General features: G+C 45.4%; 8 protein-coding genes and 2 long non-coding RNA genes across 17 annotated transcripts; 1 reads left to right on the top strand and 9 right to left on the bottom strand.

Moving 5' to 3' along the window:
* Positions 1–8,150: 8,150 nt before the first annotated feature.
* LOC307208721 (zinc finger protein RFP-like) lies at positions 8,151–23,619 on the bottom strand. 2 transcript variants are annotated; one of them, XM_079963605.1, is made up of 8 exons: positions 23,532–23,619; positions 16,730–17,187; positions 15,425–15,520; positions 13,189–13,419; positions 12,701–12,723; positions 10,303–10,421; positions 9,991–10,026; positions 8,151–9,190 (listed from the first exon to the last, which is right to left on the bottom strand). In XM_079963605.1, exons 2-8 carry the CDS (start codon positions 17,147–17,149, stop codon positions 8,676–8,678), a joined length of 1,440 nt encoding a protein of 479 aa, XP_079819731.1. In that variant the 5' UTR covers positions 17,150–17,187; positions 23,532–23,619; the 3' UTR covers positions 8,151–8,675. The 2 variants fall into 2 exon arrangements, with proteins under 2 accessions (XP_079819731.1, XP_079819732.1); XM_079963606.1 differs by lacking the exon at positions 23,532–23,619 and adding an exon at positions 20,826–20,968.
* Positions 23,620–30,642: 7,023 nt separating this feature from the next.
* On the top strand, positions 30,643–56,447 carry LOC307210941 (uncharacterized protein). Its single transcript, XM_079967145.1, has 14 exons — positions 30,643–31,046; positions 33,427–33,522; positions 34,476–34,706; positions 35,355–35,377; positions 37,430–37,548; positions 39,666–39,695; positions 41,489–41,997; positions 45,147–45,593; positions 48,541–48,636; positions 49,549–49,785; positions 51,866–51,888; positions 52,387–52,505; positions 53,865–53,897; positions 55,208–56,447. The coding sequence occupies exons 1-14, from the start codon at positions 30,648–30,650 to the stop codon at positions 55,717–55,719; spliced, it is 2,874 nt and encodes a 957-aa protein (XP_079823271.1). The 5' UTR covers positions 30,643–30,647; the 3' UTR covers positions 55,720–56,447.
* Positions 56,448–60,840: 4,393 nt separating this feature from the next.
* Positions 60,841–126,881, bottom strand: LOC307210940 (uncharacterized protein). Its single transcript, XM_079967144.1, has 30 exons — positions 126,222–126,881; positions 125,271–125,366; positions 124,871–125,101; positions 123,612–123,634; positions 121,980–122,101; positions 120,981–121,013; positions 111,595–112,141; positions 109,948–109,964; positions 107,994–108,514; positions 105,895–105,990; positions 104,409–104,639; positions 102,524–102,546; positions 101,361–101,482; positions 100,403–100,435; positions 98,120–98,636; positions 91,407–92,004; positions 90,763–90,858; positions 89,701–89,931; positions 89,414–89,436; positions 88,426–88,541; positions 86,956–86,988; positions 83,438–83,943; positions 76,820–76,888; positions 74,718–75,179; positions 71,729–71,824; positions 70,488–70,718; positions 68,486–68,508; positions 67,369–67,487; positions 64,447–64,479; positions 60,841–61,639 (listed from the first exon to the last, which is right to left on the bottom strand). Exons 1-30 carry the CDS (start codon positions 126,648–126,650, stop codon positions 61,068–61,070), a joined length of 6,249 nt encoding a protein of 2,082 aa, XP_079823270.1. The 5' UTR covers positions 126,651–126,881; the 3' UTR covers positions 60,841–61,067.
* Positions 126,882–132,411: 5,530 nt separating this feature from the next.
* Positions 132,412–139,174, bottom strand: LOC307208675 (zinc finger protein RFP-like). Its single transcript, XM_079963527.1, has 7 exons — positions 138,680–139,174; positions 137,987–138,082; positions 137,479–137,709; positions 137,057–137,079; positions 135,993–136,114; positions 134,789–134,821; positions 132,412–133,336 (listed from the first exon to the last, which is right to left on the bottom strand). Exons 1-7 carry the CDS (start codon positions 139,109–139,111, stop codon positions 132,774–132,776), a joined length of 1,500 nt encoding a protein of 499 aa, XP_079819653.1. The 5' UTR covers positions 139,112–139,174; the 3' UTR covers positions 132,412–132,773.
* A 4,366-nt stretch (positions 139,175–143,540) lies between these two features.
* Positions 143,541–154,553, bottom strand: LOC307208599 (E3 ubiquitin-protein ligase TRIM7-like). The gene is made up of 7 exons (XM_079963373.1): positions 153,746–154,553; positions 152,446–152,541; positions 151,518–151,748; positions 151,099–151,121; positions 149,868–149,989; positions 148,863–148,895; positions 143,541–146,160 (listed from the first exon to the last, which is right to left on the bottom strand). Exons 1-7 carry the CDS (start codon positions 154,172–154,174, stop codon positions 145,454–145,456), a joined length of 1,641 nt encoding a protein of 546 aa, XP_079819499.1. The 5' UTR covers positions 154,175–154,553; the 3' UTR covers positions 143,541–145,453.
* A 2,221-nt stretch (positions 154,554–156,774) lies between these two features.
* On the bottom strand, positions 156,775–157,074 carry LOC307209279. The gene is made up of 2 exons (XR_013835505.1): positions 156,962–157,074; positions 156,775–156,906 (listed from the first exon to the last, which is right to left on the bottom strand). It is a non-coding gene; the product is annotated as an uncharacterized lncRNA (long non-coding RNA).
* Positions 157,075–159,161: 2,087 nt separating this feature from the next.
* On the bottom strand, positions 159,162–165,274 carry LOC307208715 (zinc finger protein RFP-like). The gene is made up of 7 exons (XM_079963599.1): positions 164,795–165,274; positions 164,129–164,224; positions 163,599–163,829; positions 162,581–162,603; positions 161,424–161,545; positions 160,209–160,241; positions 159,162–159,989 (listed from the first exon to the last, which is right to left on the bottom strand). The coding sequence occupies exons 1-7, from the start codon at positions 165,224–165,226 to the stop codon at positions 159,481–159,483; spliced, it is 1,446 nt and encodes a 481-aa protein (XP_079819725.1). The 5' UTR covers positions 165,227–165,274; the 3' UTR covers positions 159,162–159,480.
* Positions 165,275–167,666: 2,392 nt separating this feature from the next.
* Positions 167,667–198,608, bottom strand: LOC307208698 (zinc finger protein RFP-like). Its single transcript, XM_079963573.1, has 7 exons — positions 197,884–198,608; positions 197,184–197,279; positions 196,648–196,878; positions 194,997–195,019; positions 183,192–183,313; positions 182,529–182,561; positions 167,667–169,295 (listed from the first exon to the last, which is right to left on the bottom strand). Exons 1-7 carry the CDS (start codon positions 198,313–198,315, stop codon positions 168,763–168,765), a joined length of 1,470 nt encoding a protein of 489 aa, XP_079819699.1. The 5' UTR covers positions 198,316–198,608; the 3' UTR covers positions 167,667–168,762.
* LOC307209244 lies at positions 188,631–189,294 on the bottom strand. The gene is made up of 2 exons (XR_013835469.1): positions 189,224–189,294; positions 188,631–188,831 (listed from the first exon to the last, which is right to left on the bottom strand). It is a non-coding gene; the product is annotated as an uncharacterized lncRNA (long non-coding RNA).
* Positions 198,609–209,180: 10,572 nt separating the features above from the next.
* On the bottom strand, positions 209,181–245,590 carry LOC307208484 (zinc finger protein RFP-like). Of its 7 annotated transcripts, none has more exons than XM_079963097.1 (8): positions 244,453–245,590; positions 243,184–243,279; positions 242,482–242,712; positions 242,155–242,177; positions 241,192–241,419; positions 237,951–238,072; positions 219,965–219,997; positions 209,181–210,091 (listed from the first exon to the last, which is right to left on the bottom strand). In XM_079963097.1, exons 1-8 carry the CDS (start codon positions 245,119–245,121, stop codon positions 209,727–209,729), a joined length of 1,767 nt encoding a protein of 588 aa, XP_079819223.1. In that variant the 5' UTR covers positions 245,122–245,590; the 3' UTR covers positions 209,181–209,726. The 7 variants fall into 7 exon arrangements, with proteins under 7 accessions (XP_079819223.1, XP_079819226.1, XP_079819228.1 ...); XM_079963096.1 differs by lacking the exon at positions 209,181–210,091 and adding an exon at positions 217,357–218,283; XM_079963100.1 differs by lacking the exon at positions 237,951–238,072 and having other exon boundaries at positions 209,900–210,091.
* Between the last annotated feature and the right edge of the window lie 490 nt (positions 245,591–246,080).

Raw genomic sequence — 246,080 nt, 5'->3', positions numbered from 1 at the left:
TGAGCATTTCCCAAGCATGTTAATTGTGATTTAAGAACACTGCCGTTGGGAAGGAGGGGGGTGGATCATAGCTGTCAACCGTCCCTTATTTGCCGAGAAAGTCCCTTATCCCAGCGCCGTGTCCCGCTGCTGTCCCTTATTGATGATGTCCCTTAAATTTCCCGGGTTTCAAAGGAAACAGCTCCTCTCCCTCCCTCCCTGCCGGCCAGGGAGGAGGGAGGCTCCAGCTGTGTTGCTTGGCTGTGTTGCTCACCCAATAAAGAGTCTAAGAACGACTGCAGGGTGGAGCTTGCATGCCTTGTGCCAATCAAATTGGCCGCGTTGCCTGGGGACTTGCCTTTGCTCAGCGCTTCCCAGCGGAGAGGTGACGGTGGTTTTCCTTGCTGCATCCCCTTTGCCGGGTTGCTGCGCTGTGGGAACCACCGCTTGAGGCTTTGTTTGGCTGCTGGTTGACTAAAACCCCTTATTTTGGCTGCCGATCCCTTATTTTCGAGGCTGCTGGTCCCTTATTTTCAGATCTGTAAGTTGACAGCTATGGGTGGGATATATGATCCAGGATATCCCAGCTTTACTTTGGAGTTCAGCGATACCTGAACTGCCCTTCCGTTTTAGCGTTTCAAACTTCTGAGCAAATGAAGACTTGGGAACTTGTAACAAACCTTAGCATTGTGTGCAAGGCTCTCTTCTCCCTCCTTGTGATTCCCAGGAATTGCTATTAGGGTGCTGGACAATGAATGGAGAACGTAGCCATTGTGGTTTGTAGTTACAGATAGGCTCAGCGTCTCTGAAAGCACAGCCTTCTTGCTTGGAACCAGAACCAGTGGGGCTGGTTTTTCTGACATGTAACGCATAGATGGGTGGTCTAGAAATACTCTTAATTACTGATTGATTGATTGATTGATTGATGTCCCCTGCCACCTTCCCCTTGGGATTTATAGCAGCTCCAGTGCATTTGCAGATTTCATGTGATTGAAGTCTTACGCAGAAGGAATTCACAAGGAATTGTTAGTGCAGAGAGGCCTGATCGGGTTAAAGACTTAGCTAGTCCAGTCTCCTTATAGCTTATCAACAAAGCCACGGGGAAGAGAGTCCTTGGAGCTTCTGTCCCTGACTGGCTACATTTCTCGTGGCAGGGATTTTGATTCTGTTGCTAGTTTGCAAAATGCAAGGTGGTTCTTTTTAGAATTAGATTCTGAAGCAATACAAACACATGTAAGTGAGAAGATTACAGATTTTATTCCAAACAGCAAGCAAAATATACATTACCAAGCAGCACTTCAATTGGCCACTGAGAAGCCCTTAAGAAGTGGCAAAGTGCTAAAAATTAGAAATTACTTGAAAGTACTAAAATAGGCTTAGGACTAAATTAAACGGCCTCGGTCCTGTATACCTGAAGGAGCGTCTCCACCCCCACCGTTGTCCCCGGACACTGAGGTTCAGCGCCAAGGGCCTTCTGGCGGCTCCCTCACTGCGAGAAGCCAAGTTACAGGGAACCAGGCAGAGGGCCTTCTCGGTAGTGGTGCCCACCCTGTGGAACGCCCTCCCTTCAGATGTGAAGGAAATAAGCAGCTATCCTATCTTTAAAAGACATCTGAAGGCAGCCCTGTTCAGGGAAGTTTTTAATATTTAACGCTGTACTGTTTTTAACACTTGATTGGGAGCCGCCCAGAGTGGCTGGGGAAACTCAGCCAGATGGGCGGGCTATAAATAATAAATAATAAATAATGCTTATTAAGAGTTAATTAAATAAATAAGATTTAGAACCTTAAGGAAAGTTAAGAAATTTTACTTTAATTGGAATACTGTGTTTCAAAAAATGATATCAGAAAACTGCTGCATTTTAATTACAAGGAAATTCAGATGAGAGGGCTCAGTGGAAGCCCAAAATATGTTTATGAGGATAGAAGTCTAAATAATTAATTAATTTGTGTGGTTTAGGTATCTACCGGTACCTTGTTTTTATTTTCTTTTTTGTTTATATTTGTGATCTTGTCTTTTATTTCTTTGGTTTTTTTCTGTTTCTCTTTTGTAAGAAACTTAATTAAAATCATTTAAATAATAATAAAAAGAAGTGGCAAAGTGATCCCCAAGTAGCCGTAGATGCACAAAAGGCCATGTGGAGCTTTTGAGTGTCATGCACAAAAACTAGATATTTTATAGACCTGTGTCCTGTTAGGGCTAATACAGGTTCTACGAACTACTGTGCACCAAATGACAAAAAGCCAGGCCATACATCAAAGGCTTTTACTGACCAGGATAGAGAAAGCAATAAAACGCAGATAAGCAGAGCCAGGAAGAGATAATCTGAGCTGATCATGTCAGATCACTTATCTCCTCGAAATCACGTAATCTTACAGTTGCGGCCAGCTCTGGATCAGGGAAAAAGGGATCACTTTGCTCCTTTCTCTGCCGGATTAGAAGCGCTACAAGTTGTTGCTCTGGCTGGATGTGGAGACAGAAGGACACTCCAGCTTGGATCCACTTGCACACCATTCTCGTCCCGCGATATCTTAAAGGTGAGAGATAGCCATTGCTAAATACATCTTTCAGGGTGGATTTTTTAAAATTTCGTCACCTGCTGCTTCATCTCTCTCCCAAGTCACCAGAGCTTCTCTGGATCAATCAAAGGCATGGGTAGGCAACTTAAGGCCCGGGGGCCAGATCAGGCCCAATCGCCTTCTCAATCTGGCCGGCGGACGGTCCAGGAATCAGCGTCTTTTTACATGAGTAGAATGTGTCCTTTTCTTTAAAATGCATCTCTGGGTTATTTGTGGGGCCTGCCTGGTGTTTCTACATGAGTAGAATGTGTCCTTTTATTTAAAATGCATCTCTGGGTTATTTGTGGGGCATAGGAATTCGTTTTTTTCCTTTCAAAATATAGTCCGGCCCACCACATGGTCTGAGGGATGGTGGACCGGCCCACGGCAGAAAAAGGTTGCTGGTCAAAGGGTTCAGCCTGGGAGTATCACTTCCAGGCAACATCCATATCACATGCCACAAGTTTTCGCTTCTCAATGTATTATTCTGAGTGGAGTGTTTGGGGACTTTTGTCTTGCTTGTTGTTTTCCCTTTTAAAATCGATCTTAACTGTTTGTTTTCATCTCTGTTACTTTGAGACCTTTTAAAGATTTGTATCCTACCACTAAAAAACAAAACAAAGCAAAACATGTTTTTTATGTATGCAACAAGGTTATTTATAACAAAATAAAAAAATTCCTTCCAGTAGCACCTTAAAGACCAACTAAGTTAGTTCTTGGTATGAGCTTTCGTGTGCATGCACGCACACTAAGAAGTGTGCATGCACACGAAAGCTCATACCAAGAACTAACTTAGTTGGTCTTTAAGGTGCTACTGGAAGGATTTTTTTTATTTTGTTTTGACTATGGCAAACCAACACGGCTACCTATCTGTAACTAAGGTTATTTATGTATGCAACAACTGCAGCCCGTGTTTTGTTAGCCCAAAAATTGGAAAATGAGCAAGGTCCCAACCAAAGAAGATGGGCAACTTAAGCTGACGGAATATGCACAACTTGCAGACTTAACACATAGAATAAGAGAACAAGAAGGACATACATTTAAAGAAGATTGGAAAATGTTTATTGAATATGTGAAAAATAATTGTGTACAGCTGAAAACACTGGCAGCATTAAGATTAATTCAACAGTGTAAATAAGTTTTGATGGATGTAATAATGGAAAACCAATTGGTATAGTTTTTGTGAAAAATGCAGGGATATAAGATATGTAAAATAATAATAATAATAATAATAATAATAATAATAATAAGTACTGAAGTTCTCACCCTGGGCCAGCAGGGGGATACTGTAGATAGTTATGCAAATAAGGGATCGAAAGTGACATTCAGTGATTGGATAGTTTTAGAAAATTGTTAGTTATGTTGTACTGGAGCTCTATATAAGCAGGCTGGCTGAACCCTTCAGTTCTGTTCTGGCCTGTGAATAAACAAGAGCTGTTTGAAGAATCGCTGTGTTGTCTGATATGTTCACCCACAACTTAACAAATAATAATAATAATAATTTGTACCCCGCGCATCTGGCTGGTTTTCCCCAGCCACTCTGGGCAGCTTCCACAAAGACCAAAAATACACTAAGATGTCACACATTAAAAACTTCCCTGAACCATAGAAAGAGAAGAAGGGAAGTCATTGATATTTTAAGTATGTAAAATGTTTATTTGAAATGGTAAAACAGAAAATTTAATAAAAAATCATATTAAAAAACAAAAAATAATTATTGTAGTCAGTGCTTTCCCCCCTGAGAGCAGTCAAAGGTATGCGATACCGGCACCTTTCTTTTCAAATGTTAAAAGCCTGGCACTTACTGTAACAACTTCATGGGTAGTACAGTACTAGCACTGTTTTTTCAAAAAAGAAAGAAAGAAAAAGAACTCGCTGGTAGTAGTAATAATTCATGTCATTGCAATCTGCTTCTCCTATCCCACCTTTTCCTTAAAAAGTCTTAGCATAGGAAAATGCCTTTTATTGTATTTATTTAAGTTAAAAAAAAGGAGAGTATCTGTTTTTTTGCTTGCTGTTTACTTTGGGTTGCTGTTTTCTCCAGAATCCTATGGCCATGTATTTGAAGCAGCCTTATGCAGACTCTCTAGCACAGGAGAGGAGGGAAAACATCTTGCTCTTGAGATATTGCTGAACTACAATTCCCATCAGCTCCAACAAGCATGGAGAGCAAGTGTGGTGTAGTGGTTAAGAGTGGCAGACTCATAATCTGGTGAACTGGGTTCGCGTCTCCGCTCCTCCACATGCAGCTGCTGGGTGACCTTGGGCCAGTCACACTTCTCTGAAGTCTCTCAGCCCCACTCACCTCACAGAGTGTTTGTTGTGGGGGAGGAAGGGAAAGGAGAATGTTAGCCGCTTTGAGACTCCTTAAAGCTAAAGGGACCCCTGACCATTAGGTACAGTCGTGATCGACTCTGGGGTTGCGGCGCTCATCTTGCTTTATTGGCTGAGGGAGCCGGTGTACAGCTTCCGGGTCATGTGGCCAGCATGACTAAGCCGCTTCTGGCGAACCAGAGCAGCGCACAGAAACGCCGTTTACCTTCCCGCCGGAGCGGTACCTATTTATCTACTTGCACTTTGACATGCTTTTGAATTGCTAGGTTGGCAGGAGCAGGGACTGAGCAACGGGAGCTCACCCCGTCACGGGGATTCAAACCGCCGACCTTCTGATCGGCAAGTCCTAGGCTCTGTGGTTTAACCCACAGCGTCACCCGCGTCCCATTTGAAGACTCCTTAGGGTAGTGATAAAGCGGGATATCAAATCCAAACTCTTCTTCCTTCTTCAGTACCATGTGGAGGCTGAAGGATTTGGCACACCTGAACTAACTCAAAGTTGTCCTGACAGTGTTTCAGACATGGATCTCTCTCTCTCTCTCCCCCCCCCCCCATTTCCTGGAGATGCCAAGGACTGGGTGCTCTACCCATTTGCACTACAGCCCCTCCTCCCTACTGTTACAGGAAAAATCCGAGGGCTCCCTTGGACAAAACAAAGACACCAACCAGGATAACTTGGAGCAAAACAGCAGCCTGTAGGCTTGGCCTTTCTTAAACTGTTGCAACAGGGTATTCCCCTCACTTGCAGGAGAGAGGAAAAGACCCAGAATAATGGTGTGCCAGACCTTATAAAAACTTTTGAAATTCCCATCCTCTAGGTCAAGCCCACCCCCAGAAACATCATGCATACATTACAGAAAGGAGGGGTTGAGGGAGGAGTTGGTGGTAACTTGAGTGTCTTGTCACCTGGCTGGTTCCTCCTTTCCCCCTCCCCATGAGTCACTTCCTTTCTCTTTTTCTGTTTTTTCTTTTTCATTTTGTCTTTTGTATGTCTGTGAAATATATTTATGTCAAAATTTAATAAAAAATTAAAAAAAAAAAAGGAAACAAAGGGGAGTTTGCAGTTTCCTGCCCCCTGAGGGAAGATCTGATCAGTGTCCTTTGTTCCAGTCCATGCTGAATCCACTCCCATATGCAAGTTCTTTGTGATCTTGATTGTCTTCTGTCTGGGACCATCAGGGTTGGCATAGCAACTGGGCAGGGCACCTGTGTATGTGCTGGGATGCTGAAGGGATTATGGCTGCCCTGTATCAAACCTTCCCCATTTTGTAGTCCTTCCTTCATGGAGTAAAGTAAAAGTGGAACAGTGCAAATCCAATGTATGGTAGATTTTCTATGAATTTATAACAGAAGCATAGCGTATGTAGTGTGTGAGTGTGAGTGTGTGTGAAGTTTGTACAAACAGAATGATTGGGGTGGGGGGTGGGGTTCCTGCTACACTACCATAAGACAGGAATCAGTCCCCATGTAGTGTAGTTGGGAAGCAGTTACTTGAGGCTGTGAGATTTTCCTGGCTGGGGAAGGGCGAACCCAAGGGGAAAAAGTTAGCTATCTTTCTTTTCTGGAGGCCATTGTCACTTGGAAGCTGGGTTAATCTGACCAATCACATTTTTCAAGCTATTAGCTTGGGCAGAAACCTTTTTCTACAAAATCACTCGTTCAGGAGACAATGGAATCTTGTCAGTAATGTGATGTGATTACCAACAGTAGGCAGGGATTAAGCAACAGATCTTGATTAGGGAATGGATTCCCGAAATTCAGGAAGTGGGGGTCTTCTGGTTTGGGTCAAGTCGAGAGGGGGCTCAAGCTTTTTATTTCAAATATAAAGTCAAATCCAGACACCTTCCTGTTGTTTTATCCCATCTCTGCTGTGCTCCACCAACAGAGCTCAGACGGTAAGATGCGGCTTAGTCATGCTGGCCACATGACCCGGGGGAAGCTGTACGCCGGCTCCCTCAGCCAGTAAAGTGAGATGAGCACCGCAACCCCAGAGTCAGCCACGACTGGACCAAATGGTCAGGGGTCACTTTACCTTTTAAGGGTTCAGAACTCTACTAATAAGAAAGGCTATGGACCAAGGGTGCCCCTGGATGTTCTGTTAGGGGAGCAAGTGCTGGCAGGACCCCCACCAGCAGAGCTAAGCCTATAGAGCTTTTCATGGGCAGACTGGGATGTTTCTGGAGGAAACCCAAATGCTTCCCCAGGCACAAATCCCACATCCTGTTACTCTCTGCCACTGGAGGAGCCAGTGCCACAAAGGATGGGTTTATTTTCCAGAACATTCTCTCTGTGTTTCATTAGCATCCACCAGTCCTGCACGAGGACTCTGGAACTCCCAAGGGATTAACTACAAAGGAGCCTTTCTCTGCCAATTTCTACACGTGTGTATTTAAATAGAAGCCTTTGATGTGAGAAATGTGTTGTCGGATCAGACCAAGGGCTTATCCTCTGCTTGGAAATATTTTTCTTCCTGCTGTAAGGCTGCATCTCCTTAGAGGTGATCTGTTGGGGGTCCACTGGTCAAAAGTGGGTGAGGCCAGAGTCTTGGATAGAGAAGTGGGTGGGCAGAGGCAAAATTTATATTAAATGTTCTGCCCATTTGTGCCCATCACTGCCATGTGACCCTCAGACATTTCACCCCTGCTCTAGATACTAGTTCCTTGGGTGCAACACTGAAAGAGTGCTGATGCTCTCCTCATATAAAAATCTGCTTGGCCACTGTTGGCAAGAGGATTTTGGGTTAGGCAGGCAGCCCTTCTCCTTACGTTCACAGCACAACAGCAATGATTTGTGTGTGTACCTGCAAATCTTTCATCTTACTCAGAATGAATAACATTGGCAGCCATTAACTCATTCCAGGATATTAAAACATACAGAGATTTTGAGGGCAAAAAACCCCAAAACAGTTCTTTCAAATCACATCTGCTGCATTCAGAATGCAAGTCAAACGGTTTTTCAGCATGCTTTGAAAATATCAGTGGGAGAATTTGCCTGGTCCCTTGGCAGCCCACCCCTCTCACCCCAACTTGTAATTAACGCCAGTACTTTTTATTGTATTGCTTTGTAACTTTTATGCCATTTTATTTTAGCACGGCTTGGTTGTGCCTATATATATATATATATATATATATATATATATATACACACACCAGCTTCTTTAAATACATTTATAGTGAAAAGGAAGAACACCTTCTTTTCTATAAAGAGCTGAACATACATACACAATTGGGGCTGGTCTGTTTCTTAAGAGATATACAAGAGCAAGAAAAACCATTAACACAAGAACAAAAAATGGATTTATGTGCCCCAGTGCAATACCCTTTAAAAAAAATATAATGCAAGAAGTTTCTCTGAACAAACAACTATTCTTTTCAGAGAAAAACGACATAAATTGGAAGATTTCCGCTTTCATAATAGTCACACCCAGTAGTTTTAAAGTCAACCCCTCCACCTCCACCAAAAGAAAATCTTGGAGTTGCTTTCCCAAGTAAGACAGCCTTTGGGGCATATAAATTGCACTGAGAAATCCAAGCTGAACTTGGTGGGGATCCATACTGGGAATTACCTGGGAATGGTTGAAGAGGGGACCATTTTGTCCTGCAGAGTAGTATTTCGCCCCTCTGGGCCCCCTTTGAGGTTGACCTCCTTCTCAGTCTTTCTGGAAAGCAACCCAAACGCTTCGTGGGTTTCTCTCAAGTCACTTGAAAACAAACAATACCCCCTTTGCTTTGCTCCCTGTAATAAGCACCTATTGGTCAGGTGTGGAAGATTTTTGTTCTCAATGCCTGTGCTGTCTTGCCTGCTCTAGGGGGAGAGTGTGAGGCTGGCCCTTTCCTGAAGCCAAAAGAAGGGCAGCAGCAGCTCTCCGCAGAAGGAAGCTTCCGTGAAACCAACAAGGGCATTTCCTCTCTCAGCGTCGAAGAAGGCCAATCGCTGCCCGGTGCAGTTCAGAGTCACTCGGATCCTCCGCAGATCCCCATTTAGGGGCAGGTGGTAATGACAGTCGTGGATGACCCTGTACTGACCTCCCCACCTCCCCATAGCCCAGATCCCTTCCATGGGCGTAAAGCTAAATGCGCCCTGTCTCTTCACGGTACTTTTGGCAACCCCCACAGCCCATTCTCCTTCATTCCCCACAGTGACCTCCCAGGTAAACCTGCCTGTTCTAAACCCCTCGCGTCCCAGCACAGCAGTCAGTTGTTTGAATCTCTGCGGGTGGTCGGGCACCTCTTGACAAACGTCGGCGCACGTCACGCTCAGGCAGTCCTCAGACAGAAGGAGCTGGGGGTGAGCTGTGACTGGATCCAGAGTTACTCTTGCTATCGGGGTTTGGGGAAGACAAGCGGAAGAGAACACAATCAGACAGCTGGGTGTGGGATGTAACATAAGCAGTCAAATATAACATTTCAAAGTGTTGGTGCTGACCTTTAAAGCCCTAAACAGCCTCGGTCCAGTATACCTGAAGGAGCGTCTCCACCCCCATCGTTGAGCCCGGACACTGAGGTCCAGTTCTGAGGGCCTTCTGGCGGTTCCCTCACTGCGAGAAGCCAAGTTACAGGGAAGCAGGCAGAGGGCCTTCTTGATAGTGGCACCCGCCCTGTGGAACGCTCTCCCACCAGATGTCAAAGAGAAAAACAACTACCAGACACGGCCACGACCCCAGAGTCGGCCACGACTGGACCTAATGGTCAGGGGTCTCTTTACCTTTATATATATATTTAAATGGTAGATTGTTATACTTTTATTAATAGTCATGACGTTTTAAAAACTCTTCAGTAGGTTAGGCTGCAATGAACAGTCCTTGCCTGGCTACCTGGAGGAGATATTTACTTGCCGGAAATGACCATTTGAGAGCTGGTTGCCGAGTAGCAGCAACCAAGGAGGGAAATTGCTTTCATGCCCCGATTCTGGGCTTCTGAGAGACATCTAGCTGGTCACTATGATTCAAAGACTTATTTAAAAGCAGGGAGGGGGGAATAAAAAGTTGGCAGAAAACTCCTCCATCATAACTTTCCCACTACTCATAAATGGTCTATTAATGGTTCCAGAGTCCCCAGTGCCCGTCCCACCGAACTGCAGCGAAATGCAAGCAAGTTCTTTATCAAACCTCACAGCTTACCTTTCTGCAAATATTTCAGATCAGATGTTAGGGTGTCTGGGGAAAGAAAAGGAAAAGAGATTCAGCACCACACTTTGAACGCTGACTGGAAATATGAACTGAAGAATAAATCAAAACAATTCTGAAGAAAAGAAATTATGGGCTGAAGTTGCAGGTGCAATGTTGAGCAGAGCCCATTCCGCTAATGGACAAGGACTGCCTTCTCAAGTGTCCTGGCCCTGGCCACGTTACAAAGGACTTTACTCCTCGCCACGCTCAGACCTGGACCAAAATCACAGCCAGCACAAAATCCTTGCAGCTGTTTTCCCTTACATTTGAATTCCTGTATGACATGGTCCAGAAAGGGGATCACATCGCTGAATTCCCAGGCCCTCCAGTGCAAAGCAACAGAAAAAACCACTGGTGTCTCAAATGCCTCTCTCTCCTCAAACCTGAAAACAAAACCAGAAAAAAACACGTTAGCAGCCCTCCATCCAGTCCAAAGTCCTAGACTGCATTACAATTGGAGTAAATTTATTGAATATTTAAAGGAGAACTGTAAAAACGTAAAGACACTAGCAGGACTGGAATAATACCTTCAGTGTAAAACAGTAGTGATATAAGAATAATGTGCGCGATAAGAATGGGATAAATATACCAATTGCAGGGAGGGAGGGAAGTCAAGACTCGGCAGAGTGAAAGGGAACATATGGTAACAATAAGGATTGTTGGAAAAAGAATATGTAAAAAAAAAAAAAATTACTTGGGGAGGGGGGGGAGTCCTAGACTGCATTAAAACAAAATAAACGGAAGGAAGAAGGATGCCCGCTATATTCTAGTTCTTGTTTTAATGGCCTAACTCTGTATAACACACCTTCTGACATTTGGTATTTCAACTGTGATATTATCCCACCCTTTAAAAAAGGTTTTATTAAAGATGTGTCTTACAAAACAAATAGGGAAAAGTACATCTCTTGTACCCACTGTCATTCACAGAGTTTTTTTCACATTTCGTTTACACGCAGTGAGACACACTGTTGTCGTAGAAATCTTGCAGTTGGGGAAAAAAGAGAAAGGAGCGAGAGATTCTTATTCTTTCTGTATTGTTCTTTCATTCTGTTGCATAGGGTTAGTGTAGGTCTTTTTTGTCAGCATCGTATGAGTAAATCCTTTTATTTATATTTATTTTTATTGAGATTAAGGGGTCCAGAAGTTGGTTGGTTGTGTTTGGAGACCTCTCAATTCCTGTCAGAGTTTACCCCGAGGTTGGTTTAAAACCACAGGCACAAGGAAAGTGACAACAGTCACTCTTCAAAATGGAAACTTAAAGAGATGCTAGACAGGAACTGCTAGAAATTCTGTCTTAGCTGTGGAAGACTGCCATGTGGGGATAGAGAATGGCAATCCGAATCGCTACAGCAGCAAGAGGAAGAATATGAAACATGGGTAGGCAAACTAAGGCCCGGGGGCTGGATGCGGCCCAATCGCCTTCTAAATCCAGCCCGCGGATGGTCCGGGAATCAGCATGTTTTTACATGAGTAGAATGTGTCCTTTTATTTAAAAATGCATCTCTGGGTTGTTTGTGGGGCATAGGAATTCATTCATATTTTTTCCCCAAAATATAGTCTGGCCCCCCACAAGGCCTGAGGGACAGTGGACCAGCCTTTGCTGAAAAAGTTTGCTCATGCCTGAATAGAAAGATTACTTTAAGGCAGTGGTTTTCACCCTGGGGTGCCTTGAATGATGGTCAGGGGTGCCGTGGGCAACACTGGCCTCTGTCCCTCTTTCCTTCCTTCCTTCCCTCCTCTGATGCCCTCTCATGTCTCCACCTCCCAAAGGCTTGTACGGCTGTTTGTTGCAACAGCCCTGGCTGAAAGCTCCCCAGGCAAATGGTGCCTCTGGGGCTGGCCAGGGGGTGCTTCCCAGTGTTGGGATGCGTCCGGGGAGTTGGGGGCATTTGGCAGCCCTCAGCTGGCTCCAGCCACCGGCCGGCAGCTGGGTGAACTTCGGTTCTCGGAACAGCATCAAAAACTGTGACTCAAGCCCCAGAAGCTTAATCATGCAAGCCCCAGAGATAAGAACTCTTTGCAACGAAAGAGGCGGACAGAGGCCTATGTAAGCATTTTTACAGCATCAGGAACAAAGGAAAAACATGCCTGCTTCCCTTTGTGTCCAAGCAAAGAGCAGTATAGCAAAAGCAATATACAAGGGAAGTTCCCAGCAGACTGTGCTGGAAGCAAACAGACATGTGACATACATCAATCCACACATCTGTTCTAAAGGTGGAATGGAACTAAATCCTAACACCCAGGCCCCTGTGGGGCAGTGTGAGGAGACACGTCTCTTTGGGGCAGGGAGGGCAGCTCAGAGACCAGGGGCGGCAGTAGTGGCTGCCCAGAGGACTGCCAAGGAGAGGGGACAGCAGGATGAGGGAACGCTCCAGAAGGGAGGGTTCGAAAAGGGGTGAGGGGCTGCCAGCTCTGCAGGCAAGGGGGTGACATAACTGGGCCCCCAGTAGTTGGTCAAGGGAGCCGTGGACCCAAATAGGTTGAGAGCCTCTGCTGTAAGGAATGATTGTGGGAATGAAAGTAGGGCAGGTTTCAACTTTGAGGCCCATTTCTCTCTGTGAAAACCTAGAGGTCAAAGAGACTTATGAGAACCTGCCGGTCACATTATTCCCAGAAAAAAGACCAAAAAAGGTTTAGAAGGATATGCATGGGTTCCACTTACCTCTGCAAAAGGCTTCTAATGTTCTGCAAGGAAAAGAGAAAAAGGGAGCTCAGTGAATGCCCCCAGACCAGGCTACAATCCCCACTCAACCCCAAGCCCTGAAGGGTGAAGTATAAGCACCCGACTAAAATGATGCAGCCCCAGAAGACAAACCAGCCTCTTTAAAAGAAGCAGGAAAATTTCACACAGGGCAGCTTCCCTTTGTCAATGGCAACCTCTGGGAAGCTCAGAAGCGAGGCAGGAATGAGCCATTGGAAGCCATTAGACAACCAACCATGAGCAAAGAGCAGAAAACATCCTATTTGAAGGTGTCTCTACTCTGCATTAAGATGAACAAATTGTCCCTCTTGTTTTTCTTGCTGCAGCCTTGGCTACAGCTCTATAAACTGCCCCCTTTCACTTCCTACATAGCTGGAGGCACACGAGGATTTGGAGCCAGCCTTGCGTGCACCGCAAAGGGGTCTGGCTTGCTTGTTTCCCGGTCTCACCTGCAGGACTTCACTGGTTGGCCTCTGAAGCTTGGCTTCCATCTCCAGGATGAGAGTTTCAAGGGGTATGAGATCCCTGGAGAGCCTCTCCAGGTGCTCCTCCCTTTTCCTTGCAATCTCCTCTTCCAGCTCTTGCATTTTCTCCAGCAGAAGGTCCTCTTGTTCCTCCAGGAACTGGTGCAGTTGACTGAATTTGGCTATGGCCTTTCCCTTCTCTCCCTCTATGTGCTCCTAGAACAAGCAGGTGGGGCAAAGAGAGAGAAGCCAAGAATGAGAAGCCTTCTGAAGCCTCGGATATTAGATCTCCAGGTTGATGGACACTGGGAGGTTGATGGAACTGAGGGCAGGGGCCGGGACCGGGGAGGGGAGACGGAGGAAAGAAATTGGGAATTTAAAGTGTATATAAGGAATTTTTTTTAAAAAAAATAATAATAATGAGAAATGGAAAAATCGTGGAATGAATTTTTTATGACCCTAGGGGAAATGTCTTAAGAGATTAAGTTCAATATATTAGTTTTAATGAGAAATAAGATTAAATAAAGTAAAAATGGATGATTAATTGGTGAAAGAAGAGAATGTCAAACTACAGTATATTAAGATAAATTATTAGGATAAAAACAAGGATGAAGGATTTGCTGGAAATATCTAACTGAATCAGAATACAAAGAGGGGAGGTGTGGGGAGGTCAAGGAAATAAGTTAAAGGAAAGTTATGTAAAGGTTTGATTTGTTCTTTTCTTTTCTTTTTTTTCTTTTTCTCTGGATTCTATGCATTTTTTTTGCTTGTTTTTTGTCTGTTTTCCATTTTTTATCTTTTTCTTTTGATGCGACTTATTTCTATGTATCTTTTTTTTGTTTAATTGGGTGTTTTTTTTCGTTGTGACTTATGTAACCTTTAAAATTTTAATAAAAATCTTTAAAAAAAAAAGAAAAAAGAGAAGGTCCCTTCTGAATTGCCCCAAATATCACGTCAGGTTTTAGCAGGGAAGGAGTTTGCTGGAGAATACAGGGGCCATTCTTACGGGAAACCAGACCTTTCCAAGAGGAGCAGAGCTGACTTGCACCTCCAGGCCAGCCTTCCCCAACCTTAGATCCACAAAGAGTGTTGTACTCCGGATCCCATCATTCCCAAGCAACAAGGCCCGCAGTCATGGATAATGGGACCTGTAGTCCCCTAGCATCTGAGATCCCAAGGGGTAGAATTAATGCTACTTTACTTCCAACATTCCATCTTGCTAGCTGCAATGACCCCTTCTCTCTTCCCACTGTGTTCTGTTCTCCTGACACCAGGGAGCCATTTTTTTTGAGGGGGGGGGAAAGGAAGGAGGAAGCCCCCATTACACGTGTGAGCTATATCCTTGTGCAGGGCTTCCAATGATGGGGCAAGTTGAATCTTGCCAAGTTTTGGAAAAGCAGCTTTTTATTGTTTTGTTAAAAGGATATATATTATAATACCTACGAGACCGCCTCTCCCATATGCCCCACGGAGAGCCTCAAGGTCCATAAATAGCAACACCCTAGAGGTCCCGGGTCCTAAGGAAGTTAGATTAGCTTCAACCAGAGCCAGGGCCTTTTCAACTCTGGCTCCGGCCTGGTGGAACGCTCTGCCTCATGAGACCAGGGCCCTGCGGGATCTGATTTCTTTCCGCAGGGCCTGTAAGACAGAGTTGTTCCGCCTGGCCTTTGGCTTGGAGCCAATTTGATTCCCTCCCCTTCTTTCTTTTTTCTTTTCCTTTCTCCTCCTGCGATGAGGTTTCAATATTTTAATGTTGTATTTTAATTTTCTTTTTAAGTTGTATTCATTCAACTTGTTTTTATTATTGCTTGTTAGCCGCCTTGAGCCCGGCCTTGTCTGGGGAGGGCAGGGTATAAATAAAAATTATTATTATTAGTATTAATATCACAAAATTAATAATAATAATAATAATACCCCACACATCCGGCTGGGTTGCAAAGCAATTATATGGGTGAAATAATAAATGACCAAGGGATAGCTCAGTTTGGTAGAACGTGAGACTCTTAATCTCACAGGTCACGGGTTCGAGTCCACATTGGGAAAAGATTCCTGCATTGCAACCAGACTAGATGACCCACATACAAGTAGACCTATATATGCTAGATATCATCTGTTTCAGGAAAAGCTGCTTCAGACCATTCTGCTTTTAATATTTGTTTCCCCCCAACCCCCCCCCCCCGATCCTACATCTCATTCATTTCTCAGCCTTGCTGATGCTTACAAGCAACTGTCGCCTTTCAATTTCTGTTTGTGCTTTAAAGGTCAGAAGTCTTTCTCTCTCCGTCCTCAAAATCGGCAAGCAACTGCTGATCTGTTCCTGAAAAAGAAGAAGCAGATTTTTTTGCGGGTGTTCTTCCTCTTAGAGGTTTACTTTCTTCTTTCTTTGGCGATCACCCGCAGCCAAGTAAGATTGTCTTCCATAAAAAACGGTTTTAACAATGAGCCCGTAAGTGACTGTGGAGGCCAATTCTGGATCCACACGTCCTTTCACAGTGGGGACATTGGTTTCCAGGCAGGAGTTGATCACAGTGTGGATTTGCCAAGCGTGCCTTCCTCTTAGCACATTTATCCCTTGCGTTCCGAGTCTGAGTGTCTTCAAAGCCCATGACACCTTTGGTAAAGGCTGTTCTCCAAATGGAGAGCTCGCAGCCCAGTGTTTCCCAGTTGTCAGTGTTTATACTATATTTTTTTTAGCTTTGCCTTGAGACAGTCTTTAAACCTCTTTTGTTGACCACCAGCATTACACTTTCCATTTTAAAGTTCAGAATAGAGTAGTTGCTTTGGAAGACGATCATCAGGCATCCGCACAACATGACCAGTCCAACTGGTATACTTTATATACCCATCAAAACAAGACACGTGGAGCAGATGTGAGGACCGCATCGCCTGCCACGGTGTTGGTGAACCAAACTCCCATTGCCCATGCTTTCTGGGGCTGATGGAAAGACTAAAGATTTCCCACACCTGATTCGAAGTGCAGCCGAATCAGAGGCTCACTCCCTAAAGGTTATTCCTATGCCTTCCAAGTCCGAATCTTTATCCCACTGTACGCTTACAAGCAGGGACGTGGGTGGCGCTGTGGGTTAAACCACAGAGCCTAGGACTTGCCGATCAGAAGGTCGGCGGTTCGAATCCCCGTGATGGGGTGAGCTCCCGTTGCTTGGTCTCTGCTCCTGCCCACCTAGCAGTTCGAAAGCACGTCAAAATGCAAGTAGATAAATAGGTACTGCTCCGGCAGGAAGGTAAACGGCGTTTCCGTGCGCTGCTCTGGTTCACCAGAAGCGGCTTAGTCATGCTGGCCACATGACCTGGAAGCTGTACGCACCGGCTCCCTCGGCCATTAAAGCGAGATGAGCGCCGCAACCCCAGAGTCAGCCATGACTGGGCCTAATGTTCAGGGGTCCCTTTACCTTTTATCTTTAGAGTTACAAGCACATTGAATAGATTTACTGGCAGACTTCAGGGTTCAAGCCCGCCCCTTCCTCAACGATGCTCTGGGTCATTCCCATCCACCGTCCACTCTTACCTTGTATACCTGGGCGGCTTCTTCTGCGGAGAGCACTCTGTGGCCCCTATGCTCTTGGGAACTGGCACATTCCCCGCAGAAGGGGACTTGGTCGTCCTCACAGAACAAGTCCCACGGCTGCCGATGCCTCTGGCATTCCAAGTCCTGTTGTTCTCGAGCCTCTCTCTTGGCGGAAGCTTCCCAGTCCTTGAGTATTTCAGCCAGGTTCGAGAGAGACCTGTTGGGCCTGAAGGTTCTCTCGACAGTCCTTCTGCACTCGGGGCACCTGGCATTTGCGCCAGGCTGCTCCCAGCACCTCCTGATGCATGCTTGGCAGAAGCTGTGCCCACAGTTTAGCAGCACTGGGCTGGTGAAATAGCAGAGGCAGATGGGGCAGGTAGCTACGCACCGGCACCGCTTCATGGAGTTCCCGTCACCCATGGGCTGAACCTTCGGCAGAGATGCAATGCCGCCTCAATCTGAAACAGGGTACATGAAAAGGAAACACCTTATGAGTGACTTAATAAAGGGCATGTTGCAATAAACTGCTTTGAGGTTCTCATAGAATCATAGAGTTGGAAGAGACCACAAGGGCCATCGAGTCCAACCCCCTGCCAAGCAGGAAACACCATCAGAGCACTCCTGACATATGGTTGTCAAGCCTCTGCTTAAAGACCTCCAAAGAAGGAGACTCCACCACACTCCTTGGCAGCAAATTCCACTGTCAAACAGCTCTTACTGTCAGGAAGTTCTTCCTAATGTTTAGGTGGAATCTTCTTTCTTGTAGTTTGGATCCATTGCTCCGTGTCCGCTTCTCTGGAGCAGCAGAAAACAACCTTTCTCCCTCCTCTATGTGACATCCTTTTATATATTTGAACATGGCTATCATATCACCCCTTAACCTCCTCTTCTCCAGGCTAAACATGCCCAGCTCCCTTAGCCGTTCCTCATAAGGCATCGTTTCCAGGCCTTTGACCATTTTGGTTACCCTCCTCTGGACACGTTCCAGTTTGTCAGTGTCCTTCCTGAACTGTGGTGCCCAGAACTGGACACAGTACTCCAGGTGAGGTCTGACCAGAGCAGAATACAGTGGCACTATTACTTCCCTTGATCTAGATGCTATACTCCTATTGATGCAGCCCAGAATTGCATTGGCTTTTTTAGCTGCCGCGTCACACTGTTGGCTCATGTCAAGTTTGTGGTCAACCAAGACTCCTAGATCCTTTTCACATGTACTGCTCTCAAGCCAGGTGTCACCCATTTTGTATTTGTGCCTCTCATTTTTTTTGCCCAAGTGCAATACTTTACATTTCTCCCTGTTAAAATTCATCTTGTATAAAATTCATCTCTGTTGACTAAGCGATAGATATCTATGTAGCGATTGAGCACTTCTTTACCAATGACAGTTGTATGATTATAATAGCCCAGGTGAAGAATTTTGAAGAATTTAATTATTACGGTCACAGACCAGTTCCGGTTCACTTACAATATCAGGGAAATCATAAAACACAACAGGAATACATTGAACTGCAACTGGGTCTATCAAAGACAATTCAGATATAGCGGCAGTTAAAAATATATATTAAATCTTGGTCACTAAAATATAACCTAAATATAATTAAAATAAAACCTAAAATTATCATTTAAAAGCTTAATCATTTTGGTAGTACAGCTTGTTCCCTAGGTTTTGTGGCAGTTGCACAGAATTTGGCCACCCTTAGCGTAATCTCTAGATCCTTGTCCTCTACCAGGAGTTTTAGACATTGAAGTTTGGACCCATTGAAGGTCGGCCCAGGTGTAGCTCTGTGGTAGGCTGCAGATCAACAGGTGTAGCTTTGTGGTAGGGCTGGAGTTCACCAGGTCAGGTATTTTTGGGCTGTGATTCCTGCAATGCATAGGGGTCCCTTCCAATTCTACAGTTCTAGGGTTCTATAATTGGCATGAACGGCAGTTGCAGGTAGGTGCAATAATAGACCAACATGAACAGCAGCCTTTTAAAGAGGCTAGTAGCTATCAGTTTCATACTGCTAGGGGGCCGCAATACGTCTGCCTGGAAGTGATGTCCAGGGGGAATTTCTGGAAGGTGGCAATTTGTCCTGGATCTTTGGCAAGCAAACCAAGAAATCGCGTTTTAATGTTAAAAAAAAGCTGAACAATTTGGGGGGTTTCCTTAGAAAAACAAAAAACTCAACTTTCGGGGTGTCCTGATTTGATTTTTATCTTTTGAAATACAGTGGTACCTTGGGTTAAGAACTTAATTCGTTCCAGAGGTCCGTTCTTAACCTGAAGCACCACTTTAGCTAATGGGGCCTCCTGCTGCTGCCGTGCCACTGGAGCACGATTTCTGTTCTCATCCTGAAGCAAAGTTCTTAACCCGAGGTACTATTTCTGGGTTAGCGGAGTCTGTAACCTGAAGCGTATGTAACCCGAGGTAGCACTGTATGGCAACCCTACATACTTCCTACAGAGAACAGAGCTTCTCTTCTTCTGCAGCTAAGATGGGTCACCTCCACACTATATTTAAAGCACATTTTTAACACTTGGCAGAGCTGTAGCAGGGGGGTGGGGTACTAGCCGGGGTTTTTTTTGGCTCAGGTGAAATTTCCAGAGGGGTGCGACTGAGGCTCACAGCCTGTGTGTGTGTATGCAACTGCACATGGTGTGTGTGTGTGTGCTAAACCTGGTCTTTGACCCGTGTGAAATAAAGTCTAGAAGAGTTTGGATTTGATATCCCGCTTTATCACTACCCGAAGGAGTCTCAAAGCAGCTCACATTCTCCTTTTCCCTTCCTCCCCCACAACAAACACTCTGTGAGGTGAGCGGGGCTGAGAGACTTCAGAGAAGTGTGACTGGCCCAAGGTCACCCAGTAGCTGCATGTGGAGGAGTGGAGACGCAAACCCCGTTCACCAGATTACGAGTCCACCACTCTTAACCACTACACCACACTGGTCTAGTTTCCCCCCTGCCACTTGGTGTAAATCATGCCTCCCCCCTCAAAAAATAAAAAAGACTTCCCAGAAACTTGGGAACAGCAGTTTATGCCTAACATATCTCCAGTTGCCAGCAGCCCAAACTAGTAATGTTTATGGGCTTATTTACAAGGTTGATAGAACACAAACCCTCTGCTGACTGCCTTGATACATTATCTGAAGTGCTATTATTCACTGTGCAGGAGGAAGCTGTACATAGTCAGGCCATTGGTCCTCCTAACACAATACAGTGGTACCTCAGGTTACATACGCTTCAGGTTACATACGCTTCAGGTTACAGACTCCGCTAACCCAGAAATAGTGCTTCAGGTTAAGAACTTTGCTTCAGGGTGAGAATAGAAATCGTGCTCCGGCGGCATGGCGGAAGCAGGAGGCCCTATTAGCTAAAGTGGTGCTTCAGGTTAAGAACAGTTTCAGCTTAAGAACAGACCTCCGGAACAAATTAAGTACTTAACCAGAGGTACCACTGTATTGTCAACCTAGAAATGCCAAAGGTTAAATTTGGGAGCTTCTGTACAAAAAAGCAAAAGCTCCACCACTGAGGAAAGGGGTAGTAACCATCTTATGTAACCATCTTATTTTGAAAAATAAAATATCTGGACGCAGGTGGCGCTGTGGGTTAAAGCCTCAGCGCCTAGGGCTTGCCGATCGAAAGGTCGGCGGTTCGAATCCCTGCGGCGGGGTGCGCTCCCGCTGCTCGGTCCCAGCGCCTGCCAACCTAGCAGTTCGAAAGCACCTCCGGGTGCAAGTAGATAAATAGGGACCGCTTACCAGCGGGAAGGTAAACGGCGTTTCCGTGTGCGGCTCTGGCTCTGGCTCTGGCCAGAGCAGCGATGTCACGCTGGCCACGTGACCCGGAAGTGTCTCCGGACAGCGCTGGCCCCTGGCCTCTTAAGTGAGATGGGCGCACAACCCCAGAGTCTGTCAAGACTGGCCCGTACGGGCAGGGGTACCTTTACCTTTACCTTTACACCCGCATGGTGTAGCTGCAAACCATTTCCAACACTTAATCTGGAGCCCTTCGGATAGTGGTAGGTTTGCTTTCTACATTTCCACCACACCCTTCGCCCAAAAGCCACCCCTCCCAAAAAAAAAAAAAAAAAAAAGCAATTTGCAAAGCCCTCACCTGGCGGAGGTGAGCAAGTTGACTCAGCTTGGCTCTAAGCCACGAGAGACGGCACCAGCATTGAAAGGGAAGAGCCGAGAGCAGCGAAATCAAATTCCCCGCCAAGAACTCGGGCAGCTTCGAAACTCACAAGCTGCCGCCCTTCTAACAAGCTGGACGCGTTTTGAATGGACAAACTGCGGGGCGGGGCAACCTGCAGCCAATCAGCGGCTCTTGGAATGCTCACGCGCGGACACGCCCCCGTTCCTTGGTCCTGCGGGAGGAGTTCCGCCGATTAGCGGAAAGTCAAAGCCGAAAAGGGAGTTCTTTGCTACTAACGCCGTTTTCCGCGTTGTTGCAAAATCGCGGCGGGTGGGGTTTGCAGCCAAACGGGTATGCAGAATGATGAGCGTTTACTCTGCTCTGGGACGATGGCAAAACCTGAGCAAGCCTAATTTGGTGGGTTGCTTCTTTTGCAGCTGCGCCTCGAGGCACGTGGAGCTTTCTCCTTAATTTTGCAAAACCCGACACGGTGTGGGGAAGCCAACAGTGCATTAGGGCTGCACATTGGGAACATGTCACGTGCCCTTTTCTGCTAAAGTGGTCCCTGACCTCAAGTTCACAATCTTAAAAAACAACAACAGCCCACACAACACAAAAGGAAAAAGGAATGTGAGGGAGGAAGGAAGGACAAACAAGCTCAAGTTGTATATATTCCCATGCAGCTAAGACTGCTTGCATCATGTTATGCTGTATTTCTGTTGATCTGCTGTTACTTTTTATGGTGTCTTAGAGGATATGTTGTCTTAATTTTTTGTGCTGCTTTAAAATGGTGTTGTTGTTTTTTTTAAAAAAGACTATATTTGTGATATAATTAAGGGGTTGAAACTGCTCAGCAGGAGTGGCGTACAATTTATCTTAATACTAATATTTATGATTGACATTAAGCAAAGCAAGGTCTTTCTACATATGTGAATAAACCTTCACAAATCAGCCATTAAAAATGTTAACACGCGGGAGCCACTTAGTGGGGCAGCATTTCAGTCTCGCCGGGCGCTTAAGTAACAGACTCCAAAGGTGTCTTAATCAGCATTTAGGTTTCAAAGGGAGACGCCACTGCGCTGTTGAAGATCCCGCTTACCCATTTTCACCTCCCTTTTGCAAATTCCATTACCAGCTGGGGAGTGTCTTCCCCTCCCCCTGATTGAATCTACTTTTCTCTTGACCAGACGCCTTTTTCATTTGCACAGGAACTCACGTGTCTTCCTCTTACACCGCTGGGTGTCTTGCCCCACCCTTGACCTTCTTTCAACATCTGGAGGACGCCACACAAGCTGTCCCTGGGCTAAGGTGTTAACAGAGGTAACAAAGAGAGCTATGCCTCTGGAACTCTCTCTGGCATTTTCTAGCAAAAAAGATGAATTAAATATCTGGGCAGGGAAAATCTCCCTCTGCTGCCAGTCCAAGTAGGAAATTGTCAGTGTGCGCGCAGCTTCTTTATATTCTTTGCATGTTTTACGCAGAAGTAAAGGTAAAGGGACCCCTGACCATGAGGTCCAGTCGTGACCGACTCTGGGGTTGTGGTGCTCATCTCGCTTTATTGGCCGAGGGAGCCGGCGTACAGCTTCTGGGTCATGTGGCCAGCATGACTAAGCCACCTCTGGCGAACCAGAGCAGTGCACGGAAACGCCGTTTACCTTCCCTCCGGAGTGGTACCTATTTATCTACTTGCACATTGAAGTGCTTTCAAACTGGTAGGTTGGCAGGAGCAGGGACCGAGCAACGGGAGCTCAACCCGTCATGGGGATTCGAACCACCGATCAGTTTAACCCTCAGCGCCACCCTTACTCAGAAGTAAGCCTCGCTAAATGCTCCAATACCCGCCCTCCCCCATGAAATGTGCATAGGGTTGCAACGCTGGGCGAGTTGACGCAGAAGTAATCTTCAGTGGTGGGACGCGGGTGGCGCTGTGGGTTAAACCACAGAACCTAGGACTTGCCGATCAGTCGGAGGTTCGAACTCCCGCAACGGTCTGAGCTCCCGTTGCTCGGTCCCTGCTCCTGCTAACTTAGCAGTTCAAAAGCACGTCAAAGTGCAAATAGATAAATAGGTACCGCTCCGGCGGGAAGGTAAACGGTGTTTCCGTGTGCTGCTCTGGTTCACCAGAAGCGTCTTAGTCATGCTGGCCACATGACCCGGAAGCTGTATGCCGGCTCCCTCGGCCAGTAAAGCGAGATGAGCGCCGCAACCCCAGAGTCAGCCATGACTGGACCTAATGGTCAGGGCAGTGGCGTAGCGTGGGTTATCAGCACCCGGGGCAAGGCAAGTAATTTGCGCCCCCTAACCCGTGGATTTGCACCCCCTAACCCGTGGATTTGCGCCCCCTAACCCGTGGATTTCCATAACCCCCAGATGTTGCGCCCGGTGCGGCCGGCCCCCCCTGCACCCCCCACGCTACGCCACTGGGTCAGGGGTCCCTTTACCTAATCTTCAGTGAGTTCAGTTGGAGATGTCAGCATGGATTGTCAGAGCGCACCTTCTTCCTTAAGAAGTCAGCTGGAAAGAACACAGCATGCATCAGGAATAGGATTTTTCTCCATTCCCGATTTGCACCCTTAGGTCAATTCCTACATGTGCTTGCTAGCTTTCCCGCGCGTTTGGTTATTTCAGCTGGAGGTGACGACAGCGTCGGGGCAGCCGGTATAAATTGCTGGGTTAGGTTCTCACCTTAACCCCGCAGCCACGTTGGCCTCCAGCCCCGCGCGCAGAGACTTCGCATCCGAGCCGGAAGTCGCGTTGCGAAGGATTACTCTCCCTTCGGCTTTGGCTCTATTGTGACGATAGGCAGCATTCCATACATGGAACAGGGAGGCGGAGCTGTTCACGAGGCGGCGTTCTAAGCATCGCTGATTGGCTGCAGCGCGCAGCCAGTTCGCCCCGCCCCCGAACGTTTGTCCATTCACAACTTATCAGCTGCTGCAATTTACAGTACTGAATCTTTTTTTTCCGTGGCGGGGATTTTGAGTTCTCTCCCTTCGGCTTCCCCTCCTTGCTCGTAATCTGAGTTGCTCCGGATCTGGGCGCTTGAACCGAAGGAGTCCCCTTTGCTCCGCCAGATTGGGACAGCTGCTTTTGCAGGTAAAGGGAATTCGCCTCCTGGACCCCGTTTTAAGGCTCAGTCGGTTGCCACTTAAATCGGTAGGAGTTTATTGCTCGTTTAGGCGTGCGCGCGTGTGCTGTATTTTGAACCCAGCAAAGCTCTTCTTAGAGTCTGGTTCATTACTTTTCTCCTGCCCGCAGTTTTCTCATTGCTTCTTGCTCAGTGTCTCCCGGGCGTCTGCTTTAAAAACAGAAAGCATGAATAAATCCCAACACACTTGCAATATAAAAGCGAGGGACCCGCGCTTCCTGGAAATCGTTCTGCAGAAAGGAAAACTGGGGCGGCGACGCAGGTGGTGGTTAAAAGGTCTCTTCCAGAAACTAAATAAATGTGTGTATCAGTCCGTGGTGTTTTTAGAGGGGGCGGGGGTTGTCATTGGTGTAGCGGGGGGGGGTGGTCAGAGAGGCAGCCCCCCCATCAAGTAAAACAATAGAAATACTTAACTGACCAATCACGTAGGTTCTGTAACAAAAGTCTTTCGCCCCCCCCCCAAAAAAATCCTGGCTACGCTGTGTGTGTGTTAAAAATCCAACCCCAAAGGTTGCAGTCCCAGTTAAATGGGTGCCGCCCTCTTTTCCATCCCTCTTTTTGGGAGTAAAGTTGCCTCATGCTCATTTTTTTTTAAAGGGTTTCCTTCTCAAACCCGATTCTCTGGTTTGCCTGTCCTCAGTCCTAGGCCGTTTCCTGCTGCATCGGTTTCTCCTTTCTCTTGCTAGTAACCGGAGTTGCTCCGGATCCGGGCGCTTGAACCAAAGGAGTCCCCGGATCCTCCGTCCAGTTAAAATCGCTGCTTTGGCCGGTCGTTGGGGAGCGTGGGGTAAACGAAATCTAGGCATTGGGAACTGGTTTGTAGCCCGATCTTTCTTTCCATTGTGGAGTTAAAAAACAAGAGAGCTATTCTCAAAGAAGCGCGCGTTGTATTTTGCAGGTGGCTTCGCTTGCTGCGGCAGAAGAGCTGCCTGGGCTTGTCGCCTTGTTAATATGCGTGTTACTATGCGGTTTCGACTCATCTATTTCACCCCAATTATTTTTATTGATTTTTCCAAATGATTGCAAATCAGACCGAATTCAGTTTAATCGCAATCGTAGATTTTATTCTCGCACCCCACCCTCACTTTTCTCGTTATTTTCTTGCCCGACATTCATAAAACCATAGTTTCCTTATGCACAACTCATGGGATGCCTACTTTTAGATTGCAATGCAACTCCTTCCCTCCCCCAGTCTGCTTGGGAGGGGGGGGGGCGAGCAAAAGGTGGCCTTGATAGTGGGGGGCAGGGCTCAATCCCATCCCACCCAGGACCGGATTAGGACAGGCCTAAACGCTGCCCTTTAAAAAGGCTCGGCTGCATTAACAAAAGCAAGTGTATTTTTTTAACAGGGAGGACAATGAAAATAGTCTTACATTTGCATATATAGTCTTACATAGTCTTACATTTATTCTTACATTAGTCTTACATAAGTCTTACATTACAGTAATCTTAAAAGGTAAAGGTAAAGGTACCCCTGCCCGTACGGGCCAGTCTTGACAGACTCTGGGGTTGTGCGCCCATCTCACTTAAGAGGCCAGGGGCCAGCGCTGTCCGAAGTCACTTCCGGGTCACGTGGCCAGCGTGACATCGCTGCTCTGGCCAGAGCCAGAGCCACACACGGAAACGCCATTTACCTTCCCGCTGGTAAGCGGTCCCTATTTATCTACTTGCACCCGGAGGTGCTTTCGAACTGCTAGGTTGGCAGGCGCTGGGACACAGCGCCACCTGCGTCTTACATTTAGTCTTACATTTGCATATATAGGCAGAAGATGCCACTTAACTCATTAGGTAAAATTGGAAATTCAGATTTGATTTATTTATAGATTTCTCCAAATCTGAGGCCTGTGGGGTTTGGATTGCATTTTTACTTTGCTTGCATAAAATGGAGGTTCTATGAGGTTTTTCTTCTGCTTTTAAATAAATTGCCCTCCAAGTTCAGAAGGCAAACAGGCAGAGACCTGGGAGGAAGGGAACAAGAAAAATCATCCAGTGAACTATTTGTAAAAGTTTTTAATGTAAACCACTGAGCCTTGGACTTGCCAATCGGAAGGTCGGCTGTTCAAATCCCTGCGGTGGAGTGAGCTCCCATTGTTCGGTCCCAGCTCCTGCCAACCTAGCAGTTCAAAAGCACACTAGTGCAAGTAGATAAATAGGTACCACTGCAGTGGGAAGGTAAACGGTGTTTCCATGCACTGCTCTGGTTTTGCCAGAAGCAGCTTAGTCATGATGGCCACATGACCAGGAAAAACTGTCTGTGGACAAATGTCAGCTCCCTCGCCCAGTAAAGCGAGATGAGCATCACAACCCCAGAGTCATTTGTGACTGGACATAACTGTCAGGGGTCCTTTACCTTTTTTTTATGTAGAGGGCAGGGGAGAATGGCTCCCTGTGAAGGGAGCCAGCTCCATGTAGTATTGTGTGCAATCTTCTCTAGGTGCTATACTAGAACTTGTGGAATAACCAGCTTCATTTAACCAACATGCTTATGTCAAACTAATGTGTGAAGGGTTTAATTCCACAGTAAGCGGTCCTGACAGGGTTAGCTGTGTCACTTCCCCTTACCTTGGGAGGAAATAGGCAACCTTGCCAATTGTCCCCACCCCCCACCCTGCCTGAGAAGCTTAGTATGTGCAGAGGTTATAGCTGGTTGCTCAAGATCAGCAGCCACATGGCTCTCACCAGCCACTGTTGTGTCCCTATTCCAAAAAAAAAAAATTAGAAACTTTCACCACTTTGTAACTAAGCTAGATTTTACTCCCTGTGCAACTTTTCTGAAGCACATGTTTCTGACCTCTGGAGAGTTTGTAAGTAAACCATTTTTTAATATATATATATATATATATATATATATATATATAAATTTTTATTTATTTTTTTTAACATATAATTTTCAACAGTAATTAAACATACTTTTACATCTTATTCAAATTTTTGACTTCCATCAATCCTGTCTGAAAATTTTCCAATCTAATCTCTGTATGCATTTCTTATTTTCCCTATTACATTTCAAACTCATAACCAATATCTCTATCTTTTTCTACTTTGTAACACTTCGTATATTTCTCCTTACAAAACCTCTTGTAGTCCTACTAGTGTAATTTGTTGATTACAGTTGCTCTTCAAATAATTCATATACTTCTTCCAATCTTCTGTAAATCTCTGGTCCCACAGGTTTCGAATCCTTCCTGTCATTTTGTCCAACCATTTTTTACCTTGCCTGGCATGTGGTCTTTTCCTATGCTGAGGGAAGAGGGAAATTTTGACTCGCTTGGAAGGGCACATTTTAAAGGGCCATCAACCTATATTTCCATGCTTTTCAATTTATTTTGTGACTTTTCTGCTGGGTTTCTTTCGCCAAAGAGTACTTGCCCCAAACCTGGATCTTGGCATTCAGGAATTCTCATACGTTGTGTATGTATGTGTGTATATACCGGTATATATTGCACCAACAGAACTCTTGTCACCCAATGACATTTTAGCAATAGATTCCCACCAGAGGAAAAGCAGTACCCTTTGACAAAATGCATAATGAATATGTGGAATTTGCTGCCCCAAGATATGGTGATGGTCACTAGGGTGGGTTCCTTATCAAAGCCACTGACCACATTCCTTTAGAATAATTCCATCAACAGGATTATTTATGAGGGTGATAGAGATCCTTCTTAGTCACTGGGATTGTTTTATTGTGCATACTCCTTATGGATGTTTATCTTTTACTGTTTGTATAACTCATTTTTGTACTATGGTGGTGGTGGTGGTGGTGGTGGTGGTGGTGGTGGTGGTGATGATGATGATGATGATAATAATAATAATAATAATAATAAATTTATTATTTATACCCCGCCCATCTGGCTGGGTTTCCCCAGCCACTCTGTGCAGCTTCCAACAAAATATTAAAATACAATAGTGCGTCAAACATTAAAAGCTTCCCTAAACAGGGCTGCTTTCAGATGCCTTCTAAAAGCCTGGTAGTTGTTTTTCTTTTTGATATCTGGTGGGAGGGCGTTCCACAGGGCAGGTGCCACTACCGAGAAGGCTCTCTGCCTGGTTCCCTGTAATTTGGCTTCTCACAGCGAGGAAACCACCAGAAGGCCCTTGGAGCTGGACCTCAGTGTCCGGGCTGAACGATGGCGGTGGAGATGCTCCTTCAGGTATACTGGACCGAGGCTTAGTAGCCTATTTTGTCCATAAGTGATATATAAAGTTCAGAGGCAGTATGCCACTGAATACCAATTGCTTAAGGGCAAGATCCAGAGAGTCTTCAAGTCATGCTTGTGGGATTCCCAAAGGAATCCAGCTGTACACTCGGGGGGTGGGGAAGGATCCTGGATTACTTGTCAGCTGGGCTCTCCAGATACTCTCTTACCATTTTACATAAGGCAGGTTCTGGACACAAGCCAACTATTAGTAATGGCAACATTCAGAAACCAGTGGGAGAGCCTTGCTATTCAGTAACAGGATTGAAAAGTAGCCTTCATTCATTCATTCATTCATTCATTCATTCATTCAATAGTGTTCCAAAGAGAACATCCCATGCAAACCTCTTGAACTGGAATATGCAGGGTTGATACCATCAGAGTGGCGCTGGGAGACCTCATTTGTTTTTCTGTGTAAGGGAATAAGATATTGTTAAGTATGCAAGCGGGAATTGAAAACTAGACAGCTGAGGGAGAAGAGGAAAGGGAGAAGAAAAAAGAATCAAATAGGAAAACGTGCAATTTAGGATTAGATATAAGGGTTGAAATGTGAATTGGAATATAAATTTCTAATATAAAGCAGTAGATTGGGGAAAGTAGGGACGTGGGTGGTGCTGTGGGTTAAACCACAGAGCCTAGGACTTGCCGATTGCATGGTCGGCTGTTCGAATCCCCGCGGCGGTCTGAGCTCCCGTCGTTCGGTCCCAGCTCCTGCCCACCTAGCAGTTCAAAAGCACGTCAAAGTGCAAGTAGATAAATAGGTACCGCTCTGGCGGGAAGGTAAACGGCATTTCCATTCGCTGCTCTGGTTCACCAGAAGTGGCTTAGTCCTGCTGGCCACATGACCCGGAAGCTGTACGCCGGCTCCCTCGGCCAATAAAGCGAGATGAGCGTCGCAACCCCAGAGTCGGCCACAACTGGACCTAATGGTCAGGGGTCCATTTACCTTTACCTTTAGGGACACGGATAGGAAGAAGAGCGGGAAGTCAACTTATCTGGGGGAAATGTATCAAATTTGATGTATTGATTGGTTAAAATTTGGAAAACTATTAAAAAGTATCTGGCACCAAAAGAAAGAAAGAAAGAGAAAGAAAGAGAGAGAGAGAGAGAGAGAGAGAGAGAAGAAAGAAAGAAAGAAAGAAAGAAAGAAAGAAAGAAAGAAAGAAAGAAAGAAGGAAAGAAAGAAAGAAACCATCAGAGTGACTAGCTCACTACCAAAAGTAATTCCCCCTCTTTGCATGGTATTTGTCTTGCTTTGCCAGTTCATCACCAGTTGGGGGCAGTAGTTCCATTTATTTGTCGGTTCCTCATCTGCATGGCATTGTGATGCCTTTATCTCTTGCATTGCTACACCTTCTCATTGTATGTGATGTCCGCCAAGATACACTAAAGTTTCTGGCAAAATAAATATCTCACGCCTTTCATATTCCACGTGATAACTTTTTTAAAAACTGCAATAGACAAATAAGGCTATTCTTTCTAGAGTTTCAGTCCTTGCCTGACTCCTGCTGTACAAATATATAACAAGGAGCGAGGTTGGGAAAAAGCAGGCTTTATGTGTATTACTCTGGAGGATAGCATTCCCAAATGGGTCTTAGTTGCTTTCTTTGCCTACACAGCTTTTATGTTTACACTGCACACAAAGCATGAGTACAACAAACTAAATTGTAATTACATCAACAATCCACTGTTATCTGTTGTTGTTTAGTCGTTTAGTCGTGTCCGACTCTTCGTGACCCCATGGAGCAGAGCACGCCAGGCACTCCTGTCTTCCACTGATTCCTGCAGTTTGGTCAAACTCATGCTGGTAGCTTTGAGAACACTGTCCAACCATCTTGTCCTCTGTCGTCCCCTTCTCCTTGTGCCCTCCATCTTTCCCAACATCAGGATCTTTTCCAGGGAGTCTTCTCTTCTCCTGAGGTGGCCAAAGTATTGGAGCCTCAGCTTCAGGAGCTGTCCTTCAAGTGAGCACTCAGGCCTGATTTCCTTAAAAATTGAGAGGTTTGATCTTCTTGCAGTCCATGGGATTCTCAAGAGTCTCCTCCAGCACCATAATTCAAAAGCATCAAGTCTTCGGCGATCAGCCTTCTTTATGGTCCAGCTCTCACTTCCATACATCACTACTGGGAAAACCATAGCTTTAACTAGACGGACGTTTGTTGGCAAGGTGATGTCTCTGCTTTTTAGGATGCTGTCTAGGTTTGTCATTCTCCCTAAAACACAAATCAAAGTTGAATAAAGAGGAGTGGTCAAGAGGGGTATCAAAGTGGGAATCGGCCTCTGTGGCTGGTTGTGAATAAGCAGTTGAGTGATGTTTTCCTTTATTGGGGCGCATAATACTAACCTGACTCTTGCTGCTGTTTTTTCCCAGGGCAGAGATACTGGCCTTTTGAGCTCTTTCCCCATTGGGGCTGCTTCTGAGTGCAGGAGAAAAGAACTCTGTTCCATAGTGAAGCTATGGCTGAGACCCCCAGGAAGAGGCTTCGGTTTGAAGCCACTTGCCCTGTCTGCCTGGCCTACTTTGCCAATCCTGTGACTCTAGACTGCGGACACAACTTCTGCCAAGGATGCATCTCTACATGCTGGGAGGAGGCTGGCACAGAAACCAGGTGCCCACAGTGCCGAGCAGCCGTCGGGCGGGATTTCAAATCAAACAGGTCTCTGGCAAGCATTGTTGAAATTGCTCAGCAACTGAATTCCATGGGCCTAGAGGGGCCAAAATGTGTGACGCACAAGGCGCCCATGAATTTGTTTTGCAAGGATCACGAAATCTTCTTCTGCCTTCTGTGTGACGCCGCACAACAGCACCCATGCAAAGCTGTGGTTCCCATAGACCAGGCTGTTGAAGAATATAAGGTAAGAATACGACATTTGATACGATTTGGGCATATAACCAATGCTACATTCTCAGAAATATCCAGGCCCAGGGTTCGAGGGCGGTGAGAATTCAGACTCTCCTTGTGGGAAGGCTTTATATTTGATCCCAGGTGTGTGTGGTGACTTTGCAGACACAATTGTATGGAGAAATATGTGCTCCCATGCAAAGCTGTTTGTGTATTAAGGTCATCTTCTATTAAGGCCTCTCCTCCAGACTCCCCAGCCATTCAGGAGAATGTTGCTGTCTGTCTGTCTGTGCAATTTCTGTGCCAGGGAGACTTTCCCAGTGCCGGCACTATTATATATCGCGTTGCATATGACGTTTTGGGGATGGCAGCCTTGTGGGCTAAATTTCCCCAACACTGGGCACACGCCTCAGCAGTGGCGTAGCTAGTCATTTGGGTGCCCGGCGAGGTGTGCGTGTTCTGCGGCCAGTGGCGGGGCCAGCTGACCATGGGGGCAGGGCAAGCCAAGGCAGGGCGCACTGCCTGGAGCCTCTTGTCGGCCTCCCCCTCAGCTGTAGGGTGGCTGAGGCGGTGGGCAGATGCAAGCCCCACGCTGCTCCAAAAAGCAGGAAGTCTGCCCGCTGCCTTCCCCTCAGGAGAGACGCGTGGCTCAGGCATGCTGCAGGCCCTGCGATGTGGCACCCAGTGCCGCCTGCCTCGCCTAGCTACCAGTGGCGTAGTAAGGCGGATGCGGTGGGTGCAGTTATTTTTTAAAGTGTCATAAGTCCATTATTTATTTATTTATTTTAAAAACACATTTTTTGCCTTTTTGTCAGCCCCCTCAGTGATGACACCTGGGGCAGCCTGCACCTACCACACCCCCTTCCTTTGCCACTGCATCTGCCTTTGCTCTGTGTTTCGTGTGAACTGCTCCAATGTTGTTTGACGTGCATTTAGTAAACCAGACCGTTTCATTTATTTTTTCCTCCATTAAAAATATCTGAACTTTTCCTAAAGATCAGTGCAGTCTAATCTAAACATCTGATTAGCTATTACTATTACTACTACTAATAGTAGTAGTAGTAATAAAGCCAAGTAATATGGTTTAAATATTATATTTAAACAATTTCAACTTTTTTTTGAGGTATGTGTGTGTGAATCATTTTTTTTTGGGGGGGGGGGAGACCTGTAAATACACGTCAACTCAGTGGCATATGCTAGACTTGGTATTGTTTAAATTTTTAAAATGAAGGTTCTACAAACTGTTAACATAATAATTCCAGCATGTACTAAGTATTTATATTTTTTTACAGATTCTGTAGCTGTGGTTCCTGCACTGTAGGGGGCTGAAGTTGGGTCCCTTCTAACTTGACAATTGTATGGTCTTCTGTCTAGGACCATCAGGGGTGGCATAGCAACTGGGCAGGGCTCCTGTGGATGTGCTGGTATGCTCAAGGATTATGGCTGCCCTGTGTCAAACCTTTCCCATTTTGTAGTCCTTCCTTCATGGAGTAAAATAAAAGTGGAGTATACATATACTGTTTGTATATGCATTGATGTTCAGGGAAGCTGGGACTCAGAGATTCCTTCTTACAGGCCCTGCCACACGAACAGGAGCACGGTTATCACTATTTCTTTTCTCTCTCTGTCAAATAAGCTTTTGGTGTGTGTGTGTGTGTAAATCTCTCAAAGTCAACAAATTTTGAACTTCTTTGAACTTCTGCCCTCGTACCTACAGGACCGCCTCTCCTGGTATGCCCCGCGGAGGACTTTAAGGTCCATAAATAACAATACTTTGGAAGTCCTGAGCCCCAAGGAGGTTAGATTGGCCTCAACCAGGGCCAGGGCCTTTTTGGCTCTGGCCCCGGCCTGGTGGAACACCCTACCACAGGAGATCAGGGCCCTGCGGGATTTGACATCTTTCCGCAGGGCCTGCAAGACGGAGCTGTTCCACCTGGGCTTTGGGCTGGACTCAGTCTAACCCCCGCCCCTCTCTTTTTTTTTATGGAACCCCTTATATGGGATTTGTATATAAATTTTCCCTCGGCTATATTTATATATACTATATTTATATTCAGTGTTAGCCGCCCTGAGCCCGGTCTTGGCCGGGGAGGGCGGGGTATAAATAAAATTATTATTATTATTGTTAAGTTGTGGGTGAACATATCAGATGACACAGCAATTCTTCAAACAGCTCTTGTTTATTCACAGGCCAGAACAGAACTGAACTGAAGGGCTCAGTCAGCCTGCTTATATAGAGCTCCAGTACAATGTAACTGTAACAATTTTCTAAAACTATCCAATCACTGAACGTCACTTTTGATCCCTTATTTGCATAACTATCTACAGTATCCCCCCGCTGGCCCAGGGTGAGAACTTCAGTACATAACAATTATTATTATTATTATTGACAGGATCGGATTTTTCGCTGCCTAGAAGTTCTGAAGGAGGGGAGAGAAACCATTCTGCAGTATACAGAGAACTTGGAAAATGAAAGCCAGGATCTGCTTGTAAGTGCCGATTTTTTAATTAATTAACATCATATCTCTCTTCCTCCCAGAGGAGCCCAGAGACCACTATTTGTTGGAACTGAGCAAGTAATGGAACCAACAAGATGGTTAAAAGCCATGAGGCGTCCCAGATCCTCAGCATTACTTGGTTTCTTTTAGAAATTGCCGTATTTTTCGCACCATAGGACGCACGGGACAATAGGACACACCTTGTTTTAGAGGGGGGAGAACAAGAAAAAAAAATTCTCCCCCTCTCTGCCCAGCGCCCCTTCAGCGAAGCGGCAGGAGGCGCTACGCAGAGAGGGAGAATTTTCCCCCTCTTGTTTTCCCCCTCTAAAACAAGGTGCCGTTTAAGGTGCGTTCAGTCGCCTTCAGGCGGCTACCTTGGAAGCCTGGAGAGCGAGAGGGGTCGGTGTGCACTGACCCCTCTCACTCTCCAGGCTTCAGGTTCCTTTCGCCAGCCCCAAAGAGCAGGTCGGGGAGCAGGGGCAAGGCGCACAGCGGAGAGGCTGCTGCCATAGTCGCACGTCACCTCTCCAGCTGGGAGAGGTCGCGGGGCTATGGCTTCTTTAGCCCCACACGCGCTCTCCCAGCTGGAGAGGTGGCGCGCGGCTAAAGAGGCTGCTGCAATAGCCGCGCGTCACCTCTCCAGCCGGGAGAGGGTCGCGGGGCTATGGCGTCTTCGCTCCATAGGATGCACACACATTTCCCCTTTATTTTTGAAGGGGAAAAAGTGCGTCCTATAGAGCGAAAAATACGGTATAAGAATATTTCACAGAAACATGGAGAGTGATATCTTAATGATAGACTCTTAAATGTTTTTAGGAAATTCTTCCCTGATGGATGTTGATGCCATTTTTTATGCCCTTGGTATGAAATCCTATCTCTCTTGATGGTGCAAACATGGATTATGCTGGCCTGATTTTCTGCTCTTTATATTCTGCTTGTTGCAGGAGCTAATGAAAGAAGAGAAGGGGAAAATAGTGGCAGAGTTTGGAAAATTATGCCAGTCTCTGAGAGATCAAGAGAAGCTTCTTCTGCAGGATATGGTGAACGTGGAGAAGTGTCTTGCAGTGATAAAGAAAAGTTGCCTGTGCAGGTTCTCTGAAGAATTGGCAAGTCTTGGAGGTTTCATTCAGGATATGGAAGAAGTGTCTCAGAAGCCAGAAATTGAATTCCTTCAGGTAGGAAGAGTAGAAACAAACTATCCAAGGGGAAAGCAAACTCCATATTTTGGCATTTCTCCATTTGTATATACCATATGAAGGAGCCCAATTTTATGATTGTTGTTTATGAGGTTTGTAGCATACAACATCCCAGATAAATGTCTAATTTCACTTCACTGTGGATCAGTCTGATAGAATAGGTTTGTATTTTTTTTTAATTCTGTGGTCATGTGTGTGCTCCTAATGCCCTCCTAATTAGGGTATTTTTTGCAATCATTCCCTGCTTGTGGGTATCTGCCAACCTCATGTTGAGAACAGGAGGATGAACCCTCAGTCTGATCCAGCAGGACTCTACTGATGTCCTGTTTCAGGGCTGGAGACTTATGTTTTTAATATTATTCTTACTTTATATACCGTATTTACTCAAATGCAATGCGCACCTTTCTTGGCCAAATTACGTTGCAAAAATTAGGATACGCATTAGATTTGATGGCACCAGCAAATACTTTTTGGGTTTCAAGGTTTTGAAAATTGAGGTGCGCATTTGATTAGATGGCATATTAGATCTGCTTAAATAAGGTAATGCTGTACTTTGGCTCCCTACAGAGCCTGAAGGAGTCTTTATAGTACATTGAAATCTCTGTTCTTTCTCTCTTCTTTCTGTAGGAAGCTAAAAGCATATTGCAGAGGTAAGTGGATCTCACTAATTTCTTGTTCACACATTGCACTTTTCATCCTTGTACAGCATTCCTGTTTCTAATAGTTTTCTTCTATTTCCACTTGCTTGGGGTTTTTCAATTTAATTTTATTTTTTACCTGCCTTAAGAAAGGCTTTCTAGTTATAATGGTACCTCGCAAGACGAAATTAATTCGTTCTGCGAGTTTTTCCGTCTTGTGATTTTTTCGTCTTGTGAAGCACGGATTTTGGAAAAGCTTCAAAAATCTCCAAAGTCTTCAAAAACCTCAAAAAAGGCTACCACACCGCATGCTATGAGTTGCTCCTTGAAGTCAAGTCGCAACTGTGCCCCCTGAATGCACGGTTTTAAGAAAAAGGAAACAAACTTGCAAGACAAAGGAAACAAACTTGCAAGACGTTTTCGTCTTGCAAAGCAAGCCCATAGGGAAATCCGTCTTGCGAAGCAACTCAAAAAACGAAAAACTCTTTCGTCTTGCGAGGCATTCGTCTTGCGAGGCATTCGTCTTGCGAGATACCACTGTATTTGTTGAATTTTACCCCACCCCCATTTATTAATACAGCTGATCAATGTTTTTTTTCCCTGGGGGGATGCAGAGGTATGCATATCCCTAAACATTTTGTGAATCTAAGTTTGGCCTCATTGAGGGCCAGTATTTCAATATGAGTAGGAAAATGAGAGTACTTCTAAACATTATTTTAGAAAAAAAGCACTGCAGCTGATGGTAGTCTGGGTGTCGTGTTTCTCTTTCTTCTCTTTCTGCTCACATTAAATCAATCTCCAAGAGTCTTTTGCATGCACTTTATTTAGATTCCTTCTACTTTCAGTCTGGCTTTGGAACAGAAACCGCTTTTGTTGCCTTAGTTGTGGATGATCTTCACTAGTGGGTGGATGGGGACCAGTGCAAACTGATTGCGGCTGATCTAGATCCCTTCCATTTTGACTTTCAGCCTGCTCTCTTGGCCTTAGAACCTGTAGGTTCTCACCAAGAAAACTAGCACTAATACGCCCAGGAACCTCACTAAAATGCTGGAGAGGGTGCACCTCCACAGGCACATACCTCCACATGTGGTGGGAGTGTCCCCAAATCCAACTATTCTGGACAACAGCCATACGAGAAATATGTAAAATAACCAAGCAAGTATTAGAAACCACCCCAGAATTGGCCCTACTAAACATCTTCCAAGACAATAATGCCCACTTACACCACAAAGAACTCATAACCCAACAACTTTCAGCAGCCAGAAACACCATAACCAGACACTGGAGAGACCTGTCAGGAGTAAGCATGGACCAATGGTACCAAATAGTATGGGAAACAGCCCTACTAGAAAAATTAACCAATAAACTGAAACCGACGCAGGGCATATAGAAGAAGACGCCTTCACCCCGGTATGGCTCCCCTTTATCACATACACAGCCCGACAATGACAAAAATCCACCCACAGCATACAAATCAATATGGCTAACCTGATCCAAAACACCCACCCACCCCACTCTCACATGAAAACAAAGACCACCAAAGGAACACAACTGAACAACAGAGAACCTGCACAAGCAATGCTGACACAAAACCTCACATATATTAAGTAAAACAGAAACATCGCCACCCGACCCCACCCCCACTCATCTCCGCCCCACCTCTTTCCTCCTTTACTTCCTAATGTCTCAACAAATGAAACCGATTTGTAAAAAAAGTTACATAGGGGGGAAAATAAGAGAGAGAGACATTGCACATACTTTTGTAAATCAAGAAAATCTTTAATAAAAATACATTAAAAAAAAGAACCTATTGGTTCTCTTGGATCTCTCAGGTGGCTTTTGTTACCATGTTATCCTTCTGGGTCATCTTGAAAAGGATGGGGATTGGGGGTGCTTTGTTGAAATGGCTTTTCTCATTCCTGAGAAACAGGACTCAGAAGGAAGTTTCAGGCTTAGACGTGAGGCTTTCTGCCATTCCACTGTATTCCAAACCTTTCTTGTGCTTTCCTTAGGGATTCTGAATTGCACCAATGAAGGGGTAATACTGTACTGTTTTCTTTCCAGATATGATAAGAAGAAGCAATTTGAGAATCTGTTCTTTTTCTACACCGTGCTGAAGTGGAGGATTGAGGAATTTCGTGATAGAAATATCTGTCTGAATAGTATCGTGCAGGAGCTAAGGGGTATGAAAACAGGGGTTGGACATTGGATCTTGCCACAGGGGCTGGAACCAAAAGTGGGAGAGGCCGGCCACCTGTCAATCTTGTGATATCATTTGAGGTTGGCTGACTTAACTGCTGAGCTGCAGCAGCTTTGGCATGAATTGTGTTTGAGTTTTTTCTGTGGCTGATGTCACACAATGCTGTTTTGCTAAGTGCCAAACCCGGCAGGCCTAATAAGGTCCACTGGTTGGAGGCTCTCTGCAATTGTATTAACAAATAGCTGCAAGGATTCTATACTGGATATTATTTTTATTTAAAAGCATTTATAAACCACCTGGTATTTTTGAAATCTCTTAAATCAGTGCAAAGTAGAAAAACAAACAGTATCATTAAAACAATAGTACAGTCAAAACCCAATAAAACAGTAGCATGAAAGTATATATCTGACTAGGGCCTGCTTGAAACAGACCCACTGAAATCAATGAAACTAAGTTGGTCATGTCTATTAACTTTAATGGGTCTACTCTGGGTGAGACTAGCATTGAATCCCACACAAATAAAACAGGAATTCAGATTTCTCAAACGCATAAAACAGGGTCTGATGTTATGCATCAGGAAAAGCAAATCTTTACAAGATGTCTGAAGCAATTGATGATTCCTGCTTCGTCTACGGCAGAGGAAGGGCATTCCATAATATAGAGGCATTGACAGAAAATGTCTGTTTCAGGGTCATCACCCTATGACAGACACGTTCAAAGTCCGTTTTGGGGGCCTTTGGGTTTAATCCGGCCACTGCGGCAGTTTATTTCCTGGGGTAAAAAGTTCAACAACATCAATCCTAGAAAAAAAAGCTCAACTTCAATCCCAAAAAGGTCAACAAGTTTGTCCGGCCCTCACGCGTGTTCACTTCATCTAACCTGGCCCGCCGCTTTAAAAAAAGCTTGGGCACCCCTGCCCTATGATATTCTGAAGAGGTTGGTGCCATAAGTACAACTTCCAGATGATCTAAATGATCTTGCAGATGTTGGTGTGAAAAGATCTAGGTTAGCGTGGGGCTTCTGGAAAGAAATGTGGCAGCGTCCTTTCCTCACGCATAGTGGTTGGGACCTGTGTATCCACACACACACACACACACACACACACCTGTGTTGCTGGACTACAACTCCTATTATCCCTGACCATTGGCCTGGCTGACTGGCTGAGGCTTGTGTGAGTAGTAGTCCAACAACTTCGGGGGGGGGGAGAGATTTCTAGCTGGAGTGTTCCTCCCAGAGCTGCCCTTTAGACCTAGCAACCGTGCTTTCTCCCACCCCAGCATAATTTACATGGGTAGGATGGTCCTTGGACCTGGGTGAGCGATGGGGAGGCAGCAGAATTATTTTTTTAAAAAAGCTTTACCCCCCCTCCTTTTCCATTCCGTTCCAACATACCGACTTAGATGCTATTTTTAGATGTTATTTTTTCTTCCTGGCTTAACTGGCAGATTAATTTCCCCCTCCTCACTTGAAGCATGTTCAAAACTTAAATCCAATTTTTCATCTTAAGAAATGGAACTTGGTGCGCTTGCGGGGACAGCAAGATCTGAACTCCCTCGGGGGCTTTCCATCCAGTGCCCCCACCCCCTCCTTCTTTACGAACTTGGGGGTGGTTTATTGGGCATCCGGGGATGAGAATGCATCTTCCCTTACACTGTGAAGAATTTGGGAGGCTGATTACTCCCAACTCAGCCTCTAATTGCCTTGTGGGAGCTGGAGCGATGGTATTGCCGGCCATCTTCCGTGGCGCCTCAAGCGGAAGCACTCAGTTTATCTATTAAAGAGAGTCAAAACAAAATAAAAAAATTCCTTCCAGTAGCACCTTAAAGACCAACTAAGTTAGTTCTTGGTATGAGCTTTCGTGTGCATGCACAAGAAGTGTGCATGCACACGAAAGCTCATACCAAGAACTAACTGAGTTGGTCTTTAAGGTGCTACTGGAAGGAATTTTTTTATTTTGTTTTGACTATGGCAGACCAACACGGCTACCTATCTGTTATTAAAGAGAGTGATAGATCTTTTTCAAAAATATTTTTGCGACAAATACAATTGTGTGACATTTTATCTCTGTTTTCTTTTCTCTCCCCTCATCCCGGCCTCCAGGTGGTCTAACTGGATTTAATGCAGCCACAGGTAATTTGGGGGACTGGTGGAGGACCAAATTCACAGAAGGGATAGGGACGTCTTTTTTTTTTGCAGAAAGTTGTTATTTGTGTTTTATGGGGGTTGCCAGTTTAGGAATGTTAAACAGATTAACCCATAAGTTGTCCACACGCAGGACACAGGACAGCCTCATAGACTGCATTGCTTGGGAATTCTACGAAACCAAATAAATCAGTACAGCTTTTAACATCGGTGCAGTTTTGAAAGATTCTGTCCTCCATTTTGGTTCAAAATGACACCCAACTGTATAAAAACTTCCTTCATCTTGGGAACCATAATGCAAAGCTTGGTTACAATATCTTAAGAGCCACCCAAATGCGAAGCTAACAGACAAACCAATATGACAGATGAGGGCAAAAGCCATTTTCTGCTCTTGTTGTCTAGCCAATGGTATTGCACTTTTGATCCAAAATGATTAGTAGCCATTGCTAAACTCATTCCACAAATTTGTCTAATCCTCTTTTAAAACCACCTAAGGGCTTATTGTGAGGGCTGGGCCCTGCTGAGGCCATCACTTGCAGTCTTGGCTGTACTCCTTTCTGGCAAGTGTCATTCCATGACTGAGAGACGTTTCTGTTGAGATTTTACCTCAGAGTTTTACCTCAGAGGAACGAGAGTTGTTGTAAAAGGACTAATCAAAAGACATTGAAGAAGAATTAGGTTACCTTGGTAACCAATATATCCCATAGCACATACACCTAACTATAAATCCTGAGACTTGAGTCTCTCTCTTTGGACTCATCTGCATTCGTCAACTTACGATGTTATAAATGCATTATAACAGATGGTGCCATAGAGCTGAAATCCCAAGAATTTCCATTGTGAGCTTTTATAACGTTTCTTTTCATAGTGTTTTTATAGGTATATAGATCCAGCCTTTGCATTCTCTTTCCCTTCCCTCACACACTTCAAATTCCTATTTCCTAACTGCTCTTCACTCACTCTTAATGGATTCTTTACGGTTTTGGAATGTTCCTGTCAATCACAAGCACATCCTCACAGACTTTCTAGCATTTTCCCTCAGCACAGCTCCCCTTGCACCATCAGAGCTGGGCTGAGAGAAAAATGGCTGAAGCAAGAGACCATGAGAAATGTGACTTGAGCCTTTAGGTAGCATCTGATTTCCTCCCCAAAATACCCTGTATGTGGCAAGGCATAATTTTGTCATTCACGTATATATGTATAGTACAGTGGTGCCCCGCAAGACGAATGCCTCGCAAGACGAAAAACCCGCTAGACGAAAGGGTTTTCCATTTTTTGAGGCGCTTCGCAAGACGAATTTTCCTATGGGCTTGCTTCGCAAGACGAAAACGTCTTGCGAGTCTTGCGATTTTTTTCACTTTTTTCTCCCTTTTTCTAAGCCGCTAATAGCCACTAAGCCGCTAATCCGCTAATCCGTTAATAGGGTTGCTTCGCAAGACGAAAAAACCGCAAGACGAAGAGACTCGCGGAACAGATTCTTTTCGTCTTGCGAGGCACCACTGTAAACAGATTTGCACACATAGAAACATAAAATTGTAAAGCTGGAAGGAACTGAGGGTCCTTTATTCCAACCCCCTCTCCATTGCAGAAATCTCAACTAGATCATCCATGACAGATGGCCATCAAACCTCTACTTAAAAACCTCCAAGGGCAGGGAGTCCAGCATCTCCTGAGGAAGTCTGTTCCACTGTCAAACATCTCTTACTGTCAGAAAGTCATAAGTTGAAACAAAGCCTTTAATTATGCTTTTTATTTCCTCTCCATCACCCCAATCCCTTCAGAAACTATAACACTGGATCCAAAGACGGCTAGTCCCCAACTCATCATTTCAAGGGACTTCAAAAGTGTGAGACACGGAGGCAAAGATCCAGATCTGTCCACGAATCCTGAGAGAATCTATGACGACTGGCCTTTTGTGATGGGCTCCCAGGCCCTCAGAGGGGGCAGATATACCTGGCAGGTCTTTTTGGGAAGTGAAGGAGACTGGGCTGTGGGAGTCTCCCAGAAGAATGGTTCCTCAACTCCGAAGAGAAATGAGATATGGCAAGTTGGGAAGTGGGATGGGGAACATTGGGCCTCCTGCCCCTCATGTTACCGGGATCACTCTCTGCCTTTCAGTGAGGAGATCCAGAGGATCCGAGTTGTTCTGAACTGCAGGGTGGGACAGCTAGTGTTTTATGACGCCGATTCGGGAGCTGAGCTCACTGAATTCAAAGATGTCAATTTTGGAGGACGAGATGCATTCCCTTTCTTTCGACTGTCTGAAAAGGGGTATATCGCCCTCATTTCCTAAAGGTCTGCTCTCGTAGGATTTTCTGGTGTTACTGTCCAGGTTGTTGTTTTTTAAAAATCAAACTTTTTATTGGACAAGAGCACCTATGATAGCTCTGCAAAGGCCCAGACCAGCTTCTAGTCAAAGTCTCTGAACTAACTGAAACCGGAGTCTGTTTTTCTTTGCCCGCCCTTTCCCAGATTTCCCTCGGCAATTTATTTCTTTAAAAAGGAGACGTAATCTAATTGAAAATAGCTCTTTATCCTAAGCAATGGCAGAAGAGTTTTTATACAGTTTTTCAGGACCCCAAATTCTGCTTTCAGAGCACACTTACTCTGAGGTAAAATCCTGTTCAATACGGCTTCGCAAAGATGTTTATGATTTCAGCCTATTTCACTTTCCTCTCTCATATCTCACCCTTCCCTCAAAACGCTTGGGTGGATTGGATTGTACATTATTCTCCCCTACCCAATTCATAGTTACAACTCTGTGAAGGAGGATAGGCTGAGAGGGAATGAGTGGCCCAGGGTTCACTTTATTTATGTTACCATTTGGGTGTGTACCACACACCAACTGGATTTTATCAGGAGCTTTCTTTTTTTCTTTCCAAATGTGTTATGGAGACTAATGTGACGGAGTAATTCCTTTTGTAATGACAATGTCCCCCTCCCTTCTTGATATGTACATCCACATTGTGGCTGAATAAAAGTGTTAGTCTTTTAAGATGTCTTGGTGGTGTTTTTGTTGCAACAGACTAAAACTGCTGTTTTATTCAAGAAACAGACATGGGACGACTGGAGAGTTACCTTCTTCAAACATTAAAAACTTCCCTAAACAGGGCTGAAAAGTCAGATAGTTGTTTATTTCCTTGACATCTGGTGGGAGGGCGTTCCACAGGGCGGGCGCCACCACCGAGAAGGCCCTCTGCCTGGTTCCCTGTAACCTCACTTCTTGCAATAAGGGAACTGCCAAAAGGCCCTTGGAGCCGAACCTCAGTGTCTGGGCTGAACGATGGGGGTGGAGACACTCCTTCAGGTATACTGGGCCGAGGCCGTTTAGAGCTTTAAAGGTCAGGACCAACACTTTGAATTGTGCCTTTGAGCTGTTACAATGCTTCGAAGAAAGAACAAAGTGCCGCGTGTTCATACCTAATCCTAACTACTGACTTCACAGCCCTTGATTTGAATTGGGCTTGTTTTCTCTCCTATATTACGCTCTGGCTGAAGCCTTCAGCCAGGAAAACATACAACCCGAATCTGGATATCTGAGTAGCAATCTTCACACACATGCCTGAAGATAGGACCAAGCAGAAGCATTTATCCAAAATGGCAAACAAACAATAAGAATAAATTCGATAAAATTACATAGATAGTCTCCAATTCAAAACTGCTCAGCCTCTTCCCCAGGTCTAGATGTGCCAGTGAAAGGCTGAATATACACCATCCATTTAAACCACATGCCTCCCCCCACCTCTGAATTCTAGAAACTGGTTTGTTAAGGGTGCTGGGAATTGCAGGATAAATGATAGTTCTCAGGCTTCCATGTTTCCCTCTGCAAAACAAAAAACAAAAAAAAAACACCTATAAAAAACTATGAAGCGCTGGTAGAACCCCCAATACAAGATGCAAGGGGAGCAGACGGGAGCTCCTTCTGTCAGGCAAGTTCAATTGCTTGCATTGATGGAACAATTTCCTTAGTGCTAAGCTGAATACAACCCATTGTTCTTATAGTATGGTAAAAGGTAAAGGACCCCTGGAATGTTAAGACCAGTCAAAGGCGATTACAGTCATACCTTGGGTTACAAATGCTTCGGGTTGTGCAATTTCAGGTTGCGCACCGTGCTGAGCCCGGAAGTACTGGAATGGGTTACTTCTGGGTTTTGGCGCTTGCACATGCGCAGAATTGCTAAATCACGCTTTGCGCGTGCGCAGAATCATGACCCACTTGTGCGCAGACGCGGTGCTGTGGGTTGTGGACGTGCTTCCCACACAGATCACATTCGCAACCCGAGCATCCACTGTATGGGATTGTGGCGCTCATCTCACTTCAGGCCGAGGGAGCCGACATTTGTCCACAGACAGCTTTCCACGTCATGACTAAACCGCTTCTGGTGCAATGGGACAACGTCATGGAAACTAGAGCACACAGAAACACTGTTTACCTTCCCACCACAGCGGTACCTATTTATCTACTTGCCCTGGTGTACTTTTGAACTGCTAGGTTGGCAGGAGCTGGGACAGAGCAACGAGAGCTCACTCCGTCGCAGGGATTTGAACTGCCAACCTTCTGATCTGCAAGCCCAGGAGACTTGGTGGTTTAGACCACAGCGCCACCTGTGTCCCTGTGCTTACACAACCCCTGCTTGATTCAAAGACGGGATTCCTTGCACGTGCCACAAAAAGCCACAATTTGGGGGTATTGTAGTGTCAAGTGTTCCAGTAGGTAACACCATGAAATAAGGTGCACTGCAGCAGTTCTGCCATCAAGTTGTAGAAGTCCATTTTTGCTCCAATTAGTAGATGGCAGCAAGAAAAGAAAAAAAAGACTCTGCAGCTCCTGTAACAAAATAGAAGTTACAGGCTAGGCAAAGCAAAGTTGGCATTCTATGCACAGTGACTGACAGCTGGGAAGGTGTTGTTGTTTAGTCGTTTAGTCGTGTCCGACTCTTCGTGACCCCCTGGACCAGAGCACACCAGGCACTCCTGTCTTCCACTGCCTCCCGCAGTTTGGTCAAACTCATGCTGGTAGCTTCGAGAACACTGCCCAACCATCTCGTCCTCTGTCGTCCTCTTCTTGTGCCCTCCATCTTTCCCAACATCAGGGTCTTTTCCACGGAGTCTTCTCTTCTCATGAGGTGGCCAAAGTATTGGAGCCTCAGCTTCACGATCTGTCCTCCCAGTGAGCACTCAGGGCTGATTTCCTTCAGAATGGATCGGTTTGATCTTCTTGCAGTCCATGGGACTCTCAAGAGTCTCCTCCAGCACCATAATTCAAAAGCATCAATTCTTCGGCGATCGGGCTTCTTTAAGGTGTGCATGGGGGCTTTGCTGGAAAAATTTGTTGGCTTTAATTTTAAAATAATGGCTGAGTTGTAACACACAGACAGAATTTTCGAAATGTTTCTTCTCTCACTCATGCCCATCATTTCAACAGGAGTCCCCTTTAAGAGGCTGGTCGTTGGCTGTGATGATGATTTCATTCCAGCGTCATTCTCAGCCATGGCTGCTGCTGGTGCTGGTGCAAATCCCATCCAGGATCTCTGTCATGAAGCCACTTGCCCCATCTGCCTGGAATATTTCCAGGATCCAGTGATCATCTCAGGGTGCGGGCACAACTTCTGCCGAGCCTGCCTGACCCGGTACTGGGGGCAGCTGGAAACGGGGGCATCGTGTCCTCAGTGCAGATATACGGCTCAGCCGAACAGCGTCCAGCCAAACCGGCAGCTGGCAAATGTGGTGGAAATAGCTAGGAAGCTCAACCTCCAGGGCGGAAAGGGGGAAGGAGGAGAGCAGGGAGTCTGTGAGATGCTCCAGGAGCCCCAGAAACTCTCCCGCAAAGGCCACAAGCCCCTCATCTGCGGGGCATGCGATAAATCCAAGGAACATGGAAACAAGGTAGGAGGAAATCATTCTGGATCTTAGTGGTGAGTGCGAATAGCTGTCGAAGTTTTCTGTGGATTCACCCGTTTACATTCTTGCATTTTGGTATGTAAATAAGTGCGTGGGGGAAGCCTTACATTAACTCTTTCCCTCCCTGTTAGGCTCCCATTTGGTGCCAGGGTACCAAAGTGGAAACAGCCTCAGAAAGAGGAAATTTTGGGGTGACCGTGGCAAGAAGGGAAAGCAAGAGGAATGGAAAACAATCTCAAGTGTGCTCAGATGAGCAACTTAACTCAGGATGTTCCAACAGCTAAACATATGCATTTGGTGGAACTTTCTAACTAGCTCCACCCAGATAACATATTATTGTTGTTGTTGTTTGTTGTTTAGTCGTTTAGTCGTGTCCGACTCTTCATGACCCCATGGACCAGAGCACGCCAGGCACTCCTGTCTTCCACTGCCTCCCACAGTTTGGTCAAAATTATTATTATAGCAATCAATTAATCCAATTAATTAATTAATTTGTACACCACCCTTCATACGAAGATCACAGGATGGTTCACAACATTAAAATGCAAGACAAGAACAAAAGATACATAATAAAAACAAGAACAAAAACAAACCATTTTTTTTAAAAAAAATTCCTTCCAGTAGCACCTTAGAGACCAACTAAGTTTGTTATTGGTGCATGCACACTTCTTCAGGTATCTTAGTTGGTCAGTTAGTCTCTAAAGTGCTACTGGAAGGAATTTTGTTTGTTTGTTTGTTTGTTTCGAGTACAGCAGACCAACACTGCTACCTACCGGTAACAAAAACAAACCAGTAACCCTTCTCCCACAAACACTTTTAAAAGCTCATTGAATATTGACTATGCAGAATTAGATAAACTAACAGGAAGCACTCGAAACCGGCAAGACCAGAAATTCACAGAAGACTGGAGTAAATTTACGAACTATTTGAAAAGTAATTGTGAACAACAGGCGAAGTTTGTAGGGTTGCAAGAAGTTTTGTGAGGAGTATTATTAGAGGTGTTGTAAAAATGGACAAGGGGGAGGATGATTTGTTAAGAGATTTGTAAAGGCAATATAAAGTGAAGAAATGCATAAGAAGTGGTTAAAACGGTGGATCATCAGAGGTGCTGATGGAAGTCCAAAAAGATTGTATAAGTGATAGGTTTTGTGGTACATTTTATAATTTATATGTTAAAATTAATAAAAAATATTACAAAGTAAAAGGTCATTGAATATTAATAAGCCAAAGGCCTGGTTATAGTTGAACTTTTTTTGCCTGGCAAGTGACAAGTGCCCTCTCTTCCGCCATGTCTCAAAAAAATCATGTCAACCTTTCTTTTTTCACTCAATTCCTATCCGCAATAGAGAAACAGGGAGGGGTGTGTGTAATGCCCTCGTGCTCTGTGAGGAGCTGGCTCCAGGCCCTAGGCCCCTTGGCAGACCAACTATGAGTTACAAAGATGTCTGCAAATGTGGCATGAAAGCTTGGCAACATTAACCCCACCGTCCGGGAATCCCTTGCAGATGATCGCAGAGCCTGAAGAGTCAGGTTGTGTATCCCGTATCAGTCTCTACAGCCACAGCAGGCGCTGTAACACTCCAACAGTTTGACTTCACCCCCGAAGGTGCACTCCTCCATTGTCTCCCGAGACAGGGATGCCATCAACAACAAGCTCCCTCAACTGCTTGGGGTTGATCTCTCACCTGCCGCTGACTCCTTCCCACTTTTTCACAGTCCTTCAGGGCTCTACCTGCAAACAGGGAGTGTGTCAGTGTGTCTCTGTGTATGTACAGTCATACCTCTTGTTACGTTCGGTTCAGGTTATGTCTTTTCAGGTTGCGTCCTGCGGCGACCCAGAAGTACCGGAAAGGGTTAGTTCCGGGATTTGCCGCTCGCGCATGCGCAGACACTCAAAATGACATCATGCGCATGCACAGAAGCGGCGAATCACCACCCGCACATAGAATCATAGAATCATAGAATCATAGAATCATAGAGTTGGAAGAGACCACAAGGGCCATCGAGTCCAACCCCCTGCCAAGCAGGAAACACCATCAGAGCACTCCTGACATATGGTTGTCAAGCCACTGCTTAAAGACCTCCAAAGAAGGAGACTCCACCACACTCCTTGGCAGCAAATTCCACTGTTGAACAGCTCTTACTGTCAGGAAGTTCTTCCTAATGTTTAGGTGGAATCTTCTTTCTTGTAGTTTGGAACCATTGCTCCGTGTCCAACCTTTCTCCCTCCTCTATGTGACATCCTTTTATATATTTGAACATGGCTATCATATCACCCCTTAACCTCCTCTTCTCCAGGCTAAACATGCCCAGCTCCCTTAGCCGTTCCTCATAAGGCATCGTTTCCAGGCCTTTGACCATTTTGGTTGCCCTCCTCTGGACCCGTTCCAGTTTGTCAGTATCCTTCTTGAACTGTGGTGCCCAGAACTGGACACAGTACTCCAGGTGAGGTCTGACCAGAGCAGAATACAGTGGCACTATTACTTCCCTTGATTTAGATGCTATACTCCTATTGATGCAGCCCAGAATTGCATTGGCTTTTTTAGCTGCCGCGTCACATGCGGAGACACGGGTTGCGTTCTGCTCATGTTGTGAATGGGGCTCCGGAACAGATCCCGTTCGCAACCATAGGTACCACTGTATTCATTTTGTGTTCTGTCTTCTCCCCTATGCTGTGAATGTGCTGCTGAAGTAAAACTAGTGTCAGATTCCCACAGGCATTTGTAACTGGTCACTGTGAGAAGAGGAGGATGGCTTGATCCAGCAGGTGCTTCTTATGTTCATAATTCTTACCTGATGGTCTGTGTCTGTTTCCAGAGGCTGTAAGGCCAGAGGTATCCCCAGACACTGGAAGGGATGGCAGGAAGCAAACAAGCCTCTTTTTCACCTCCTCTTTCTCACCCACCCACTTGAACTCTTATTTTCTCCTCAGGATCTGATCTGTACTCGCCTGGAGGTACTGAGGAAAGAGAGAGAGAGAATTCTGGCATACAAAGCCGACACGGAAAGAGAAAGCAGAGACCTGCTTGTAAGCGTTGCCTCATTTTCAGCTACTGCTGCAAGGGGAGCGAGTACTTGAATCAACAAATACAATTCTTTTCTGGAGTAATATAAAATGGAGGCATCCCAAAAGTTCTTCTGTCCTGCTTCGCAGAGCTATCTGTTGTTTGGAATTGGCCTGGGGCAGATCTACACTCGTCGCTTATAACATTAAAATGTGTTATTAAAATGTGACGCCAGGGCGAGCCTCCAATAATGGAAAATTGCAATTCAGGATTATAGAACGTTATATATTTTTTTAAAAAAGTTTTGCAGATCAATGTAGATCCACCCCTGGTGTCCTGTAAAAATTCTTAATGAAAGGCCTTTCTAAGGTTGGGCTCTTGTCAATCTTTAGCAAACACCAACCTTCTTTAAGTGTTAAAGTAAACATGTGAGGGGGCTGAGGGCCCTGGATTCCCGCCTCTCCCCTCAATGTGGAAGGCAGTACTTTTGTAGCAACGCTTTTATGTCTGCGTAGGTTCCCATCCCATTCTCTTTCTGGTTTTATAGCCCAAAAAGGCCCTCCAAGTTTACAAAAATCAGTACTGAGATGGTCCCTGCCCTCAGGCTTACAGTCTGAAAAGATCTGACACACACAGAAGACTCAAAACGTTGACTTCCATGAGTTGGAACGTAACAGAAATGGCATTGAGGAAAGGACAGGCCTTGAGTACTTGTCCCTGCTATATCCCAACTTGTTTATTGAAATGCCTGAATAAGGCTGGGTGTTGGTTGTGGTGTGTAGAATATCTGAGGTGCCCTTCCAGTGGAATTCTCCCCTGAGATCTTCAGATGAAGGGCATGATTATGATGATGATGATGATAATTCCCATAACTTACCTCTTGTGATGTTCTAAAGACATCTGATTTTCCTCCTCTTTCCAAATGCTTCTTTTAGCTTTTAACAGAAATGGAAAAACAGAAGACGGCCGAAATGTTCAGACAATTACGGCAGTTTCTGGAAGAGCAGGAGCAGGTTCTTCTGGCTCAGATGGAAGAGGTGGAGATGGAGATTGCAAAGAAGAGGGAGGAGCAGCTGGCCAGACTCTCCAGAGAACTCTCCTCTCTCGAAAGGATCATGCAGGAGATGGAGGAGAAGCACCAGCAGCAGCAGCCAGCAAGTGATCTCCTGCAGGTCAGATTAGGACAGAAACAGCCTCGTGTTGGACTGATTCCAAACCTTGGACCGCTCCATTCACTTAAAAAAGCAGCGGAAAGAAAGCAGAGTGTGGAGCGGAGAGCCAGGTCTCTCATCAGAGCATAGCTGTCAACGTTTCCCTTTTTAAAGGGGGAATTCCCTTATTCCAAATAGGGTTCCTCGCAAGAAAAGGGAAAAGTTGACAGCTATGCATCAGAGTGAAGCAACTTGCCTAGGGAGCAAGCTCTCCTAGAGGAGGTGCTGCCTGTGTCATGCCCACTTCTCATTGCCAAGCACCCACCACAAGAAGTGGCGGTAGTAGCTGGCTGGGCAAGGAAGCGTCGACGGTGGTGGAGGCTTCCCAAGAGCTGCTGTACCTCTCGCCACCCCCCTGCCACCACCTCACCAGCACCACCACACCCTCATAACTCCCCCATCACAGGCGCCGCTGCCGCCACAACAGCCACGTCCTTCCCCTCAACGCCAGTGACTGTGGTGGTCCTCTCCTCTCCTTACCCCTGAGGTGCCACCTTCCTCCTCTCCCTCTTGGGGGCAGCCCAGGGGTTTTCCCCAATTTCCCCTGTTTTAAGTCAACCACCTTCCAAGTCATTAAAAGGACACCACTTTCCTTGTTGACTTAATTATCTCATGTAGGTTCCCCACCCACTCCCATGGGAAAGCAGCAAAAACAACAAAAACTGCCCTCACATTTGGGGGAAATGACATCCCCAATGCTTGTGTGGTGTGTGCTAGGCAGGCCAGAGGGCCAGAGTTTGCCTATGCCTGGTCTGAGCCATCTTCATTTGGATCCCTTCCAATCGGGAATCAGGCCTCATCATGGGACTGAAACTACCTTGGTCGCACTGGTTGATGATCTCTGGCAGGCTAGGCACAAAGGTGAGAGCTGTTTCCTAGTTCTGCTGGATCTCTCAGTGGCGTTTGATACCATTGACCATAACATCCTTCTGGACCGTCTTGAGGGGCTGGGAGCTGGGGGCACTGTCATACAGTGGTTCCGCTCCTTCCTCCTGGGCCGTTTTCAGAAAGTGGTGGTGGGGGATGAGCGTTCAGACCCCTGGGCTCTCACTTGTGGGGTGCCTCAGGGTTCTGTCCTCTCCCCCATGCTTTTCAACATCTACATGCAGCTGCTGGGAGAGATCATCAGGGGGTTTGGGCTGGGTGTTCATCAGTATGCGGATGATACCCAGCTCTACCTGTGAAGGTGCTGTGTGAGTGTCTGGAGGCGGTTGGAGGATGGATGGCAGCTAATGGATTGAGGTTGAATCCCGACAAGGCAGAAGTACTGTTTTTGGCGGACAGGAGATGGGCGGGTGTGGAGGACTCCCTGGTCCTGAATGGGGTAACTGTGCCGCTGAAAGACCAGGTGTGCAGCCTGGGAGTCATTCTGGACTCACAGCTGTCCATGGAGGTGCAGGTCAATTTGGTGTCCAGGGCAGCTGTTTATCAGCTCCATCTGGTACGCAGGCTGAGACTCTACCTGCCCGCAGACTGTCTTGCCAGAGTGGTGCATGCTCTAGTTATCTCTCGCTTGGACTACTGCAATGCGCTCTATGTGGGGCTACCTTTGAAGGTGACCCAGAAACTACAACTAATCCAGAATGCGGCAGCTAAACTGGTGACTGAAGGAGCATCTCCACCTCCATCGTTCTGCCCGGACACGGAGGTCCAGCGCCGAGGGTCTTCTGGTGGTTCCCTCGCTGTGAGAAGCCAAGTTACAGGGAACCAGGCAGAGGGCCTTCTCGGTAGCAGCACCCGCCCTGTGGAATGCCCTCGCACCAGATGTCAAAGAGAAAAATAACTACTGAACTTTTAGAAGACATCTGAAGGCAGCCCTGTTTAGGGAAGCTTTTAATGTTTAATAGGTTATTGTATTTTAGTGTTTTATTGGAAGCCGCCCAGAGTAGCTGGGGAAACCCAGTCATATGGGGTATAAATAAATTATTATTATTATTATTATTATTATTATTATTATTATTATTACTATTACTATCTTCATAGCATGGCCTGAGGCAGGCACTGAATTCCTTCTCCTCTGTCTCTCTCTCTTTCCTTCTAGGACGTTGGAAGAACCTTGCCGAGGTAAGTGGATCCCACTCACGGTAGGTATCCTGCCACCACCAGTCACCCCCTCCCTTGCTTCACTTCCCCATCACTATTTCCCTCCACTCTAAATTGCTAGGAGGGGAGACCCCACAAAAAACCCCACACAATAAAACAGGTGTCTGAAGCAACATTGTCTTCTCCATTTGCTCAACGCCTAGGTCCAAAGGCAACATGGGGGTCCCCTGGATGGGGTTTGGACGAATAATTTGATTTGGTTGTACATCTGTGGAAGGTCCTGCTGAACCTCTGCTCTAAAACCAGTTTTCAAAATATATGTAGCTTGTGAAAGCCAAGGTCCCTTTCAACTCCTCACGTCTATGATTCATTACCTCAGGAAACAAATATTTGAGCTTAACCGTCACAATGAGGAAGCTGTTGGTCTCCCACGCAAAATCCAGAGTCGGCCACAACTGGACCTAATGGTCAGGGGTCCCTTTACCTTTCCTAGAAGTTAACATTGTTTTTATCCACCAGGAGTGAGAAAATGGAGACACTTGTGAGTCCAGTGGCCTTCCCTCCAGAGCTGAAGCTGAGGATCACAGAATTCCATTATAAAAATCCCTCTCTGGAGGAACTTATGAAGCAATTCAAAGGTAATGAAGAATGACTGCAAGGATTTTGTGCCAGGCATTATTTGACTTCCAAAATTAATGTGTCAGGTTCTTATCATATTTTATATTGTTCTTCCTGCAGACACCAGTAGCACAAGCAAAGCTGCCATTTCAGGGGCCAAGAAACCATTTTCACCCAGAATGCCCTATATATGTTGTCGTTATGGGGCACTGGGGGGGGGGGGAGAAATTGGGGCTGCCACAAATCAAGGCCGTTTGCACTAAGCGTATAGCAAAGCCTAGATGTTCTGTTCCAACATGTGTCAGTTTACATTTACAAATACAGTGGTACCTCAGGTTAAGTACTTAATTCGTTCCAGAGGTCTGTTCTTAACCTGAAACTGTTCTTAACCTGAAGCACCACTTTAGCTAATGGGGCCTCCCGCTGCCACCGCACCGCCGGAGCACGATTTCTGTTCTCATCCTGAAGCAAAGTTCTTAACCTGAAGCACTAATTCTGGGTTAGCGGAGTCTGTAACCTGAAGCGTATGTAACCCGAGGTACCACTGTAATCTCCTCTACCCACACTGAATTCCAATCCTCATAATAATTGCAAGCCCAAATCATCTTTAGACTTCATTTCTGCCGATACTGAAGCCCATTTCACTGTACGATACTGACATCTGCTGAAAAGAGCTTCAGAGGGAGCCACGTGAAGCTTGTTCTCATATCCTGACTTTTGCTGTGAATGACTTCATTTCAAGTTTCTGCATCCCGGAAAGGATCTCCCTCCATTCCCTTTCTGTCAAGGGTTGCATTCCATTACAGAAACATTTTTGGGCAAAATACCCACCCACACCACAACCCCTATTCTGATAAATCCTGGATGAGAATGAGAACCTGGGGAATGAGCAGTGAATACTGGACAGTATATTTACCTTTCTCCATTTCCACATTTTTAATACAGTGGTACCTTGGTTCTCAAACTTAATCCGTTCTGGGAGTCTGTTTTGACTCCCGAAACGATTCGAAAACCAAGACATGGCTTCCGATTGGCTGCAAGAGCTTCCTGCACTAAAGTGGAAAATGCATCAGATGTTTGGTTTCTGAAAAACATTTGCAAACAGGAACACTTACTTCTGGGTTTAGTAAATCAATGGCCTGCTTATTTTATGCTGCTGGTGTTAAGTACACTTTGCCACTTCTGAGCTGCATATTTTTAGTTAACTTTAATCTGTCCTCCATATTCTTTTCTGGTTGTTAATTACATGTTCCACTTTATATTCTACTCCAAAGAAGGAAACAAGAGAGGATTTGTTGCGAAGTGATTGTTTTTGTACAATATTTATTTTAGGTGCAACCTCATGGAGCTTCTGATTTATATCTTTATTTTTCCCACAGACACTCTGTTAATGAGACAACAGTTTCAGAAAGGTAAATTTTCTATGGAGGATGACACTTGGGGAGGGAATGGAGACTGGTGTTTCGTTGGCATCAAACAGTCTGTTCTGCAGACTTTGGAAACGCAAATTGCTTTATTATCGTTATGAGCCCTAACGATAATTTAGATTTAGAGGGGTTGTGACAGAAAAGGAACCTACTGGCACATGTGGTGGTCTTGTAAACATGTATCCAAATGTTGAGAAGTGGTGATGAAGGAGATTTCTGAAAAAAATAGACCCCAAATTGTGTCCTTCATCAATTTGGATGGATTGAATATGGACCTAATATAAAAACAGCTTACAATCCAGCTCCATTCTGCTTTGCTGGATACTGTCTTCTCCCATCCTTGTGGATCAGCCATGACAAGTGGGTGGGACCTTTCACTTATCACTCAGCTGATGTCAGATGACTGACACTTGCTCACGCAGAAGAGCTGAGTAAATGTTTTCCAGGTGGTTTTGCTTCTTGTAGAAGACAGCTTGATAGACACAAGGGGCACATTATAAATATTTCGACAACAGAAACCCGATTCATATGTGGTCGGATTGTCCATTAGTTAATGAATTTTGGAAACAGATTGTTATAGAAATTTCGGGAATTGTGGGTAGGAAGGTGGGAATATCTAAATTAATGTTTCTTATTAGTCTGAGTAGCACCGACTTAAAACAAAAGAGGAATGTAAATGGGTAAAATTGATGGCAACTGCAGCCAGACAGGTTATAGCAAGTAACTGGAAAAATGCAGAAGAGCTAGGGGTGAACCAATGGAGGAAAAAACTGAATAATATTATAATTTTAGAATATCTGTGAAAATACACAGAATGAAAGGATTTAAGGTCAGTGAGAAAGAGGAGGATTGGTTTGAGAAGATATTGAATTATTTGGGTAGGTTTGAACAATTTGGGGCAATTAAAATGTTAAAAGTTAAATAAACCTTGTGGATGGAGGAGTGTTAACGTATATAAAATTGTACATATGGTTGATTTGAATGTTATTATTGATTATGTATACCCAATGTATCAGCCGCCTGGGGGGTTTCACTGTTTGTGTTTTGGTTGTTAGTAAATTTTAAACATTAAAAAAAGAGAAAGAAACCCAATTCACTGAGATTTATTGTGGGCAAGTCTTGGAAGGAGGAAAGGAGAATCCCAGTCCTGGGTGCAATGCAAGAAAATCTTGCTGATTTGAGATGGATTGTGATTCCCAGGATGTGTTATGTATCCAGATGCCTGTCTGTCTCTCAGACTGATTCTGCCTCTCCTTCTCTTTTCCTCTTCTCCCCCCCCCCCCACTTTACAACAGCAGATATAATTATGGATCCAGACACAGCTCATCCTCTGCTCATCCTGTCTGAGGGTGGTAAAAAGGTGGAACGGGGAAACAAACAGCAAGACCTGCCCGACAACGTTGAGAGATTCAACAGACTGACTTCGGTGCTGGGGTGTGAGGGATTCACGGCAGGGAGACATTTCTGGGAAGTCATTGTGGGAGGGGAGGGGATGTGGGCTTTAGGGGTCGCCAGGAAGTCTGTGAGGAGAAAAGGCTTCTTTCCCTTCAGTCCCGAGAAAGGATTCTGGGCTGTAGGAAAGATTAATCATGGGTATTGCGTCTTGAACCCTCCCGATTACCTTCCTCTGAGTGGGGAGCCTGAGAGGATCCGAGTGACTCTGGACTATCAAGGGAAGCAAGTCTCTTTTTTCAATGCTGAAACAGGAGCCCTGATCTACACATTCTTGGGAGCCTCCTTCTCTGATGAGACCCTCCTTCCTGTGTTTTGGGTGAAAGAGAAAGCCCACCTCAGAATTGTGGGATAAAAGGTAAAGGTACCCCTGACCATTAGGTCCAGTCGTGGCTGACTCTGGGGTTGCAGCGCTCATCTCGCTTCATTGGCCGAGGGAGCCGGCGTTTGTCCGCAGATAGCTTCCAGGTCATGTGGCCAGCATTACTAAGCTGCTTCTGGCGAACCAGAGCAGCGCACAGAAACGCCGTTTACCTTCCTGCCGGAGCGGTACCTATTTATCTACTTGCACTTTGATGTGCTTTCGAACTGCTAGGTTGGCAGGAGCAGAGACCAAGAAACGGGAGCTCACCCCGTCACAGGGATTTGAACCACCCATCTTCTGATCGGCAAGTCCTAGGCTCTGTGGTTTAACCCACAGCGCCACCTGTGTCCCTGAATTGTGGGATAGCCAACCTCATATAACCAACATGCTTAAGTCTAGTTAATGTACTAAGGGGTTAATGCGATAGAGTAAGCTGTCCTGCCAGGCTTAGCTAGGGCACTCCTTTGGAAGAAGATAATCAAAGCATTTATTCAACATCAGTCTACCTGAGAAGCTCACTGTGTAAGGTCAGAGCAGGCTGCTGCAGCTCAGGCTGCATGGCTGTTAGAATCCACTCTTGAGTTCCTATACCAATAACTTAGGAGCTTTCACCATTGTAACGAAGCCAGGTTTTACCGCCTGTGTTTTCTGGCTGATGTATGGAAAAACACATGAACCTGACCTCTGAAGAGTTTGTAAGTAAACCAATTTTTAACTTACCAGATGTGTGGTCTTTTTCTATGCTAGGGGAAGAGGGGAACTTTAGAAGGAACTTAGAATGGCATATTGTAAAGGTCTAACAACCTGTATTTCTATGCTTTATTTTGCAGCATATTTTGCAGTTTTAAATCTCTGCTGGAGTTATCTCCCCAAAGAGTACTTGCCCCAGACTTGGACCTTGGCATGCAGGAACTCTCCTCTTATTTTTCCTTGCCAGCCAACAATAATTACTTAAGGAGACCCAAGATATCTACCAGGCTTAGATGGAGTTTCTGTCCAGATCAGAATGAATGATAAAATCAAACATTTGCCAAGAGTGTGTGTGTTCATGAAGGAGGCTCTGCATGTTTCCCCCCTGCACTATTCCAGGCCTTACGCTGTTGAATGGAACCGCAAGCAGGGAAAGCTCTCTTGCAACCCGTTCCATGTTTTCCTTCTGTTGTAAATAAAAATATGCCCTTTTCCCTTATGGGGTATCCAAGACCCCATATAGAGTCCTTACATAGGTTCCCTATTGGTAGGAGAAAATAACAGAGGCCAACCAGAGAATATTGAGAAGCAAAGCAGCTAGTAAGCTTGATCTTTATTGATCTGTTGCAACAGGGTGCTCCCCTCACCCGCAGGAGAGGAGGAGGAACCCAGAAAAATAAGGCCTTATAAAGACTTTTGAAATTGCCACCCTGTAGATCAAGACCACCCCCAGAAACATTATGCATGCATCACAGAAGGGGTGTAACCTAAGACCACCCCTCAGATACCTCCCACCTACATCACAGAAATTTAAATGTTTTTTTTTTCTCCTGTCACAGATTATCTCCTGTCTGGCAAGTTATTTGATTGGATTTCCTGGGGAGCCTGGCCATTCTTTTGTAGTGGTAAAATACTTATTTCCTGGGCCAGGTCACAGGCTCACACCTTATTCAAACAGACATATCCTTGAGACAGGATTTGTGAGGAAAGAGACAATGGGGAGGCTTGTCCAGTTTAACCTTGCAAAGAAAGGATTTGGTCAGTTTAGGAATCAAAATGGTTCCAGGTCGGTCTTCCTGTGTTGATCTATGTATGTGTGGTTATGAACATTGCCATATATCTAAGACCATAAAATTCCTATCACACTTCAAAACGCTTTAAAAATGCATTGTGCATGGATGATTCTACTTCTTGTAAAATGGCCATTTTGAGACACGTTTCTTTCTCCCTGCTTCCATCTCGCCCCTCACTCAGTTCCCCCCAAAATGAGGCTCTTTTTCTAATAGGTTGAAGTGTTCCCCCGACATAGTGTGTTCTGGAGATGGAATAATGTTACCACCAAATTTACTCTTAATTCTACCTAACACACTAGTTTTGTTTTAAATACAGTGGTACCTCAGGTTAAGAACTTAATTCGTTCTGGAGGTCAGTTCTTAACCTGAAACTGTTCTTAACCTGAGGTACCATTTTAGCTAATGGGGCCTTCCACTGCCGCCGCACGATTTCTGTTCTCATCCTGAAGCAAAGTTCTTAACCTGAAGCACTATTTCTGGGTTAGCGGAGTCTGTAACCTGAAGCGTCTGCAACCTGAAGCGTCTGTAACCCGAGGTACCACTGTAGTGAGTTTTGTTTCGAAATTGTGGCATGTAGGAACAGGAATAGTGAAGTCAGCTTCCCAATTTTGCTCAGCTCCTGGTGGTCAGTAGGTAGCCTTGGGCAACCCACTCTTCTCACATGGTGGTTGCAACACAAAATTGGGAAAGGAGCATTCAGGGATTCCACCCTCCCAGAGTTCGACAGAGGAAGAATAAGACAGACATTTTTGTGAGGCTGAAGTGTGACACAAAAACCATGCAAAGAGAACCCTTTTTTAAATACAAGCAAACATCTGTACACATTTAAAACATCACCAAAACATGTTTATTATACATTATGCAAAGGAGTAATCAGAGGTTCTATCTGCAGATTAATATCTGGATCTGCTCAGCTGTAGTTCATCTGTTCACCTTATCACAGAGCTTAGAAATCTATGAAACTGTTGCTGGCACCAAAAAATACCCATTTCACAGGGGGGGAAAGCAGTAATGCTCACCGCCCCCAAGGCAAAACACTCATATATAACCCCCCAAACAAATAAAACACAGACCAAAATTGTTAATGCTCCCCACTGAAACAAGAAACCTCCCCAACCAACCCAAGACATTAAAAAAAAAAAAAAATGAAAATTAGGAGGGACATCCAGGGACCCACAGCTGCCATACTGGGGACCCAGTATTATGCAACAACCAAATACCTAGGGATGTATTCTCCCACTGTGAAATAATGTTCCCTTGCATCAATCAGATTTACCTATACCTGCTTCAAAATAGGTATCCCCTTCTTTCACAGGATACATCTCATTTGGTGCTTGCTAAACAACAAATATGTAGGCCTCTTTGGAGAAAGGTGTTTTGCCTAGAATGTCATGTTGGTCTGCCTGCATAGAAACTGTAATGTACTGAGCTGAATCCTAGAACAATAGGATCCAGAATGCAGCAGTCTGATTGGTCCGTAGGAGCCACCCAATCCAGCTCCAGGTGAAAGTGAATCAGCGACCTGATTGGACTGCAGGAGCAGCCAATCAGGCTTCTGGAGGACATGAATCCACAACCTGATTGGCCTAAAGGAGCAGCACGGAATTAGCCAATCACGCAGGGCCCATTGTGTAAATAATGTATATATAGCTAGACATTTTAGGGAAAGTTTCATTCATTGCTACTATGAGCTGAATAAAGAGCATGAAATTCACACTCGACTCTGAGTATATTTCAGAAACTGAATGTTTTCTTTCCACTCCATCTCACTAACAGCTTGTAAACATTTTGTGAGGTAGGCAGGGAGAGAAGAAAAATAGAAATTAAGATCAGGGGTGAGAACAGATATATGGATCTTCTCAATGACCATGATGTGCAATTACTGCCTCTTTAAGACATAAAGGTATAGCAGGAATAGGGAATTCTCCGATTCCCTCTGAATAGAAGCTCATGTTTCCTTTTTCAGTTCTGTATTTGGACCAATATATATAATTAATCAAAGTAATATAATTAATGTGTGGTATTAATAGTCACTCCCTGGGGGAAAGCATCAATTTAGTCTTTAAAGCCTGGTCCCACCATGAAGTACACCAGGGAGCAAACTGATGGAGGCAGTGTTGCTGCGGCCTCTTTGCCCATAGTATGCCTGAACTAGAACTTTGAACATTGCAGTTTGGGTAAATAAAGATAGCAGCCATGGGGGGGCCACTAGGTGGCGCATCGGAAGATGGCTGACAATAACATCTCTCCGACCCACACGAGGTAATTTGGAGGCTATGATGGGGGTAATTAGCCTCCTTAACCCCCCCAGGATTATGGGGGGGACGGCCCTTGCCTGCTGTGCCCTATACCACCCCCGAATTTGTGGGGGTGGGGGCACTAGGCACAAAGCCCTCCTGTGGGATTTTCGGCACTCCTCGACGCCGTCCCGATTCGCGCCGCTGGTTGCAATGATCTTTAAAAGAAATAATTTGGACATGATTAATTGCACATACATCAAGGAAAAAGGGGAGTAAATACTGCTGACAGAAGAGATCTCTGATAACAAGACAACAATAAAATACGAGAAGAACGTCAAGATATGGTAATGACTGAGGGGGGAGGGGGGGAAAAACCTGCCTCTACCTTTTTATGTGATTTAACAAGAATCCCCCTCCCCTAATGAGTCAGAAATTAAGGACTTAAGCTGTGGATTTAAGGCTGTGTGGAGATAAACTTTTGATCCAAAGCAATGTTTCAAGATGAAGCTGGAAAGCTAAGAGTTTTGGAGTGACGCAGTCAGGAAAAAATGCCGTTCGCCATTTTGTGAGGCATTGTGGGAGCTCTTGGATCTGGGAGGAGAAAGAGAGAAATAGAGTTGTTTACATATCGTGAATCAACTCCTCGGTGGGACTTAAGAGCGACAAATGCCAAAATTTACGATGGATAAAGTGATGTTATCTACGAAGGAGATATATGGAAACCATCTGGACTTAGTGGAGGAACGGGAAATCCACACAGGATTATTACACTTGCTATCGGCTTAAGGAGACTAACAGAAGAGATCGTAAAGGAAAAAGAGAAATTATACGAACAAGATATGATGTGGCAACACCAAGATAAGACTGGATAGAATTACGAACTTTGTTTGGACTGATTGGGACTGATTTGGACATTAACGCAGTAATAAGAAGATGATCTGAATTCCCCTTTGGATCTTGAAGTATGGGTTCCCCCAACAAAATTTAAAAATTTGGCATTGTAATTCGGAATTTATATGATGTGATTTAATTTGATGTGATTGGCCAGTTAATAAAAATTATTTTAAAAAAAATAAAAATAAAAAATAAAGATAGCAGCCATAACCACAGACACTTGAAGAGTTCCTCAAAACCCTGGAATGAGTCCTGGGTCTTAAATAGAATAGTTTATTATTATTATTATTAAGCACTAAGTAACAGCTGCTCTCGCTCTCTCTCCTACTACTACTACTTGGGCCCACGAAGGGTATATGTCCTTGAATCTGGGGCCTGGTTCTCTCAGACCTATAAATAAGGCGCCCTGAGGAGTACGTTCTCACATTCAACCAAATAAGTATCAGGACCCCAACAGAGCAATATCATCCTGGCCTGTGAGGGAGAGCTTGCCATCTCCAGGTGACAGAGTGAGGTGAGCTTTGTCCCTGAGAAAAACCAAAGGCAGAAGAGTCTCTCCAGAAAATGAGGCCCCCGAGAAGGTGAAGAGGGGAACTCCACTGTCAGCGTCGAAAAAGGCCACCCGACCCCCTTCAACGTTCAGAAAAACTCGGATCCTCTTGAGCTCCCCGCTCAGGGTCAGAGGAGAATAGTGGGGGTTGTTGGTGGCAGAGTATCTACTGCCCAGCTTCCCCACAGCCCAGATCCCCTCCTTCGAATTCAAGGACAGCACACCCTTTCTGCTCAGAGATTTCCTGGTGACCCCCATGGCCCACCCTCCGTCGCTTCCCACAGCAAATTCCCAGAAGTGTCTGCCCGATGTAAACCCCTCGCGCCCCAGCACAAAAGGGGTCTTGTCGAATCTCTCTGGGTTGTCCGGCCGTTCTTGACACTCGTCTCCCCATCTCAAGCTTTTGTGATCTTCAGACAGGATGAGGTTGGGATGAGCTGTGTCCGGGTCCAGAGTTATATGTTCTGTTGGGGATTCGGTGGGGTTATGAGGGAAGGAAAGAGAAGTCACTTTAACCAGGAGACAGATTTAAGACCTGATACAATCTCAAGAATGCTGCTCCCTCTCAAATCAATAGAATTTCCATACAATCAGGGCTGGATTCAGTGGCGTAGCGTGGGTTGTCAGCACCCGGGGCAGGGCAAGTAATTTGCGCCCCCTAACCCGTGGATTTGCGCCCCCTAACCCGTGGATTTGCGCCCCCTAACCCTAACCCCCAGATGTTGCGCCCGGTGTGGCTGGCCCCCCCTGCACCCCCCACGCTACGCCACTGGCTGGATTAAGACCTTTAGAGGCATAGCTGTCAAGGTTTCCCCCTTTTTAAGGGAAATTCCCTTATTCCGAATAGGATTCCTCGCAAGAAAAGGGAAAAGTTGACAGTTATGTTTAGAGGCCCTCAGATTTTGGTGGCCCAGGATGCGGGTCATAATATTAATTATGAGCTATGGGAGAGTTTATGGACAGTAAATATGAATCTAACGGCGTGTTATGCACTAAAAATATATATGGTGAAAATGACCCACAGATGGTACTTAACACCTGCCAAAACTAGTGAAAATATTTAAAACAGAAAAAAGCAAATGCTGGAAATGCAATTAAGTGCAGTGGTACTTCCGGCTGCAAAAGGGATCCGTTCCAGAGGTCCAGCCGGATCCTAAGGTTTTCACAACCCAAGGATCACTGTTATAGGCGTGAGCGCGGCGGTAGACCGCTTCTGCGCATGTGCGCGGGGTGAAACGGGGTCAAATACTTCCAGGATTGCCGCTTTTGCAACCTGAAGTTTACGTAACCCGAGGGTTGCGTAATCTAAGATGCTACTGTAGAGGGACCTTTTTTCCACATGTTGTGGTCCTGTAATTAGGGAATTCTGGGAAGTAATTTACAATGAGTTAAAAAAGATATTTTAAAAACACCTTCCCCCCAAAGCCTGGGGCATTCCTCTTGGGAATGGTAACAACAGAAGTCCCTAAGAAACAAAAGAATTTATTATTATGTGCCACCACTGTGGCTAGAATCGTATTGGCACAAAGGTGGAGAACAAGTATGGCGCCTACTAAGGAGGATTGGCAAGGAAGAGTATGCTGAATTGGCAGGTATAACAGATAGGATAAGAGAAAAGGATGATAGAGGATACAAGGAGGATTGGAAAATGTTTATTGAATATTTTAAGAGCCATTATAAACAAGTAAATAACCCAGCAGGTATTGAGTAAATCCAGCAGGATAGGAGTTAACAGAAATTAACAGAGGAAGAAATGTGAAGATTAAAGATTTGGAATACCTGATTTAGTAGAAAAGCAAAGAAACCAGGGGAAGGGGAGAAGGGGAGTCACCAGGTATTTAGTTGTATGCAGTGATAGGTATGAAAGTTGTATAATTGGTGGTGAGTGGAGGGAATCTGGGATGTGAGTATTAAAAATGTGCATATATATATATATATATATATATATATATATATATATTGGTGCCCTCACATATATCCATTTCAAAATAGAAACAATAGTAAACCATATATCATTTATTATTAATATTACAGTATTACTACTACTACTACTACTGCTATTATTATTATGTGAATATATGCAATTTTTTCATTAATTGCGGGAGCCTTTTTTTTGTGGAACATGGTTTTGCTGCACCATATGGTCTGTGGTAAATCCGGCAATGGAAAATTTCTGCGGTGCCTGCCTTCCCTTGAAGCCCTAAGCAGGCCCTTATTTAGCTTCATGGTTAATTAAGGCCTGCATTCAATGTATTCAGGACTGGGGCATTTTCCACAGTTACCTGGACAGCCACTGCTAAGAGTGGATTGGATGAGCTTGGACCCCCTTTGACCTCAACAATGTGCTGCCATTAGTATCATGCTACTGAATTCAAGCTAAGGGCCAAATCATACCTACGATTACGATGTAGCATGCAGTTGTATCACTGATTCCTCCCCTTACTCCAAAGAAAGCACACCTTTGAGATCTGGATTGGGTCTGGTCCGTGTGGAATAGTGTTTTAACCCTTTGCCGCCTATTGTGGCCCCAACCTGAACAGAGACCTCCCCCCACAAGCAATTTTTGGGTATGCAGGTGCACCTCAGGTCCACAGCAAAGGGCTCAAGCTACCCCCATCCCCACAAACTACCGTATTTTTCGCTCTATAAGATGCACCAGACCACAAGACTGGTTTTTGGAGGAGGGAAACAAGAAAAAAAATATTCTGAATCTCAGAAGCCGGAAGAGCAAGAGGGATCGCTGCGCAGTGAAAGCACTAATCCCTCTTGCTGTTCTGGCTTCTGGGATAGCTTCACAGCCTGCATTCACTCCATAAGATGCACACACATTTCCCCTTACTTTTTAAGAGGGAAAAAGTGAGTCTTATAGAGCAAAAAATACGGTACCTTCCCAAAGCTGCCCCACCACCATGGCTGAATCCTAAATTGGATTGGGGGACTGAGCTTACTTCTGGAGCCAGAAGAAAAGCTCTGGCGCACCTGCATTATGCATATTAAAGGAAAATGTAGCTTGATCCTTAGTCTGATCCAGTAGAATAAGTTCTTTTATCTTCCTGACAAAGGGCTTCTTTTGGGAGGAAGGGCGGGATAAAAATATAATTTCAATAATATTAATAAAGATATTTATATATCAATAGCCATGGAGCTTTCCCTTAACTTTCCACGGATGGTTTCAGAGCCACCAGGACAGAATTATGAGATGATAATGAAATGTTTTCTCACAAGATTCACCTCCTGTGAATGTTTTCCCTCAAAAGCCCCCAAAATTTACCTTCTTGCACCTTGACTCCAAATACCAGAGTGTCTGTGAAAGAAAAAGGAGGAGTGAGAGATTTAGATCACACTGCCATGCGTAAAGCAAATCTTGTAACGGCAATGTCATTTCACACATCGCACCCCCTTATTTTAGTGGGAGGGTTAAGTAAAAACATGTTTTTGATGGCAGAGAAGTATTCCCCTCAACTCTGTTACTCCTCCATCACCTTAAATTCAGCTCGGCCTCCTGAATTCCCGTTTCCTCTCATTCCTCTCATCAGACTAAGAAAAGTCTGCAGCAGGCCTGGGTTGTTGTTATTTATTCATTTATATACCACTTGCTTGCCCAAATGGTTTCTCAGTGGTTTACATGTATGAAATCAATGATAAAAAATATAAGCAAAAAACAAGGTCATTGAAACACTGAACCATTTATCCTTAACTAAAATATAATAACAAACGAGGCTGGGAGTAGGGCTCTTGATAGAGATTGTAGTTAATAAGGTAAAGTCCAGTCAAAGGGAACTATGGGGTTGTGGCACTCATCTCGCTTTCAGGCTGAAGGAGCTGGCGTTTTTCCACAGACAGCTTTCCAGGTCATGTGGCCAGCATGACTAAACTGCTTCCGGCACAACGGGACACCATGATGGAAACTGGAGAGCACAGAAACACTGTTTACCTTCCTACCACAGTGGTACCTATTTATCTACTGACACTGGTGTGCTTTCGAACTGCTAGGCTGGCACTTCCTGTTTCCAGCGGTGGAAAATGGCTGATCCCACACAATCGGACCTCAGCCGTTCCGATAATTCAGGGCTGATATGGTGGTAATTAGCCCTGGCAGCCTCCCCAGGGCAGGGGAGGACTGTCTCAACGACCCGCGGTCTGCCCCAGATTGCCGATGTGGCAGACGGCAGGGGCACTGGGTCACGGAGCTAGGGACGGCTGACACTCCTGCGACGCCACCCCATAGCCGGATGCATCTGTTTGGGAAAATATAAAGATTTGGAAAACAAACAGACACATTCTGAATTGAAGAAGCTGGAAAAAACCTGCAGTATGTACAGTCTCTGGTGCAAAAGATCGAACTTCAAAGAGATCCTCATCATGACGTTTGGAATGTGGAGGGGCTTGGTATGTAAAAAAACAATTTTTTTATCCTTAACATCAACAATCCGTAATGCATGCCAAGCCTCATTAAGAACTTAAATTGCTCTTCAAAAAGTGAGTTCAGATGGACTTTCATATATAATTGGGATCTACTCGCAGCCACTTCTCTTCTAAGACCGGAAATGTCTGTTAAAGACGAAAACAAAGGAGGACAAAATGGCTACTACCCACTACGTCGTTATTGAATATCTGAAATACTTCCCTAATTAAGAGAAACAGGAGCCAACGGATGGTTGGTTATAAAGATTGGAAACAATATTACATATACAACTGTTTGCAAAAAGATGTTTTTTTGATTACAAGAGAGAGAGGGGGCTAAATGGATGTCTGGCAGCCCCCCTCTCGGGCCTGGAGCGGGGACTGGGAGGATTCCAAAGGCCAATTGCTAACTGCCTGATATATGGCTACACTGCAAACAGTCTGTTTAAGATAAATCAACAAGGAGGTTACAGAAGGAAATTTCTCTCTGTTTCTTTGATAACACCTGGACGGGAAAGATTAACGATCTGGGAGCTGCCAAAATAACAACTCTCAAAGAGCTGGACAGAACTTTGAAATTGGATGCAATTAAATGAAGCGGTGCGATGAAAAAACAGCTGAAGGAGTACAATATACGGACAAATCTGCACTCCATAGAAAAAAAAAGTATCTGTTTTCTGACATGAATGAGGGTCGTAGAACCAGAGTCAAAATGTGGAAGGGAAAAATCGGACATGGAATTATGAATAACATTGAGGATTATGAGAGGCAGGACTTTGATGTTGAATGCGCTTCGAAATTCAGACCGTGGGAAGTCAAAACAAAATTATTACAATTTGGAAGACAATTGGACCTTTTTATTTTAGTTTTTTATTTTTATTGGATTTGATTTGATATGTTAATTGGATGTTTTTATTGGAAAATTAATAAACGCTAAAAAAAAAAAAAGAACTGCTAGGTTGGCAGGAGCTGGGACAGATAAGGATTTGAACTGATGACCTTCTGATTGGCAAGCCCAAGAGGCTCAGTACAGTGGTGCCCCGCAAGACGAATGCCTCGCAAGATGAAAAACCCGCTAGACGAAAGGGTTTTCCGTTTTTCGATGCACTTCGCAAGACGAATTTCCCTATAGGCTTGCTTCGCAAGACAAAAATGTCTTGTGAGTCTTGCGAGTTTTTTCGCTTCCCCCCCTTTTTCTAAGCCGCTAAGCCTTTAATAGCCGCTAAACCGCTAAGCCGCTAATAGCGCTAATCCGCTAAGCCGCTAATAGGGGTGCTTCGCAAGACGAAAAAACCGCTAGACGAAGAGACTCGCGGAACGAATTATTTTTGTCTTGCGAGGCACCACTGTAGTTTAGAACACAGGACCCCTTGTAGTTAATAACCTCTGGTTGGAGCCTGTATTCACTAGTCAAGGTAGAACAGCCAACACAAGTTCTTTAAACATATTATAAATTAAAGAAACTAATTATTAATTAGCAAGCACCAATTCTTTGCTATTTTGAAATAAATGCCTAATGTCCCGCAGTTACCTCAAGAGCTTTTCACCTCTAAGAGAAGGAAGCAGAAGGCAGTTTTAATATTATTAGGTAGAAAAAAACCCCTACAGGTTTTCCTGTTTATTTCCACAAGGAAAAGGAACAGAAACTTACTCTTTTTTTTAAAAAAAAGGGAAGCTGGAAAGAACTTTCCTTGCCACCCTTATAACCTGCGGCTATGGCCCACCTCAAGCTCACTTTTGGACACGTAAGATGTTCTGTATCAAATCTTTGCGTCCATTTCCCCCTTACCTTTGAACTGCTTCATGGCACCCTCGAGAAAAGAGGTTTTATCACAGAAGTCCCAGATCCTCCACTTCAGCTCAGGAGAAAAAGCCTCGGGATTCTCAAATGCCTCCTTTTCCTCACACCTAGCAGAACAACAATGTTAACCCACTGCCCTCTCAACCCCATATTCCCAAATAAGCCAAAAAAAGAAAAGACAATGATGTGTTGGAAAGATACTTCAGAGAACCTGGAGGCAGAGGGGGGTGGGTGTATTGGCAAGGAGGCAATTGCGCCTCGATATATTTTTTTTAATGTAATGAAATTTCTATACAATTTAGTTTTTTTTTTAAAAGCCTCTAAACCAGCGGTTCTCAACCTGTGGGCATCCAGATGTTGTTGGACTACAACTCCCATCATCCCTGAGCTCTGGACTTGCTAGCTAGGGGTGATGCGAGTTGTAGTTCAACCACATCTGGGGAGCCACAGGTTGAGAAAGGCTGCTCTAAACCATGGGTAGGCAAACTAAGGCCTGAGGGCTGGATCCAGCCCAATCACCTTATAAATCTGGACTGCAGACAGTCTGGGAATCAGCATGTTTTCACATTACTAGAATGTGTCCTTTTATTTAAAATGCATCTCTGGGTTATTTATGGGGCATAGGAATTCGTTCATCCCCCCCTCCCCCCAAATATAGTCCAGCCCCCAACAAGGTCTGAGGGACAGTGGACCGTCCCATGGCTGAAAAAGTTTGCTGACTCCTGCTCTAAACCGTTTACATGACATAAAACATTCACAGGAAAAAGCCAATAAAATCAGCAGCCTTACAGAAAGAAGTAGACACCCTAATAAAAATAACAAAACGGTCAAAACACAGATGAAATCAACAGTTTTAAAAACAAACACACAAAATAAAATAGCGCAGTTGGACTCCCCAAATAAGACATGTGAGGGCAAAATAGCAGCTCCATATGATATCGGCATGCTCAAAACTATTCAGCTGCTATCTACAGCCCAGGAGAAAGAAAGAAAGAGTGTGTCACACACACACAAGCGCGCGCGCACACACACACACACACACACAGAGAGAGAGAGAGACAGACAGAGGAATGTGATGCTTGGTGGTGCCAGTTAAGCCACTTACCGCTGCAAGAAGCTTTTAATATCCTGCAGGGGAAAAGAGGGAGGTAAGGCAGAATTCAGTGTTTGCAGCAACCCACACTACAATGACCCTTTCAGCATTGAGACTGGTTCCCTGTGGGAACAAGCTGGCAGGACTTGCCAAGCACAGCCCACTCAAAAGCTGTAAGCCACCTTGAGTCCCATTAGGGAAAATGGCGGGGTATAAATAAATAAATATATAAAAGTAAAAATAAAAGAGGTACATACATAGCTTTGGCCCTGTATAGCTGAAGGAGTGTCTCCACCCCCATCGTTCAGCCTGGACACTGAGGTCCAGCTCCGAGGGCTTTCTGGTGGTTCCCTCACTGCCAGAAGTGAAGGTACAGGGAACCAGGCAGGGGGCCTTCTTGGTGGTGGCGCCTGCCCTGTGGAACGCCCTCCCATCAGATGTCAAGGAGATAAAGAACTACAGAACTTTTAGAAGACATCCGAAGGCAGCTCTGTACAGTGGAACCTCATGTTATGGACGGGATCTGTTCCGGAGGCCCATCCATAACACAGACTTGACGCAAGCCAAAGTGCCGCATTTGCACATGTGCAGCGTGTGATTTAGTGTTTCTGCGCATGCACGAGTGGTGAAACCCAGAAGTAACCCGTTCCAGTACTTCCGGGTTGCCGCGGGACACGGTGCATGCTCTAGTTATCTCCCGCTTGGACTACTGCAATGCGCTCTACGTGGGGCTGCCTTTGAAGGTGACCCGGAAACTGCAATTAATCCAGAATGCGGCAGCTAGACTGGTGACTGGGAGTGGCCGCTGAGACCATATAACACGGGTCCTGAGAGATCTGCATTGGCTCCCAGTTCATTTCCGAGCACAATTCAAAGTGTTGGTGCTGACCTTTAAAGCCCTAAAAGGCCTCAGTCCTGTATACCTGAAGGAGTGTCTCCACCCCCAGCGTTCTGCCCGGACACTGAGGTCCAGCTCTGAGGGCCTTCTGGTGGTTCTCTCACTGCCAGAAGTGAAGGTACAGGGAACCAGGCAGAGGGCCTTCTCGGTAGTGGCGCCCGCCCTGTGGAACGCCCTCCCTTCAGATGTGAAGGAAATAAGCAGCTATCCTATCTTTAAAAGACATCTGAAGTCAGCCCTGTTCAGGGAAGTTTTTAATATTTAACGCTGTCTTGTTTTTAACATTCGACTGGGAGCCGCCCAGAGTGGCTGGGGAAACTCAGCCAGATGGGCGGGGTATAAATAATAAATTCATAATAATAATCATAACAACAAGAAAACATGTAACCTGAAGCAGACACAACATGAGGCATGACTGTCTAGGGCAGTTTTTAATGGCTGGTGTTTTACTGTGCTTTTATAATTTGTTGGAAGCCACCCAGAGCGGCTGGAGCAATCCAGATAGGCGGAAAATAAAGAATAAATTATTACAAATTATGTCTGCACTGTGTCCTTGAAATTTGGTGGTGTTATGTACTGAAGTTCTCACCCTGGGCCAGCAGGGGAATACTGTAGATAGATATGCAAATAGGGGATCGAAAGTGACGTTCAGTGATTTCGCTCGGTGATTCAGCTCCGCTCAGAGGGTGGCTGCATCTGGCTGTGCTCTAATGTCCATCGATCCCACCTTCGTCACCAGTGTTAAGTTGTGGGTGAACTTATCAGACAACACAGCGATTCTTCAAACAGCTCTAGTTTATTCACAGGCCAGAACAGAACTGAACTGAAGGGTTCAGTCAGCCTGCTTATATAGAGCTCCAGTATAACGTAACTGTAACAACTTTCTAAAACCATCCAATCACTGAACATCACTTTCGATCCCCTATTTGCACAACTATCTACAGTATCCCTCTGCTGGCCCAGAGTGAGAACTTCAGTACATAACAGGTAGTGACTCTGACTTTCCTAAACCGGGCCCCTTCGTTTCTTGTGTGGGTGAAGGAGCCACACAATTGCTTTGGGGCCAACCTCGCGCTGTCTGGAGAACAGCCCAGGCTGCTCCTTCTGCCATTTTACCTGCAGGAGTTCGCCAGCTGTCTGCTGACGCTTCTTCTCCACCTCCCGGAGAACGCACTCGAGGGCAAAGAGTTCACCGGACAGCTGGGCCATGCGCTCGTCTCTTTTCCACCTGATCTCCATCTCTGCTTGTTTCAGCTGGGCCAGCGTGAGCTTCTCTTGTTCCTCCAGGAACTGTCGCAGCTGTCTGAACTCAAGCAACGTCTTTTTCCTCTTCGCTTTCGTTTGCTTCTGAAATAAGCAGGCAGGAGGAGAAAAGGAAGCACCCCCGTGACAAATGCGCCTAGGGAGATCACCCCAGCCGCCCCACCTCAGGCCTACGCCAGCTCCTCACCCCTAATAATAATAATAATAATAATAATAATAATAATAATTTATTATTTATACCCCATCCATCTGGCTGAGTTTCCACAGCCACTCTGGGCGGCTCCCAATCAAGTGTTAAAAACAGTACAGCGTTAAATATTAAAAACTGAACAGGGCTGCCTTCAGATGTCTTTTAAAGATAGGATAGCTGCTTATTTCCTTCACATCTGAAGGGAGGGCGTTCCACAGGGCGGGTGCCACTACCGAGAAGGCCCTCTGCCTGGTTCCCTGTAACTTCACTTCTCGCAGTGAGGGAACCGCCAGAAGGCCCTCGGTGCTGGATCTCAGTGTCTGGGCTGAACGATGGGGGTGGAGACACTCCTTCAGGTATACAGGACCAAGGCCATTTAGGGCTTTAAAGGTCAGCACCAACACTTTGAATTGTGCTCGGAAACGTACTGGGAGCCAATGCAGATCTCTCAGGACTGGAGTTATGTGGTCCCAGCAGCCACTCCCAGTCACCAGTCTAGCTGCCACATTCTGGATTAACTGCAGTTTCCGGGTCACATTCAAAGGTAGCCCCACGTAGAGCGCGTTGCAGTAGTCCAAGCGGGAGATAACTATAACTATACAATACAGTTGTACCTTGGATCTCGAACGGCTTAGTTGCCGAACCTATTCGGCTCCCGAACGATCGAAAACCGGAAGTGAGTGTTCCGGTTTTTGAACTTTTTTTGGGAAGTCAAACATCCGATGCGGCTTCCGATTGGCTGCAGGAACTTCCTGAAGCCAATCAGAAGCCGTCCTTTGGTTTCTGAATGTTTTGGAAGTGGAACGGACTTCTGGAACGGATTCCGTTCGACTTCCAAGGTACGACTGTACAGATGTTAGCTAGCCCTAGCAGTCCTTCACTTCTCAATAAGAGCAACACTTACGAGCAAGACTTTGCTTTCCCTTTTTGTGTCTGCTTTGCATGACAGAACTCTCTCCCTCTCTTTCTTCAGAGTCTCCAGGCAGCTGTAGAGACGATCCTGAAAAGAAACGAGGAAATGTTAATATAATATACGTGCAAGAATTGATTGGTGGATTGTTGTCTGAAAATAAATTAAGGTTTTTTTTTAAAAAAAAACAAGTATAATATAATGTAAGGTTATTTGTAATGTTTGACATTAAACTAGGATTGACTGGAGCACCAAGGAAAACCACTGTCACATCTGGTTGGGCATGTGGGAAGTCAGATTCGGGGGAAAATGGTTAATTTGTTTAGATTAAATATTAAATTTGTTTTAATTTAATTTAATTTGTTTCAATTAGTGATCAATTTGGGGGGGGGGAAATCGGGACTTCCGGGTTAGCGCCATTGCCGAATGGCGGATTCCCTCCGAGCTCCGGAGGGAATCGGCTCAGCAGGGGTCGGGTCCTGCCGCCGCGGCGACGCGGGGACCCTAAAAAACCACAGGCGCAGAAGCCTGTGGACCTGGTGACTCGGCGGGCACCATTTGCGCCCCCCGACCCGAGAGGGAGCCTTTTTAAAGACTTCGGAACGGGGGACGGGCAGAGGCGTGGTGCTGAGAGTCTTCTGCTTCCCCTGCTGAGTGAAGCCGCATGCCATGGACGGAGAGCGCTGACGTTTTCCTGTGAACTTTCGGATTAAAAGCAACAACCCGTGAATAATACGGAAATTGGACTTATAAAAGAAAGAATTTGTTTGAATTTGGTACGACCGGGGAAGACGCAAAAAGGAAGTCCGTCTCCCCTGTCTTATAAACAACCTGAAGCAAGGACTAAATATTTAAGGTCGAGAGAATATCTCCTTTTTACTGGATTAAACTATTAATTACACGGATTGACAGTATAAGTAACTGTGCTGGAGGATAAGAGCTAACTTTGAGAACTAAAAGTGCCCCCCCGAGACCCGGGAGCGATCCGCGAGAGGAGCCTGCTGAGGAGACATAGAAGATTTTGACAGCTGTCAAATTAGCTGTCAAAGTGGGAAAAATAGAGAACTTTGTTTCTGATGTTTTTGCTGGTTACATTAGTTACAATATAGTGATAAATTGTTGAAAATAAAGAAGAATTGAAACAAGTTAACTTGACTTTTGGGCTGGAAGTGTAAGGAATACTTAATAACTAGAATCCCTCTAGAGGGGGTTCAGGGACACTACAAGAATGGAAATAGGTCGGAAAATACTAGCTGACCTGGACGAGGTTGCTTTTCTCGTGAGAAAATTGGTAGAGCAAAGTCATGTTTTGTCTACAGTCCAGGCAGCTGAACAAGAAATGAAACTGGAGAAACTGGAGGAAGTGGAGAAAGAGATATTTGTGGAACAGGAGCAGCAGGAAGGAGGGGCTGAAAAGCTGCAGAAGGCAAAGGAGAGCCGGAGGCCTGTCAAGATGGATATAAAAGAAAAAAAGGACTGGATGATGAAAATTTGGTTTGAATTGAAGAAGGAGGAATGGAAAGATCTTTCTTTGTGGAGATCTGAAGATTTTGAGACATTTGGTCCAAAAAGGATTAAGAAACCATTTCTGAGCTTCACCTTTAAATATGGAGGCCCGGCTGGAAAGAACATGGACTTTTTTGGGACAGAGCCCTTCCGAGATTTGGCGGTTAATATAAAGGACTATCAAAAAAACCGGCAGATAGGAACTGAGAGAGAATTAAGAGCCTCTGACGTGAGGAACCCAGGCTGATAGCAGATGGATTAATGGACAATGGTTTAGGGATTGAAACCGGGAAAGGGAGGGTGGGGTTTGGGAATCCGAAGGGCGTACAAATATATTCTGATTCTTTCTATTGTTTCTTTTTTGTTTTGTTATTAATATAAAAATGGGGAATTCGTGTAAGGGAGATTGGGTCGATCTTAGAAAAATTCTTTTAAGCATAATGATTAATGTATATAAGTCAAAGTTTGATATATAAATTGAATTAAGTCTAATAATAAATTAGGGTTAAAAATTAGGGATAAGAACTTGTTGAATAAACATTTGGACATGGAATACAAGAAGGGGAGGCGAGGGGAAGTCGCAGAAAAAAGTTATTGAAAATTAGGATTTTAAAGGTTGAATGTTTTTTTAATTTTGTCTTTTCTCTTTTGCTTTTTTCTCTTTTCCTTTTTTTTTTTTGAAAGTTGTATTTGGTTTTTGTGTATTATTTGAAACTATAATAAATATTATTAAAGCATCGCTTTAAACCACAAAAAAAAAAACAATTTGGAAAAAAAATCAAAATCAATGAAAAAGATGTGTCCAAAGGAATGCGGAATTCCATTTTGGTCAACTCTTCACTATATATTGTCAAATCAAAAATATCACTTAAAAAGACTAAAAGCATAGGCCAATTTAGGGCACTTTGAATTTTTCAACTTTCAAATTCCAAGAATGGGGGGTGTTAAAAAGTTTTAACATAACTAGGGGATTCAAAAGTTATTTTTGTTAAATTAATATAATTTGGTTTCACTTGGTAAGTAATATGTGTGTGGCATGGCATAGAAATCATTAGAAATGATTGCCAAGTAATTGTAGTTATTATATATTGTTATTAATTATTTTTATTATTTAGCATTACCTGACATTTTCAGAAGGCAAAATTAGAAATCTGTGGTTTTCTGAAGCAGTTTATGTGCTGCTTCAACAAACATAGACTTAACAAGCTAAATGTCATCCAATCACAAAAATAATAGCACACACCCAAAAACATAATATTAAGACCACTCACTGAAAGTTTTTGCAAAAATTAAGTTTCACCCCCTAAAATGACACTTCCTACTGGACAATGCCTGTAATCGGACTATCTGATCACAGCAAAACCTGCAAGAATAGCTTGGGATTTTTTTCCAGCAAAAGTTAACAAGAATCAACACGAGCTATATCTGGCATTCCCAAGAAAATCAAAAAGGATGCCATTATCAAGTTATTTCCCACCTTGTACCCTTGGACAGACTCCTCCGGCGGAAGCAGAGTGTGTGTCCAATGTTCTTCAGATTCTCGACAAAGCGCACACACCAATTTCTCGTCCTCTTTGCAGAACAGGCTGAGCTTTTCACCATGGCTCTCGCACAGCTCCCTCTTCCCCAGATTCAGTGGCAGGAGTTTAATCCTTTCCACGATATTTGCCAGCTGCCAGTTTGCCCGGAACTTCCCTTTCTGGAGGATGGCGCTACAGACGGGGCACCTCAAGGTCCACAGGACGTTCCAGTTCACCGTGTGCTCCTTGATGCAACCCCAACAGAAGCTGTGGCCGCAGTCGACGCTCACGGGGTCTGTGAAATACTCTTTGCAGAGGGGACACCTGGCTTCCTCCACTATGTAAGCGGACGGCTGAGCTGAGGCCATGGTGGGCAGAGACCCTTGAAACCCAGTTGCTAAAGGATGTAGCTTTGGGACCTGTTACGACAACAGCAGGATAGCAATGGACTAGATAAGAAAGGAATAACTCTTGTGAGATGACATTGTCTCCCATCCAGCAACTACAAAGGCTCTAATTCCGCATGTTATTTCTTCGTCAATTTTATTTGTAACCTGTTCCTCACTGTTCACACAATCCCAGAACAAGAGACAATATTAAAATGCAATTGTCAGGGACTCAGCGGGAGCGCAGGGAGGAGAGGAGATGGAAAGCAAGGGGGAGCAATCCGAGGGCAGCGTAGGAGAATATGACAGCAGCCCGATAGATTCCATGAGCCTCTCCAGCGAATCGGAAGATTCACAGAAGGGGGCGCCGATGGGCAGGGCAAGGGGCGACCCAAGGGGGACACCCCAGAAGCAAGGGGCCAGCGGGGACTCCCAGAGCAGCAGTTGGAAATCAGGACCAGCTTCCCCACCAGAGCGTAGTGGGGGGGAGGAGTCCCAGGTGTCAGAGCCCACATATGCACCACCAGCGAGAGAAGATGAGTCAGGGTTGACCACGCCTCCATCGGAGAGCGAGTTAACGGTTAAGAGGAAAGTTGCAGGCTGGGCGCGCGCGCCAAGTTCAAAGGTACAGGAGAGCGGCACAGAAGGTAGCCCGGATAGGGAACCAGGTCCTAAAGCCCGCCGGAAGGAGGGGCAAGAATCGTCAGGGTCAGCGTCAGAGGAGTCCAGGAAGGATGAGACCCTAGCGGGCAGGAGGGCCCAGAGGAGAAAGGAACTTAGGAAGAGGTGGAGCAAAGCGAGAGTCTTAAACTGGTGTGGTGGGGGAGGAGACTCAGACGGGACTTCGCCGGTCTAAGGTCGGGACGTAGAGCTGCACGCTGCGGCTTTAAGATGGAGACTGAATCTCAATAAAGACTTTTGTACATAACTACAGCCTAGCGTTGGTCCTCTGTGAGCTGGGACCTGGAGGCAGCTCTGACAGCAATGAAATAATATTTAGTTTAAATGCAACTACTGCATGCAACAGGGATGCGGGTGGCGCTGTGGGTTAAACCACAGAGCCTAGGACTTGCCAATCAGAAGGTCGGCGGTTCAAATCCTCGCGAAGGGGTGAGCTTCCGTTGCTCAGTCCCTGCTCCTGCCAACCTAGCAGTTCGAAACCACGTCAAAGTGCAAGTAGATAAATAGGTACCGCTCCGGCGGGAAGGCAAACAGCGTTTTCGTGCTCTGCTCTGCTTCGCCAGAAGTGGCTTTGTCATGCTGGCCACATGACCCGGAAGCTGTACGCCGGCTCCCTCGGCCAGTAAAGTGAGATGAGCGCCGCAACCCCAGAGTCGGTCATGACTGGACCTAATGGTCAGGGGTCCCTTTACAGTATAAAACGTGAATAACAATAAATTCAGAATACAAAAATCAATTGGGGGGGGGGATCCATCTAATAAACATTAGATGATCACCGGGGCTAGCTGGTTAAATTAGTCCTATTTGGGCCAGCGAGGAGACCAGGGGAGAATTAGCTGTGGGATCCCAGAGTGGGTAATCTTCATAAAAAGGGGAGAGGGAGGGAAGGAAGGGGAATTAAAGATCAGGCTAAGTTCTAACTGAAAGCCAGGCGGAATAGCTTTGTAGGCATGGCTAAACAATTATATCTTAAGCATATTCAGCGAAGGCACCTGCCTGGTGTCAATAGGTTTCACAATGATCTGGAGATCTTCTGGAACAAATCCTCCAGAACGGACTTCCTGCGATTAAGGAAGGCAAAGGGGAAAACAGCGCTTGCTTTAGGCAGCTGTCATCTGACCTCCCTGCAAACAAACCAAGACAAACACTCGGCAGGGAGCTGACAAAGCTTAACCCACCCAGGAAACAAAACAGAATGAATGCTCAGAGGCAGGTGACTGGAAGTAACCTATGGCCAACGCCCCTGGCTTCTTTGCAGAGAATGAGCACACAAAGACCTCTTGTGATCAGCACTGCTGGCCCACCAATCAGTGCATGGGTAGGCAAACTAAGGCCCGGGGGCCAGATCCGGGCTAATCGCCTTCCAAATCCGGCCCGTGGACGGTCCAGGAATCAGTGTGTTTTTACATGAGTAGAATGTGTGGTTTTATTTTAAGTGCTTCTCTGGGTTATTTGTGGGGCATTGGAATTCGTTCATATATTTTTTCCAAAATATAGTCCGGCTCCCCCACAAGGTCTGAAGGACAGTGGACTGCTGAAAAAGTTTGCTGACTCCTGAATCAGTGTGCAAATTGGGCACTGTTGTTTAGTTGTGTCCAACTCTTTGTGACCCCTTGGACCAGAGCACGCCAAGCACTCCTGTCTTCCACTGCCTCCTGCAGTTTGGTCAAACTCATGCTGGTAGCTTTGAGAACACTATCCCACCATCTCATTCTCTGTTGTCCCCTTCTCCTTGTGCCCTCAATCTTTCCCAACATCAGGGTCTTTTCCAGGGAGTCTTCTCTTCTCATGAGGTGGCCAAAGTATTGGAGCCTCAGCTTCAGGATCTGTCCTTCCAGTGAGCACTCAGGGCTAATTTCCTTAAGAATGGAGAGGTTTGATCTTCTTGCAGTCCATGGGACTCTCAAAAGTCTCCTCCAGCACCATAATTCAAAAGCATCAATTCTTCGGCGATCAGCCTTCTTTATGGTCCAGCTCTCACTTCCATACATCACTACTGGGAAAACCATGGCTTTAACTATACAGACCGTTGATGGCAAGGTGATGTCTCTGCTTTTTAAGATGCTGTCTAGGTTTGCCATCGCCTTTCTCCCAAGAAGCAGGCGTCTTTTAATTTCGTGACTGCTGTCACCATCTGCAGTGATCATGGAGCCCAAGAAAGTAAAATCTCTCACTGCCTCCATTTCTTCCCCTTCTATTTGCCAGGAGGTGATGGGACCAGTGGCCATGACCTGTGGAAAATACTAATAAAATTTATTTAAAAAATTAAAAAAGAAAAGAAGAAAAAAAGAAAATCTACATCAGATATTCAGAAACCAACCAGCCTGCTATCCCAGCCTGGTTAGCCCCCTAAAAACTCTGATACCCCAAAAGTAAATACAATATACTCCCATAGAGACTCCTTACACTGCATTTAAAACCAAAATTGTGTTTCGATAGAAACTGTTTCTCAGGTGGCTAGTCGTAGTCTTTATAACCCTGTACCTTCTTCCAGAAGGCAGAAGCTGAAAGAGATCATTTCCGGGGTGCACACTATCCTGTGCTATCTCTGCAGTTTCTTATGGCACCTGGAAGCATAGATCTGATCCAAGGTGGGAAGAGTGCACCCAATTATTCTCTCCGTAGTCTTTACAACCCTGGACAGAATTGTTTTTCCCCTGACTGTGCAGCTCCCAAACAACACACACAGACCATAAGTTAATACACTCTCAACAGTACAATGGTAAAATGCCATCAACAGGTCCTTTGAGAGATTGCTTTTCCAGAGGATTCTCAGAAAATATAACCTCTGCTGTGCTCTCTTCATCAGGTCTTTGCTGTTTTCTCCGCAGGTTAGGTCATCTCTCAACTCCATTCCCAGAAATCGAGGTGGCGCTGTGGGTTAAACCACAGAGCCTAGGACTTGCCAATAAGAAGGTCGGCGGTTTGAATCCCCGTGACGGGGTGAGCTCCCGTTACTCAGTCCCTGCTCCTGCCAACCTAGCAGTTCGAAAGCACGTCAAAGCGCAAGTAGATAAATAGGTACTGCTCTGGTGGGAAGGTAAATGGCGTTTCCGTGCTCTGCTCTGGTTCACCAGAAGCGGCTTAGTCATGCTGGCCACATGACCCGGAAGCTGTACGCCGGCTCCCTCGGCCAGTAAAGCGAGATGAGCGCCGCAACCCCAGAGTTGGTCACGACTGGACCTAATGGTCAGGGGTCCCTTTATCTTTACGCCGCGTCCATCAGCTCTTAAGCCACTGCACTAGGTTGACCAGCTTAAGTGTTTGAAGCTCCCCCCCTCATTTGCAACCATAATTTACCATGTAGTTCAGGTACTGGGCAGTTCTAGACAGGGAGAAACGCTTTAGACTTGCTGGATCAGACCAAAATCCAGCAAATTGTCTCTGAAATCCTGAAGGTGAAGGGACCCCCCTGAAACATTCCAAGCGACAAGAGAAAGGGACTGGCCCTGCTTTTTGGTGAGTCTGTGGTGTCTATGGCTCTTTAAAAAATAGAGAAAGGGAGGTGGGAATAGACGTTATTGAGGTTAGGGAAAAGCGAGGCCAGCCTGCTCATGAGGCAAGGTGAGGCGGTCACCTCAGTTGGCCGATCCAGCCTCCTCCACACACCCGCCTGCCTCCACCATGCCTGTTAATATCCCAGAGATGGCTTTCTTTGCTGCAGCCCCTACATTGTGGAATCCCCTCCCCTGAGAGTGATGCATATTTATTTACAGTGGTACCTTGGGTTAAGTACCGTATTTTTTGCTCTATAACACGCACCAGACCATAACACGCACGTAGTTTTTAGAGGAGGAAAACAAGAAAAAAAATATTCTAAACGAAATAGTGGATATATGATTTTTGTGGTTCATGCTGTGGCCACAGACATGTGATCTGACAGTGAGTTTGGAGTAGCCCAATGCAAAAATCCTGAGGATCCATGTGGATCCATGCTTTGTAACCATGGAGGAGGGAAGGAAGGGGAACCATGGATCCTCTGCTCACGACTGCAGCAGATCCCCCCCGCTACCCGCAGGCATTCGCTCCATAACACGCACAGACATTTCCCCTTACTTTCTAGGAGGAAAAAAGTGAGTGTTATGGTGCAAAAAATACGGTACTTAATTTGTTCCAGAGATCCGTTCTTAACCTGAAACTGTTCTTAACCTGAAGCACCACTTTAGCTAATGGGGCCTCCTGCTGTCGTTGTGCCGCCGGAGCATGATTTCTGTTCTCATCCTGAAGCAAAGTTCTTAACCTGAGGTACTATTTCTGGGTTAGCGGAGTCGGTAACGTGAAGCGTATCTAACCCGAGATACCACTCTATTTCATTTATATTCCACCCCTTCGACCAAGAAGCTCAAGGTAGCATGCATGGCTCTTTGCACCCTCAACTGAATCCCCACAGCGGCCTTGCGAGATAGGCTACCCGGGGGGGGGGTGTCCCCCTGTGAACTTTGTGGTGGACTGCGGGTTTGAACCTTGGCCTCTCGGGTCACTGCACTCGGAAGCAGAAATGTGAATTCACCCTAAGAAATTGCTTAGCAGCTGAACCCACTGTTAACAGTTTAATTTCCTGAGCCAGGAATGTTTACTTATGTTAAATCACCATGTACTTTTAACACAGGCTTTTTCTCCTCTGGCAGTAGCTCTCATGTGATTGGCTGACTGTGAGTTACATGAGAGAGGCATTCCATTCTGTTGTGACTGTTATTCCAGTAACTGTCGTTTTGTTTTTTTTAACTGCTTTCTCTCTGTGTATGTGAGAGGGGCTGGATGCTGAGAGAGGCAATGTTGTGTCACTGATCTGTCTGATGTGAAACAGAGGAAGATCCCAAAACATTAATAGGGAGAAACCTGTGCAGGAGCTCTCTGTAAAACTCTGGTGCAAGTCTCAACAGTTATGTTCTTAAGTATAAGTAAGTCTCAGTCTACAATTCAAGTGGGAACATACCCATGTTTGAATAAGCATGAGATTGGAAATATATTCTTCTCATATGTTCATGAAAGCAAAGTTCTTCTGAATATTCTGGACATTGTAGTCTTTACAAAGAAGCTATCAATCACTTAGAAGTTATTTAGCCTCTTAGATGTAAGCTGTTTCTTTGGATATCATCAAAATTTGTGGAATCCCCTCCCCCGACAGTGATGCATATTTATTTGTTTTATTATTTTTTTTAATAATATTTATTAAAAAATTTCCAGAATAAAAAGGAAAGATAGCAAGAAAGAAAGAAAAAACAAATATAATTTACACTTGGTTTCAGTGGCATCTTTCCCGGACTTCCCCCCCTCCCCCTCTTGTATTCCATTTCCCTTAAATTGATTCCACAGATTCTTACCCCAAATTTTAAAACCTTATTTGTAATTTTAAATAACCCATTTATTCCAAATTAATTTATCTTATTTATCTTAATGAACCATTTCTCCTTATATTTTATATAATTCCCTAAGATCGACCCCATTTCCCTTCCACGAATTCCCCTATTTTCAAACAACAGACATGAAAAAAGAAAAGAAAGAAATAATATATAATTTTACAGCCTTTGGATTCCAAATCTCCCCCCCCCCCCATTCCCCGGTTCCAATCCCCAAAGTTCATCCATTGTCTACTGCCAGCCTGGTGTATCCACGTCTATATCTCAACTCCACTTTGCCGTCTTTTGATAGCTTTTAATTTCAGAAAGTCCAATCTCGAAAAAACTCTCAGAAAAAGTCATTGTTCTTCCATCCAGACCTCTATGTTTAAGAGTCTAACTTAAATTCTATTTCTTGGTCCTTTTAAAGTCTGGATGTTCCAAATACTCCAGCTTCAAATTTGGTCCAGCTCTTATTCCTCAGGTTGCTTTTTCCTGTTCTGCTGCAGAAACCTTCTAATTCAGAAACTTCTTGTTCTCCACAGAGGCTTTTGTTATTCAGGAACATAACTTGCGTCAAGTCCCTTCCTTTCTTCAATAGATAAATCCATTGTCTCCTTTAGTATAGAAACCTCTGTAGACAAAATAATGCTTCGTTTTTGCAGCTTTCCCAAGAGATAACAGATCCTGCTCAAATTCATAGTATTTTTCCACTTGCTGCTACTGTTGCAATGTCCCAGCCTTCCTCTAGAGGGAATATGGTAACTTAATTTCTTTCAAAATCAGACCCAAAAGTCAAATAACTTGTTGCCTTTATTTCCAATAATTTATGTCCAAATTGTAACAAATCTAACCAGCAAAGCCATCGTAACAAAGTTCTCTTTTATTTTCCTGCTTTGACAGCTACTTTGACAGCTGTCAAAGTTTCTGTGTCTCTTCACCAGTCTCTCATAGCGGATCGTTCCCGGTTCCCGGGGGGCTTGCACTTTAGTTCCCACAAATCAGTCTTCTCCTCCAGCACAATTATTGTAATTTCCCTTCGTGAAGTTAAATTTTTTTTTCAGGTAAACAAGTTCATCTCTCGATCTTAGTTGTCAAATCCTTGCGTTGAGCCATCTACAACGGGGGGCGGGCGGACTTCCTTTTTGCACTCCCCCCGCTCGCTCCAAATTCAAAGATCAAATTTCCCTTTTAAGTCCAATCAATTTACTCACGGGTTGTTCCTTTTAGTCCAAATCCGAAATTTTCAAAGACGAAGTCGTTGCTCTCTGCCGAATGGCATGCGGCTTCGCTGGGCAGGGGAAGCATTGGACTCACAGCACCACACCCCCCCGTCACCCGCTCCGCAGCCTTTAAAAAGGCTCCTTCGCGGGTCGGGGGGCGCAAACGGTGCCCGCCGAGTCACCAAGTCCATGGGCATCTCCGCCCATGGTTTTTGAGGGTCCCCGCGTCGCCGGCACGGCAGGACCCGACCCCTACCCAGCCGACTCCCTCCGGAGCTCGGAGGGAGTCCGCCATTCGGTGATGGCGCCGACCCGGAAGTCCCGCATATTTATTTGTTTTATATCCCATCTCTATTTATCTCCCTGTGATCATGGGGTTTCTTGGAGGAAAGGGTGTGTGCAGTATATGTGGCTGCTGTTTTTCTGAGTCTGAGATTAAACACGAGTAATAGGAAGCAAAACCTTTAATAAAATTAAACATTTCAACCGCATGAAATACACCCCAATGTCTGCTGATATATATAAAAGCAGAAATGCTCCTTAGAAATCTATAGATGGAACTGCCTAATCCTTAACTTCCAATTATACTAGGGGACATATTTGTATAAATGGAAATGTCTCACCATCCCCTAGAATTTGCTCTGTCCTCTCACAATAACTTTAATTTAGCAGGCTCTTCATTTCCAGAGGGGACACTGATGTAGAAAACCACCTCAGTGACTCTGAACAGAATGAAAGAAGACTGGCTTTTTAGTTTTTGCATTTCAGGAGCTGCCTCGAGAGATTAATGTTCTTTCCAAGGAGAAGCCAGATTTGCAGATGAGCAATTGGCTGGTACTTGTGTCAATCATGATACACCTTCCCATTTTCAGGCCGGTGACATGGACAGTAACGATTGGGTGACTCTTGTGTCAGTTAGGACACCAACCTGTTGGCCCTCCCTACTCACTACACGAGTAGTGCAGGAGCTAAGCAAGCAAGCAAAATAATAATAATAATAAAAAACCCTGTTTTGATGTACGTCTTCTGTCTGTGCTGTCCTCCCTTAGTCAGAGAGGGTCAGGTGGGCTTTACGGGGCACCCAAAACAAGGGCAGGAGGGTCTCTCCTGAGAAGGGGGCTTCTGAGAATGTGTAGAGGAGGGCTGCTGTATCTGCATCGTAAAAGGACACCCGGCCCCCTTCACAGTTCAGGGCCACTCGGATCCTCTCAGGCTCCTTGCTCAGGGTCATAGCAGTGTGGGAGGAGGCCTTGTATTCTCCTGCCCACTTCCCCAGACCCCAGACCCCTTCCTCAGGACCAAACGTGATCTGACCCTTCCTCTTCACAGACTTCCTGGCCACCCCCACAGCCCAGCCCACCTCACTCCCCACAACGACCTCCCAGAAATGTCTTCCGCCTGTGAACCCCTCGCCTCCCAAGACATAGGGATGCTTGTCGAATCTCTCGCAATTGTTGGGCAGATCTTGTTCCTCATCGCCAAATCTCACTCTCCTACGATCCTCAGACAGGATGAGGTGGGGATGGGCTGTGTCCGGATCCAGAGTTACGTTTTCTGTGGAAGCAGATGAGGAAAGGGAAGAGAGGCAGGCTTATGTGTCGACACATGACAGGAACAGCATTTCCTCCCAAATTAACAGGGCTTCTAAGCACTGCATTTGGAAACGAGATGCTTAAAAAATAACAATTCACATTTACACAAGGCTTTTTAGTTCAAAGCACTTCACATGTGTTATCTACAGTGGTACCTCGGGTTAAGAACTTAATTCGTACTGGAGGTCCGTTCTTAACCTGAAACTGTTCTTAACCTGAGGTACCACTTTAGCTAATGGGGCCTCCCGCTGCCGCCACACGATTTCTGTTCTCATCCTGAAGCAAAGTTCTTAACCCGAGGTACTATTTCTGGGTTAGTGGAGTTTGTAACCTGAAGCGTCTGTAACCTGAGGTACCACTGTAGTTATAAACCTTACAAAGACCCTTAAGGCAAATCCGTATTATTATCCCCATTTTTCAGATAGGAGGACTGAGGGTGACATAGAACAGCTTGTCTAAGGCCAATCGGTGAGTAGGTGGCAAAGGGGAGATTCAAAGCAGGGAGTCCCTGATTCGTAGCTCAATCTTTTCAGGCAACGTTCCAGCAAAGACCTCGCTTGAAACCTCAGGAAAAACTGGCAACGAAAGATATCCTCCTTGTGAGCATGACCCAGGTTTCAATTATTCATGTAAAATACTTTCTAACCTGCCATTTGAGGCACCAAAAAATACAACAGAGCTATTTCTGTGTTTTCCCACTTATGAAAATGGGGGGTGGTGGATTACTTAGCCTCTCTCGACACTCCCCCCAAGTGAAGTGGCCAGTTTGAGTCTCCGAAAAACTCCTGTTTGGGTGACTAGTTCCCAGATTATGTGGCTGGGCTTGGGCATTTTATTGCCAAAATCCAGTTCTGGAGGGAGCAAGTCTTGATGCTTCCTTTTCTGCACCTTTTCCAGCTGTTGGAATATCCCTTTTGTTGGTGCCCAGCACTAGGCCAAGCTGAACTTCCATAAAACTTAGGGAACAAGCTGTGCTATCATAATGATTAAGGTTTTAATTTTAGGTTATACAGTGGTACCTCGGGTTAAGTACTTAATTCGTTCCGGAGGTCCATTCTTAACCTGAAACTGTTCTTAACCTGAAGCACCACTTTAGCTAATGGGGCCTCCTGCTGCCGCTGGAGCATGATTTCTGTTCTCATCCTGAGGTAAAGTTCTTAACCTGAGGTACTATTTCTGGGTTAGTGGAGTCTGTAACCTGAAGCATATGTAACCTGAAGCGTATGTAACCCGAGGTTCCACTGTATGCTAGTGACTTAGTTTTAATTTATATATTTTTTAATGGTTGCTATATCTGTATTGACCCTGTTATAAGGTAAAGGGACCCCTGACCATTAGGTCCAGTCATGGCTGACTCTGGGGTTGTGGTGCTCATCTTGCTTTATTGGCCGAGGGAGCCGGCGTACAGCTTCCGGGTCATGTGGCCAGCATGACTAAGGCGCTTCTGGCAAACCAGAGCAGCGCATGGAAACGCCGTTTTACCTTCCCACCAGAGCGGTACCTATTTATCTACTTGCACTGGCGTGCTTTCGAACTGCTAGCTTGGCAGGAGCAGGGACCAAGCAATGGGAGCTCACCCCGTCGCGGGGATTCGAACCACTGACCTTCTGATCGGCAAGTCCTAGGCTCTGTGGTTTAACCCACAGCGCCACCCGCGTCCCTGTTATACCTAATTGTAAATTCAAATGTATCCCTATCATGTTTTATGACTTCCTTGATATTGTGTGTGGGCTGGAACTGGTCTGTGACCGAAATAATAAAATTCATTCATCCCCCATGTTGGGGGTGTGGGCAGGGGTGGGATAATGCAGACAGAAGTGTTGCTGGAGAGACTGCTTTCATAGTCCTGGCAAAGCGGCTGCATTCATGGTTTTTCTTAGAGACGAGGCTAAATGATTATGGAATACCTGGAAGACCATGAGAGGGGGAATGTTTCCCCTGTGCATGATAATGTCATGCCAATGTCTGGGCATGAAGAAAACCTGGAGCTTGAGTGAGAGACAGAAAGACCTGAATTTGGGCTGTGTAAATTTTCAGATCCTTGTTGCCTCAAGGGAAGTAATAGTGCCACTGTATTCTGCTCTGATCAGACCTCACCTGGAGTACTGTGTCCAGTTCTGGGCACCACAGTTCAAGAAGGACACTGACATACTGGAACATGTCCAGAGGAGGGCAACCAAAATGGTCAAAGGCCTGGAAACGATGCCTTATGAGGAACGGCTAAGGGAGCTGGGCATGTTTAGCCTGGAGAAGAGGAGGTTAAGGGGTGATATGATAGCCATGTTCAAATATATAAAAGGATGTCACATAGAGGAGGGAGAAAGGTTGTTTTCTGCTGCTCCAGAGAAGCGGACACGGAGCAATGGTTCCAAACTACAAGAAAGAAGATTCCACCTAAACATTAGGAAGAACTTCCTGACAGTAAGAGCTGTTCGACAGTGGAATTTGCTGCCAAGGAGTGTGGTGGAGTCTCCTTCTTTGGAGGTCTTTAAGCAGAGGCTTGACAACCATATGTCAGGAGTGCTCTGATGGTGTTTCCTGCTTGGCAGGGGGTTGGACTCGATGGCCCTTGTGGTCTCTTCCAACTCTATGATTCTATGATTCTTCCTGGAGGTCTGATGCAGACTTGGCTGCTGGAGAATTTAAGCAGTGAACCTATGCTCAACCCGTGTATATTTGTAAATGAATTTAAAGGCCTCCATTGAGTTAAGAAGGAAACCATTGGACTGAACTGCAAAAATGCTTGTGAAGTATAGCTCCTTGGAACTTCTCTTTCCCACAGTGATGTGGGGCGATTGTGCCACACCCCAGTTAAAATATATAGGCTCTTCTGAACAGTGAAAAGCCTGCGAAGGCAGACAGGGAGCACATTTTGGGAACGGAACCCCACTTTGTCCAGCGGCCTCGTCTTTTGAGAGGCGGATCTCATCTCCTCTGGAAATATGGGCCACCATTAGACCCCAAAATAGCATACCTTGCTGCAGCTGAAATCCGGATCCCAGAGTGTCTGTGGAAGAAAAAAAGAACACTGTCATCCTCACAACGAATCTGGGAACAACGCCACAATATTGCAGCATGCTATGAGGGCAAGGATGATGTGTTTGTGCCAAGGTTCAGCCCTTTTGTTGTTGTTGTTGTTGTTTAGTCGTTTAGTCGTGTCCAACTCTTTGTGATCCCATGGACCAGAGCACGCCAGGCATGCTTGTCCTCCACTGCCTCCCGCAGTTTGGTCAAACTCATGCTGGTAGCTTCGAGAACACTGTCCAACCATCTCGTCCTCTGTCATCCCCTTCTCCTTGTGCCCTTACTGCTTGTGGCAGGGAATGGCCATGGCTTCATAGAAGAGCTTGACACAAGAATGGTCTCAGGTTCAACGCCTGGAATCTCCAGATTGGGATGGGAGAAACTCCTGCCTGGTATATCCTATCCTATCCTTAAGCAATGGCAGATGCCGAAGCATTAATAGGTATAAATGAGCAGATTCCGTTTTGTAGGAGGGAGCTTTGACCAGAGCCTTTTTCTATAATGGAAGATAATTGCCTTTTCCTTAAACACTCAGCTCTCCCATTTTCCTCACACTGCTAATATGACAAGCAACCTGGAGCCTTTTATGAACATTTTTTCTTATCCCCCCCAATTTATTTACATATACATTTACACAATACATATACAGTGGTGCCCCACAAGACGAACGCCTCGCAAGACGAAAAACTCGCTAGACGAAAGGGTTTTCCGTTTTTCGAGGTGCTTCGCAAGACGAATTTCCCTATGGGCTTGCTTTGCAAGACGAAAACGTCTTGCGAGTTCTTTCCCTGTTTCCCCCCCCTTTTTCTAAGCCGCTAAGCCGCTAATAGCCGCTAATAGCCGCTAATAGCCGCTAATCCGCTAAGCCGCTAATGGCCGTGCTTCACAAGACGAAAAAACCGCTAGACGAAGAGACTCGCGGAACGAATTATTTTCGTCTTGCGAGGCACCACTGTACATAACACACTACCTTATTTTCATAACATAAAACATACCTACATTACTCTATATAATACCTACCTATACTGTACATATCAACATACCTACACACCTACCCCACACAGACACCCACCAAGTGACTTGACCTCCAGCCGTTCTTGTTACGCTACTTTATTTTTCCAACTAACTTAAACACGTTTCATTATTTCTTTAATCTCTTCTATCTTGACTTTGCTCGCCTTTCACTCTAATCATTTTCTGGATTCACTCAATATCTGTCAGAAATTCTACTTTTCCCATATAAATTTTGATGCATTCCTTAAAGATAGCCCGCTCCTTATTCACTTTTTGTACCATATCTCCTCTTATCCTCCCTGTTAGTTCGGCAATATGGAAGTATTCCATCATTTTAGATAACCAGTCTATTTTGAACATTTTTTCTTAAATGCCCACTATAAACCATGGAAACCATTCTTGGTACCTCTGAACTGCTTCATGACACCCTCCAGAAAGGGATTTATATCACAGAAGTCCCAGATCCTCCACTTCAGGGCAGGAGGAAAAGCAATAGGGGGACCCTCAAACTTCTCCTGATACCTAGGGGAGAAGAACAAGGTCAACTCATCATCCCTGTAACGCAAAGAGCTTTCTGAAAAGCCAGGTGCCTCATCTTGATGTCAGCTCATCTGCACATCATAGTGAGCTGAGATAAGGGTTTTTAGCACATGATGAAAAGCAGCGGGCAGGTGGCTTGCAGATCTACAGTGGAACCTTGGTTCCCAAACGTAATCCATTCTGGAAGTCTGTTTGACTCCTGAAACGGTTCAGGAACCAAGGCGTGGCTTCTGATTGGCTGCAGGAGCTTCCTACACCCAATCAAAAGCCGCACCAGACGTTTGGCTTCCAAAAAACGTTAGAAAACCGGAACAGACACTTTTGGTTTTTGACTGTTTGGGAGCCGAGGTTTCGCTGTACAGCGGTACCTCGGGTTAAGTACTTAATTTGTTCCAGAGGTCCGTTCTTAACCTGAAACTGTTCTTAACCTGAAGCACCACTTTAGCTAATGGGGCCTCCTGCTGCCGCCGCACCACCGAACCACAATTTCTGTTCTCATCCTGAAGCAAAGTTCTTAACCTGAAGCACTATTTCTGGGTTAGCAGAGTCTGTAACCTGAAGTGTATGTAACCTGAAGTGTATGAAACCCAAGGTACCACTGTACTGCACAAATTATATGCAGCCCCAAAGGCAGGGACTTATTATATGTAGAAGCAAAAGGATTATGCTACAATGTAAAAATAGATGTTTTATCATTTTCTGGAAATAAATGAATAATAGGGTCTTTAGACAACGAGGGCTAGAATCATTTAACGTAAACCATTTTAAAAGAGAGAAGGGGGGGGGGGAATAACAGTTTTTCCACAAGTGCAATGAGTTTTCCGACCAACCTGAAGTGTTTTTTGTTTGCTTACCTCCACAAGAAGCTTCCAATGTCCTGGAAGGAAAGAAGAGATTGAATTCAGTGGAGGCAATTCAGAGCGACAGAAGGGGGGAGAGAAAGACAGGGTGGGAAAAGAGAGAGGATTATTCTCTCAATACTTCTATACTGATTATGAGCTGGCCCAGAAGACGGACCCTTCTGCTTTTTCATTAACCTTTGGAAAGTCCATCCCATCTGTGAACTGGCAAGCAAGGGCCCTCGGATTCAGCATCCCACAACCAGTTAGTTAGGAAGCTCAGAAGCAGGACCAGGCCTGACCTGCAGGAGTTCACTCGCTGGTTCCTGAAGCTTCTCCTCCATCTCCCAAATGGCACTATCAAAAGCGGAGAGTTCCCTGGAGAGTCTGGCCAGGTGCTCCTCCCTTTTCTTGGCGATCTCCTTCTCCACCTCTTCCATCTGGGCCAGCAGAGCCTTCTCTTGTTCTTCCAAAAACTGGTGTAGACGTCTGAACTCAGCCACTGTCTTTTCCATCTCTGCTCCCATTTGATTCTGCAACAAGGAGGCAGAAAAATAAGGACAGCTTGCCAACAGCAGGATTGAATATAGCCTGACTTTGCAGCCTCAGATCACGTAAGAGAATTCCCTTAAAAGGGCTCTTTTGACATTTCGGAGACATCACACCAATGTTCACAAAACCTTGCATACACCCACCCACCACTTAGGAATGCTCTTTTGTGAACTTTTTTTTGGTGGGAGTTCTGGCCACTCCAAATAGTAAGGTAAAAGTAAAGGGACCCCTGACCATTAGGTCTAGTTGTGACAGACTCTGGGGTTAGAATCATAGAACCATAGAATCATAGAGTTGGAAGAGACCACAAGGGCCATCGAGTCCAACCCCCTGCCAAGCAGGAAACACCATCACAGCATCAGGGTTGCGGCGCTCATCTCGCTTTACTGGCCAAGGGAGCTGGCATACAGCTTCCGGGTCATGTGGCCAGCAGGACTAAGCACAGCACCAGCGCAGCACGCCGAAACGCCGTTTACCTTCCCGCCGGAGCAGTACCTATTGATCTACTTGCATTTTGACGTGCTTTCGAACTGCTAGGTTGGCAGGAGCAGGGACCAAGCAATGGGAGCTCACCCCGTCGCGGGGATTCGAACCACCAACCTTCTGATCGGCAAGTCCTAGGCTCTGTGGTTTAACCCACAGCCCCACCCGCGTCCCATTATGCTCAGCCTACAGATGTGTAAATAAAACCATGTATCACAAATACCAAGGGGGGCGGGAACCAAACTGAACAGGAGGGAAGTGCTTTCACCGCTCAGAGTGTGGGGTGCTTGCAACAATGCTTTTCTGCTTCCCAGGGAGGTGACACTTACGACCAGGTCTTGGCTTTCCTCTTCAGCGTCCATTTTAAATGCCATGATCTTCTCCCTCTCCTTCCTCAGATGGCCTAAGCACCTACAGATCTGGTTCTGAAGACAAAACAAAATTCCAGTCTGGTTCTATTTTCTTTTCCTGCTGAGTTTTAGGATGCATGCAAGAAGGAAGTTGAACAATATGGCCGTCCTGCATTCCAGGGTCTTTTGTGGAGATTCCCACTTATTTATCCCAGTGGATTGAATAAGACAACCAAATCCAATATGGGTTTAACATAACTCCCTCCATCCCCTTGAGAGACTGCTTCAGACCAACTCAAGCTCCAGGTTTTGAAGAGCTGTTGGACATTAGAGCAGAGAATAATATAAGAATAATAATTTATTATTTATACCCCGTCCATCTGGCTGGGTTTCCCCAGCCACTCTGGGCGGCTTCCAACAAAACACTAAAATACAATATATACTATAACCTGTGTGTGTTTGTGGTTTTTTTTTTTGGGGGGGGGTCTTCCTCCTTGGAGGCAAGCAGAGACATTTACAAATTGAATCATAATAAATTATAAACATTTCCCACAATTTTTGCTCTCTCGTGTCACCCTGCCCTGCCTTGCCCTCCCCCATCAAGACCCATTGCCGTTTCCTACCATGTACTCCTGGGACGCCTCCTCTAGAGGAACCACCTCGTGGCTTTTGTGCTCCTTGGATCTTTCACACACCAGACAGATGGGGCTTTCGTCCTCCTTGCAGAACAGCTTCAGGGGCTCCTGGTGCTTCTCGCAGACTCTTTCTTTTCCTTCTGCCCGCTTTCTTCCACAGAAATCCCCACGGAGCATCTTGGCTTTTTCCGCAACATTTGCCAGCGACCGATTGGGGATGAGGTGCCTCGGCTGAACTGTTTTCCTGCACTGAGGGCAGCAAGCCTCTCCTTCGCATTTCCCCCAATACTGGATCAGGCAGGCTCGGCAGAAGTTGTGCCCGCACTCCGGGATGATCACTGGATCCTTGAAATACTCCAGGCAGATGGAGCAAGTGGCTTCCTCGAAGAGATCCTGCACGGGACCCCCAGAAGCCGCCATGGCTGCTGCTTCGCCTGGAAGAGAGAGTTGGTTTCGCTTTCTTTCCTGTCTGCCAGCAACAGGGCGTGTTTCCTTTGCAGGAAGGAGGTGACGCAATAGCTCTCCTGAGTCTCTTACAATGAATTTTTTTAAAAACAACAACAACAGGGAAATCGTTCGTGGCTGGCTGTTCATTTAGGCAGGCATTTTCCGATGACAGCTGGAGATAAGTGAATTTTTTGTATTGTTATGAACTTCACAACATCCTCAAACCGCACTGAAAGTCAGTGAATGAATTTGAGCCTCTTAAGCTCCTCTCACCTGTATGGTCCTTTCTCTCTCTCTCTCTCTCTCTCTCTCTCTCTCTCACTCTCTCTCTCTCACTCACACACACACACACACAAACGGAGAGAGTATACATTCAAAGCAGCATAATTAGCAGGCAACTGAAATATCCTCTTAAAGATGTCAAAAGAAAACATTGCAAAGGTCGATTACAGAGCGTACTTAATGCAGCAAAGTTAACGCAAAAAATTAAACTTTTCAAAAGAAAGCATTACTAAAGAAAGTCAAATATGAAATGCACATTTAAAGCAGCATGATTAGCAATAAAATAAAATATTACTCTAGAACATACCTGCCGCTGTTGCTGCCAATCCTGCCCATAGGGGCTCCTGGCGGGCAGTGGCTGTGGAAGCTCAGGCTAAACGACCTGAGACTGCCCTAAGAGACATCCAAGATCCCTGCCCTTTCTTGTAGAGTTGGGACGGATCCTGAGGGTCATCTAGTCCAACCCCCTGCAGTCCAGGAATGTCAACTAAAGCATCCAGGACTCCCGGGCCATTGGGAAAAGGCCTGCAAGAGAGGGAACAGCAGGTCTTCCAGGACTAGGAATCAGCCTAGGAATTTGTGATCAGCACCAGAGCCAAGCGGGACGCAGGTGGCGCTGTGGGTTAAAGCCTCAGCGCCTAGGGCTTGCCGATCGAAAGGTCGGCGGTTCGAATCCCTGCGGCGGGGTGCGCTCACGCTGCTCGGTCCCAGCGCCTGCCAACCTAGCAGTTCGAAAGCACCTCCGGGTGCAAGTAGATAAATAGGGACCGCTTACCAGCGGGAAGGTAAACGGCGTTTCCATGTGCGGCTCTGGCTCTGGCTCTGGCCAGAGCAGCGATGTCACGCTGGCCACGTGACCCGGAAGTGTCTCCGGACAGCGCTGGCCCCTGGCCTCTTAAGTGAGATGGGCGCACAACCCCAGAGTCTGTCAAGACTGGCCCGTACGGGCAGGGGTACCTTTACCTTTACCTTTACCAGAGCCAAGCTCAAGAGATGAGCACATTAATCCATGCCTGGTTTCCTCCAGCAGCTTTTGCAGTGATGACGAGCTATTGAGTTGTTGCTGTGTTAAGACAATTGACAGCTAGAAACCACTGGTGATATTCTGCAGTCACTGAAGATCTGTCAGTAGATTCCAACCTACCTTCGACCCAGCCCTGCCATAAGCATCTTGTGGGACTGTTCAGGGTGGCAGGAGAGGGTATATTGTTTATTAATGTCCTTCCTAACTTGTGTTAGCAAGTTTCTTTATTTAGCAGAGTGCATTCCCCTTTACACAGCAGAAAACTAGTTGCAAACTTGTGTGTTTCTTAAGACAATACACAATTCAATCTGGTTTGCCCAAATTGAAATGTGTCCTAATATTTTCCTGGTAAGACCCCTTGAATCCCTTCTAAAAAAATAAAGGCACCACAGTGTTATTCATAAGCAATAAAAATAAAGTTTACTCACGATCAGGCAGAGCACAGTGTGATCTCTGAAGGCAGGCTTTAGGCTTAAAGTTACAAATGTATACAAACAGGTCTACCCCATATGTGGGTTGACCTAGTGACTGCAGTTAGCAGACCGGGAAGTTCACAGGATGAAAGGAAGATGGAAAAGAGAGAGAGTGGCAGTGTGTTGCCCTGGGAATCCGATTCAGAGGTTGAACCAGAGGAATCCCAGCCTGCGCAGGAGTCCCCGCCTCCAGGGCTGGCTGAACTGGGGCAGGGCCTTGATTCTGAAGCACCTGCACCTGTGCCGGATCCTCAGGAGCAGGCACCAGGTGACTCCACTTTGGCTCCAGAGGTGGTTGAGGACTCAGTGCCTACAGGTGAGTCTCCCCCTGGGTCCAGTAACCCTTCAGCCTCTCCTGAACTGCAGAGGCTCAGGGCAGAGAGGCGGAGGGAACTGGTTTCTCCAGGAGGAGTGCTCGCCTTAAGGCCAGGAGAGGCGGGTCTCCTGGGGGCCGGGACCGCCCCTGGCCTCAGAGAAGATAAAGGCCAGTCAGCCCGGTCCCAGGTTGCGGGAGCAACGTCGTCAAAGAGCTGTTTCGGCCAGTACCCAGTCCAGTTCCCCCAGAGTTCCTGTCCTTGCCTGGCTCCTCGCTGTAGACCCCGCTTTGCCCGTGGAGGACTGTCTGCCGACCCTTGACTCAGGTCCTGGACCTCGCCCCACGGTAACCTCCCCCCTGGACCAGCACAGGCAGCATGCCTTGTCGTTTTACCAGGTCTGGAAAGGTCACGCCCACTCACTAGTCACATGCAAGGAAGGATTCTCCAGGCCAGGAAGAACAGGAAGTTTGGACTGGCTGGACCAAACATTCCCTTGCATGTCCACTCTAGCAAAACAAGGAATGTTGTACTTGACTGCTCTCAGTGGATTACATCCCACACATCTTGATGAGCTCCTCTTACGTTCTTATGACACCAAATGCTTTCCGCTTGCATTAAAACACTGCTCATAATTTGTTTATTCAGTGGTGATAGAATCATGGAGGTGGAAGGAACATCAGCAGTCATCTTATCAATGAGGGATCTTTATGGTATGGATGATGTATTCCCTGTCAGGAGCTCGTCCTACTCTCGAGTAGGACCCTGGCAGAGACACACGCCCGACTGGCATGTTCTCTCGCTCCTGGTCGATCGTTCGGGAGCTTCAAAAGCTTTCTTCTGCCCAAACATCACAGCGACCGATGCCAACAGACACCGGCACACTTAGGGATCCGCAGAGTTTGCGCAGTTGCGTAACAGACCTCAGCAACTCAGCATTTTGGCTAATCTACTTTATTTACATATAAACACAAACAGAGCACTGCAAAATGGCTCCCTCTCTCTCTAGCATCAGACAGCAAAGCAAGAAAGAACAAAGGACAATAGTCCCACTTCACGGAACACAGTAACACAAACATCCTGTCTCCGTCACTTCCCACTCTGTGGAGTCAAAACATACACCGTCATGTGACAGACAAAAATCCCATGACTGCAATCACAGAGCAGGAATCCTAACATCCCGCCCCCCCCCCAGCAAAATAAAAAAAAGGAAAGTATTGCTTTTCTCTACCTTTTCATAGAGAACAGCTAGTTTGGGAAAGGTGGTTGGCCAAAAGTTGAGGTAACACAAATCCCATTTAGGGACTCAAAGCCCCTCTCCTCACACTTCCTGTTGAGTGGGAAGGTCTGAGGGATGTGTGGCGCATTCAAGTGAAGGCCTCTCTCCATGCCAGCCAACGCTGCCTCATTGGCATTCCTGGTAGCTGAGCCTCTCCTACCTCACAGGATTCCTGTGATGATTACATAGGATATTATACCTTGGCTAAGTCACTGCAGTTCCTGGAGGCAGGATTACGTGGCGTATGAGGCTGTTACACTTTTGGTTTTTTATATTCTTATTAAAGATTTCTTAGTGTACAGGAACACGTGCGTTGTCTCATTTTTCAGGTTGTGTTTTCTACAATTCTGTTTCATTTATTGTGAGACAAGTTTTACCTCCTTGCCTCTAGCTGGGCAATCACGTGCAGCTGCTTCACTACCAGTTGGGTCAGGAGAGGCTGATGTGGCCTCTGGGTCTAGTAACCCACCAACATCTCCCGAGCTGCAGAGACTCAGGTCTGAGAGAAGGAGAGACCTGAGTACTCGCAGGATGAGTGCTCGCCTTTGGGTGAGACAGGGAGGTGAGTCACCGGGGGATCAGGACTGGCCGCTACCATGTCAAAGATAAAAGGCTGCCGGACCCTGCCCTGGGTTGTGGGAGCAACATTGCTGCTTGCTGGAACCTGCCTGTTACCCTGTGCCTGACCTAGCCTGGTTTCCTGCCTTGGCCCTGTTGGACTGACTCCTCATGGAAGCCTTGGATTTGGGACCGGACCTGGACCGTGTTACTTGGGTTAACCCAAGCACAAACAGAGACCAGACCAGAATAATTAAAGCAAAGCGGCTGTAAACCTAATCTTTTATTAAAAGAATGACTGTTGGTGACAGGGTTCCCACTCATGTAACAGGCGATGGAGGAGAATTCAGAACAAAAGAAAACTCTTACATTTATACCTTTGATTTTCAATACAGAACAATGAAAAGTTAGAAAAAACAGAAGACATCAGAAGAGGCGCTGTCTAAGTAGGCTGCCAGCTACCATATTTTTCGCTCCATAATATGCACTTTTTTTCTTCTAAAAAGTAAAGGGAAATGTCTGTGCATCTTATGGAGCGAAAAATACGGTGATTTATTTGCTCTCCAATGTGTGCATTGGTGAAAGGGAACCCATGCCTTTGGCACGATTAGGCAGCCATTTTTACATAGTGCGGATATGTGACAAATTCGGCAATATGTATGCAAATAAATTAAGTATATTGTTACAGCAGTAAGATAGCAGTAAGTTGAGCTTTTAGAGTCAACGATGCAATGAAAGAGAATGTAATGGATGAGAAGAAGGGGAACATAGTCTAGGTACATTTGATACAGTACATTGTGAACCAAATCTTATCAGTGTAGCATGTAAGGACACATACAATTGAGGGTACAGTAAAATGGTGAGTAAGCATCAGTGTAGCAAACAGGGATACAATGGATACCGGCACATTATTCTTATAACAGGGGGAATGGTGAGTGAGGTGGTTATGTTTCTATTCTTCTGCAGTGGTGCCTCGCAAGACGAAAAGAATCAGTTCCGCGAGCCTCTTCGTCTTGCGGTTTTTTCGTCTTGCGAAGCAAGCCCATTAGCGGCTTAGTGGATTAGCGCTATTAGCGGCTTAGGGGCTTAGCGGATCAGCTGATAAGCGGCTTAGCGGATCAGCTGTTAAGCGGCTTAGCGGATCAGCTGTTAAGCAGCTTAGCGGATCAGCTGTTAAGCGGCTTAGCGGATCAGCTGATAAGCAGCTTAGCCGATCAGCTGTTAAGCGGCTTAGCGGATCAGCTGATAAGCGGCTTAGCGGCTTAGAAAAAGGGGGGGAAGGAAAAAAACCCCGCAGGAACTAGCAAGACATTTTCGTCTTGCGAAGCAAGCCCATAGGAAATTCGTTTTGCGAAGCACCTCCAAAACGGAAAACCCTTTCGTCTGGCGGGTTTTCCGTCTTGCGAGGCATTCGTCTTGCGGGGCACCACTGTACTTAGTGTATGTGTGGGGTTTTGCGTCAGTGTTCCTTGTGCAGGTTCTCTTACTATTCGCTCGTTGTGTTTCCTTGGTGGCGAGAGGCTGTTACGATTTTTGAGGTGCCAACGACAAAAGAGCAACAGGAAGCAAAATCTTTGATAAAAGAGGAAGAGGAGGAGTTTGGATTTGATAAAGCGGCTAACATCCTCCTTTCCCTTCCTCCCTCACAACAAACACTCTGTGAGGTGAGTGAGGCTGATAGACTTCAGAGAAGTGTGACTGGCCCAAGGTCACCCAGCAGCTGCATGTGGCGGAGCAGGGAAGCCAACCCGGTTCACCAGATTACGAGTCTATCGCTCTTAACCACTACACCATACTGGGGTTAACACACAAAAACCCCAAATATGTCCAGACACACAAAAGTACAAGCAGAGGTGCTCTCTAAAAATCTCTGGATGGATCTGCCCAACTGCTAGCTGCAGATTATTTCAATGGAAATAATTGTATACATAGAAATGTACCACCATCCCCTAGAGTTCCTTAGATCAGCACCATCTTGGCTACCAGCATCACCTACAAGGTGAACGTGACCATCTTGGGAAGGTTAGTGAAAGACCGAGGCGGACACAGGAATTTCTTTCTTACATCTGAGTTTCATAACCAACCCAGGCCACAGACTCCCGAGGAAACACTGACTGAAGCATGGGACAGGGTCTACAGGGTCTGACAGTGCTTCCTAGACACCTGGCCTGAGCAGGACAAGAGGTGAAAGAGCTAGCCAGCCACTGTTCTACAAATATGGCTTATCCTCAGGGAGAAAGTAACCTCTGAGCTCATTCCTGAGAAGGAAGCAGCATGCGTGTGGCAACAGCAGGGGGTTCCCCTGTCTTGTCTGCCTCCACCCTTAGGCAGCCAGGTTTAGATGGCCCTTACTGAACACAGAAAACAAGGGCTGGAGGGTCTCTCCTGAGAAGGAGGCTGCTGAGAACGTGCAGAGGCGGGCTGCTCTATCGGCATCGTAAAAGGCCATCCGCCTCCCTTCACAGTTCAGGGTCACTCGGATCCTCCTGGGCTCGCAACTCAGGGGCAGAACAGTCCGTGAACCGAGACAGGCAGCCCTGTATGCACCTCCCCACTTCCCCAGATCCCAGACCCCTTCTTCGGGACCAGCAGTGATCACCTGCTTCCTCTGGACAGAACTTTTGGCAACCCCCACAGCCCACCCCTCATCGCTCCCCACGGTGACTTCCCAGAAATGCCTGCCTGCTGTGAACCCCTCACGACCCAGCACGTAATAATAGTTGTTAAATCTCTCTGGTCTGTCGGACAGAACTTGACGTTCTCCTCCTCGCCTCACACTCTTACGATCCTCAGACAAGAGGAGCCAGGGATTTGCTGTGTCGGGATCCAAAGTTACATTTTCTGTGGGGGCAGATGAGGAAAGAGAAGACAAACAAGGTCAGCTGGGAGACGTGACTTTTGTCTAGACACGTAACACGGAAAAACAACGCCCTCTGAAATCAACAGGACCTCATTCAGGACTGGGATGCATCCTTTGATTTATAATACAAATAATAATAAAAATAAAAATAATTAATATTTTTACCCCGCCCATCTGGTTGGGTTTCCCCAGCCACTCTGGGCGGCTTCCAACAAAACACTAAAATACAATAACCTATTGAACATTACAAGCTTCCCTAAACAGGGCTGCCTTCAGATGTCTTCTAAAAGTCTGGTAGTTGTTGTTCTCTTTGACATCTGGTGGGAGGGCGGGTGCCACTACCGAGAAGGCCCTCTGCCTGGTTCCCTGTAACTTGGCTTCTCACAGCGAGGGAACCACCAGAAGGCCCTCGGCGCTGGACCTCAGTGTCCGGGCAGAACGATGGGGGTGGAGACGCTCTTTCAGGTATTCACATGTGTGCCATGCTTTCAAGTGTTTAAAGCATTGCACATGCATTATATAATTATAATGTTTACAGCAACTCTATAAGGCAAATCAGGATTATTATTATCTCCATATTTCAGAGTGGCTTGTCTAAAGGCTATCCAGTGATCCATAGCTAAAACATTTAGCCAAGATTTCAACAAAGACCAGGCCAATAAATGGCTGGACTAAGGGTTTTTTTTTATTAAGTGACATGTCTGTGACTTTAACATTATTAAATACTGAACGATTGTTTTCTCAGTAATAGCAGCCCAGTGCATTCCAACATTTCTCCGATGAAAATAGGGACGTCCCATTCTTTAATGATAATTTTACTATTTATACCCCACACATCTTATTGGCTTGCCCCAGCTATGCTGGGAAGCTTCCAACATACATAAAAACATAACAAAACATTAAACATTTTTTAAAAATCGTCCCTATACAGGATTGCCTTCAGACGGCTCAGGGTTTGGATAACTCCATACCCTCCAACATTTCTCCAATGAAAATAGGGAGGTCCTAAGGAAAAGCAGGACATTCCGGGATCAAATCAGAAATCGGTATGGCTTCTCAAAATCATAGATGGCCCTGGAAAATAGGGGCACTTGGAGGGTCTGTCCATGTAGTATAGTTTTAGGTATTAGTTGAAAACTTGTCCTTCTATTTGGTTTTTGGATGCCTGGATTACGGGCTGGTTGGCTCTTCCTTCACAGGCCTAAGTGGCACAGTATCATTTTGGTCGGAGAGATTCCTGGCTAAATGGCTAAAATTATTGGGAAGGTCCAGAAATGGGGGCATGAGTCCCTCCACCCCACACACTTAGTTAAGGATATCATCTAGGTATCTCTCCATGAAGAAAAACTGAAGTTTGAGGCAGAGGCAGACATACAATGCTCTGAGTTTGGGTTCTGTATGCTTACAGCATTTCATGCTGTTGACTGCCTCTTGCTGGAGATCGGATGTGGGGCAGCGGACTTGCCTGCTTGTGTTTAAGCCGTGTGCCAACACCCATGTTCAGCCTGTCTGTATTGCCTCCTTGAGCAACTTGGAAATTCTCACTGCCCACAGAAGAGAGTGAATGTGAAATCTCAGGTAGAAGTTATAGCTCATTGGAAGTGGCAGAAACATGTATGGCAGACATCGAAAGTGCTAGCCAGGGAGAACTGACATGGACAGAGTAGGCCCAATGGCCTGGTCACTTGGAGAAAAAAGCCCATCTCTCCCAGGAATTGTGCTTCCAGCAGACCCTGAAATGACATACCTTTTCTCAGCTGAAGTCCTGATCCCAGAGAGTCTAGACAAGAAAAGGGAGCAGAGACTTAGCGCCACACCAGTGTCCTTATAACAATCTGGTAACAACAATACGAACTCATAAGATTATATCAGAGGTCAGGCAACCAAAGGTGTCCTCCAGACTACAAGTCCCACAATCCTTAAGCACTGGCCATGCTGGCTGAGGCTGATGGGAGTTGTTGTCAAAAACATCTGGAAGCCACCATGTTGGCTTTCACACCACTACAGCTTGGATAAGTAGGGGGGGATGTATTAGTGTCAATGTCCAGAATAAGGACATGGTGTCTTCTTAGAGAAAAACTGCCTCCCATCCAACAGATCTTTCCATCACCAGCAGCCTTGAGGAGCTGTCAGATCCAGACACCCCTGCCCCAGGATCAGAGATTTCACTTGCCAGAGTTACTGACTGGATCTTGGATACCTCCTGCCCCCCTCTTGGGTGCCCAGGAATTGAATAGACTGCAGCCCAGGTATGAGCTATGGGGCCCTCCAGCCCTTGGCTAGCAGTATGAGAGGCTGTGAGGTGTATTAAAGCACCTGCGTGAATCAAGGCCTGTTTGAGAGACAGGGTGAATAGAAGTTCTTGGTCTGAGCAGCTTCATTGCTGAAACAGCCACTCCAAGCAAGCTCAGCCTTCCTGAACCAGGGGAATGAACTGCAAGTCAGTGTAGACAATACTGAAGCAGATGGAACAATGTTTTCTGACAGTGCAAGGCTTGCACTGTTCAGCAATGCTGGGTAGTTTGTAGTTTGCAGGTTGATCACTCCCCTTTTCATGATGAAATAAATTTGCTGCTTTTTCAGCTGGCCATCCCATCTTCCATCTTCCTGGCCCAGCTAATATTACAAGTGACCTGGAGCTTTCCACGAACATTTTTTTTTTATTTTAATGCCCACTATAAAACCATTGAAGCCATTCTTAGTACCTCTGAACTGCTTCATGACGCCTTCCAGAAAGGGATTTATATCACAGAAATCCCAGATCTTCCACTTCAGTGCAGAGGGGAAAGGCGCAGGAAGGTTCTCCAACTTCTCCTTTGCTTGAGACCTGATAGAGAAGAACAACATCATCCACCTTCCTTCCAATCAGGGCCGGCCCACCCATGAGGCAAAGTGAGGCGACTGCCTCAGGTGGCAGAATCCACAGGGGCAGCAGATTCTTCTACTCCTGTTCCTGATGTAGATCTTCACTCACCCCTTTTTCCTTGACAGAAGGGAGGGTGCTGTGTTTTGGTTCGCCTCAGGCACCAAAACATATTGGGCCACCTCTGCTTCCAAGGCAAGTAGCTTTCTGAAAAGCCAGATGTCTCTTCCTGGTGTCAGTTAATCTCCACATCATGGAATGTATGACAGGAAGTGAGAGCAGGGATTTTACTGTGTTCAGACATCTTGTGAACACCTATCTATTTAACCAGACTCTACCTGACCCCCCTGGATTGGACCCTCTTATTACTGCATTCCTGTTATTATGATGCTGCTTTATGGCTGTAATGTTGTATTTTTGCACACCCTTTAGAGATTTCTCAATATTTAGCAGTTTTAGAAATACTTTTAAATAAGATACGATTTAACAAGTTACGGTGGACACCTAGAGGCAAATATATAGAAGCAAATGTACAAAGATATATAGAAGAAATATCTACTTTGTTGGAAGTGAATGAAAAATAAAATCATTGGACAGTGAGAGATTTTAGGATTAGGCCCATTTAAAATTAATCATTTAAAAAGAGAAAAATAGTGTGTGTATTTAAATATATATATGCACAGACTATATGAGGGTAAGGAAGGCTTGCCCAGTAAAAATTTGCCCTCGCTTTTAAGACATTATTATGATATTTTAAAATGAAATAATACTTGTAAATCATGTGGCATATTTCCATAATTAATGGTATGGGTGACTGGGTATTTCATCATCATAAAACGTGATTGCATATTTTGTAGATGAGAAAGAGGTTGCAGGAGTCTGAAACATGTTGAATGTTTGAAAACTAATTACTCTAAGGGAATATTTAAAGATGAATTACCCTAATATTTAAATATTAATTACTCTCAATAGTGAGAGGATCATTTTCTTTTATTTTCTGCTTACCTCTGTAAGAAGCTTCCAATATCCTAGAGGGAAAGAAAGAAGTCATTTCTGAATGAAGGAGGGAGGGAGAGAGAGGCGTATCTATCTTTTGGAAAAACACAAAGCAAAACACTCCCCTCTAAAACACGCAGAGAAATTTGATTCTAATTGAGTCAAACTGAGGCATACGCAATATCAAAGAACCACAGATTCAAGATTGTAATGGAAACAAATAATTTCATTGATACAGAATGCTTTGTTCAAGCCCTAGTGCTCACTTTTTCTGAATATTTGTACTTATCCAAACATCCTCCTCCCCATCTAGTTGCTAAACAGGATGTCTCAGTTCCTTAGAATGACCTAACTTCTAAGTGTCTTGGCGTCCTAGCATTCATGAAATGCAGTTCATAGTCACCCAGCCAGAGCTATGGGCCAGAAAGGACCATGCATGCTGGGCCAAATGATGTCAACATGCCGTGCTTGCATGCCTCGCAACATGCGCGTATGATGTCAGCATGCCCCACAGAATGCTGGTGCCATGCTCACAAGCTAGGGATCATGTTCGCAAGCATTATAAGCAGTCAGTTCCCAAAAGCCTGTTGGAATAAAAGGGTTTTCACCTGGAAGTGACTGGGAGTGGCCACCGAGACCATATAACACCGGTCCTGATAGGCCTACCTTGGCTCCCAGTACGTTTCCGAGCACAATTCAAAGTGTTGTTGCTGACCTTTAAAGCCCTAAACGGCCTCGGTCCAGTATACCTGAAGGAGCATCTCCACCTCCATTGTTAAGCCCGGACACCAAGGTCCAGTGCCGAGGGCCTTCTGGCGGTTCCCTCACTACGAAAAGTGAGGTTACAGGCAGAGGTGGAGCTAGCTGCTCTGTGCCCGTGGAGGCGGGGCTGGCATACCGGGGGCACCGCCCACAGCAAGCATCCCGGAGGTAGCAGCGCTGGGATGTAACCCCCCCCCCAGGACGAGCCGCACCCACCACACACCCCATCCTCTGCCACTGGTTAAAGGGAACCAGACATAAGGCCTTCTTGGTAGTGGCACCCTCCCTGTGGAACGCCCTCCCATCAGATGTCAAGGAAATAAGCAACTGACTTTTAAAAGACATCTGAGGGCAGCCCTATTTAGGGAAGTTTTTAATGTTTACATTATGTAGGGAACCGCCCAGAGTGGCTGGGAATACCCAGCCAGATGGGCAGGGTATAAATAATAAATTATTATTATTATTATTATTATTATTATTATTATTATTATTAGGACAGAAAGGAAGGAGCCAGCCTGGCTTCTCTGGGGAGGGAGTTCTTAAGCCTGCAGCAGCCCCTCATATATGACTGCTCTCTTGTAAAGGTAAAGGTAAAGGTAAAGGTAAAGGTAAAGGTAAAGGTAAAGGGACCCTGACCATTAGGTCCAGTCGTGGCCGACTCTGGGGTTGCAGCGCTCATCTCGCTTTACCAGCCGAGGGAGCCGGCGTACAGCTTCCGGGTCATGTGGCCAGCATGACTAAGCCGCTTCTGGCAAACCAGAGCAGCGCACGGAAACACCATTTACCTTCCCGCTGGAGCAATACCTATTTATCTACTTGTACTTTGACGTGCTTTCGAACTGCTAGATTGGCAGGAGCTGGGACGCGGGTGGCTCTGTGGGTTAAACCACAGAGCCTAGGACTTGCCGATCAGAAGGTCAGCAGTTCGAATCCCCGTGACGGGGTGAGCTCCCTTGCTCGGTCCCAGCTCCCCTGTAGAACAACACAAAAGTTTCTGGAAGTTTAAAACCAAGTAGCGATGTGCAGGGAGGAAGTAGCCAAGGTGCGCTACTCAGCTTCTTCTTCTCATCAACATTTTAAAATGTGGGGCAGAATTCAGAAGTGATTTCCCGGTGTCAGAAGGAGGCCTCACCTGCAGTTGTTCATTCGCTGGCTGCCAACGCTTCTCCTCCATCTCCCGGATGAGGCTGTCAAGAGAGGAGAGTTCACTGGAAAGTCTGGCTAGGTGTTCCTCCTGTTTTGCTGCAATGTCCTTCTCCACCTCTTCCATCTGGGCCACAATACGTTTCTCCTGTTCTTCCAGAAACTGGCGCAGTCGTCTGAACTCAGCCACCATCTTTCCCTTCTCTGCTTCTATTTGTTTCTGCGATAAGTATGTGGAAGGAAGAGGCAGGAGGATAATATCAGAAATACAGTCTGGCTTTGCAGCATCCAGAGGTCAGTTTTGAGAAGATCGGCCTAAAAGTAACTTTCTCTCACAACATCTACCTGTTAGAATATTGTCTTCAGCACTGAATAAATGGCAGCAACTGAAAATTTAAATGTCAAAATAAACATCCGAGACTGAAAGCCAGAGCTATATGTGATACTAAGAAGAGAGGTTTGCAACTTCCAAATATAACAGATTTGTATTTTTCAGCTGTAATAAATTGAGTAGCAGAATTGATTATGAATGTTTATGAGGAGACAGCTAAACAGGAGCCAAATTTGATTGAAGTACCATTAAATAGAATATTATGGGAAACATACGCCAGACCATTTTTACTGAAAAATCGTTGTTTATTTTCTAATTTGGTAAGGTTATGGGACTGATATAAAAGCCTGCTCAGCTCCAAATTTTCTCCCTTGGGATCAATAATAAACATAATAGAATAGGATGTTTCCAAGTTTAAAATGTAGAAAAAGTATATGTTTAGCATTTGGGCCTTAATTAGGCAAGGACCACATGCTTTCATATTTAGAGATTAAGGAATGGATGGTGGGAAGCAATCCTTTATGGTCTCAATGCTTTTGAATCTGTTCTAAATTGCAAGACTATATTAAAACTCCTAATCAAGCTGAACAAATTTGAGAAAATTTGGTGAACATTTTGGTAAAAAGTTATCAGTCGTTCTTGAAATACAGTACGGACCCAGAAGAATTTTATGGTATAATATCCCAGAACATTGGGGAAATTGGAAGTGTGGGAGAAGTTATTGTTAATTGAATATAGGTTTACTTTGAATTCAGGGATAACAGAAAATTGCTATAAAATGATGAGCAGGTGGTACACCATGCCAGTAAAGATAAATAAATAAATAAATAAATAAATATACAAATTATCCCACCCCTGCCACGTGTTGGAGATGTCAGAAAGAAAAAGGAGACCTTTTCCACAAGTGATAGGAAATGTGAAACAGCAAAGAAATAATGGAGTTAAATAAATGTTCATTTAGAAAGAATTATGGGATAAGTCTCTCTCATTTTGAGTGAAGCCACACTTCCCATGGCATCCATTTTGTGAAGAGCGCCCCCAGCACTCTCCCCAAAGTTGAAATGTGCCCACTGGTCCAAAAGGGTTGGCAACCCCCCTTTTTTAGACAATAGCACTTTTTCACTTCCCAGGAACAGTAACTTACAAGCAGGTCTTGACTTTCTTTTTCCATGTCTGCTTTAAATGCCAGAGTTTTCTCTTTCTTCTTCCTCAGATTGTCTAAGCAGCTGCTGATCTGATCCTGAAGAGAAAACAAAATTCCAGTCTGGCTCCCACTTTTATTTACTAATAGTTTTAGTATACATGGAACAGGCAAGTTGATCGATATGCTTGCTCTCTCATTCCAGGGTGTTTTTGCTAAGGTCTCCGAGGTGCCCTCTTTCCCCCACTGTAATACAGAAGTGGGGTGAGGAGGCTACTAGATTCAATATGGGTTCAACACCTTTCGAGATGGGGCAGACAGAGAGCTCCTTCCCATGTCCAGATTATGAATACAGTGGTATCTCAGGTTACATACGCTTCAGGTTACATACGCTTCAGGTTACAGACTCTACTAACCCAGAAATAGTGCTTCAGGTTAAGAACATTGCTTCAGGATGAGAACAGAAACCATGCTCCGGCGGCACGGCGGCAACAGGAGGCCCCATTAGCTAAAGTGGTGCTTCAGGTTAAGAACAGTTTCAGGTTAAGTACAGACCTCCGGAACGAATTAAGTACTTAACCCGAGGTACCACTGTAATCATCTCATGTTTGAGCAGAGAAACTTGAGGTTTTCTATTTAACCCACCCCTCCACTTTTGACACATCTCACACAATCCTACAAACTAGGGTTTGTCGGGATCTCTGCTCGGCCAAGCTGATAAAGCTCATCTTCCTCCGGCCGAGTCCTTCGGAATCGCCTCCGACGATAATTAACAACCTGAGCCTTTGATGAGGCCTCAGGCACATTCCCATCCAGCAGAGAATCAAAGCAGCACACGGAAGTGATGAGATTTATGGCTACATTGCAAAGAGTTTTATTTTCCTAACTACACAGACAAAAAACACATCCTTTGTGAGAGCAGAGCGCAACTGAAAACAAAGGAACAGGGAACCAGTAAACATCACATCCGTCTCCTGTCTTCCATGAGACTTCCAACAGCCTGGACTGTCTCTGGAATGTAAACAGAGTCTTGTGACTCCAAAGCACTGCACAGTGGCAACACACAGAAACTAACAGGGTTGCCATATCTCTGTTTTCCCCCAGACATGTCCAGGATTCCAAGGGTGGAATGTCTGGGTTTTGCTCAGCAACTTTTTGTGTCTGGATTTTTACTTCTTGAAATATGGCAACCCTATCATAAACCTCTATCGTGTGCCCCCCTTACTAGTGGAGTTGCTCCAGCCCACATGCTGAGGGGCACTGTGGGGTAGTTCTTGACTGGGTGTTCAGTTGCCTACACATGTTTTTGTGCCATAACGAGCCTCATATAATCAACCTGCTTAAATCTAAGTAATGCATGAAGGGGTTAATGCCATAGAGCAGGGGTTAGCAACCTTTTTCAGCCATGGGCTGGTCCACCACAAATAACCCAGAGATGCATTTTAAATAAAAGCACACATTCTACTCATGTAAAAACACACGGGGACATCTGGTAACCTTAGGTTAAGAACGGTTTCAGGTTAAGAATGGACCTCCGGAACAAATTACGTTCATAACTAGAGGTACCACAGTACTTTTTGGGGGTACATTTTCCATGTATTGAGGTCCCAAAATTTGTTTTGCTTTAATCAAAGTCTCAGAACAATGGATCTATTATACAAGTTAAAGCATCAGGCAATACTCAACTTTTAAATCACTTTTTTAGATTTTAAATGAGGATTTGTGCACTCGTGTAGAGAGGATAATTTATTTATTTTTAATTTAAATTCAACAGGCATGCAGGATTTTACAATGCTGCACAGGAATTCCTCCTGGAGAAATCACTTTTGGTAATGTGAGGAAAATTTTATTGTAGGTCCTACTCAGTGCTTTCCCCCCTAAAATATATGTTTAGGGGTACTCTCATTTTGACTCACGAAAATCACCATTTTATAGTTCAAACCGGTAAAAATAAATACAGCAAATGGACAAAAGTACAAAGATTCACAAAAAGTTTAGGGGTATGCGTCCCCCTGCGTCCCCCCAGGAAAAAAAGCACTGGTCCTACATGTCTACAGCTATTTCCCTTGTTGACAAAATCATGATCCAGAGTGATTTCCTACCTTGTACTCCTGGGAAGCCTCCTCCAGAGGAATCACCTTGTGGTTTTCATGTTCTTTGGATCTGTCACACACCAGACAGATGGGCCTTTTGTGGTCCTTGCAGAAGAGTTTCAGGGGCTCCTGGTGTGTCTCACACCTTCTCTCCTTTCCTGCTACCGTTTCCCAGCCCTGAAGACTGAGCTTTTTGGCTCTCAGCGTTTCCAAAACAGTTGCCAGTGGCTGATTCGGGATGAGGTTCCTCTGCTTAATTTGTTCTCTGCACTGGGGGCAAGAAGCCTCCGCCTCAGATTTCTCCCACCACTGGCTCAGGCAGGATCTGCAGAAATTGTGCCCGCACTCCGGGATGATGACTGGATCCTGGAAATACTCCAGGCAGATGGAACAAATGGCTTCGTCACAGAGATCCTGCGCCGGACTCCCTGCCATGGCTGCCTCGCCAGGAAGTGAGAGATGCTTTAGTTTTCTCTCTTTTGCGTCTGCAAATGGGCGTGTTTCCTTTCCAGGAAATTCAGACCGGATGGCTCGCGATCACTGCTGTCTGAAGTGGGGGGGGGTTTAAACCGGGACACAGAGATGAGAATTCAGATGAGGTTATTTCAATCTCTGCTGTGGCTTCAGCTGTGACACAGAGTCTCTTTGACATGGGAATGTTTTGGGTTTTTTAAAAATAAAGAATGTGAATAATTCGTTGCTGCTACTTTAAGGAACCATTTTCCTTTGAAAGGTGGAGATACGTGAGAGTTTCTCCTCCGAAAGCTAGTGACTGAATAACTCAAACTCACGTGCCTTTTTCCAGCAGCAGGGCACAAGGTTCAAAGTCCAAAAGCGACACAGCCCAACCTTCCACTGCTCTGCACATTCCCGCTGGGCAATTTGACACGCATTCACAACCACAGAGAACATGTGAAGGAAACTGGGGAATTTTTAAGCTGCTCCTCAGCTCCAGCTCCTTCCCCGTCCGATCCTTCCTCTGGTCCCATCTCCAGCCTGTCCATTCTCTCAGATGGATTTTTAAAACTTTAAAAATATTTTTTTTCAAGCTGTCCCAGAAGGCTGAGCTAACTCACGGCCAGCATTTGTTTTTTGGGGGGAGGTGGGGTGCAGAAGAATGTTCTCTCTCTCCCTCCCTACTCGTAATATTTTTAGATACTGCTAAAGTTATTATTGTTGGTGGTTGATCAATATTCCTAATAAAAATATACGGTGGTACCTCAGGTTACACACGCTTCAGTTTACATACGCTACAGGTTACAGACTCCGCTATCCCAGAAATAGTGCTTCAGGTTAAGAACTTTGCTTCAGGATGAGAACAGAAATCGTGCTCTGGTGGCGCGGCAGCAGCAGGAGGCCCCATTAGCTAAAGTGGTGCTTCAGGTTAAGAACAGTTTCAGGTTAAGTACGCACCTCTGGAACGAATTAAGTACTTAGCCTGACGTACCACTGTATTACAAATAGATTATGTTGTTCAGTGTTGATGCTTTTACAAATTTCATTTGATCCAAGTGAGGATTTTATTTCCCCTTAATTTGGGTATATTTTTAAGTGTAGAAATGAAGAGAAAACAATTAAGGCCATTATAAATCCACCAGAAACTGCTTTGAGACTCCGATTCTAGATCCTTATAGATTCTAGTTCCTTTTGCAGAAGGGTCCAGAGCTTAAGAAAGGGCTGAGGTGTCCCAGGGGAGACTTCTGAAAGCTTTTGGAGGTGGGATATCCTCAGAACATGCAGGAAAAAGTTCTGGGAGGACACACAAAAAGTAGTGGGGGAGCAGTTTCTCTCCATGTATACATTGTTTTACTTATATCCATTAAGCTTATGTTAATCATGAAGATATGTGTTATCTGCACAGGCCCTGTGGCAGCAGCAGGTCAGGTCAGAGGGGAACAGTTTCTGGGGCTGCCAGAACACAACATCATGCTATGAGGAACCTCCTGGTGCAGAGGCAGTCTACCTCTGAATAAGCTGAAGCTGTGGAGGCGAACAACAGGAAAGGGCTTTGCGTCTCAAACCCTCCTTTAAGAGGGCGTGCAAGTCAGTGGCCACCACCACACGAAGTGCTGTGTGAAGAGGAGAATCACCAAAACTTGTGAGCTAATCCTTTTCGTCTATCTATAAAAACATAGGCACTCCTATGTCTACTCAGAAGTAAATCCCATTAAGTTCAAAGGGACTTACTCCCAGAGAGGTGGGCCCGGGGCTGTAGCTTTAATTTTGAGATTCCTTAAGGGGAGTGAAAGGCGGGATATCAAGTCCAAACTCTTCTCTTCTCTTCTTCTTTTTCTTCTTTTTCTTCCTCTTCGTTCCATAGATCTCAAAAGGGATTAGAAAGACATGCTGCCTTCACTTCCTCTTCCCATTTGAGAATCACCAATTGGGTGGCAGAAATGTGGAAATGAAGTGTCTCCCTCGCTGCGAGAAGCCAAGTTACAGGGAACCAGGCAGGGGGCCTTCTCGGTAGTGGCGCCCGCCCTGTGGAACGCCCTCCCACCAGATGTCAAAGAGAAAAACAACTACCAAACTTTTAGAAGACATCTGAAGGCAGCCCTGTTTAGGGAAGCTTTTAAGGTTTAATAGGTTATTGTATTTTAGTGTTCTGCTGGAAGCCGCCCAGAGTGGCTGGGGAAACCCAGCCAGATGGGCGGGGTATAAATAATAAATATGATGATGATAACGTATGACACCCCATCCTCTTGACATGAATTGAAATGTTTAAGTAACAAACTGGGGGCAGTGGCAGCCCTATTGCTGTGGGGATCAGATGAGATGTAAGTCACCCTGTTTATATCCTTGCAGGAAGTGTCACATGGGATAGATGGGGCCATTATACTATTAAGTCTGAAATAACAAAGGAGCAAATAGTAGCAGTATCTTTAATAAAATCAAAGATGTTAACACATGAAACATATTTCCACATTAGTTCAGGCATGTTACACGGCCCCTTCTGACAGTGTCCCACCCCGCAGTCTCCCCCTTCTTTCTATTTTTTGTTTGTTTGTTTGTTTGTTTGGTTCAACAAAGTGCCCAAGGCTGCGAATGCATAAGTGAGTCACACGCAAATTTTGGATCTCTTTGAATAGGGAGATTTTGCCGAATTGCCACATAAATTGAAGGAAAGGGATTTTGATTGAGACGACTGAAATGTCATCATGGCAATGAGTTGTTGGGGTGAGGGTGAGCTTTCATTCTTTCCAGAACTAACTGAATGATCTTGAAGATTCCAGAAGGTTCCGAAAACTGCTAGAAGCTGTCAGAAAGCTGGATGTTTATCTTTCGTCAAGGCCGCATCTGTGAGAGGAGCTGCTTCTGTTCTTACAGCAGCTGTATGAAAACTGTGTTTAGTATGCATTTATCTGGCAGACTGGATGCGAGAGAGGGAAGAGCAGGGCATTGTGGGTCGCAAAAAGCAAAGCCTGGGAAACTCTAAGGAAGAAACTCCTAGTGAGGCGAACTCTGTAAATGGGAGCCATTAAGCTTTTATGACCCGGTAGTGAAATATTTCTGTCTGTACTTAATTGCCTCTGTGAGTTACTGCCTTCGTTGTCTGGGTCAGAGCTCCTGAAGCGGTTTGATGTTGCACATCGCTCTGCTGATTTAGGACTGCTGGCACTGAGAAGCATACTTAGCAGTGAACTGGGAAGCTTGTCTGTCTCTACACTCAGAGATTGTCAGGTGGCCTTTGGCAGCCACATAAAAAAAGGGCTGGAGGGTCTCTCCTGAGAAGGAGGCTGCTGTATCTGCATGGAGAAGGGCTGCTGTATCAGCATCGTAAAAGGACATCCGTCTCCCTTCACAGTTCAGGGCCACTCGGATCCTCTTGGGCTCCTCTCTTGGAACAAAGTTCTGATACCCACCGGCCCACTTCCCCAAACCCCAGATCCCTTCCCCAAGACCAACAGAGAAAAGACCCTTCCTCTTCACAGACTTTCTGGCAACCCCCACTCCCCATTCCTCCCCTCTTTTCACAATGACTTCCCAGAAATGTCGGCCTGCTGTGAAACCCTCACATCCCAGCACATAGGTATATCTGTCAAATCTCTCAGGGTTGTCTGGCAGGTCTTGACGCACTTCTCCATCTCTCACACTCTTTCGATCCTCAGACAGGATGAGGCGGGGATGTGCTGTGTCTGGATCCAAAGTTATGTTTTCTGTGGGAGCAGAGGAGGAAAGAGAAGAGAAACAACATCAACTGAGAAGCTGACTTTTCTTTAGCCACATGACAGAAATAGCATCCCCTCTGAAATGAACAGGGACTCCATGGCTCTGCATTCAAGACAGGGATGTTCATCAAGGTCTTAATAACGATTCTTGAAACATTTGCAGTTCTTTCAAGTACTTAGCACACATTATCTACATAGAACCCTTGCAACGACCCTGTAAGTTAAGTCAATCTTAGGATGCCCATTTTTCAGATGGGAGGACTGAGGCTGAGAGACAGTGGCTTGTCTAAGGCCACCCCCATCTCCACAGTTCATGGCAGAAGGGAGTCAAAGCAGGGACTCTCATTCACATCTTAATCTTTTACCTCACATCACATGACAGACCATGCTGGACATGCCAGGCAAAACTGACAGCAGGTGCTCTCAAGTTTCAGTTACATATTTAAAGCATGTTCTACCCCATCTTTCCAGGTAGTTTATAAAAAGAACAATACATAAAAATGTATTTCTGCCCTCTGATTCATACTCCCTGTCTAAAATGTCCTGCTTGGAATTATTGACGTGAGCAATCAACCAAGAACAAACTTAAATTGGTTTGTTTAGAGTGAAGCAGAAAATTGATAGTTCTGTCTTTCAAATTGACATCTGTTACTGAACTTCTGGTCGGCGCCAGCGCTGAATGGCGGCTCTCTCCCCGATCTCCGGAGAGAGGGCTGCTTCACGAGTTCGGGTCTGACCGCTACAGCGAAGCGGAGACCCCTAAAATCACAGGCGCGGAAGCCTGTGAACAAGGAGACTCGGTGGGCACCTTTTGCGCCCCCCTTTACTGCAAAAGAGCCTTTTTAAAGGCTCCGGAGGAGCATCGGGGGATCGTGCGGTGCTGAGAGTCGCTACCCAGCCCGTGAAGTGAAGCCGCGTCGCCATAAGCGAAGAGCGCCGATTCCTTCCTGAAATCTGGACTGAAATTGAAATACCCATAAGTAGGATTGGGAAACCTACTGGGATTACAAAAAACGTTTGAAATTTGGCTGAAAACGGGGTTGGTAAATAAAGGAAGTCTGCCTCCCCCGGTTTGCATGGCTTTTAAAGCAACAGAACTGGAGAGCTGCAATTGAAGGAAAAGTAACTTTGAACTTTTGAATCACCTAACTTTGGCATTGAACTTTAACTACCCCTCCAGCAAGCAGGAGCAGGGGGGGAAGAAAAGGAAATTTGGCTTAACCTGCGAGAGAGGAAACTTAAGTGATTAATTTCTGCTGTCTCTGACTCTGGGAACGGACTGCCTGGGTGAAGCGCTTTGACAGGAACTGTCTGATAGAACCTGCTGCAAAGCGGAGAGTTTAAATAGATACAATTTTTGGGACTTTACAGATACAATTTTTGGGACTTTACAGAAATAAATACTGTTGCAATTAGAAGATTGAAAGCTCTTTTTCTAAGAGGGCTTTTGGTTTCTTTGTTTCTTCGGCTTACTGGATATAATGTATTGCTCCCTCTAGAGGGTTGAAGGCTACAATTTGTAACATAGACTGTCAAATAAAAACAAGTCACTGGATTTTTCCACTTAAGAGCTGTTCCTGTGGGAACGACCTTGGGACATGAGTGGTTCCGCAGAAGACATAACAACTAGATCTAAGGCTAAAGCTGCACAAAAGAAAAGAGGTTCAATATCAGGCTTAGCTGGACAGGAGAAAGGAACAAACGCATTCATGGAATCAGTGACTCAAGCATTACTCAAAATAAATGAATCTTTAGAAAACCTGACCAAGCAGAGCACGGAGAATACCAAACAATTGACAGAACTTACAACAAAATTGGACTTGAATACGAAAAGTATTACATCTAACACAGAAACCATAAATAAATTGGTTCAAGAAAACGCTACAGTTCGAAAAATTGCAGAAGAGGCTAAAGCTACTGCTGAAAATACACAGGAAAGTCTAATACCAGTCTGCAAGAAGTTGGACCAACATGAGGCGGCCCTGTCTTTGTGGGAGATGCAGAGGAAAGAGAGGAATTTGAGATTTAGGCTGGTCCCTGAAAGTGAAGGGGACAACCTAGTGGACTTTCTCACAAAAGAGTTATCAGAATTTTGGCAGGTAAATTCAGAGGGAGATGACTTCAAGATAACAACCGCCTTCAGATTGGGCAGAAGGGAAGGCAGGAAGATTCCAAGGGATTGTCTGATAACTCTGAGATCCAAAGAGGAAAGAGATAAAATTTTAAACTTACATTACCAGAGAACCCTTCAGATTGGAAATGCTTCTGTTCAAATTTACAAGGACATCCCAAAATATATTCTGGAGGTAAGAACTTATTTTAAGAATCTGGTTGACCTGCTGACGAAGAACAACATACCTTTCAGGTGGGAATTTCCACAAGGCTTGTCTTTTAATTTCAAAGGAAAAAAAGTCAAAATAAGAACAGTGCAAGATAAAGAACGATTCCTAGACAGAAACGAGGAGGACCTTGTGAAAGGAGCCCTTGACTCGACCTCTGATGCAGACCTTGGAAACTTGACATTTGGACTGAAATCACCTTTGGAAGAAGAACAGCTGCAGGGAGCAGCTGGAGGCAACTAACTAATAATGTCTCTGCAATTTTTAACCTGGAACTGCAATGGGCTCAATCTTCCCAGAAAAAGACGTGAGGTTTTTCATATTTTGAAAAGAGAACAATTGGATTTGATATGCATACAAGAAACTCACATAACAAGGGCACATAGAAGATTACTTATAAACAAAAGATTAGGACAGGAATTTATCTCATCAGATAAAGTCAAGAAAAGAGGAGTGGTGATCTATGCAAAGGAAAAATTGGCCCCAAAATTGATCTTTAAAGATGAACATGGAAGAATTTTGGCAATTGAGATACAAATCCAAGGAGAAAAAATCTTGATAGTTGGTATCTATGCACCTAATGAAGGGAAGGCAGAATTTTACAAGAAATTGCATGAGACACTAACGGATTATTTGGATCATAAGGTGATTTTACTAGGAGATATGAATGGCGTGGTCTCTACAAACATGGACAAAGCACAAAGACAGGTGGTCTCTAAGGACGGGAGACTACCTAAGACCTTCTTTGAAATGACTGAAAATATAGATTTGATTGACATCTGGAGAACAAGAAACCCTCTTGAGAGAGAGGGAACATTCTTTTCAGAGGCACAAATGACTTGGACAAGAATTGATCAAATATGGATTACTAGTGGAATGGCTCCAAGGATAAAAAAGGTGGAAATCTGCCCAAAGACATGCTCCGACCATAACGCAGTGAAGATGGAAATGAAACTAACAACAGCTGGATCTTTCAGATGGAGAGTGAATGACCTTCAGAGAGGTGGAGATTTACAAAAAGGCCCAAAAAACTTTGAAGGACTACTTTGAGATAAATCTGAGGACAGAAGTCGAGAAAAGAGTGATTTGGGACGCAAGTAAGGCCGTGATGCGAGGTTTTCTGATACAACAGAACTCTTTAAAGAGAAAGAAACAAAATGAAAGGAAGGATAAGATTCTGGAAAAAATAAAAGAAGGAGAAAAGAAACTGAGTTCTAAACCAAAGTCTCATGAAATCCTGAGAGAAATTAAGTTCCATCAAATGCAATACATGGAATTGATGAATCAGGAGATAGAATGGAAAATTAAGCAAAGGAGGCAGAGGACATTTGAATCAGCGGATAAATGTGGGAAACTTCTAGCATGGCAATTGAAGAAGAGACAGAAATTAAATACAGTCACAAGTTTGGAGGTGGATGGAAAGAACATTTTTAAATCAAATGAGATTAGTAATTGCTTTCAGAGTTATTTCAGGAGATTATATTCACAAGGGCCGGAAAATGAAGGAGACATGGAAGATTTTCTTAAGAAATATGGATTACAAAAAATTTCGCAACAAAGTATGTTGATTTTAATGAGAAAATAACAGACCAAGAAGTGGAGGGTGCCATTCAAAACATGCAACTAGGGAAATCTCCAGGACCAGATGGACTAACCTCCAGATATTATAAAGCATTGAAAGAATGGTTAGTACAGCCGCTTAAGGAGGTTTGTAATGAAATATTAGAGGGGAAAAAGGCACCTGAATCATGGAAAGAAGCTTTCATCACACTTATACCAAAGACTGAAACTGAAAAAAATCAGATTAAGAACTACCGCCCTATATCACTACTTAATGTGGATTATAAAATATTTGCTGACATTTTAGCAAAAAGACTGAAGAGGGTGTTAATGGAGGAGATTCATAAGGACCAGGCAGGCTTTCTCCCAGGAAGACACTTATCAGATAATGTAAGGAACATAATTGATATTATGGAACTGCTAACTGTAAATATTAATACGAAGGCAGTCCTGATTTTTGTGGACGCGGAGAAAGCCTTTGATAATATCTCTTGGAAGTTCATGAAGAAGAATCTCCATGGGATGGGGGTAGGCCAAAGGTTTGAAAATGGTATAAGTGCAATATATTCTGAACAAAAGGCTAAGTTAATTGTAAATAATGTGGTCACTGATGAACTATCCATAGAAAAAGGGACACGGCAGGGGTGCCCGATATCCCCATTACTTTTTATATCAGTCCTGGAGGTTTTGTTGAACATGATCAGGGGGGACCAGCTGGTAAAAGGAGTTCAGGTCGGAGCTAAACACTATAAATTGAAGGCATTTGCAGATGACCTAGTATTGACTTTACAAGAGCCAGACACTAGTACAAAAAGAGTTTTAGAGTTAATTCAATTCTTTGGCCAGGTGGCAGGATTCAAGTTGAACAAACAAAAAACTAAAGTTCTGGAAAAAAACTTAACAAATGTTGAAAGAGAGAGATTCCAAAATGAAACTGGGTTAATGGTGGCAAAGAAAGTAAAATATTTGGGGATTAACATGACATCTAAAAATGTGAACTTATTTAAAGACAATTATGACAAATGTTGGACAGAGGTAAAGAAAGATCTAGAAATATGGTCGAATTTGAAGCTTTCCTTGTTAGGCCGAATTGCAGTGATTAAAATGAATGTATTGCCTAGAATGTTATTTTTGTTTCAGACATTACAAATTGTGGATAAACTGGATTGTTTCAAGAAGTGGCAGAAAGATATATCTAAATTTATCTGGCAGGGCAAAAAGCCCAGAATAAAATTTAAGATACTTACTGATGTAAAAGAAAGAGGGGGGTTTGCCCTGCCGGATTTGAGACTGTACTATGAATCAGCAGCTTTCTGCTGGTTGAAAGATTGGCTACTTCTTGAGAATGCAGATATTCTGGATTTGGAAGGATTTGATAATAGGTTTGGTTGGCATGCATATTTATGGTATGACAAGGTTAAAGTTCATAAGGGTTTTAAAAACCATATTGTTAGGAAAGCATTATATAATGTTTGGATTCGGTACAAGGATTTGTTGGAAAATAAAACTCCTAGGTGGTTATCACCTATGGAGGCTAAGGAGGTGAAGAAACTTAATATGGAATCCAAATGGCCAAAATACTCTGAAATTTTAGAACAAGAAAGCGGTGAATTTAAACTACAGAGTTTTGAGAAATTAAAGCCCAAAGTGCGAGATTGGCTTCATTATTACCAAATAATGGAAACTTTTAAACAAGACAGGAAAATGGGCTTCCAGGTGGAGAAATCGAAATTGGAAACAGAATTGTTAGAACCCAATACTAAGAATGTATCAAGAATGTACAATTTGTTGCTGAAGTGGAATACAATAGATGAGACAGTTAAATCAGCCATGATTAAATGGGCACAGGACGTTGGACATGACATTATGTTTGCTGACTGGGAACAGTTATGGACCACCGGTATTAAATTTACGGCATGTAATGCCCTAAGAGAAAATATTATGAAAATGATTTACAGGTGGTACATGACCCCAGTTAAGCTTGCGAAGATTTATCATCTGCCCAATAATAAATGTTGGAAATGTAATGAGACTGAAGGTACCTTCTTTCACCTTTGGTGGACCTGCCCAAAGATTAAAGCCTTTTGGGAAATGATTTATAATGAAATTAAGAAGGTACTTAAATGTACTTTTCACAAGAAACCAGAGGCATTCCTCTTGGGCATGGTCGGCCAATTGGTGTTAAGGAAGGATAGGACTTTTTTTATGTACGCCACTACAGCAGCAAGGATTCTTCTAGCAAAGTATTGGAAGACACAAGAACTCCCCACGCTGGAAGAATGGCAGACGGAAGTGATTGACTTTATGGGATTGGCAGAAATGACCGGCAGAATCCGTGACCAAGAGAAGGAGACGGTGGAGGAAGACTGGAAGAAGTTTAAAGCTTATCTTAAGAACTATCACAATATTGATGAGTGCTAAAATGTCAAGGGGAAGGAAGATGCAGAATTGCAGCTGAAAATGTTTGAGGATTTAAGGCGAAATTGAGAAAGATAACAAACTTAAATTTAATTGGCTAAAAGGGTTGCTGAAAAACTGCAGAATAAGGATGCAAAAAGGGTGAGGTATGGGGAAGTCCGAGAAAGGAGGCTTATGAAAATGAGGTTAAGAATTTATATGTGTGTGTTTGTCTGTATTGGTTGATGTTTTTATGTTGTTGTTGTTGTTTTGTTTTAAAATTGGAAAACTAATAAAAATTATTATTATTAAAAAAAACAAATTGACATCTGTTACATTGTTGATATTGTTTCCTTTTGACTTGTTTTAATGCAACCCCCCCTGGGATCCCAGGATAAAGGGAGAGATACAGTAGAAGTCTCTTTAACTACAGTGGATGCTCGGGTTGCAAACGTGATCCATGTGGGAGGCACATTCGCAACCCACAGCGCCGCGTCTGTGCACGTGTGGGTTGCAATTCGGCGCTTCTGCACATGCGCAAAGCATGATTTAGCAGTTCTGCACATGCGCGAGCGGCGAAACCCGGAAGTAATCCGTTCTGGTACTTTCGGGTTCAGCGCAGTGTGCATTTAAATTACCGTATTTTTCGCTCTATAACACACACCCGACCATAACACGCATGTAGTTTTTAGAGGAGGAAAACAAGAAAAAAAATATTCTAAACGAAACAGTGGATGCATGATTTTTGTGGTTCATGCTGTGGCCACAGACATGTGATCTGACAGTGAGTTTAGAGTAGCCCAATGCAAAAATCCTGAGGATCCATGTGGATCCATGCTTTGTAACTACGTTTTAAGTGGGGAGGGAAGGAAAAGTACTCAAGGGACAAGGAACATGCGTGGGGTGGGTGGAGAAGGATGCTGCTAATAATGAAGAAGAGGGGTATAAGGGGAGAAGGCTTCTCTCCTCTCCCGCTTTGCTCCTTTAAAGCAAGCAGGCTCTGCTTTTCTCCCTCCTCCCTGCTCATCCCCGGCTTAGCAAGCTGAAAAATTTTACTGCTATTTAGCGAGCTGAGTGGGGAGGAGAGAGGGACAGAGAGCCTGCTTGCTTTAAAGGAACCAACCAGACAGGAGCCACTTACACTCGTGAGCGAAGGAAGGGGAACCATGGATCCTCTGCTTATGACTGCAGCAGATCCCCCCCGCCACCTGTAGGCATTCCCTCCATAACACGCACAGACATTTCCCCTTACTTTCTAGGAGGAAAAAAGTGAGTGTTATGGTGCAAAAAATACGGTACTTTATTAAAGCCAAACCCGGTAACACCTAGGAGGTGCTGTTCCCACCCTCACCTTCAATGCAAAGACGCCATCCTGGCTCCCCACACCAGATAGGCTATATGACTCATCTTTCTCTTCTCTGTTCCTCATATACGTAAAAAACGGCTTAGGAAAGTTAGTGTGACGTTAACATATATAAGAGAGTGCTGGAGGGGAAATAGTTAAATAGGTTGCACAGACAGGACCCAGGGGGGTGGAGTCAGTGGGTTTATAAAACCAGTTCTGGGAGGAGTTCTGGAAGACGTTGGTTGGGAGTTGTTGGTGGGTAGTGGGTGGGTTTTCGTGGGTTGGCTGGTTGGGAAAGGCAGTTGGTAATAGAGAGACAGTTAGGGCTGTGGGTTCTTGAGTGTGGGGAGGTAGAAGAGATAGAGAGAGGAAAATAAGACTAAGAAAGTAAAGAGCAACAACGTTTGGAATGCTGTAAAAGTTTTGTTTGTGTCTGAAAAACAATACACTCTTCTTTATTAATTGAAAAGCTGACTGAGACTGAAGTGATTTTACCAGGGAGGACTTGGTTGGTGGCAGCGGATTAGTGGTGTACGGGTCAATAGTCTGTGAGACGACCGGGGGCTCCGTACAAACGCCACAGTTGCCAGGTCTCTTGTTATTGTTGTCGCAGAGATTTCTGGCTAAATAGCAAAAAAATAGCTAGAAGGTATCTGGAGGTATGTCCCCCCACCAAGAAAAGAAAAAAGTACTAGCTAAAGACGATGTTATCAGGAGTCTGTCAAGAATAAAAATTAATGTTTGAGTGTCTAGCAAAGGAGGAGAAAGAGGGAGTGGAGTTTGGGCTCTATCGGCTGAGAACATGTCATGGTCTTGGTCCTGGCTGCCTCTCTCTGATGCCAATCTGCGGACTTGCCTGTTGTGAATGTTTAAGCTCTGTCTATCTATTGATACTGGTAAATAAAAAATTCAAAAAGGATGAAATGTCATAAGCCTCCAATGATATTCTTCAAAAGGAAACCTCTTTGAACTTCTCACTGACAAGAAAATTGGGAGAGTATAACACCTTAAGTACAATTTATCACTTCCTGAAAGTGACAAAAAACTGTAAAGGAGACATGAAAAGTGCAAAGGGGGACTGGACTGGGGGGGGGATGATGGACAGAAGATCCACAGTAACCTGGTCTTTTGAGAAGCAGATTCCATCACTCCTGAAACTGTTCCTCCTTTAAACCCTGACATTTACCTTTTCGCTGCTGAAGTCCAGATCTCAGTGTGTCTGGAAGAGAAAAGAGAACAGAGATTTAGCATCTTGCCACTGTCTTGATAACTCATCTAGTAATGACAATACGAACTCATGAGATTGTACAGTCATACCTTGGAAGTTAAATGGAATCTGTTCCGGAAGTCCATTCGACTTCCAAAACGTTCAGAAACCAAAGCACAGTTTCTCATTGGCTGCAGGAGTCGGGAGTTGATTTGTTTGGGAGCAAAGGCATTTGAGATCCAAGGTACGGCTGTAGTTTAAAGGTAAAGGTAAAGGGACCCCTGACCATTAGGTCCAGTCGTGGCTGACTCTGGGCTCATCTCGCTTTATTGGCCGAGGGAGCCGGCGTACAGCTTCTGGGTCATGTGGCCAGCATGACAAAGCCACTTCTGGCGAACCAGAGCAGCGCACGGAAACACCGTTTACCTTCCCACCGGAGCTGTACCTATTTATCTACTTGCACTTTTGACGTGCTTTCGAACTGCTAGGTTGGCAGGAGCGGGGACCAAACAACGGGAGCTCACCCTGTCGCGGAGTTTAGGTGAAGATACTTGGGAAATGGGTGAGATGCGTGAAAGCACCTAAGGCCTGGCTGAGAGATGTGAAGAGGTCAAGTACAACTTTTTACAGACAACTCGCAACTTATGTGAGGGTTGTACTCCATCTGAGATTTGGCATGTTCCCATAAGATCTTGATGGAGCCTCTCAGAGCCCTATAAACAAGGCAGAGGCGGAGCCCAGTAAACGATAATTTCTTGCCCGCTCTCTATTTTATAGCGATCCGCGTAAAGCTGTGATTGTGTAAAGAAAGCAGCATAAGCTCTGAGTCTTCACATGTGAAAGCATGGCTTTCTCTTTGAAAGAGAATAAATAAACTTCCATTTTTCCTGTCATGGCTAATAATCCGTATGACTTGGGAGCCTATCATGAACACTTCTAAACATCCATTAAACAATCCTTTCAGCCCTTCTTTATTACCTCTGAATTTTTCCATGACTCCCTCCAGGAAGGGATTTATATCGCAGAAGTCCCAGAGCCTCCACTTCAGGGCAGGAGGAAAAGCCACAGGAGGATCCTCTAAGTTCTCCTTCTCCTGAGACCTGGGAGGAGAAAAACAAAGTCAAGCCACAATCCTTTGAATTAAAAGAGCTTTCAGACAAGGCAGGGGGCTCATCCTGATGATAAAGGCATGATGGATATACGTTTATCCTGAAGACTTGGGAACAGGTTTTTTCCTATGGCAAAAGGGAGCATCTAGAGAGCACCTAACAAGTTGAAGGAAAACTGACACTCACTTGCTTCCAAAATATACTGAAGGAAATATATGAATATGAGACTGAAGGTAAATAATAAATAAATAAATAAATAAATAAATAAATAAATAAATAAATATTTTATTATTTATACCCCACCCATCCGACTGGGTTGCCCCTGCCACTCTGGGTGGCTTCCAACATATATAAAAACATAGTAAAACATGAAACCTTAAAAAATTTCCCTATACAGAGCTGCCGGGATGGCTTTTGTAAATCCAGGAAAGTCCCTGGTTTCTGCTTTCCTGGTTTCTAGTTTCAAGCTTTCCACACCTTGCCCCTCTTATAAAGAAGCTGATATATGCAAATATTAAAGAAGCTGATATATGCAAATTATTTTTGTGAAGAAAGGTGAACAATACTGGGTCTTTACGGAGTGATTTTAGGACTACAATGGGCCCTTCCTTAGGGCCAATGGTTAACTCGCCTTTCCTCTTCACAGACTCTCTGACCATTGACTACAATGGGCATTTCTGAAATATAAGGAAGTTCAGAATGCTTTAGAATGGCTTTTGCAATTAACATAAATGTATTTTAGCACAGCGGTTATATTATAAAAATGGTGAAAATATTAGAAATTAAAGCAGTGTTTTCTAAACATGGAAGATTCTCAAAATTCACGAGTGTTTGAATATGTTGCAGTTGTTGGGGGGACAAGGCTCTCAGCGCCTACTCTTCACGATGGCTGAGTCAAAGGCAGTGGTGCCTCTGAACCACAGGAGGGGAGTGTCCTCTGGGGCTCGGATCCTGATCACGGGTTTCCCACAGGCTTCTGGTTAAGCACTGTGAAAAGTAAATGCTGGACTAGATGGCCACTGGCCTGATCCAGCAGGGCCTTTCTCACATTCTTATGTCTGAGGAAGAACCTGCAGAAGCCAGAAATACACTGGATATTTAAGGGTAAGTTATAGTGAAGATATTTACAAGTACCTTTGGAGTGTTCCCCTCTTTTTGTATCAGTTGCAAAGTAAATGAATCCATCACAAAGAAAAGCCTTCAGAAATATGCAATGGAGAGGAACGAGGAATGGCTTCCTTCCCATGATTGTAGATGAGACCAAATGTGTCCCTATTTTTGTCTGTGATTTTGTGAAATGGACGATGGAGTCCTAAGCTATCTCTGGAAGGAGGAACTGGAGAGTGAGGTTCTTACTCTCAATCTTGTGAAATTTAAACCTTGTGAAATGGACGATGGAGCCCTAAACTATTTCAGGAAGGAGGAACTGGAGAGTGAGGTTCTCACCCGTTAAACAGGAACTTTTGTAGCATCAGAATAAGACGGGTTTTCCATCACTTACCTCTGCAAGAAGCTTCTGATATCCTGGAAGGAAAGAAAGAAAAAGATATCCATGGAGCCATTTCTGCAGAGAGTGCTGCGGTCAGTTATAAATACTAAGCAGCTGAAGTGGTGAGAGGTTAGCCAAGCACAAAAGACCCCCAATAAAATATGCAGTGCCATGTAATTTGGAATAACCATCAGATGGCAAAAGTCAGCCATTCCAGTGATGACGAATAAAAGGTCCCTTTCTTCTCTTTTGACCAAGTCATCCAAACACCTGAGAGATTCAATCCCACCTCCTTGATTTGCCATTTTGCCCTGCAGCGCATGCTGGTTCCGTGTTCACATGCAACTAATCAGTTCACTGTTATGTACATCCCACACTCAGTCATATCCTATGAACCACCCTGAGACTTGTGGGTATTGGGTGGTACACAAACTTATTTTAATAATAATGATGATAATATAATAGGTCACCCCCTCTCTGGCTGGACCCAAGACAGCATCTGAATGAAAAGATGTTGCAGTGCCAATTTGGAATGCTTGTGTTGGAGGCAGTATCGGTTGTTTTCAACTAGCTTTTACTCAGACACACTGAAATTAATGAACCTAAGATAGTCTACTCTGAGTAAAGGTTAATTGAATACAGAGTTCTATTGGCTTGTGGGTTTCCCAGAGACCTCTGGTTGGCCAATGGAAGAACAGGAAGCAGGACAGAAAGGGCCTGTGGTTTGATGTAGTAAAAATATTGGGGGGTGGGCAGGTAAGCTCCGTCCCACATAATCAATCACAAGATACAGTATACACACCCCATTTCAAAACAAATGTCCATTATTGGGGGGGGGGTGGTCCTCTCAAATATTTCATTGTGGTGTCAAGGGACCTCAGCCCCTCAGAGTTGGCTCCTGTGCCAGGGCTGACACCTTTTAGCATTCATGTACTGCTTGTTTCTCTGACAACAGTATTTTTATGTGGGGAAGGATTAAGAAATGCTTGTACAGGGGTACCTCAGGTTACGTACTTAATTCTTTCCGGAGGTCCGTTCTTAACCTGAAACTGTTCTTAACCTGAAGCTCCACTTTAGCTAATGGGGCCTCCCACTGCCGCCGCACGATTTCTGTTCTCATCCTGAAGCAAAGTTCTTAACCTAAGGTACTATTTCTGGGTTAGTGGAGTCTGTAACCTGAAGCGTCTGTAACCTGAAGCGTAAGTAACCCGAGGTACCACTGTAGTCTGAAGCAGCACACTCCACCCTCTTGCATCAGGATGAGGCCTGACCTGCAGGAGTTCACTCGCTGGTTCCTGAAGCTTCTTCTCCATCTCCCGGATGAGGCTGTCAAGAGAGGAGAGTTCCCCCAAGAGTCTGGCCAGGTGCTCCTCCCTTTTCTTTGCAATCTCCTTCTCCACTTCTGCCATCTGGGCCAGAATACGTTTCTCTTGTTCTTCCAGAAACTGGCGCAGTCGCCTGATCTCAGCCACCAACTTCCCCTTCTCTGCTTCCATTTGCTTCTGCAGCAGCAAAAACAGAAAAAGGAAGAGAACAGCAGGCCACTATCAGGCATAATGTTGCAGGATGAAGAGGCCAGATACCAGAATTCACTTGGAAGGGCATGTCTGACATTTTAGAGAGATTTAAGACTACAGCACTTTTTCACCTTCAAATAACAGTGATGCTTACAAGCAGGTCTTGGCTTTCCTTTTCTGCATCTGCTTTAAACATCAGAATTTTCTTTCTCTCCTTCCTCACATTGTCTAGGCATCTGCTGATCTGATCCTGAAAAGAAAACAAAATCCCAGCTGGGTTGCTTTTTCGAGCGTTTTAGTAATATCAGGCAACTGAATCCTATGCTTGCTCCCTGCCCCACATTCCCGGCTCCTTCCGGAGGTTCCCCTTCATTCCTGCCCCCTGCCTTGCCCCACCTTCCAGTTCTAGGAGATTTCACTGGGAGCTGCTTCCAGAGGAAGAACTGTGGGGAGTGACTCAAATATGCTGCAAGGGGAGATAGAGGGAAATTAACCCCTCGAAAGATGATGAAACGTTTATTAATTAGTGTTTTCAGAAGTTTCACAGGGCTGCACAAATGCTCCTGCTAGAGGGAGTGGGGAGAATGCATTATTTCAAGAGTATCTTGGCATCATTCCTGTTTTGCAGGGGGTTGGACTAGATGACCCTTGGGTACCTTCCAACTCTTAAGATTCTGTGATCTTGCAGGCCTGGCTTGCCTACAGCTATTCCATCCCCCGAGCAAATCCAGAGCAGAGGCGTAGCATGGGCCAGCCTGGGGGGCGCCTGTCGTGAGCTGTTGCGTCCTTCGCGCAACGTCTTCCATCTGAAGGACTCAGCAGGCTCGCACCCTGCCAGCCACACACACACAGCTTTTGCAAATCTCAGAAAGCGGTGCTGGGCTCGCAGTGCACCGTGAGACTTGCACCCCTCAAAGAAAGGCAGCATGGGCCACGTTGGTTGGCCAAGCTCCCCACTGCATGGCCGAGCAGGCGGCACAATGCCTCCCCTCTTAGCCCCAGTTACTGGGGGTCGCTCCACTGGCACAACTTGTCCCCATGGGGTTCGGCATGCCCCGGGCACCAGCATGGAACGCTACGCCACTGATCCAGAGTGTTTTCCTACCTTGTACTCCTGGGACGCCTCCTCTATAGGAACCGCCTCGTGGCTTTTGTGCTCCTTGGCTCTGTCACAAACCAGGCAGATGGGGGCTTCATCCTCCTTGCAGAACAGCTTCAGGGGCTCCTGGTGCTTCTCACAAACTCTCCCCTTTCCTTCTGCCTCCTCTTTTCTGCCCAGAAGGCTGAGTTTCTTAGTTATTTCCACAACATTTGCTAGCTGCAGGTTTCGCCTGATGCTGCCTTGCTCCACTCTTTTCCTGCACTGAGGGCAGGAAGCCTCTCCCTCGGATTTCCCCCAATACTGGGTCAGGCAGGATCGGCAGAAGTTGTGCCCGCACTCTGCGATGATCACTGGATCTTGGAAATACTCCAGGCAGATGGAGCAAGTGGCTTCCTCGCAGAGATCCACGACAGGACTCCCAGAAGCAGCCATGGCCACCGCCCCAGGGAGAGAAGTTGGTTTCGTTTTCACTTTTCCTTCTGCAAATGTGCCTGTTTCCCTTCCAGGAAATTCAGACTCAATGCGTCCTGATCTCTGCTGATGTGGAGCTGGGAAGTTAGCTGGAGCAGAGAGCCTCTTTCGTGTAGAGGAAATGAATTCCTTTATTTTAAAAGGAATGCTCTTGGTGGCTGCTCGTTTAAGGAACCATTTCCAGTGAGAGCAGGAAAGTATTTTTTGCTCCATAAGACTCACTTTTTCCCTCGTAAAAAGTAAGGGGAAATGTGTGCGTGTCTTATGGAGCGAATGCAGGCTGCACAGCTATCCCAGAAGCCAGAACAGCAAGAGGAATCACTGCTTTCACTGCGCAGCGATCCCTCTTGCTGTTCTGGCTTCTGGGATTCAGAATGGTGGGGTTTTTTTGTTTTCCTCCTCCAAAAACTAGGTGCGTCTTGTGGTCTGGTGCGTCTTATAGAGCGAAAAATACAGTAATTTCTTTATTTAAAAAGGAATGCTCTTGGCGGCTGCTCGTTTAAGGAACCATTTCCAGTGAGAGCTGGAGAGAAGTGAAGTTGTTTTCCCCTAACTTCACATGAGCCTCAGACTACTTTGAAAACCTAACTCCATTTCCTCCATTTCCTCCATTTCCCCTAACTCCATTTTCCCAAATTGCTCCATCTCCAGCTCTTAGCCTCAATGTAAAGAGGAGAAGCAGCCCAACTCTCCATCACGGTGCCTATTTTTAGTGATTTTGGACAAAATCGCCAGCCTCACTGATAATGTGAAAAAACACTGCCCCCGCCAGGAGAAGACTGAGATTGCACGGCATTTTTAGCAATATGAGAAAATTGTTTCCTTCATAATCAAAAAATGACTGGGTCCTTTTTAATCTGCTATGAAGACCCAGTGAAGCTGAAAGGAGGGAGAGCCAGGGCAGGGAAAAGGAAGGACGTCTCTTCACACTGGATTTTGTGGGATTCCGATTAATTTTGCCATGTGCAGAAGGGCTCGAGGGTGACATGACGGAGGGGATCCCAGAGACCGAGGCTGACAAGTGGGCCGATGCCTGGAAAAACAAACTCAGGCCCTCTTTGGAAAAAGGTGAGTGGTGGGGAGGTACAATTAGAGTTATAGAAAATGTGGCAAAAGTGGACAGGAATACGATTCTCTCCTTCGTAGGCTGTGAGCTAAAGTTCTTGTATGTGCCAAATGCTGTAACACTCCTAATTTTGGTGCCTTTCCATAGGAAAAACCTCCTGTTTTGGGAGGTTTGTAATGCTTGATGTTTTTATTATGTTTTAGATGTGCTGTAAGTCACCCAGAGTGGATGAGGAAACCCAGCGGATGGTTGGGGTATTATTATTATTTTATTACTTTAAAAGTGTGCCCTAAGGTAAAGGTAAAGGTAAAGGAAAAGGAAAAGGTAAAGGGACCCCTGACCATTAGGTCCAGTCGTGGACGACTCTGGGGTTGTGGTGCTCATCTTGCTTTATTGGCCGTTGTGGGGATTCGAACTGCCAAACTTCTGATCATCAAGCCCTAGGCTCTGTGGTTTAACCTACAGCGCCACCCACGTCCCAAAGTGTGCCCTATGAGTCTGGTGTTGCAGTGCTCATCTCGCTTTATTGGCCGAGGGAGCCGGTGTACAGCTTCCAGGTCATGTGGCCAGCATGACTAAGCCACTTCTGGCGAACCAGAGCAGCGCACGGAAACGCTGTTTACCTTCCTGCCGGAGTGGTACCTATTTATCTACTTGCACTTTGACATGTTTTCGAACTGCTAGGTTGGCAGGAGCTGGGACTGAACAATGGGAGCTCACCCCATCGCGGGGATTCGAACCACCGACCTTCTGATCGGCAAGTCCTAGGCTCTGTGGTTTAACCTACAGCGCCACCCGTGTCCCAAAGTGTGCCCTACTCATAGGTTAATAGTTTGCATGCTAAACATGCAGTCCTTGATCTAACACCAATGACATAATGTCCCCCACCCACCTTTAACTGATGAATGAGTGGGAAGAGAAAGAGAGGCAAATGCTTTTTATATTTTTGGGCAGAGCCTGCATCATTTTGAAAGGTCTGAGAAATAATAGGTTATGATTGGTTGGAGGTTCTAGTCTATGGAAGGGGGCAAAATAAGTGAGTGTGGGGACAAAGCAATTGGGGTTGTCTACAGGGCCATTTTTGGGGGGACACTTTTTTGGGGGGACACGGGTGGCGCTGTGGGTTAAACCAGAACCTAGGGCTTGCTGATCAGAAGGTTGGCGGGAAGGTAAACGGCGTTTCCATGCGCTGCTCTGTTTCGCCAGAAGCGGCTTAGTCATGTTGGCCACATGACCCGGAAGCTGTACGCCGGCTCCCTCGGCCAATAAAGCGAGATGAGCGCTGCAACCCCAGAGTCAGCCACGACTGGACCTAATGGTCAGGGGTCCCTTTACCTTTTTACAGGGCTGTTTTAAGCGTATCCGGCGTGTGGTGCAAAGTGTTGGGATATCAAGCCTTTTATCAGAGGAACTGGAAACAATCGTAGGCACCCGGCTTGATTCCCTGATGACCTCCCTGGCTGCATTCCCCAGCAGGCGCAGGCAAGGTCTCGATCGGCGATTCTTCTCAAACGTGAGAAGAACACACCCCTCTTTCCTGCTCCCCCCCCCCCCGGGCAGGGGAAAAAGATAGACAGAATCGTATTTACATGCCTTTATTTCTGTCTTTGCAGCGTTACAAAAACATGACTGCTCTCTTCAAACACCAGCAGTATAGTAACAAACACTTCCTGGATAGGAATAAACGGAAGAGCTCATATTACATTCTGAGCTAATTCCGGTGCTTCGCACTGTGAATAGACTGCCCCTCTGATTCCCACGGAACAGTCCCAACATTCCCATCATGTTTACCTCTCAAGCTAGCAGTTTGCAGCTGCATTGCATCCATATCCATATCCACCCCATTTCCCAGACTTGTCAACCCTTTATTTAGGGAGGGAACACCAGCAGAAGCGGAGGAAGCCTCAGCAGCTGGAGGGTGGCTCCTCCGGCAGGGAAGAGGTGGAGGCGCCTCCGGATTCAGCTGGCTGCTTCGTGCCCCACGGCAGGCGGAGGCTCTGAGTGGGTACTGCTTCGGCGCAGCATGGCAGAGGCAGACAAGGGCGGCAAGGTGATCCACCTCAACCCGTTGGGCGAGTGAGCACACCAAGCGAGCAGGCCTGCGCCGAGCAAAGGCGTGTGTACCGCTCCCGCTGAGCATCGGCTCAGTTTTTCCCATTTTAGCCTTCTGGCGCCCTGCAGAATTTGGCGCCTGCAGGCTAAAAGGGAGCCGATGCTCAGCAGGAACAGCACCCTCACCCTCGCTCACTCATTCGGTGTTCCCCAGACTTTCGCCTGGTGCCCTCCAGAACTTGGCACCCTGCGCCACTAGTGTGTGTGGGTAAGACACCCCTGGTTGTCTAGTCAGAACAGATTTAATTGACCACATGAACCACCATATGAAAGAAGGTTCAAAACCTGGGTAAATATAATACAGTGGTACCTCTGGTTATGAACTTAATTCGTTCTGGAGATCCATTCTTAACCTGAAACCGTTCTTAACCTGAGGCCGTGCTTTCGCTAATGGGGCCTCCTTGCACCCAGGGGCATAGTTTGCTACCAGGAGCAACTACTTCTGGGTTAGCGGAGCTCGTTACCCGAAGCATTCGCAAGGAGGACAATACGTAACTCAAGGTTCCACTGTACAGTGGTACCTCAGGTTAAGTACTTAATTCGTTCTGGAGGTCCGTACTTAACCTGAAACTGTTCTTAACCTGAAGCACCACTTTAGCTAATGGGGTCTCCTGCTGCCACTGTGCCGCCAGAGCATGATTTCTGTTCTCATCCTGAAGCAAAGTTCTTAACCTGAAGCACTATTTCTGGGTTAGCGGAGTCTGTAACCTGAAGCGTATGTAACCTGAGGTACCACTGTATATGCATTTGTATATACAGAATCTGGGAGCGAGCCGTTGTATCAAATGACAGCCTCTACGCTGTCTTGGCAGTGAATCTTCCCTCCTGAGCAACCAATAAATGAAATCTAGGTGTCTGATCAAAGGAATTTCTACCTTGAGCTTCCTTACCTGGGGAAGCCTCCTGCAGGCCAGAGTGTGGGCTTTCTAGGCAGGGTGGCCTTGAAGTTCTGCTTTTTTGGGGGAAGTTTGGCTTTGTCCCCCAGGAGCATTTCTCAGCAAAAGCTTATCTGGCAGTCCTGTTGAAGCCAAGAGCTGGCTCGGTCGTTGTCTTGAGGGCTGTTTGCACACACGCGTGTTCCTCACACGCTTCCTCAGTGCTCAATGCCTGGCAGCTTAACACACAAACTGACTCCACAGGGAAGCATGGAGTCAGGGGTGCTGTGCAAGTGGCTCTTGTGGCGACTGATTCATCACAAGCCTCCATGAGACCTGCCGTCGTCCAGTGAGGGACAGACCTCTGTGAAGCAGCTTGAAGTACCTGGATTTCCTTTAAGGCTGTGGCTCTAAGCATATTTATTTGGGAACAAGTTCCATTGCGGGAAGGGGACAGAGAGAAGGGACAGCCCACGCCAATGTCTTTGGAGGGTGGGACAAATAGTCCCGAGATCTTAATGCTCCCACTTGAATTCATTGTGAATTGGGCAGGTGAGCTTTTAACCAAAGCTGGAAAAGTGCTCTGTGTTTGTGAGAGACAGCTGCATTGATGTGCCGTTGGGTCGCTAGACGTGGGAACTACAATGTCTACTGTGCATGCATGAGGTGAGAATGAATTCACTGTAGGTTCCTGTGGAACGCCCTCCCATCAGATATCAGATAAACAACTACACAGCGTTCTGGAGACATCTGAAGACAGCCCTGTATCGGGAAGTTCTTAATGTTTGACGTTTTACTGTGTTTTTATATGTGCTGTAAGCTGCCCAGAGCGGCTGGGGAAACCAAGCCAGATGGGCGGGGTATAAATAATAAAATTAAATTATTCTTCTGAGACTGGAATAATGCGAGTCAGGACTGGAAGTTTTAATGGATAATGCGAGGTAGGCAAACCAGCTCCTTGAGTTGGAACCTGCCTGGTCCCATGGGATGCAGTTATCTCACAGACCTTCTCCCATAAAGACCCTTATGGATCCATAACTGCTTGGTTCCTGCTCATTGCAGAGAGATCTGTGTAGATCTGCCTGTTCACTACAAAGCCCCTAAGAGAAAATAATTGTATACATGGGAATCTACCCCCCCGAAATTCCCTAGATTGTCTCTGTTCTCTACTCAGAGCTTCTGTCGGTGGCTCCTCATTGTTTGTTACATGAGGCCTGAAACCTGCATGAGGGTTATGTTCTGGGGGGTCTGCATTCAAAGGCAAAATCACATAAAGGCAGGAGGACCCCCAGAAATGCCTTCTGCAACCTTCCTAGAGGGCAGAAAGGAAGGCGGAGGAAAACCCAGGGCCAAAAGAGTTTAAGCCCTTTGCTTTGCTTTCTGCCCTCTGGAGGCTCTTGTGAGATATCGCATGGCCCCTTCTGAGTGTTACTTCCAAGCCTTGCGCCATCTTGATATTTTTGTTTTGACGAAGCATGCAAGGCAGGGATCGTGTAACTAAGCTGCGTGCAGATTTTGGGCCACTTTGGATATAGAGATTTTACTGAAATGCCGCATAAGCTTCCCTGAGCAGCAGCAAAGAAGAAGGGATATTGGTTCTTGCATCTCCACAGCCAGTGAAGGTCTTGGGGGAGGGAAAGGGAAACGGAAAACAGGACGGAGGCTGAGGGAAGTTTTAAGCGATGCCTATTCAGAATTTTATTCAGAAGTGATGAGTGTATTCTCCATAGAAAGCTGTAAGTCAGACTTCACTGACTTTTGGGAGGCTGGAAAAAGTACTACATCAGAACAGGCATGAGGGTAGGGGTGATTTTGTGTTCATTATTAGTCTGCTTCTTTGCCCCTCCTGCACCAAGTGAAGCAGCTGATTCCCAAGGGAGACCATGAGGGAAAGACAACAGGCAGGTTTCAGGACTGACAGGAGACTCAACCAATTGGCACCATTTACAGAAGTGGCCTGAGAAAAAAAGAGTTGCACCATGATGGACACTCGGGTCAGTCTATCACTCTTTTGCCAATACAGCTGCTCCTTTAGTGCCTCTGAGATAAGAGAGAACTTAGATTGAAGATGTGGTGATATGTATCTGCTTGTCTGTCTCTATCCTCAGAGAGTGCTAAGTGGCCTTTGGCAGACACAGAAAACAAGGGCTGGAAGGTTTCTCCTGAGAAGGAGGCTGCTGAGTATGACTGGAGAAGGGCTGCTGTATCAGCATCGTAAAAGGACACCCATCCCCCTTCACAGTTCAGGGCCACTCGGATCCTCTCGGGCTCCTTACGGGGGAAGCAGAACTTGTACCTACCGCCCCACTTTCCCATACCCCAGATCCCTTCACTAGGACCAAAAGAGAACTTGCCCTTCCTCTTCACAGACTTTCTGGCCACCCCCACGGCCCATTCCCCCTTGCTCCCCACAACGACTTCCCAGAAATGTCGGCCTGATGTGAAACCCTCACATCCCAGTACATAGCTATGTATGTCAAATCTCTCAGGGTTGTCTGGCAGGTCTTGACGCACTCCTCCCTCTCTCACACTCTTTCGATCCTCAGACAGGATGAGCCAGGGATTTGCTGTGTCTGGATCCAAAATTATGTTTTCTGTGGTGGCAGAGGAGGAAAGAAAAGAGGAACCACATCAACTGGGGAGCTGACTTTGCTTTAGACAGTAACGTAATTCCCTCTGAAATGAACAGGGACTCAGTTAATGGTGTTCAGGACTAGGATGCTCCACAAGTTCTTAATAATAATTATTGAAACATCTGTATAGTTTTGGGGGAGTCGTGCCATCAAAAGGAACCCTCCTATTTTCTGGTAATGAAATCACTGTGCACAGAAACCTTACACCAGCCCTGTAAGTAAGGTCAACTTTATTATGCCCATTTTTCAGATGGGAGGACTGAGGCTGAGAGTGGCCTCTTTACTCATCAAAGCAGAGACTCCCTGATTCACAGCTCAATCTTTTCCCTCACACCACATGACACACCATGCTTGAAATGGCAGGTAAATCTGGCAGCAGGCCACAGCAGAGAACACACCCTTCTCATGGCAAGCACCCAAGTTCAGTTATGTATTTAAAGGATGTTTTACCCCACCTTTCCAGGCAGTTTATAAAAAGGGAAAACACTGACACCCATAAAACTGTCTCTATGCTCTGCTGCTTATGAAAGCGACTAGTCTCCCTTGACTCTCTCTGAGTGAAATGACCTTCTTGGGGCTCCAAGAGCGAATCAGGGGGGCTCTGTTTTGATGAGCAGACGTTGTCAGGCAGGCTGCCTCTCTCTGCAGATGCCAGACAGTTGACTTGCCTGTTGGGAATGTTGAAGGTCTGCTCTTCTCATTGATATTGGTAATGAAAATCAAATAGGGCAAAAATGCATTCTCCCCCAATGATATCCTTGATATCCTTCAAAAGATCATTTTAATGAAGGCCTGGCGCCTTTGTTGTACACATTTAGGTGCCAGGCAAAAACATTCCTCTTTAACCAGGCCTTTGGCTGATTGACATCTGATGCCCTTTTAAAATGTGAATTGGGAGAGTGTAACAACCTAAGTAAGGGACATGGGGGGTGCTGTGGTCTAAACCACTGAACCTCTTGGGCTTGCCTATCAGAAGGTCGGCGGTTCGAATCCCCATGACGGGGTGAGCTCCCGTTGCTCAGTCCCAGTTCCTGCCAACCTAGCAGTTTGAAAGCATGCCAAAAAGTGCAAGTAGATAAATAGGTACCGCTCCTGCGGGAAGGTAAACGGCGTTTTCCACGTGCTGCTCTGGTTTCGGTGTTCCGTTGCACCAGAAGTGGGTTAGTCATGCTGGCCACAGGACCTGAAAAAACTGTCTGCGGACAAACAGCGGCTCCCTTGGCGTGTAAAGCGAGATGAGTGCCGCAACCCCAAAGTCATTTGCGACTGGACTTAACTGTCAAGGGTCCTTTACCTTTACCAACCTAATTTATCACTTCCTGAAAGTGACAGAAAACCTGTAAGGCAGATGTGGAAACTGCTAACTGGGGGGTGGGGGATAAAATTGTGCCACTATTCGACCCTGAAATTTACCTTTTTGCAGCTCAAGTCCAGATTCCACAGTGTCTGGTGAAGAAAAGGGAACAGATATTTAGCATCACACCATCATAATTGCTCATGCAATTATAGCTGGGGAAGCCAGAGTGGTGAACTTTAGGCATTGTGGACTACAGTTCCCATCATCCCTAAGCATCGGCCATGCCAGCTGGAGCTTATGGGAGTTGCCATTTAAAATGTCTAAAACCCACCATGCTGACTATCCCTGCATAAGCCAGGGCAGGGGCGATGTCAAGATTCAGGCCTGCTCAGACCTTAGAGGAGGAGCAGAACCCCCAGAAGATCTCCCCATCAGCAACAATCTTGAGGAGATGTAAGAATAATAATAATTATTATACCCTGCCCAGTCACTCTGCGCGGCTCACAGCAAATACAGTGGTACCTCAGACTCTGCTAACCCAGAAATAGTGCTTCAGGTTAAGAACTTTGCTTCAGGATGAGAACAGAAATCGTGCTCCGGCGGCACGGCAGCAGCAGGAGACCCCATTAGCTAAAGTGGTGCTTCAGGTTAAGAACAGTTTCAGGTTAAGTACGGGCCTCCGGAACGAATTAAGTACTTAACCCGAGGTACCAATGTATTGAAACATAGTAAAAAAATCAAACATTAAGAGCACCATTTCTCACGAGAGCCTCCACATCCCAACAAGTAATTGTTTCCTCCCCACTTCCTATTTATTTATTTGTGATCCCCATCAAGCTGTGATTGTGTAAAGTAAAATTAGCGTAAGTTGTGAGTCATGTGTACAGTGGTGCCCCGCAAGACGAACGCCTCGCAAGACGGAAAACCCGCTAGACGAAAGGGTTTTCCGTTTTGGAGGCGCTTCGCAAAACGAATTTCCCTATGGGCATGCTTCACAAGACGAAATGTCTTGCGAGTTCCTGCGGGTTTTTTCCCCTTTCCCCCCCTTTTCCTAAGCCACTAATAGCGCTAATCCACTAAGCTGTCAATGGGCTTGCTTTGCAAGACAAAGAAACCGCTATACGAAGAGCCTCACGGAACGGATTAATTTCGTCTTGCGAGGCACCACTGTATATGAAAGGTTGGCATCAGGATATTGAAAGAGGATAAATACATAAACCTTTCAATATCCTGGCATTGCTAATATAACATATGACCTGGACACTTTCATGAACACTTTGAAACATCTAGTATAGAATCCTTACAGCCCTTCTTCATTACCTCTGAACTGCTTCATGACACCCTCCAGGAAGGGATTTATATCTCTGAAGTCCCAGATCCTAAACTTCAGGTCAGGAGGAAAAGCCACAGGAGGATCCTCTAAGTTCTCCTTCTCCTGAGACCTGGGAGGAGAAAAACAAAGTCAAGCCAACATCCTTCCAATGCAAGGAGCTTTCTGACAAGGCAGGGGTCTCATCCTGATGATAAAGGCACCATGGAAATATCATGAAAACTTGGGAGCAGGGTTCTTCCTATGGCAAAAAGGAGCATCTAGCTGATGGATGGATCTAGAAAGCATCTAAGAAGTTGAAGGAAACCCGACACACACCTGCTTCCATAGTACATGGAAGGGAATATATGGAGATAAGACTGAATGTATGCAGATGAATTCTTTAGAAGAAAAATTAACAATACAAGGTCCTTAGAAAAAGATCTAGAACTGCATCAGTTTTAGCGAAGCATTTCAAATGATTATAGTTATTAATACTTTTTAGTCCTGTGGTTACATTTAAAGTAGGGAGAAATATTAGAAATTAAAGCTGTATTTTCTAAACATGGAAGATTTAAAAAAAATATATATTGAAGTCATTTGGAGAACAAAGCTCTCAACACTTATTGGCCACGATAGCTGGGTCAAAGGCAGTGGTGCCTCTGAACCACAGGAGGGGAGTGTCCTCTGGGGTTGGATCCTGATTGCGGGTTTCGCACTGACATCTGGTTAGTCAAATATGTCAAATATTTAAGGGTAAGTTATAGTGAAGATATTTACAAGCACCTTTGGGATGTCCTCCCTTTTCTGTAATTATTACACAGTAAATGAATCAATCAGGGAAAAGGGAGTAATATGTAATAGAGGGGAATGAGGAATGGCTTCCTTCCTATGATTGTAGATGAGACCAATAGCTACAAATGACTATGAAAATGTGTCCCTGTTTTTGTCTGTGATTTTGTGAAATGGAGGATGGAGTCCTAAAGCTATCTCTGGAAGGAGGAACTGGGGAGTGAGTTCCTCTCAAAAGAATTTTTCTAGCAACATAATAAGGCAGGGGCTTTTCATCACTTACCTCTGCAAGAAGCTTCCAATATCCTGGAAAGAAAGAAAGAAAGAAAGAAAGAAAGAAAGAAAGAAAGAAAGAAGGAAGGATGGATATCAGTGGAGCCATTTCTCCACTCAGTTATAAATGCTAAGCAGCTGAGTACCAGCTTCTGGGAATCACAGGTTTGGAGAGCACTGCTGTTTTTTAGACTTCCCAGTGACCTCTGGTTGGCCAATGCGAGAACACGATGCTAGAATGAAGGGGCCTGGGGTTTGATCTACCAGAGTCCCTTCTGCGACCCCAGGACTCAAGCCTTTCACCCTTCATGTACTGTTTTCTTTCCAGCAGCATTTTTTTTTTTTGGGGGGGGGGGACGACGATGACAACGACTAAGAAACGCCTGTTTGAAACAGCCCACTCCACCCTCTCGCATCAGGATGAGGCCTCACCTGCAGGAGTTCACTGGCTGGTTCCTGAAGCTTCTCCTCCATCTCCCGGATGAGGCTGTCAAGAGAGGAGACTTTCCTGGAGAGTCTGGCCAGCTGCTCCTCCCTTTTGGCTGCAATCTCCTTCTCCACTTCTGCCATCTGGGCCAGAATACGTTTCTCCTGTTCTTCCAGAAACTGGCGCAGTCGCCTGAACTCAGCCACCATCTTTTCCCTCTCTGCACCTGTTTGTTTCTGCAGCAAAGAGGTTGAAAGAAGAGAAGAGTGGGCCAAAATCAGGCATCTAGTCTGCTGTTAAAGGATGAAGAGGCCAGTTATCTGAATTCCCTTGGAAGGCCACTTCTGACATATTCAGCAGAGAAAGAGCTTCATAAAAACTTACAAGCCCACCCCCTCCTTTAAATTGTCTTTCATGCTCTGTGGGAGATAGGGCTGTTCAAAAAGAAACCACTTTCTCTATTCCATATTCATTTCCCCCACAGAAGACCTTAAAAGAAACAATCATGCTTACAAGCAGGTCTTGACTCTCCTTTTCTGCATTTGCTTTAAACACCAGAATTTTCTCTCTCTCCTTCCTCACATTGTCTAGGCAGCTGCTGATCTGATCCTGAAATTAAATCAAAATCGAAGTTTGCTTGCTTTTTTCTTTGTTGGAATTCATAATAACAGGAAAGTTGAATCATATGCTTGCTCCCTGCCCCAAAGACTGTGGTCTTTGCCTTCGTCATCCAGGGATCCTGTGGCGCAATGGGTCAGTGTGTCTGGCTGTCAACCAGAAGGTTGGTGGTTCGAGCCCAACCAGGGACAGCTATGGGCAGAATTCCTGCATTGTGGGGGGTTGGACTAGATGGCCCTCCGGGTCCCTTCCAACTCCACCATTCTGTGATTCTATCCCTGCCTCCTCCATTGCTCCTCCCTCCAGCCCTTGCCTAAGGGAGCTGCTTCCAGAAGATGAACTGGGGGTGAGTTACTCCTGCAGGGGGACATTAGGGGCACTGTAATGCCCAGAAAGGAAAAAAGAAATGTTTATTGAACAGAGTTTCCGAAGTTTAGTTTTTAGAAGGCTGCACAAAAGCTCTTGCTGGCGAGTGACTCTTTGGCTGGCGGAGGGGAGAATACATTAAAGCGTTTTCTTGCAAGACCCCCTTCTCTGTATCTCTTTCACCCTCACCATCCCCAAAGGAAACCCAGAGTGTTTTCCTACCTTGTACTCCTGGGACGCCTCCTCCAGAGGAATCACCTCGTGGCTTTTGTGCTCCTTGGATACATTACACACCACACAGATGGGGCTTTGGTCCTCCTTGCAGAAGAGCTTCAGGGGCTCCTGGTGCTTCTCGCAGACCCTCCCCTTTCCTTTGGGCTCCTTTTCACCTTGAAGACGGGGTTTCCCGACTGTAAGTTTTTCCACAACATTTGCCAGCGGCCGATTGGGGATGAGGGTCCTGTGCAGAATGATTTCCTTGCACTGAGGGCAGGAAGCCTCTCCCTCGGATTCCCCCCAGCACTGGATCAGGCAGGATCGGCAGAAGTTGTGCCCGCACTCCGGGATGATCACCGGATCCCTGAAATACTCCAGGCAGATGGGGCAAGTGGCTTCCTCGCAGAGATCCTGCACGGGACCCCCAGAAGCAGCCATGGCTGCTGCCTCGCCAGGAAGAGAGAGTTGGTTTCGCTTTCTTTCTCTCTTTTGCGCCTGCAAATGGGCGTGTTTCCTTTCCAGGAAATTCAGACCTGATGGCTCGGGACCACAGCTGCCTGACGAGAGGGGGAGTTAGCAGGGACACAGAGTCTTTGGGGCATGGGAATTTATATATTAAAATGAAAGGGGATAAATCCTGGCTGCCGATTTAAGGAGCCATTTTCCAAGGAGAGGTGGAGGGAAGCGAGTTTTTTTATGAGCAGTCTCAGTTTTAGTTGGAAACCAGTGAATGAATCTGAATCTTGCAAGCCCCTCCCACCCAATGGCTCAAACTCACACGCCCTTTTCCAGCTGCAAAACACAAAAGTTCAGACTCCAAGGAGCATCGCAGCCGGAGCCCAACCCTCCCCTGTGATGCACATTCCCACGGGACAATTGAACACGAATCTGAAGCCCCTGAGACCATTGGATGGAGGCTGGGGGATTTCTAAGCTGCTCTCCAGCTCCAGCGTCTTCCCAGTCCTGTCCACCCACTGGTCCCATCTCCAGCGCCTCCAATGCTCTTGGGGGGGGGCGGATATCATTTCTTAAAAGGCTTTCCCAGAAGGATATATTTTATTGGAATGGGGGGAGAAAGTGGGCACAAGGATGTGGCATTTATTTCCTCTTTGCTCCACAGAAGAGATTAAAAAGACGACCTTCCTTCACTTCCTCTTCCCATTTGAGCAGTGGGACCATGTCAGAAATGTTCCTGTGATGTTCCCTCTCCTTGGCCGTTGGCCCTGGTCCCGGTTCTTCAGTTGTCTGGCTGCCATGGCAGATAAGGCTGAGTCTCACTCTCCCAAAGGACTTGGAATACATGCTGAAGTTGCAGAGACAACATCAGGAAACGGTTTAATAAATCTCCCCACCACCCCTCTCCAAGCAGCCCCTGCAGTTCAATAAAATCCTCCAAATTCTCTCTTCAATCCCCTCCACAGCCCCATTGTCATTATTATTATCTATTCTGGCAAAAGTGGGTAGTATTTTAAGTCCTGCTCAGAACAGACCCATTGAAGTCAATAGACATGACTAGCTTAGGCTTGTTCATTTCAATGGGCTTACTCTGAGTAGGACATACCTGGAACCAACCCAGAATGTATAGGATTGCTAGCCCTCCTAGCCCAGAAGTTTCTCCCATGCATTTCAGCAGAATCCACCAGAATTCTCTCTTCTCCACCTGGCAGGTTCTGCTCCACCAAACCTGCTGAATGGGAGAACTTGGTTCTCCAGAGGCCCTTTTCCTCACAACCCAGCTGAGTCTTCCTCAGAGGAACTCCCCCCCAACTGCACATGCAGAGAAGAGAGAACAAGCACACACATTGCAAATATGGGGCTTCTGCTTGGCTCAGCTACCCCATCTTATTTTTTCATACTTTGGGGTTTGCTTGGCCTCTGAGAGAAAGAAGCCTGATAAAACAAGGAGAAAGTAAGGCTTTCCTGCTTATTTCATTACTTGCCTCTGGAAAATTTAGGGGGGCAAAGAAATTTGGGGGGGGGGACAGCATTCCCAGCACCCATGTCACGTGCTAGGAGGAAGGCATGCTTGGCAAATCCACACAGTGATCAACTCCCGCCTGGAAACCAATGTCCCCACTGTGGAAGGAAGTGTGGATCCAGAATCGGCCTCCACAGTCACTTACGGACTCATTGTTAAAACCGTGTTCATGGAAGACAATCTTACTCGGCTACGAGTGATCGCCAAAGAAGAAGAAAGAAGAAGAAGGTTTTCCACAAACTGAAACGCAGCCAGGGATTGGGGGAGCGAGGGCAGAACCGAGCAATCTATGACACAATTGGTCAGGTAGTTATGTTTTTATTTATTCACTTGATTTAGGGTGGCAGCTGACCTCCCAACCCCCCTCTGTTTACACCCATGGCGGACACCATTACGGGAGAAAGACAAGAAAGCAGGGGTCATGGCAGAACCCAAACTGGATTTAAATCCTGCTTCAGAGCTTCACTGTTGACACAGGAATACCTGAACATGAGCTGCAACATATAATAACTTCACAAGGAGGGCTTGGGAGCACATCTCTGAAGAGGGCTTGGCAACATGGTGCAGATGCTGAGAAAATGGATAGGGATCGCTTTCGTGATCTTAGCTCCTGGAGTGATCCAATGAAACGGAAGGAGAGCTGGAGGCGCCGCTGCAGGAGGCTTTGGGCTGAGAAAATCTGGTGGTTTTTTAGATACAATGGTACCTTGGTTTACAACCATAATCCATTCCGGAGGTCCGCTCGTAAACCAAAACAGGCGCGCTTTTGCCAATGGGGCCTAAAAAAAATTGCTTGTAATCCAGAAAAAATGTGTTATAATCCAAAAAAAAGTTTGCAAACCAGGACATGCACTTCCGGGTTTGACGTGTTTGTAATCCAAAATGTATGCAAACCAGACTGTTCGCAAACCAAGGTACCACTGTACTACTAAAGTTATTATTGTTGGTGGTTGATCAATATTCCTAATAAAAATATATTACAAATAGATTATGATGTTCAATGCGGATTGTTTTACAAATTTTACTCTGTTTCATTTGATCCAAGATGAAGTGAGGATTTTATTTTCCCTTAATTTGGGTACCTCGGGTTGAATGTGCTTCAGGTTGAGCGCTTTCGGGTTGCGCTCCGCGTTAATTCCGGGTTTTGCCGCTTGTGCACGCGCATGCGCGGAAGCGGCAAAACGCGACCTGCGCACGCATGGACGTGCCATCGCATCTTACTTTCTGTTCAGGATGCGAACGGGGCTCCGGAACAGATCCCGTTCACATCCCGAGGTACCACTGTATTTTTAAGTGTAGAAATGAAGAGAAAACAATTAAGACCATTATAAATCCACCGGAAACTGCATTCAGATTCAGATTCTGGATCCTCATAGATTCTGTTTCTTTTGCAGAAGGGTCCGGAGCTTAAGAAAGGGCTGAGGTGTCCCTGGGGAGACTTCTGAAAGCTTTTGGAGGTGGGATATCCTCAGAACATGCGAAAAAAGTTCTGGGAGGACACACAAAAAGTAGTGGGGGAGCAGTTTCTCTCCATGTAGACATTGTTTTACTTATATCCATTAAGCTTATGTTAACCATGAAGATATGTGTTATCCGCACAGGCCCTGTGGCAGCAGCAGGTCAGGTCAGAGGGGAAGTGTTTCTGAGGCTGCCAGAACACAATATCATGCTATGAGGAACCTCCTGGCGCAGAGGCAGTCTACCTCTGAAGAAGCTGAAGCTGTGGAGGCGAACAACAGGAAAGGGCATTGGGTCTCAAACTCTCCTTTGTCTCACTGCCTTTAAGAGGCAGGTAGGTAGTCGTGTTGGTCTGATGTAGTCAAAATAAAAAAACAAAAAAAATCTTGAAAAAGATAATTAAAATACTCTTCTAGAAAAAAAAAATCCTCCAAAAGAATAAGTCTTTTTAAAAAAAACTTTTTTTTTCTAAAAAAGTCCTTAAAAGAATCCTTCCAAAAATTGTTCAGTAGCACCTTTGAGACCACCTAAGTTTGTTGTAGGTATGCACTTTCATCTACATGCACACTTCTTCAGAAGTCACCAGACCGGTGTATTTGTGTATGTGTGTGTGTGTGTGTGTATAGTGAGAGGGTGGGGTGGGGTATTTCTCAGAAGGGTGGTGGGAATGGGTGCTTGGCTAATAGGTGTGCTTGGCTAATAGGTGTGGTAAACCTGTTGATGACTGTTAACAACTGCAACTGGTCTTGCAGGAAAAAGCTTCAGTGTATCTGAAGAAGTGTGCATGCACAGGAAAGCTCATACCCGCAACAAACTTAAGTGGTCTCAAAGGTGCTACTAAACAATTTTTGGAAGGATTCTTTTAAGGACTTTTTTAGGGTTGGTTTTTTTTTTTTAGACTTGATTCTTTTGGAGGAATTTTTTTCTGGAGGAGTTTTTAAAATTATATTTTTCAATAATTTTTTTGTTTTTTTTATTTTGCCTTTAAGTGGGTGTGCAAGTCAGTGGCCAACACCACACAGTGTGCTGTGTGAAGAAGAGAATCACCAAAACCTGTGAGCTAATCCTTTTCGTCAATCTATAAAAACATAGGCACTCCTATGTCTACTCAGAAGTAAATCCCATTAAGTTCAAAAGGACTTGCTCCTGGGGTAGTGGGCCCGGGGCTGTAGCCTTAATTTCCTCTTCGCTCCATAGAGCTCAATTAGAAAGACATGCTGCCCTCACTTCGTCTTCTCATTTGAGAATCAGCTTTTGGGTGGCAGAAATGAGGAAATGAAGTTGAAATGGTTAAGTAGCAAAGTGGGGGCAGTGGCAGCCCTATTGCTGTGGGGATCAGATGGGATATCACCCTGTTTATATCCCTGGGGAGAAGTGTCATGTGGGGAGGATAGGGCCATTATACCATCGAGTCTGAAATAACATAGGAGCAACAATAAGTAGCATCTTTAATAAAATCAAGCAAGTTAACAGATGAAGCATATTTCCACATTTGTTCAGGCAAGTTACACAAAAGGATGAGAGGTGATCTCTAAAAACATGTAGAGTCATACCTCTAGATATTGCCTTCGGGTAATGGGATTTCATGTTATGGACAGCGGCAGACCCGGAAGTCCCGGAACGGGCTACTTCCAGGTTTCGCTGTTCGTGCATGCGCAGCAGCTCGGAATTGTGCCGCGTGCATGTGCAGACACAGCACTTCATCTTATGGATGCTTCGGGTTGTGGATGTGCCTCCCTGTGATGGCCTGGGACTCGGGCTTGGACTCAGAGGAGTCTCAGTCCGCACCAGATCCTTTGCCTCAGGCGGCATTTGAACCAAGTCTGGGACCTGATTCTGAAGAGCCCCAGTCTGCACAGGTTCCCCTGCAACAAGCACCAGCTGGGCCGAGTCAGGGGCCTGAGCCTGCCCTGGCTCCAGATGCGGGGATTACCTCCTTGCCTCCAGCTGGGCCATCACTTACAGCTGCTTCACTACCGATTGGGTCAGGAGAGGCTGAGGTGGCCTCTGGGTCTAGTAACCCACGACATCTCCTGAGCTGCAGAGACTAAGGTCTGAGAGAAGGAGAGACCTGAGTACTCGCAGGAGGAGTGCTCGCCTTCGGGCGAGACAGGGAGATGAGTCACCGGGAGACAAAGATAAAAGGCTGTCGGACCCCACCCCAGGTGGCGGGAGCAACATTCTTGTTTGCTAGAACCTGCCTGAGACCCTGTGCCTGACCTTGCCTGGTTTCCTGCCTCGTGTCCTGCCTTGGCCCTGTCGGACTGTCTCCTCATGGAATCCTTGGATTCAGGACTGGACCTGGACCACGTTGCTTGGGTTAACCTCCAGGCCTAGCACACTCCCAAATGGATTACGTCCACAACCTGAGGCACCACTGTAGATGTATCAGAATGTTTGCAAGAAGTCACCCTATTAGAGAAAATAATTGTATAAATGGGAATTTACTACTGCTCCCTGAAATCCCCCAAATTGACTCTGTTCTGGCCTTGGAACTGCCAGAGGCTCTTTGGTTCTGGGGATTAGCAAGTCAAGTCAGGGAAACCCCTGCAAATGCTTTGAGGAACCTTCCCGGAGGTCAGTAAGCAAGGCGGAGGGCTTAGAAACACTTTCCAGAGCAGGGCACCAAAACTGTAAGCCTCCATCTTGCTTTCTGGGCTCTGGAGGTTCTTGTGAGATCTCACACGGCCCCTTCTGACAGTCACCGCCCCCAGTCTCCTAAACTCTATTTATTTATTTTTGTTTTGACAAAATGCACAAGGCTGCGAATGCCTAAGTGAGTCGCGCACAAATTTTGGATCTCTTTGGACAGAGAGATTCTGCTGAATTGCCACATAAGCTGAGGGAAAGGGATTTTGGTTGAGACGACTGAAATGTCATCGTGGTGATGAGTTGTTGGCGTGAGGGTGAGCGTTCAGTCTTTCCAGAACTAACTGAAAGTTCTTGAAGATTCCAGAAGATTCTGGAAATTGCTAGAAGCTGTCAGAAAGCTGGACCTTTTGTCAAGGCCACATCTGTGAGAGGAGCTGCTTCTGTTCTAACAGAAGCTGTATAAAAACTGTGTTTAGTCCGCATTTATCTTGCAAGCTGACAGAATGCAAGAAAGGGATGGAAAGCCTGGAAAACTCTAACTAAGAAACGCTTCAGCAGACAAACTGTAAATGGGAACCATTATGCTTTTGACCCGGTAGTAAAATACATCTGTCTGTGCTTAATTGCCTCTGTGAGTTACTGACTTCGTTGCCTGAAGCGCTTTGATGTTGCACATCTCTCTGCTGATTTAGGACTGCTGGCACTGAGAAGCATACTTAGCAGTGAACTGGGAAGCTTGTCTGTCTCTACACTCAAGAGACTGTCAGGTTCCCTTTCTCCCTCACGTAAAACAAGGGCTGGAGGGTCTCTCCAGAGAAAGAGGCTTCTGAGAATGAGTGGAGAAGGGCTGCTGTATCTGCATTGTAAAAGGACACCCGTCCCCCTTCACAGTTCAGGGCCACTCGGATCCTCTTGGGCTTCCCACCCAGAATCGAAACAGGGGGCCCATCGAAGGTGGAGACCCTGTATTGATCACCCCACTTCCCTATGCGCCAGATCCCTTCCTTAGGACCAGTTGTGAATTTGCCTTTCCTCTTCACAGACTCTCTGGCCACCCCCACGGCCCATTCCCCCTCGCACCCCACAAAGCCACCCCAGAAACACCTGTCTTCCCTGAACGCCTCACTTCCCAGCACATAGAAATGTCTGTCAAATCTCTCAGGGATGTCTGTCAGCTCTTGACACACTTTTACCCAGCTAGGACCAAAAGAGAAAAGGCCCTTCCTCTTCATAGGCTTTAGGGCAACCATCCACTTCCTCCTCTCCTCTCTTCCCACAGTGACCTCCCAGAAATGTCTGCCTGATGTGAAACCCTCACATCCCAGCACATAGCCATGTATGTCAAATCTCTCAGGGTTGTCTGGCAGGTCTTGATAGACTTCCCCCCATCTCACACTCTTGCGATCCTCAGACAGGATGAGCCGGGGATTTGCTGTGTCTGGATCCAAAGTTACGTTTTCTGTGGGGGCAGAGGAGAAAAGAGAAGAAAAACAACCTCAACTGGAACCTGACTTTTCATTAGGCACATGACAGAAATAGCATCCCCTCTGAAATGAACAGGGACTCCAGGGCTCTGCATTCAAGAGAGGAATGTTCATCAAGTTCTTAGTAAGGTTTCTTGAAACATTTGCAGTTCTTTCAAGCGTTTGAAGTACTTAGCGCACATTATCTACATATAACCCTTGCAACAATCCTGTAAGTTAAGTGAATCTTACTATGCCCATTTTTCAGATGGGAGGACTGAGGCTGATAGACACAGGCTTGTCTAAGGCCACCCCCACCCCCCACAGTTCATAGCAGAAGGGAGTCAAAATAGGGACTCCCTAATTCACATCTTAATCTTTTACCTCACATCACATTACAGACCACGTTTGACATGCCAGGTAAATCTGGCAGCAGGTGCTCTCACCGTCCTTGTATCCACCATTCAGGTTTCAGTTGTATATTTAAAGTATGTTATATTCCATCCTTCCAGGTAGTGCATAAAAAGCAAGAAAGTGGTTAGGTTACCCCGCCCCCTGTGTGAAATGTCCTACTTGGGACTCATGACAGCACATCAAAGAATCATAGTGTTGGAAGGGACCCCAAGGGTCATCTAGCCCAACCCCCTGCAATACAGGAATCTCAGTGAAAATATCCATGACAAATGGCCGTCCAACCTCTGCTTAAAAACCTCCAAGGAAGGAGAGCCCACCCCCTTCGGAGGGAGAACGTTCCACGTTGTGCAAAACACCTACTGCCGGGTTTGCAGTGTTCTTTTTCCAAGTTGTTTATAAACTAAGTGTTCCAAAACCAAGGCACCACTGTATATAAAATCAAACCAAAAGCAATAACCCAATAACGCCCCCCCAAAAACCCCACATTCTAAAAGGGTGTTGGATATCAATAAGATCAACCAAAGGCCTGGTTAAAAAGGAACATGGTTGCCTGGTGCCTAAAGGTGTGTAATGTAGATGCTGTTGGGATACTGCCAGGGAGATAAAGCCCATCATGGCCCCCACATCGCCTGCGGGTGTCCATCGATCTCCCATAGATACAGTATCAGCAATTAGCGACACGAGCTCCAGAAAATAGCTTGTGACATTCCAGAGCTGATGCACGCTCTATCAGCAGAATTCGCACAGCGAAAGATGCATGCAGGAGAGCATATTTACAAGTTTATTCAGCGTTGGTCATAACAAAGAAAAAACATGACTGCCTGCTTCGGTCTGCTCAGGCACAGAGAGTGAAATGAAAGCAAAGAAAACATAAACTTCCTGTGAACAGGAAATACGCAGACTCCGTGACTCACAAAGCCTGCTCCCTTTTAAGGTGGAACGGAAATATCCTAACATCTGCTAGGCAAACTTCCCTGGGGAGAGTATTCCACAGATGGGGAGCCACTGCAGAGAAGGCCTTGCTCTTGTGTTGCCACCCTCTGTTCCTCGAGGAGGAGGCACACGAAGAAGGGCTTCGGAAGATGATCTCAGGGTCCGGGAAGGTTTATGGGGGAAGAGGCGGTCCTTGAGACATTGTGGTCCTGAACCATTTAAGGCTTTATAGGTCAAAACCAGCACTTTGAATTGGGCCCAGAAACTAATTGGTAGCCAGTGCAGTCAGACCAGAGTAATATGCTCAAACCGTCTTGCTTCGGTGAGCAACCTGGCCGCTGAATTCTGCACCAACTTACGTTTCTGAACCGTCTTCAGGGGCAGCCCTACATATAACGCTTTGCAGTAATCTAACCTTGAGGTTACCAGAGCATAGACCACAGTAGTTAGGCTATCCCTGTCCAGATAGGGGCGTAGCACTCTGGGCCACTGAGGCCACCTGAGCCTCGAGTGACAGCAAAGGATCCAGGAGGACCCCCAAGCTACAAACCTCCTTCAGAGGAAGTGTAGCCCCATCAAGAGCAGGCAACCTCCCAGCCATACCAGCTGTACCTTTTCCAGCTCTTATGGATCCCTTTTTGTGGTGTTCAGGATCAGGCCAGACTGGACTTCTGTCTTCCCATTGAGCCCTTTCTCCCCTGGTCTGTGGTGTAATTCTGCTCTGCTCTTTTAAGTTTACTCAGGTTTCTCTTGTTTTAGCAGGGAAGCCATGTCTCCGCTTCAATACAAGACCCCCAATCTTGCAGGGAAGCCGGACCACTGGAGTTCACACTCAGGCAGCCCCCAGCTCCCTCCACTGACACCAGAACCCTTTTATCTTCCAGCCCCCAAAGCGTCATTGCAGCCATTTTCTGAGCTATTTGTGTTCATGCATTTCCCACTCTTACACCTTACTCTTACATAAAAGGGGTGGGGATCTTGTATGGCTCAAAGGGATATTTCCCCCTCATGTGCTGGGAGCCTTTGGCTTCACACCACCCCTGTGTCTTATTGAGATTGGGCACAGAAAAGCCAGGCATCCTGGGCTGGGGGCTTCCTAAGAGTCTGCAGGATCAGGCCAAGAACCCCTCTAGCCCAGCAGGCTGCTCTTACGGAACAGATGCCTCTGGGAAATAAGGGGAAATACGGCATGGAAGGAAGAGCTGCAGTGGCCTGGTCTTTTGAGAAGTGGATACCATCTCTCCTGAATTAGTTCCTCTGTTTGATTCAGAAATGGCTGAGGAAAACCAGCCAAATCGGCAGGGTATAAATAATAAATTATTATTATTATTATTATTATTATTAAATGTACCTTTTTGCAGCTGAAGTCCATATTCCACAGTGTCTGGAAGAGAAAAGGGAACAGAGATTTAGCATTACACCATCATTCAGATAACAAACCTGGAAAGAACAATATGAGCTCATGAGATTGTAGCCAGGTGTTGTGGACTACAAGTCCCATCATCCCTAACCACTGGCCACGCCGGCTGGAGATTATGGGAGTTGTAGTTAAAGCTATCTGCAGCTCTCCATACTGGCTATCCCTGCATAAGCAGGGCAGGAGTGATGTCAAGGTTCAGGCCTGCCCAAATCTTGAGAGGAGGAGCAGGACCCCAGAAGATCTCCCCATCAGCAACAAAATCCAGACACCCCTGTTCCAGGACAGGAGGACTCAGCCCCAGTCCCCTCTGCTCCTGGCTGGCTCCTGGACAACCCCCCTCCTTCCCTCCTTCTGTCCCCCTTACATCAATCTCAGGGCCAAAGGAACAGAGGAGATGCCCAAAAAGCTGTAGGTGAGGGTACCTGGGAAATGGGTGAGATGCGTGAAAGCACCCTAAGCGTGGCTGAGAGATGGGAAGAGGTCAAGGACAACTTTTTATAGACAACTTGTAATTGTGCAAAGTCAGAATGATACCCGGAATCACCCCTGCCATCTGAGATCCTAAGACGGTCCCATGAGATTTCGCAGGAGCCTCTCAGAGTCCTGTAAACATGGCAGAGGTCTTAAAAGCGATTTGCACGGTGGCCAAACCCTTCATGGCAAGAGCTTTCAAGCCCTTTACCTTGCTGACTGGAATCTGGGAGGCTCCCCCAAGATCTCGCAAGAGCTTCCAGAGACCAGCAAGAAGGGGTTACCATCCATTTCAATTGCCTAAGTAAAATCATTTGTGAATCATCTACATATGAAAGTGTGGCTTCTAGATACTGAAAGAAAATAAATAAGCCTTCTATTTTCCTGGCACTGCTAATGAGCTGGAGTCTTTCATGAACAATTTTAAATATCCAGTACAAAATATTTTCAACCCTTCTTTACTACCTCTCAATTTCTTCATGACTCCCTCCAGGAAGGGATTTATATCTCCGAAGTCCCAGATCCTCCACTTCAGGGCAGGAGGAAAAGCCACAGGAGGATCCTCTAAGTTCTCCTTCTCCTGAGACCTGGGAGGAGAAGAACAAAGTCAAGCCACCAGCCTTCCAATTCAAGGAGCTTTCTGACAAGGCAGGGGTCTCATCCTGATGATAAAGGCATCATGGATGTATCAGGAAGACTTTGGAGCAGAGTTCTATGGCAAAAGGGAGCATCTAGCTGACGTGTGAATCTAGAAAGTATCTAAGAAGTTGAAGGAAAACCGACACACACCAGCGTTCAAAGCATTTTGAATGAAATATATGAAGAGGAAACTGAAGATAAAGAAGCTGATATATGCACAAATTTTTTTGGAAGAAAAATGAACCATACTGGATCCTTACACAGAGATTTTAAGACTACACCAGATTTAGTGAGGCATTTCAAGTGATTAATGAACAAAACAAAATAGGTTTGGTATGTACATTTCTGAAATATAAGGAAGTTCAGAATGCTTTAGAATGGCTTTTGCAATTAACATTATAAATGTGTTTTAGCACAGTGGTTATATTTTACAAATGGAGAAAAAAATAAAAAGTAAAGCAGTATGTTCTAAACATGGGAGGGTTTGTAGTTGTCTGGATGACAAGCCACTCAGCGGCTGCTATTCGCGATGGCTGGTCAAAGGCCTCGGTGCCTCTGAACCACAGGACGGAAGTGTCCTCTGCTGCAGGTTTTGCACTGGCATCTGCTTAGTCACTGTGAAAACAGGATGTTGCACCAGATGGGCCGCTGGCCGGATCCAGCAGGGCCCTTTCTCACATTCTTATGTCTGAGGAAGAACCTGCAGAAGCCTGAAATACGTCAAATATTTATGGGTAAATTATAGTGAATATATTTACAAGGCCCTTTGGGATGTCCCCGCTTTTTGTATCAATTACAGAATAAATGAATCTATCACGGAGAAGGGCTTTCAGAGATGTGTAATGAGAACAGCTTTGTTCCCGTGTTTATAGATGAGACCAATTGCTACAAATGACTGTGAAAACGTGTCCCTATTTTTGTTTGTGATTTTGTGAAATGGACGATGGAGTCCTAAGCTATCTCTGGATGGAGGAACTGGAACTCTGGACATTTTTCACCCGTTAAACAGGAACTTTCCCAATACAGTATCTTAAAGCAGTAGATTTCCATCACTTACCTCTGCAAGAAGCGTCTGATATCCTAGAAGGAAAGAAAGAAAAAGATATCTGTGGAGCCATTTCTGCAGAGAGCCCTGCGGTCAGTTATAAACACTAAGCAGCTGAAGTGGTGAGAGGTTAGCCAAGCACAAAACAAAAGACCCCCAATAAAATACACAGTGCCACATAATTTTGGAATAACCATGAGATGGCAAAAGTCAACCACTCCAGTGATGACGAAGAAAAGGTCCCTTTCTTCTCTTTTGACCAAGTCTCCCAAACACCTGAGAGATTCAATCCGACCACTATGCTGACACCTTTTACCATTCATGTACTATTTGTTTCTCTTACAACAGTATTTTTATGTGGGGAAGGGCTAAGAAATGCCTGTAGTCTGAAGCAGCACACTCCACCTTCTCGCATCAGGATGAGGCCTGACCTGCAGGAGTTCACTGGCTGGTTCCTGAAGCTTCTCCTCCATCTCCCGGATGAGGCTGTCAAGAGAGGAGACTTCCCTGGAGAGTCTGGCCAGGTGCTCCTCCCTTTTCTTTGCAATCTCCTTCTCCACTTCTGCCATCTGGGCCAGAATACGTTTCTCCTGTTCTTCCAGAAACTGGCGCAGTCGCCTGAACTCAGCCACCATCTTTTCCCTCTCTGCTTGCATTTGCTTCTGCACCAGCAAAAACAGGAAAAGGAATCATAGAATCATAGAAGGAATCATAGAAGGAAGGGAATACACCAGATATCTAGTCTGCTGTTGCATGATAAAAAGACCAGAATTCACTTGGAAGGGCATGCCTTTCATTTTAGAGAGATCACGGCAGTAGGAAGAGAGTTTCATAAAAATCTACAAGCCCACCCCCTCCTTCAAATGGTCTTTCATGCCCTGCATTTCAGTTTCCTCACATACTGATTCTAGACCATGGGTAGGCAAACTAAGGCCCAGGGGCCGGATCCGGCCCAACTGCCTTCTGGATCTGGCCCGCGGATGGTCTGGGAATCGCCGCGTGGTTCTGATTCTGATCATTTGGGCTGCACCATTTCCCCTTCCCTCACACACACCACGGTGGCGCCTCCTCCTGGCTTCTCTCCACCCTGCCTAGAGCTGAGAGCAGTGGCTGAGGAGGGAGGAAAGCAGGGAGAGGGGCTGGGGGAGAGGGGGGGGAGTGAAGCTCCCCTTCACCGGGATCCCCGTCACCCAGGTCTGGGGTCGACCCCCGATTGCATCTCCTTTCACTCTCCAGATATGTGTGTGTGTGTGTGTAGTTTGGCCTGCCACAAGATCTGAGGCACAGTGAACCGGCCCCCTGCTGAAAAGGTTTTCTGACTATAGCACTTTTTCACTTCCAAGAAACAGTGATGCTTACAAGGAGGTCTTGGCTTTCCTTTTCTGCATCTGCTTTAAACACCAGAATTTTCTTTCTCTCCTTTCTCATGTTGTCTAGGCAGCTGCTGATCTGATCCTGAAAAGAAAACAAAATTAGATAGATAGATAGATAGATAGATAGATAGATAGATAGATAGATGATAGATAGATAGATAGATAGATAGATAGATAGATAGATAGATAGATGATAGATATATCTTTATTGTCATTGTCCCATGCAGGACAATGAAATTGCAAAACTACATAAAACTACATAAAAACTACCACAAAACTACATAAAACTACGTAAAAACTACATAAAACATTCAAAAACCCCTAAAAACTCTAAAACCCTATTTTAAAATACACTATACTGTAGAAACCCCTTATGCTGCCTTTAGAACCAGAATTGCATTTGCATAGAAACTGTTTCTCAGACAGCTAGTCTGAGAATTCCAGCTGGGTTGTTTTTTCTTTCCCTTTTTCGAGCGTTTTAGTAATATCAGGCAACTGAATCCTATGCTTGCTCCCTGCCCCACATTCCTGGCTCCTTCCGGAGGTTCCCCTTCATTCCTGCCCCCTGCCTTGCCCCACCTTCCAGTTCTAGGAGCTTTCACTGGGAGCTGCTTCCAGAGGAGGAACTGTGGGGAGTGACTCCAATATGCTGCAGGGGGACATAGAGGGAAATTCATCCCTCGAAAAGAAGAAGAAATGTTTTTTGAATCGAGTTTTCAGAAGTTTTAAGTTTCACACGGCTGCACAAACGCTCCTGCTAGAGGGAGTGGGGAGAAGACATTATTTCAAGAGTATCTTGGCGTCATTCCTGCCTTGTAGGGGGTTGGACTAGATGACCCTTGGGTACCTTCCAACTCTATGATCTTGCAGGCCTGGCTTGCCTACAGCTATTCCATCCCCCAAGCAAATCCAGAGCAGAGGCATAGCATGGGCCAGCCTGGGGGGCGCCTGTCGTGAGCTGTTGCGTCCTTCGCGCAACGTCTTCCATCTGAAGGACTAACAGGCTGGCACCCTGCCAGCCACACACACACAGCTTTGGCAAGTCTCAGAAAGCGGTGCTGGGCTCGCAGTATGCTGTGAGACTTGCACCCCTCAAAGCAAGGCAGCATGGGCCACGTTGGTTGGCCAAGTTCCCCACTACATGGCCGAGCAGGCAGCGCAATGCCCCCCCTCTTAGCCCCAGTTACTGGGGGTCGCTCCACTGGCACAACTTGTCCCCATGGGGTTCGGCATGCCCCGGGCACCAGCATGGAACGCTACGCCACTGATCCAGAGTGTTTTCCTACCTTGTACTCCTGGGACGCCTCCTCTATAGGAACCGCCTCGTGGCTTTTGTGCTCCTTGGATTTGTCACACACCACACAGATGGGGGCTTCATCCTCCTTGCAGAACAGCTTCAGGGGCTCGTGGTGCTTCTCACAAACTCTCCCCTTTCCTTCTGCCTCCTTTTTTCTGCCCAGAAGGCTGAATTTCTGGGTTATTTCCACAACGTTTGCCAGCTGCAGGTTTCGCCTGATGCTGCCTTGCTCCACTCTTTTCCTGCACTGAGGGCAGGAAGCCTCTCCCTCGGATTTTCCCCAGCACTGGATCAGGCAGGATCGGCAGAAGTTGTGCCCACACTCTGGGATGATCACTGGATCTTGGAAATACTCCAGGCAGATGGAGCAAGTGGCTTCCTCGCAGAGATCCACGACGGGACCCCCAGAAGCAGCCATGGCCACCGCCCCAGGGAGAGAGAGTTGATTTCGTTTTCTCTCCTTTCCGTCTGCAAATGGGTGTGTTTCCTTTCTGGGAAATTCAGACTCGATGCGTCCAGATGTCTGCTGATATGGAGCTGTGGAGTTAGATGGAGCAGAGAGCCTCTTCCATGTAGAGGAGATTAATTTCTTTATTTTAAAAGGAATGCTCTTGGCGGGTGCTCGTTTAAGGAACCATTTCCAGTGAGAGCAGGAGAGAAGTGTGGTTGTATTTTCCCTAACTTCACCCTCAAACTAATTTTAAAACCAATGACTGAATCCTAACTCCATTTCCCCCACAAATTGCTCCATTTCTAGCTATTCGCCTCAATGTAAAGAGTCGAAGCAGCCCAACTCTCCATCATGGTGCATATTTTTATAGGAAGGAAGTTGAGCAGTTGGGGGAGTGGTGCAGGAAAAACAACTTACTCCTTAACTTAAAGAAAACAAAAGAGATCATTGTGGACTTTAGGAAATGTAAATTGAATATTCAGCCACTTATTATTGAGGGGAAGTACATGGAACAGGTCTCAGTGTTTCGATTTCTTGGAATGAAGTTGAGAGACGACCTAACCTGGGGAGAGAACAGCAAAGACCTGGTGAAGAGAGCACAGCAGAGGTTATATTTTCTGAGAATCCTCCGGAAAAACAATCTCTCAAAGGACCTGTTGATGGCATTTTACCATTGCACTGTGGAGAGCGTATTAGCTTCTATTCTGTGTGTGTGGTTTGGGAGCTGCACGGCCAGGGAAAAAACAATGCTGTCCAGGGTTGTAAAGACTGCAGAGAGAATTATTGGGTGCACTCTTCCCACCTTGGATCAAATCTATGCTGCCAGGTGCCATAAGAAAGCTGCAGAGATAGCGCAGGATAGTACGCACCCCCGGAAATGATCTCTTTCAGCTTCTGCCTTCTGGAAGAAGGTATAGGGTTATAAAGGCCAGGACTAGCCGCCTGAGAAACAGTTTCTACACAAATGCAGTTCTGGTTCTAAAGGCAGCATAAGGGGTTTCTACAGTATAGTGTATTTTAAAATAGGGTTTTAGAGTTTTTAGGGGTTTTTGAATGTTTTATGTAATTTTTATGTAGTTTTATGTAGTTTTAATGTAGTTTTGCAATTTCATTGTCCTGCATGGGACAATGACAATAAAGATATATCTATCTATCTATCTAGTGTGGGCAAAATCACCAGCCTCTCTGATAACGTGAAAAAACACTGGGTCTGCCCCCTAGGTGAAGACTGGGATCACACAGCATTTTTAGCAATAGGAGAAACTGGGTCTTTCATAATAAAAAAATGACCGGGTCATTTTTAATCTGCTGTGAAGACCCAGTGAAGCTGAAAGGAGGGAGAGTCAGGGCACACAGAAGGAAGGACTTCTCTTCACACCGGATTTTGTGCGATTCCAATTAATTTTGCAACATGCAGAAGGGCTCGAGGGTGACATGAGGGAGGGGATCCCAGAGACCGTGAAATAAATATTTAATTGCCTCCCCAATGGGTCCCTGCCTCAGAAGGAGGACCAGAACCTCCGAAGGAGCGCGATTGAAGGCTCCGTACCGGTTGGGAAAAGACAGAGACCACACCAGGATTTGGAAAAAGCAAAGCCTGATCTTTGTTGAAAGAACAGGAGGGGGAAAAAACACACCACAAAAAGCTGTTGCAACAGGGTCCCGCTCACGCAACGGAGGTGGCGGGAAGCGACAGGAGTGGTGCGAAGAGTGGATTAACATCAGGTAAGTAGGATGTTGAAAGACTTTTAAAGGTAAAGGTACCCCTGCCCGTACGGGCCAGTCTTGACAGACTCTGGGGTTGTGCGCCCATCTCACTTAAGAGGCCAGGGGCCAGCGCTGTCCGGAGACACTTCCGGGTCACGTGGCCAGCGTGACATCGCTGCTCTGGCGAGCCAGAGCCGCACACGGAAACGCCGTTTACCTTCCCGCCGGTAAGCGGTCCCTATTTATCTACTTGTACCCGGAGGTGCTTTCGAACTGCTAGGTTGGCAGGCGCTGGGACCGAGCAGCGGGAGCGCACCCCGCCGCAGGGATTCGAACCGCCAACCTTTCGATCGGCAAGCCCTAGGCGCTGAGGCTTTAACCCACAGCGCCACCTGCGACTTTTGGGAGGTGTCAATTTGCTGAAGGGCTCAGGTGATATGTGTGGATCTTCAGGTTATTTAATTTTGGATCTGCTTAAATGGCTTTTCCTTTATCTACAGGAAAGCCTCCGAACTGCTGATAATCAGCATGCAGATGTGAGGCTGGATGTTTGAGAAGATGTTCAGGAAATGGCTAAACTATTAATGTGAAATCCTATTCTGCATTGCTATCAATTCAGGTATGATAGCCTGATGTTTGCATACTTTTTGGAAAATAAAACTGCTTTATTTTGAGCTCATGTCTGTGTGCATTCATGGTATGGTTTGCAGACCCACTAGGAGGCAGTGTGGTGGAGAGAGTTTTGGCAGCCTTTTGGATACAATATTGAGTCAAGTACATACATTTTGAAATACTTAGATTATTACGTTCTTTAAAACTACATTTTGGATACATTCAGAAAAGTACAGCATACTATGGCATTTCAGTTAAGATATATTCACAAATACATTTTGTAAGGGAAACACATTTTAAAAGGATAGCTTCATGGAGAAAAGAGGTACACTTCAAAGAGGTACACTTTGTAGAGAAAAGATTCATTTCAGTAAGCGCATCTCAGGGAGAATACATTTAGACTCATTTCAGTGAGACATGAATAGCAACAGGCACGTTACATTAAGATGATGCAAAAAAATGGAAAAGGCACACATTATATCACATTCAACGATGCGTAAAAAGTCACAGTAAGATGACACATTCCCAACAATGTGTTCTTCGAGGCAGTTTATTATTGTTGTGGGGCTTTGAGGTAGAATGATATCATTATGATCATTTTTCCTTTACTCCCCTCTCTGACCCTGATTCTCTTATGACAACCGAGGCTGACAAGTGGAAAAACAAACTTGGACTCTTTTTGGAAAAAGGTGAGCGATGGGGAGGCATGGTAAGAGTTATAGAGAATGTGGCAAAAGTGGACATGAATATGATTTTCTCCTCATAGGCTGTGAGCTCATGTTCTTGTATGTGCCAAATGCTACCATGCTCCTAATTTTGGGGCCTTTCCATAGGAAAAACCTCCTGCTTGATGTTTTTATTATGTTTTTAAATATGCTGTAAGCCGTCCAGAGTGGCTGAGGAAACACAGCAGATGGATGGGGTATTATTATTATTATTTTATTATTAAAGAAGTGTGCCCCACTCAAAGGTAAGAGTTTGCATGCTAAACATGCGGTCCTTGATCTAACGCCAATCTCTCACACCCGCCTTTAACTGATGAATGAGTGGGAAGAGAGAGAAAGAGAAGCCAGGGCCGTAGCTAGGGGGTGGTGAGGTGGGCCCCTGCCAGGGAAACAGGTGAGGGGAGGCGCAAAATCGGCTAAAAATATGTCCATAAATAAAAATATTGATTATTGCCTCATAAGAAAAGGTTTTGTGATAGGAATTTTGAGGTCTTAGATATATTGTAATGTTCATAAGTGTACCAACCAAGCAGGTCCATAGATCAGCACAGGAAGACCGACCTGGAACTATTTTGATTCCTAAACTGAGCAAATGTTTTCTCTGCAAGGTCAAAGTGGGAAACTTCCCCATTGTCTCTTTCCTCACAAATCCTGCCTTAAGGGCACATTTAAGATATGAATAGGGTGTGAGCCTGTGACCTGGCCCAGGAACGAAGTATTTATCATTACAAAAGATGGGCCAGGCTCCCCAGGAAATCCAATCAAGTAACCTGCCAGACAAGAGATAAACAACATTCAAATTTCTGTTTTACACCACCTTTTCTGTGATGTATGTATGCTGTTTCTGGGGTTGGCCATGATCTACAGGGCCATTTTTCTGGGTTCCTCCTCTCCTGCGGGTGAGGGGAGCACCCTGTTGCAACAGATCAATAAAGATCAGGCTTACTAGCTGCTTTGCTTTTCAATATTCTCTGGTTGGCCTCTGTTATTCTCTCCTACCAATAGGGAACCTATGTAAGGACTCTATACCCCATAAGGGAAAAGGGCAATTTTTGTTCACAGCAGTTTTTAATAGAGGGTGAATTGAATGGGTGGAGGGGTTGGAGGAGAGGTGGAAAGAAAAGCTAATTTGTCCATGGTTCGGGGTACAATCTGGACAGTTTTGCCAGGGGCACAAAATCACCTAGCTATGGCTCTGAGAGAGGCGAGTGCTTTTTATATTTATGGGAAGAGCCTGGATTAGGTAAGGAAGGAAAGGGATTCTGGAGCTTCCAACTCTATGGCCAGTGAAGGCCTTGCTGAAGGAAAGGGGAAAATTAAAGGGCAGGATTGAGGCTGAGGGAAGTTTCAAGTGGTGCCCATTCAAAATTCAAATTTTATTCAGAATAGTTGATGGTATTGTCTATAGGAAGCTGTGTCACTGTCTTTCAGGAGTTTGAAGAACTAAATCAGAACAAGAGCGAGAGTAGGATTGTTTTTTTATTCCAATTACTAGGTCACTTCCTTTTACCTCTGTTCCCACTGCACCTATTGAAGGAGCTAATTCCCAAGGGAGAGCATGAGAGACGAAAGGCAGGTTTCAGCTGCTAGAATAGTGATTGCTGCTAGGTGGAAGTCACAAACTATACCCACAAAAGAGGAATGGATTTGTAAACTAAATGAATATTTAATTTTGGCAAAATTAACTGCTATAATAAGAAATAAGTTGAATCAAGAATTTTAAAGGAGTGGAAATGTTTTGATTAATACATGGCAAAATATTGTTCAAAAAAAATATGCTAATATGCCTAGATTAAAATGTGAAGTACTGGATGGAAGAAAAATTAGTAAGGAAAGATAATAAGAATATAGAGATGACTTAAGAAGACTGTAGAATGCAAAGATTATTGTAAATTGTATAATGTGGAGGAAATCGAGTGGGGGGGGCGGAGGGAAGTGGGAGGAGGGAGAAAAGAATATGATGGATTGAGGAAATAGAAACGTAAATGTGTAGGGGGATGGGGAGGAAATGGTATTGGCTTTGGTACATTTGTATTGTAATGTAATATGTGAAAGGCAGGTTTCAGGACTGGCAGGAGAGTCAAGCAATTGGTGCGGTTTACAAAAGTGGCCTCAGAAAAGAATTACACCATGACGGAGACTCGGCTCAGCCAATCACTGTTCTTCCAATATGGCTTCCCCTTTAGTGCCTCTGAGAAAAGTCTGGAGAAGACTTGTCTGTCTCTACACTCAAGAGATTGTCAGGTGGCCTTTGGCAGACACGTAAAAAAAGGGTTGGAGGGTCTCTCTTGAGAAGGAGGCTGCTGAGAATGTGTAGAGGAGGACTGCTGTATCTGCATCGTAAAAGGACACCCGTCCCCCTTCACAGTTCAGGGTCACTCGGATCCTCTTGGGCTCCTCACTTGGAAGAGGGGCCTCATGGGAGGAGGATAACTCGTACCCACCGCCCCACTTCCCCAAACCCCAGATCCCTTCCCTAGTATCAAAAGAGAACTTGCCCTTCCTCTTCACAGACTTTCTGGCCACCCCCACCGCCCACCCTTCCTCACCTCCCACAATGACCTCCCAGAAATGTCTGCCTGCTGTGAAACCCTCACATCCCAGCACATAGCCATATGTGTCAAATCTCTCAGGGTTGTTTGGCAGGTATTTAAACACTTTCCCCCTTCGCACACTCTTTCGATCCTCAGACAGGGAGAGCCAGGGATTTGCTGTGTCTGGATCCAATGTGACGTTTTCTGTGGGGGCAGATGAGGAAAGAGAAGAGAAATGATGTCAGCTGGGAGACTGACACTTCTTTAGACACATGAAATATGAAAAGGGTTTTCATGCACTGCGTTCAGAACTGGGGTCTCCTTAGGTTCTTAATAATGATTCTTTAAACATCTGCAGTTCTTTCAAAGCACTTCACACATCTCTCTCCTGAAACTGTGCCTCCTTTACATCCTGAAATTTACCTTGATGCAGCTGAAGTCCGGAGTCCAGAGTGTCTGGAGAAGAAAAGGGAAGAGAGATTTAGCATCACACCACCACCCAGAGAACAAATCTGGTAACAACAATATGAGCTCCTGAGATTGTAGATGTGGTGCCATCCCATCATCCCAAACCACCAGCCACACCAGTTGGAGCTTATGAGAGTTGCAGCTGAAAATGTCTGAAAGCCACCACAATGGCCATCCCTGATCTACAGGGTGGCAATTTCAAAAGTCTTTATAAGGCCTTGCGCGCCATTTTTCTGGGTTTCTCCTCCTCTCCCGCGGGTGAGGGAGCACCCTGTTGCAACAGATCAATAAAGATCAAGCTTACTAGCTGCCTTGCTTCTCAATATTCTCTGGTTGGCCTCTGTTATCTTCTCCTACCAATAGGGAACCTATGTAAGGACTCTATATGGGCTATTGGATACCCCATAAGGCAAGGGCAATGTCCAAGTTCTAGGCCTCCTCAGACCTAAGAAGAAGAGCAGGACCTCCAAAAGACCTCCCTGTCAGTATCAACCTTGAGATGTAAGATCTCTTCCAGGACTGGAGATCTCATTCCCAGTTCCCTCTGATCCCAGATGGCTTTTTGACAGCCTCCCGCCTCCTTCACATCAATCTCAAGGCCAGAGGAACAGAGGAGATGCCCAAAAGGCTGTAGGTGAGGCTACTTGGGAAATGGGTGAGGAGTGTGAAAGCACCTAAGGCCTGGCGGAGAGATGTGAAGCAATAAAATACAACTTTCTACAGAAAACGTACGCGAGGGTTACTTTCCTGGGGATTGTGCATAAAGTTGTGTAAGGTCAGAATGACCCCTGGAATTGCCCCTGCCATCTGAGATCTCTGACAGCCCGCGAGACCTCGAAGGAGCATCTCAAAGCAAGGAGGATCGCTTAAAAGCAAATTCCGTGTAGGGATTAAAAGCGCTTTTTCTCATGAGAGCCTCCAGAGCCCAGCCAATGAGCGCTTCCTGCTTGCTTTCTGTTTGTTTATCTGCAATCCACATAAAAGTTTTGATTGTGTAAGTAAAAGCAGCATGTTGTGAGTCATCTGTATATTAAAGTGTGGCCTCTGGACATTGAAATAAAACAAAAACATAAACCTTTCCTGGCATTACTAATATTACGTATGACCTGGAGCCTTTCATAAACACTTTTAAACATCCAGTATAGAATCCCTGTTGCCTTTCTTCATTACCTTTGAACTGCTGCATGACTTCCTCCAGGAAGAGACTCATATCGCAGAAGTCCCAGATCCTCCACTTCAGAGAACAAGGAAAAGCCACAGGAGGATCCTCTAAGTTCTCTTTCTCCTGAGACCTGGGAGGAGAAAAACAAAGTCAAGCCACCATCTTTCCAATGCAAGGAGCTTTCTGACAAGGCAGGGGTCTCATCCTGATGATAAAGGCATGATGGATATATCATGAAGACTTGGGAGCAGGGATTTTCCAATGGCAAAAGGGAGCATCTAGAGAGCACCTAACAAGATGAAGGAAAACTGACACACACCTGCTTCCAAAATATACAGAAGGAAATATAGGAATATGAGATTAAAGGTAAAGAAGCTGATATATGCAAATTATTATTTTTTTGAAGAAAACTTAACAATACAAGGGTTTTAGGCAGAGATTTGGTCTACACCAATTTTAGTGAAGCATTTCAAGTGAATATAATAATAATTATTTTTTAGCCCAGTGGTTACATTTAAAAAAGGAAAACATATTAGAAATTAAAACTGTATTTTCTAAACCTGGAAGATTTTAAAATATGTTGCAGTTGTTTGGGGGACAGGGCTCTCAGCGGCTACTATTCTTGATGGCTGGGTCAAAGGCAGTGGTGCCTCTGAAACCACAGGAGGGGAGTGTCCTCTGGGGCTCAGATCCTGCGCACGGGTTTCCCACAGGCATTTGGTTAGTCACTGTGAAAACAGGATGCTGGACTTGATGGGCCATGGGCCTGATCCAGCAGGGCCCTTTCTCACATTCTTATATCTGAAGAAGAACCTGCAGAAGCCAGAAATACGCTGGATATTTAAGGGTAAGTTATAGTGAAGATATTTACAAGCCCCTTTGGGGTGTTCCCCCCTTTTTTATCAATTGCTGAGTAAACGAATCCGTCACAGAGAAGGCCCTTCAGAAATATGCAATGGGAATGACTTCCAGTCTGTGATTGTAGATGGGACCAATAGATACAAATGACTACGAAACCGTGTCCCTGTTTTTGTCTGTGATCTTGTTAAATGCATGATGGGGTCCTAAGCTATCTCTGGAAGGAGGAACAGGAGAGCGAGTTTCTCACCTGTTGAACTGGAACTTTCCTAGAATCAGAATAAGGCAGGGGTTTTCCATCACTTACCTCTGCAAGGAGCTTCCGATATCCTGGAGGGAAAGAAAGAAAGATGTCAGTGGAGCCATTTCTGCACTGATCACTGCAGTGATGACTAGTAAACGCTCCCCTTCTTCCCTTTTGGCCAAGTTGTCCAAATAGCTGAGAGATTCAATCTCACCCTGGTTTACCATTTTGCCCTGCACAGTGCATGCCAGCTCCATGTTCACCTGCGACCAATTTGTTTATTGCTAGGTACATCTCATACTCCCGTCTTAGATCCCAGGACAGCACCTGAAGGAACATGCGCTTGATGCAGTAATGATCACCAACTTGGAAGGGTTTGGAAGGTTGGCTTATGAAAACTAGCCACAAAGCCTATGTACTACTTCAAGTGTGGGAGGCAGTATCAGTTGTATTCAACTGGTTTTACTCAGATACACTGTAATTAATGAACCTTGGATAGCCATCCCCATTAGTCTACTCTGAGTAAAGGTTAATTGACTACAAGCTTATACCTCTGGGAATCACAGATGGGGAGAGCCCCATTGGCTTATGGGCTTCTCAGACACCTCTGGTTGACCAATGAGAGAAGAGGATGCTGAACTGAAGGGGCTTGCAGTTTGATCCAGCAGGACCTTTTTTGTGACTCCAGAGCTAATAGCTTTCATCCTTCTTCTACCAACTGTTTTTTTTACAACGATATTTTTCTGTGGGGGAGGACTAAGGAATGCTTGTACAATTATACCTCAGGTTGAATTTGATTAAGGTTGAGCGCTTTCGGGTTGCGCTTCGCGGCAACCCAGAAGTAACGGAGCGCGTTACTTCCGGGTTTCGCCACTCGCACATGCGCAGATGCAGAAAATGACAATCTGAGCATGCGCATAAGCGGCAACATGCAACCCGCGCATGTGCAGATGCGCTATTGCGGCTTGCGTTCCATTCAGGATACAAATGGGGCTCCGGAACGGATGCCGTTCACATCCCGAGGTACAACTGTAGTCTGAAGCAGCCCACTCCACCCTCTCACATCAGGATGAGGCCTGACCTGGAGGAGTTCACTCTCTGGTTCCTGAAGCTTCTCCTCCATCTCCCGGATGAGGCTGTCAAGAGAGGAGACTTCCCTGGAGAGTCTGGCCAGCTGCTCCTCCCTTTGGGCTGCAATCTCCTTCTCCACTTCTGCCATCTGAGCCAAAAGAAGTTTCTCTTGTTCTTCCACAAACTGGTGGAGTCGCCTGAACTCAGCCACCATCTTTTCCCTCTCTGCAACTGTTTGTTTCTGCAGCAAAGAGGTTGAAAGAAGAGAACAGTGGGCCAAAATCAGGCATCTAGTCTGCTCTTGCAGGATGAAGAGGCCAGTTATCAGAATTTCCTCAGACGGCAACGTCTGACATATTCAACAGAGAAAGAGCTTTGTAAAAACTTACAACCCCACCCGCTCTTTTAAACGGTATTTCATGCTATGTGGGAGATCAGACAGTTCAAAAAGAAACCTCTTTCTCTATTTCATATTCATTTCCCCAGATTTTGATTTAAGACTACAGCACTTATTCACTTCCAAGTAACAGTGATGCTTACAAGCAGGTCTTGGCTTTCCTTTTCTGCATCTGCTTTAAATTTCAGAATTTTCTCTCTCTCCTTCCTCACATTGTCTAGGCAGCTGCTGATCTGATCCTGAAAAGAAAAGAAAATCATACTTTGGTTGCTTTTCTCTTTGTTGGAGTTTTAGTATTCATAATAACAAGAAAGTTGAATCATATGCTTGCTCCCTGCCCCAAAGACGGTGGTCTTTGCCTTGGTCCCCCTTCTTCATCCTGGGTGCCTGTGGCGCAATGGGTCAGTGTGTCTGGCTGTTAACCAGAAGGTTGGTGGTTCGAGCCCAACCAGGGACGGCTGTGGGCAGAATTCCTGCATTGTGAGGGGTTGGCCTAGATGGCCCTCAGGGTCCCCTCCAACTCTACTATTCTATCCTTGCCACCTGCACTGCCCCACCCTCCAGCCCTTTCCTAAGGGAGCTGCTTCCAGAGGAAGGACTGTGGTTGAGTTACTCCTGCATGCAGGGGGGGGGGTATGGGGGGCACCATACTCCCCCCCCCAAAAAAGGAAATTGAAGAGTTTTGGAAGTTTAGTTACTGTTTGGTTGCAGGAGGGGAGAATACATTAAAACATTTTCTTGCAAGACCCTCTTCTCTGTATCTCTTTCACCCTCACCACCCCCAAAGGAAACCCAGAAAGATTTTATACCTTGTACTCCTGCAACGCCTCCTCCAGAGGGATCACCTCGTGGCTTTTGTGCTCCTTGGATCTGTCACACACCACACAGATGGGGCTTTCGTCCTCCTTGCAGAAGAGCTTCAGGGGCTCCTGGTGCTTCTCGCAGACCCTCCCCTTTCCTTCTGCCCCCTTTTCCCCTGGAAGAGAGACTTTCTCGGCTCCCAGTATTTCCACAACGTTTGCCAGCGGCCGATTGGGGATGAGGTTCCTGTGCTGAATGATTTCTCTGCACAGAGGGCAGGAAGCCTCTCCCTCGGATTTCTCCCAGCACTGGATCAGGCAGGATCGGCAGAAGTTGTGCCCGCACTCCGGGATGATCACTGGATCCCGGAAACACTCCAGGCAGATGGAGCAAGTGGCTTCCTCGCAGAGATCCTGCACGGCACCCCCAGGAGCAGCCATCCCAGGAAGAGAGAGAGCTTGCTTGCCTTTTCTTCGCTTTCCGCGTGCCAATTGCTATGTTTCCGTTTCCCGGGAGGAGATTATTCCACGGTGGGGACTCAAGATTTCCCTTCCGCTCCGCAAATGTGGAGTTAGCAAGGAGATCTGGGATATTTCCTCTCCCGCCCAGGAAATTCAAGCAGGACGACTCAGGATCTCGGCTGCCTTAGAGATGTGTCTTTAAGTGGAACAGGGTCTCTTTGATATGGAAATTTATTTATTTGTAATGAGAATGGGCAGAATTCCTTGCTTCTAATTTAAAGAGCCATGCACCTAGGAGAGGCAGAGATAAGTGCTTTTGATTGTTTCTTTAGCTTCACTGCCAGCCTCGAACGCCACTGAATGAATGACTCTGCCGACTCCTTCCAACTGCAGATCACAATGTTCAGCCCAAACTCCACTGCGATGCACATTCCCACGGGACAATTGGGCCCTCGTCCGCATCCACAGACTTGGGAAATTTTTAAGCTGCTCTTCAGGACCAGTTTCTTCCCATTTCCCCCCCGCCCATTGATCCCATCTCCAGTCTGTCCATCCTCTCAGAAAAATTAACATTAACCATGGAATTTTAAAAAAACCATTTTGTGTGTGTGTGGGGGGGGAAGCGTTCTCTCTTTTTACTTGCGGTATTTTATATCTTTATATACTGCTAAAGTATTATTGTTTGGTGGCTGATACATACCATATTTTTCTGTGTATAAGAAGCCCCCATGTATAAGAAGACCCCTATTTTTTGAGTCCAAAATGAAGAAATAAAAATATTTTAAACACCAAACAGAACAACTCTGATATTTTATTAAATATCTAGGCAATCACCAAAACCTATGAGCTAACCCTTTTTGTAAAAAATAAAATAAAAATGCACTCCTATGTCTACTCAAGAGTAAGTTCAAAGGGACTTATCCCAGGACACAGGGCTATAGGCTTAATTTCCTCTTTGCTCCACAGAGCTCAGAAGAGGTTAGAAAGATGTGCTGCCTTCACTTCCACTTCCGACTTGAGAATTGCCATTTGGAAGACCATGATAAAAATGTTGAATGAAAACACCTATTCCTATTTGTTGCCCCATCTGTTTGGCATTGGTTGTGTAGCAGGAAACCCCCCCCCCCCCAATCATTCAGTTTGTACAACCTTCACACACACTCACACTCACACACTACATACGCTACGCTTCTGTTATAAATTCATAGAAAATCAACCATACATCGGATTTGCACTGCTCCACTTTTATTTTACTCCATGAAGGAAGGACTACAAAATGGGGAAGGTTTGATACAGGGCAGCCATAATCCTTGAGCATACCAGCACATCCACAGGAGCCCTGCCCAGTCGCTATGCCAACCCTGATGGTCCTAGACAGAAGACCATCAAGATCACAAAGAACTTGCATATGGGAGTGGATTCAGCATGGACTGGAACAAAGGACAATAATCAGCCCTTCCCTCTGGGGGCAGGAAACTGCAAACTCCCCTCTGTCACCTGGAAAGTACTCATGGGGAGGGGGAAAGGGGGAACCAGCCAGGTGACAGGACACTCAGGTTACCACCACAACGCCTCCCTCAACCCCTCCTTTCTGTAATGTATGCATGATGTTTCTGGGGGTGGGCTTGACCTAGAGGGTGGGAATTTCAAAAGTTTTTATAAGGTCTTGCACACCATTTTTCTGTGTCTTTCCTCTCTCCTGCAAGTGAGGGGAACACCCTGTTGCAACAGTTTAAGAAAGGCCAAGCCTACAGGCTGCTGTTTTGCTCCAAGTTATCCTGGTTGGTGTCTTTGTTTTTGTCCAAGGGAGCACTCGGATTTTTCCGGTAACACATTTGCCTACAACTGTCTGTGGGTTAAAAAGTGGGTGTCTATAGAATACCTGCTCTCTCCCTGACATGGCAGATACGGCTGAGACTCACTTCTCTCCTGGTGGTGGGATTCCCACAAATAAAGGGATGGGCAGACTTCAGACTTGGGAGATTTGCTTTCATTTGTAATCGGAATCCTGAGATCCAGAAATGGACCCAGGTGCGAAATACGAGCTTATGCAGGGAAGCCCCTGAAATCTGCCCCTCACTCAAACTGGATTGACTCCTCTTGCAGACATTCAGGGTCAACACAGGAAGGTCTGAAGAGGAGCTACAACATAGAGAGGAGCTTTGCAGGGAGGGCTTTCAAGCACATCTCTGAAGGGACCCTTGTTAAGATTTCAGATTCAGAGTGCAGAGTGTGTTGGACTTGGGATGACAAGGCCCAGGTTCAAAGCCCTTTTGACCATAAACTTTAACGTGTCTCCTTTTTCTAAGACTCTCAGCTGAGCCTCTTCTACCTCACAGGGTTTCTCTGAGGATAAAACAGGATATCGCCCTCCTAAAACCCCTGGAGGGAGTGTCCCGTGGAGTTTGAAGCAACAAAAGAGCCACAAGAAGCACAATCTTTAATAGAATCAAACACGTTAGCACAGGAAACATGTCCCAAATACTTTCAGGCCCATTATACAAAAATATAAGAAGAGGTGATCTCTAAAAATATAGATAAGTATCTGACTGTTCACTACAAAGCATCTTGGAGTAAATAATTGTATACATGGGAATTTTGTTACGATATGGATGCAATGCAGCTGCAAAGTGCTAGCTTGAAAAGTAAACATGATGGGAATGTTGGGACTGTTCCATCCCAAATTTACCCCCCCCCCTGAAATTCTCTAGTCTAGATTGTCATTCAGAACCTCTGACAGAGGCTCTTCATTGTCAGAGGGGATTTTGCTACATCAAGGCCCAAGACCTATGTGGGGGGTTACATTCCTAGGCTCAGCATTTTTGTTGCTGTTTAGTCGTGTCCGACTCTTCGTGTATGGAAGGGCAATATTGAATAAGTCAGGAAGACCCTCGAAAATGCCCCACAAGGAACCATCCTTACTTGTCCGAAGCCAGAGATCTTGACCTTTCTAGTGGCCGGTAAGCAAGGTGGACTTAGAAATCCCCCCCCCCCCACTGCCAAAGCCGCCTTTCTGGGCCCTGGAGACTCCTGAGAGATCTCACACAGTCGCTTCCAACAGTGTTTCCCAGTCTCTCGCGTTCTTTCCATTTATTAATTTGTATTTTGAGGAATGGCTCAAGGGTTCAATCTGTACTCAACTAGCAAACAGGTCTCTTTGGATATGGAGATTTTGCTGATTTGCCACATGCTTCCCTAAGGAGCAGCAAAAAAGAGGGATTTTGAAACTTCCATCTCCCTGGCCAGTGGAGATCTTGGAGGAGGAAAAGGGAATCTGAGAGCAGGATTGAGGCTGAGAAAGGTTTTCAGTGATGCTCTTTGCATAATTCTTATTTTATTCAAAAAAGATGATGGTACTGTCTCTAGAAATCTTAAGTCAGAGTTGGTGGTTGGAGAGAGAACTACATTGAAACAGGAATGTGTGTAGGGTTAGTTTATTCCTAAGTTTAGGGAATGACAGGGCACCCAATCAATCAGTGTCGTTTAAAAAGCTGGCCCAGGAAGAGAGAGTTGCATCATGATTGACGCTTGTCTGTCTGCACCCTCAGGCAAGAGAGTCTCAGGTTCCCTTTCTCACTCACGTAAAAAAAGGGCTGGAGGGTCTCTCCTGAGAAGGAGGCTTCTGAGAATGAGTGGAGAAGGGCTGCTGTATCTGCATTGTAAAAGGACACCCGTCCCCCTTCACAGTTCAGGGCCACGCGGATCCTCTTGGGCTCCTCACTTGGAACAGGGGCCTCAAGGGGGGTGTACCCAAAGTCCCACTTCGCGAAACCCCAGATCCCATCCGTAGTATCAAAATACACAACCCCCTTCCTCTTCACAGACTTTCTGGCCACCCCCACCGCCCACCCCTCCTCTCTTCCCACAATGACTTCCCAGAAATGTCTGCCTGCTGTGAAACCCTCACATCCCAGCACATAGTCATATGTGTCAAATCTCTCAGGGTTGTCTGGCAGGTCTTGACGCACTTCTCCATCTCTCACACTCTTTCGATCATCAGACAGGATGAGGCGGGGATGTGCTGTGTCAGGATCCAAAGTTACGTTTTCTGTGGGGGCAGAGGAGGAAAGAGAAGAGAAACGATGTCAACTGTGAAGCTGACTTTTCCTTAGGTACATGACAGAAATAGCATCCCCTCTGAAATGAACAGGGACTCCATGGCTCTGCATTCGAGAGAGGGACGTTCATCAAGTTCTTAATAAGGATTCTTGAAGCATCTGCAGTTCTTTCAAGGGTTCACGCATTATTTACATCGAACCCTTGCAAAGACCCTGTAAGTTGAGTCAATCTTACTATGCCCATTTTTCAGATGGGAAAACTGAGGCTGAGAGGCAGTGGCTTGTCTAAGGCTACCCCCCCCCACAAGCAGGGACTCCCTAATTCACATCTTAATCTTCTACCTCACACCACAGACCATGCTTGACATGCCAGGTAAAACTGGCAGCAAGAGCTCTCGCTCTTTTCTAACCAGTTTAATGTTTAATATAATGTTAGACCCCATCCTTCCAGGTAGTTTATAAAAAGCAAGAAAGTGGTTAGGCTACCGCAACCCCCTTGTGTGAAATGTCCTGCTTGGGATTCTTGACAGCGCATTGTAGAATCGTAGAGTTGGAAGGGACCCCAAGGGTCATCTAGTCCAACCCCCCTGCAATGCAGGAATCTGAATTAAAGCATCCACCACAGGGGGCCACCCAACCTCTGCTTAAAAACCTCCAAGGAAGGAGCGTCTACCCCCTTCTGAAGGACTCCCTCCCATGTTCTACAGTGTGGGCCTTTGGTCTGTTTCCCCCAGGCAAACTATCAGCAGTCAGCCAAGAACTAACTTGATTATCTCTTTTGTTGTTGTTGTTTAGTCGTTTAGTCGTGTCCGACTCTTTGTGACCCCATGGACCAGAGAACGCCAGGCACTCCTGTCCTCCACTGCCCCCCGCAGCTTGGTCAGACTCATGCTGGTAACCTCGAAAACACTATCCAACCATCTCGTCCTCTGTCGCCCCCTTCTCCTTGTGCCCTCCATCTTTCCCAACATCAGGGTCTTCTCCAGGGAGTCTTCTCTTCTCATGAGGTGGCCAAAGTACTGGAGCCTCAGCTTCACAATCTGTCCTTCCAGTGAGCACTCAGGGCTGATTTCCTTCAGAATGGAGAGGTTTGATCTTCTTGCAGTCCATGGGACTCTCAAGAGTCTCCTCCAGCACCATAATTCAAAAGCATCAATTCTTCGGCGATCAGCCTTCTTTATGGTCCAGCTTATCTCTTACGATTATCTCTTACGGTTTGGTTAAAGCAGAGCTTTTAACTTGACAACTATTACATCGTTGATATGAATGGCTTGCTTTTTCTATGTATTGTGTTAATGCATTTATTGTTGCAATCTCAAGATGAAAGGCAAGATTTATAAAACCTAGGAAGTGCCATTCCCACCTGTCACCTTGAACGCAAAGACCCCATCCTGGTTCCCCAGGCCTGATTGGCTATATGATGATTCATTTTTTTCACTGCTCCTCACATTTATGGAAAAAGTGGGCAGTGGAAGCACAATAAGAAGTCCATTTAAAAATTGGTCAGGCTGGTGGACATTAGGAAGAAGATCTGCTCTGCAGTCCTCTCACCTGCTCCCCACGTTATGGAAAGTTTGTGAAGCAATTTCTTTTTAAAGACACACATTTGTACAGCGGCCTTTGGAAATTATACTGTCTGTGATGTTCGATGATGCCAGTGCTGCTATTAGTCTTCTGTTTTGTTTTGTTAAATGTAATGGGTTTTTCTTGTTTATTGTATTGATTAGCCATTATTCATTTTACTCACTGTTTTCTAAAAGAATATCAGAATATGATTTTAAAGATAAGCAAGAGGTTCCTTTATGCTGCCATTTGCTGCATGTTTTCCAGATCTTATAATTCTCTTTTTTGTGGTGTCCAGGATCAAGCCAGACTGGTCTTCTGTCTTCCCATTGAGCCTTTCCCCCTGGTCTGCGGTGCAATTCTGCCCTGCTCTGCCCAGCTCTTTTAGGTTTACTCAGGTTTCCCTGGTCTGCCCTCATGTTGAAGCAGAGAAGTCATGTCTCCCCTCCAATTGCAGGGACGCTGTGAGGCATCTAATCATAAGCTTGCATTTTTATTAAAGCTTATATGTTTAATCAGGGCCTGTATCTTAAAAAGCTTAATGATTTTCAAATATTTTATGCCAGGAGACCAGTTGCCTAAAAACCTTGGCAAGATATTTTTACTCCTAGACAAGGGGCCCCCCTGATTTATAGCAGAAAACAATTCTCAAAGTCGTAAAAAGGGAATTACAGGCTGACAGCCAAGGTTACACTGACCCTACAAATTAAGGGTGGATAAATAGTAAAATGAGCCATATCTTCTTCCTAAGGTTAAGAAGGTCAAGAGCAGTGAAAAAGCATCTAGCTGGCAGAAACAGAACATTTTCTGGGAAGACTTTTCAAAAGCTGTTTGTTTCTTAAACTAAGATCCTTTTAAGATTTCTTTTCCTTTTAAAAGGTTGTTTATGTATTAAATATATTAGCTTAAATATAATTATGCAAAGGATTTAAGAAATGCTAGATTCTTATTTCATATAGTTGTAAGAGTTGTAACTATCCTGAAATTAAGTCAGGCACCAGCCCCCCCCTTGTCAGACAGAAGACGCCATCGAGCGCTCCTGATATATGGTTGTCAGGCCTTTTGTTTAGAAACCTTCAAATGAAGGAGATCTCAATGTTGATGTGAACTCAATCCTTGACATATGCATAAGATAAAAATTTAAGATTAATTATCTGTTTTGGAAGGCAATAGGGCAAGGAGGGCAAGAGGTGAGCTGGTAATTAAGATTCCTTGTTGAGACACATGTAAGATATATTACTACTTATTTGTCATTTATAGATAGAAGAATATATAGCTTTTTGATTTCCATAAAAGGGCAAGAAGGAAATGGGTGTATCTTTTGTGATTGGCTCTAGCAAACAGCCAATAGGAATTTCAACCAGGCTGATTGGACAGAGGCAGCCACAGGAGGAGCAAGGGGGCTGGATTAAGGAAATATAAGTGCTGGCCAGAATGGCAAGAGGCCAGGCCAGAGCTTGGTAACCATATACCACTGTGCCTCATATTTATTTGTCTGACAAATAAATTACTATTTTAATTTCTCTATTGCTGCGTTGAATATTTCATTCCAGCTAAGCGTTAACCACAAGCAGGGTGCTACATTTTATGGTGCCTCTGTGACTCGGATAAGTGGTCTGCTGGAACGCAGCCCCTTCGCCCTACTGGGCAGGGTACAAGAGAGAGGACCTCTAAACTGCTTACCCAGCGCGCACTGGGAAATTTTTCCAGGGGAACGCAGAAGACTCGTCTGTCTGATACCCTGCTCACTGGCGGCGACGGACCGGGGGGAACCAGCCAAGGGTAAGTGCACAAAGGGGTTTTGGCCCTCCAATTAATTGGGAGGAAGAGAAGTCTTGATCAAACTTCTGCGTCTCAGTAAGGGGGAACTGAGTACGCTAGGTGGCTGGGTACATCAGATGGTGATCTGGTGTAGGGAAAGGTTGGGAGGTAGAGTGTGGTGAAGTATCCAGCGCAATGTATGTGTGAGAAAGTACAGAGCAATTTGTAGCTGACCTGAGTGTGGAGTGAGTAGTATTCCGGTTCCTAGTAAGGCGACTTCACTAGGCGAGAAACCTCACAAAGCGCTTGTGTGAGTGACTGAGTGGATACTTCACAGGGCCATACAATGGGAGTTGGGGGTTCAAAGGGGGGAAATACACCTCTTGAATGTATGTTAAATAATTTTAAGAAAGCCTTCTCAGGGGCATATGGAGTCAAAATGACGCCAGAACGCTTGAGAACGTTATGTGAATTAGAATGGCCGAAATACAATACTGGATGGCCATCTCAGGGAACCTTTGATATAAATTTAGTAAGCAAACTTTGGTCTGATATCACCAAAGAAACTGGAGGGTGCCCAGAACAATTTTCATATATAGATTCTTGGCTGAGCACATTAAATAAAAATCCTCCATGGATAAGGGAATGCAAAGTCAAACGATGCAAATTATTGGCTGTAAAAGCCGAAGCTAGGAAAGGAATCTTGCCAAATAAACTCAAACCCATTTTTGAGGGGCCAGAGGAAGAGGTGCTTTCACCTCCACCCTATGCGCCACGCCGAAGGGAGCCTAATCCAAACACTCCACCAGTTGTAACCCCAAGGCAAGAAACTGGAATGAATAATGGGGGTGGAGTCACAGAGCTTGATTCCTTGATAGATTATGATAAATATCTTCAGGAGGCATTGGAGTCCTATAATAAAGCCCAAGCAGAAGTGGTTATTCCACCTGTGACTCCTAATAGACCTCCATCTACAGTCTCCTTTAGTGGAACAACTGATTGCCTACCCCAAACCCCTGTACATCCAAGTCCTAGAGAAATATTACAGAAGTTACAGGGAGACCTTGATCGGTCAGCAAGCAATACAGCCAGGCGTATAAAGCTGCTAAAAGAACGCCTTGGGACAAATACCATCCCCTATGATTTAAGGCCCCTAGAGCAAAGTGAAGAAAAAGGTCACGTAGTAGCCCCTCTTAGAAGAGTATTTGATGCACTTGAGGAGCCTGTGCTGGTTAACGGGCAACCCGGACCACGGCCACCTCGAACTTCGACCCTGCAATATATTCCATTCACAACTACGGATCTGATGAATTGGAAAACACACACCCCATCTTTCGCAGAAAAACCTCAGGCTATGATGGACTTGGTGACTTCAATAGTAAATACTCATAGTCCTACTTGGACAGATTGTCGCCAGCTCCTAAATACTCTTTTCACCACTGAGGAAAGGAGAGACATAATTGAAAAGGCACAGATATATTTGCGTGAGCAGGCCAGAGTGGGAAATATTTTTAATATTGATCGTCATCTTCAGGACAACTTTCCCTTGGAAGATCCTAATTGGGATCCAAACAATGCAATTCACCTGGCCAGACTTACCACCTACCGCCAGACACTTGTGCAAGGTATCCGCAGGGCATGCCAGAAGCCCACTAATATGTCTAAAGTCTCAGAAGTAGAACAGAAACCAAATGAGAGTCCGGGAGACTTTTTAGAGAGGCTGCAGGAAGCCTATCGTATATGGACTCCTTTTGACCCTGAAGCCCCTGAAAACAGCAGAATGATTACTGCTACATTTGTGGCCCAGTGCGCTTCTGACATTCGTAAGAAAATTCAGAAATCAGAAGGATGGGAAGGGATGCTGATGAGCCAAATTATGGCCATTGCACGCCGAGTTTATCGGAATAGGGATGAGGCTGAGAAACAAGAGAAGAAGAAGTGGCAGAAGGAAAAGATGGTAATGCTAGCCACAGCAGTGAAGCAAGATTACCGCCCCTTAAATGGAGGGAGAGGACGGGGAAAGAATCCACCACTGGGAAGGAATCAATGTGCAAATTGCAAGAAGGAGGGTCACTGGAAGCGGGAGTGTCCTGAACCCTTGAGGTTGGAAGAAGTACGCCCAGGTCCAGGCCCAGGCCCAGGCTCCGGCCCAAGAAACCAGGGACGGGGACGGGGAATGATCCGAGATGGAAGATATCAGAGACCTGGACAAGGACGGAGTAGAGACAATTTCATTGGACTGGCAGAAGAGGATTTTACCCAAGACTAGGAACGACCGGACTCCATAAAGTTAGGCTTCCAGGAGCCCACGGTCACGATTCAATTAGGGAGCCATTTAATAGACTTTATGATTGATACTGGGGCTGAATACTCAGTACTCCCAGAACTATTGCAGAAAAAGGCATCCAAAAGTGTAGTCATTAAAAGTGCCACTGGACAGTCAGCTAAGAGATCTTTCCTCCAACCTTTGGAATGCCAGATTGGGGGACATCGTTTAACCCATCAGTTTTTGTATATACCTGAGTGTCCAATACCTCTCTTAGGCAGAGATATGCTGTCCAAATTGCAGGCCCAAATCACCTTCACTCCTCGAGGTCCAGAAATGAAACTGCCATCAAAAGCAGCAGGAATAATTACCCTCTCAGTACCTAAGGAACAATCATGGCGCCTAATGTCAGCCTTGCAAGTCCAACCCACATTATATACAGAATTAAACAAGCTCCTCCGAACTCTACAGGTGCCACCAGGAGTATGGGCCGAAAATAGCCCACCAGGAATGGCTAAGAATATAGCTCCAATTGTAGTAACCCTAAAACCTATGGCTACCCCTGTATCTGTAAAGCAATATCCCTTACCCCGGCGAGCAGCAGAGGGCATCCAGAAACATTTGGACCGCCTATTAAAATATGGTCTGCTTAAGCCCTGCCAATCAGAATGGAACACACCCCTTTTGCCTGTTCGAAAACCTGGGACAGATGAATACAGGCCAGTACAGGACTTGAGGCTCGTAAACCAGGCTATCGAGACCTTGCACCCAAATGTACCAAACCCATATACCTTGCTGAGTTTGATCCCACCAGAAGCAACATTTTTTACTGTATTGGACTTGAAAGATGCATTCTTCTGTTGCCGGCTGGCACCACAGAGCCAACCTATATTTGCCTTCCAGTGGGAAGACCCTTTGACAGGAACAAAAGGCCAGCTAACCTGGACAAGACTGCCCCAGGGATTCAAAAATTCCCCAACTTTATTTGGCACTGCCTTGGCAAAGGATCTAACAAGTTACCCCTCAATACCGGGAGAAAAGGTGGTTCTGCAATATGTGGATGATCTTATACTAGCGGCAAAGGATTTTGATACCTGTAAAGAAGGGACAGAGGAACTGCTCCACTTGCTCTGGGAAGCTGGCTACCGAGTTTCCCAGAAAAAGGCACAGTTATGTTTAGAAAAGGTCAAATATTTGGGCTTTGACATCTCACACCAACAACGAGCATTGAGACCAGAGAGGAAAGAAGCTATTTGCCTTATCAAGGAACCTACCACAAGAAAACAACTTAGAGGATTCCTGGGAACAGCAGGGTTTTGTAGACTATGGATACCTGATTTTAGCAGTCTGGCCAAGCCCTTACATGAAAGCACTCGAGGTGCAGAAAAGGACCCATTTGTATGGGGACCTGAGCAGAAACAAGCCTTTTTAGTTATCAAACAACGACTTATGGAGGCCCCAGCCCTTGGATTGCCTAATTCGGAAAAACCCTTTCAGCTGTATGTACATGAACAGAATGGGATTGCAGCGGCAGTCCTGACCCAGAGATTAGGAAGTTGGAACTGTCCAGTAGCTTATTTGTCTAAACAATTGGACTCAGTAGCAAAAGGATGGCCTCCATGCCTAAGGGCAGTAGCGGCCACTGCAAGCCTTGTCAAAGAAGCTGATAAATTTACCTTTGGCCAGACGATGTATGTGAATGTACCTCATGCTGTTCTGACACTCATGGAATATAAGGGTAGTTATTGGCTGACGAACCCAAGAATGGCTAGATACCAAGGCCTATTGTGTGAAAATCCCAGGATTCATCTACGAGTAGTGAATATGCTCAATCCAGCGACTTTGCTGCCCCTACCAGAGGTAGATGATGAAGAATCACATGATTGTCTCCAAATAATGGATGAAGTTTATTCCAGTAGACCCGATCTGAAAGATGAGCCATTGAAAAATCCAGATGTTGTATATTATACTGATGGTAGCAGTTACCTGCATGAAGGTGCCAGACGAGCAGGATATGCTGTGGTCACTAATGAGGAAGTTGTGGAAGCTGAAGCTTTGCCTGCTGGCACCTCAGCACAAAAAGCTGAACTTATAGGTTTAACTAGAGCTCTGCAATTGGCAGCTGGATGTAAGGCAAACATCTATACTGATTCTAAATATGCCTTCTTAACCCTGCATGCACATGGAGCTCTATGGAAAGAAAGAGGTCTAATCGGAGCCCACGGGAAGGCCTTGAAATATGGACCTGAAGTAGAAATCCTGTTGGAAGCAGTATGGGCTCCAGAACAGATTGCTGTAATGCACTGCAAAGGTCATGGACGAGGAAGGGATCCAATAACCAGAGGAAATCATGCTGCTGACAAAGCAGCCCGAGAGGCAGCCCAAAAGCCTGTGGGAGGATTTATAGCAGCCCTCATACCAGAGGTAGTTCCAGAAGAAGTTAAACCTCACTATACCCCAGAAGAGAGGAAGTGGGCTGAACAGGAAGGAGCGGTTGTGAAGGACGGTTGGATGATCCTGCCGGATAATAGGATTTATGTACCTCATCATCTAGCAGGCACAATTGTAAGAAATTATCATGAATCTACTCACCTTGGCGGTACTGCAACCAGAGAGAGTCTCAGTCGGAAGTTGTATATTATTAATCTATCACAATTAGCAACTTGCATTTCACAGAAATGTGTTCTTTGTGCTAAAAACAATCCCAGGCAGGGACCGGTACAACCTCCTGGAATTCAGCATGTGGGATACGTCCCCATGGAAAGCCTAATTGTGGACTTCACAGAGTTGGTCCCTTCTAAGGGATTCAAGTATCTCCTTGTGTTTGTAGATACTCTTACCGGATGGGTTGAAGCTTTTCCCACCCGAACTGAAAAGGCACGAGAGGTAACTAAGAGACTCCTCACTGAATTGATCCCGAGGTTTGGATTACCTAGATGCATTGGAAGTGATAATGGGCCAGCATTCATTGATCAAGTAGTACAAGAAGTATGTCGAGTCCTACAAGTGAAATGGAGACTGCATGCAGCATATAGGCCTCAGAGTTCAGGGAAAACTGAAAGAATGAATCGGACTCTGAAAACCCAATTGGCAAAATTAACCCAGGAAACGGGATTGGGATGGGTAGATGTGTTACCCATAACACTGTTTCGTGTTCGGTGTGCACCCACAAAAAGACTTAAGTTGTCACCTTTTGAGCTCCTGTATGGGAGGCCACCCTCCTTTGTTCAGGATATTCCAGCTGACCTTAAACAAATAGGAGACCATGTGACACAGGAACAAGTGCAATCTCTCTCCCGTGTTTTTGTTTCTCTTAACAGGTGGGCCCTCGAGCGCACGCCGTGCAGCATTGCTGAGCCGATTCATCAGTTCCAGGCTGGCGATAGCGTATGGGTGAAAGAGTGGAAACGCGATCCACTTGCACCTAAGTGGCGTGGACCTTACACCGTCTTGCTCTCTACTCCAACAGCGGTGAAGGTAGCTGAGGTGACCCCCTGGATTCATCACTCTCGTTTGAAGAAGTCTGAAGGCAGTTGGACGTGCAAAGGTGACCCCTCTAATCCTTTAAAACTGACTCTCTCCAAAAACCCCTGTATCTAGCCCTACCGGGAACGGGCTAGGTCACGGGCAACATTTAGACGACCGGCCTGCTGCAGCTACAACCTGGAAGCTGGCTGACCTGCGCACGCCTGAAGCTTGAGGAGCGTCTGAACCAGTGACTGTGGACGGGAAGATTCTCTTATACAATTGATTGACTGCCCCCTTGTGGAACAATTATAAGGGATATTACTCATTGGGGATCCTCGGGATATATGTTTTGGTCTTGGTGGTTCCCCATTTCTGTCACTGGGGGAATTATATTGGGGCTAATATTTATTTGCTATCACAATAAGGTAATCTTTTGTGGAAGGAATGCATATGCTAGACATCAACATGATTTTATTATTAATCCTGATCCCTTGGGAAGGGGAAGGGTCCTTGAATCTGACCAAATTTGCTAAATATGGATTCCGCCATGACCACAATATGTGGGTAGGCTTAGCTGAGATGGTAGCCAATGTTGCAAATAGGACTAATTGCCTTGTTTGCTCTCTTGGGCCAGATGATTCAGAGGGAGGTATGCCCTTATTACCGATACCATTAAATGCCATTGGTATGGTAAGCGAAATGCCACACCAAACAGAAGTACAGAATTTCCCCGGATGGAACTCAACTAAACCAATACGAGTTATACCTGTGCAAGGGGAATTCTGTGTGCATAAATCATCAGATGCAGCTGATCCTACCATGATAGGCTCTTCTCATTGCCACTATACTTGGGATTATATTAAGAATAGTCAAACCTGGGCAAACGGTACTACGTATCGAACTCGGAATACCTTGCCCTGTGCACCTCCTTTTATTCATGCATGGAAAATGGTGTGGAACATAACTGACAGAAGAAGGCAATCTAACATACTGCACTGTGAACTCTCTACCCCTTTTGATATTTCGCCTTCTGCACTCCACGTACCAAAAACCTCAGACCCGATGGTTGTGGTGGATATGTGGAGAATGGGCATACAAGAAACTCCCTTCCATATGGAGTGGGACTTGTTTCTTGGGATGGGTATTACCACCAATGTGGATTATGCCCACTAGTTCGGCCAAGCGTACACGAAGAAACGCTGACATTTCTCATATAGCAGGAGGAAGTACCCAAAGTTGGAGTGGTACTGATGATTGGCCACCAGAGCGCATTATAGCCTATTATGATCCTGCCTCCTGGAATCCTGGTGAGCTCATACAAGGGGCACGGGATCCTATTTATAATCTAAACAGAATAATTCGATTGCAAGCAGTAGTGGAACTTGTAACCAATGCAACGGCCCAGAGTTTGAGACTTATTGCACAACAGTTGGATGAAAGTAGAGCCGCCATTTTGCAGCTGAAAATGGGAATGGATTATGTACTTGCCAGGCAGGGAGGCCTATGTGGAGTCTTGAACTTGACAGGGAATGCCTGTTGCTTCAACATTTCTGATAATGGTGAGGCAATCCGTGTGTTGGCCACAAAGATGGAGAATATAGCACATGTCCCAGTACAAACATGGGAAGGATGGGATATGGGATGGCTCACCAATTGGTTACCTAATGTCGCAGGACTCAAAGGGATACTATTGTCTTGCTTGTTTTTCTTGACAGTAGTAATAATGGTTTTATGTATGGTGCCATGTATCATTTCATGTTTTAGAAGTACAATTAGCAAGATGATTTCAAATGAAACTCTACCTCATATCATGGCCCTATACAGAGCTTTACCTCAGGAATATGATGAAGGTCAAGCTATCAAGGACACTTGGGATGAAGGTCCTTGAGCTTGAAAGGGGGGAATGAGGCATCTAATCATAAGCTTGCATTTTTATTAAAGCTTATATGTTTAATCAGGGCTTGTATTTTAAGAATGAGTTTAAAAATGTTCTGTTTCATGCCAGGCAGAAGACCATGCCTAAAAACCTTGGCAAGATATTTTTACTCCTAGACAAGGGGCCCCCCTGATTTATAGCAGAAAACAATTCTCAAAGTCGTAAAAAGGGAATTACAGGCTGACAGCCAAGGTTACACTGACCCTACAAATTAAGGGTGGATAAATAGTAAAATGAGCCATATCTTCTTCCTAAGGTTAAGAAGGTCAAGAGCAGTGAAAAAGCATCTAGCTGGCAGAAACAGAACATTTTCTGGGAAGACTTTTCAAAAGCTGTTTGTTTCTTAAACTAAGATCCTTTTAAGATTTCTTTTCCTTTTAAAAGGTTGTTTATGTATTAAATATATTAGCTTAAATATAATTATGCAAAGGATTTAAGAAATGCTAGATTCTTATTTCATATAGTTGTAAGAGTTGTAACTATCCTGAAATTAAGTCAGGCACCAGCCCCCCCCTTGTCAGACAGAAGACGCCATCGAGCGCTCCTGATATATGGTTGTCAGGCCTTTTGTTTAGAAACCTTCAAATGAAGGAGATCTCAATGTTGATGTGAACTCAATCCTTGACATATGCATAAGATAAAAATTTAAGATTAATTATCTGTTTTGGAAGGCAATAGGGCAAGGAGGGCAAGAGGTGAGCTGGTAATTAAGATTCCTTGTTGAGACACATGTAAGATATATTACTACTTATTTGTCATTTATAGATAGAAGAATATATAGCTTTTTGATTTCCATAAAAGGGCAAGAAGGAAATGGGTGTATCTTTTGTGATTGGCTCTAGCAAACAGCCAATAGGAATTTCAACCAGGCTGATTGGACAGAGGCAGCCACAGGAGGAGCAAGGGGGCTGGATTAAGGAAATATAAGTGCTGGCCAGAATGGCAAGAGGCCAGGCCAGAGCTTGGTAACCATATACCACTGTGCCTCATATTTATTTGTCTGACAAATAAATTACTATTTTAATTTCTCTATTGCTGCGTTGAATATTTCATTCCAGCTAAGCGTTAACCACAAGCAGGGTGCTACAGCTGGACCCCTGGAGTTCACACTCAGGCAGCCCCCAGCTCCCTCCACTGACACCAGAACCCATTCACCTTCTCGCACCCAAAGGTTGTTGCAGCCATTTTCTGAGCTATTTGTGTTCATGCATTTCCCACTATTACATAAAAGGGGTGGGGACCCTGTATGGCTCAAAGGGATATTTCCCCCTCATGTGCTGGGAGCCTTTGGCTTCACACCACCCCTGTGTCTTACTGAGATTGTGCACAGAAAAGCCAGACATCCTGGGCTGGGGGCTTCCTAAGAGTCTGCAGGATAAGGCCAAGAGCCCCTCTAGCCCAGCAAGCTGCTCTCACGGAACAGATGCCTCTGGGAAATAAGGGGAAATAAGGCATGGATGGAAGAGCTGCAGTGGCAGTGGCCTGGTCTTTTGAGAAGCAGATCCCATCTCTCCCGAATTTGTGCCTCTGCTTGACCCGAATTGACTAGGGAAATCCAGCCAGTGTATAAATAATAAAGGCACTGGGTATAACTAATAATAATAAATAAATAAATAAATAATAAATAATAATAAAGGCACCGGGACCAGATGAATATACAGCAAAATACTATAAAAAACTTAGGTAAACAATTGTTATTACCAATAAAGGATGTGATGAACAATATTTTGCATAAAGGAAAGATTCTACTGACATGGAAGGAAGCATATATCACATCATTTATGTATTTATGTATTATTATTATTATTATTAGCAGTGCCCTCAAATTAATACTTGGACTTATTTCAGTTAATTTCTGTAAAATAATTTTTGGTACTTAAGTTAAAAACAGAAAGAATAAGAGATAATAAAAAACTAAAAAGGAGACAGTTTACCAAAAGTTGAAAAGAGAACCGTGTTGAGGATGAAGGAAGTCAATTGGATGAAAAGAAGAGTTGAAATACGGTATATATATATCATGGACAAGATGTTTTGTATAAGTTTCCATACACCAATATGCTTTATTTGTAACTTTTTGTTCTGTTGCTGTTTCTTTGGATTTGGCGTTACTGTTTTTATGTTTAGTTTGATAAGCGTGTATGTATGTGTTGTAAAATAAACTCAATATTTTTTTTAAAAAAAAACTAATAAAATTATTATATAAATAAATATTGTTATTATTAAATGTACCTTTTCGCAGCTGAAGTCCATATTCCACAGTTTCTGGAAGAGAAAAGGGAACAGAGATTTAGCATCACACCATCATTCAGATAACAAACCTGGAATGAACAATATGAGCTCATGAGACTTTAGCCAGGTGTTGTGGACTACAAGTCCCATCATCCGTAACCACTGGCCACGCCGGCTGGAGATTATGGGAGTTGTAGTTAAAACTATCTGAAGCTCTCCATACTGGCTATCCCTGCATAACCAGGGCAGGGGTGATGTCAAAGTTCAGGCCTGCCCAAATCTTGAGAGGAGGAGCAGGACCCCAGAAGATCTCCCCATCAACAAGGTCCAGACATCGCTGTTCCACAACGGGAGGCCTCAACCCCTCTGCTCCTGGCTGGCTCCTGGACAGCCCTCCTCTCTCCTTCTGCTCCCCTTACATCAATCTCAGGGCCAAAGAAACAGGCGAAAAGCCCGAAAAGTGAGATGTGTGAAAGCACCCAAAGCCTGGCTGAGAGATGTGAAGAGTTCAAGTACAACTTTTTCCAGGGTTACATTCCTGGGGATTGTGCATAATCCCCCCAGGTCACCCCTCTCATTTTCCTGGCACTGCTAATGTCTTGGAGCCTTTCATGAACAATTTCAAATATCCAATATAAAATATTTTCAGCTCTTCTTTGCTACCTCTGAATTTCTTCATGACTCCCTCCAGGAAGGGATTTATATCTTTGAAGTCCCAGATCTTCCACTTCAGAGCAGGAGGAAAAGCCACAGGAGGATCCTCTAAGTTCTCCTTCTCCTGAGACCTGGGAGGAGAAGAACAAAGCCAAGCCACCATCTTTCCAATGCAAGGAGCTTTCTGACAAGGCAGGTGTCACATTCTGATGATAAAGGCACCATGGAAATATCATGAAGACTTGAGAGCAGAGTTCTATGGCTAAAAGGAGCATCTGATTGACATGTGGATCTAGAGACCACCTAACAAGTTGAAGGAAAACCAACAAACACCAGCTTCCATAATACATGGAAAGAAATATATGACTCTCCTGTGTGAGTGCCTGAGGGCCCTGCTCCTTCTTGCCACTTACCACCTGGCCCAGGGAGGGCCTGACAGGCCTCACAAGGACTGGTTGTTGCCACTGATGCTGCTACTGCCCAGGAGGACCCGGAGGGGTGCAGAGTTCTTTTAATTTTTTTAAAAAATATTTTCCTTTCCCTTTAGATTTTTTATATATGGGGGTGGGATGGATGTTTGGGTGGGCTTGGGAATTTGTTAGATTTTGATGAGTTTGTAATTTTTGCAGTTTTTATTTGTATTGTTTTATTGTTTTCTGGGTTGTTTTTGTTTTTTGTTTTTATTGTTTTAAGGTTTTATTGTTTTAGGCTGCGAAAGAATAACATTAATTGCCATCAATGGAGGTTCCTATGAGGTCTGGGATTGCTACCGTGGAGGGGCGAGGGAGGTATGGCGGTGGGGGCAGATGTTATAGGCGAAGGGGATCGAGATATGGATACGCTCGTACCCCTTCCAATCTGCGCCCCATCCCGAGGGACGAGGGTAGGGTGAGCAAGGATTACTCACCTCCGTCACTGGTGCTGTGCAATAAAACCGCCACCCTGCGAGATTTCTTTATCTCGCAGGGGGTCGACCTGGCTTGTGTGACGGAGACATGGGTGTGCGAAGGGGCAACAGTTACCTTACGAGAGATGGCGCCCCCGGGTTTCTCCGTCCTCCACCAGTCACAGACTGTGGGCCGGAGTGGCATTATTAATCCGGGAAGATTGTCCTTTCAGGGCTTTACCATCGCCATCGATCCCCGGCATTGAATGTTTTGGCCTAGCGTGGGGCTCCGAGGAGAGCTTGGCTGTCTGGCTGGTGTACCGGCCACCTAGCGCACCAGCAGCCACCCTGTCAGGCCTATTGGAAGCCGTGGCCGGCTGGGCCTTGGAGTTCCCTAACCTATTGGTATTGGGGGACTTTAACATCCATGCTGATGCCACTCCCTCCTCACAGGCTCTGGACCTGGTGTCTTCCATGGCGGCACTAGGGCTCTCCCAGTTTGTTTCGGGCCCCACACATCAAGCAGGCCACACGCTGGATTTGATCTTTGGTGTAGGTATAGATGTGATCATGTCTCCTTCGATGAAGGTGCCATGGTCTGATCACTACGCTCTGAAAGCCAGGATTGACTTTCCACCCCCACCCTGCTTAGGTGGCGAGCCGATTTGGGCTCGCCCGCAGAGGCTGATGGACCCTGATAGATTCCGCCAAGCCTTGCGGGACCTTGCTCCCCCTGGCGACTGATTGACTGAGCTTGTTGAGGGCTGGAATACCCAGCTCCTGGCAGCCATCGATGAGATCGCACCTAGGCGCCCTCTGCGACCCCGCAGAAACTGGGCTCCCTGGTTTACCGAGGAGCTCCGGAAAATGAAGCGGGACCTCAGACGGCTAGAGCGAGTATGGCGGGGTGCCCGTGACGGAGCCTCAATAACATCTTACAGGGCTTTTATGAAAACCTACGAAATGGCGGTGAAGGCTGCTAAGAAGTCCTACTTCTCGGCCTCCATTGCATCCGCTAGCTCTCGCCCAGCGCAATTATTTAGTATAATCAGGTCTTTAACATCCCTTGAGGGACAGCCAAATTTAAATAACAATTTGACACACAGCTGTGAGGCATTTGCGAGCTTTTTTGCGGAGAAGGTCTTGTTGCTCCGCCACGACCTCCCTGCCAATTTGGATACAATAAAGGAACTGGAGGCTCCTCGACTGTCCTCAGGTCCAGTATTGGAACACTTCAACCGGATATCCCCAGCCGATGTGGACAGACTCCTCCAAGCTGGAAAGCCCACCACCTGTCCTCTCGACCCGTGCCCGTCTTGGCTGATTAGAGCGTGTCCAGACGAGGTGCGGGCCCTCCTGGGGGATATCATCAATTTGTCCCTTGGCACGGGGACATTCCCAGGGGAACTGAAGGAGGCAGTGGTGCGCCCGCTCTTAAAGAAAACATCATTAGATCCTTTAGATCTATCCAATTACCGCCTGGTTTCGAATCTTCCGTTCCTGGGTAAGGTGATTGAGAGAGCGGTTGCTGAACAGCTTGGTGGGTTTCAGGATGAAACATCGGCTCTGGATCCATTCCAGTCTGGCTTCCGCGCTGGTCATGGGACCGAGACGGCTCTGGTCGCTCTAACAGACGATCTTTGTAGACAGCTGGATCGAGGTGGGTCGGGGCTGCTGATTCTTCTAGATCTGTCAGCAGCTTTTGACATGGTTGATCACGAACTTCTGGACCACCCCCTTGCCAACGTGGGGATCCAGGGCACAGTCCTTCAATGGCTGCGCTCGTTTCTCTCTGGTCGGGGACAGAGGGTGGCGCTTGGGGGGGAATTGTCATCGCGCCACTCCTTGGTGTGTGGAGTGCCGCAGGGTGCGATACTCTCCCCGATGCTTTTCAACATCTTTATGCGCCCCCTCGCCCAGCTTGTTCGGAGTTTTGGGCTGGGTTGCCATCAGTATGCCGATGACACCCAAGTCTATCTGTCGATGGATGGCCATCCTGACTCAGCCCCAGACACACTGACCAGATGTTTGGAAGCTGTGGCTGGATGGTTACATGGGAGCCGGTTGAAGCTAAATCCTTTGAAGACAGAGGTCCTGTAACTGGGACAGGGTGATATGGGATTGGGGGGCAACTCCCATCTCTTGCAGGGGCGCAATTAGTGCCAGCACCGTCCGTTAAGAGTTTGGGTGTAATCTTCGACACCTCCCTTTCCATGGAGGCGCAGATTGCAGCTATAACAAAGGCGGCATTTTTCCATCTCCGCCAAGCTAAGCAGTTGGCTCCTTACCTCTCTCGCCCTGACCTAGCCACTGTGATCCACGCGACGGTCACCTCCAGACTGGATTATTGTAACTCGCTCTACGTGGGGCTGCCCTTGAGACTGACCCAGAAACTCCAGCGGGTGCAGAATGCTGCGGCGAGACTCCTTACGATGTCTTTGCTGCGAGATCACATTCACCCGGTGCTATACCAGCTGCACTGGCTCCCGGTGGAGTACAGGATCAGTTTAAGGTGCTGGTTTTAACCTTTAAAGCCCTATACGGCTTAGGACCCTCGTACCTACGGGACCACCTCTCCTGGTATGCCCCACAGAGGAACTTACGGTCTTCAAATAAAAACATCTTGAAGGTCCCAGGCCACAGAGAAGTTAGGCTGGCCTCAACTAGAGCCAGGGCTTTTTCGACTGTGGCTCCGATCTGGTGGAACACTCTGTCACAAGAGACCAGGGCCCTGCGGGACTTGACATCTTTCCGCAGGGCCTGCAAGACAGAGCTGTTCCACCAGGCCTTTGGCCAGGGCACAGCCTGACTCCCTCCCTCGGCAATCTTCGCGAAGCTCTGGCCCAATGGTTGCCAGTGGCTTGATTTAATTAATTTTATAATGAATGATTTTAGAATGTTGTTTATGCTGTACTTTTGTACTGTTTTATTGTTGTTAGCCGCCCTGAGCCCGGCTTCGGCTGGGGAGGGCGGGATATAAATAAAATTTATTATTTATTATTATGATGATGATTATGAGATTGAAGGGAAATAAGCTGATATATGCATATCATTTTTATGAAGAAAAGTGAACAATACTCGGTCCTTACACAGAGATTTTAGGACTACACCAGTTTTAGTGAAGCATTTCAAGTGACTAATGAACAGAACAAAATAGGTCTGGTATGTGCATTTATGTGTATGCGTATCTGGTATGTGCATTTCTGAAACATAAGGAAGTTCCAAAGAATTGGAAACAAGAGTCAAAAAAATTGAAATCAATCCCAACACCTTTTCAGACCATAATTCCCTGACTAGATGGAGATTAAATGATCATTTATTAGATGATCAAAAATTTGTTTAAAAAGCAAAAGAGACTTCGGCGGATTATTTTGAAATAAACAGTCAAGGGCAAACAAAGTTACAGACGGTCTGGGACGCAAGCAAGGCTGTAATGAGAGGATTCTTTATACAACAAAACTCATTTAAAAGGAAATTGAGAGAGCAAAAGAAAAAAGAAATATTAGAGGAAATTATGAAAAAGGAGAAACAGCTGTCAAAAAAGGCAAATAAAGAGGCAGTAAAATAAGCAATCAAAACATTACAAACCCAATATTCAATGATTATAAACAAGGAAATTAGCTGGAAAATAAAAAGAGTAAAACAAAAACATTTTGAGCACGCAAATAAACCCGGGAAGTTGTTACCCTGGCAGTTGAAAAAAGTGAACAAAGGAACTCCATAAATAAAATTAACATAAATGGCAGAATTACAGACAAACTGAAGGAAATAAGAGAAGGATTTGTTAAATATTTTTCTAAGCTGTATAAAAAAGGGAAAGAAAAACCATCTAAGATAGAAGAGTACATCAGAAGTAGCAATATGCCATATTTAAAAGAAGAACAAAGGAACATTCTTAACTCCCAGATAACAATGCAAGAATTATTTGAGGCAATAAAAAGCTCTAAAAACGGCAAGTCTCCATGGCTTTACGGTAAAATATTACAAGAAATTAAATGAACAATTAGCGAATCCATTGAAAGATGTTATGAATGAAATATTGAACACAGGAGAAATCCCAGAAACATGGAAACAGGCCTATATAACAGTAATTACAAAACAAGACGCAGATTTGCTGCAAGTTAAAAACTATAGGCCTATTTCCTTGTTAAATAATGATTACAAATTGTTTGCAAATATTCTAGCTAATAGATTTTTAAAAATGTTAATTGAATATATACATCAAGATCAAGCCGGGTTTTTACCAGGAAGACAAATGAAGGAGAATATAAGGAATATTTTGAATATAAAAGAATATTTGGAGGTTAAAAATGAAAAGAAAGTGGCAATGATGTTTATTGATGCTGAAAAAGCCTTTGATAATGTTTATTGGAAGTTCATGATAAAGCTGTTAGAACAAATCAGAAGTGGTTCTAAGTTTTTAAAAGGAATAGAAGCAATCTATTCAGAACAAAAAGCCAAACTAATTATAAATCAGGTGATAACGGATGACTGTAAGATCCAAAAAGGAATAAGACAAGGATGCCCATTATCACCATTATTGTTTAGCCTGGTCTTGGAAGTACTGTATTTTTCGCACCATAGGACGCACTTTTTCCCTCCTAAAAAGCAAGGGAAAATGTGTGTGCGTCCTATGGAGCGAATGCAGGGGGGAGGCAGGCAGGAAAAGCCCCCAAGAGCCACAAACAAGCTCCATGCGCTCTTGCGGGCTTTTCCACAGGAGGTAGAAGGGACTGACTGGCCGCATCAGTCCCTTCTCCCACCTCCCAGAAGAAGAAGAAGAAGAAGAAGAAGAAGAAGAAGAAGAAGAAGAAGAAGAAGAAGAAGAAGAAGAGTTTGGATTTGATATCCCGCTTTATCACTACCCTAAGGAGTCTCAAAGCGGCTAACATTCTCCTTTCCCTTCCTCCCCCACAACAGACACTCTGTGAGGTGAGTGGGGCTGAGAGACTTCAGAGAAGTGTGACTGGCCCAAGGTCACCCAGCAGCTGCATGTGGAGGAGCGGGGAAGCGAACCCGGTTCACCAGATTACGAGTCCACCGCTCTTAACCACTACACCACACTGGCTCTCAAAAGCCAGGAGAAGCCACAATCTCTTTAAAGGGATTGCGCGGCTTCTGCAGGCTTTTGCGAGAGGTGAGGGAATCCCCCCACCTCCCAGGAAAGCCAGAAGAAGCTGTGCAGCCCTTTTAAAGTGTGCGCGGCTTCTGCCGGTTTTGCGGCAGAAAAGCCAGGAGAAAGCCAGGAAAGCCCTGCGCAGCGTCTCCTGGCATGGAGAGGCTGCACGGGACTAAAGGGGAAGCCAAAACAGCGAGCGGGATCCCTGTGCCGGCAGGGAGAGGTTGTGCGCAGCCTGTACACTGCGCTTTGGGGCTGGGGGGGGGAAGATTTTTTTCTTGATTTCCCCCCCTAAAAACTGGGTGTGCCCTATGGTCTGGTGTGCCCTATGGTGCGAAAAATACGGTACTTGCCAAAAACATAAGAGCAGGTAAAGAGGTCACAGGGGTAAAAACTGGGAAAAGTGAATTCAAGTTAAAAGCCTATGCAGATGACCTAGTGATAACAGTGGAAGAACCTAAAACTTCACTCCCTAAAGTGGCAGGATTTAAGTTAAATAGGAATAAAACTAAATTATTAGTTAAAAACCTGAAGGAAGAAGAAAGAACCGAGTTAGAACAAAACACTGAAGTCCATAAAAAGGTTAAATATTTAGGGATTCTGTTAGCATCAAGAAATATAAACCTATTTAAAAATAACTATGAAAAAAATTGGCTTGAGGTAAAAAGAAATTTAGAAATATGGAGTAGAATGAATCTCTCATTGTAAGAAAAAATATCGGCGATTAAAATGAATGTGTTGCCAAAAATGCTATTTCTTTTTCAAGCAATACCTGTCATTCTGAAAGATGAATGTTTTAAAAAATGGCAGAAAGAGATTTCAAAATTTATCGGTGGGGGGTGGGGTGGGCAAAAGGCCAAGGATAAAACATAAAATACTTACAGACGTAAAAGACAGAGGCGGGTTTGCCCTCCCTGACCTTAAATTGTATTATGAATCTGCTTGTTTGGTATGGATCAGGAACTGGATGAGACTGGATAAGCAAGAGGCATTTGAACTAGAAGGACATGACAACAGATTTGGCTGGCACGCATACTTATGGTACGGGAAAGGGAAGTTTCATAGAAGCTTTCACAACTAGATAATTAGGAAATCACTAATGAGAGTATGGGAGAGATATAAAGACTTATTGGAACAAAAGACCCCGTGGTGGCTCTCACCACATGAAGCATTACTGCTCAAACCACTTGGAAAGAAAGGAAAATGGCTCACATATGTTGACTTATTAAAGGACCATGATGAAAAATGGAAATTAAGAGATTATGATGAGATCAAAGACCACTTTCAGAGTTGATTGCATTATTGACAACTATATGAAACACATAAAGAAGACAGCAAGAAAGGATTCAGTTACACAAGATCTAGGTTTCAAACAGAAGTGATCAAAGGTAAAGTGAAATTACTGAAGGCAGCATACAGCATATTATTAGAATGGGAGACGAAAGATGAAGAGGTAAAATCAGTTATGATTAAATGGGCACAAGATGTAGGTCACAACATTATGATGGAAGATTGGGAAAAATTATGGAAAACTGATTTAAAATTTACAGATTGTTCCCTACTGAAGAATTACATGAAGATGATGTACAGATGGTACACGACACCAGTGCAGTTAGGGAAAATGTACAAAACTAGCTCAAATAGCTAGTGTGGTGTAGTGGTTAAGAAAAAAGTTTGAGGAACTATACAACTGTGTAACAGAATGCAGAAAACAGCATTCTTAGAGAAATCAAAGACTGGAACTGAGGGAAGCCGGGGGTTGGGGGTGGGTGGGTTTTGTGTGGGAGGCGGGGAGGGAGGAAAAATGGGAAAAAAATAAGGATGATATGTTTCTGGATAATATGTTTTGTTTTAATTTTGAATAATTTCCACTCAATCGGTGTCACAAGTTATTGAGTGCTCAGTTTTCGAGCAGCTGGCACTGGGGATCACTTTGCATATGGAATCCAAGAGTATTATTCTCGTTTCAGCTTATATTCCACCATATACAGTGCAAACACAGATAGAGAGCACGTGGCATAAATTCCATAGTTTTCTTTATTCCCTACAAATTAGGTACCCTGGATCGCCATTTTACCTAATGGGAGATATGAATGCCAGAATAGGCTCAAATGATGATAGCCTGGAAATAAAATTCCCAATATTAAGAGATCTAAAGGAAAATAGCGCCCTCTTTCTAAACCCACCCCCACGTAGACATTCGAAAGATTGCCAAATCAACTATGCTGGATTCTGCCTGGCTTTTTTACAAATAAGTCTTGACCTGATCATTGCTAATGGGGCATTCCCCGGAGACAGAGAAGGCGAATACACATTCATAAATACAAATGGAGCCAGCACAGTAGACTACTGTCTCACTAACAGAGAGGCCTTTGAATGAATTAAAAAATTCACCATAGATAATAGGACTGAAAGTGACCACTTACCTCTAATCATCTCCACTACTGGCCAAAATTCAATTCAGTGCTCTCACATAGAACATGAGGATATAGATAAAGCAAATGATCCAGCATTGCGTAGGAAAAAATGGACACCTGAGATAGCAATTGCAGTTGAGAATAGATTGAATTCACAAACTGCAATTAAGTTAAGATCAATTATAATAAACAATTTATCAATAGACTCCTCCCTGACAGCTTACAAAAATCTCATTGAGTCCTTGCAGGATGTGGTCTGGGTTAACATAAACTCAGCCGGCAAGCCACGCACTGCTAAAGGGTTGGTTTGACCAAGAGTGCCGCACAAAGAAGGAAGCCTTAAGGAACGCCTATTTGGCCTATAGAAACGCTGGATTAAACTATTTACCTCAATCTTATTTCAAAATCAAAAAAGAGTACAAAGCCCTTTTGGCCTCAAAAAAAAGGCAGTCCGAACAAAATTCCTGGTCCCTACTATTGAATGCCTCACTAAACAATGAAACTAAACTCTTTTGGCAACAGGTCTCCGACTCAATGAAAAATAGGTCCTCAGCTCCCAGCTGTGTCATTCCAGCTCAGGTTTGGGAGAACCACTTCAGAAATATATTTATGGAAAATCCAAACCTCCCTTCCAGCTTACAGGAGGATGACAGGGCAGAATTGTCACTGCTTCCTAATTGGAGGCCGGTTACTGTGGAGGAAGTCCATACATTAATTGGGAATCTGAAGAGTGGAAAGGCTCCGGGGAAAGACTTTATCCCAGCAGAGTTGATTACATCAAACCAGCACTGGTGGGCTCCGCTTCTGGCAGCACTCTTTACGGTAGTAAATAACTCGGGTAAGGTACCATATAGCTGGAAACATGCTATAGTAGTTCCAATCTTTAAGAGGGGCCACCCAAATGTACCATCCAATTATAGGCCTATTAGCCTGCTCTCAATAATTGGGAAGCTGTATGCCCGTTTCCTCAGTAGCAAACTGACAACTTTTCTAAATGAACATAATATACTATCTGAAGCCCAGGCAGCTTTTCGTGAGAACCATTCAACAACAGACCACTGTCTAATGCTGTCCTTCCTAGCTGAGAAGTATACCAGACCTCTACAGGGTAAACTCTTTGTGGCCTTTATGGATCTGAAATCAGCATTTGACTCCATCCCCAGATCCCAGCTATGGTCCAAATTGAGTCTGATTTTGCAGAACAAACGACTTCTCTTTCTTATAAAAGCCCTGTACAATGGAAGCAAACTGCAGGTCCAATGCGGTCGACAGGGACAGCTATCGAACAGCATCGAGATGACTAGGGGGGTGAGGCAGGGTTGTATTTTGGCCCCCACATTGTTTTCTCTATTCGTAAATGACCTAGAAGAGAACTTAATGGACCCAGATGGACACATTCCAAAAATAGGAATGAGAAGGACCCCTTTGTTGTTGTATGCTGATGACGCAGCCATCATCTCCGTTCCAGACCGGGTTTGAACTATCTGTTGAGGAAATTTTCTGATTACTGTTCTGGAAATGGTTTATCCATTAATTATGAAAAATCTAAAATTTTAGTCTTCAAAAGAAGATTCTCCCACTCTAAACGGGTGCTGGATGGCCATAACCTTGAACAGGTAAAATACTTCAGTTACCTAGGGCTCACATTCCATCATACAGGATCTTGGAAGCACCATTGGCAAACCTCCCTTCAAAAGGCGGAGATTACAAAGCTAGCCATACATAGATTCTTCTACACAAAGTGCGGCAAATATATTCCAGCAGCCTTAAGGGTTTTCAACGCAAAGCCCGTTTCCAAACTCCTGTTTTCAGCAAATGTCTGGCATAATGGGGACCTGCCAAAGCTAGATGGCTTTCAGGCAAAATTTATACGATCTCTGCTGCAGGTACCTAACTGCGTCCCCAACTCCGTACTTCTGTTGGAAGCTGGTGAATGCCCAATTTCAGCTAGAGCGTGGTGGGCTGCCCTAAAACATTGGCTCAGGATTTCAGTGTTTAATTTAGGGAAGGGTCTGTACCAACATTTGACCAATGAGGAATTTGTCAGCAAATGGCAGAAAACCATGGCTAAAAAAGCCACCTCTATCGGTCTGTCTCCCCCCCAACTGTATTACCTGGGTTATAAAGGCGCCCAAAAGGTTTTAAAGCAAAGATTATGGGACAATGCACACAGCGACTTGCAATCTCGATCACACGCAGTCTGTAGTCTGCTGGCAGCAGGAGTTCAATATGGGTATGTCTTTGAGTTAACATCTTACATCAAAAACCTGACAGTACCTAACTATCGAAGGCTTTTCACTAAAGCCAGATTAAATGTCTTCCCCTCTGCAGTGCTGGATGGTAGGTTGAGAGGAGTTCCCTACCAGGACAGACTTTGCTTGTGTGCTCAAGACATCGATTCCATAAAGCATATTTTGTTGCATTGTACAAAGTATGAGCAGGTCAGGGCTGAACTGATACTACCTCTGCTGGTGCCTTTCCCGGGAAAATCAGAGACTCACTATGTCAGGTTCCTACTGGAAGACCGGACAAAAGCTAGAACGTTGGCAGTAGCAAAGTTTCTATCGGTGGTTGCAAGAACAAATGAGCCCTATATTCTAAACAAAATGATTAATTAACCTGGAGGTAGGCTGTATGAACTGTGTAATAATTTGTAATGTTTGGTTGGGTCTCTGGACCGTAATAAAGATTGTTGTTGTAATTTTGAACAAAAAAGTTTTTTTAAAAAAGAAAAGAAATCAAAGCAGTATTTTCTAAACATGGAAGATTCTCAAAATTCGTAAGTGTTTGAATATGTTGCAGGTGTTTTGGGGACAAGGCTCTAAGCGGCTACTATTCATGATGGCTGGGTCAAAGGCAGTGGTGCCTCTGATCCACAGGAGCGGAGTGTCCTCTGGGGCTCGGATCCGCGGGTTTTGCACTGGCATCTGGTTAGGCACTGTGAAAACAAAATGCTGGACTAGATGGGCCACTCACCTGATCCAGCAGGGCCCTTTCTCACATTCTTATGTCTGAAGAAGAACCTGCAGAAGCCAGAAATACGCTGGACATTTAAGAGTAAGTTATAGTGAAGATATTTACAAGCCCCTTTGGGGTGCCCCCCCTTTTTGTATCAATTGCAGAGTAAATGAATCCATCACAGAGAAGGGCCTTCAGAGGTATGCAATGGGAATGGCTTCCTGTCTGTTATTATAGATGAGACCAATAACTACAAATGACTGCGAAAATGTTTCCCTATTTTTGTCTGTGATCTTGTGAGATGGATGATGGAGTCCTAAGCTATCTCTGTAAGGAGGAACTCGAGAGTGAGTTTCTCACCCCTTAAACAAGAATGTTCCTAGCATCATAATAAGGGAGGGGTTTTCTTAAAGCAGCAAATTTCCATCACTTACCTCTGCAAGAAGCTTCTGATATCCTGGAAGGAAAGAAAGAAAAAGATATCAGTGGAACCATTTCTGCAGAGAGCCCTGCGGTCAGTTAAATACTAAGCTGCTGAAGCAGAGAGAGGTTAGCCAAGCACAAAACAAAAGACCCCCAATATAATATGCAGTACCACGTAACTTTGGAATAGCCATCAGATGGCAAAAGTCAGCCATTCCAGTGATGATGAATAAAAGGTCCCTTTCTTCCCTTTTGGCCAAGTCACCCAAACAGCTGTCAGGAATGAGACAGCTCTCAGCGAAGATTTGCAGCAGGCTTCAGAAAGTAGCCCAAAACAGGGACGCTTTGATGTTAGTCAGTCAGGGGGAGCTGGCTACAACACAGACAAAGCTCGCTGGAAGCTCAAAGAGGCATGAATAAACAGAGAGACACTGGAAAAAGAAAGGGGTTGGCACTAATCCTATCTCTCCAAGGAGCCAACGAATGGGAGGGCTTCTAGACAGGAAGCAAAACAAAAGATGCAACAGAAGAGTCATGTTGATTGATGAGGCCGGAGGCTATGTTACAGTCATCCAGAGCTATCTGTTTGTTTTTGCAATAAATTCTCCTTTTTAATTAACAACGCTTACTGTATTGGACGCATGACAACACCTGATTCAATCCCACCTCCTGGAATTTTGCATTTTGCCCTGTAGCGCATGCTGGTACCGTGTTCACCTGAGATCTCTGATATGTACATTCCACACTCAATCATATCCCCTGAACAAACAAACATATTCTCTATACAAACTTATTTTTTTAACAACAACAACAACAACAACAACAACAATAATAATAGGTCACCCCCTCTCTGGCTGGACCCAAAACAGCATCTGAATGAAAAAGTGATGCAGTGCCAATTTGGAATGCTTGTGTTGGAGGCAGTATCGGTTGTATTCAACTCGCTTTTACTCAGGCACACTGAAATTAATGAACCTAAGATAGTCATCCCCATTAATTTCAACCAGTCTACTCTGAGTAAAGGTTAATTGAATACAGAGCCTTATTGGCTTGTGGGCTTCCCAGAGACCTTTAGTTGGCCAATGTGAGAACAGGATGCAGGACGGAAAGGGCCACTGCTTTGATCTAGTGACAACTTGAAGAAAATATTGGGGGGTGGGCAAGTAAGCTCCGCCCGACATAATCAATCACAAGATACAGTACAGTGGTACCTTGGGTTACAGACACTTCAGGTTACAGACTCCACTAACCCAGAAATAGCACCTCGGGTTAAGAACTTTGCTTCAGGATGAGAACAGAAATCGCGCAGCAGCAGCGGGAGGCCCCATTAGCTAAAGTGGTGCTTCAGGTTAAGAACAGTTTCAGGTTAAGAACGGACCTCCAGAACGAATTAAGTTCTTAACCCGAGGTACCACTGTACACACACCCCATTTCAAAACAAATGTCCATTATTGGAGGGGGCTGGTCCTCTCAAATATTTTATTGGGGTGTCCAAGGGACCTCAGCCCCTCAGAGTTGGCTCCTTTGCCAGGGCTGACACATTTTACCATTCATGTACTGCTTGTTTTTCTTACAACAGTATTTTTATGTGGGGAAGGACTAAGAAATGCCTGTAGTCTGAAGCAGCACACTCCACCCTCTCGCATCAGGATGAGGCCTGACCTGCAGGAGTTCACTCTCTGGTTCCTGAAGCTTCTCCTCCATCTCCCGGATGAGGCTGTCAAGAGAGGAGACTTCCCTGGAGAGTCTGGCCAGGTGCTCCTCCCTTTTCTTGGTGATCTCCTTCTCCACCTCTTCCATCTGGGCCAGAAGAAGCTTCTCTTGTTCTTCCAGAAACTGGTGCATTCGCCTGATCTCAGCCACCATCTTTTCCCTCTCTGCTTCCATTTGCTTCTGCAGCAGCAAAAAGAGAAAGGGGAGGAGAACAGCAGGCCACTATCAGGCATAATGTTGCAGGATGAAGAGGCCAGATACCAGAATTCACTTGGAAGGGCAAGTCTGCCATTTTAGAGAGATCACTCCAGCAGGAAAAGAGTTCCGTAAAAATTTACAAGCCCACCCCATTCTCCTTCAAATGGTCTTTCATGCCCTGTGGGTTATCAGGGTGTTCAAAAAGAAACCGCTTTCTGTATTCGATATTCATCCCCCCCCCCAATACATAATCCACTTTTTCACCTTCAAATAACAATGGTGCTTACAAGCAGGTCTTGACTTTCCTTTTCTGTGTTTGCTTTAAACACCAGAATTTTCTCTCTTTCCTTCCTCACATTGTCTAGGCAGCTGCTGATCTGATCCTGAAAAGAAAAGGAAATCAAAGTTTGGTTGCTTTTTTCTTTGTTGGAGTTTTAGTATTCATAATAACAGGAAAGTTGAGTCATCTGCTTGCTCCCTGCCCCAAAGACTGTGGTCTTTGCCTTTGTCATCCAGGGATCCTGTGGCGCAATGGGTCAGTGTGTCTGGCTGTTAACCAGAAGGTTGGTGGTTCGAGCCCAACCAGGGATGGCTGTGGGCAGAATTCCTGCATTGTGGGGGGTTGGACTAGATGGCCCTCCGGGTCCCTTCCAACTCCACTATTCTGTGATTCTATCCCTGCCTCCTCCATTGCTCCTCCCTCCAGCCCTTCCCTAAGGGAGCTGCTACCAGAAGATGAACTGGGGGTGAGTTACTCCTGCAGGGGGACATTAGGGGCACTGTAATCCCCGGAAAGGAAAAAAGAAATGTTTATTGAACAGAGTTTCAGAGGTTTAGTTTTAGAAGGCTGCACAAAAGCTCTTGCTGGCGAGTGATTCTTTGGCTGGCAGAGGGGAGAATACATTAAAGCGTTTCCTTGCAAGACCCCTTTCTCTGTATCTCTTTCACCCTCATCATCCCCAAAGGAAACCCAGAGTGTTTTCCTACCTTGTACTCCTGGGACGCCTCCTCTAGAGGAATCACCTCGTGGCTTTTGTGCTCCTTGGATACATGACACACCACACAGATGGGGCTTTGGTCCTCCTTGCAGAAGAGTTTCAGGGGCTCCTGGTGCTTCTCGCAGACCCTCCCCTTTCCTTCGGCCTCCTTTTCACCTTGAAGACGGAGTTTCCCGAGTTTAAGTTTTTCCACAACATTTGCCAGCGGCCGATTGGGGATGAGGGTCCTGTGCAGAATGATTTCCTTGCACTGAGGGCAGGAAGCCTCTCCCTCGGATTCCCCCCAGCACTGGATCAGGCAGGATCGGCAGAAGTTGTGCCCGCACTCCGGGATGATCACTGGATCCCTGAAATACTCCAGGCAGATGGGGCAAGTGGCTTCCTCGCAGAGATCCTGCACGGGACCCCCAGAAGCAGCCATGGCTGCTGCCTCGCCAGGAAGAGAGAGAGAAATGGTTTCGTTTTCTTTGCTTTTTGTGTGCGAATGGATGTCTCCTTTTCCTTTCCATGAGGAGATTCCAGGGGGTGACTCCAGATTTCCCTTCCGCTCCGCAGACGTGGCCTTAGCAAGGAGATCTGGGGTTCTGCTTCCCCCACCCAGGAAAGTCAAGCAGGGAAATTCAGGATCTCGGCTGCCTTAGAGACGTGAATTGCAGTAGAACAGGGTCTCTGTGACATTGAAATTTATTTTTTAAAAGAGAATGGGCAGAATTCCTTGCTGCTGTTATGGAAAAATTCTGGGTGCATGTTTTCTCCGCATCCCATCTCGTCGGGCGCCACTCCCCACAGGTCACTAAGGTAAGGTTACCAGATTTTTTTCAATGAATCCGGGGACAGTTTTCAACTTCAATGGATTTTGTATGGGAACTGATTTGTAAATCTGGGGACTGTCCCCAGGAAATGGGACATCTGGTAACCTTACACTAAGGCAGTGGTAAAGGTAAAGGTAAAGGTACCCCTGCCCATACGGGCCAGTCTTGACAGACTCTGGGGTTGTGCGCCCATCTCACTTAAGAGGCCAGGGGCCAGGGCTGTCCGGAGACACTTCCGGGTCACGTGGCCAGCGTGACATCGCTGCTCTGGCGAGCCAGAGCCGCACACGGAAACGCCGTTTACCTTCCCGCTGGTAAGCGGTCCCTATTTATCTACTTGCACCCGGAGGTGCTTTCGAACTGCTAGGTTGGCAGGCGCTGGGACCGAGCAGCGGGAGCGCACCCCGCCGCAGGGATTCGAACCGCCGACCTTTCGATCGGCAAGTCCTAGGCGCTGAGGCTTTAACCCACAGCGCCACCTGCGTCCCTAAGGCAGTGGTAGGCAACCTTTTTTTTTAAAAAAAAATATTTTTATTAAGAGTTTTGTTAATACAGTAAAGAAAAAAGAAAACAGAATACACAGAAAACAGACAAAAAAGAAACAAACATAAAATTTGACATCTTGTAATAACCATCTTTTCTTCATTTTTGGACTTCCTCACATCTCTCGCTCCTGCATTCCAAATTTATAAAACTTTAGCCAGCAACTTATCACCTTGTTTCCATTCTTATTGTACACATTTCCAATATTTTGTCCCTAACTTTGAATATTTTTATCTAGGTCTTAGATACCTAATTTTGACATGATATTTATTCAAAATTTATTTTTCTCATAAAATTCACTCATTCTCATAATCTTTTCAACTAACTTTATGGTGCCCTGTTATTTTCAAACCTCTCATCCTTCTTAACACTCATATAATTTACAGTGTTTTTGTAAATAGTCCTTAAATTTCTTCCAATCCTCCTCCACTGCTTCCTCCCCCAGGTCTCGGATTCTGCCAGTCATTTCTGCTAGCTCCATGTAGTCCATCAGATGCATCTGCCATTCTTCCAGCGTGGGCAAATCTTGAGTTTTCCAATATTTGGCGACAAGTATCCTTGCTGCTGTTGTTGCATACATAAATAATGTTCGATCATTCTTTAACACCCTCTGGCCAACAATGCCCAAAAGGAGGGCCTCTGGTTTCTTAGGGAAGGTATACTTAAATACCTTTTTCAGCTCATTATATATCATTTCCCAGAAGGCCTAACCCTGGGGCAAGTCCACCAGAGGTGAAAGAATGTTCCTTCAGTTTCCTTACATTTCCAACACTTATTATCTGACAGGTGATATATTTTTGCTAGCTTGACTGGGGTCATGTACCACCTATATATCATTTTCATAATGTTTTCTTTCAAGGCATTACATGCCGTAAACTTCATACCGGTGGTCCATAACTTTTCCCAGTCAGCAAACATAATGTTATACCCAATATCCTGTGCCCACTTTATCATAGCTGATTTAACCGTTTCATCCTGTGTATTCCACCTCAGCAGCAAGTTATACATTCTTGAAAGTAATTTAGTCTTAGGTTCTAACAGTTCTGTTTCCAATTTCGATTTTTCCACCTGGAATCCTAACTTTTTATCCAATTTAAAAGCCTCTTTAATCTGAGCGTAATGTAGCCAATCTCGCACTTTATCTTTTAGTTTCTCCAAACTCTGCAATCTCCAATTGTCTCCATCTCTTTCTAATATTTCCCAATATTTCGGCCATTCGACCTCCATATTGGGTCTTTTCACAGCCTTAGCTTCCATAGGTGATAACCACCTTGGGGTCTTGTTTTCTAATAAGTCTTTATATTTTGTCCAGACATTAAACACTGCTTTCCTTACAATATGGTTCTTGAAATTCTTGTGAATCCTAACCTTGTCATACCACAAATATGCATGCCATCCAAAAGCATTGTTAAATCCTTCCAAATCTAAAACATCAGTGTTTTCAAGAAGCAGCCAATCTTTCAGCCAGCAAAAAGCTGCTGATTCATAATACAACCTTAAGTCTGGCAGGGCAAACCCCCCTCTTTCTTTAGCATCAGTTAATATTTTAAACTTAATTCTGGGCTTTTTGCCCTGCCAGACAAATTTAGAGATATCTCTTTGCCACCTCCCGAAACACTCCATTTTATCCACAATCTGTAAAGTCTGGAAAAGAAACAGCATCCTTGGCAATACATTCATTTTTATAGCAGCAATTCGGCCCAACAAGGAAAGTTTCAGTCTTGACCAACTTTCTAGATCTCTCTTGATTTCTGACCAGCACTTTTCATAATTGTCCTTGAATAAACTCAGATTTTTTGCTGTTATGTTCACCCCTAGATATTTTACTTTTTTAACCACGTTTAACTCTGTCTCTTTCTGAAACCTTTCTGACTCTGAAACTGTCAGATTCTTTTCCAATACCTTAGTTTTTTGTTTGTTTAATTTAAAACCCGCCACCCGACCAAAGTCTTGAATCAATTGTAATGCCCTTTTCGTACTAGATTCTGGCTCCTGAAGGGTCAAAACTAGGTCATCTGCGAAAGCCTTAAGTTTATACTGTTTTGCTCCGACCTGAATTCCTTCCACCAACCGGTCCCCTCTAATCATATTCAAGAGCACCTCCAGGACCGAAATGAATAACAGAGGGGAAATAGGGCAACCTTGTCGTGTTCCTTTTTCAATTTTAAACTCTTCTGTCACCACATTGTTAACTATCAATTTAGCCTTTTGTTCTGAATAGATTGCATCTATCCCATTTTCAAATCCCCGTCCCACTCCCATCCCTTCCAGGTTTTTCTTCATAAACTTCCAAGAAATGTTGTCAAAGGCCTTCTCCGCATCTATAAATATTAACACTGCTCTTGTATTAATATTTGTTTGCAAAAGTTCCAAAATGTCAATAATATTCCTTGTGTTAGCAAACAAATGTCTTCCTGGGAGAAAGCCTGCCTGATCTTTATGAATCACTTCTCTTAAAACCTTTTTAAATCTGTTTGCTAAAATGTCTGCAAAAATTTTGTAATCCACATTTAGAAGGGAAATGGGGCGGTAGTTCTTAAGTTGTGTCTTTTCCAATTCTGATTTAGGTATCAATGTGATGAAGGCTTCTTTCCACGTTTCCGGTGCTTTCTTCCCCTCCATAATCTCATTGCAAACCTCCATTAGTGGATGTATCAAGTAATCTTTCAGTATCTTATAATATTTGGAGGTAAGCCCATCTGGCCCTGGGGATTTGCCCAGTTGCATATTCTGAATGGCAACTTCAATCTCTTGTCGTGTTATTTTACAGTTCAGGGTTGATCTATTTTCTTGAGACAACCTTGGTAGTCCATTCTTTATCAAAAATTGTTCAATCTCCGCCTCGTTTTGCGGCCCTTGAGTATATAGTTGTTTAAAGTATCTCTGGAAGCACTTCCTAATCTCCACAGGGTTCTGAATATTTCTTCCTTCAATCTCTAGGTTAGTGATCGTGTTTAATTTTTGTCTTTTTTTCAACTGCCACGCTAGCAGTTTTCCGCATTTATTTGCCGAGTCGAATGATCTTTGTTTCATTAACTTAACTTTCCACTCCACTTCCTGATTTATCAATTTGGAGTATTGTGCTTGGTAAAATTTAATTTCTTTCAAAATCTCCTTTGACTTCGGTTTCAATCTTAACTTCTTCTCACATTCTTTAATTTTCTCCAAAATCTTATCTTTTTTCTCATTTTGTGCTCTTTTCTTTACAGCGTTCTGTTGTATCAGAAACCCCCTCATAACCGCCTTACTTGCATCCCAGATGATTCTTTTTTCCACCGTGGTGTTCAAATTTATCTCAAAGTAGTCCTTCAAAACTTTTTGGGCCTTTTTGGTAATCTCCTGATCTCTAAACAGATTGTCATTCATCTTCCATCTAAAGGAGCCGGTTGGGATTAGTCTCATGTCCATCTTTACAGCGTTATGGTCGGAGCAGGTCTTTGGGCAGATTTCCACCTTTCTCGTCTTAGGTGCCAGACCTCTAGTTATCCATATTTGGTCGATTCTTGTCCATGTCAGTTGGGCTTCAGAAAAGAATGTTCCCTCTCTTCCCAGGGGGTTCTTAGTCCTCCAGATGTCAATCAAGTCCATATTGTCGGTCAGTTCAAAAAAAGTTTTAGGTAGTCTGCCATCTTTTGTCACATTTTGGCTTTGAGACTTGTCCATGTTAGTTGATGCCACCCCATTCATATCTCCCATCATAATGATGTTGTCATAGTCCAGATAGTCCAGCATTATCTCATGCAGCTTCTTATAAAATTCCGATTTCCCCTCGTTTGGTGCATAAATTCCTAATATCAAAAACTTTTCTCCCTGATTTTGTATCTCAATTGCCAAAATTCTTCCTTGCTCATCTTTAAATAGAAATTTTGGTGACAGGCTCTCCTTTGCATATATCACCACTCCTCTTTTCTTGACTCGGTCCGAAGAGATAAATTCTTGGCCTAATCTTTTATTTATTAACACTTTTCTGTGAAGCCTAGTCACATGTGTTTCTTGCAAGCAAATAATGTCCAATTGTTCTTTTTTCAATATATGAAATATTCTTCTCCTCTTTTCCGGGGAATTACAGCCATTAATATTCCAGCTCAGAAGTTGCAGAGACATCCTGAACAAATCTGTTATTCCTCTGGTGGTGGTATCTTTTTCTCCGGGTCTTCAGGTCCCAAAGGTGCAGGTACAGGTGATGGTCCAGACCCTGAAGGTCTTTCAATCCCTTTCTGAAGGTCCTCTCCGTAGGCACACAGAAATTTATCTTTATCCTCGGCTGTTTTAATTTTAACCTTCTTCCCTCTGAATGTAAAGGATAATCCTTGGGGAAATTCCCACCTAAAAACAATTGAATTGCTCCTCAGCAATTTTACTAACTCAGTATAGGTGGATCTAAGGTCCAAAAGTTGTTTTGGGATATCTTTATAAATTTTGACTCTTTTGTCCGAAATATCCAGTGATACCAGATCTGAAGAAGTGTGCATGCACACGAAAGCTCATACCTAGAACTAACTTAGTTGGTCTTTAAGGTGCTACTGGAAGGAATTTTTTGTTTTGACTATGGCAGACCAACACGGCTACCTATCTGTAATTAACACTGCTAATTTAAGGAGCCATGCACCTAGGTGAGGTAGAGAGAAGCACGTTTGTTTGTGTTTTAGCTTCATCGTATTACGGTATTTTAATGTTTAGTTGGAAGCCGCCTTGAGTGGCTGGGGAAGCCCAGCCAGATGGGCGTGGTATAAATAATAAATATATTATTATTATTATTATTATTATTATTAGCCTCAAACTCCTTTGAAAGTCAGTGAATGAATAACTCAGACTCTTTCCAACCTGCAGGGCACAATGTTCAGCCCAAACTCCACTGCAATGCGCATTCCCACAGGACAATTGGACACCCATCCACAGCAACAGACCTGGTGAATTTTTAAGCTGCTCTTCAGGTCCAGTTTCTTTCCATTCCCCCCCCCCCACCCACTGATCCCATCTCCAGTCTGTCCATCCTCTCAGAAAAATTAACATTAACCATGGAATTTTTATTTTTTATTTCTTTGTGTGAGGGAAGTGTTCTTTCTCTTTTTACTTGTGATTTATCTTTATCTTTATATACTGCTAAGCATGATTGTTCGGTGGTTGAAACATATTCCTCTTAAAAAATACAAAAATACACACTTTTAAATTTTATTTTCAGTGTTGATGCTCTGAACATTTTTCTCTGATGTTTCATTTGATCCTTGCTGAAGTGAAGGTTCCTTTCTTAATTTGGGTATATGTTCAAGTGTAAAAATGAAGATAAAACAAATGAGGCAATTGCAAATCCACCAAAAACTGTTTTCAGTTTGGTCATCTGGATCCTTGTGGATTATGATTCCTGCTGTCTCTGTGTTGACATTCTGCAGAAGAGAATGATTGGGGTGGATGTCCAGCCTAACTGTTCCAGGAGAACACCAAAAAAGTAGCATGAACAGCAGTTTATCCCGACATACACACTAACATTTGTGTTGTATTCATAAGCTTATGTTAACAATGATTATGATAAGGATAACTGTAATCTGCACAGCTTGAGAGGATACCACAAAGCCAAATGGGCTGCAGAAAGTGGGAGAGGGAGAGGGATCGTGTCAAGGGCCTGAGCTGTCCGTATTGATCAGGGCTTCAACGGAAGTGCCAGTCCTATCAACAGGAAAATCCTCCAGAGCCACTTGGATCCGTTGACCTCTGAGGGTGGACTATTCTCATGGGTGCCCCACCTCCGCAGAGGGGAAATGGTGCTGAAAAAGCCTAATTTCCACAGGAAGTGATCTGAGACCAGGACAACAGACTGAGGTCCATATCTCCCAGTTTCAGATTGCTCACTTCATGCCCAGTTGAAAAGATAAGCTCCAGAGTGTGACCTGGCCAGCAACATGTTGGGACAGCCCCACGGCTGGGAGCCCTCAACCGAGATCAGCTCTGCCACTCAGGCAGGGAGGCTGTTGGGAAGTGAGGGGGGTGGTGAACCAGCAGAATCCCAAATCTGTCCCAAGTAATTACTCAGTGCCAGGAACAAACACTCTAGATCCCCATTCATCTGGAGAGAGAAAGAGAATCTCTCTAGACTACAGCAACCCCCTCACTTGCTGGCTCTCAAGTCTGCCCTGATCCTACACTGAGTAGCCAGGTGGGCACAACTGGCCGAGACCAACTCCACCTTGTTTACCCATCCAGGTCTCAGGAATACAGACCAAACTGGCCTCCTCACCCACAATGAAGTCATGAACCTCAGCAGTCGTGGTCCTCAGGCTGGCTGATAAGATATCGGTTCCTCAGGTCGGAGGGAGGGCTGGCAAACAGCAGAACATTCCCCACCTGCCTCTGCTGTGGGCCCCTGATCCTTTCCCCCCTGTCTCCCACACCATACTTCCCTTTGAACAGGGCAGGCGATCCATGGAGTTGGAGATGTCCAGTCCGGAACGGAAGAACGGGCTGTGTCACGGGGGACAAACTGGAAAACTTTTGGGGGTGGAGATCATCAGTCCCATAGACTGCCTAAAAGGTCGGGCGGGGGAGACATAAAAAGGGTAGTTGGGGGTATCCACATGTACACATTAATGTTTTGCTTCTATTCATTAAGCCTATCTTAACGATGATAAAGGAATTATAACTGTTACCTGCACAGACCCTGTGGCAGTAGTTGGCCAGGTCAGAGGGGAACTGTTTCTCGGGCTGTTAAATGAAACCTCCTGGTGCAGAGGCAGTCTACCTTTGAATAAGCTGAAGCTGTGGAGGTGAACAGGAAAGGGCTTTTGGTCTCAAACCCTCCTTCATCTCACCAATTTTAAAAGGGTGTGTAAGCCAGTGGCCAAAACCATTAGGATGTGCTGTGCGAAGAAGCACTTTCTCTACGCAAACACCAAACCTGTGAGCTAATCCTTTTTGTCTGTACCCAGAATATAAAGTGCACACCTTTGCTTACACAAAGTTCAAAGGGACTTATCCCAGGAATGTGGGCACAGGACTGTAGGCTCAATTTCCCCTTTGTTCCACAGAGCTCAGAAGAGGAAGAGAAAGATGTGCTGTTTCCGCTTCCTCTTCCAATTTGAGAATTGCCATTTGGGTGACTGTGATAAAAATGTTGAATTAAAACGCCTCTCCCGATTTGTATGCCCCATCCACCTGGCATCTGTTGAAAATGGGGTGGAGGGACTATTGCAATTGGCATTTATTTCATTCCCCCCCCCTTCCATTTGCCCACAACTGTTGGTGTGTTAAAAATTAGGGTGCCAATAGGGTACCTGCTCTCTCACTGACATGGCAGATACGGCTGAGACTCACTCTTCTCCCGGTTGTGGGATTCCCACAAATAAAGGGATGGGCAGACTTCAGACTTGGGGGATTGGCTTTCAGTTTTAATTGAAATGCCGAGGTCCAGAAATGGATCCAGGTGCAAAATACAAGCTTATGAAGGGAAGCCCCTGAAATCTGCCCCTCACTCAAGCAATATCAACTCCTCCTGCAGACATTAACGGTCAACGCAGGAAGGTCTGAAGAGGAGCTACAATATATAGAGGGCTTTGCAGAGAGGACTTTCAAACAAATCTCTGAAGGGACCCTTCTTAAGATTTCACATTCTGAGTGCACAGTGTGTTGGACTTGGGATGACAAGGCCCAGGTTCGAATGCCTTTTGATCATAGAGCCAGTGTGGTGTAGTGGTTAAGAGCGGTAGTCTCGTAATCTGGGGAACCGGGTTCGCTTCCCCGCTCCTCCACATGCAGCTGCTGGGTGACCTTGGGCCAGTCACACTTCTCTGAAGTCTCTCAGCCTCACTCACCTCACAGAGTGTTTGTAGTGGGGGAGGAAGGGAAAGGAGATTGTTATCCGCTTGGAGACTCCTGAAGGGGAGTGAAAGGCGGGATATCAAATCCAAATCCAAACTCTTCTTCTTCTTCATAAACTTTAACGTGTCTCCTTTTTCTAAGACTCTCAGCTGAGCCTCTTCTACCTCACAGGGTTTCTCTGAGGATAAAACAGGATAGAACGCCCCTAAAATCCCTGGAGGAAGTGTCATAGGGAACGGATGTTATACTGTTAAGTTTGAAACAAAATAGGAGCAACAAGACGTACAATCTTTAATAGAATCAAACACGTTAGCACAGGAAACATATCCCCAAATACTTTCAGGCCCATTATACAAAAATATAAGAAGAGGTGATCCCTAAAAATGCAGATGTGTATCTGACTTCTCACTACAAAGCACCTTGGAGAAAATAATTGTATACACGGGAATTTACCAACCCCCCCCCCCGAAATATTCTAGGTTGTCACTGTTCTCCCTTCAGAACTCCTGACAGAGGCTCTTCACTGCCAGAGGGGATTTTGTTACATCGAGGCCCAAAACCTGCGTGGGGGGGGGGGTTACGTTTCTGGGGTCAGAATGCAAAGGCAATATAGTGCAAGTCAGGAAGACCCCCAAAAATGCCCCCCAAGCACTCATCCCTACTTGTTCGAAGCCAGAGATCTTGAGAGCTTTATGCAACCTTTCTAGATGCAGGGAACCCCTTCCAACAGTTCTTCCCGGTGTCTCTCCCTCTTTCTATTTATTAATTTGTGGTTCAATGAAGGGTTCTAAGCTGTGATCATGTAAGTTGTGCATGAATTTTGGGCCGACTGTACTCCACTCCCAAACAGGTCTCTTTGGATATGTATATTTTGCTGAATTACCACATAAGCTTCCCTCAGTAGTCTCAAAAATGGGGCTTTGGAACTTCCATCTCCATGTCTAGTGGAGGTTTTGGGGGAGGAAAAGGGAATCTGAGAACAGGATTTATTTATTTTTTTATAAAATATTTATTAAAGATTTTAGACATTATGATCACCAAACACATATAAAACCATCACCAGAATACAGTAAAGAAAAAAAAGAAAAAAAAGAAATAGAATTAACACATTATACAAAAAGCATACCACAACAAAATCAAATAGTTAATAACCATATTTTCTTCGCTTTTTGGACTTCCTCACATCTCTCGTTCCTGCGTTCCTAATTTATAAAACTTTAAACAGCAATTTATCACCTTGTTTCAATTCTTATTTGGTAATTTTCCAATATTGTGTCCCTGACTTTAAATACTTTTATCTAGAGCTTAAATACTTAATTTAGACATAATATTTATCCAAAATTTATCTTTTTCTCGAATTTCACTTATTCTCATATTCTTTTCAACTAGCTTAGTGGTGCCATATTGTTTTCAGTCCTGCATCCTTCTTAACACTCATACAATTTACAATATTTTTGTAAATAGTCCTTAAATTTCTTCCAATCCTTTTCCGCTGCTTCCTCTCCCAGGTCTCGGATTCTGCCAGTCATTTCTGCTAATTCCATACAGTCTATCAGTTGCATCTGCCATTCTTCCAGCGTGGGCAAATCTTGGGTTTTCCAATGTTTGGCGACAAGTATCCTTGCTGCTGTTGTTGCATACATAAAGAATGTTCGGTCCTTCTTTAACACCCTCTGGCCAACAATGCCCAGAAGGAAGGCCTCTGGTTTCTTAGGGAAGGTATACTTAAATACCTTTTTCAACTCATTATATATCATTTCCCAGAAAGCCTTAACCCTAGGGCAAGTCCACCAGAGGTGAAAGAACGTTCCTTCAGTTTCTTTACATTTCCAACATTTATTGTCAGGCAGATGATATATTTTTGCAAGCTTGACTGGGGTCATGTACCACCTATATATCATTTTCATAATATTTTCTTTCAAGGCATTACATGCCGTGAACTTCATACCGGTGGTCCATAACCTTTCCCAGTCAGCAAACATGATATTATACCCAATGTCCTGTGCCCATTTTATCATAGCTGATTTAACCGTTTCATCTTGTGTATTCCATTTTAATAGCAAGTTGTACAATCCTGAGAGCAGGATTGAGGCTGAGGAAGGTTTTAAGTGATGCCCTTGCATAATTCTGATTGTATGGTATTGTCTCTAGAAATTTTAAGTCAGAGTTGGAGGATGGAGAGAGAACGATATCGAAACAGAAATGCGGGAAGGGGGTGCTGTTGTTTCCTAAATCATTTTCTTGCTTCTTTCCCCCTTTGCACCTCCTGCACCGACAGAAGTAGCTGATTCCCAAGGGAGAGAGGCAAGTTTGGGGACTGACAGGGGACCCAATCAATCAGTGTCATTTGCCAAGCTGGCCTGAGAAGGGAGAGTTGCATCATGATTGACACAAGGGATGGCCAATCACAGTTCTGCAAATGTGATTTCTCCTTAAGTGCCTGTCAGCTCAGTCCTGAAGAGGAGACTGAATGTGTCATAATGGCCATGAATATACGCTTGTCTCTCTACATCCTCAGTCAATAGAGTATCACGTTCTCTTTCTTGCTCATGTAAAACAAGGGCTGGAGGGTCTCTCCTGAGAAGGAGGCTGCCGAGAATGAGTGGAGGAGGGTTGCTGTATCTGCATCGTAAAAGGACACCCGTCCCCCTTCACAGTTCAGGGCAACTCAGATCCGCTTGGGCTCCCCACCCAGAATTGAAACATGGGGCCCATTGCGGGTGGAGACCCTGTATTGGTCCTTCCACTTGCCTATGCCCCAGATCCCTTCCTTAGGACCAGCGATGAACTTGCCTTTCCTCTTCACAGACTCTCTGGCCACCCCCACGGCCCATTCCCCCTCGCTCCCCACAGTAACCTCCCAGAAATGTCTGCCTGCTGTGAAATCCTCACATCCCATCACATAGGGGCATGTGTCAAATCTCTCAGGGTCGTTTGGCAGGTCTTGACGCACTTTCCCCCAATTCATACTCTTCTGATCCTCAGACAGGATGAGGCGGGGATGTGCTGTGTCTGGATCCAAAGTTACATTTTCTGTGGGGGCAGAGGAGGAAAGAAGAGAAACGACATCAATGGGGAAGCTGACTCTTTTTTTAGGCCCATGACAGAAATAACATCCCCTCTGAAATGAACAGGGACTCCATGGCTCTGCATTCGAGACACGGATGTTCATCAAGTTTTTAACAATGGTTCTTGAAACATTTGCATTTCTTTCAAGAGTTCAAAGTACTTAACACACATTATCTACATAGAAGCCATGCAACAACCCTGTAAGTTAAGCCGAACTTAGTATGCCCATTTTTCAAATGGGAGGACTAAGGCTGAGAGACAGTGGCTTCTCTAAGGCCACCCCACCCCCTACAGTTCATGGCAGAAGGGAGTCCAAGCAGGGACTCTCTCATTCAAATCTTAATCTTTTACCTCACATCACATGCCAGACCACGCTTGACAGGCCAGGTAAAACTGGCAGCAGGTGCTCTCAGCCTCCTTGTAACCACCATTCAAGTTTCAGTTACAGGTAGTTTATAAAAAGCAATAAAGTGGTTAGGCTTCCCCAACCCCTGTGTGAAATGTCCTACTTGGGATTTTTGAATGCGCATCGTATAATTGTAGAGCTGGAAGGAACCCCAAGGGTCATCTAGTCCAACCCCCCCAATGCGGGGATCCCAACTAAAGTATTCATGACACGGCCCGCCCCCACCCTCTCAGACACTCAGACAGCCCCCACCTCCCTGACACTGACACAAGAACCCATTTACAGGAGCAACAAGAATGGAGGCAGGGAGAGATTTTACTTTCTTGGGCTCCATGATCACTGCAGATGGTGACAGCAGTCATAAAATTAAAAGACGCCTGCTTCTTGAGAGAAAAGCAATGAAAACCTAGACAGCATCTGTACATAACTACAGCCTAGCGTTGGTCCTCTGTGAGCTGGGACCTGGAGGCAGCTCTGACAGCATCTTAAAAAGCAGAGACATCACCTTGCCAACAAAGGTCCGTATAGTAAAAGCTATGGTTTTCTCAGTAGTGATGTATGGAAGTGAGAGCTGGACCACAAAGAAGGCTGATCGCCGAAGAATTGATGCTTTTTGAATTATGGAGGAGACTCTTGAGAATCCCATGGACTGCAAGAAGATCAAACCTCTCCATTCTTAAGGAAATCAGCCCTGAGTGCTCACTGGAAGGACAGATTCTGAAGCTGAGGCTCCAATACTTTGGCCACCTCATGAGAAGAGAAGACTCCCTGGAAAAGACCCTGATGTTGGGAAAGATGGAGGGCACAAGGAGAAGGGGACGACAGAGGACGAGATGGTTGGACAGTGTTCTTGAAGCTACCAGCATGAGTTTGACCAAACTGCGGGAGGCAGTGGAGGACAGGAGTGCCTGGCGTGCTCTGGTCCATGGGGTCACGAAGAGTCGGACACAACTAAACAACATCAAACCTAGGAATAATTCTTCAAGCTTTTTTGGAAAAGTATATTTAAACATCTTTTTTAATTCATTATAGATCAATTCCCAAAACTCTTTCATTTTATCACATGTCCACCATGTGGTAAAAATCACCATCCTTTTCTTTACATTTCCAACAGATTTGAGTACTCATCCTATACATTTTAGCTAGTTTGACAGGTGTTAGATACCAGCGATAGACCATTTTCATTACATTCTCTTTTAAAGTAGAGCATGCAGTAAATTTTAAATTCCCATTCCAAAGTTTCACCCATGCATCATATTCTACATTATGTCCAAAATCTATTGCCCATTTTATCAATTCATCTTTTGTATTCCATTCTAATAAGAAATTATACATTTTCGAGAGTAATTTGGTCCTGCTTTCTAAAATGTCAATCTGAAATTTCGATTTTTTTATCTTCAAATCCTATTTTTTTGTCATCCTTAAAACATCATTTACTTGATGGTATTGCAGCCATCCTGTCAATTTCTCCTCAATACAATTACAGGGCTTTAGTTTCCATCCTTTCTTAGATTTCATCGAAATCTCCTTATATGTAGCCCATCTCCCTTCCATATTCAAATTTTACTGTTAACATTTCGACTGGTGAGACCCATCATGGTGTTTTCCTTTCTAGCAGATTCTTATTTCTGTCCCAGACCTCATATAGGGCACTCCTTATCACATGGTTTGTAAAACCTCTGTGCACTTTCATTTTACCATACCAGAGGTAGGAGTGCCTTGACCATAAACTTTAATGTGTCTCTCTTTTCTAAGTCTCTCTGCTTAGCCTCTTCTACCTCACAGGGCTTCTCTGAGGATAAAACTGTTGATTTGTAGCAGTGTCCAAGTGCACAGCGGAATGATGAGGAATACGTGCTCATACTCTATATTGCTTTATTTACATTTCAAAGCTGGTAGATTACAGAAAAACATCTTGTCTCTGCCGGAGCAGAAAATGCATCCTCTCTCCTCTGAAGCACGGAGAGAATCACACTGTGAGAACAGTGAAAAACAGGAAACCAGTGTACGTCACATCCAGCTTCCCTTTCCCGTGGGAAAACTCCAGCAGTACCTCTGACTGGAATGTAAACATTGCCTCGTGACAAGCACTTTGCTGCACAGTGAAGAGAGCAGAAACCAACATCCTCCCCCTTTCTGTGAACATCACTGGGCAGCGTGTTCGTACAATATTAGTACAAACCCAACTTCTGCACATAGGTACAGTGTTGATCCTTTGATACAATCTTGGACAATACATCAGCAGGAATTTCATTACCTGGCATATAGGACACCGTTACGAGTCCCTCTTGAATACGTTCCCTAGCATGTTGCAACTTCAATTGCAAGTGCTTCGTGCTTTGCTTACAACCTTCAGAATTCAGCAAAGCCAAACATGCTTTGTTGTCCTGGTAAACCTGGATTGGACATTTGACAGGAATTTTCATGTCTTTGCACAATTGTAACAACCATTCACAATCTTTGAGTGAATAAGACAGTGCATTCAGTTCAGCTTCACAAGTACTTAAGCTAACTGTTGTTTGCTTCTTGCATGACCAATCAAATAGAGCCTGATTGTACATATAGCAAACTCCAGACGTGCTTTTCCTGTCTGTTGTGTCACTTCCAAAACTTGCATCTGCAAATATCTCAAGACCACCAGACTTCTGATTGTTAAATCTCAGTCTGTAATGCATAGTGCCTTTCAAATACCGCGCTATGCGTTTCAGAGCTTTCCAATCCTTAACAGTAGGATTGTTGACTTGTCTGCTTAGCAAATTACAGCTAACAGCAATGTCTGGTCTTGAACATCTGGCAATGAAGTTTAGCTTGCCTAGCACACTTCTGTACAGTGTAGTGTCAGAAAATGCTTCTTCAGTGTCATCTACCTGATAACCTGTTGTCATCGGTGTGTCTACAGGGTTAGCATCCATCAGGTTTAGTTTGCTTAACACATCAGCAATTTTCCGTGACTGGTGTACTAGAATGTTACCATCTTGATCTCTTTCTATTTCCAGAGATAGGTAGTTGTTTACCGCACCAAGATCTTTCATGTCAAAGTGTTCTTTCAGTTGAGCTAGGGCGTTATTGTACATTGTGACATCTTTCCAAAAGAATAAAAGATCATCAACATAAAACAAACTACAGTTTCTTTTGCCCCTCCTCTTTGACAAATACACACGGATCAGCTTTCCCTTGCTTAAAACCTAGAGAAAACAATACCTCAGTGAGTTTTGTGTGCCAACACCGTGCACTTTGTTTGAGACCATAAAGGGACCTTTTCAGAGCACAAACAAATCCCTGTTTTACCTGTACGCCATCAGGTGGAAGCATATAAAGTGATTCATCTAGCGATCCGTACAGAAAAGCTGTATTCACATCGTGGTGACTAATGTGTAAATTCTCCTCTGCAGCTAGCTTGAGCATAAGCCTAATGCTCTCATACCTCACTGTGGGTGAGTAGGTCTCGTGATAGTCTTTACCTGGTACCTGTGCAAAACCTCTGGCTACCAATCTGGCTTTGTGTCTGACTATCTTGCCATTTTGATCAGTCTTCGCTTTGAAGACCCATTTGCTTCCAAGCAGTTTCATTCCTGGAACTACTGGAACAAGTTCCCATGTTTTGTTCCTTTCCAAGGAATCAAGCTCAGCCTTCATGGCATTTAACCATGGTTCAGCTTCCTTTGAATCCAAATCCTGGATTTCTTGGAAACTTGAAGGTTCAAATACCTTCTTGGAGCTTTTAACAGCTGTTACTGCTATCTTAGCAAATTCATCAGCAAATCTCTTTGGAGGTCTTCCTTTTGTGGCTCTTTGTGACCTGCGAATTAGCCTTAAGTCTTCAACACTCTCCTCTTCCTTCTTAGGAGAAAAGTGACCTATTGTGAACAATGGTTCCTCCAATTCTTGATCAGAGCTTTCAGAGGGTCGCATAGAGGCTTTCGCACTCTTGAAATCCTCTGAATCACCTGATTCAGTTTCAGACTCAGAATCAGAACTTTCATCAGTGGGTGTGGGTTGCTGTGGCTGCTTTTGACTATCCTCAGTCTCATCACTGTCATCAGGATAACATTGGAAAATTCCCACATTCTCCCCCCACTTGGCATTGTACTCAACACTTCTTGTGAGCTTAATAGTCTTAGAGTCAGTCATCCTTATTCTGTAAGAACCTTTCTCATAACCTAGAAAGATACCATGCAAACCACGCTTGTCTAACTTGGAGTTTTGTGGTGAGTGAACCCACATGTCAGAACCAAAAATTCTCATGTGTTTGATGTATGGTTTCTTGCCAAACATCTTCTCATAGGGGGTACAACCAATCGCTGAAGATAACCTGCGATTATAACTGTAAGTGAAACATGAGAGAGCTTCGGCCCAATAACTCTCTGGAAGATTTGCATCATGTAGCAAGGTTTTTAACCCTTGAAGCAATGTCTGATTTGCTCGTTCCGCAAGTCCATTCTGCCATGGCGAACGAGGACTAGACAAATCGTGTTGAATTCCTTTCTCAGACAGAAAAGCTTCAAACTGCTGAGAAGTGAATTCCCCTCCACGATCTGTGAAAAGAATTTTTACCTTCTTACCATGCACATTTTCCAACCAAGCACAGAATTCCTTGAACCTAGGAAAAGCCTCTGATTTCTGCTTGAGATTGTACACATAAATATACCTGGAAAATGCATCAATGAGAACCATGAAGTACCTATTTCCACCCAAAGAGGGCGCTAGTGGTCCAACCAAATCAGCATGAACAATTTGGTATGGTTCTGTAGCTTGCCTACTAGACTCCTTACCTTTCGCAGCCATTTTCACCTTGTTTGCTGCGCATGCCTTGCACTTCATGTGGTACCTGCAGGGTTTAATAGTCATACCTTCAACCAAGGCAGGCATTTTAGATACTGCCTCAAAATTCAAATGACCAAATTTTCGATGAAAATCATGAATACATTCTGCATGCAAACTTTTGTTAGAACCTGCAATGCAACAAGTGTCATCCTGCACAACATACAATACATAATCATTTTTCTTTGTGATGATGCACCTTTTGTTCTTAAAGGAAACGTCAATGTTCCGCTCATTCATCTGTCCAACGCTGAGCAGATTATGTTTGGCATCTGGGACATAAAGTACATTCTGTATCGATAAGTTCAAACTGTGAAGAACAACAGTTCCGTAGCCTTTACTGGGGATTGTGTGGTCATCCGCCTGGTGAATCGCACCTTCCTGCGGTGTAAAAGACACGAACAGTCGCTTATCGTTGCACATGTGGTGCGTAGCAGCTGAATCAACAACGAAGAAAGATCTAGACGTCTTCTGGACCTCTGCAACTTTTGGAGTGAAGCGTGAGACCATTGCCTTGTGCTGTGTTGTCCTGGACACCGGACCTCTGCCTTTGCCTCGGCCTTTTCCACGCGATGAGCTTTCGCTGCGCTGCTCTGTCTTGGCCCTGGGATATTTGCATTCCCTCTTCATATGGCCTAGACGTCCACACGAGTAGCATTTCACTGCCTTCAAAGCTTTGGCGCCATCTGGTGGTTCCACTGCACTCTGGGATGACGACTGTGAAGTCTCCCCCTTTCCCATGCAGCTATCACCCTGGCAATCTGCTTCATTCTGAATCATGGCAGTATCACAGGCTACTCTGAGCTGAGCATGTGGCTGATTGGCATCAGATTCCCCACTTGCATCAGCCAGCCTTCTGCAGCTAGCCATCTTATGCAGCTTGTTAAAATAAAACATAGTAGATCCAGCTTCTGTCCTCAAGTGTGCCTCTTTCAAAGCGTGCCAAATTTCTCTGGCTGAGGTCTTATCACGCAATAGACAGAGCTCTTCTGGGGATACTATCAATGTAAGAGTTCCCCTTGCTTTGGAATCTTTAGCCTTCCATGCATCTGTAACTGGAGCTGGGGGGGTGTCTGTAATAACTTCAAAGAGACCCTCTATCCGCAGAATAGCCTCTGCATAGAGAACCCAGTCCACATAATTTTTCTTATTGAGCTTGGGAATCCCACAAGCATCCTGAAGGGCCATCATGACTCTGGCATTAGCCTTCTGCGTCATCTCTGCTGCTTTAAACAAGCTGCTTTATACAAGCTGCGTCTCTGCTGCTTCAAGCCTCATTCCAAAGGCAAGTTCAAAACAGCTTTCTCTCTGCTGCCCTAAATCATGCTGCGTCACTTCTGCAGCTGCTTCAGCCCTTTTAAAAGTTACTTTCGATTTCCCCAGCATAGCCGCTGCCTGTTCCCGGCAAACAGACATAAAAGTTCAAAGTCCAGCCATAAAGCCATTAATTAGATGCTGGCAGGCTGCCCGGAGCAGTAGCACATACCTCATCAATCATCTTGACGCGCAGATACCGTCCGATCCGTCCCTTTGCATTCCGATCCTTTTGCCGGCATCAGACGACTGCGTCTTTCTTCTGGGCCGATAACCAAAGATGTTGATTTGTAGCAGTGTCCAAGTGCACAGCGGAATGATGAGGAATACGTGCTCATACTCTATATTGCTTTATTTACATTTCAAAGCTGGTAGATTACAGAAAAACATCTTGTCTCTGCCGGAGCAGAAAATGCATCCTCTCTCCTCTGAAGCACGGAGAGAATCACACTGTGAGAACAGTGAAAAACAGGAAACCAGTGTACGTCACATCCAGCTTCCCTTTCCCGTGGGAAAACTCCAGCAGTACCTCTGACTGGAATGTAAACATTGCCTCGTGACAAGCACTTTGCTGCACAGTGAAGAGAGCAGAAACCAACAAAAACAGGATATCACCCTCCTAAAATCCCTGGAGGAAGTGTCATGGGGAATGGATATTATGCTGTTGAGTTCAAATCAATACAGGAGCAACAAGAAGTACAATCTTTAATAGAATCAAACATTTTAGCACAGGAAACATACCTCCAAATTCTTACAGGCCCGTTACACAAAAGGATAAGAAGAGGGGATCTCTAAAAATACAGGTAAGTATCTGACTCTTTGCTACAAAGCACCTTGGAGAAAATAATTGTATACATGGGAATTTAACACACAAACCCTGAAACCCTCTAGATTGTCACTGTCCTCTCCTCAAAACGTCTCACAGAGGCTCTTCACTGTCTTGGGATTTTGTTACATCGAGCCCCAAAACCTACGCGAGGGTTACATTTCTGGCGTCAGCATGCAAAGGCAATATAGTGTAAGTCAGGAACACCCCCCCAAAATGCCCCCCACTTGTCTGAAGCCAGAGATCTTGACCTTTCTCCTCTGTAGACTCTCTGTCAAGAGAGTCTCAAGTTCGCTTTCCTGCTTATATAAAAGAAGGGCTGGAGGGTCTCTCCTGAGAAGGAGGCTTCTGAGAATGAGTGGAGAAGGGCTGCTGTATCTGCATTGTAAAAGGACACCCGTCCCCCTTCACAGTTCAGGGCCACTCGGATCCTCTTGGGCTCCCCACCCAGAATCGAAACAAGACGCCCATTGTGGGTGGAGACCCTGTATTGACCATTCCATTTCCCTATGTGCCAGAACCCTTCCTTAGGAGCAGGGATGAACTCGCCTTTCCTCTTCACAGACTCTCTGGCCACCCCCACAGCCCACTGCCCCTCTCTCCCCACAGCGACCTCCCAGAAACGTCTGCCTTCCTTGAACGCCTCATGTCCCAGCACATAGTCATATGTGTCAAATCTCTCAGGGTTGTCTGGCGGGTCTTGATAGACTTCTCCCTTTCTCACTCTCTTTCGATCCTCAGACAGGAAGAGGCGTGGGTGTGCTGTGTCTGGATCCAAAGTTACGTTTTCTGTGGGGGCAGATGAGGAAACAGAAGAGAAACAACGTCAACAGGGAAGCTGACTTTTTTTTTTAAGTACATGACAGAAATGTAATTCCCTCTGAAATGAACAGGGACTCCATGGCTCTGCATTTGAGACAGGGATGTCCATCAAGTTCTTAATAAGGATTCTTGAAACATGTGCAGTTCTTTCCTTACCCCTACAGGTGATTTGTGAGTTTCCACTTGCAGTGGTGCCTCGCAAGACGAAATTAATTCGTTCCGCAAGTTTTTTCTTCTTGCAAGTTTTTCGTCTTGCGAAGCACGGTTTCCCATAGGAATGCATTGAAAATCAATCAATGTGTTCCTATGGAGACCGTCCGGGGACAGAGGGGAAGCGCCGGACCTGTAAAACCTAGGAAGTGCCATTCCCACCTGTCACCTTCAACGCAAAGACCCCATCCTGGCTCCCCAGACCTGATTGGCTATATGATTAATCTTTTTCTTCACTGTTCCTCACATTTATGGAGTGAAAGTATCATGAGAAATTAGTCATTTAATGTGTCAACATGAATAGACGTTGTAAATATTGCAGCTGTTATATAAGGGATTATGAGGATGACTGGAATGTAATTGAAATCAATAAGATTTTGGAACACTGAAATAAAGAAAATTATCAATTCTAGCACCTTAAATAAGTTATATAATTTGGTATTTGAGTGATTTACATTAGAATTGTATTATAAATTGGTATTGTTATAACGGTGCTATTATTATAATTGATTTTTTTTAAAAATTAAAAAATTGGTCATGCTGATGGACATTAGAAAGAAGATCTGCTCTGCAGTCCTCCCCCCTCCTCCTGCCACATTAAGGAAAATTTGTCAAGTGATTTCTTTTTAAAGACACACATTTTAAAGACACACATTATGCATTTTCCTCACTGCTGTTATATTTAAAATTATATTCTGGGATTCTTTTAGACAAGTAAGAGTTTCCTTTATGCTGCCATCTGCTGCACCATTTCCAGCTCTTACAATTCCCTTTTTGTGGTGTTCAGGATCAGGCCGGACTGGACTTTGTCTTCCCATTGAGCCTTTCCCCCTAGTCTGTGGTGCAATTCTGTCCTGCTCTTTTAAGTTTACTCAGGTTTCTCTAGTCCGCCATCATCTCATGTCTCCCTTTCAATACAAAAGCTGAGGGAAGACCCCCATCTTGCAGGGAAGCCGGACCCCTGGAGTTCACACTCAGGCAGCCCCCAGCTCCCTCCACTGACACCAGAACCCATTCACCCTCTAGCCCCCAAAGGTTGTTGCAGCCATTTTCTGAGCTATTTGTGTTCATGCATTTCCCACTATTACATAAAAGCGGTGGGGATTTTGTATGGCTCAAAGGGATATTTCCCCCTCATGTGCCGGGAGCCTTTGGCTTCACACCACCCTTGTGTCTTATGGAGATTGGGCACAGAAAAACCAGCCATCCTGGGCTGGGGGCTTCCTAAGAGTTTGCAGGATCAGGCCAAGAGCCCCTCTAGCCCAGCAGGCTGCTCTCACGGAACAGATGCCTCTGGGAAATAAGGCATGGATGGAAGAGCTGGTCTTTTGAGAAGCAGATCCCCTCTCTCCCGAATTTGTGCCTGGGGAAATGGAAGGGGAAACCCAGCCAGATGGTCGGGGTATATAAAATAAATTATTATTATGATTAAAAGTACCTTTTCGCAGCTGAAGTCCATATTCCACAGTGTCTGGAAGAGAAAAGGGAACAGAGATTTAGCATCACACCATCATTCAGATAACAAACATGGAAAGAACAATATGAGCTCAAGAGAGTGTAGCCAGGTATTGTGGACTACTTGGCCATGCCAGCTGGAGATTATGGGAGTTGGCAGTTAAACCTACCTGAAACTACCTGAAACCTAACTTAAAATGAAACTCTCCGTGCTGGCTGTCCCTGCAGAACCAGGGTTCAGGCCTGCCCAAATCTTGGGAGGAGGAGCAGGACCCCAGAAGATCTCCCCACCAGCAAGAAGGTCCAGACATGCCTGTTCCACAACGGGAGGCCTCAACCCCTCTGCTCCTGGCTGGTTCTGGACAACCCCCCTCCTCCCCTCCTCCTGCCCCCCTTACATCAATCTCAGGGCCAAAAGAACAGAGGAGATGCCCGAAAAGCTGTAGGTGAGGCAGCTTGGGAAATGGGTGAGATGCGTGAAAGCACCCAAAGCCTGGCTGAGAGATGTGAAGACGTCAAGTACAAATTTTTACAGACAACTCGCAACTTAAGGGAGGGTTACATTCTTGACCCCTGGATTCACCCCTGCCATCAGAGATCCCAAGACGGCCCCATGAGATCTCGCAGGAGCCTCTCAGAGCCCCGTAATCATGGTAGAGGTCTTAAAAGTGATTTGTGTGCTGGCCAGGCTCCCCCAAGATCTCACAGGAGTTTCCAGAGTCCAGTAGGAAGGGTTTACCACCCCCTCTCAATAGCATAAAAAAAATCAGTTGTGAGTCATCTACATAGGAAAGTGCGGCTTCTAGATATTGAAAGAGAATAGATAAACCTTCTATTTTCCTGGCTTGGTTAATATTCCCTATGACCTGCAGCTTGTTGTGAACACTTCTAAACAATCGTTTCAGCCCTTCTTCATTACCTCTGAATTTCTTCATGACTCCCTCCAAGAAGGGATTTATATCTCCGAAGTCCCAGATCCTCCACTTCAGGGCAGGAGGAAAAGCCACAGGAGGATCCTCTAAGTTCTTCTTCGGCTGAGACCTGGAAGGACAATAAAGTCAAGCCACCATCCTTCCAATGCAAGGAGCTTTCAGACAAGGCAGGGGTCTCATCCTGATGATAAAGGCACCATGGATATATATCCTGAAGACTTGGGAGCAGGTTTTTTCCTATGGCAAAAGGGAGCATCTAGAGAGCACCTAACAAGATGAAGGAAAACCAACACACACCTGCTTCCAAAATATACTGAAGGAAATATATGAATATAAGATTGAAGGTAAAGAAGCTGATATATGCAAATTATTTTTTTGAAGAAAAGTGAACAATACTGGGTCCTTATGCAGAGATTTTAGGACTACACCAGTTTTAGTGAAGCATAACTGAGGAAAACAAAATAGATTTCATATGTGCATTTCTTAAATATAAGGAAGTTCAGAATGCTTTAGAATGGCTTTTGCAATTAACATTATAAATGTATTTTAGCACAGTGGTAATATTTTAAAAAGGGAGACAATATTAGAAATTAAAGCAATATTCTCAAAATTCATGAGTGTCTGAAGTTGTCGGGAGGACAAGACTCTCAGAGGCTACTATTGATGATGGCTGGGTCAAAGGCAGTGGCGCCTCTGAACCACAGGAGGGGAGTGTCCTCTGGGGCTCAGATCCTGCTCACTGCGGGTTTTGCACTGGCATCTGGTTATTCACTGTGAAAACAGGATGGTGGACTAGATGGGCCACTGGCCGGATCCAGGAGAGCCCTTTCTCACCTTCTTATGTCTGAGGAAGAACCTGCAGAAGTCAGAAATACACTGAATATTTACGGGTAAGTTATAGTGAAGATATTTACAAGCCCCTTTGGGGTGTCCCCCCTTTTTTGTATCAATTGCAGAGTAAATGATTCCATCACAGAGAAGGGCCTTTAGAGATATGCAGTGGGAACGGCTTCCTGTCTGTGAGTGTAGATGGGACCAATAGCTACAAATTACCACAAAAATGAGTCCCTATTTTTGTCTGTGATTTTATGATATGGACGATTGAGTCCTAAGCTATCTCTGGAAGGAGAAACTGGAGAGTGAGTTTCTCACTTGTTAAACAGGAACTTTCCCAGCATAATAATAAAGCAGGGGTTTTCCATCACTTACCTCTGCAAGAAGCATCCAATATCCTGGAGGGAAGAAAGAAAGATGTCAGGGGAGCCATTTCTGCAGTCAGTTATAAATACTAAGCAGCTGAGTGGGAATCACAGGTTTGGAGAGCACTGCTGGTTTTTAGGCTTCTCAGAGACCTCTGGTTGGCCAATGAGAGAACATGATGCTAGAATGAAGGGGCCTGTGGTTTGATCTAGCACGGCCCCTTCTGCGACCCCAGGACTCAAGCCTTTCACCCTTCATGTACGGTTTTCTTTCCAGCAACATTTTTCTGTGACTAAAAAATACCTGTGGTTTGAAGCATCACACTCCACCCTCTCGCATCAGGATGAGGCCTCACCTGCAGGAGTTCACTCGCTGGTTCCTGAAGCTTCTCCTCCATCTCCCGGATGAGGCTGTCAAGAGAGGAGAGTTCCCTGGAGAGTCTGGCCAGCTGCTCCTCCCTTTGGGCTGCAATCTCCTTCTCCACTTCTGCCATCTGGGCCAGAATACGTTTCTCTTGTTCTTCCAGAAACTGGTGCAGTCGCTTGAACTCAGCCACCATCTTTTCCCTCTCTGCACCTGTTTGTTTCTGCAGCAAAGAGGTTGAAAGAAGAGAAGAGTGGGCCAATATCAGGCATCTAGTCTGCTGTTAAAGGATGAAGAGGCCAGTTATCTGAATTCCCTTGGAAGGCCACTTCTGACATATTCAGCAGAGAAAGAGCTTCATAAAAACTTACAACCCCACCCCCTCCTTTAAATGCTCTTTCATGCTCTGTGGGAGATCAGACCATTCAAAAATAAACCTCTTTCTGTATTCCATATTCAGTCCCCCCCTCCGGATATTGATTCTAGACTATAGTATTTTTCATCTTAAAACAGTAACAATGATGCTTACAATGAGGTCTTGGCTTTCCTTTTCTGTGTCTGCTTTAAATACTAGAATTTTCTCTCTCTCCTTCCTCACATTGTCTAGGCAGCTGCTGATCTGATCCTGAAAAGAAAACAAAATCCAAGTTAGGGAAGCTGAATCGTATGTTTGCTCCCTGCCCCACATCCCTGGGTCCTTGGCAGAGGCTCCCCTTTTCATATCAGAGGAGACAGAAATGGGGCTGCCCTATATCAGAGCTGAGAAACATGGGGGGTTGCTATTTGCCCCCCACACTGAGCACACCTCCAACATCTCCCCCCTCCTTTTTATTAAATTAATCCTAGATGTTGCAGTCTTTCCTCCTAGTGGAGTTACTGCAGCCTGCATTCAGGGGGACACTGGTGCACTTTAATCTCTCAAAAAGAAAAATAAATGTATATTGTAAAGTTTCAGAAGTTAGTTTTATCAGGCTGCGCAAGAATTCCCTTTGGGCTCCAAGTGGAGAGAATACACTACAATATTATATTATTATTACTACTACTACTACTACTACTACTACTACAAGCCCCTCTTGTCTGCAGCTCTTCCACCCCCAATAAAGACTCACTGCCTTTTCCTACCTTGTACTCCTGGGACGCCTCCTCTAGAGGAACCACCTCGTGGCTTTTGTGCTCCTTGGATCTGTCACACACCACACAGATGGGGCTTTCGTCCTCCTTGCAGAAGAGCTTCAGGGGCTCCTGGTGCTTCTCGCAGACCCTCCCCTTTCCTTCTCCCTCCTCTTTTCCCCACAGATGGCTGAATTTCTTGGCTATTTCCACAACATTTGCCAGCTGCTGGTTTCTCCTGATGCTGCCTTGCTCCACTGTTTCCCTGCAATGAGGGCAGGAAGCCTCTCCCTCGGATTTCTCCCAGCACTGGATCAGGCAGGATCGAAAGAAGTTGTGCCCGCACTCCGGGATGATCACCGGATCCCTGAAATAATCCAGGCAAATGGAGCAAGTGGCTTCCTCGCGGAGATCCCGGACGGGACCCTCAAAAGCAGCCATGGCGGAGTTACCAGGAAGAGGGAGCTGGTTTCGTTTTCTCTTTTCCGTCTGTAATGGGCGTGTTTCCTTTCCAGGAAATTCAGATTCGATTACTCAGGATCTCTGCTGCCTTGGAGTTGGGTGGATCTCCGAGCCGCTTTGATATGGTGGAAATATATAGTTTTATATATTTTATTTTAAATGTTTTTAAATGGAATGCTCATTCTTGGTGGCTGCTTTTTTAAGGAACCATTTCCCTGCGAGAGCTGGTGGAGTTTATTGCTGTTGTTGTTTAACTAGCAGCATGTCAGCCTCAGACTACTTTGCAAGCTAATGAGTGAATTTCCGCCCCTCCCCCGCCTTGCTCCATTCACGTCTTCTTTCTAGTTAGCAGCCACCACATAAAGAGGAGAAACAGCCCAGCCCTCCATCCTGGTGCCAGTTTTTAGTGAGTCGTTTTGACAGAATCGTGGGTGTCTGATAATGTGCAATAACCCCTGGAACCAACTCTGCAAACGGCCTTTGCAAACATAGATCAGCTAAATGGTATCCAGATATTTGCCAGTCACACCACAGGGCACCTATTAACAGCAGGTGTGAAATATATTCAGAGTCGCAAAGTGATTTCATGCTCTTTATTCAGCTCATAGTGGTGAGGAGGAATGAATGAATGTCCTCTCAAAGTATCTGCTTTATATACATTATTTACACAATGGGCTGCACATGATTGGCTAATTCCGGGAGTTCTACTGTAAGCCAATCAGGTTGTGGATTCACTTCTATCTGGAGCATGATTGGGTGGTTCCTGCCAACCAATCATACTGCTGCATTGTTCTAGGACCAATCAGACTGCTGCATTCTGAATCCTATTGTTCTAGGACCAATCAGACTGCTGCAGTTTGGATCCTATTCAACTCAGTACATAACACCCCTCCCCTCTAAGTTCCAGTCCTGCCCAGGAGGTCGCATTCATAGTCCTCAAGGTATGCCGGTGGTCTACGTGTGCGTTGCGGCCTGGGGTGTTCCCTGGTCCGGGGTTCAGGTTCTGGCTCGTGTTCCAAGGATGCTGGCTGTGATGGAGCTGTTTGGTCTGGCGCAACCGGCTCGCTCAGTCGTGGTTCTGGTTCCAATGTCCTTTCGGCCTCGCGGGTCCTCTCTGTATTTACTGATTCTGCCTCTCCTGCTGGCCCCTCTTGCTCTATGGGCCTCACTGCCCCACTGTTCCCTTGGGACTCCCCTGACCTGTCCTCCTCCTGGTTTTCTCCCAGGAATCGTCACCATATCTGGTCGCAGTGGCGGCGCCAGAATTGCCCCCCATCCGTTAGCACCTTGTACGACACGGGGCCAGTGGCCCTGGTGACTGTGGCAGGTACCCATGCTGGGCCTGCCCCAAAATTCTTTGCGTACACTGGGTCCTGGGCCTCGAAGGTCCGGGGGTTCCTGCCTTCCCCCACCCCTACCTCATCCTGAGCTCTATCGTGGTGAAGGCGGTCCAATCTGATTGCAAGGCGCCAACCCATTAGTAGTTCAGCAGGGCTCTGGCCAGTCTTTGAGCTGGGGGTGCTGTGCTGTGCTAGAAGGAATGTGGCAAGGCGGTACTCCCAATCCCCTTGTGTCATGTGGCGAAGGGTGTCCTTGGTGGTCCGCACCATGCGTTCTGCTTGGCCATTGGTGGCAGGGTGGAATGGCGCCGAACGGATGTGGCGGATGGCGTTCTGCGCTGTGAAGGTTTAGAATTCTCCTGACGTAAATGCAGTCCCGTTGTCTGAGACGAGAGTGTCAGGGAGCCCGTGGGTTGCAAACAGCCTGCGTAGTACCCGGATGGCTGCGGACATACAAGTGGACGGTACCAGCGCGACTTCCAGCCATTTGGTGTAGGAGTCCACCACTATGAAGAATGTTTTCCCCTGAAAGGGGCCAGCGAATTCCACATGCAGGCGTGACCATGGTGCTCGGGTGGACTCCCAGGACTGGACTGGGGCCCTTGGGGGATCTGGGCGGGATTCTTGGCAGGCCTGGCAGTGTTTGACCCAGGCCTCTATCTCTCCGTCGATCCCCGGCCACCACACATAACTCCTGGCAAGGGCCTTCATTCTTACTACCCCTGGGTGTGTCTCGTGTAGGGCTGTGAGGACCCTTTTGCGGAGGGGCTGGGGAACAACGACCCTGCTTCCCCATAACAGGCACCCCTTGTGGGCCGACAGTTCATGTTTGCGGGTTGTGTAGCCGACGAATTCTGGCCCGGGGCTGCTGCTGGGCCATCCCCTCCACACCCAGTCCAAGACCCGGGAGATGACCCTATCTTTCTTGGAATGGTGTGCAACTTCTTGTGCCTGAATGGGGCGGTCGGGAAGCAGCTCCAGGCTCATAACCTCTTGTGCAGGTGCTGGGTCAGGGCCTGTTTCTGGTAGTGGTAGCCTGCTGAGGGCATCCGCATGGCCCATCGCCTTCCCAGGGCGGTGAATCAGTGCATACTGGTAGCTGGCAAGGAAAATTGACCACCTGAGGACGCGAGGAGACAGCACTTGGGGGGTCTGCTTTTCGGGGGCAAACAAGCCAAGCAACGGCTTGTGGTCAGTCACCACGGTAAAGGGAAATCATGGAATTTTTTTACTCCCTTCATGATTGCCAGACCCTCCTTGTCGATTTGCGAGTAATTCCGCTCGGTTGCGTTGAGCGTCTGGGGAAAAGTATGCCACCGGTACCTCTCTTCCATCTGGGAGTTGGTGTCCCAGGACAGCGCCAATGCCATAGGGTGAGGCGTTGCATGCTAGCACCACCGGCAGCCTCTCGTCGAAGTGTGCCAAGACAGAGTTTGAGACAAGCAAGTCCTTGACTGCCTGGAATGCAGCCTCCTGGCGCTGGCCCCACACCCAAGGGGCCCGCTTGTCCAGGAGTCTGTGTAGCGGCTCTGCTACCGCTGCCTTGTGGGGAAGGAAGGAATGGTAAAAGTTCAATAGCCCCAAGAAGGCCTGAAGTTCAGTCTTGCTCTTGGGCGCTGGGGCATCACAAATGGCCTGTACCTTGTCCCCAGTTGGGTGGACCCCTTCTGCGTCCACCATAAATCCCAGAAAGTCCACCTGAGGCACTCCTAGTAGACATTTTTCCCGCTTCACCTTGAGACCCGCCGTCTGGAAACGGTGCAGAACGTGCCTCTTGCATTGACCTCTCGGCAGCTTCCGTTGCCAGGGCCTCCTCCAGAGCGACCTGGAACATTAGGTCCTTCTTAGCGTAGAGGCGTCGTTGCAGCTTCTCATCCTTCAGGCCACCAACGAGGCGATCACGAAGCATGTTCTCCAGCTCTGAGAAGTTGCAGAACCAGGCGGCTTGGCGGAGAGAGGTCACAAACCCTGTTATGGTTTCCCCAGGGGCTTGCCGCTTTGCGTAGAAGGCATTTCGACGAGCCACCACTGAGGGCTGCGGCAAAAAGTGCCCCTTCAGCTGTTCCATTATTGTTTTGTATGGAACAGTAGTGACATCTTCAGGCGCAAGGAGAGCCCGGGCGATTTCAAACGTCTCCTCTCTGCAGACGCTGAAGAATATCGCCCTCTTCTTGGCGTCTTCTTCGTCGGTGACCCCTTTGGCTTCTAGGAGGAAGGTGAAATGGGAGGCGTACGCTTCCCAGTCTCCAGATGCTGGGTTGAACGGCGAGAAGCTGCTGTCGGTTGCCATTCTGAGTTCTTTGTGTCCTGGAGCTGAAGCCTGGATACACGGTGCGAGGCAGCAGTGCGGCAGGTGGCGGTGCTGCGGTGCTGTGTGTGGCAGTCAGCTCAGCAGGATCCCATCCTCGTCGCCAGTGAAATATACTCAGAGTCGCAAAGTGATTTCATGCTCTTTATTCAGCTCAAATATAGAATAAAGATTCATAAATGCACACATATCTAAATATATGAACCACGTATCTAAAATACTACAGGAATGCAATCCTGAAGCCATTTTGACTCCCCCAATGACCCCAAATATTATTCTGAAGGAAGGGAGGAAAATGGAGAAAGCCTTACCATTGACTTTTGCTTGCAAATCCTGTTTTAAGGGCGTGTTTGTGTATGAATAGGGTGAGCCTGTGACCTGGATTCAGAAACTAAAGTATTAACCATCACAAAAGAATGGCCTGGCTGCCCTTTCTTGTTTCCAACTTCAAGCTTCAAAAGGGGTTGGCTGATGTAATCTCAAACAACTTCCCTGTTTCCTTTCCATCCTCCCCTCTAAACTAATGAATCTTCCTGTAGTCCAGGGGAATTTTCAAGCTGCTCTTCAGGCCCAGCTTCTTTCCGCTTCTTTTCCCATCCACTGATCCCATCTCCAGTCTGTACATGCTCTCAGAAAAATTAACATAAACAATGGAATCTTTTATCTTTCTTTTTTATTTTTTGGTGTGGGGAAGAGTTCTCTCTCTTTTTACTTGTGATTTTTTAATCTTTATATAAAAGGTAAAGGTACCCCTGCCCGTACGGGCCAGTCGTGACCGACTCTAGGGTTGCGCGCTCATCTCGCTCAAGAGGCTGGGAGCCGGCACTGTCCGGAGACACTTCTCTGTCGAGCCAGCACCAGCGCCGCACACAGAAACGCCGTTTACCTTCCCGCTAGAAAGCAGTACCTATTTATCTACTTAGGGTTCTTTCGAACTGCTAGGTTGGCAGGAGCTGGGACCGAACAACGGGAGCTCACCCCGCTGCAGGGATTCGAACCGCCGACCTTCTGATCAGCAAGTCCTAGGCACTGAGCTTTTACCCACAGCGCCACCCGCGTCCCTTATCTTTATATACTGCTGAATTATTCTTGTTTGGTGGTTGACACATTCCTCATAAAATTATTTACAAATCACACTTTAAAAAAAAATAATTCAGTGTTGATGCTCTGAACATGTTCCTCTGACATTTCATTTAATCCATGCTGAAGTGAGGGTCCTCTTCTTAATTTGGGTCTATGTTCAAGCGTAAAAATGAAGACAAAACATTTGAGGCCATTACAGATCCACCCAAAATTGTTTTCCGTTTCATATTCTGGATCCTTGTGGATTATTATGATTCCTGCTGTCTCTGTGTTGACATTTTGCAGAAGGGTCTTTAACTGAATAAAAGGCTGAAGGGACAGTTCTTTTGGGGTGGTTGTCCTCAGGCCCGTAGCCAGCCTAATAGTTCCAGGAGAACAACAAAAAAGTAGCACAAGCAGCAGTTTATCCCAACGGACACACTAATGTTTATGTTGTTTTCATTAAGTCAATATTAATGAGGATTGTGATAATAACTGTAACCTGCACAGCTCGAGAGTACTATACCAGGCCAAATGGGCATCCCAAAGTGGGAAAGGGAGAGGGATCCTGACCAGGGCTTCAACAGAAGTGCCAGTCATATCAGCCGGGAAATCCTCCAGCCTCTGAGGGTGGACCATTCTCATGGGTGCCCCACCTCTGCAGAGGGGAAATGGTGCTGAAAAAGCCTAATTTCAACAGGAAGTGATTTGACCAGGACAACAGACTGAGGTCAATATCTCCCAGTTTCAGATCACTCTCTTCCTGCCCAGTCGAAAAGACAAGAGCCAGAGTGTGACCTGCGATATTAATCAGGCCAACAGCATGTTGGGACAGCCCCACGGTTGTCAAGGCAGCCATGAATTCCTGAGCCACCACCCCCAGAGCCAGTCACCTCAACATGGAGGTTGAAGACCCCCAGATGCAGCCATCTGGGAACCCCCAAATCTGCCCCCAAGACTGGCTCTGCCACTCAGGCAGGGAGACTGCTGGGAAGCGAGGCGGGCGGGAAACCAGCCGAATCCCATATCTGTCCCAATTACTCAGTGCCAGGAACGAACACTGTAGATCCCCATTCAGCTGGAGAGAGAAAGAGGAATCTCTCTGGACCACAGCAACCCCCAACTTGCTGGCTCTGAAGTCTGCCCTGATGCTGAACCAAGTACCCAGGTAGGCACAACTGGGTGAGACCAACTCCAACTCCACCTTGTTTATCCAACCAGGCCTCAGGAATACAGACCAGACGCGGGTGACGCTGTAGTCTAAACCACTGAGCCTCTTGGGCTTGCAGATCATAAGGTGGGCAGTTCAAATCCCCACGACGGAGTAAGCTCCTGTTGCTGTGTCCCAGCTCCTGCCAACTTAAGCAGTTCGAAAGCATACCAGTGCAAGTAGATAAATAGGCAAGAAGGTAAACGGCATTTCCATGCACTCTGGTTTCCATCACAGTGTTCCGTTGCACCAGAAGTGGTCTAGTCATGCTGACCACCTGACCCGGTGATGTAGACTGAAATGAGGGGGTGGGTACTCTATATGAAATATGTCTTCTCTAACAAAACCTGACACTGTGGTGAAAAAGTACTCAATGCTAACATCAAATGTATACATATGAAGAAAAGGCAACGTGAATGATGTAAAATGTGTTAATGGCTGAGTAAGAAGAATGTTTTCCACAAATGTAGTCACATATGTATTTTTGCCTGTACCACTGTATACTGAGAAATTAATCCTTCTAATGTCTGATTTCCGAAGATGTATGCCCCACACTTCCATCCACTGGGTCTGCAAGGAAACTACATCCATTCATAAAATCCACACACATTCACAAAATCCACACACATTTTGTGAATGAACCATTCACAAAACTATACAAAACACCAGACACCAATAAGGGCAGCATTTACCTTGAAAATGGCCCATCTAGCTAAGATGGTGAGAAGTTGTTCACACCCAGGCATTGCAAGTAAGGGTTGTTGTCCACAGCTCAGCGATTGCGTCTGGCATTTGTCCTATGAAGCAAAATGTCATGGCCTAAAAGGTAGCTGCTGTTTCTTTAAATGAAGAAACAAAAGGAACTGAGGCCCACCATGAATTGGCAAAGCCTGCATGACACATTCTGGCTTTCAGCTATAAATATATATAGTGTGCATATGGGATGGTTGTTGGTTGGTTGCATTTGAGGTGTGTAAAGCTGTGTCAGAGGTGATTGGAGACGAAGACTAAAAGAATAAAAGCTGCATTCTTTAAAGCACTCTTTCTTAAAAGACTCTTTGTGCCAGCTAGTGATAAAGAACTAGGCAAAGGAGTCGAATGAGGTCACTTCTTTTTCTAAGACACTGAGGAAATAGTCATTAGTAAGGTCAGACACCAGCACCAGGTAGTTAAGGAAACATGAATATCAACTACTCAAACATCAACCACCATCACCTGTGTAAAAATTATCTGTAACCTTATCTCCGACACCTCTTCTCTTGACATTTCTGTGACAGCATGATGGGGCAGGGAAGGAGAGAGGGACACCTGAGGAGGGAAATTATAAATATGTGTTTATCCTTTTGTTCAGGGTTCTTGCCTATCTTGCATAAGTGGGTCAAGACCCTGCTGCAGCAAGAAAAAAAGAAGAAGAAAGAAGAAAAAAGAAAGAAAAGACCCTGCTGCAGCAGAAGATAAAGATCGGGTGAAACTGCCGCTTTGCTCCGACTTGCCTTGATTGTTCTGTTTCCCTCCGGCCTACTGAAACTCCTACCTGGGCTCCTCTGACATTCCCATAAGGAAAAGGAGTATCGTATTTGATTTGTCTTCTTCACTGGAAAGCTGTCTGTGGACAAACGCCAGCTCCCTTGGCCTGAAAGCGAGATGAGCGCCGCAACCCCATAGTCGCCTTTGACTGGACTTAACTGTCCAGGGGTCCTTTACCTATTACCTCATCCCCAATCAAGTCATGGATGAGAGGAACTTTATTCACAGCCAACCTGGCATTAACCGCCAGTCAGGGCTGGCTGACCACCTAAGTCTGCTGTGGGCCCTTGATCCTTTCTTCCCTGTCTCCCACACCATACTTCCCTTTGAACAGGGCAGGAGATCCGTGGAGTTGGAGATGTCCAGTCCGGAGCTGAAGGGCTGAGGTATTGGAGGGGACACATTGAAAAGCTTTTGGGGGTGGGTATCCTCAGGCCCATAGGATGCGGGTGGCGCTGTGGGTTAAACCACAGACCCTTGGGCTTCTGATCAGAAGGTTGGCGGTTTGAATCCCCACGACGGGGTGAGCTCCTGTTGCTCAGTCCCTGCTCCTGCCAACCTAGCAGTTCAAAAACACGCAGAGCAAGTAGATAAATAGGTACCGCTCTGGTGGGAAGGTAAATGGCGTTTCCGTGCGCTGCTCTGGTTCGCCAGAAGCGGCTTAGTCATGATGGCCACATGACCTGGAAGCTGTACGCCGGCTCCCTCGGCCAGTAAAGCGAGATGAGCGCCACAACCCCAGAGTCGACCACGACTGGACCTAATGGTCAGGGGTCCCTTTACCTTTATCCTCAGGCCCACAGACTGCCTTCATGTTTTTTTGCTTGTATTCATTAAGCCTGTATTAATGATTATGAAGTAATTATAACTGTTACCTGCACAGACCCAGCGGCAGCAGTTGGCCAGGTCAGAGGGGAGTCATTTCTGGTGCTGCCAGGGACAGCATCCTGCTAAATGAAACCTCCTGGCGCAGAGGCAGTCTACCTCTGAATCAGCTGAAGTTGTGGAGGCGAACCACAGGAAAGGGCTTTTTGTCTCACATCTTTCATCTCACCAACTTTAAAAGGATGTGTAAGTTAGTGTCCAAAATCATATGATGTGCTGTGTGAACAAGTCCTTTCTCTCTAGGCAATCACCAAAACCTGTGAGCTAATCCTTTTTGTCTACAAAATAAAATGCACTCCTATGTCTACTCAAGAGTAAGTTCAAAGGGACTTATCCCAGGGAACTGGGCACAGGGCTATAGGCTTGATTTCCTCTTTGTTCCACAGAGCTCAGAAGAGATTAGAAAGATGTGCTGTCTTCCTCTTCTGACTTGAGAATTGCCCTTTGGAAGACCATGATAAAAATGTTGAATGAAAACGCCTCTCCCAATTTGTTGCCCCATCTGTTTGACACTGGTTGCAATGCTTTTGTTGAAAATGGGGTGGGGAGCTATTGTAATTGGCATTCTTTTAGTGCCCCCCCATTCCATTTGCCCACAATTGACTCTGTGTGCTCACTGACCTGGCAAATAGGGCTGAGACTCATTTCTCTCCTGGTGGTGGGATTCCCACAAGCAAGGAATGGGCAAACTTCAGACTTGGGGGATCTGCTTTCATTTTTAATCAGAATGCCGAGATCCAGAAATGGACCCAGGTGTGAAATACGAGCTTATGTAAGGAAGCCTCTGAATTCTGCCACTCACTCAAACTGGATCGACTCCTCCTGCAGACATTCAGGGTCGACACAGGAAGGTCTGAAGAGGAGCTACAACATAGAGAGGAACTTTGCAGGGAGGGCTTTCAAGCACATCCCTGAAGGGACTATTAACCTTGTTAAGATTTCCAACTTTAAGTGCCCAGTGTGTTGGACGTGGGATGACAAGACCCAGGTTCAAATCCCTTTTGACCATAAACTTTAACATTTCTCATTTTTGTACGTCACTCAGCTCAGCCTCTTGTACCTCACAGAGTTTCTCTGAGGGTAAAACAGGATATCACCCTCCTAAAACCCCTGGAGAAAATGTCATGGGGAATGGATATTATACTGTTGAGTTTGAAACAACAAAGGAGCAACAAGAAGTACAATCTTTAATAGAATCAAACATGTTAGTGCATGAAACATATCCCCAGTTCTTTCAGGCCATTATACAAAAAGATAAGAAGAGGGGATCTCTAAAAATAAAGGTAAGTATCTGACTCTTCATGACAAACCACCTTGGAGAAAATAATTGTACACACAGGAATTTACCACCCCCTCCTGAAATCCTCTAGAATAGATTGTTGCTGTTCTCTCCACAGAACATCTGACAGAGGTTCTTCACTGTCATAGGGGGATTTTGTTACACTGAGGCCCAAAATCTGTGGGGGGGAGTTACGTTCCTGGGGTCAGCATAGAAAGGCAATATTGCCCAAGTCAGGAAGACCCCCAAATATTCCCCCCAAGCAACCATCCCTACTGTTCAAAGCCAGAGATCTTGAGTGCTTTATACAACCGTTCTAAAGGCTTGGAAGCAGGGTGGACTTAGAAACTCTCTTTCCACCATTGCCAAAGCCCCCCCCCCCATTGCTTTCTGGGCTCTGGAGACTCTTGTGAGATCTCACACAGTCCCCTCCAAGAGTTTTTTTTCCAGTATTTTGCCCTCTTTCTATTTATTAATTTATGTTTTGATTAAAGGCTCTAGGCTGCATTCAGGCAAGTAAGTTTTGGGCCAATTGTACTCAAACTAGCAAACAGGTCTCTTTGGATATGGAAATTTTGCTGAACTGCCACATAAGCATCCCTGAGTAGTAGCAAAAAAAGGGATTTTGGAACATTCCAGTGGAGGTTTTGGGGGAGGAAAGGGAATATTGAGGCTGAGGAGGGTTTTAAATTCTGGTTTTATGCAGAAAAGATGGTACTGTCTCTAGAAATCTTAAGTCAAAGTTGAAGGTAGGAGAGAGAACTACATCAAAACAGGAATATGTATGCGGGGTGGTTGTTGTTTCCTGAATTGTTTTCTTGCTTCTTTCCCTCTTTGAATCTCCTCCACCAACAGAAGTAGCTGATTCCCAAGGGAGAGAGAACAGGGAAGGGGACTGACAGGGGACCCAATCCATCAGTATCATTTACAAAGCTGGCCTGAGAAGGGGGAGTTGCATCATGATTGACACAAGGGATGGCCAATCACAGTTCTGCAAATATGGTTTCTCCTGAAGTGCCTGTCAGCTCAGTCCTGAAGAGGAGACTGAATATGCCATGATGGCAATGAATATACGCTTGTCTGACTGCACCCTCAATCAAGAGAGGCTCAGCTTTGCTAACTGGCGGGTGTAAAACAAGGGCTGGAGGGTCTCTCCTGAGAAGGAGGCTGCTGGGAATGAGTGGAGAAGGGCTGCTGTATCAGCATCGTAAAAGGACACCCGTCCCCCTTCACAGTTCAGGGCCACGAGGATCCTCTTGGGCTCCCCACCCAGAATTGAAACAGGACGCCCATTGCAGGTGGAGACCCTGTATTGATAATTCCATTTCCCTATGTGCCAGAAACCTTCCTTAGGACCAGGGGTTAACCTGCCTTTCCTCTTCACAGACTCTCTGGCTACCCCCACGGCCCATTCCCCCTCGGTCCCCACAGCAGGCGGGAGGCCTCAACCCCTCTGCTCCTGGCTGGTTCTTGGACAGCCCCCCTCCCTCCTGCCCCCCTTACATTAATCTCAGGGGCAAAGGAACAGAAGATATGCCCAAAAAGCTGTAGGTGAGGCTACAGTGGTGCCTCACAAGACGAAAAGAATCCGTTCCGTGAGTCTCTTCATCTAGCGGTTTTTTCGTCTTGTGAAGCAACCCTATTAGCGGCTAAGCGGATTAGCGCTATTAGCGGTTTAGCGGCTATTAAAGGATTAGCAGCTAAGCTGCTAAAAGGCTATTAGCGGCTTAGAAAAAGGGAGGGAGCCGGGGGGATCGCAAGACGTTTTGTCTTGCGAAGCAAGCCCATAGGGAAAATCGTCTTGCGAAGCAACTCAGAAACGGAAAACCCTTTCGTCTAGCGGGTTTTCGGTCTTGCGAGGCATTCGTCTTGCGGGGCACCACTGTACTTGGGAAATGGGTGATATGTGTGAAAGCACCCAAAGCCTGGCTGAGAGATGTGAAGGCCTCAAGTACAAATTTTTACAGAGAACTCGAAACTTAAGGGAGAGTTACATTCCTGGGGATATTGCATAAAGGCAAATTGAGCAAAGTCAGAACGGCCCCTGGATTCACCCCTGCCATCTGAGATCTCAAGACGGCCCCATGAGATTTCGCAGGAGCCTCCCAGAGCCCCGTAATCATGGTAGAGGTCTTAAAAGTGATCTGTGTGGTGGCCAACACCCTTCGTGGCAAGAGCTTTCATTTTTTTTTTTAAAAAAAATTTTTTATTGAGTTTTCACATTTTATAAACACAGACACACACACACACAGACAAAGACAACACATATGAAGTTTCATATCCTTACTTTCCTAACCCCAGTTCTTGACCTCCCCCCACCCCCCCTTCATACATCCTAATTCAATTAAGTTAGCTCAGCAAGTTCATATCTCTCATCCTTTACATATTATTATTATATATATATTTTTTTAAAGAAATACTTAATTCTTTTTACTTGGCCAAATTTTACTTATCCAATTTTCTTATAAATATTAAATCCTTTTCTAAGGTCGACTCAAATTCCTTCCACGAATTTCCCTTTTATCTTAAAAATAGGTCATAATAATCAAACACAAAGGTCATAAACATTTTTTAAAAAATTCTTTTTCTTTCTCCCCCCCCCCCCCGCCCCGGTTTCTGTCCCTTCCCAATGTCCCCATGTCCACAAAAACAGTTTTTAGCCTGGATTCCTCACATCTGAGGCCTTTAAATCTCTGTCAGTGTCTCTCTCTGCCGATTTTGTTGGTAGCCCTCTTTGTTGGCCCTCGGGTCTCGAAGGAGTTCTAGCTCAGTCTCATCAGATTTTCTTCCATCCAAAGTACTTGGTACCAGCTGCTGCGAAAGGTCAACTAATCCATACTCAAAGAGGAAGCCCCAATCATATTTCTTGTTTCTTTTAAATTCAAATATTCCAAGTGTTCCAGGGGCTTCCTCCCTCCTCTTTCGCATCTTTCGCAGATTTGTAATCCAAAGGTCTTCTTCTTTATGTTCTGACAATGTAGGCTTCTGGTTGGTACTCTCCATCTGTACTGGCCCTTGTTCACTCTCCCCCTGTTCCAAAGTTATCTCTTCTGATTCAGCTGCAGATTTTTTCCCAGTCAAGTCCATTGTGCCTTCAGCAGAGTCACTTATTTTAGAGTTCAAGGTTATAAGTTGTTTACTCATAGCCGTACTCTGCTCCTGCAACTTTCCCACAAGAAAGAACATTCTTTCTATCTCTGCCTGTAATTTTCCATCTGCAGCCATTGTAGTGTTTCAATGTTTCCCCTAGGGGGATTCTGGTTACTTATTAGTCTTTTCCCAATAGTCCGTTACCTTGTTATTTCACTACTTTGTTTCCAACCACTTTAGTTCAAATATAACAAATTTAGTCCAGAAGGGTGTTAAATAATAAGGTTTTTAACTTTCACTGCCCGTTTGACAGCTCCTTTGACAGCTGTCAAACTCCTTGTTCCTTTTTCTCCAGCTCACATAGAGGACACTCCCGGGTCTGGGGGGGGGGGGGTTTAAGCAAAAGCTTCTAAAATTCCACCCTTACTCTCCAGCACAAATCTTCTTCTGTCAAATTCATGAAAATATTATCTTTTAAAAAACACCAAAAAGAAAAAACTCTCCACCTTAGTTCTCCGATCCTTGCTTTAAATCTTCTGTAAGCAGGGGGGTGCGGACTTCCCTTTAGCACATCCCCCGATCATACCGAATTCAAGGATAGAAATTTTAAAGTCCAAATTCCAATCTACTCACGGATTAATTAAAGTCCGTATTTCAGGGAAGAAAGTCAGCGGTCTCCGGCCATGGCTCGCGGCTTCGCTCCACTGCAGTAGCGGTTCACTCACAGCACCACGCCGCTCCCCGTACCCTCTCCGCAGCCTTTAAAAAGGCTCTTCGTGGGTCGGGGGGGCGCTTTAGGTGCCCGCCGAGTCACCAAGTCCGCAGGCTTCAGCGCCTGCGGTTTCTGAGGGTCCCCGCATCGCCGTCGCGGTAGAACCCTTCTCCAGCGGAGCCGATTCCCTCCGGAGCTCGGAGGGAATCCGCGTGGCAAGAGCTTTCAAGCCCTTTACCTTGCTGACTGGAATCTGGGAGGCTCCCCCAAGAACTCGCAAGAGCTTCCAGAGACCAGCAAGAAGGGTTTATCCTCCTCTTTCAATTGCATAAGAAAAATCAGTTGTGCGTCATCTACATAGGAAAGTGTGGCTTCTAGATATTGAAAGAGAATAAACCTTCCATTTTCCGGGCACTGCTAATGACCTGGAACCTTTCATGAACAATTTTAAATATCCAGTACAAAATATTTTCAACCCATCTTTACTACCTCTGAATTTCTTCATGACACTTTCCAGAAAGGGATTTATATCTCTGAAGTCCCAGATCCTCCACTTCAGGGCAGGAGGAAAAGCCACAGGAGGATCCTCTAAGTTCTCCTTCTCCTGAGACCTGGGAGGAGAAGAACAAAGTCAAGCCACCATCCTTCTAATGCAAGGAGCTTTCTGACAAGGCAGGTGTCTCATCCTGATGATAAAGGCACCATGAAGACTTGGGAGCAGGGTTTTTCCTATGCATTGGCTCCCAGTACGTTTCCAAGCGCAATTCAAAGTGTTGGTGCTGACCTTTAAAGCCCTAAACGGCCTCGGTCCAGTATACCTGAAGAAGCGTCTCCACCCCCATCATTCTGCCTGGACACTGAGGTCCAGTGCTGAGGGCCTTCTGGCGGTTCCCTCACTGTGAGATGCCAAGTTACAGGGAACCAGGCAGAGGGCCTTCTTGGTAGTGGCACCCGCCCTGTGGAATGCCCTCCTACCAGATGTCAAAGAGAAAAACAACTACCAAACTTTTAGAAGACATCTGAAGGCAGCCCTGTTTCGGGAAGCTTTTAATGTTTCATAGATTATTGTATTTTAATATTCTGTTGAAAGCCGCCCAGAGTGGCTGTGGAAACCCAGCCAGATGGGCGGGGTATAAATAATTATTATTATGGCAAAAGGAATCTGTGGATCTAGAGAGCACCTAACAAGTTGAAGGAAAACCGACACACACCTGCTTCCAAAATATACTGAAGGAAATATAGGAACAGGAGATTGAAGGTAAAGAAGCTGGGTCCTTACACAAAGATTTTAGGACTAAACCAGTTTTACTGACTTCCGGGTTAGCGCCATCGGCGAATGGCGGAGTTCCTCCAACCGGAGGAATGGGCTCCGTGGAAATTGGGGTCTCCCGCCACAGCGAAGGCGGGGGCCCGTTAGAAATCCCAGGTGGAGGAAGCCTGGGACCGTGGGGTTCGGCAGAGCACCAAGAGCGCCTCCCCTACTCACGGGGAAACCCTTTTTTGGGGCTCCGAAGTGAAGTGGGGTGAGCAGCGCGGTGCATCGAACCGATCACTATTTCCATGGAGGGAAGCCGCGCAGCCATCGCCGGAGAGCGCTGACTTTTTCCTGATGACATTTGGACTCTAAATCAAGTACCCGTGAGTAAAAACGGAGAATCGGATTAAGAACTTGCAAATTTTATGAATTAGGCACGAAGCGGGAAGGTGTAAACAGGAAGTCCGCCTCCCGTTCTTGTATACAGACTGAAGCAAAGACCTTGCAACCTAATAGCCAAAAAAGTCTTTTTAAAGTTGGAAATTTCCTGCACCCAGAACTAACAAAAAACCCCTTGGAAGCAGGAGAAAGGGGGGGGGGAATTTGACTGTTTAATCCTGCAGGAAGTGAGAGAAGGAATTTAAGTTTCTACCCTCCCAAACCTGGGGACGGGGTATCGGGACAGAATTTGTTTGAGACGTCCATCGATTGAAAGTGGAGCACATTGACAGATAGAAAAAATAAAAGAGAAACTAACTAACTTCAATGCCACCTTCTGCATTTCTGCTTTTAAAGAAACAAAGTATTTGAAATTGAAAGGACTTCAAAATTGAAAGTAACTTTCTTTGTTTGATACTTTCCTGAAAAATGGATACAAATAGAAATTGTGTCCCCTAGAGGGAGCTTGTCAATTTGCAGTCTCAGCTTATACATGTGAGGTCGGAACCGTGGGAATCGACTGATTTTGTTTTGGAACAGAGATGTCTTGGCAGGAAGGCTTGGTGTTTGCCCTTGATAGGACAAATGTTTTGCTGGAACAGCTGTCTGTGAAAATGAGTTTGCTGAATGAAAAATTAAACATCATGAGTGCTGTGGCCAGTGAATATGATTTAACAGGAAACAAGGACAAAGAAGAAGAAGAGAAGAGTTTGGATTTGATATCCCGCCTTTCACTCCCTTTAAGGAGTCTCAAAGCGGCTAACATTCTCCTTTCCCTTCCTCCCCCACAACAAACACTCTGTGAGGTGAGTGGGGCTGAGAGACTTCAGAGAAGTGTGACTGGCCCAAGGTCACCCAGCAGCTGCATGTGGAGGAGCGGAGACACAAACCTGGTTCACCAGATAACGAGACTACCGCTCTTAACCACTATACCACACTGGCTACATTGCGATCAACACAGGAATCTGGCTTGACAAGGCAAGTCCAAGGGCAGATGGAGAAGGAAGAGGCAGTAGCTACTCCCTGCATAATACAAATGGTAAGATCTAAAGTTTTTCAGGAACAAAAGCCATTGCCTTGGAAGATGGAATTTGGAGGGCGCTGGGAAGCATCTGAAGTCAAGGAAGCTTTTTACTCTAGTGGGACTGTGAAACAGGTGAACAACTATTTGGATAAATACTTTTTGGACTACAAAGAAGATTGGGAGTGGAACTGGGGAACTGAGGGAACAATCTGAAGAAAAATGGAAATTATTACTGGATGGAACCCTCCAGAGACCCACTCCCCCAGAAATTAATAATAGACAAGGAACTGCGTAAATATAAACAAGAACAAAAAAATCTGCAGAAGGGGCCTAGAAGAGATTTAAGAGCCTCGGACATTAGGACACCGGATTGATGGACTAAGTAATGGACAGAAAGGACTGATATGACCCGAAACCAGGAAGAAGGGACACTGGATGAAAACCAGAAATATGAAGGGAATTTTGTTTGTTAATTTTGGTATTAGTGTAATATTATTGAAATTTGAGGGGTTTTGTTGAAAACATTTCTACTAAAGCCAATTTAGATCCTTTCCAAGGAGAAATGCATGAATATGATGTGCTTTTGAAATTTTAAGATTTTTAACATAAGATAAGGTTAAATGGAGTAAGGTAAATTGAATAATAGACTATATTAAAAGAGGGAAAAGTTATGTTGATTAATTAACAAGACAGAGGGTAAGGATTAACAATTTAAACTAAAATTGAGAAATATGGGAAGAATTTGCTGAAACAATGATTTAAACTGGAATACAAAAAGGGAGGTGTGAGGAGGTTCAAGAACTAAGCAAATGAAAAACTGTAATTTGAGATTCGTATTTCATCTTTTTTCTTTTTTCTTTTTTTTTTCTTTTTTGGGCTAGGGGTTTTTCTCTATGTACTATTAAAACTTTGAATATGTATTAATAAAAAATAAATAAATAAAATAAACCAGTTTTAGTGAAACATTTCAAGTGATTAATGAGCAAAACTAAATAGATCTGGTACAGTCAAACCTCGGCTGTTGAACGCCTCTGTAGTCAAACGTTTCAGCTCTCGAACACTGAAAACTCGTCCTCCGTCTTCGACCGCGCCTTGGAACTTGAACGTCTGACGCGGCTGTTGACTGTTGTTTCTGGAGCGTTTGCCCCAATGGGAGAGTGCGCCTTGGTTGTCGAAGGTATTGGAAGTCGAATGGTCTTCTGGAACGGACTGACAACCAAGGTGCCGCTATATGTGCATTTCTGAAATATAAGAAAGTTCAGAATGCTTTAGAATGACTTTTCAATTAACATTAAAAATGTACTTTAGCACAGTGGTTATATATTAAAAATGGAGAAAATATTAGAAATTAAAGCATTTAAGTTTTTCAAAATTCATTAGTGTTTGAAGTTGTCTGGAGGACAAGGCTCTCAGAGGCTACTATTCATGATGGCTGGATCAAAGGCAGTGGTGTCTCTGAACTGCAGCTCCTGAAACCACAGGAGGGGAGTGTCCTCTGGGGCTCAGATCCTGCTCACGGGTTTCCTACTGGTATCTGGTTATTCACTGTGAAAACAGGATGCAGGACTTGATTGGCCACTGGCCGGATCCAGCAGGGCCCTTTCTCACCTTCTTATGGCTGAGGAAGAACCTGCAGAAGCCAGAAATACACTGGATATTTAAGGGCAAGTTACAGTGAAGATATTTACAAGCCCCTTTGGGATGTCCCCCCTTTTTGTATCAATTGAAGAGTAATTGAATCCATCACAGAGAAGGGCCTTCAGAGGTATGCAATGGGAATGGCTTCCTGTCTGTGATTGTAGATGGGACCAATAGCTACAAACAAAAATGTGTCCCTGTTTTTGTCTGTGATTTTGTGAAATGGATGATGGAGTCCTAAGCTATCTCTGGAAGGAGGAACTGGACAGTGAGTTTCCCACCTGTTAAACAGGAACTTTCCTAGCATAATAATAAAGCAGGGGTTTTCCATCACTTACCTCTGCAAGAAGCTTCCAATATCCTGGATGGGAAGAAAGAAAGATGTCAGGGAAGCCGTTTCTGCAGTCAGTTATAAATACTAAGCAGCTGAGTGGCAACTGCTGGGAATCACAGGTTTGGAGAGCACTACTGTTTTTTAGGCTTCTCAGAGACCTCTGGTTGGCCAATGCGAGAACACAATGCTAGAATGAAGGGGCCTGGGGTTTGCTCTAGCAGGGCCCCTTCTGCGTCCCCAGGAATGACGCCTGGGGGAGCGTGGAGGACCAATAAATGCTTATAGTCTGAAGCAGCACACTCCACCCTCTCGCATCAGGATGAGGCCTGACCTGCAGGAGTTCACTGGCTGGTTCCTGAAGCTTCTCCTCCATCTCCCGGATGAGGCTGTCAAGAGAGGAGACTTTCCTGGAGAGTCTGGCCAGCTGCTCCTCCCTTTTGGCTGCAATCTCCTTCTCCACTTCTGCCATTTGGGCCAGAATACGTTTCTCCTGTTCTTCCAGAAACTGGCGCAGTCGCCTGAACTCAGCCACCATCTTTTCCCTCTCTGCACCTGTTTGTTTCTGCAGCAAAGAGGTTGAAAGAAGAGAAGAGTGGGCCAAAATCAGGCATCTAGTCTGCTCTTGAGGATGAAGAGGCCAGTTATCAGAATTCCCTCAGAAGGCAACGTCTGACACAGTGGCGTAGCGTGGGTTGTCAGCACCCGGGGCAAGGCAAGTAATTTGCGCCCCCTAACCCTGGATTTGTGCCCCCTAACCCTATCCCTAACCCTAACCCCCAGATGTTGCGCCCGGTGCGGCCGGCCCCCCCTGCACCCCCCACGCTACGCCACTGGTCTGACATGTTCAACAGAGAAAGAGCTTTGTAAAAACTTACAGCCCAACCCCTCCTTTAAATGGTCTTTCATGCTCTGTAGGAGATCAGGCTGATAAAAAATAAACCACTTTCTGTATTCCATATTCATTCCCCCCCACCCAGATATTGATTCTAGACTATAGCATTTTTCATCTTAAAGCAGTAACAATGGTGCTTACAAGCAGGTCTTGGCTTTCCTTTTCTGTGTTTGCTTTAAATTTCAGAATTTTCTCTCTCTCCTTCCTCACATTGTCTAGGCAGCTGCTGATCTGATCCTGAAAAGAAAACAAAGTCCACGTTAGGCTGCATTACACATTAACAGGGAAGCTGAATCCTATGTTTGCTCCCTGCCCCACATCCCTGGGTCCTTTGCAGAGGTTCCCCCTTTTCCTCCAAGAGGAGACAGAAATGGGGCTGCCCTATATCAGAGCTGAGAAACATGGGGGTTTGCTATTTGTCCCCCACACTTAACACACCTCCAACATCTCCCCCTCCTTTTAATAAAATTAATCCTAAATGTTGTAATATTTTGTCCCAGAGGAGTAACTGCAGCTTGCATTCAGGGGGTGACTGGGCGCACTTTAATCCCTCAAAAAAAAAAAATATTTATCGTATAAAGTTTCATAAGTTTAGTCTTTTTTTTTTCATAATAATTTTTATTCAATTTTCCATATTTTTTTTCCATAACAAAGAAAACAAAACAATAAAGAACATGCCACATGTATAATTTCGAACTCTTAATTTTATATTCCTTACTCTCCCGACTTCCTCGTACCTCCCCTTTCTGCATTCTCATGTCGAATTAATTAATTAACAAATCCCTCCCTTACTTTCAAATTAATTATAAAAACATTCAATTTCTTCCACTTAACCATTATCGCTATTAACCCCTATTTTTCTTATTCAACATCAATCTAGCATTCACTAATTTTGGAATATTTCTTTAAATAGTTTTTAAATTTTTTCCAATCTACTTCCGCCGTTGCTCTTCCCTGGTCTCGGATTCTGCTTGTCATCTCTGCCAGTCGATCACTTTCATCTGCCACTCTTCCACGGTGGGTAGGTCTTCTGTCTTCCAGTACTTTGCTATAAGAATTCTTGCTGCTGTTGTAGCATACATAAAAAAAGTTCTATCCTTCTTTACAACCGATTGGCTGACTATGCCCAGGAGAAAGGCCTCTGGTTTCTTAGGAAAGGTGTACCTAAGTACCTTTTTCAGTTCATTATAGATCAGTTCCCAGAAAGCCTTAATCCTTGGGCACGTCCACCAAAGGTGAAAGAAAGTTCCTTCTCTTTCTTTACACTTCCAACATTTTGGGCTGCAAGTGGAGAGAATACATTACATCATCATCATCATCATCATCATCATCATCATCATTATTGCTGCTGCAAGCCCCTCTTGTCAGCAGCTCTTCCACCCCCAAGAAAGACCCACTGCCTTTTCCCACCTTGTACTCCTGGGACGCCTCCTCTAGAGGAACCACCTCGTGGCTTTTGTGCTCCTTGGATCTGTCACACACCACACAGATGGGGCTTTCGTCCTCCTTGCAGAAGAGCTTCAGGGGCTCCTGGTGCTTCTCGCAGACCATCCCCTTTCCTTCTCCCTCCTCTTTCTCCCCGAGATGGCTGAATTTCTTAATTATTTCCACAAAATTTGCCAGCTGCTGGTTTCTCCTGATGCTGCTTTGCTCAACCGTTTCTCTGCACTGAGGGCAGGAAGCCTCTCCCTCAGATTTCTCCCAGCACTGGATCAGGCAGGATCGGCAGAAGTTGTGCCCGCACTCCGGGATGATCACCGGATCCCTGAAATAATCCAGGCAAATGGAGCAAGTGGCTTCCTCGCAGAGATCCCGGACGGGACCCCGAGTTGCAGCCATGGCGGAGTCACCGGGAAGAGGGAGCTGGTTTCGTTTTCTCTCTTTTGCGTCTGTAATGGGCGTGTTCCCTTTCCAGGAAATTGAGATGCGATTACTCAGGATCCCTGCTGCCTTGGAGTTGGGTGGAGCTCCATATATATATAATTGAATGCTCATCCATGGTGGCTGCTCGTTTAAGGAACCATTTCCCTCCGAGAGGTGGTGAAGTTTGTTGTTGTTGTTGTTGTTTACTATCTGCATGTCAGCCTCACACTACTTTGCAAGCTAATGAATGAATATCCGCCTCGCCCCCCCCCCCGCCTTGCTCCATTGACATCTTCTTTCTAGTTAGCAGCCCCCCACATTCAGAGGAGAAACAGCCCAGCCCTCCCTCCCGGTGCCAGTTTTCAGCGAGTCGTTTTGACAAAATCGCCAGCGTCTGATAATGTGCAATAATAACCTCTGGAACGAACTCTGCAAACGGCCATTGCAAACACCTCAGCTAATGGTATCCAGATATTTGCCAATCACACCGCAGGGCACCTATTAGCAGAAGATGCTTTCAGTTAGCCCCATTTTCTCAATGAATGCAGCCCTTTGTCAGTGAAATATCACTTTAGTCAGAGAGAACATGAACCAAACAAGTTCCTCTTTGGGGAAAGCTGCCTGGGGGAGGGACATGAGGCGGGCTTCCTCTCCTGACTGACCTAACAGAAAGCCAATGAAAATGTGGCCACCTCGCCTGCCACTAAGGTTCATGCAGAGAAGCAACATGCAATTTACGTGTAAGAGGTAAAGGTAAAGGTACCCCTGCCCGTACGGGCCAGTCTTGACAGACTCTGGGGTTGTGCGCCCATCTCACTTAAGAGGCCAGGGGCCAGCGCTGTCCGGAGACACTTCCGGGTCACGTGGCCAGCGTGACATCGCTGCTCTGGCGAGCCAGAGCCGCACACGGAAACGCCGTTTACCTTCCCGCTGGTAAGCGGTCCCTATTTATCTACTTGCACCCGGAGGTGCTTTCGAACTGCTAGGTTGGCAGGCGCTGGGACCGAGCAGCGGGAGCGCACCCCGCCGCAGGGATTCGAACTGCCGACCTTTCGATCGGCAAGCCCTAGGCGCTGAGGCTTTAACCCACAGCGCCACCTGTACTTACCTTTATCAATGCCCACCATTCAGTTTACAGTAAATCTGACCTGATGGAGAGAAACGGATGCCATTTC

The sequence above is a fragment of the Podarcis cretensis genome (genome assembly GCF_951804945.1).
Source record: "Podarcis cretensis genome assembly, chromosome: 2".
Classification (NCBI taxonomy): Eukaryota; Metazoa; Chordata; class Lepidosauria; order Squamata; family Lacertidae; genus Podarcis; species Podarcis cretensis.
This window is presented reverse-complemented; position numbering and strand designations above follow the sequence as displayed.

What these genes read in the sequence shown, in the direction of transcription:
- LOC307208721 (XM_079963605.1), bottom strand. Translation starts at nt 17,149, where the DNA reads ATGGGTGACGGGAACTCCATGAAGCGGTGCCGGTGCGTAGCTACCTGC. An exon ending in TTGAAAGGCGACAGTTGCTT is followed by an intron (nt 13,420 to 15,424) that starts GTAAGCATCAGC and finishes TGCTTGTTCTAG; the next exon opens with GAGCACATAGAGGGAGAGAA. An exon ending in TGTCATACAGGAATTCAAAT is followed by an intron (nt 10,027 to 10,302) that starts GTAAGGGAAAAC and finishes TTCTTTCCCCAG; the next exon opens with ACACCCTAACATCTGATCTG.
- LOC307210941 (XM_079967145.1), top strand. Translation starts at nt 30,648, where the DNA reads ATGGCTGAGACCCCCAGGAAGAGGCTTCGGTTTGAAGCCACTTGCCCT. An exon ending in GGTATATCGCCCTCATTTCC is followed by an intron (nt 41,998 to 45,146) that starts TAAAGGTCTGCT and finishes GTCCCCTTTAAG; the next exon opens with AGGCTGGTCGTTGGCTGTGA. An exon ending in GAGAAAGCAGAGACCTGCTT is followed by an intron (nt 48,637 to 49,548) that starts GTAAGCGTTGCC and finishes TGCTTCTTTTAG; the next exon opens with CTTTTAACAGAAATGGAAAA.
- LOC307210940 (XM_079967144.1), bottom strand. Translation starts at nt 126,650, where the DNA reads ATGGCTGCTTCTGGGAGTCCTGTCGTGGATCTCTGCGAGGAAGCCACT. An exon ending in AGGCGTCCCAGGAGTACAAG is followed by an intron (nt 125,367 to 126,221) that starts GTAGGAAAACAC and finishes TTTTCTTTTCAG; the next exon opens with GATCAGATCAGCAGATGCCT. An exon ending in AAGAAAGTCAAGACCTGCTT is followed by an intron (nt 104,640 to 105,894) that starts GTAAGTTACTGT and finishes TACTTATCGCAG; the next exon opens with AAACAAATAGAAGCAGAGAA.
- LOC307208675 (XM_079963527.1), bottom strand. Translation starts at nt 139,111, where the DNA reads ATGGCTGCTTCTGGGGGTCCCGTGCAGGATCTCTGCGAGGAAGCCACT. An exon ending in AGGCGTCCCAGGAGTACAAG is followed by an intron (nt 138,083 to 138,679) that starts GTAGGAAAACAC and finishes ATTTAATTTCAG; the next exon opens with GATCAGATCAGCAGCTGCCT. An exon ending in TGGACTTGAGCTGCAAAAAG is followed by an intron (nt 133,337 to 134,788) that starts GTAAATTTCAGG and finishes CTGCCACCACAG; the next exon opens with AAAACATAATTTTGGATCCA.
- LOC307208599 (XM_079963373.1), bottom strand. Translation starts at nt 154,174, where the DNA reads ATGGCTGCTTCTGGGGGTCCCGTCGTGGATCTCTGCGAGGAAGCCACT. An exon ending in CAGCCAGTGAACTCCTGCAG is followed by an intron (nt 151,122 to 151,517) that starts GTCAGGCCTCAT and finishes CTTTCCTTCTAG; the next exon opens with GATATCAGACGCTTCTTGCA. An exon ending in AGTCATGAAGAAATTGAGAG is followed by an intron (nt 148,896 to 149,867) that starts GTAGTAAAGAAG and finishes TTTCTCTTCCAG; the next exon opens with ACACTGTGGAATATGGACTT.
- LOC307208715 (XM_079963599.1), bottom strand. Translation starts at nt 165,226, where the DNA reads ATGGCTGCTCCTGGGGGTGCCGTGCAGGATCTCTGCGAGGAAGCCACT. An exon ending in AGGCGTTGCAGGAGTACAAG is followed by an intron (nt 164,225 to 164,794) that starts GTATAAAATCTT and finishes TTTTCTTTTCAG; the next exon opens with GATCAGATCAGCAGCTGCCT. An exon ending in AGGAAAGCCAAGACCTGCTT is followed by an intron (nt 163,830 to 164,128) that starts GTAAGCATCACT and finishes TCTTTGCTGCAG; the next exon opens with AAACAAACAGTTGCAGAGAG.
- LOC307208698 (XM_079963573.1), bottom strand. Translation starts at nt 198,315, where the DNA reads ATGGCTGCTTCTGGGGGTCCCGTGCAGGATCTCTGCGAGGAAGCCACT. An exon ending in ATCAGAAGCTTCTTGCAGAG is followed by an intron (nt 183,314 to 194,996) that starts GTAAGTGATGGA and finishes TTCTCCTCCCAG; the next exon opens with GTCTCAGGAGAAGGAGAACT. An exon ending in TGGACTTCAGCTGCGAAAAG is followed by an intron (nt 169,296 to 182,528) that starts GTACATTTAATA and finishes CTGCCCCCACAG; the next exon opens with AAAACGTAACTTTGGATCCT.
- LOC307208484 (XM_079963096.1), bottom strand. Translation starts at nt 245,121, where the DNA reads ATGCAGATAGTAAACAACAACAACAACAACAAACTTCACCACCTCTCG. An exon ending in AGGCGTCCCAGGAGTACAAG is followed by an intron (nt 243,280 to 244,452) that starts GTGGGAAAAGGC and finishes TTTTCTTTTCAG; the next exon opens with GATCAGATCAGCAGCTGCCT. An exon ending in CAGCCAGTGAACTCCTGCAG is followed by an intron (nt 242,178 to 242,481) that starts GTCAGGCCTCAT and finishes CTTCCCATCCAG; the next exon opens with GATATTGGAAGCTTCTTGCA.